The 288358-nt window shown below is 47.1% G+C and overlaps 4 protein-coding genes and 1 long non-coding RNA gene across 6 annotated transcripts; 2 read left to right on the forward strand and 3 right to left on the reverse strand.

Moving 5' to 3' along the window:
* Positions 1–5703: 5703 nt before the first annotated feature.
* Positions 5704–189707, reverse strand: LOC119442370 (furin-like protease 1, isoforms 1/1-X/2). The gene is given in 17 exon segments (XM_037707224.2): positions 5704–7569; positions 18361–18498; positions 24152–24511; positions 24676–24815; positions 28120–28224; positions 28226–28270; positions 28373–28490; positions 30607–30710; positions 32448–32548; positions 33884–33973; positions 33975–34270; positions 35008–35096; positions 37083–37159; positions 37617–37745; positions 75682–75780; positions 82327–82425; positions 189177–189707. Coding segments are annotated over 17 exon segments (2715 nt in total). The 5' UTR covers positions 189336–189707; the 3' UTR covers positions 5704–7003.
* On the reverse strand, positions 147777–150887 carry LOC125943263 (uncharacterized). Its single transcript, XR_007465705.1, has 2 exons — positions 148108–150887; positions 147777–148073 (listed from the first exon to the last, which is right to left on the reverse strand). It is a non-coding gene; the product is annotated as an uncharacterized LOC125943263 (long non-coding RNA).
* Positions 189708–190300: 593 nt separating the features above from the next.
* LOC119442371 (39S ribosomal protein L10, mitochondrial) lies at positions 190301–196317 on the forward strand. Its single transcript, XM_037707225.2, has 5 exons — positions 190301–190374; positions 190533–190711; positions 190949–191083; positions 194147–194321; positions 196026–196317. The coding sequence occupies exons 1-5, from the start codon at positions 190338–190340 to the stop codon at positions 196265–196267; spliced, it is 768 nt and encodes a 255-aa protein (XP_037563153.1). The 5' UTR covers positions 190301–190337; the 3' UTR covers positions 196268–196317.
* A 7123-nt stretch (positions 196318–203440) lies between these two features.
* On the reverse strand, positions 203441–238134 carry LOC119442372 (CDK-activating kinase assembly factor MAT1-like). 2 transcript variants are annotated; one of them, XM_037707226.2, is made up of 7 exons: positions 238006–238134; positions 234074–234253; positions 232198–232271; positions 221522–221692; positions 214636–214706; positions 206036–206273; positions 203441–203754 (listed from the first exon to the last, which is right to left on the reverse strand). In XM_037707226.2, exons 2-7 carry the CDS (start codon positions 234237–234239, stop codon positions 203530–203532), a joined length of 945 nt encoding a protein of 314 aa, XP_037563154.1. In that variant the 5' UTR covers positions 234240–234253; positions 238006–238134; the 3' UTR covers positions 203441–203529. The 2 variants fall into 2 exon arrangements, with proteins under 2 accessions (XP_037563154.1, XP_037563155.1); XM_037707227.2 differs by having other exon boundaries at positions 234074–234279; positions 238006–238124.
* Positions 238135–238321: 187 nt separating this feature from the next.
* LOC119442373 (immediate early response 3-interacting protein 1-like) lies at positions 238322–239459 on the forward strand. Its single transcript, XM_037707228.2, has 3 exons — positions 238322–238522; positions 238616–238711; positions 239298–239459. Exons 1-3 carry the CDS (start codon positions 238432–238434, stop codon positions 239351–239353), a joined length of 243 nt encoding a protein of 80 aa, XP_037563156.1. The 5' UTR covers positions 238322–238431; the 3' UTR covers positions 239354–239459.
* Positions 239460–288358: the final 48899 nt, after the last annotated feature.

The raw sequence follows: 288358 nt of genomic DNA on the forward strand, positions 1-288358 counted from the left end.
CCAATCTTGGGTTGATATCTTTAAGTAATGGCTTGACTCGTAACTGCACATACACTCACAGTTTTCAAAGCTTAGCAGTAATTTTAATAAAAACGCTATGCTAGCTACTCGAAATCTGCTTGCACAAGTGGTTTATGTGCTTAGGTGGACACTATTTTCGACATGGTTGCAAAAACTTTTTAATCTTTATATCGCGATTATAGTATATGGTTATATTTATTATGGAAATAAGAATTTTATTTTGATTGTTCGATTCTCCTGGAGTGCTTCTGTTCTGAGCTAATCATCAAATTTGACTCTTTTAGCTAATTTCGCATTCAGGGACCTGGACCTTGACATGTTAAGTCTCCATTGTGATGTAGCCCACATTGTGATACATCCTTTGCAAGCTGGCTGAAGCTGGTTACAGCTGCTTGACGTTGTCAAGATACAGGGCCCTGAATTACCTGATTGAGTGTCAAATTTGGTATCTCGAAACAGAAGCACTCCAGGAGAATCGAACCAGTGAAGTCTTCAAATAAAATTGTCTTTACAGTTCAAATATAAACATACCGTAATTGTGACAGCAAAAATGTGAATTAAAATTTTTTGTTAATTATGCATTTGATGACTAACTGTTTGTGGAAATTGTCCTCCAAGGTGCATGAACTGCTTGTGCAAAGACTTTGCGTCGCTAGCATAATGTTTTTATTAAAATTACTGCAGATTTCTAGTTACCTGATGACATAGATGTGATCTATTATAGAATGCCTCTTCCTGAAGCCCACTTGTTCTCTGGGTTGACTTAAGCGTTGCCCTGATTCTATTGGAAATTACCTTGGTGAATATCTTGTGCAATATGAAAGCAAGCTAATGGGCCTACAATTCTTCAGTTCCTTAATGTCTCCTTTCTTATAAATTGGTATAATGTTGTGATTCTTCCTACTCTCTAGTACACTTGAAGTCTTGAGGCATTGAGAATAGAGGGTCGCTAGCTGTTTCAGATAATATTCCCTTCATCTTTAATCAAATCGGCTGTTCTTTCTGCTTTCTGCACAGCTTGCAAAGCCCTTCTAACCTCATTGCTAGTTACACAAGGAACTTCTCTATCCTGTCCGTCACTACTTCCAACCAAGATTGCGTGGCTGCTGTGAATACTGTACAGTTCGGTATAGAATTCCTCTGCTGCCTTTACTATTTCATCAAAATTGCTGATGGCATTGCCCTGCTTATCTTTGACTGCATACATCTTGTTCTTTCCTATGCCAAGTTTCCTTCTCACTCATTTCATGCTGCCCCCATTTTTTACTGCTCCCTCAATCTTTCCAATGTTATAATTTTTAATATCACTTGCTTTCTTGTATATCTGCTTTGCCATTCCTTTATTCCCAGATAACCATTTATGTTTCATAGATGTCCATAGGACAATACATTGCACACATCTTATAGATATCTAGATTTATCCAAACAACATTACCAATACATACCATGAATAATCTAAGTCCTATCCAGATCACGTTGCTGTAACGTTGCAAGGATATCGCAGCTGCACATATGTGACCTCTAATAAATGCTCTGTTTTAGGCATGTTGAGGTCTATAGAACATCTAGTGGATATTTTCCAGTTCACACTAGCGAGCTATATGTACTTGCAGATGCCACAGCAGATGTACTGTTTAAGGATAAATTAAATATAATGTTCGCAGCAGCCGCCGTGTGGCAGAATGCCCATACAGCAAGATCAGATACATTGAGAACACGTTAGTACACAAGCCCGCGAGTAGGAAGTGCAGCGTATACTTATTCTCCTTGACCTCCCGCCTGGTACACTGAGCATATTAAACTAACAAAACTATTAAAGGTGAATTATATAGGAAAGTAGGCATAATAGATATCTATATGCATATAAGATGCAGCCATGATAATTTCAAAGCATAATTTGAACAAATGAGAAAACGTGATTATGTTGTAGGGAAACTGAAAAAAAAGAAACGGTCTATGGGGGGGGTCAACTGTTCATGTGTGATCTGAAAAAAGTATTTTGTCATGTTGCAACATACATCAGATGTCATGTGATCAGCAGCACAACGCCATAGCCATAGGCTACTATGTTTCGGAACAAAAATTTTTTGAATATATTTGACAAGCCTTCACTTTCTAACCTGAGCCTATGGTTCCACTTTTCACTTCTTCAAAATTTAAGTACTGCATTCAATGTGAATGGCAATTCATGCACAATAACGCTTGGGGAATTTAGCATTCTCAAACATCTCATTGTATAAAAGTTTTACTGCAGATCTTTAATTACGCCCCAGAACCGATACAGCATCTTAAATAAATCAAGAAAACTTAAAATGCAGTCAACTGATGTGACGTAGCGCGTACATCTCTATGACGACAGTATGTAATGTCCATGAAGAGTAATTTTAACGTAGACTGAACGTCAATAAGACATCGGCTAGTTAATATTTACAAAGTACATGTTAGTAGGACGTCCTTTAGATGTCGTGACAAAACATGGATGAATAGATCATACCTGGATGTCGATAGGATAACGGTGGTTCGCTGGGTTAGGTCCTTTGTTGCATGGAAGAGCATACCTATTTTTTTACTTGGACCGGGGTAATCTACAACTATTCCAATGTGTTTTCATTCCCAATCTGTCATTGGCCCTCCACAACAGCTCAGATGTAAAAGTAGCAGGCCTCCCAACAAATCCGCTCACGTGTGTTGCACTCTTTACACTCCACATGACTGCAGTCTGGATAAAATAGTTATTTTCCTTGTGCATGTTGCGAAATATCTGTGCATTAATTGCATGTGTTTTGAATGTAGCCTTAAAGCTTGTAGCATACAGAAACCGACATATCGATTGTGAATGTTGTGCGAGAGCTTCGTGGTTAACGAGGCAGGCTCCCAACTCACATTGTCACCAAAGCAGGAGCTCGAAACCTTGTGGCAGCAGTGGGAAAGGTTGTGTTTTTCTTCACCATATGGTGAAGGTAAAACTGAGGATGAGGAGGTAGCCTGACAATGACCGTGTGACAATGACAGAGCTACGAAAAGGACAGCTGAACAAAACGGCCCTCACATGGGCTCGTGCCCATCTCAGCGGCACCGAGGAAGGAAAATAAAACACTCGCGAGAGTGCTCTTCAAGGAGTCCGATTTGAGGCCATGGACATAGCAAACCCAGTTTTGAGCTCCTACCACAGTGAAACTGATCTCTGTCAAAACACCAACCACCATGCATAGGGTGGAATGAAGCAAACAGGCAATGCGAAACGGGCTCATGTATCTTGCTTAGGATGTCACTTCTCTCAAGGCCCGAGCAGCTGGCATCATCTGCAGTGGTGGACGAATCAAACGGTCACAGCACCATCTGGCAGCTGCAGGGTGCAAGTTTTGGAGTTTCCTTTGGTTCAGGTATTGGTACAAGTTTTGTAGTAGTTGGGCAGTAACAGTCCTGCAGCTGTTAGATAGATCACATGTTGGGCCGACTTGTTTGGCTTTAATCATGTTGTGCAATGCTCGCTCCTACTTCTTTCCTATCTCCATGGCGAGGAGCATAACCCATCTCTGCTTATGCTTGATTAAAAATGAATTAAATTCTGGTGTTTTATGTGCCAAAACCGGGATATGATTATGAGGCACGACGTAGTGGGCGGCTCTAGACTAATTTTGACCACCTGGGGTTCTTTAACATGCACCCAATGTACAGTACACAGGCATTTTTGAATTTCGCCCTCATCGAAATACTGCCGCCGTGGCCAGGATTCAATCCCGCGTTCTGCCTATGCTTGAATGAATTCATGTTTGGCGAAGGAAATGCGAGTTGTGTAGTTCCATTTAAATTAAGGTGCTTTGTTTTTAAGTGTTAGCTTCTTGCGTTGATCCAATCCTTCAATGCGCCAACACATGGTTGGTCATGGTTCTAACTGAGTGTGAGGGGGTGTAGCAGCTGTACATGTATCAGTAAACACTGGGGAGGAGGAAATTGCACACCTGCAGCTGTGCTTGCTATTGGCGGAAGTGTTGCCACACAAGCCAGAGACATGCGCTTGGCGGGTGCCAGCTCGGTTCCAGTGGACTTCAAAGAAGCAAATGCTGTCTTTGACAATTGTTATCGATGGCTTCTACAGAAATTTCTGGCTTTTATTTGTTCAACAGATAAAAATGAGATGCTATTTTAGTTTATAACAGTAGTGAAATTGTGTTTCCTTCTTGCCATTATTCGAGAAGATGGGGAGATATTTGGCTATATTTAACGTCTGAAAACAAACAACAGAAATGCTTGTTATTTAGCCATGGAAACATCGCACTTTGTAGTTACAAATTAGAATTATTTTAGTAGAAGTGTTTTTCAACTACTATACTTTTTTGTTCATAAGAAAAATTGTTGCTCCCACACACTGTCACTGGGAAGGCTCGGCATGAAAAGCTGTAAATTCAGAGTACCTACTACTCGGGGAACATCATTTGACCATATCAGTGGCCATTTGAAACATGCAGCAGCAGATATGAATTCGTTGTTGGAAAATTAGCGCGAGATTTAGGTCAATATTTTATACTGAGTTGCTACTCTTCGAAATCACCTTGAAGTTAAGCTGTATATGGGATAACTTGTTCAAAACAAAGCTCAAAATTATTCCATCAGTTGGCTGACGAGAACGTTTTGAAGTACATCCATGATAGCTACCGAACCTCCAGTTGACTTCTGTAGCAGTCATCACATACAACATCTCTCTCATGTTGCTATAGTTGAGCAAAGCTCTTCAATGCAACAACCACTAATGTCATTCTAGGACAGCCTTGACCTAGTTATTTCTAATTTACCATCATTCATGAGCTTGATGTTATGTTGTGTTATTATTGTGAGCTTGTAATAGTTTTTGTAGCATAATGTTCAACCCCTCCAAAGTGTTTTGTGTACTTTTCTTTGTTTGTGTACTCTGTTTTCTGAGCTATGCTATTTAACAAATATATGTACATTTCTTAAACATGGCATTCTAAAGAGAAAAACAACTTCATTCTGTAACTATGCCATTTGATGACTGTTTCAAATCAAGTTTAACCCAGTTTGTGAAGAACTCAATTATGGTGGTAAAATTGGGTTTTGCCTGAAAGCAAAGGGCCCCAATTCTAACAACTCAGTTGAAGTAATGGTACACCACATGCATCCAGACTTATTTCAACTTATGAACTGCACAGTAATAAGGCATCATACGCCAGTTGTGGTTTATGCAAGGATGGCTTGTGGAAAAGCATTTTATGCTAAGTTAAAATCTTATACTCTTCTTCAAGGTTGCACATTGACACATTTCTTTCATTTAACTTCTGCCAAAGAGAAGATAACAGCTTAATTATTTCACTGTCTTCTTTTCTTTGACAAAATAAGGTATAACTGTTGCAAGCTACTCTTGTTCAACTGCTTGCCATGGTGATGTTTTCAAACAGTGCACAATAACATGAGTACATAGTACAGGCTGAGTAAGCATTAGGAGGAGGCTGGCATTTTGTGTAATGACAAAACACACAGCACTTATATATAGCAGCACATTTTTTTTTTTTTTTTTTTGCTCCACAAATGGCTAAGTCTAAAAATTGCTAGAAAAATGAAACAATGGCACCTGTCGCCTGTCATGACAAGGGCCAGTGACAGTGGCTTAGCCTTTGCGGACGTTTCATTTTTCAGGCATTGCAAAGACAAGACAGACACAGATCATTTGATCAGAAATGTTTTTCTTACAGAAAACAGCTCTGTTGTATAACTTGCAAAGCGCACAGTGGATCAGTATTTGCAATGTGTATTTTCAACAATGTGTGCAACATGTTTCAAATGATTGATCGATATTTTAGGGAGACTGTTACTAAAAGTTCTAGTGAATCCTGCAGCTAAACAGACTAGAAAGCAAGTGTAAACAAAGGTGTAGGTATAACAGAAAACAGAAGTATATAGAAAGACTGCATAAAATGCATGCTAAACAAGTTTTTAGAGTAAACCTAAAAGAAGATAAAACATTGGTTCACTTTAGTGTTGTTCATGTAAAGAGAAAAAGGTTGGTCCTTGAAGTACAATTGTAAATGCTTCAAACAATTTTTCAACCTATGTAAACCAACCAGTGGAACAAAACACCGTGTTCACTGCTCACCAGAGCCAAACAAGCGCACATGCATTTGTTCCTAAAATGCACTTATCGACTCCTGACCGAACTGCACAGGCACGTAACAACGTGCTTCGACATATAAGTTAAGGGCAGCAGGCTAATTTAGTTTGCATGACGAAATTGATGTTTCACAATGCAAAACATCTGCCAAGAGCTGTAACGTCTTGGAAGCCATTCCATGAGATGAGTGATCACGTGGCATCACCCAGACTAACGGAGCAACATGCAGCATGAGCTGTTCCGTGCCTGCTTCCCATTCCCCACACTTGGCTTAATAGCTATACTGCACTATCCACAGTAATGCATCAAACAACAGCAGATGCAGCATGAGCAGGAGATCACAGTGCCATGCTTGTAGGCCACATTTACACACTTGGTGTCGCAGAGTCTTTCTCACAACAGACGAATGTCTGCCTAAAGTTTTTCACTGCTTGTTCATCCATCATGTGCCAGCATGGCAGTTCTTGAAAGTCTCTTGTAGCCAAAGGCTGGCACAGCTCTCAGTCAGTGACAAGTCCACATCGCACGAAAGCACTTCGGTCAACGGTAAAGGATGATTGTGGAGCATCATGCCATCAGCCACTTTGAAGCAAGTCCCGGAAGGGTCGGCTACCCCGCAGACCTGGCACACAATGCTAGGCAGTATGATATAAAGGAGTCTTAATTCAATGGCCTTTCAAGCAGCAGACTACCATTGTAGAATACCACTACCAGGTGGTACCTCAACTGGTAAATGGCTTTTGGCTGCTCATACACAATACAAGTAGTAGATGAAAACTCCCAGCTTTTCAAACTGCGTTCTTCGTAGCATGCTGAACAAGACTTAGCAGCCAGCTTCTTGTGTCAAAGGAATATGTCTTAAATGTCGTCGTCTCTGTAAGGCTTGACATTGGGCTTCTTCGGTGTGCTGCTGTCTTTGGAGTGGTACGGTGTCATTGGTGCCTGTATTACGCCATCCTCGGGAAAGGTGCTCGTGTGCACTGGCAAACCAGAGTAACGTGCACTGCGGCCGCCAGGGGCGTCTCGGCTGCTTGTTCGGCCACCGCAGCAAGCGGCCAAGCAGTTGGTCTGCATCACCAGCACAAGGCCCACCACGGACACGATGACCACGCAGAGTGTCATGAGGGCCACGGTCATTGCCTTGTACCAGACAGCCGCAGTGTTGAGCCTGGCCAGAAGGACCTTGGACTGGCAGTAACCACCATCCACCAAGTCAGCATCGCCGAAGCAGCGCATACATTGGTCATCACTAGGGCCTCGGCAAACACGGCACGAATAGTGGCAGCGCTCGCACGTGAGTGCAGCGGTTCTCTCAGGGGAACCAGCTAGTGGCAGTGAAGATGAAGATGACTGCGGTGAATAGGTGCCGTCCGGGCACTTGTCGACGCAGCCGGACCACGTGGCAAACTGGGGATACGGGCACTCTGCAAGGCACAGGTGTGCCACAAGAACTCAATGTTAGAAATAGCCGCTCCTTTAAATCCAAAGAGCTGATAGAAGTAAAGGCAACATGCATTGGAAAGAAAGGTCTGTCTCGGCATGTAAAAAGTAATCTTGAAGACCCAACTTTCTGATTGTGCCAAGCTGCTGATCACAAGCATTCAAGAAATGCTGTGCACTTTTTGGGCACCTTTAATCATGCCCGACAAAGGAAAATCTACCCTGTTATACACGCTTTAGTGTGACACATTGAGAGATTGTGCAAATAAAGCCTGCATGGCAAAATTTTTTTCATGCACTGCTGCTTTTCAAATGATCATTTAAAAAATCTAGCCTAAAATGCAATTACATTTGCACACATTGACTGCATTATTGCGTCCTTGAAGCTTAGTACTTGTACAAACTATGTGAAAGAGTACGAGGAGTGCAAATGGTTTAAAAAAACAGTCTGTGTGAAGCTTTTATAATGCATAGTTACATTGTAGCAATAGGTTCAAATTTGCAAGAACTTGAGTTTTACTGCCAATCTATAGTATGTCCTGGTTTCCACTACTTCAAATTGAAACTAAAGCAAACCCTTATTTAGGCTGTGTTCTTGAACAGAGATAAAATGCAGTTCATGGAACCATTACAGTAAGACTGACACGGTTAAAAAATCAAAGAAAAAAGGAGATCCGGAAATCTACGATGCTTATTCAAGAAAAAAGTTCGAGGTGCATTGGTTTCTAAAAGCACTACACACTCGGGAATAATTATTGTGTATTAGAAGGACCACTTAGTACTGCATACCCAACATGTAAGCATACCACAAAGTATACCCAAAGGAAGTCGCTTTTTGCACACTGCAGCCAACTTTTTGTTAGGTACCCAAAGCATATCACACAGAGCACGCTCCTACCGGGTTAATGTAGAGATGTAAATGGTTGCAACAGACAGAACGGTCACTGCGCTGCATGCAAAACATTCATAGCTAGCAACAGGAAAGAGTGCTGTGCAAGCAACACATGTCACAATACTCACAATATTGAGGTATCTGTGCAACAAACATACAAGAATAAGTTGGCAAGAAAGCAATGCAAAGGGTATATTATCATTAGCAGAGCAAAAAAGTGATGCTAACTACCAAAAGAATAATACAAAAAATAAAAGAAGAAAAACAACAAAAATGAAACTAACATTTCAAGTTAGCCACATTTAACACCAGTGTTGTCGCTTACACCAATGTCCGTGGCATCATAGTAGCAATAATTTAAGGTATCTGAACATGTGCAGTCATATGGCAAATTTCCTTGTCTCTCATAAACGACAGTGGATCACAACCCCCAAAGCACCCATAATCGTGGTATCTATCATTGACACGCCACATTTTAATCAGAAAACCAGGAACACTGCACCTGAGTTATGATCATCATTGCAATTGCTAAAAAGCAGCAAGTGAACATGACCAACAATATTTTTTTCCCCATATAGGTGTACCCTCAGCACATAACTGCTTGTCACAGCAGTTGAAATGCAGCAAAAGACTAATTAGCCCAAAGTGGGTTGGTCATTTGAAGGCAGTGGCCCACCTATTGATTACATGGTGTCTGCACTGCAAAAGCTTAGCACACACCAAAGGCAGCCAAACTAGCCTTGCATACAACAAAGTGTTTGTGTGTCAAAAGTACAATGCCAAGATAGCAAAAAGGAATCTCGAATTCACCATCTATATTCCACACAACATAGTAAAGAAAGATTGTCCAAGATTGCAATGCATTCCAGTGCTCGTGCAACAAAGTTAGGCAAGAAGCGTGTTGTCATCACGGGCAGCCAGCGGAACCCGGGTGTTAGTGGGATGTTATTAAACCAAGGAAAATGACCAAGCATTCAGACCTGATGAAAAAAAAAACAAAGAACAAAAAAGAAAAAGAAACATCCATAACAGGGTGGCACTGGAACTTCATGAAGTGGACCACCTACCTGGGTATATGTGGGTTACATTGAGATGTCCGAGCGCAGTAGTGGTCGCTTGAGCGTTCTCAGACAGAAGGACATTAGTGTGGTGCCAGTGTGCTTAGCCAAAAGAGAACAGACGACCAGACGTTTTCTAGCAGTAGTCCAATCAGAAGTTTTAGTAAATACCATAACGTGAGAAACAGCTGGATACCCAAAAGCAAAAGGGGACGAGCATGAGAGGATATGCTAACTGCAGGCTGCGCTCAGAAATAATGAACACGTCGTGCACTTCAAGGATGATGAATGCTAGAATGCATAGCTAAGACCGTGTCTGCACGAATATAAGGAGAGCTGTCTTTTTTGTTGCTGCATTACTGTCCTTGGAAAGCACCTGAGGATAAATCCGGAACCATGCTCTAAACATAATGAGAGATCTCCTACTCCCCCAATTTCTCCCTTCATTTTGTGATAAGCCGAGCCAGCCGGTGACTAGGTCTTGCAGTAAAGCCAGCCTCTTGAAGGTAACAGGTGCCGGCCTGCTTACAGCAGGAGCTCACTTCAGCATAACAAAGGAGAATAAGGGAGAATAAGGGTGATGGGAGAACGAAGTTCAACTACACATAGTGGGGGATCCAACTTCAGTTCTATTTACCTGACCCCCAACAGCAATGAGTATCTGCAAGACCTCATCAGCTCAAGTGCAGCTGTACCACAGCATGCACATACTCCACCTGAAGGCACAAAGTCATGAGTGATACTTTACCAAGGTGAGTGCAGTAAAGGAACAATTGACACAAGGCCCCAGGGGAGCATGAATCATGGTGGAGATCGCCTATCACGCTTCAATAACTGGCCCATGCTATGCTAAGTGGTCCATGCTATGCTAAGTGGCCCATGCTACACTAAGTGGCCCATGCTACACTAAGTGGCCCATGCTAAGTCCCCAGTTACAATTGCATTGCACATTATTAGCCCACATTTAAATGTAATGTGTATATTAAAAATTGTAGCAGTTGTAAAAAGTTACCCCTAGCATTATATTCATGGTCTCGTAATAGCCGTGCAAAATACGATAGCTGCGTAGCTAAGGCATTAGGCTCAATTACAGCTTGGCAGTTAAGTGTTATTTGCCATTCGCTTCTATCTTTTTAACTGAACATATCTCGCCGACTGAAAAGAGAAGTGTGGAAAATGCAGTTAACACTAACCAACCTGGAACTGGATTCAAGAAGCTGTTTGCACACAAAAATAGCTACCGATTGACCACCAAATGCAAAGATTTACAAATTTGATCCCTGATGACTGATGCAAACTCTGGCTACAGTGTACAGTCGAACCCACTAATAACGATACTGGTTCGAACAATGTGTCGGATATAACAATGAGCAGTCGATACGCTGTCAACTTTTGCATGTGTCCTACGGTAAAATAAACCGCTTGCTACAATGCTCCCATGTTGCGTTATCAGTTACAGTAATTAAATCTAGCTATGAGGTGCATGTGCTCCGAAAGGAAAAGAACGCAACATCTTAAAATAAAAATAAAAAAAGTGAGCCCCTTTGTTACACTAGCCTTTGTGCCACAGCCAGTAGCCAGATTTAATTGTTATAGCCAATAATGCAACATGGGAACATTTTAGTAAGTTATTTATTTTACCATAGAACACAGACAAATGTTCTGGGTGGGCCAGCTGCTCATTGTTACATTCGAGTATTAAAAGCAGCAATGCGACAAGTGGGTTCAACTGTGCTTCTCTTTCTGTCTAAATGAAATGATTGAATCTTTGTCCTGTCTGCTTTTTTCATGCAACCTGGTTATAACAATTATCGGCTTTTTCTTGGCGCTTCAATATGGTTATAAATGGGTTTTGATTGCTTTCGTTGCTAGCGGTTTCCATGCTATGTACGATCTCCTAGTTGCTTATTTTTTCTCTGCTTTGAGCTTGAGAAGGTAGATAGCACTTTTATTTTTGTTTGTTAATCAGAATTGCCGACGTCTGTACTCCTTTAGATAGCATAGACAGGTGTAAATAGACAGTTCAAAGAATAGTTTAGGTGGTTAAATATGATTGAGAGAACAGATCACGTGAGCAAAAGTGAAGCTTCAACATTCCGAAATGAGCTGAGTGCAGTGTTAGCTTATTCCACGAGCAGGTAGTAATGTGCTATTCAGGAAACTTTTCAAATCCAGTAAAAGAGTGAGAGAAACTGAATCATCCATCACTTGTACCCGCTTGTGTATCAATGCACGAGCACTCCCTCTGAGAAATTTAGGACAGTGAAGATGAGGAATGACAACGTGCTTGGCTGACCAAAGTGATCTGCATATGCAGATGAAAGAAATAGCAGAGAAAAAAAACGAGAAATAGTATGACACAAATCACAGTAGACGATGGTTGGCAAGATTCGTAAAATTAGTTTATTAAGCCCCCATACACCCCATTTTTCTTAAGGGGCTATAATTCTACAGCCAATATGTTCCAAGTCAAAAATATGGGGTCAACTAGCACTGCAAATTAAAATGTTCCATTACAGCAGTCTTGGTGAAACTTAACTTGAGACATCTCAGATTGCAACTTGGGTGTTGCACAGAATCACCAGTAGCATCGCAGTTCTTTTTGTGCTGCCTGTGTCAGATGAATACGCCCAATGATACACCTACGTCACATACACACACACACACATCACTATTCCATTGATTACACGCCACCGAACATCTGACTCATTTGCTTGCAGCATCGAAGTATGCCTACACACAAGTTTGCTGACCAAACCACCTGCTGTTTTTATTTTATTTTTATTTTTTATTTTTAATCACACCTTCTTACATATTGAGACCACTAGACATTACAGCTTCGAGAGGTTCTATTTTGTACGTACAGACATCTTTTCTTGTGTTGTGTGTGTGAAATGTGCAGGTATCTATAAAGGAACAAATGTACAACATTAATATCTGAATCTGACCAAGGTTTCTCCCGCTTCATTTTTTTTTGTTAATTATTTTTTTCTTAAATGCAGTTTCTCTATGCCACCAGTGCATCTCACCGGGAAAAGCCCGGCAAACCAGCACATTTGGTCACTGAAAGTGCGAGCGATTTGGTGCTTACCAGCAAAACACCAGATCTCTGTGCAGTCATTACTAGAACGTTATTAGCAAAAATACTCTAAAGTGCAAGACATACACAATAAAGTGGCGCAAAATCAAACAAACAACAGTCAAAGGGGCTCCCTATAAAACTTTCAGAATTGGTTCCACCCAGCATTCAGCAGCCCCAAAAAAAGCAAGCTATACAAGAACACGACAGGCATACATACATACATATTCAACAGTCTAGGTTTTCTTTGATGCCTGCTAGTGTCACAACTTGCACAGAAATATGTACGCCGTCCCTTAAATGACTAAAAAATGCAAAACAACACATGGGCTCTTTACATCAATCCCCGCTTGTACCAAGTTCTTTCTTGTGAGGTCTTACACCGAGGATTACTGGCAACAAGCGACAGTGCTGCCTCACAGTTGGTTAAATACGGATGCATCAGCTAGGCAAAATGCTCCTCTAGCTTGTCAGAGCACTTATGTTATTGTGGTGTTCAATTCACTGGCACATTTTTCAGTCTAACTGGCAGTGCTAATTAGTGCTGCAGGAAATACCCTGTACTGTTTACACAAGGCAGTGTAGCAAGCTAACTAATGCTACAACAGTTTGAAGCTACTGTTGTAAGCTTGATTAAAGAATTTTAGATGGCAGATATATATATATATATATATATATATATATATATATATATATATATATATATAGTAGCACAGAAGTATACAAGAATACTGAATAAGCAGTTACATGCAACAGTGGTTGCATGGACATCTTGTGACACTGTGTGGAGCTGAAGTGCACAGAACTGTTATTAAAATTATCTACTGTATCCCACTTTTCTGCCAACATTAATGTGTGAGCAGCCTCACAATAAATATATGCAGATATCTTTGTATTTTTCTTTAAAGAGTTCTGCCTAGGAAAACCATTGGAAGCTCTATGGTTGACGAACGTAATGGGATATCAACAGCAGTGCTACTGTTTCCAAATACGCCTTTCAGTATTCCGGTATATGTGGATGCTAGCATACTTCCACTATGACAAAAAAAAAAAAAAAAAAAAAAAAAAACTTCACAGATGTATGCCAGTCTGACAACCGATACATCAAACACAGCCGAAGCTGTATAAGAGAGTTCTCGCACCCTTCAGAAGTACTAGGGGCCTGTTTGCTGATTCACGGCCTCGCTCCAATGCAGCAACACTAAGAACAGCCAGCAACGAATGCAGCAGCAGCTGCTGTGTTCAAGCACGGTCATGGCTAGCTGTTCTTAGTGACAATTCCTACACAGGCGATGCGTCCGATTTTAGTACTACCACAGCTGTACAAACTTCTGGCTGACCTCCAAAGTGGAGCCAGTATAACGCAACATTATAAACAAAAATTATAGATTACTGGTTAACAAAACTGTGCATATAAGTAGTAGTTGTCTATTTTAATGAGATATACACAAGGTAACTTTTGTTTTATAATCGCTGATCATTACATTTCAAACCTAATTCGGGGCATCAACGCACGTTGCACTGCATTTACAGTATATATTGATGACACCGTCACCTGCCGCTGCAGGAAAACCATTACAAAACTCCCCTTAACAGCTTCACTGTTGGTAGGTTCTTGACAGGCTCTCTTATTCATACTGATTAGGCAACTTACTGAAACAAGCTACTCAAAATATCAATATCTAAAAAAAAGTCTGCTTCTAGTTAAAAGAGCATTATGCATAGTGAAAGGTCTTAACGCTTCACTGTTGAAATGTGCAGCAATAAAATTCAGTGCTTGATCCAATGCTAGTAGTGGCATGATGCATGCCTGAGGATCTATAATTTTTAATCAATTCAAACCCTTCATTCACACAACATGCACACAAAACTGTGCATTGTAGTTGGAAACCTAGCATTTCCTAGCCAAATCTGTATAGAAACTAGATAACCAAAGTTTACATGTCTAAATGCATCAATGTGTTAAGATGCATGTAAGCACCACTGTCGCTTGGTTGCTTCTACATTTGTGTGGTAGGTGCAGAGAGCTATTTCAACAACATGCTCCTAGAGTAATCTTTATTTAAATGGCTAGAGCAAACAACTGACATAAAAGTAGCAATTAACATTATAGTTTGGCTTCCCCAGTTAAATGAGAGACTGATACACCTGGCCCACAAAAGCTCCATTTCTGACCAAGTACCAACACATCTCTCCCACCTGGTCCTCTCAAAGCATGTGTCATAGTGTCCTTTCTGATGAGAATATGAGGTTGTCTTATGTACAGTAGTCAGACACGCAAGACATAGTACACATAAACATAGTATATACAAGTAAGCGTTGCCTAGCCCAAGCTACAAGGACACAATAAGGTGTCCATTATACAACAGCTTCGGTAAACCGGCAGGATGCATGCATAGCTTTTAAGCAGAACACGAAAGTAAGCTTGGCTATCCAAAGCTCTAAAGAAATGCATGTGCACTAAGAGACAAGATTCCTGCTGCATCATCAATTACTAGTGATTTAGCGCCCTATGACAACATGTGCGTTGAGCTTCTACCGGGTGCCACAATTTCCCAATATACAAACAAAATACGCAAACTTACGATATCTATACTGCTTAAAAGTGGTGATGCAGATTATGAATGAAAGTGTCCAGAAACGTTTTCAACAAATGCACACATTTTGTCATTACACTTATGATTATATGTAAAATCCATTCTTTTCTCTGGAGCTCAATATTTCATTTATGCTCCCTCTCAGGAAATGCACAGCGACTGTATTTCTTTGCCGGATTTTTGTGAAAGCATGGTTGCCTGTGACCTTGCTGTGACAAATGAAGTGTGCAAGTAGAATGCCATTTGTGGTCACAAAAGGTAGATACCTAATGGCACACTAGGAGGGTAGAAAAGTATGCAAAGAACTCCAAAACATATGAGTTTCTTGCTAGATTTTTATGCTAGCCAATGACATGAAAACGACATATGCACATCTTAGCTGCACCATATGCATGGTTGTCTGTAGTAAGGATCGTACTTCCAATGGTTATGACAACAGCAGCAATTGTTCCTAAAAAAGCATAACTTATTCCTCATTAAAAAGTAAGAGTAAGCATTTTTGGTGCTCCCCAGGTATGTGCATCACATGAGAAGCGAACCCAGAGTTTAAAAGAAGGCCAACGTAGTATGAACCTAAGATGTACGAAGATACACAAGTCGATACACACATGCGGAATGCTTATAATTTAACGGCATTCCAAGCATGTGCTCTTGCAGCTGTCATTTAATGATTGGAGAAAACAGCAGGAATATACAATGACCTGTGCGAGCCAACGTGTAACAGAAACAATGATGACAACATCATCAGAATGTCCAAGGTTGAACAACTTGTGCGAATGTGCTCGTAGCAATGAGCTTATCATACACACTGAACACCTGAGCTTTGCACAAGGACTGCCTTGTGCAAGCGTGTTACTGGCAGTTACTCACTGTAATGCTGATGCTGCATTACGCACACGCTGATGTTGTAATGCTGTGCTATTTGTGTTCCCCGCCACATAAGATACTTGCATTAATAAGATGCAAAGTTGATGGGCACAGTGGGAGAAATCTGTTTACCCGAAAACCGAACAATAAGCTAACAAAATGGCCTTGCCTGCAAATGCCTGTTGGCATAGCATAAGATTGCAAATGCCTAGCTGCTTGCAAGATGTAAGCAAAAGCTAACGTGACTTGCAAGATCACACTTCTTTTACACAAAGGATATCTAAGTGTATGGCACAACAAGCAATACGAAAAAATGAGGTGCGCAACAAAGTTTGAAAGCCATAGGTTCCTGTATGCATGCTCGATGCAAGAATGCCTGCCTCAACTCATGACATGTGGCCATTAAGTTTCCCTCCACCTTGTCTTGTATTTTGCAAGTTTTATCGACATAACCATTGCCTAGCACAGTTGCCTAGAATAATCTTCCCTTGGCACATAACACACACCAACACGCAAGCGCGCTGCAGTACCACAGTTGTGGGTAATACGCGCTGCTACCTTGGCACACAGAAGCTGTACAAGGCTGACTTTGACATAATAAGAACAACCCTCGCTATTCTGCGCCTACATGCTACGGTGCCACAAGGTATGAAGCTAATGCCGCAGGACAAGGACTGAACAGCACACAGCCCTTTGTCCCACGGAAGGAAGAACGAGCTCGTTGTAACACTGGTTGCAAGTGTGCCCATCAGTAAACATATTACAATAAAGGCAGAAGTCACATTGAAGCGAAGCACAGCAACAAGACCTGTGACCTTCCTTGCTAAGCATTTCCGACTGCTACTTTACCAAAAATATCTGCTTGATCCCAACATTGCAGATAGAGGAAATGGTGTACTACCATAGTATTTATGAAGCAAATATAAGCAAGACTTCAATGAGAACCTGACAACTCAAGTCATTCAACTTGACAAGTCAATTCACTCCAAGTTTTCATTCATCCCACTGCTGCTGGTGTTTCAACGTTTGAACAAGCTGACTACACATTTTTAGTTTAGTAGGGCTTGTCTGACAACGCCCACCATTTTAAAATGCCATTTAAAAGAACTAATGCAGTAATGGATGCTCAAGACAATACTACCTCTATTCGTGAAATTAACAGTGCCAAATGCCGAAGTAGTGTCAAAGAATAAATTCTAAGATGCTTAGCGAAGAATGTCATCAGAGCTAGCCCCTGCCTCCACAAACATGCCCACAATGACTGCACAAACTTGACAACAAATCACAAGCACACACACAGTTGAGTGGCCACTATCATGACAAACAGATTTTTTTACAACAGCAACCACTTGCACCTGACAGCAGGTGCAAGCTAGCCCGACCCAAATGTAAAGACTCTGCAAAAACGGATTACTACTGCTATTTGTTTCTGGCACATAGGTGCTGTTGGCCTTCATAGAATTGCTTTATAGGCAGACCGTGCTTATTATATTACATTTATTCCAATTTAAGCTTGCACACCTTGTGCAGCTGTTCCTGCATTATGTGCTCACAGCAGTTGAGTGAGCGAAATTAATGGTGGCATTATGGGCTGCTTGCAACACTGTTCAGCGTACTGGAGCCTGTATGTGTCTCCAATTACAAGCCCACATGCCATCGTTCCTCAGCCATTCCAGTTGAGAAGCTTTTCATGCTCCCCCTTTAACAGGACCCTCCTAACCGGAATTGATCCCAGATGGCTTTGGGTGCTTTGAACCGAGTAGGGCTTCAGCTACAGGTGCTGTTTCGGTTGCATGCATGGAAGACCCAAAATATTGAGCGCCTCGTTTGTCGCAAGTGGGAGTTTCTCAACTGGGCAAGACCAAAGAGCCACGATGTTTGTGGCCTCATAGGATTAGTTAGGTGGTATTTACAGACTGAGAATTCTGACTGTAGGATGGGCACATCAGCCCAGGAACTGTGAGGACGGGGCATGACACGCACACACACAAGATGTTTTTCCTCTGCCAACAGGGCATGACTCGAGGTCACAATGCAGCACGCTCGAAGTATTGGGACGCGCGTGCAACACATAAAACACACGCGCACGCACAGGTGTTGAAGCCCACCGCCGACAGTTCGTCTGCCGAATGGTTGTTAGTGGTTGGAAGGGGGGGCAGCAATTCAGGGAGGAGTAAGACGAGCGAGCATCATCAGCAGGGGCAGCAGCAGCAGCAGCGTGCGTGACAGAGCCCGCCACCGTTATAAGGCCACGAGCAGGACCAAGAGGGACGGCCACAAACCTAGGCAGGGCCCGCCAGCGCCGCAGCCGTGCGCTGCTGCGCCACTTCCTTCGACGGGCTTGCTGCTAGACACGCCGGTGCCACGGGCCGGGTTCTCCCGAGTCCCGTGCACCGACAGTCCCGGCGGCAGACTCTCCGCTGAAAGACAATGGGCCCCTGAGCATGCGCCCTTCTGCGGCCAAGCATGGCCAAGCAGGACTGAGCGCATGAACCCGAAACAGCGGCCATAATCTCTACCGATCATTTTCAGCGGTACCTATCTATAACATAAGTGATGCAACATGGTGCCATGTGGCGCTGAGGTAATGGAGACGCTCATGGAGGTGACATGTCTGTCTCACATGCTTCCAATACAATTGACAAATACACAAATTGAAAACAATGCTCGCAAGGAGCGATGTATGCTCACTCTAGAGTCTATACTTTCAAGTGGTGTCTAAATAAGAAAAGCATTCTTCGCAAATACCAATGAAAGCTTTGCTTAAGCCGATTTCCACAGTGCTTCAGTTCAACACACATTTCTTTTTTTGGCCACATTTGTCTACCTGGCACAGGCAATCGGCACACACAGCAAGCTACGTACCCCAAAGTGATCGATTGAGAATACAGCCCTTGGCCATCTTGGTGAAATGTGGCCTCTCTGACCATTAACAGTAAGCTTCTTTCTCAAGTAAGATTCTCAATAAAGCTTGGAAACGTTGGTGGTTGACTGTGCAATGGCTGCTCACAAAACATTATGTTGTATGGTCACCATACTTAATTCTTTTCTCAAAATTCAAAGCAATCAGCATTTTACAAGCCGGGAAAAATCATTCAGACAACCAGAGGGCCCTGAGCTTAGCCATGAGCAGGTGGTTCTCGAGATGGATGCCTCACTTTGTGATTCAAAACGTTTACAAGTGCTATACCCATCTTTTGCTTCAAGTCGCTAGCTGCCCAATAAAACTGACAGGAAATGCCAGCTGTGTCTGGACACCAGTAAGCATATGGGCAGTTTGCATAACTGCGGATACCTGGATGTGTAGTTTAGTGCTGATACCTGCATATTGTACAAACCTAACATATAACACTTGAGCAATCTATGTTTATGGCAGATCGTACAGCAAAAGAAAAATAATTATTAAAAAAAACTCACTTTAGTTGGACTTCGTTTTTGCTCACGCTGCTGCCTTCTGACAATACCTGTTGTACTGATTATACTCATTGTTAATACCATCCAAAGCACTATAATGGAGCGAATTAAAAATGCACAAAATTGAAAATTCATAACGTGAAAGCACATATTACGTGGCAAAATTTAAAAAAAATGTTCTCATGAATGTGTATGCTCTATTGGCAGCATGGGTGACGCCCTCAATTACCAACATTGTTCAAGTGTCCTTGTAATATTGAGCCAAGGTTGTTGAACAAAGTAATCCAGCTTTTAGAGACAACATTAAAGTTTCTGATAGTAGACTACACAAGTGAGGCTTGCTTTCGTCAAGGCATAATCCCCAGCATTAGACTATAGCAGGTTACAATGTCACCAGCAATGTGCAATATTTAAACACTGCAATATAATATTTTCTTGCCCTTACCTGACAGTTAAGTCACTAGACACAAGACCAATATATCTATACATATCACCATACTTGCAACCATTGCATTGCAGTTAAAGAGCCACAGGATTTGACGATTCAACTTGAGATTTCTCGCTCTATAAGAGCACCATCTTTTCCTTAAATTTTACGTTTTTCTCAATTGCATATCAGTAAAAACATAGTCGGTGCCAAACATGTGGTTCTATGAAAAAAGCTGAATTTCCACTCAGTCTGTGCACACAGGATGTAAACGTATCGAGCAGAGCATTGGTTACATTTCACTAGTGCCAACCTCAACTCTGAATATTGGGCTGCATCCCTGGACTGTAAAAATTCACCTTTCTTATGGATACTTTGGCTTGTAAACTTTAACACTGATAACAGGTCTATGTGTTTTTTCAAAAATGATGTTTTGTTCTCATGATTAGATCACAAGAACCCAGCTAGTCAATACATTAGCAATAATGTTGAGAAATGTGTTAACAGTTCTAAAACAACTACTATAAAGTGAACACATCATAATCTACAAGAAACTTGGAGAGTGAATTGGTCTGCAGTTGAACGATGAAAAACATCATGTGGATTTTGCACTATCAACAAAGTGCACACCATAAACTCAACTGTGCTAAGTTAACTGAGTCAAGTGAAGCTAAACCCTTGTTCACAGCAAAAATACATGGAGTGATAAAATGATGATAAAGAATAAGTACTATCAATGCAACAAAAGGAATTAGGGCAACATAAGATAATCCTGCAAGATATTAGCCGTTTCACACTAGCTCTTCGGCAGACTCTCTAAGGAAAATCTTCCCATAAGAACAAATGTCCCATTCAATAATTCAAACTTGGATAATTCAAAATTCTGTCAAAATCAAATCAGAAAATTTTGGTTGGCCCATTATGTTTTCAGTGCATTTTGAAGTCGCCATATTCAAACAAGTCAAACGACATTTTAGTTTTGGTATTCAGGGTAACATTAATGCTAATGGGTGCTACTATGAAATGCCATTAGTATTAACTTCTTCACAGTAAAAAAGACCTGGCAACAATGTATCTTTTGTGATGTATATCTGCTAAATAGGTGCATATATATGCTTGTGCAATAAGCCATAAATCTGTTCTGGATCTTGCATTATTAGACATTAAATAACTCAAACTTCTAATAAATCAAAGAAATAGCTTTAGTGTCCAAGAATTTGAATTAATGCAATTTGACTATCAACTAGCAGTATCAGTGGTCCTGGAGCGTCAACAAGCCGTAAAAAATGTTTCTCAGCTCAACAACAATAACGCTGTGCTATGCAACACACAAGTTCAAGCAGTATACTTCTCGATGTACAGTAGGTGCAGCAGTGTTAGTAATGAAGCCACAACATTGGGGAAAGGAAAAGCATCACAAAAAGCATGAGTACGTAGAAAGCATTTCTTGCATGCACCTTGAGCAACGCCGCAGTGACCCAGACACGCGACAACGTGCACACCAGTCAAATGCTTACGTTCGATGAGTTCGCTTTTTGCCTACGCAGACAAATAAATGACCACAGCACAGAGGGGATATCAGAACATAGCTAAAGTCCTGTGAAAACCAATAAACCTACGGGCACGTAAGAACAAAGTAAAATCAAACAAGGAATCAGTGCAATCGGTATACATGCATGGTATATGACGGCATGCATTTGTACAGATTCAAGGAAAAGAACAAGCAAGTCAGGATGTAAAAGAAAAAAGAAAATGCTGAACTAACTAAACAAAGCAATAACAGGCTTGACAAACACAGACTCCATAAAAACCACAACATTCCACAAATGCACAAGAAACCCAAAGAAAATGGCACACACCAAAGAAAACCTAGAGATTCTAACATGCTGGTCTAATAAAAACAAGGTACACACAAGGTGCTGGAACATGACATCTCTGAACAACAATGATGATGCTACCACTAAATTCGTGCTATAACAGTTAGCTTGTGTGGCTGGTCCTGGTCACATTAGGAGCAAAAATTTTCAGCAATCACAGTGTCATGCAGGGTCTTTACCTATACAAAATATAGCTGCAGTGCTGAACAATAACAAAAAAAAAAAAAATTGTGACAACTTTAACACAAAAGCAAATAAGCTCTAACTTGTGAAATGTTGTCCTGGCAAAAAACCACAGCCAACACCAAAATATATGCTGTAGATGTTTGTACATATACTAATACTGCAGAGAAATCATTTGTGTGCACTGTTTTTAAGTCAACAAGGGTACTTGTTTTGGACCACAGATGACCTAATTAAAATGAAAACGTGAGCACCTAGCCAAGGCTGTTTTTAGTAAAATATCTCGAGCATGTCAGGGTTGCATACACGTGAGTGGTATCATATTCCGGTGTCAATTCCTACAAGGAAGCTCCCATAGCAGTACTCAATTATTTGTTAGAGAAAAGCATTGAGGCTGGCTCTACAATGCCTAGAAGTTAAATTATGGCCACCAGTGCCATCTCTCAGAAATGCCAATAAGACGACCCAAAATCTGGTAGAATCCTCAAAATATGTTCTCAATCTGCTAGACAGCTGCTAAGATTTTCTTCAATGAAGTATAAATCAAATATAGTAATTGGGTGCCTTTGAGTACCACACTTATTATTATAGGAATGTAGCAAATACTATATTAGAAAGGGACACCTATACGGCACATAGTTTTCTTACAGCAGCACTTGTATACGTAGATGAAAAATTGTTTATAAATATGTATAAAAAAACTTTCTTGCAAGACAAAATGGGCTGGAACAGCTGTATGAACAGAAATTTCATTCTAGCATCTGTATTGCCAAAGATAAACAGTGCAAGCTAGTGTTGCCAATTCATCTAGGACTCCACTCAAACACTCAGTATCTGCTATATGCGTTAAATACTTTCTTGATTCCACAGTCAACTAAGAAAAACTTCATTTGAAATCTGGCTCCTGCTAGAATCTCACATTGCAAAGGGTAAAATTTATCTAACAGAAAATCAGCTAAAATGACAATTCTGGTCATCGGTGACGGCTATGCGCTGACGTTCTCCACAACAAAGTATCGGCTGTGCATTATGTGACAACCGAGAGAGAGCAATACACATTGAGCTCACCAGCAATCTTCCTGCAACTGAATGCGGTGCCACGATATGAAGTCATCGGAGTTGCACACAGGAAAGCTGTAGCCATAGCAGAGACTCAAGTTTTTATTTGTAAGCAGCAGTCATTTGCTATATGCATTCCAGTAAGATGACTGGATGGATAAGCAGCTGCCACATGAAGGAAACATGGTGACGAGATTAATGCTGAAGCCTTTCTTTCTTCTAAACTGATAACTTGATGCAATTGCTAGGCATTTTCTGTTATAACCGCAATGCTATGGCTATTCACACAACTCTCAAAAAACTTTTGATCTCCAGTGTACGTGAGCATACTCAATGCACTTGTGAATTTATGTTAAAACTGGTCCAATTACTTGTGCTTCTCTGTCAAGTCGGCACATGTGGCAAGGGCGTTACTTGAGTGAATTGACATCAGAATGCGAGCCCAAGTGCACATGCTGTTAATTCTTCCAGCAGGCATAGCCAGAAGCTGATAATGAAGAGGTGTCAACAGAGGTCTGCACTATGCTAAATACTAGCCAGTTGCAGCACTTGGGTTTTCAACATGTGTGAAAGCTGCATTTTTTTAAAAGCCTTGCTGACAACTACTTTGTCTTTGAATTAGCATCTCAGGTATGCAAATACCAAAAGGGGGAAAGAAAGAAAATAAATGATTGAGGCTGTAGTAAGTAGTACTATCCTGAATCAGGCAGCTGTTTTAGAAGGACTTCAAGGTACCTTACCACTGTTGTGGGTATTTATGTTTAACTTGACATATTGTAACAAATGGATATCGCACGTCGTAATCTTGGCTTACGTCCATTGTCCTCCTTTCTTGCTACCTGTTTTAACACATGACCGCATGTCCCAGCACATCACATTACCTTCAGACACAACCAAATGACAGCAGACAAAAGCAACATAAAGGCAGCAGCTGCATAAAACAAAAACAAAAAAACAAGTAAAACAAAGGAACACAGAGGCAGCACTCTATCCTTGCCTCGCTGTTCAAGATGCCTCAGGCAATCTGAATGTAGTAGGTGGGCTGGGGCCGGAATGGTGCGAAGGCGTTCTGAAGGACATGCACTATCTGCCGGACAAACGTGATGGGCTCACCTGGTCGGCGCGAGTCGGAATGAATGAAGTTGTCGAGTGACTCATGGTCGCTGGGTGGCCGTCCTAGCGAGGGCGGAGGCTTCATGGGCCGGTACACGGGGAATGCCTTGGCTGTCGGCGCAATCGGCACCAGCGGTGGTGACGGCCGAAGGGTCGTCGGTGCCTTGGTCGTGGTCTTTCGAGTCGTCTGAGGAGCAGCGGGTGTGGGCGGTGCCTCCTTTTCATTCTCCTCCTTTTCTCCCCCACTGGGGCCACTGCCGTACTGCGGTGGAGGGCGCGCACCAGCCCCTGCTGACCACACGTCGGGGTCCTCGGTCGTGCCATACAAGATCAAGGACCACTCCTTTAAGGTAGCTTTTCCTACAGGCAGGGGAAAAAATTTAGAAAGAAGTCATGCAGTCCCACAAACTGTGGGAATCAGCTGTGTCAACCACTCCACAACTGTGGCTGGCTGCAGTGCTGATGCATCTTTTTCACCATTTACTTCAATCAAACTAGAGATGGCCATCTTTCTGACTGCTTACCAAAGTAGCGTCCATCGTTGTGCACTTCGAGCTTCCAGCGCCCATTGGGGCTTTCGCCCCATGTGTGGACACTCATAAAAGGCCAGGCTTGGAAGCCTGACCGAGAATTGTCAAGAGGCCTCTGGGCTAAGAGGGTCGACCTGCAATGGTAGAAGAGACAGTCTAGGAACATGCATCTGAGCATGAAGACAAGAATGAACCACCTCACTGATGAGTATCACATAATTCTGTGTGTCATGCATGTACATTTTGCAAGGAGGACAAGCCCGGTGGGAGCTGCAAGAACTTTAGTTTGAGGAAAGAACATGGTCGATGCAGCTTGGTGCCATGTTGCATTACCACTGAACAAGCTATATATAAATAAAACTATGAGAAAAAGATGCATACAAACAGGTCAGGCAAAGATCTGATTTGCACAAATGGAATAGAGCATTCTCAATGTTCGTTAACATTATTTTATAAACAGACGAATTGTAAGAACTGTGAACTTGAGAATGAGGTCTACTGCATTTTTGAAAGTTGCCTTCGCCCACAGAAGATTGTGTTACCTTGGACACAACATGAAAGAAAGACAGCACTGCTGCAGTGGAATCAATGCAGCAGTATTACTTTAATTACCCTGCCACCAAGAGAAAAGTACATCAAGCGAAGAACACTCATTGGAAGGGAGCTGTCTACATGTGTGCACACAACCTGTACAGCATGTGCTGCAGGTCGATGTTGGATGCCTAGACCATGAGGTAATGTTTTTAAATGTATTCAACACACCAAAAATCTTCCATGGGCAGGTAATTACCATGGTCAACTACCACACTGGCAAGTATCGTTATCCTGCTGCAGCAGTTAGCTGTTGTAAGTACTGTTCCTTAGGATGCTATACATGCTACTATTCCAATTTCATGCGCTGCTCTAGAACAAATCTCTCTCTATGTGTGCTGCATCTTGCGATGCCATAATCAACCACAACATATCAGAAACATTCTTGTGCCATCCCAGACAACACTCGACGTCCTCAGGACATCCTCAAGTGGTACAAACTTCTTCGTCTTCGCAGTTTTTACAACGTCCTCTGTACGTCCTCAGGACGACCATTCACTGGTTCATCCTGAAAACATCTTCTGCAGGACTTTTCAAGGATGTGTGATTGTCCAAAGAACGTCCACTACAAGACCTTTTAAGAACATTTAGTTTTATGTTAGAAGAGACCCTGAAATTGACATTTTTATTATTATTTCAATTGATGAATGGAAAATTAGGGGCTATACTTCATGTGAGGTTGTTATTACGCCATCGAGCTCGATTTTGATATATTTCTTTTTTATGTGGAGTTACACTCTGATTAACTGGTGTTAATGCCTTACCATTGCGTTCGATTGAACCATTTTTTTGCAACTTGTATTGTTTTGAGTACCTGCGAGCGATAAGAGTTGTGGTTGGCAATTTATGAATGAACCAGCAAGGTATCCCACGATGTCAGTGACCAAGCCACCCCATTTACGTTCCTTGCTGGCACATTGGCACTTTTGATTTGAAAAGTCAAGCCAAGCCAAGTGCAGCATTGAAGAAAAACATGGCAGAGGACAGCGGGTAAGTGTCGTGTTTTTCGGGGTGGCAGAAAGTGGAATGTAGATTTGTGCGCGGAAGAAATAGACTGCATTAGCAGATGTTTTCACTTAGCGAACACCGTGGACAGGACCTTCATTAATTACATAGTGAATCAGACGGCGTCGCGTGACTTTGCCGCGGAGCTCTTTGTGTCGGATGGAACAGGTGCTGGAAATCGCGGCGTCGCTTTGCCTGTAGAACAAAATCAATAAAATCACCAAAGCTATCGCCATAGGTTTGTGACATTTTGTCCCTGGTTGCGATAGTGGACAGTTTCAAAGTGATGATTTCAGTGTTTCTGGCGATCGCTTCTCCATGGTTCAACGGCGTTGTAACGTCACTCTCAACGTATCCGCTACCGCAACTGCCTTTCCAAGCTGCTTTTACCAACAAGAGCATTGTTGCAAACACCCAAGCAGTCTGAGATTTTAGCACTGGCCGGTGGCAAATATCGCGCTATCTCGGCCTTAAAGCTAGATGTAGTTGTACGTCATTTTTTTCTCCAAATCTTGTCACGGCTAAGAAAGTGAAAAGCATTATTTGCTATGGAAAAAACAATTTTCCAAGTGGATTGATTATGCCATAAAGAGCAACATTCAATCAGCAGAGGTTGCTTTGGTGCTTCATACAATAATTTTGTGCTGCAGTGCTTCCAAGTATGTGGCTTAAACTGTTTCGTTTGTTATTTCTCTGTGTCTGAACGTAAGTTGTTTTTTGACAATGTGCTGTTTATTATTTATTTTAGTGTCTCTTATGGGCTCTCGCTGTTCTATGTTTACAGACGAAGACATTTCAAGCGGTGAAGTCTCCTGGCTTTATCACGCTACTTTCAACCTTTCTTGTCAGTGTGACATGCGCCGTTAAGTGAAATCGATAAAATAGGTTTGTGTGCACCGCTATGGGTCTACGTTTTCATTTCGTGCGGCCATATACTGAGCCCTGTGCAACGGGGCTCAAAAGTATGCTCTGTCAAGCAGTAAGTGCCTGTTGCAGTTTTTAAGCCTGAATTTCTCACTTAGTGGACGGAAAACAGTGAACTTCAGTGAACAAAATAAAAGATTTTTACTGGGTGCAGCAAATGCCTAGATCTTCAAAATGTCCAGAATGCGTACTGAACAGATCCTTGAATGCTTCCTGAAGTCGTCCCGAGGATGTGCCGAGGACGTGCCGAGGCCAGACATGTGGACTTGATAGGGATGTTTTGAGGCTCTTGTGGGGACGTCCTGAGGACGTCCAAACGTACTCAATTGTATGTACTGAGGACGTCCTGAGGATGTAATTGTGTTGTCTGGGATACGAAACCTCCCCATGGAAAATATCTTCATCTTCCATGACGATAATGTCAGTGCTAATACACTTACACAAGTGGACAAGTGGAATGTGGTAGCTCATTGCAATAAGAGCTCTGCATAGTTTAGCTGAACACAATAACAAGGTGTTACTACCAGCGCTGCTGTTCAACTTTACACCTTCCAGCATTACAGAATATGGATGTATACTTTTGCTGAGAGCACGAACACTGGTGATAATCCCACTACCATCACAGCTAATGGGTAAGCCCATCAACACGACGCAGTGATTGAACCAGAACCTTACTGACATGGCGCTAGATGTACATGTCCTGCAGCATTCCATTTAGCACCACTATAATCACAGCAAGTTAATTTAGAACTTAGCAAAGGCCACACAATGTTCTAGGCTAAAAAACTTACGAATATACTTTACAGGTCTCTGTCAAACATGGTTTGTGGGTAACCTTGTGAAAGGACAAAGTAAGGCTGCTTGTCAAGAAAAACTTCTTGGAGTGAGTGTGCTGTGCCTGAGGCAGAAGTGCACTACCTTGTTCCTGCAGGTGAGGTGAGGTAAATGTGCATGTCACCCCTCCGTGTTGCAGACAACGTGACCTTCGCTTGAACATGCTCCAGAAAGCGGACGTTTTCAGCAGTTCACATTCAGTTTTAGCTCTACGTGACTCTTGGGAGATATCAACCTGCAATGTGGCAATAAATAAAAGGAAAAATAATAAACATTAGTGATGCATACACGTCATTCAGCGCTAACATAAATCAACACTGGGATTGAAGTTACTCACTTGTCCATGGGCTGGGCTCTGACCAAGCACGTCTTCTGCTGTGGCACGGTGGTCCACCTTTTGGCTAAAGCCACCATGGCATCCGCATCCATCAGGCCATATCCAAACGAATGGCTCACTGGAAAATGCCAAGCAGAAGGAATGAGCTGCTTTCTGCAGCGCTACTTACTCTTTCAGACCCCCTACCAAAGTTCTAATGTTACAATCAATCAACCAACCAACCATCCGATGATATCTGCAACAAAAGTGCAATGGGCAAGAAGCTGCTCCTCTGCAATAATGGGCATGGTGCACAGGAGGTGAAAACACAGAGTAAGACATGAGAAAGAAACAAGCAACAGTGTTGTGTACATTTCCTTCACTGGCGCATGAAAAGCATATTGTGACCGTTATCACAATGAATTAGGAGGTCGACTTTTGCAACTTGGGATGGCCACATTTATTTGCAATGACAAGGAGTTTGTATTGGCTCGTGCATAGCACCAATTCCTTATGATTTATTTTTAGCGAGCCTCGACCGCATAATCCATGAACGCTTAGAAGCGTTAAATGTTGCAAAGCTCTTCCGCTATGTCAATGATTTTCTTATCCTGTTTGATACCGGTGCCTTGTCTTTCCATGCCTCAATGACATTTTTTGCAACTGTCTCTTGCTGCTTGCTTTAACTCTCGAAGTTCCTGAGGGTCGGTCTATTAGATTCATGGATTTAATTTTAGCGTAGTGGCCTAGCCACGTTTGTTGGGCATATAAACTGCGTATAAACTCGAAAGGCTGTAAAACAGGTCATTGTGAAGACTTGGTACACACATGCCCTGCGAAACTCTTGCCTATCACAAGATCTTGTTCAGCTTTAAGAAGCAAACTGAACGTCTTGGAAAGGCTTGGTTCCTTTTTATGTTTTGACGGCAGTCACCGAGTGCCTGCTGAAAGAAACAAAAATGAGCCCCGGCCCGCTCACTCGAGCTCAGTCAAAGGTGCGACAAGGGGCGAGACAAAAGGAATTTTGTCGTCATTCTGTACATTCACGGTGTGGCCCAAAACCTCAAAGTTTTTTTCTGCACCTGAAAGGCTGGCTAGCTTGTGCAGGGCCATAAACCCAAGTGTTCAAGAAAACCAAGCTTGCAAGATGAAACACCGCAATCATTTCATCCCTTGCACTGAAGGGGTGGTGGTATTCCCTATCCCTGTATTGCGGCACGTGGTATATAGGCCAAACAGGCCGTTGTCTGAATGAGCGGCTAAGGGAGCACGCCTACAGCACACCCTCGGTGACATCTAGCCACCTTGCTATTCACTGCTGAGACTGTGGCTGCAAGCCCGACTTTCAGCATTGCGACGTTGTAAAATGTCGCCAGGACCAGAAGACATGACAAATTCTTGAGGCTTAGGAAATGGCTAGGCTAGGCAACATAGAAATTGATTTCCTCGTTTCTTGACTTTGCATGTTTATGCACACAATCTGTACAGCTTGTACAGTGATGGTGTCTGATAGACTATTTGGTTTATCATTTTTTTCGCTGTTATTTCCTTTTGTACAGAACTCCACACAGAACCAAAAACAAAGCACGAAACAGGCGAGACCCGTGTTACTCTATGTGGCGGCATCTTTGCTGTACTACCCAGCGAACTTCGTTGACTGCCATCAGGTTACGCCACTGTGCATTCAAAACTCCAGCCCATCAGCCCCATAAATGAAAGGCACACAGCACTCCCAAACAGCCTCCTCTGTAGAAATTTTGAAATGCGAGGAACTATTTTTCCCTGTTGGTTCACAAATGCAATTCACAGTTTTCATCACAGTTTAATATGGCCATGCCCATTAGTGAATGTAAATGATGATGTATTTTACTGCAACTTGTTTCGGCTATACTAAAGATATTGCATCCTTACTGTACATCAGCTTTGTGTAATGCAAACGAATTAAAGTGACCCTCTTGCCTGAGAAGTCTAAAGGTCTACTGCAGAGCACACTGTCAGAGATCCATTACTGTACTGAAGTATTGCAGTAACTAATGTTTCTGTGCTTTACTATGGCTAGTATATCGGAGGCAACATGGTACGAACTGAGTGCATTTGAAAAAGCAACCAACTGAGCCATAAGAAACAAGGTAGAACATTGGAAAGACTAAAGAAATAAGTGAGTAAAAGAAACGAAATGTCACACAAACAGTACATAGGCTCCATATTAAAAAACAATAAATAAAAAGAAATAAAAACAGGAAGTCAGCACTTACCGTTGCGTCCAACTCCGTTTTTCTGCCAATCACTTGTGTGCAGGTTGGCGGGCTTAGCAGTCCTAACAACTATGTGTTGCATGTCTCTCCATGTGAGTCGGCGACTAACAAAAGAAAAGCACCAGCAAAACAGTTTCAACAATATGCTCTCATGAAACAATGTCGCACTGTACATTAACATGGCTGTGTATCATGCGTATCTAAATTCTAGGATACAGAGCCCTGTTCAATATTACCAATACAGAAACCTGTAATTCGGACATGCTTGATTATTTGGTCAGCTGCTGCTGCACCACCACAGGCCCGGCCCCATGGACGTAATGTGTAAGCAAGAGGGAAATTTCGGACACTGCACAGCGTGTCGTGCGATAATTTGACTACGACTGCACGGCCTTGTGCTAGTTCGGTCACCGAATCGATAAGAAATAGGGATATTTTCATTTTGATACGTCGCCGGCGCCTCCTCGAAACCAAAACTAGCGCCGACTGCACTCAAAATCTTGTCGCCGACTGCACTCAAACCGCAGGACAAGCTCAAGGCTGCATTTCCGATTTGCACGAGTTCCGTTCTTATCATCCACCATTCATGACTGGCTGATCCCGTTGATAACGTGGACGAATCGGCGCACTGACCACTGACGAGGGGCGAAAAGCATCACAAGGAATAGCATAGAAGGCATTTACTAGCAGATTGCGACCACGGACTGTATAGGCCAAATGCAAGTGTATGTGCGCGTAGCAACACGCTGACAAACTTGGGCCGTATTCTCGGACGTTCACTTTCGAAGATACTTTCACCTTCGCGATATTTCGCGTGACTAGCACCAGGCGGGTCAACGGGCGACAGCATTTCCGCACTGTGATAAGATAATGTGTTTCGCATTGTGCGAATGTCATCGCTCGCAGGCGCGTCTTACGATAGTCATGCGAAAGAAAGCATGCTTGGCATTACGCCAAGAATGTCGTCGCTCATAGACGGCGATGCACGCAAAATTGAAGGTATCCTAGAAAAGTGACAATCCGAGAATATGGCACATCTTTTTTGGCCACTTATGGAATAAAGTCTTATTTTCCGACGAATCCGATATTTCGGACTTCCGATTTTTCGGACCTTTTGGCGGTCCTCGTTGAGTCCGAACTATCGGTCGGCGACAGTGTTACACATTATACGAATCTGTAATGGTTCAAATCAGAGCCAAGTTGTAATGGCTATTCATTTGTGTTGTATGTGTGTACGCATGCGTGCATGTGCAACTGAAACCACAGTGTAAAAAAAGTAAATGGATACGCTTTGCGTCCCAAGGCCACAGCTTGGCTTTCAGGTGCACCATGGTATATAGAGACCTGCAGATTAATTTTCAATGCGAGCCAAAATCTCGGCACTTGAATTACTTTGCATTAAGCCCCAACAGGAATGGGGCTACGACAACTGAGAATCAAGCTCGTCACCTTATGTTTTAGCAGTGGCATAACAGTCCCCAGGCCACCATGCTGGGTCATTTTGTAAAAGTTGGCAGATTCTTCGTGCTTTGGCCTATGAACAGCGACTACAAATATGGTATTCTAAGAAACAACGTACAGCCAACGCATTAGCAATCACAGCATGTTCATCGACATCTTTGCGAGTTGGAGGGAAGAGCTCATGACAGATACCGCTGTAAAAATTTTAAGATATAACACCTGACGATCCTGAAATAATCATATCTGTCGAGCAATGCTTTTTTAAGTATGTAATGCCCATAGCGTAAACAAAACAAGGCACATTAAGTGGGTGCAGTCTTGCACGCACACACTTGCAAGAAAAGAGACAGGAGAGTGGGAAGTACACGGTGGTTACTTACTTGGCTTCAAGTGCGAGTGCGCAAATGCCCGCCGCTAAAGGAGCTGACGCAGACGTTCCCGTGTGAGTGGAGGTGCAACCGTGATGCAAATCTGTCGTTATCTAGATAGAGGGTTTAGAAGCAAAGCAGGAACATTGAGGTTTGCACTTTTAAACAGCACTATGTTTATGTTTGCTACATGCTAAATTAAAACCTCTTCATTACATAATGTGAACACCCCAATGTTTTATAAATTATAAGGGCTTACATGGCCCATTCTTTCAGCAAGAATATTATAATAAGGAAAAATATATTGTATCTCAAAGCAGAAGCATTCTACAAAATGTAGTCTGTTGAATAAGGAGTGCCATTTGGACAAACATCCTTACGAAACACCACATAAGTAAGTGGGCAAACAATCCTGGTCCTTACAACACAGACCAATGTATGGCAGGCCATTGTTAATTCTGCTTACACTGCAATTTTTATTCACAGGAAAAAATTCTGATATTAACAGTGGGCAAAATAACTAAAGTAATTTATTGGGTAAACACACGAAGTACACTTCTGAAGCTTGAGGCACAAGCTATAATTCGACATTAAGGCGATTATAAAGAATCACTGTCCAAACGGCTCACCTTCAATTCATCTTGTGGTTTTGATCGAATGTTCTGAATGCTACTGGCCAAATGTATGTTCAAAAAGAAAATTAATAAAATGCTGCCTGAACGAAGAAAGCACAGTAAGCCAAAGAGGAGAGAAAACTGCTTCAATCAACTTGTTCCAGTGACATCCAAGTTCGTGTTATTGCAACCCTACTCTCTGCAAATAAATTAACTACTACTACTACTAGTACTACTACTACTACCTACTACTACTACTACTACTAATAATAATAAATAATAATAACAATAATAATAAGTCGCAATTTCGCCCGAAAGGTGAAGAATTGATTGCATAGCAAATTAGTGAAAACCTATACAAAGTAAGAGTAGTAGTTTTATCGGCCGTATAACCTTGTAAACATAGGCATACTAACTAAATTGACAAGCATGGTGTCACGCTGTCAAAACGCTGGAGTGAGTCAGCGCAGCAGCAGCAGCAGCCAGCCGATCGAGCTTCGTGCCGGCGCTCGCATCAACGCGATCTTAGCCACGAAAACACAGGGAGGGCGGACTCTGCCCCCGCCGCAGATGGCTTTCAAGATACAGCCGCGCGGGCGGGCGCTTGCGGCGCAGGACGCACGTCACGTGCAATTTTCTCGCATTGTGCCCGCGTGACAGCCAGCTCTCTGCCGTTGTATTAGTGCACTGCCTTCGGGATTGGTCCACATTTTTCATCAGAGGAAGTGGCGCATGCATTAAGATCCGCTATATCGCTCCACAAATGTCCACAAAGAGCAGAAACGGGAAGGAGAGATAACACAGAGAACGAAACACCGCCGCCGGCGCACTCACAATCTGCCTCTCGCCCGTAGATCCCGAGCTGTAAGTGGTGGCGAGGGTGGAGGAGCAGGCCTCGCTGTACCAGGGCACCAGGCCATTTTCAGGTGGCGCTACTGATGGACAGCGTCCAGATGGCGTTGGTGTAGCCGTCGCAGTTGCAGTTGTCGCGCTCGCGGCCCCCGTTACCCGAGGCCCACACGAAGATGGAGCCGAGGCCGCCGCGGCCGCGCTCGATGCCCTCGCGAAAAGCCCGCGTGGCCAGCTCGCCCGGACCGTCCACCGTCTTGCCGTCGTCGTCGGGTCCCCACGAAGCGCTGTACACGTCGATGTGCTGGTTGTTGAGCGCCAGCGATCGCGCCTCCACTACGTCAGTCACGTCTCCGTCCAGCATGCGCACGCCTTTGCAAGGAGAAAGGAAAAAGGAAGCATGCATGGCACGATGTATACGATGGCGTAAGAGGGTGACACGTCCAAAGAGTACAACATCACCCAAAGACATTACGAATTTGGTATCTAATAAGGCGACACTAATAAAGGAGCTAAAGAATACCAAGTCATCCCACACTGGTAAGCTGTCACTTCTGAAATAGATAGTTAACTTTTACCGGCAGCAGCGCTAATTACGTACGTCCAGTAAACGATGCAGAAGTGAAAGACTGGTGGCAATGCCACCACCAGACTACCGAGGCAGGTACCTATGATGTCATAGATATGGCAGCAGCTGTCACGGAAGTCACTGAAGATCAGCTGCCTTCGCAAATTATACCGCCCTCTCCCCCCGTATTTTTTGTTTTATTTTTCTTTTACATAACATAGAAATATGACAAAGGAAATCAACCTTCGGTTATGGCTTCCTCCGCTAAATGTCACATTTTGAGCCAAACAAACGCTGACGTAAAACCCACTAATCAAGCCTAGTCTCTCTGAAAGCGGCACTGAAGGATAGCTTACAAGCCTTGAAGAGTTTAATGAAACTTATGCTTAGCCTACCGCACTTTGTTGCGGTGGCATTCCTGGTCTCATCATGCGAGGGCAAACGCTCCTCGCCTCATACCACATACGCTCCATTCATTTAGGCCAGAATGCGCACAACACACGACATGTGTAGTATGCATCTATGTGATAAGTATACGTACCTCCGATGCCCGCACCGAAAGCCACGCCAACCGCGCATATTGAATTGTTCTTCACGGCCGCCACTTCACCCGCGCAGCGCGTGCCGTGCCTGCAAGGAAGGGAAAAGAGACGACTCAGCTAACACTGAATTCGCTCCTACGGTAGACAGTTGTTTGCAGAACATATTGCTTCTCTGTCTTTCCAGAGATGAAAAGTTAAATCAAACAACCCTCAGATTCCCCTAACTCCCTCAAAAAAAAAAAAAAAGAAAAAAGAAGCTCACATGCACGATACCTTTGGGCTCGTTGCCACAATGCACAAGTGAACTGATGTTACAGGCGACGGCCGTTTATATTTAGGCCTGCGCCCAGGCTCTGCGTTGCTCACATGACTATACCATTAATGGATGCTGTGATCAGCATTTGGTAAATGCAGCATGCACTACAGGCAGCGTCAGAAGGCGTTGGCTCTTATCGCATACTGGTACAGCGCCAAGTCTTCGTATAATAGACTTCGATGCTTGACCTCATCGACAATACGACTCGACATCGAAGCCTATATACCGCTCCCATGATAACACACACACACATGCGCACGCGCAGTTGACTTTTGACATTCGAAGGTACTCACTGAGGTGGGCTTCTCCTTACACGGACTCTTTCTGCGGGGAAGCCATTTTGACGAATGCGGTCTGAGTAACGCACGCATGCTCTGCAAACTTTTGAGGCGCGTCGCGTGTAATGTGCTTATTCTGACATCTTTTAACACTTTTGCGAGGCAGAGTTTGTCTAACAGTAGAGCAGGCATGTCAACGTGTAACTCACAGAACGTTTCTTCCCCGTGGTGTGCGCCCAATAGTATATTTGCTGCGCCAGTAACACTTCGAGAAACGAGAGCGTCAAAACCATTTCACGAAACCGCGAATTTATATGAAAACAAGCCTAAGTCCACAGCTTCCACGGTGCACGCCCAATTTTCCCCAGTGTGCTCCACTACGGCAATTGCGCTTAAATTGGCCTAAGAAATACGACGTCATTCTGCGTGAACGTCACTTGGATCTCGCCCTAACGTCTCATTTATCCCAAAATAGGTGGTAAGAAAACGAGCAATAGCACCCGTATACAATTAACCACCGTCTGTCCCACTTGCGGATGTTCTCCCCGCAATGAAAATGAAGAGCCCATGGAAACTGAAGGCTATATCTACCCACGCCTTGTTCAACTATACCGCAATAATTAGATATCGCGCTTTGCCGCCCGTACCGGTATCGGCATTCTAGATCGCAAATGACTTAAACATGGCCCTCGCACCGCACCCTTCTCACCTACCATCCGGGAGGCAAATATGGCCACCCCGATGTGCATCTATTATCGTTGCGCTAATTTTTTCTCCTCCCTCCTCATCAACCTCGAGGTCATCCCCTTTGGTAACAAACAAGTCTGTACTACTAATGCGACTAGCACGGAACCAATGAGACTTAAGACATCTGATCACAACATGGGCGTACGCGTGCGACAGCACTGTCATGAAACATCCGAGTTCCATAAGGGTATTGCTAGCAGCGCGCTTTTAAGGAACCCCAAATTCCGGGACCTCATCTCCAAACATAGACGACCCTAAGCTGAGATAGCGGCGTCGAGCGAAGAATGATGGAAGCAGCAAAAACGCGACAGACAAGAGCGAAGACAGATAGAGACAACAAGTTGGAAAAAAAAGAAAAAGAAAAAAAAAGAACAATGCAGGAAGGCTATCGGATGCACCACGAACGTCATGACGTGACCACCGACGAAGGCGAAAGCGAAAACAATTTACGTGGCCTGTCGTGGCACGCGGTGAAAGAAGGAGGGGGGGGGGGGGGGGGGGGCGAAAGCACGCCACACGAATGGGCCGCGGGACGGCGGTTCGTTGATCGGCCGCACGCAAACCCCCAAACGAGAGGCGGGGTCGGAGGGCCACACAGGAAATACATTCGCGACGTTAACTACAAAGACACAGACACGAGAAGAGAGGGAGGGGGGAGCAGGAGATGATTGACTTCGTGAGCCGACCGCGGGCGGCGAGCTCCCGCAGTGCCCACGTGCAAGAATGCACTCACCGGTTCGAGTCGACCAGGTCGTATCTCGGCTGAGGATCAGGATCGTGGTTGTTCATGTCCCAGCTGGCCTGGGGATCCTGGAAACGAACCACCACGCGATTCAAGTACGAGAAACGAACACATCGACAGCTCACGTGAGCGCGAGCAAGCCCTGTGTGTAGTCGCACAGAGATTGATTGGCAGAGAGAACAGAAAAAAGAATGACAGGGGCCGGCGTAAACAGGCGCAGACTATGGCTTTGACGATGTTACGACTGCCTTGTCCTTCGCAAGAAGCACAGTGGAAAAAGCCAGACGACAGCGCGAGCTGACTACATTCACAGCCCAAAAGAACGGATTCTTTAAGGTTTCCTTTAAACAGCTTCTTAGAGTAAACCGCAATTGCTAAAATGAACTATAGTAAACGATTTTTCTTTATTATTAGAAACAGCAGTACCTGTAAACAACATCTGCACTCTTTCGAAGCCGCGGCTAATGTGAAAAAGCATCATCGCCGAATGGCCTCGACCAACGCCACCAACTTTGGTATACTCACGTAGTTCTCGACCAAGTCCGGGTGGTCCTTTTCGAGGCCATCGTCCAATATGGTAACTACCACGCCGCGCCCCGTGATGTTTTTCTTCCACACATTCTGCACGTTCATGTCCAACGACTTGCCGCGGTTCTGCGCAGACAAAAAAAAAAAAAAAAAAAAAAAAAAAAAAAGCGCGGGTTAAGCTAATAACCAAGAGGAACACACATTATTCGCACAGTATGCAAAGCACAAGTGCTAGTGAGACTAGCAAAGTCGCCTGTGATGCGGCTGCTTGAGAGTAGCTCGTTCGCGTGCGAAAACAAATGAGCGAAGTGGTACAGCAGGCTAAGCATTCCCGGATATACTGAGATTACAAGGCATATTGGCACGGGTGTTTTCTTGCTCAGCACGTTATAATTTGAGAGTACACCCTTGCAATTTTTTAACAATATCACGCGAGCGTCGACCGGACGGCGTGTCTGGACACCTCGCTGACGTGAGTCACAGTAGCGGAGATCTTGACAACGTGGTGATTCTTACGCGCACCAAAACGTTGAGTTCACGAACGCCTTTGCAATTCGCTCTCGTCGGAAGGCAGCAGCAGGAATCTAGACCAAAGCTTTGCGCTCAGCAGCAGAACACGTTATAGCCGCTGAGCCACATTAGCCGGGTACAGACGGTGAAGAGTGGTGGTAGCACGAATCCACTGAGGTGCTGAAGCGGGAATGAAAGATACTATTCGTTTGACCTGGATGATACACTGGTGTCTGAATATAGTCGATGGAGATAATGAGGCGAGAGAAAAGAACGGACTACGTTCCAAGCAGCCAACACTAATTTGACTGTAATGTACACCCGTGAGAAAAAGTATACGGACCAGGGGTTGCGCGATAAAGCCAATTTTTTTCTCTGCCTGTGAACGCAACTTGAAATTGAAGACTGCAGGCCAAACTTGGCACTGCGAACTTTTCAGTGTATCCTTCAACTCCAGCTTATGCTTGCTAATTACGAAGAAATGCAGTTTTTTCGGCGACCCTGTGGTCCGTATACTTTTGCTCACGGGTGTACATGCGTGTGTTTTGCCCGAAACGACGTAGTGTGTGCGAGTGAGGTGCGATAACTATAAGGGGTGATCGACGTTTCAACAGAGCTTTTAACTCATATCGGTATGTCTAAATTCATTATATTTGGGACGGTGGGAGTTGAATAATAGGCGCAAGCCATGGTGGCCAAGATTGCGTTTTTTTTTCTCCCCCCATCCCCCCCCCCACACACGCACGCACACACACACACGAACACACACACACACACACACACACACACACACACACACACACGCACACACGCACACACACACACGCACACACACACGCACGCACACACACACACACGCGCACACACACACACACACACACACACACACACACACACACACACACACACACACACACACACACACACGCCATGTGCCATATAACTACTCCACTCAGTAATGAAATATATTTAATGGGGACCCATATGAATTGAAATGATATTACATGAGTGCGATAGGCCGGGCTTAAGCCTAAGCTATGGGCAAGGCAACACTATTTTAGCTAATTTAAGATATCTTGGCTCCCAATCCGAGCGCACCGCACGTTAACGTGTATCGCGAGAGGAAAGAAGCTCGTAATCATACATTTAAATCGAAAGCGCCACAATATTTCTACAAACAGAACACACCGCTGTTCCACTAGGACGTTCTTTATATTAATTATAACGTCATAACGGGTGCTTCCAACAAATTTATAAGGAAGCGGATGTGGCTGTGAAGAACTCCAGCAGTTAAAATTTTACTTAACAGCGCGCTACCCAGCGCCGCTGTAACCGGACTAGCAATCTAGATAACCCGAAATACATTCCGAACTACGTATAACATTGATGAATTTGAGCGGGAAGGATTATTACGAATACGCCAAACTTCATTTCTCAACGAGGCTACCACAAAAAGCGGCTTTCTTCTCACGCCGCCAGTAGCTGCAGCTTCCGTGAAAACAGGGAAAAGACGTGCACTGCTTCGGAGCACAGTGGCGAAGCCCAACCCGCAAGTTCTCACGATCGAATGGGCTTAGACTAGTTATCGCGGTAGCAACAGCATATAAAGCGGACTACAAAGGAACATGGCAGCCGCGATTACCACTTTTATTTCTGCTTCCTCTGCTTCGTTAAAAACCTAAATCGCAAAGAGAGAAACGCATGCCTTTCCCCAAGGAACGCTTCGAACACAACGAAGAGCGCAAGATCGATATCGCGAAAGCACACGCACAAAGGACCAGCGGACAAATAAGCGGAACGTCTTGGTTCATCAGACGAGACACCCACCAGTTCTCGGAAGGGTGAACCAGGAGACGGAGAGAGAAAACACGGACGCCAGCTGCAGATCGTGGCCAGGGAAAGCGCAGTGGCATGCGCGAGGGCGGGCGACGCCAAGCGAATCGAGGGGAAAACGCAGTAAAGGGACTCGCGAATATCGCGCCAATCTTTTCCTATCTCTCTCCGTTTCTCAGATGCGCGCACGTATGCGTATACAAAGAAGAAGTTGGCACGGCGCTTTGGCGATGCCCGCGCATGTGTACATACTAACACATCGGGCCGTCCGGCAGCGGCTGCAGGCATCGTGAAATCGACTTCGACGTCGGGCACGCGGCGAGAGAGACCATTCCTTTTTTTTTTTTTTTTTTTCATGTTGTACCAGATAAACAGATCACGCGTTTCGCGCCATGGCCCCGCACACATCCGGCACACGTGGGCACCGGACGGTGGAGTAAGAAGAAGAAAGGAAGTTAAGCAAAGCCAGAACACGAAGTGCGCGTGACCCAGGAAAGAAGCGTAGCACAGAGGTAAGCGTATGCGTGATATAACGCAGAAGGACGGGAAGTCGCGGAGGAAGAAATTGTAGGAGAGCCGGCTCGCTATGGCTCCCGTGCGCTCGTTGAATGGCAAAAAGATAAAATGAAGCGAAATTCCGATCGGCATCGACCGAGAAGATACATTGGCATGCAGCAACCCCAAACCATCCAACGCCAACCGCGCCACCCCCTTTCCGCCACTCCTCCCTTGCCACTGCCACAGCCTCCTGCTCGTTACTTCGGCCAATTCCTGTTTGCCTTGCTTATTCTGCGCCTGATAACGACACGCACGAACAAGACAGCGCCATCTTCCCCCTCCCATATCCTAAACTCACTATTAGCCAGCGCACAACCCGAGCAGTGCATGCTGAATTCGTTTCGCTTATGTCGTTTTCTCTCTCCCCCCCCCTCCCCTTTCTTCCAAACGGCATTGCGGTTCTTGTTTACATCGCAATCGTTCGCAGAGATCCCCCCCCCCCCCCCCCCCCCTCTCGATTTCCTCGCGGAACGCTTGGGTTCTATTTCCTTTTTGCGGTGTGCAACTTGGTTTTCTATTTTTGATCTCGCTTTTGGGCTGCGAGACGGACGAGGAGGGTCGAGAGAAGAGAAACGCAGGCGCTTCGCGTAATCGAACGACCGCGGCGGCGAGCGCGGTATTTCCAAGTGCAAGCGCGAACGCCCGTGTATACGATGGAAGAGAATTGCCGGATGGACGGCTAGCACAGAATAGGAAACACAGGAATTCGATGGAGAAAAAAATATACATATATAACGAAAAAAACAGCACAAGTACAAGGAATTCGGCGAGTAAGAAATGATCGAGTTTCATTTGCGCCGCGCTCCGCACCGACTTCAAAGAACATGACCAGCTTCCGCAGCTGCGCTCGGACAGCGTCGTGCAAAAGTTGTAGCTTGTCAAATATGATTCGCATCGGTGCGCCAAATCTGCACGGAACGTTGGATGGGGGAGGAAGAGAGAAATAGAAAATTTCGACGCTACAGATGGACAGAACAGAAATATGAAACTGAAGATGGGCGTATATATGGTACACATTCTGCAAGTCCGCACGACACACAACACCGTAAAGGAGGCTCCTCAGAAACACGGCGGTTTCGCTATATACGTATACTGAATTATAGAGCGCCGCATAAACAACTTTTTCTTTATTTTGTTAATGTTTCGTTTATGAGCCATTCAGTGCATGAATGCAGTGAAACTGCATGAGAGCGACGTATTTGAGTTGGCTGTGATTGGTGATGGTTCCAAAGCATTGCCGATAATGGGCTCTGTTTACACACCCGGGACACGTAAATAAATTTAAAAAAATATTGCCTAGCACCCTAATGGAGTAAGTGAGAACTGCTTAGGGTGAGTAACGCCGATAAATGTGCGTGTTAAAGCACGGAAAATATCACCACAGCCTCCACTCTGTCAATTATGAGAATAATTCACAGCAACTATTGTTTCGTAAGACGACGGAGGCCTTGCAGTTCAACAAGTAATCATGCAGGGCGTCCAGGCTCGCGACGGGTGTGCCACGCGACCAGTAAAGCGGCTCAAACTGTTATGCGGTTAAAGACACTATACGTCCGGTTTGGCCCTTGGCACGAAGCCCTGCCAGCCACCTTTGCCTTCACTCAAAACGCAAGGTGAAAGATCTGACAGCCATGATCATCATTCAGCTCTTTTCGACCTCCTCCATATATATTGCTTTCATGAATTACGAGAAAGCGTTGGATTCAGTATATATAGAGATATAGGTCAGCGTGGCAAGGAAGGTTAACATGTGTCACACGCGTAGGAACGATGCAAATTAGGGTTGTCCGTCGTCCAGGAGGAACTCCTATTTGCTAAACGTGATCACGACGCCAACGTAAAGGTAGTATTATGCCGCGACGTCGGCGTTAGTGTTGTTTGTTCCCGACTACTGGTGTTCGAAATGTTTCGTGTCCTTCACAATGAATGATCCTCAATCATCTGAAACAAAGCCTCGACCATCATCAACTGCAGCTCAAGGACGCGGATCGCGTGGGAAATAGCGCAGTGCAGTCGGCGAGAGCGTCGAAGAAAGGAAAACGCGGTGAAAAATCGGTCGTACACATTTAAAACTTCGTACAGACGTGAAACCAACCACGCCCACCGTATATACGACGCCGATGTATCACACAGTGCGCGGGATACAGCAAAAACAATACGCTCCATTAGCAAAAATGCGCAGTCGGCAGCGAGAGCAATGCAATGGGCTAATTACTCTCACGGCACGAACCCGGCCCGGGGTGTCAGTGGGTCAGATTGATCATGAAGGTGCAGATGAACTAAGTTCCTTTCGTCTTCTTTTTTTTTATCCAATGTAAACGAAAAGGGCACACGTACACTACGAAACAACTTTTGGCGCTCGACAATCGCGGCGGCATGGTGCAGGCACTGCCAGCAAGACCGCCGACAAGCATTGCGCAGCATCACCCAAGTTTGTACTATACGTACAAGCGCACGCGTATATAGAAATAGTGCACGTGTGCGTTGCTAGAAGGTGTGCGCTGCCTGAGCTGTGTTGTGTTGTTAGAACAAAAGAAGTGTGAGGAAGCACTAATTTATGGCAGACAGGGATATGAATTCGCTTCGAACTCTCGCTAAACTTGCTCGAGAAAGAGAGAGAGAGAGAAAAAAAAAGTTCATTAGCGGGCAGAAGATTAACTTCCCCAAACCTCACTACGTCATCTCGGTGGGCTAGCCGGTACAATCTGTTAGTATAGCATGACTGCCTGCGCATATAAGCACGCATTTTGCTGTCCTTTATAGTAAACGGTTACCTAATCTTACGTTGCCGTTATGACGCCCCAAGTTGTTAATGTGGGAATGTCAAGGTGATGTCGCCGCGCTTCTTCTGCCCCACCATGCCTACACTGTCGGCAAAAGCCGTCTGTCTGTTTTTTCACAAATGTAACCGACAAATATATCTAAGTGAATATTTTCGTTTAACTCCATGCTGCGCAACACTGATCGATTCCCGTTCTTGGAGATAAAAGTCTGAGGCACTGAACAGCAATATTTATGTCTCGGAACGGGTTAACAATAGTGCTGTTTTGATTTCGGAAGGAAAACGGAAAGAAAAAACTAACGACCAAGTATTGGAAGCAAAATATGACGTTACTATGCTCTGCAGTATACGGTGCAGCTGATCGCGACCGTTGCAATGAGAAGTATAATCAGGGCATGTTCCTACATCCGTGAGTATACATTACGCGAGCACATTAACGTATACCGTCATCTGCGTTTTGGACTCCAAAACATGGCAAGATATTTCAGTACCGCCGGGTAGGGCTGTACCAGAATGTATTGCGAAAACAAAGCTTTCGAGAGAGTAACGAGGTTACACAGCGTCGTTTGACGCTGGAGGTCGCTCTCGCGGTTTATTATATACGCTTCCACAATGGCCAGGAATGGAGAAACTCGACCCGTTCGTATTTCCGAGAGTCGCGCGTGTCGGTCGCCGCCAAGGCAGGAATGGCTCGCGCGCTCCTATCGATTGCTGCCTGTCACGCTAAGGGTTGCACACAAAGAACGGTATCTCGTAACAGAAATGAAAGGTCGGCAGCGGCACAATCAGAGCAGGACGTCAACGCACGGAGGGTAGCATCGGAACTAAAGCAGGCAGCACACATCACCCATCAGAGAGTTTCGTTCAGTTTAATGTACACTACGCTTTATAAACAGCGTCGTAAAACAGCACGGGCAGAGGAGAAAACGCGCAAGCAGTATGCGAGCCGGAAATAAGTTTCGCGTCTTTTAAACTCCATAACTACGCCGCAAGAACACCCTGTTTTCCGCCACTGTCACCAGCGCGCGCTCTCCCTATAGTCACATTGTCGACTACCTGGAAGTCATACACACGGGCGCAATGAAGAAGTCAACGGGCATTTCTTTTCACATATACGTTTGCTGCGAACTCGACGCATTCTTAAGGTATCTGTGTGGGCCTACAAACGCAGCACGCGTACTCTTAGCTGCTCAGGGTCACAAAAACACAGGGCGAAGTCTATACAACTACACCCTCGACGCGGAGAAGACACCAGGATACGTCTCTGCTCTCACCGCCGAGCAACAGAGAAAGCTTGTCGTGAGGCCCAATTATCGAGCTCGCGCCTTCGCTTCACCGCAGCGGCATTAATATCTCACCGCCGCCTGCAGCTGTCCACGGTCCCTGGTGCTGCCAGAGAATAGAGCAGAGAAGAACGGCTCTCCACGTGTCTCAAGCCGAGGCAAAAAAAAGCGAAGTTCGGAGAGTGCCACCGAGCATGCAGTAACATCCTCGCCGGGGCAAACCGGGCGTGGACTGCCGGCGGCGCCAGCTGGCACAGACCGCAGCTCGGCACCGATATCGGCGAGAGAGAGAGTAAAGGGGGGACGATGCCGCCCCACCGAGCCATAGGCGCCGCGGCCAGGCGAGGAGAAAGAGATCGGCAGTTAGGTTCGAGCCCAAGATCCCGACCAGCCTCGTGAGTATACGCGTGCGTGGACAAGCCCGGAGCGTCTGAGGCGGACGGATCGCGGTTGTGGGGAAAAAAGGGCAGCGAGAGGACGAGGATCAAGCGCGCTATATGCGCACAAATGGAACGGGCGATCGACGCATTTCACTTTTCCCCAAACGTTGCGAGCGGTACAGAAGCCGAAGGGGTCTAAATGTTAAGGAATTAAAGCAGTTATTCGTACCGGTTTGCGTTATATGCGAGCTAGCTCAAATTTATCATATTTCTCTAGTGATCCAAGTACAGATCTACAGGTAAAGAAATTCGGCGTCCAAAAAGAAATTAGAAAGAAATTATTTCGCCCAGTATTGAGAGGTTCTGTACAGCGAAATGTCGATAGGGTATACACACGCACTGCTTCCAACACGCAAAGTGGGTAAATGTAAGGGGGAGAAAATATACAAACCACCATTCCCGCTTCGCTAAAAAAGAAAAGTGATTTTAGTGGAGGCTTCAGCGAAATATGTTGAATGTGCTGGAATACGAGGGATACTTGCCGCGAAGCGATAATCCGCACCTGTATTCACACAGCTTTTTGTTTGTAAGTGCTGTTTGCCAGTGACAGACCGCCTTCGCTGACAATGTGTCCGACATCACGATTGGCCGGCAGCTGCCCTTACGAATAGATTGAACGTAATAACTTTTTGTGAATGCGGGCCAAGATGTACACTAATAATGTTGTGCGACACGGGCTAATGCACCACAGCCTGGGGAAAAGCCTTTCGCTGGCGCTTCCATAAACATTCCCGAAGTAAATGCGCACAGCCCTATAGCTAGAAAAGAAAACGAACCACTTCGGTTCATATAGTTCTTTTCGGCGCTGACTCTATCAGCTCTTTATCACAACAAATCGTAGCAAGGAAAAACACTTAGTTATTAAGGAGTTATGAAGCGCTCGTTGTGTGTTCTCTCCCTTCGGCTTTGTTGTCTGGCTTTATAACGGTAAATTTTCTACATGAACCAAAAACCAACTTGCTCAGTTCAATCTCCTCATAAAAGAGACATTGTTTTCCAATATACCTGTTTAATAAAATAGAAACAAACAAACAACCAACCGTATATTTCGCAAATATTTTTTCCTTTAATTATTTTTTCTTTTTTTACCATCCGACCCGCCAAGTGGCCGATTCCGGCGACAGCGGGTGCGCGGCTTCGTGCAAGTTAATGACGAAAGGCACAGAATCGAAAACTAAGAAATTACGAACTACAGTGCCAAATAAGCTGGCATCGTTATTCGCTGTGGCTCCGCACCTACAGATCACAGTAGAATACAGACAATGATTATGCTTGCAGGTTGACACGAGAATACACAAGAATGAAAAAAAAAAAAAAAAAGGCGGCATGACAAAGACACGTTCTCGTGTGCCCACGTTAATGGGGTTACCGTAATGATCACGTCGCGCCTGCACTATAGCCGGACGGCTTTCGAGCGCATACAAGGAGGCATGCAAGTACAAAGTGAGTGCCCGGCCACTCCGCTGATGCCGACGTCGGAGACCCCTGGATTCGCCTCTCCCCTTCCCCGCTCACCTGCCCACGAGAGCGGAGGGAAGAAGAGAGTTCGCGCTAGTGGGCCAGCCAGCCGGCCCGCGGGTTTGGGCCGACGCGGCGGGCGCGTGCCAAGAGCTCGGGGCGCCCCATGGCAGCTGAGTGATGGCAGACAAGCACGCTATCCGCTCCTTCGCCGCGCTAACGCGCACCCGTCACCGAATATCCCTCCTTCGTCGCCAAACAAAGACGGCCCCTATCGAGCTCTTCATTCGAGGGTCCACGCACACCCCTAGGAAACATGGGGGCCCGAAAAAGGCTTTCCCCCATCCCGTCCAGTCCATTCCCGCTCATACGTGCGTGAAAGCGTGCGCGCTTATACACGCCCTTCGAGAGCGGCGAAGGTGTCCGCAGCCAGGAACGAAAAAAAAAAAAGAAAAGAAAAAAAGAACACCATAGGGTATAAAAATTCACCGGAGAAAGATTGCTATATATGGTAATCGCGTAATCGAGTAACAGCCGAGTAACTTAAGCAGCGAGGTCATATTGTCACGTGGTGTAGTGACAGTAGCAAAATTGTGAATGACGAAACTAACTCTTTATTGGGCGAACCTGTGCCCAGAAAAACAGGCTATACATTCAAAGGTACAACGATAGCGGCGAGCGAAGTCGACGATCGACGAAAATCTGATCAGCGGTTCAGGCGCTTCACTTTTATACTTGAGTCATCGACGGTTCCAGAGTAATCGCTGGTGCCTCGCGTGTCTTTCAGGAAGTACTGCACAATTCGCGTCGCCTATACAGTCAGATTACGCAAAGTCCGGTGACAAGAGACAGCGGACAGAACCATCGATAACACTCGAGAAACTTCCGATACATGCAGGCGCGTCCTGCGCTGAGCGATAACATTTGTTAACCGGTGAAAAAGCGGTCACCCGAGAAAGATAAACAAGTACACGTGCCTATATTTAGAGGACAGCACGGAATGTGGGACACAAATCGACAGGCTTCCCACAAGCGATGAGCTCATAACGCCTGTCTCTTCTTCAGCGTTCTGCATCGCACAGTCATGTTCACTTTCCGAACTTGCCATTCTCGCGTATAAATAAACACGAAATTCGAGAACATAGAACAACGTAACCTAACAGAACATCTCAGCAAAGAACAGCAGGAAACGTGGCAGGACGGAAGAAAAAAAGAGCTGGAAAGAACGAAAGTGGAATACAGAAAATTTCATTCAGCCAAAAGCAGTATTATGTGTTCGAAGCCCTAATCCGGTTACAGAGTTTGTTAACCGATATCTGATACATAACCGAACGGGAGCGAAGAAATCTAAAAAATCGCAGAAAGGCATTACACGACAAAATACACGCTATATACACAAATACACTGCCGTTTTCGGTTTTCAGCCTGGATCAGCCGAGTCCAACGGTAAGAGGTAAACGACTTTTATTTTCTGCGAGAACAAGAATCTCGATTGCGTCATAACGTTCGCGATAGCTACTTCCGCTTTGTAACATTTTTCAAGCATTTACTTTCAAAAGCGCTTTAGATATTTTTATTGAACATGTGACAGCCAGCGCACCGCTGGACTGTCCATAACTAATTAGGAAGATTCAGTTTGATCATCTATTCTTGGCACCACGTTATATTACACACTAAAAACAGTTTGCACCCTTTGGGTCGTATCTTGTTCTCAAACAATGATCGTCATCTGTCTTCTCCGCATTTCCTCTCTTTAAAGCTGTAAGCCCGGTATTTCCTAAAGCCCCTTTGGGTATTTCCTAGTCACGAAAGGCTTCCGCGTTATCAGCGTGACACAGCATTCTCGGCAGGAAAGTGGCGAGCGCGGAGTTTTCAAGAAAGAAAACGAAAGCAAGGCAGATGACGGTTATTGTTTGGGGACAAGATGCAACCCAAAGGGTGTACATTTTTTTAGAGTTCATATGTCACATCCATGAGGACTACATTATGTAACCAGCCTGAAGACGGCCATTTAGGACTCGGAAGGATCTACGCTTTTACGGTCAGAGTAACCTCGAAGGCGGCAAGGAAGAGTTTGTCTTAATCCTATAATTGCTTCCTGCGTGTGAAATAAATCTTTAAAAATCATTCGACCGGCTGTCCTTTCCTTGCATGCACAAAGCTTAGGCGATTTACGACGGAAGCAAAACAACAAACGTATATAAAGAATGAATGAAGCAATGAGTGGTGCTTGTGAACTCGCGTGGTGATAGCTGAGTGTTTATGAACAGCGAAGCTGTTTAGGCCAGCCGTAATTTGTGGTTCGTACCAAGAAACTATCATAATCAACAATGAAGAAATAAATAAAAGAAAGTAAACTTTCTTGCCGATTCGGGATTCGAAACCGCGTACTCGAAACCGCACGCGCTCGTGCCAATGCTCTGCGAGGTGAAGAAGAGGTTTTGCACGCTATGCTCGGGAGAGAGATAAAGAAAATGAGAGCGCGCGAGAGAGACACGCATTCACGGAGCGGGTCTGCTGAAACGCGTTGTCGGCATTACAACGCGGTGTCGGTGTTGCAAGCTGCGATATGCAACGCGCAGTGACGGCCTTAAATCCGAGAGAGAGAGGGATAGAGAGACGCGCATTCACGGAGCGGGTCTGCTGGAACGCGTTGTCGGCACTGCAACGCGGTGGAACGCGGTGCCGGCATTTCGGCCAGCTTCGCTGTGTCTTGAGCTTTGCGCGGCCTAGTGCAAGCTTTCGCCTTTTTCTTATTAACAGTTTTTACACGCGCACTGAGTTGCCATTGCTTTGCGCTCATCGCCTTCACATTACGAAAGCGCTGGTGATGACATGGAGGAACTGGTGATGACTACCACATGAGAATCCTAGGCATAGGTCCTCGACATTCATGATTATCGAAGAGCCCGGAACTAGGTGAAAAGGTAAAAGCCGAAATGACGATTGCAAAAAAAAAAGTGTCAAGAAATATGTAAATCTAGGTTTTTGGCAAGTTTGTCACATCGGGGTTCAGTATGCGTCACGCGTACGTGCAGTGCTTCGACAGTCATGAGTTCCTCTTCGTTGGTACGCGACGTATTTCCTATCACAATGTCAAGGATGTCATTTCCCAGAATCTAGAGTTTCCAAGTTCGCTCCCGGCTGACAGGTCTCAAATTTACTTGGTTAAATCGACGCGCGCGCGCACCCCCCCCCCCCCACACACACACACACACACAAACACACGCACGCACGCACGCACTACCAATACGCATGATGCACCTGTACAATCAAGAATCAAGGCAGATGAGCGAAGCGGGCTTCTCCGCAAAAGTACCTCCACTGCGGAAAAGCCAACTATGGCGCAATATTTTTGTGGGGCTACGTTCATATGTAAGTACGCACGCACGCATGCACGCACGCACGGATGCACGCACGCACGGATGCACGCACGCACGGATAGCCTTTTAAGACCAGTTGCAAGAACAGTATACAGTAGTGGTATTCCCTGTAGACCTCTATCGGGGATGTCACTTTCAGCGGACGCTGATTGGCTATCTAAGCCAGCGGGCAGAACGCCCGTCGCTCCTCCAGGTCGCGTCGCGCCAGATGCCACGCTATGCAAAAGTGAAAGTATTCCAGAAAAGTGATCAACCGCGAATACGGCCCCAGGCTGTCGCCTGAAAAGAAGCGATGGAGAGAGTCTTTTTTTCAGCTAAGCTATTAGTAAGAAGTAGTCTACATTCAAGGAATCAAGATAGCGAGGCCAGCAGAGGAAACGGAGAGGGCGACAATATACGCGCCTGCTTGACAAATGCGCTCAGTGAGAACTGGCATAGCTGTTCCCACGACGCAGCCTCCAGAGTGCCACGCGAGCGTTGAAGAAAAGAGGAACGACCCGTCGTCAGGAGAGCATGCTTGGCGCTCGGGACGAGATAATGAAGCAGCGCTATTGAATAAGCAGGCGACGACGCAGCTGACTCAGTGCGACAGTACAAAGAAGAAAGTTTTAGAAAGAAAAAACGAAATGCGACCGAGACCATTCGCAAAACTAGCCGTACGTATATAGAAGGGCGTGCCTGAAGACAATATGGCGCTATTCGAAGAACGGCGCCGTCTGCTGCTTTGATAGAGCGGGGAGGCGTTAAGTTTCTACCGCTATATGTTTCCTTTCTTTTTTTTTCTCAACTTTTCGTTCTCTCTTTCAAATGCGGACACCCCTGCGCCATAATAGCGGCTGCCCCACAGTAAATGGAAGAAGCAGTCTCCATGTAGAAATAGAGACGGCCCGTACAAAATGAAAGAAGGCGAAGTAAAATTGCCGCAGAAGCAATGGAAAGAGAATGCATATGAAAGGCGCGACCGCCTTTCTACTATATATAACAAACATCGCGAGGAAGAGACTAAAAGGAGAAAGGAGGGCATGCTTCATCTGACTTTCTGGGCGGAGAAGGGGTCGTTTTGTCGCCCCGCGTGGTCTGATAAGGACACAACCACATGCTGCCATTTAGATGAATACCCTGCGCACGTTATTATGCTATGGCGGCGTGTAGCCACATGCGCAGGAAAAAAAAAGTTCTCCGTACAGAACACGCGGGAACAGCTCCGCAGTGGTGAAGTGACTCATGCACGAGACGCAACACGCAATGAGCATATTAACAAGGATAATAAGAGAGTGTACGCCCTTCAAGCGCGAAAGGCGCCGCACGAGGCTAATGCAGCGAGCGGGGGAAGTGGAGCGGGCGCTTGATAAAACAGACGGCTGCAGAAGGATACGCGTGGCTCTTTTTTTTTTTCGGTCAATTTCTGCCTCTAAAACAAGGTGTAGCCGACGCCCCCCCCACCCCCTTCCCCCCGTGCAAAGAACATACACGTGATTTTTGGTTAAGTAGATTGCCGAAGGGTTCATGCGGCAGTGCTAAAGGCAACACCTCGATGGACGTTGTCGATCTGCACACTTACGCCCCGGCTCCGCCTGTGTTTTCAACAAGGCCCTGAAGCAAGAAGCACTCATCCTCAAATCATATCAGGAGAACAGAAGGCTGTTCCGATATATCACCGCGCAACTGACCAGACGACAAGGCACACGTATCAGGCAAGAACGAACGAATACTGCATTAACGCCAGCCAAAGCATTTTGTATGGGGGACCGCTAACGGATTACCCATGCCAATCGCAAGCACTGTAACGGGCGCCGTAACACCACATACGTGTTTTAATGCGAAGCAGTCTTGGCGAGTTCAACCCAGTTTTCTGTAACGACTATCTCTGGCCGACTACCTAGCCGTTTTTCATGGGCTGACCCCGAAGATAGTGCAGACTAAAATGTAGGCCAATCCCGGAGGTGCTGCATCCTAAAAATGTGGACCGTTCCCGTGGGTATAGAATGTGCCGCTGGGTATGTGGCGCTGTTCAATGAACCTCTTTCACGGCAACTTGGGTCGCTGCAGTATCACAACAACAACGAACAGAATGCTCTGCCCTCCGCATCAATTCGCAGCACATTGCAAGAGCGTTAACCGTTCGCTGTAGAACGGTTATATGATTCATAACAATCATACATTCTCTACGAAACAAAGCACGTTTCGCCTGCTTAAATTGAAAAAAAAAAAAAAAAATGCGGACTCCCCGACCGCCATTACTCCCCTTCAAAACCAAGTTCACACTACCCCATCTGCCGAGTGGCCTAACTTGGGTCACATCCATATCGAGGATCAACTGTACCTGGTCACTTACACATCGAAACGGCAATGATGCGAGCGGGCAGCGAGCCTCTGAACAGTGGGGCTTGATCCCTTATACTAACGTATACCAATTATTTTTTATCTCTCGCTCGGCAAGCTACACAGCGATTTTATTTACGCGAGAAGTGGTTCTAAGCGCTCGCGTGTCAAGGGCACGAATGAGTCAATGCAGCGCAGTTACCTCCGCGGTTAGTAGCCTTCACGGAGCAGACAACAATGCGTCAGGCTGACAAGACGTCATCCCCTCGCGTAGCGCCGATGTGCGCTGACGCGTATCACGCCGTCTTCCGGCGACGAGTGCGAGGAGCAGAAAACATTTTGACAGCGCCGGCAATAACCAACGAGGGGGCCCCTCATCCTTTCCCATCGGACGAGCATTTGCCGTGCACAGAACAGCCATCGACTGGCGCGGCCGCGAAATCACGCGATCCGGAAACCATGCAACATACGCTTGCCATGCAAGGAACCAAATTAAGGTATAACCGTCTCCTACGCATGCGCAGGAGGTCGGGTCAAGTGCGTCATCCGGGGCGCTTCCGTCACGATGACGGAGGCTCTTTCTTGCCACACGAGCAACAGCCGACGTGGCTGCAGGAGCGCCTACTTTTTCCCCATAAAAGGACAAAGCGGTTACGCTTTGAATGACGGCTTCACGACGCGCAAAGACCCAACGTATTAAAGAGATGTCACTATTTCTCTATACTGCTTACGGATTCATTTTCACCGCTCATCGTTGCAACGGTGGATGTCAAAAAACATTACGACTACGCATATTCGCAATACATTCGTCTTGAAACGGCGATACAGAAACGGCGATCACTGTAATTTATGTGTACGTTGGCAGCATCATGCGCTATACATACAGATAAAAAAAAAAAAAAAAAAACAGGCACTTGCATTGAAAAAAGAGTCATGATTGCAGTCAGTATGCCCTGCGATGAATTCGCGAAATGTAACAATTTAGAAGAATTAACGACGAAAGTAATAAAAAAAAACGCCATTATGAAAATGTCACACGCATGCGTTTCCAACCATGTGTCTTTTCTGGGTCGGCGGCACCTGCGTCCCACGCAGAACGTCACGAGCGCTGCAGTTACTCGGAACTCTATCTCTTAATTACGTCACTCGCAACTGCGTTCCTCGTAAATAAAAAAAAAGAAAAAAAAAAGAAACAAGGACTCATTAACTTCAAGTCTGCGCTGAACGTCGGAGCGAGACGCGAATCGCCTAATGAGGTCGTCAAAGAAGCAAGTCGAGCGCGAGTTCCAATCAAATTCCTTCCAGCTTCTGCGCAAATGACCACTTCGAGCGGGCTATTATTATTCCTATAGTATAATACTACAGGAGCGGGCCCCGAAGAACAAAACCGACTACGTCGGATCGATGCCCCCAGAACACAGTGCGCGATTTGCCGTTACAGCGCTCGTCGTCAACTCATTCGACAAAACGAACGACGTGTCGTTCGCGTGCGCGCGCCAGGGAACAGCGCCGATATGTCAGGCACCCCCGAAGGCGCGCTAATCTCGCGCGTCTTCTTCGACCACGGCCCGAACCACGCGCCGCCATCCCGCGTGTATTTATACATACATGGTCTGCCGGCACAAATACGGCGTGCGTATCGCGGAAGCGACGGAACCCCGGTGCGCAAGAAGACCAAATTAAAAAAATAATAATAATAAAGAAGGGCGGGCCAGCGACGACCACCACCAACCAAGGCGGTGGGCGTTGAACGGAAGGTTTGGAAGAGGGAGGGCAGGAGGCACCCGAGCCGGGCAGCTGTCCGTAATAGGGTTAGTATCGATTCCGCATTTCACCGCGGCGTGCACTCACACGCGCGTAAGTTTGACCTCATTTATGGCCCGCGCCGACCGTACAAACAGAGGCGGGAAACGTCTGTCCTACGACTATGGCGACGGTGTCCGGACCCTCCCTATCTCTTATGTACAGCACGCGCAAGCGGAGCAATATATATAAAAACACAATCGGGGGGGGGGGGGGGGGGACAGCGTGGACGAAGGAGAAAGAAGCAAGGAAGCGTACGCGAAAGCAAGCGCATATTTCAGCGCCGGTACACACACACACACACACACACACACACACACACACACACACACACACACACACACACACACACACACACACACACACACACACACACACACACACACACACACACACACACACACACACACACACACACACACACACACACACACACACACACACACACACACACACACACACACACACACACGCACACGCACGCACACACGCACACAGCCTCCACCCCACTGCGGTGACTCGCATTTGCGCGCGCGAGGAGAGGCGGCTCTTGCGGGATTCTCGTCACGCGTCATGTGTGCTCGTTCGGCCGAGCGAGTGGACGGAGCGCTGGACAACGCTCCCGAGCTACGACTCAAGTTTTTGTGCCGAATGGCTGGATGCCTGCCTGCCATCCAGCGAAAGCGCAAGCAGCGATCGTGATGACAGGCTTGTTTGGGGAATAAGGATTTAAAAAAAAAAAAAATGAAGCACACGCAAGATAAGTTTCCCAAGAAAGGAAAGAGCTCGAGCTCACTCCCCAGAAGTTTGTTGACAAAGGAGGGTTCACGCAGACAATCTGGAGACAACCCCGTGCCTTCACTCGTTTTTTAGAAGAAAAAAAAAAAGAAACATTATATAGTAATGAAATCATTAGAAAAACTGAGCACGGGCACTCAGAGTGCTATCGCTGAATGGGCACCACTTTCAATGCATTTCGAAAGGTTTGGTTTGATATTTTTTTGTTAAAGCCCTACAGCTTTTAAGCATTATAGGCGTGCGCGGAGACAGTCTTTCGCTGTCAGGATACGCCAACACTGCGGGTGTAAAGTGATCACTCCAACAATCAACAACCTTAAGCAGAACCCCTCTACCTGTACACGGCTGGTGAACGTGCTGGACAATACATCAATTTCGGAAGCGATCGGTGTCGCCAGGCGAAGCAGTTCATTTAGAAAGCTGCTGCGTTACTTACCTACCTATAGCCAGTCGCTTCAATGAAAGACAATGGCAGGCAGCGGAAAGTCAGTTCTATATACACACGACTCGCGCGACGAGATAGGAACTCTTTTACCAAGACAGAGAGAGGGAACGCGGGGTCGTGCGGAGTTCGTTGACTGCGCCGCACGCATCGCCTTCCCTCGAAGAGAAGAAAAAAAAAAATTCATTTGCTCCACCCAGACAAGTAAATAAACAAGCTAGCGGTACAGACAGCGCCCGAGACAACCCCCCCTGTAGCCGTCTTACTACTCGCACGCGGCTACAACGCAAGGACGAGCCCGTTAGCCCCTTCGTCAACCCTGCATCTCGGCCCCGTGTTTGCTTCCTTCCGGAGCCCGACCAAGTGACGCGCTGGCGGAGCCTGTTCGCTCTTGCAACGACAACACAAGCTGGGGAACTCGCGCTCGTGGGATTCCCCGTTTGCAGCAAGAAGCTCGGCACGAAATGAAGACGCCGGTGCCACCCCTTTCCTCCTCTCCTGTCCAAGATGAAGGCTTTCTTTCTGACTCGCGCAGTTTCTCGACGTACGTCCCCTTTTCGGTATTCTTTCCCTCCCGCGGCTTTTCTAAGCGAACAGCAACGGCGGTTTCTCCCGTTCCTGGCGCTATATTTACTCGTCTGTGGGATAGAACACTTTCCAAAATTTCCTTTGTCAGTTTCACCACGAGTCCCACAGGGCACCCCTTCGGTGGCGTCACCTTGAAATGCGCTCAGTCAGTCCCCTGGTCGTGACGGACGCTTAGCGAGCTTATTAATAAACCATTCGCAATGACGCGCACTGTCGACGTCTGCAAAATCACGTGTAAGCTACACTTCAAGATAGAGGACAATGCGATATCCACGCTAAGCGGTGTTTAGCACTTGTCAAGGTGCGTCGTCACGTTGTATGTTGTCGCATGCGACCTCTGGCATCGCCACATGCTGCTCGTTGGCGCACTGAGAGGAACAGTTTGTTCAAATAGTTGCCGTTTACTACGTCAAGATGACCGTGAAAGCTGGCTACTACGGGGTGCAACGCATCGGCCGTGCAGAAAAATCCACAGACACCATTCGCATCTCTGTCGGCCTATAGGAATTAATGAAACAGCAAAGTGACCATAGCGAGCATGTTCGATAGCTGCCGAAACGAACCAGTTTCATTTTTACTGAAAAAAAAGGAAAAAGATAGCCCCAGCCTTTTTTTTTTTTTTTCGGTCAACTTACCGTGTTGAAGACTTTTTGCTTGGCTTTGGCTGAATGTGCAAGTGGGTAGTCATATGATTTGAAGGAGCTTCCGTGTACGACACCAAAGTCCTCGTGTCGAACAGACATCTTGACGGACAATGCGCTTCCAAATGTTCCTGGACTGAATGCTGAATCCTTGAAGCCTTGATTTGGCGTGGCAGTACAGGCCACGCTCAGCATTACGCAAGAAAACAACAATTCTGCTCATTTCCGCACGCGCAGTGTAGCCAAATTCATTTCCAGAGTAGCTAGGCCGTTTGCGTTTACTAGTTCTAAAGGACATTCCAACGTGACGTGCGCTGTAGTTCAGCCGCTTCAAAGTTAGTTTAATCTGACATGTAAAGAGTCTGTTCTTCAGTCTTCAGGGCGTCAACACATTCGGCTGTGCGGCACAGCTACATATCACACAGCTATGACAGTCACCCGAAGACTGCCCGTTTGCGATCAAAGTTGCGAAGACACGCCCATGGCATCCCAGCTACACGTTAGGATTATAATACACAACGTGTCTCTCCAGCATCGCGAAGTCGCAAAGGCGGCACAGAGCGATGGTTTCTAACTTGGGTGCCGCTGCTCTTCAGCGTCTGGTTTGGCCGTGGCCGTGAGAGAGAGAGAGAGAGAGAGAGAAGGCTTCAAGGCGGCGACAAACGCTCGTGGGGCCCCGGGCGCTACAGGGTTCTCCCCGTCGCGGCATCAAAACGTCCGGAGCGTGTTCGAGCAGCAGCAGAGCTGGCTGCGAAGCCCAGCCGCTACGCCATCCGAAACGATGCGGCCCCTTCTGCCCCCCTTCCTTGCAGTCATCTCTCCAGTTCATCCTCTCCACTGCCGCCCTCACTCTGCGTCACTGTTATGTATACCAGACGTATCCCACCCTTCTCGTGTTCCCCCTCCCTCCCTCCGTTGTTTTAACGCCGCACGAGGAAGGAATACGTGAGGCCCTGGGCTCCTTCCGCACCGGGACCAAGGAGGGGCCTCATCCGTTTTCACTGCACCGCAAGCCACCCGGCGCCTGCGTCTTCCAAGATATTCTTCAACGGGCAGTTACTTCCCGAATTTCAAAGCCTGTTGTTCGTGACATGGGCGTTACCATATACCAAAAATCCCCTCTTCGAGCAGTTTCGGACACATCACGAGAAATCTTCGCAGTCCCTCGTTCGGTGAATCTACCTTCGTCAGGGATCGATCGATACACTGACTGATACTCTTGGTCATTAAAGCCAAGATGACCGCGAAGTTGTGAAACTTCAGTTTCGCTTTTTATAACGTCCAGTAAACATACATAAAAAGGCAACCCCTGTGGTGCTTCGGTGAGGTGCCCAGGTGAAGTCCATTGTTGAACTCCTCAATAAGTACAGCGGCAAGCCGTGTCACATATCATGGCTTTCCGGTGCGCAGGGGTCCCTATTGAAAGCCTTCCAGTCGTTGGAAACGTTACGACTGAGCTCTGGATTCCGGCAATGCAGAGTTTTTGTAGCGCGGACAATGAAACCGCGACACAACGAGCTTGCGCACTGTTGAGCGTTAAAGTCTGCTCCGGTTCGAAGGCTTTCGCTTCATTATTTGCTCCGAACGATCGATCAAACCTTGCGATACATTATGAACGAATGATCAACGCGTTCGACCTTAGAATATCAAATGTGTGACGAACATACGCATACAGCTTTTAACCATGGTGCAATGACAGATAATGTACGTCACAGCGAATGGTAAGAAATCTCTCGCTGCCCATCACCCCTCGGGTCCTCCCCCCCACTATTCTCAATTTTCTCCTTCCACGCCATTTCTAACAACGAAGACTTCCGCTCCCTTGTCGCATTACGTTTCAATCTCTCGCTTCTTGAAAATTTTACTCGCAGGCGCCTTTGTGAGAGCCGTGTTCGCCGCGGGCGCTGAGAAAAAAAAAAAAAAGCCTTAGCGGTGCCTTGTGCAGGGCTCAAGCTACACCGGAAAGACCGCGCCACTAGTGAGACCTCTTTATCTTCTTTACTTCGAGCTCCTTCCATTTGCTGCTCCATTGTGCCTCGGGCACCATTCCGCCGTCACCGGTCGCGGATATGGCACTTTTCTTTTTCGGCTCCGAGCGTATATGTATCTGCATGCTTCTCAGAATTTGAAGGATTATAATGTAGCTTTCTTTTTTCACTTTGGGAAAATGTTGTATTGTCTATACCTAAATAATCTAGATAGGGTGTGTTAAATGTAGCAAGTCGTTCCCATTTCGAATAACCTTAAGCTATAGACACCACTATACACGTCACAAGTACACAGAGCTTCCAAGTCCGCGGCGCTTGCGAGGTGTTAGTAAAGTTGCAAATATTATAGCAGCAGCTAGCACAATATGAAGACGCGCGCGGAGAGACAAACCAAACCTGGCCTTCGCCTGCAGCGCATGGTTCAGATATCGCCAGTGGTTGTCACCAGACGTTGTTGAAAATATCGAAAAATCACACTGCTAGAGCTATGTTGCCAAAGCAACGGTGCGCACACCAATGTCTCACAGTCTGCACAAGTTTCCTGACCTTCAATCAGTTCTTATAACAGTGGTGGTATATATAGAGAAAACATCTCGACGCACGAGCGTCCTCAGGGAAACGCGCGTGACATATAATGTCTTCGGTTAGCCCACTCGCGCCAGCCAGCTCGCATAGTGAAAATGTATAAGCGACTGCAGGGACTTAACGCCTGATCTGAACACGCATTATGGCTGCAGCAACCAGCGAGGCTGCATGTCACGTAACGTCGCATCGTATACTAATTGGACAAAGCACAACGACCTTGACCGCGACAAAATTTAGGTCGGGCCTGCATGTAACGATTACTTCGACGCGTTAGCTCAGCTGCGCATGCTCACTACTATGAGAAAGAGATTCGGTAAGATATGCCCGTAGGGCTGTAACTCGCCTTGCCGTCTTAAGGCTAATATTAGAAGCCGACCGGATATAGGGGAACGCGGTGACCTTACGTTGGCAGCGTTCTTGCGCGTGTATATGACATGTGACATGCCCCGATTTAGCGAAATGCTCGAGGGCAGGGAATAAATAATGAGGGACATGTGTACCCACGACGACCGGTGTCCTCCTACGCCCCTACCCCGTTAGCGAGAGTAAAATTTGTATTTTATAGGCGCTGGGTGGTAACGCGCTGCGTATACCCGTAAGGTCCGTTCCGGAAAACGGCTTACGTATAAGCAGGTGATGTAAGAGGCACGCGGACAAAAAAAAAAAAAAAAGTGACTACAATGGGGGAAAATCAAGGACTCCGCGGGATGCTCTGGCTCCGCTTACCGCGAGAGGCGAAGACAGGTCCGGTCACCCGAGAGGTGAGCGACGACGCTCTTACAAAACGACCCCGCGGCATTACGCCGAGGCACCGCGTGATCGAGCAGTCACGTTGCAAGCTACATAGCCAACGCGACGGCGTGTAAAGGAAAGGGCACGGACCACGGCGGAGCGTTGGAATAAAAATAAATGGAACGATACACAAAATATCAAAGTTATCGATCGAGGCTGCGACAGACACAACCTCGTGCGGGTTTTCAACAGATGCGAGTACACCCTTTAGAACCTGCGGCTTGTCCCTATAGAGCGCCGGATCCACGTCGCTGTCTACATCTGTCAATCACGGCGTTGTCGTCCGTGTAACAGAATTACGAGACTGGCAGGGATATACCTGCAGTTTCGTATAGAGGCTGCAATTCCGCGATTTGTGAGAGACGGCGAGAACGCAACAGGACTTCGGGAGCGCGTTGGTTTCATCATCGCCCTCCTCAAAGCGCACGCGGTCTTTTTCAGCCAAGGCGACGGGCTTCAACGACCCGTAAAGGAAGTGCTTCGCAGCTGCAGGGAACAGCAGGATTAAGTGGGACGCCTTTACGCAAGCTACAGCTCCTATAACACTGCAGCAGTGCTGACAGTGCCAGCGTGAATAACGCGTTACGTGGCGCGTTTGTTTCGTAACGAGCGCAAAGCGAGCGCGAGTGAGCAAAGCGGAGACGCGGGAGTTTATCCCGCCTACCTTGGCAAGCATTTTCGAGCCAAGGCTGCTGCAGCGCGCAACAGCCTCCTTTTTCTCTCTTCTTTCTTGGCGGGCGGCAAAAAAATTAGGACCGCAAGTGTGAATCGCGGTCACGAAGGCAAAATTAAATCCCGCAAATATTTGCATACTCAAAGCATGTTTAAACTGCCATTGCGAGACAAAGACACTGACCGATGAAAAGAACCAGAAAGAATCCGAACTGAGAAGAATAATGCACAGTAATCGTCGGATGTTACCGTGCAGACCCCTATACGCTGGTGACCATAGTTTCTACCGCCCTTGGGCTAAGTTCAGGCACGTTAGTGGCAATGCTATTGCCCTAGAAGGAGGTGGAAAAAAGAGGAAAGGATCTCTCCGCAGCCTCCAGGGCTCACAATTGCAAGCTATATGCAGATCAAGACACTGCAATAGACACTGAGTGGCCTGAGAACTTCTGGCAAAGACTTCATGGCCCGAGGGAGTCTCAACCCACCGTTAGCATCAACTGTGTTTTAAATTAAACACCAATGAAAATTCGCCTTAACGAATTCTGCCTTTTTTCATCCCTATATGAGAAAGTAATGAAAACGAGGCGATTTGCACCAAGGCAAACGAAATGCGGTAGGGTTAGGACAGTGCGGTTAGGTTAGGAAATAAAGCGCAGTTTTTGTCTGAATTTACAAGGTCACTCGGCGCAGAACCGAAACTTTAGTTGGTCCGCGCATGGGATCCCTGCCAGATTCTGAGTACGGCCTCACAGTGTCCTGACCTGTCGGAGCACCCTGCTATCATAGGGAAGCCCTGCAACATGGTTCGGGGCCGAACCTCGACACTCAGGGTGACTTCAAAATGTTCAACGAAGACCGCAACACACACACACACACACACACACACACACACACACACACACACACACACACACACACACACACACACACACACACACACACACAATCGAATCTCGTTGATAAGATACTGCATAATACGTTTTTCGGGATAATACGTGTTTTTGTTCTTTTCCTGGACAATGTCTTATAGGAGCAATGTATTTCGGATAATACGATTTTCGGATGATACGTTTTGTATTCGGGTTTCTGTGAAGATCGTATCGACGAGATTCCACTGTATATAGCGCTATAATTGAATGATCAGCTGGAGCACAAAGTGACAGTTTCACACTGTGGCCTCTGCCTCTAAATATTGCTCCAAAGCAACTTATGTTTGAACACGGCAGCTCTCGACAACGATGAGCCGCTGTAACTGACAGCGCTGTCTTTTCTTGACGTGAGTCTGACGACGATAAAATGTCGCTTCCAACTATTAAGAAGAATAGCAAGCACCAATGCATTTCTTATTATTTTTTTTAACGATGAGAGATACGACCGCTACACAACGCGTGTGACGCTGAGCATCTTGAGAGTATCAAGTCCCACGAGAATAATATACTACAGGTGGAAGCGACAGAAGTGGAGCGGCGAGAAATATAAAATCGCGAAAAGATAGAAGGCGCGACGAAGCAAGCTGGGTGAAGTTTTCCCACGTAGTCTGATAGCCGGGCCCGCAAGGACAATAACGTTCCGCACGTGACCACATCAAAAGCTCGGCGGACGACAAATGATCTGCTTGAAGATACAAAGACCAAGCGCAGTTTAGTTTTGTCTTTTTTTTTCGTTCACTCCCTCCATTTTCTTTTTTTCGCCCTTGGGCAACAAAAAGACGGCGCACTCCACAGGAGCGTGACGAAAAAAAGAAATGCCGAAAGAAAACACAACTCCGAAGACAAGAACGGAGACTGCGGACATTGTGAGATGATGGGCCGCTCACGGAGCTCGGGAAATTTAATTAGAAACGGCTCTGAAGGAGGCAGTGGTGGGACGCTTCTTTTTTTACTTGTTTTTCAACTGAACGGCACAAACGAGTGGCGTGCAAAAATAATCAAAATGGAACGGGGGGGAAAGAGGCGGTCTGAAGTGGGGTGAGAGAAAGAGATAGGAACGATGCCATCGCGCAATAAAGAATGGACACCGGATGCCTCAAGCTTGCTTCTCTTAGCGCGTACCTCTCGAGAGCCCCTTTTTTTGGTGTGCTCAGTATACGCATGGTCGCACAGAGGGACGAAGAACTAGCGAGTACAACGATATTCATCTGCACTCCATTACTTTCAGGTTTACCGCAACACGTCGGAACATAACCGACGCGAAATGACAAAAAAAAAAAAAAATCACCAGCCCTTCCTCTGTAGAGAAAATGGGGGTAAGCGAAGCTTGTGTGTGTATCTAACCTTCCTGGTGATTTTCTTTCTTCCTCTCTTTCTTTTTGTCCCTGGTATGTGCCATTGAGCTTGGACCCTTTCTGCACGACCACCAGGATCGGCCCACTATTCAGCGTGACACCACCACCACCGCCGACACTTATGAGCCTATATAAAGCTTCGCTTAAAAATTAGGCCAGGAATAATGGCCGGGTTAATTTTCAGTGTGCGGCTGAGAAGTAATTTATGAAGAACGCCGTACACGGTCCAGTAAAAAAATAATAGAGAACATCTCTGCATTCGGCAGGTTTTCTAGCCAATTAATTCAGCGAATAAATAAGGCCTCCATAACTGATTGGGTTGACTATAGCGGCTGGGGTAAGAATGTTACACCAAGATCCTGCAGATATGTGTCTAACGTTCGTGGTGCTTATGCGTCTCGTGGGTCAATCGTCCCAAAACATGCTTCGCGCCCAGGGTATACATTACCGAACATGGCCTTCCCCATGCAGTATGTTTTACCCACTGTTTATCCCCGCCTGTTTACGCTCCAAAAAGCCGCGGGGAAGAGGTGAGGAGGGGGCGTGCTGCAATTTGTAAATTTATAGCGATGAATCACCTTTCGGTTAGTAAAAATAAATCAGGGTGGGTTGCGTTTCGAGAGGGGACTACCATGGATACTTCACAAAGCCCTCGACTGTCAAAAGCAGTTTTTTTTTCCTTTTTCTTTCTTTCTTTTCTTTTGCTGTGTTGTTTTGCGCTACAGCTAGCCCCTTTGAGTGAGTAGTGTGCGTTGCCTTTTGTTCGAGGTCACTCCGTGACCAGGCACCCTTAACCTTGCCTAAACAGCTTTTTGCCTTCAGTCTCGCGCAAGACCGTGGCAAATAAATTCAATTCGACATTCTAAAAAAAAAAAAAAAGAAAACGACAGGCGATGTGCTTTGACTCACTGAGAGCGTCTTCGCATCGGTACATAATTTAAGTCACGATGTTTTTTTTTCTTTCGTTTTTTTTCGTTTTTTTTGCCAAGACCAGTGCCAATATCGAACGTGCCAAAACCAGTTCTGATTATGAGACACGCCGTAGTGGAGGGCTCCGGATTAATTTTGACCACCTGGGGTTCTTTAACGTGCACTACAACGCAAGCACACAGGCGTTCTTGCATTTCGCCTCCATCGAAATGCGGCCGCCGAGACCGGGATTTGACCCCGCGATCTCGTGCTCAGCAGCACAATAAGCATAACCAAACAATCAATACTGCGGGTGGAAAATGCACAGCTGAGAACAACATTAATCTGGCCGACATCGTCAGCCAACGTTAATTATCTTGATCAAAAAGCTCGATTAAGTTGAAAATGCGCCTTCACAGCGGTCACTTTCGTTTCTACCATCGTTCTAAAATAGCGCGAAGTTTTCGGATTTCCGGAATTATATCCGCAGATTTTACGTGCGACTTGTATACCCCACCGTGTGACTCGCTGTCCGAAATTGTATTTGGACTGCTTAACGACAGTACCCCCCCCAAAAAAAAAAAAAAAAAAAAAGATTAAAATTGCATAAATTCCGACGGCGAACGCGCAGTGACGCATGTCAGTTGAATGTGAACAAGCAGAAGCAACGTATAAAAAGAATGTAGCCTAAGTGGAGACCGGCAGCATCAAACCAACTCCCATCGATCACCCCCCCCCCCCCCCCTACCCACCCATTGTGTTTTTTCTTGTTTTTTTTTTTCCCCCCTTTGGAATGACTCCTAGTTCACAATTTTCAGCCTACGAGAGGCTGCGTTAAAAGGGGGCGAGCGCATCCACACACAAATGCGAAGCCTGTACAGGCGAGCCCATTAAAGTTTTCTCGCTCTATCAAACGTCTGTCACGACAGGTGCCCCCTCCCCTCTTCCCCCTCCTCCCTTCGCGACTCCGCCCGACTTAAGCCACACGAGTGCAAAGCTGCCCAGAAACCAATCTCGAAAACCAATCTTGCACACGGCCGAAGGGCGACCTGCATTTCCAATCAACGCGTGGATTGCGTTCTAATTCGAGTCGACTTGAGAAATCGAAAAGAAATCGATAAAGCTTTGAAAGAAAAGTGCGCGGGGAAGAGAATGCAATACATTGCCCGGTCGCGACGGTTAACTCGAAGTGACACACGCACACGAACGGCGGGTGCGTCGGAAACTCGAAATCGCGGACGACTCGGCCCACCTTTGAGGACAGCTATAGGTGGGGAGGGAAATTAACGCTCCATAATGAAGCACGCGCAAGATTCGCACCGGGCAGTGTGTGACAAACTTAGAGCCCTTGACAAATACAACTCCTCTTTTCGAAAGGCTGACACCACACCGGGGCTGTCCGCTTTTCAGACTGCATGCAGTTGCGTACTGTACACTTCGATGAGGGTGGAAAAGGGCATTCACCCGAGTATACGCTCGAACGCTCAAATTCAGTAAGAAGTAAACATGCATGTCGAGCGAGTTAAAGTATCCCGTTCACTGTGGCGCTATCCATTCAATCAAATTGTCTCGTACAGCTTGCGTAACCTACCAGCGTTTCATACGTTCACAGTGCGGAGGCAGCCACCAAGCGCTATGGATGCTGCACGATGTCGCTTAGATCTAAAGTGAAATAAATATTGAATTGTCTCACAGACAAACCATTACAAGCTGGCACGCCTTCGAGAAACTTTCGGACTGAAAAAAAAAAAAAAAAAACAGGAATAGGCTGCCAAGTCACGTGGGTATACGTGAGTAGCGATGCATGTGAGTAGTGATGCTGTACTATACTGCATTAGTATACTACTATACTGCATTGAATGATGTGCCTGCTTTACGTGCACGACATCTATAAGGCGAAATTACTGCCCACTGTCGAACCCCCCGGCACGTTTCTAAAGTCTCGACAGACAAATAGCAATGGCGAGGGCGCGGCAGGCGTATGTGGACAGGACTGAGGCAGTGATTTGCACTGCAATATAGATTTAATTCTGCTTACAACGATCACTGAACGCACTCCCGTCGCAGGTCAAGAGCGCGACGATTCGCTCGAACACCACTTACGGTGCTGCGGGTGTCTTGTTCGTGTCACCGCTCCGCGAAGGCATCACATCACCCCTTTCAGCTCGAGAAAAAAACAGGCGAGGCACCCACTCAGACTTGAGTGCTGACAGGTGAAAGTTTTTTTTTTTCTTTTTTTTGCTCCGAAAGTTCTAAATCTCGCTGCCTCACGAACTGTACTCTCTCATACCTTCTTTCCCGTTTTCTCGGAGCTCGCTTCATGCAAGGAGCACGTCACTCCCACAAGACGACACGACGGGGCCGGAAGAGATGCGCCAAGCTGCGCGGACACTCGGGAGACGACGACGACATTCGTGCGTGACCCGCGGCATTTAAAACAGCGCACACGCCTGACAGGTGGAAGCAGGCGCGCTGCGCCGTCCGCGTGGAGGCTCTGTCGCACAGGGAACGCCAGCGTGGCATATCCCAGGATTCGTCATCTCTCTGTGCCTTGACGCACGTATACTCGAGAGAGTGAAAGCGAGCGACGAGCTCCGAGGAAAGAATCATCACCAGCTGCGACGGCGGGGTTGCCTGAACGGGGTGTCCCCTCGCGCACAAAGCGCAGGGAGCGAGCTAGTGAAAGCGCAGCGACGGCTTTCTACGGGCACGAGAGCCGGATATATATCGCGCCGAGCTCGTCATGCAAGTGTAAGACAGGTGCCACTCGAGAGATCTCGCCGTTTCCCCATGCAAAGCGAGGAGGGAAACAAATGGGGAGGGGGAAACGGCTGGACCCCTGCCCCCCCCCCCCCCCTTTTTTTTTTTTCTTTCTTACGACTGGGGCATTGATTTTGAAATATGTTTATCGATGACGGTGGGGGACTGCTTGATTATTTCTAGCCTCTCCGTCTAATCTGTGCGGCCGCGGGACAGTTCGGGCGTTCACCGAAAGGCGAGGCAGTTGCGATGTCCGCGGCCTTTCTCTCTTTTCCTTCCTTGCTCTTGCTTTCTTTTTCCTGAAAATTATTCGGCGCACCCATGCTGTGAACTTGAACAACGTAATGAGCAGCATTCGTCACCTGTCACGTTTGCATAACTCGAAAAGTAAGGCCGCCCAACAAAGAAACATTCCAGCCCGTGATGCACGACTTCACCACGCTGTATATGCGCCTCATTAATTGATTATACAGCTATCTCTATACGACTTATGACGAGACCTTTCTTCGGATCTCCCGAAACTTTGAGAAGCGCGGCAGAGACACGGCACTTCTTTTCTCCGGCTTATACGAGTTTTAGCCTATTTTTCGTTAACATGAGACACCAAAAGTTTTCCCACACAGATTTATTACTCGCCGAGGCCCGTTGACACCAAGAAGTTTCATGAAACAAATTTCTGAAGCCAAGCCTATAACGAATCGGAGAAAAAATAATAATAGCGCGAGGTCATTTTCAGTCAGCCAATGCTCGCTATACAACTATATCACACTTTCTTTTTTTTTTCTCCCTCGTCGAATACTGCCTCAGAGAGGGCGCCAAGGCCGGATTATGTGGCACAGTAACCGATTTATCCCGGCTTCCACCACGCAAAACGAGGGAAGTAAAAAAAAAAAGACAAAAAAAAGCGCCACGCCGCACAAATGCAGTCCAGACCAGCGCGAGAGAGACTGCGACCACAGCCTTTCGAAAACGCGCGCACGCACGGAGAGCACGCACATAACGCGCTCGCAGGCTCGGCGAGCAACCGCGCGCACTATCTTGGCCCCGGCCATTGCCGCTCCAGCGATCCTGGCCGCAGCGAGTTCTTCAATGATGCATTGCCGGCTGGCAGACAAGAAACGCGGAACGAAAAAGAACCAAGAAAGCAAAGGCATAAAGGAAAAAAAAAAAAAGAATCAGAAAGAGAGAGGCGATAGATCGAACCACAGTGAGGGCAGCTAATGAGCAAACGAACGAAGGAGAGGCGCCGAAAGGTAAAGGAAGGAACAGACTGCGAAAGAGAATTGGGAAGAGAGAGAGAGAGAAAAAAGAAAGGCGATTCAAGACGAAAATGAGAAAATGTGATGATAGTGCTCGCCGACGTCGATTTTCGAGTCCCGGTCGACCGTGTACTATAGTACAGAAGTAATAAAGGAGCGAGGGAGATAGAAAACAGAAAAATAAAGACATCTAAACAACGGTTCCTCGGCTTCTTGTGTGGTCCGAAAAAAAAAAAAAAAAATGAAGGAGGAAAGGAAGTGGCTACTTTCGCTTCTGTTCTCTTCAATCCTTATCATTCTCGCCTTCCGTTCTACTGTTCCACGGAGTTCGCGGGGCGGGCTATATACGGTGCGGGGGGTTTCGAGATAGCTTGCTCCCAGTCTTTTGTGCGCAGTCGCCGCAGGGCACTTAATAATAGGGTCACTGTGTTTCTACAACGCGTAGCCGTTGCTTTTCTTATCGTGTCAGTTTTATTACTCAATTCACAAGAACTTTTGTCCATCCTCTTTTGTTAAAACCAGTCTAAAAAAAAGCAAGCGGATCCATGGAAGCAATTGACGCTCTGCAAAGACCAACACTGGAGCGAGGTCTAGTGAAGGCACTCTAACGAAGTAACCTAACCTGCTATTAAATTGTAGGCATTGTACGTTTCAACGAGTTCACGTTTCGCGGTTCGCTACTCGAGGAGACCGTAAAGTAAACGACCGCCGCGAAAATACAGCCGGTACCGCGGTTGAGTCATATGGCATCTTCATTAAAGAAATATTTACTCGAGCAACTGTCTCGCTTGTACAATCAAAGAAAACACAGCAGGGGACAACGGGGATTACAATTTCGAGAGATCGGTGCCAGTAGCAGCGAAACCGGTACACATCTCGCCTGGTGAAGACAAAGCAGGGGGCAACTATACAATCTGAAGGAGAGAGTGGTACCAGCTGCACAAGAGACTTGTACCAGCTTTTCGGTAAACAGGCATGTATGGCTGGCACAGTGACCGAAGTTACAATGGAAAGCGAAGCTTCCCCCTCCCCCCCCCCCTTTTTTTTTTTTATGTGTACACGCATATAAAACTCGCTCGCATTAGGTGTTACTGTATGCGCAAATGTTACTATACGCGCACACACTGGCCACTGCACAGAGATTCATCCTCCACTTTGCCCGCATCATTTCAGTTTTCTTTTCTCTCAGTCTGTCCTTTTGTCTTTCCCCTATCTCCTCATCCACATCGGGCCTTCTCGGAACGGCAAGGACACCTCATACATTCTCATTGTCGAGAGAAGAATGGAAAGAATCTTGCAACGGAAAAAAGGGCCCACCGCCTCTCCAAGGACTCGGACACACACGCACACACATATACATTAAAAAATAAAAGTAAAGGAAGAAAGAGAGGTAAGAAAAAACGCAATTTCACTTCATCGACAGATACGAGCTGCTGCAGTCGTGATGCGTTAATTTCCGGAGCTGCATTTCGGGCGCCGAATAATTACTGGCTTTCCGGTGCAGGCACCTGTTCGATCTGCAACCAGCTCGCAAAAAAAAAAAAAAAAAAAAAAAAAAGTTGATCGCGTGTTCCGTTCCTCCAGGGCCCTTGTGGCCTTTCTCCTGAAGTGAGGACACGCGTATACAGTGGAAGCTTGTTTACAAGTGTCACAAATAATGCGCACAATCACTAGCGAACACAAGAAAGAAATAAAGAAAGAAAGAAAGAAAGAAAGAAAGAAAGAAAGAAAGAAAGAAAGGTAATGTTTTGCCCGAAGGTAAGAACGAAGCTATAAACATGTAGCTATGTGTGCTACAGGATATTAGTCTGAGCAAGTTGGCCGGGAAATTTTGGCAATTTAAAATTTTGAAAACGGCCAAACTTGAAACAAAGGCCTTGACAGAGTGCGACACGCCGGAGAGGCTATATGGCGCACAGGCGTCTGTCCTAGCTGTCATATAGCGTTTGGACCTCCCTCGTGAAATTTAAGCCGTCTCTAAATAATCAAGGCGTAGCGACAATCAACAAGTGTAACAGCGCATATTTGCGACTTTGTACCCTACCTAGTACCAAGCTTAGTACTAAAAAAAAAAAAAAAAGATCCCCTGCAAAGGTAACGGTAGAGCGAATGATAATTGAAATGCGTTTCGTGTTTGCGAGAACAAACGATGACATTTTGTTTATTATTTTTGTTCTTACTGGCCTGCTTTGCTTGTGTAAGTGCACGACCAACGGATACTTAACTATTTCGTCAAATATGCGCAATACCCATATGCGCGCTCGGTATCGAATACGCACACGGCCCAACAGCGAAGCAAAGGGACGTGTTCGCTTAGCCGCGCTGCGAGAAAAACAAGAAATTCGATAACGCTGATGCAAGAAAAAGAAAGAAAGAAAAAGTTACCCAACGATTCAATTTCCTATCCTGTACACAGGCCCGTTCAATGCTACGTTATTTTATCTGCATGAACGCGCCGATCTCTAGTTTTCTTGCCCGTACACCTTTCAGCACTAAAGCACTTGCAATATACATATATACAGCATGGTTACTTTTAATTTTCGTCGCGTGTCGAATTATTCAGCGTATACATAAGTACACGTATACGGCCAAACAAGGTAGTCGATATAATTAAATTAGAAGGAAACAAAAACTCACGAAAACAGACTGAGCTATATATACTAACTCTCAAAATTTCGCATTCTTTTTCGTTTTTTTTTTTTCTTCCTGCGCTTTATTACCGCTGCTGCCGCTTCCGCACAACCTGCCTAAAACCGCGCGCATGTATTACTTTAGCGTGGAAGCCAAAATAAACGTCGGTGCCTCCATGTATCCTAAGTTGGTTGGCTTGTTTATTTTTCACCTCTTTTACAGCTCTGAACGAGAAAAATAAGGCAGAGACAGGTCGGCTCATTTGCAGTATTTATGCTACCTTTGGCCAGCGTAGAAGCTCCACGGAAAGCCGCGAAAATATATTAAAGGAAAAAAAAAAAAACGATACAGAAGAACGTAGCTTCCGTGTTTTCGTTTCTCCAGCAAGCATGTTTTCACGCGTCGTCAGCCACTGCATACACTGTGGGCCCGCCGGCGTGCACCGTGCACGCTCCGAGTTTCGGGTGTTCGCGGCTCTAAGGGATGCAAAGACGACGTCCTGAATAGACGCCGACAGCTTTCCAACAATTTTGAGGGTTCAACGTCCCACATCTGCACTTAGGACCGCGAGGGACACCGTACGGAATGTTCTGCACGCGTCTAGCAGAGTGTGAGTGTGCCTGCGACCCCCAATAAGTTCCGGTCACGTGTCCTGTCGCCTACTATGATGTAAAAAAAAAAAAAGGGGGGGGGGGGGGATGTGTTCAAGTTGCCGTAACGTACGAGACGCCGCTTTCTGCGTTTTCAAATGAAAGAAATGCGTATGATGGCTCAAACGGTGCTATTTATAATGTTTCGTGTAATGTACGGCGATATCGATTTGTAAGTTTGTAAATTAGCTACACAGAAACACTGTTGAAATCTGCGACATTCTGTTTTGCCGCAATGCTACGCGGCTCACAACGTGTTTCTAGTCCGCCATATCTCTGCAAGGAAAACCGAAATATTGCCAGGGCCAGTTTGTGAACAGTAAAATAGCTTATACAGTGGAGGGCTCTGGTTAAGTTTGGATACATCTGATTTTTCACTTAGACGACGGAGAATAAGCAGATGATAAAAAAATGAAAAAACAAAATAGACTGATTATGATTGAGTCGGACACTGAATTAGCACTGTCAGACAATCCACACTGTCCTCCACCATCTGATGAGTCCAGCTCGAAATAACGCTTTCAGACAACGGTCGGTTGTGGTTAAGCGCCAAATACAGTCACTGAATGTCTTTCTTAAAGATAGGACGAATCGCATTAAATCTCATTATCAATCTCTCCAACACGGTCTCATCGAATTTCTTTACACAAAGCGGAGCACCACTTGTTGAAAAACATATCGTAGACGTATGAGCGATTTAACGGCAGGGGTGAAGAAAGACTTGACCTGACAGACGCTCACCTACAGCTGATGTTTATTGGAAAGTTATTCACGAAAACAGCGATTCACGCAGACGCTGTCAAACACATCACAAGGTGCAGTCATACAGGTCCAACTGGCCCAGCAGACTACTATCATATTATAAAGCTACCACAAACATTCAAAGAATATATTAATGGCGAAAACCTATACGCATCAAACCATCGTTTATTTAAATCTAATTTCGTTCGTTATGAACCAAAAGACATTCTGATGAGTAGGATAGGCTGTGCATTCACCACTGATTTGGCGCATTCCCAGTGGAGAGTTTCTTTTCTTTTTTTTTTTTTTTTTGTAAACTTTGTGCAAGGAGTCTTCGCTTGGTTTTCTAACGGATTGCTGCAGCAGCGGTGGAACAGGTGCCCAAACTTGCAAGTAATATGCGGAAGTCTAGGAGAGCAGCTCTTTTAGCAAGTCAACGCTGCATAAAGTAGCGAAGCTAATTATCAAAAAATATAGATAAAAGAACGCCGGAAGCCCCTTCTGGCTGACATATCCTTGAAACAACACGTGTCATCTCGCGATAGTGCGGGGTGCGCAAACAAAGGACGTAATTGCCGGCGACCTTATGCAGTGCCTTGACTGAGCATGACTGACAAGGAAGTGCCTTCGACGAGGCAGCTCACGAGAAAGACCGAAGTGAAGGTATAAGCGAAACTGGCTATGAACGTTTAGTGGCAAGCGTGGCATTGAGCTAACAACGTCGTCTGCCGTGTTGTCAAGAGGGGGGGAGCACTATATATAATGGCTAGTTCAGCGTATACTAGAAACAAGTGAATGACAGGTTGCCGAGCAAAAATATAAAGCAAAAGAGAAAACAAGCGCGACCATCTTTAATTGAGATTCGTTGTCTCGGCCTACAAGAAAAAAAAAAAAAAAAAAAAAAAAAAAAAAAAAAACGCTGTCACGCGTAAGCGGTAGGCACAATGGCTGACAAAATAATTCGAGAGCTCCTCAGCGAACAAATGTTACTTTTTACGCCGACACAGCGCGTTCTTTAAATCTGCTTCAGGTAGGTTGTGACTATACTCTTACGGAATTTAAGATAGGGAGGAGAACGTTATGATGCTCCTAAATATGATGCAATTGCAAGACAAAATTAGTAGCATCGCACCAGCGGCAACGAGCATGCCGATAAGTGCACACACATCCCCTTGTCTGCCTTAACTAGACACAACGCAAGCACATACAGAGAAGGAACAACATGCATTAACATCAGCATCGGAGGTGTTGGACGACCAGCGCGTTTGTTACATCATCCTTCGGTTATAGCTATATGGACGAAAGGGAAGGAAATGAGGGTCTGGACGGTAAGGAGTCGGTTGATTAGATTTCATGAGCAATAGTGCTCATCTGCCCATACTTATGACGTCTCTCGCGCAAGTTTTCCTAGGTGCCCGGACCTGCAAGACAAGTGCAGTCTCATGCATCTGTGAGCGCCTGCGACGTGTCTTTAATCATGGTTGCGTCGTCACGCTGCATTATGTGCTTATATAGGCATGCCCAAATATTGCCCAACAACATGTCATCCTGCAGCACCAGTGGAGCTCTGCAGATTACCGCGCCGCGATGCTGAAGCCTTGTACCCGAGACTCAAGTCACAAAGCAACCAACGACACCGTGAGAGATGCGGCAGAGCGTTGCGATATCAACAATGACCGCTGTATATACACTACCTAGTCGACTCGCGTAGATAAAGGGAGGCTCGGCCACGCAAGGCGTACTCGCCTAGCTAACACAATACAGGAGCATTCCACGCAGTTTATATTGGGTGCTATTAGCCTCCGGTGATAGCAGTCTGTCACTACTGCTGACTCCTCCGGCAGACAAAAGCATCCGGGAGTACAGGAACGGAGGTTATTATGCAGCGTGGTGCCTTTCATTCACTCGCGCTTTCTGGCGGGTCACAAAGATATTGCACAGATTGAAAAAAAAAAAAAAAAAGAAACTACACAATGTACCTCAGAGATCACGTAATAAACTTTTTTCGTTGTTCGGAAATGCTTCGTTAGTGCTTTCGTAGTACCGAGTCCGTACCGACAAGAACTGCAACAGACAGTATATGGGCTGTCTCTGCATCTAGAGTGGCTCCGTGTTGCGCCAAACCGTGAATCGTAGAAATTCGTAATAGAACGGATTAAGGCAGACCTGTCGCTTCTATATGCCCGTCGGCACAGAGTAGCTGCAACCTCTCAGGGAAATCACCAGTTGAGCATTATACGCGAGACCGGTTCTGAAGACCATTTGGCACCGCAGACAGCACTATCCGAGGAGACTCAAACGCTTTCATCACGGTGCGGTTATGAGGGGGGCATTACGCATTCAGGTTTGCTTTCCCCAAGGCCAGAGAACTGAGGGGTCACGCGCTCACGACGGCTGCGTAGCAAGATGTATGCCTGCTGTTTCATTCGGAATTGTAAAACATCGTCGCTGGCTCCGGGCATAGGCATATACAAAATGCACGCCACGCGGGGTATTCAACAAATCGAGGAAAACGTGTGTACGTACTTAAGTGCGATCACCGACCTGCGTGTTATCAATTGCAGCCACGCGATTTCTATCTCTTAATTAATGACGCTAGTGCGGCAGGTCTTTCAAACTCGGATGTGGCAAGAGAACATGTGCGCGCCTGAAACTAAACGATTAACTCCGAAAGTCACATCAGGTAGATACGAACGAATCAAAAGCCGACTTTCGCTATTATTCACGGCAGCGCAAACACCGTCGCTAGTTATCGCGCCGATCGCGTTTTTCACTCTTCAATTTCTTTTAAATTTAAGCCGAGGCCTACCAGCCCTAAAGGATTATGCCGCAGCTCATGCTCACCCGCATCTGCGCATGCAGCTCGGCCCTTGCCACGCCTTTCTTCTTTTTGAGCTGCTTCAAGGACAGTGACTGCGAGCAGCTCGATAACGGTGACAGGAAAGGCCGTTGCTAAGATCTCCACGAGAGGGTGAACCTCGAGCCCTCCTCGATTAGCGTGTCGCGCGCCCCGTAAGCACGGGGCGCGAAGGTCAATTGGGTGAGAAGCGCAGCAGCCGGACATACACAAACATTGACACAAGAAAAAAAAAAAAAAAAATAGACAGCCCGATAGGCGGCGAAATAAGTTCGCTCAGTCGGCGAGCGGCTGCGTATAATGAAACAAGGTCACGCAAAATGCTAACTTCCCTAGAAAAAGCGCAGAACAATCTTATCACACGACGAGCACACAGACGGAGAAACACGCAGTAACGTATGAGGGGGAAAAAAAAGGAAAAAGAAAAAAAATGCGGTAAAGGAGGGTGTCGTAAAACCGCAGTGGACGACACCTGGACTCGCGCGCCGCGCAAGATTCCAGGAACGTGGCGTGACCGAAAGTGTCATCTGTGTTTCCCCGAAAGAGCGGTGCAGTGCACTTATACTGCACCTGCCTTGCCGTTGACATCGATTTCGCGAGCACCTGACCGCAACGAACTGCTGAGGATCAATGATTATGTGACCAGGGAGTTTAAAGCGGGCGCGGTCCTACGGAAACAGCCCACAGGTTCTTCACGTACGACTATACGCCAAAAGAGGAAACTAATTTGCGCTCCGAAACTGATATACGCACTTCGTCAAGTAAGGCGTCTTTCTTTCCAAGTATATAATCGCGAGGCAGATTTGAACTTGACTCGCCGTAACTGGTACTCCAGATTTACACGTTCTTGTGGGTGCATGGGTGTTCGCGACGTTCGATCCTGGAGCCAAGAAGCGAAAGGAAAGAATGACCGAAATCCGGCGCTGAAAGGTCTATAGCAATCGACATTGTGGTACGAGTACCGCCGACAGATCTCATTGACACTATATAGTGGCCGTTGGACGCACGTCCGCAGTACTCGCGAGAAAAGAAAGAAAGAAAAAAAAAAAAGAACGCTAGAAATAAGACCGTGTGAACTAAACGTTGCACTTACCAGGTACCACATTTCCGACCATCGTGGATCGTTGAGGACGGTTTCGCGGAATTCTCGCTTGCTGCGCCGCTTCAGGGTCTGTTGCGAAAAAGACCGAACCTGCAGGTAAAATGTAAATGTTTTTGGTAAGTCTGCCGTCCCAAGGCGACCTGAGATAACAGAGGTGCATGTTGTATACATTTAATCCGTAACCAGCTCTTAGAAGTGACCCATTTACAGCGACATATAGTAGATGCTATACGTAAACCATGCGATGTGTAACAACCATATATACAACTACGTTCTCTGGTTGCCGTTAAGTGGCGCACGGGATAACTTTCCCGGACCGGATTTCAATGTTATGAGCCACCCTATCAAAGAAGAACTAGCAGAGAATTATTTCATACCTATACAAAGAGCAACTTCCAAGCATAACTAACAAACACATTGTTGCCAGCAGTGATGATTGAGCTGCGCTAAAGCACCTCCGTAATTTCTAGACAAAGCGACTTCAACCAGGTTTGAAACAAGCCCTTTCAGGACTCATTACTCTGACATAATTAGAAGACAACAGTAAATAAAGCATTACGTATAACCAGATGTCGTGCGACCCTTTGGTAAAACAAAGAAGTCCGTCGAGTTGGCTAGAGCCCACTCCACGACATCTAGTAAACGTAACCATCAAGACCACAGTTCTCACTGGTACTTTAAAACCAAGCACTCAACGGCGTCCATACACTGTGGCACTTAAACGCACGATCACCTTGACAGCGCCAATTTGCGCCAGCACTCCAGTGTCCGTTAATTGCTTTCTTCAATTGAGAAAGGAGTGAGTCCGGCGGTTCATCACGTTCGGCCTAGCAGGCCTTCTGGGTCACGAGAACAAACTATACCAGCTAACCAAGTCGAGCCTACAAATTGCCGCTAATGCGCATTTCTGGCGCGTCAAAACTGCAACATACGCAGCGCACGATTCCCATCTGGAGGTCGCAACAAGCAAACGATGTTCGCGCGCCATCCACCGGGGCCACATACGCAACGTGCGAGCCTTTATTACGCGCCTAGCCTCTGCTGTGTTTCTCCAAGTTATGCACCCGCAAGGCGTATACGACGACCGCCCCAAGGCAAGCCAGCTGCGCGGGCATAACAACCACCGCCGGTTGAAGCAAGGCGCACTGCAATGTCGGCGGGACGTCGCGTATACACGCAATCCAAGCAAACGCGAAAAAGCAAGTGCTGCAGGAAGACAATGCAGTCGTCGGAGATGAAGCGAGCACGCATTCCGCCGAGGTCGCGAGAAGAGGCGAAACAAAGGTCTCTGCCGCTGGCCTTGGGAGAGTGCATACATGCACGGTACTATTACCAACGTATACGCACACATACCACGCATGTGTACATATTTATACACTCGGGCACGCTGCCAGCGAGACAATGGGTGTTGCGTGCCATTAACGAACGAGCGTGTCGCGGCAGCGTCTCGCCTACGCTACTTGCGCCAGCTCCCTGTAACTTGTCCTCAGCAAATCGAGAAACAGGAAGCAAAGCGCGGGACACAATGTCTCGTTGTCGTCGACGTCTCATCAGCGGCGTCGTGCGGTACGAGGCACCAGCGAAAAAAAAAAAAAAAGTGTTGTCGAAGTAGGAACAACGAGAGGGAAAAAAAAAAAAGATATGAATGAACGGAAACTGGTACAGCGTGTTCGGCTGTCGCCTAGAGAAGAAGCATAAAAAAAAAAAAAAAAAACGCCGAAGAAAAAAATTGAAAAAAAAATTGAAATACAGTTGTCCTTTAGGGTGCGAAAATGAAAAGAATTAAAGAAAAATTGCAGAGGAACGCGCGATGAACCTTCCTTCCTACCTACTCCGCGACGGCCCTGCAGGCATGCACCTCAGTGGCGACATACAGCGCTCGGAGCCTTTGTGCAAAATATTTCTGACCCTTGCCGTCGAAGTGGCCAGGCCCAAAAGTGCAATATAACGTTAGCTCCAAGAGCTGCTTCGGCGGCGAGCTTTAAATGTAATGAAAATAGCGGAACTGCAGCGCAAACATTCTTACTTAAGTTTACTTAATCTCCCCTCCGGTGAACTCAAATAACGCGAAAACAAGCGGCAATAGCGGAAACACGCGCGCAGCGCGTGCCCAAATATACGACGCACAGGCACGAGATTACGTGTAGCTGCCGCACACGGATTCGTGTAAACAGCTCGCGCATAAAAGCGTTATTGAACGCAAAATAAATTCGAGAGGGCGGCACGGCGACGCCAGATCGAGGAAAGAATATTTATTCCTTCATCAATGGCGTGTTTTCTTTTCATTCCATATTCCATTAAGTATTGCCGCGGCCCCATGTCGGCAGCCGCAACGACAAATTTAGAAGTGAACGTAACACTCTGAAAATGCTATACATAAGTCACAGCTTCGCAGATGAAAGGAACAACTGTTTAAAAAGCTCCTATCATCTATTCATGAGCTATTCTACCGCAGACAGTGGCCAATTTCGTTACACAGAACCGATCACAACGATTGGGAATCAAGCGTACAGTCATAGAAGCTCAGGCACAACCCTCTAAGAGACGCAAAGGGATTTAATTTCCTCGCAACTCGCGCATGCACTCGCTATCAATCTCAAACTTGCGCTTAACTTGAGTGCAAGAGCTCGCCCTTCAATACCTGTCTCGCAGTTCACTACCTGCTGTACCATGCATATAATACCCCTGAATCCCATAAATACCTGCAGCACAGTTCGCCCCTCCATTGCCTGCAATACACTAGAGCTCAATAGAGTTCTAGTGTATCGTAAACTTCTATTTTAAGTGACATTTTCAAAGGATGAAGTACACAAACTGTACGTTGGTTTAATGCGACGAACTTATCTCGCAGCCCAGTATGTCCTAGACGAAAGTCTCGCCATGTGTGTATTACGTGATGCTGAATGTGTAGAAAACAGGAACAGCCGGCATAAATCAAAATGCCAGCCACCTCTGTCTAAGAAAAAAAAATTACTAAAGACAAAATATTTTTTCTCTATGAAACAAAAAAGCTATGCAGTGAAACAAGGAATTGCTCCTTGCACGTGATACTTGCTAGAGTGCCGGCAGCTGCCTAACAAAAGATCACCCAGACTGTCTTGAAAGCACTAACACAACTCGGTAACGAAAAATAACAATGCGGTGGAATGAATTTCGCCTTCAATCAGCCGAAGAATCCTACAACCGAGAAAAAGAAAGAAAGGCAGCGTCCAGTACGTTTTAACAGCTTTCTTGATACCCCATGCGCACACCTCCCAATAGTAAGCGAACACTTAGTAGCACTCGAAAGTCAGGTAAACATTCGCTACCCTAAACCATAAAGCTGAAAGAAAAAAAGTATTCAGAAAACTCTACGAACGGAGTAGTAGTCACACGACAACGTCGAATGCTGCGCCGTACGTGTTACGACGCAACAGCTACACGTAGGGGGAAAAAACAAAAACGTGCGGGTATAAAAACCAAAACGAAAGGCAAACTTGTTGCACAGGGTATAGAACGAAGGAAGGTTCCAACACAACGACTCAAGGAGTGCGAAGCGCAAGTCCGGAGAAGACAACAGGGTAGCGACATAAAGATAAACAGAGAGTAACCGATTCAGCAAGACGTTATCCGGGAGAGAGGTCTCGACCAACCGTCATCGCACGCAGGTCGAGCGAACCTGTGAACAGGCCCCTTCAGAAACCATTGTTGTGCTGTCAAAAAATGCTACAGGGAAAGCCTTGGTCGAGTGGCGAAGAGACGGACGGCGTCGAAGAAAAGGCTTCGGAAAAAGGGACGCCGATAGGACGACGGCGTTCTCGCCAACACGCAATGAGAGAGAAGACAAAAGAAAATGCTCGACAGGGTGTCAGCACTCGGCTGCCGCCCGCGCGTTCTATACACGCACCCCCGCACGGTGTGCAATGACGCGGACGAAAAGATAAAAATAAATAAAAGTTGGGAGCCTCTGCGTTCCACTCGATCGACGCGCCTTTACACACTTCTAAACTTTCGGTTTCCGCGATAACCATGATTTATTCGAGCCAGAATCGCTTTCCGCCTCGGCAGCGCGGCTCACGCGCTCGCAACGGGCGAACGATGACGGCCCCTACTGACACGCTTCCGCTCGGGGCACCGGTGTCATGCAGAAAAGCGGCGGCGCAGCAAATCGCTCGAAAAAAAAAAAAAAAATGTGCCAGAGTAAAAAAAGAAAGGAAAACCGAAAAGCGCGTGAGTAAGAAAGCGCAGTTGCGCGCATGACGTTGATGCCTTGTTTACGGTGCAGTTAACGCGTGTTGGCATTTCACCGCGGCTGTTTTTTGTCGAGGTCTGGTCCAGCAGACTAGTTGACGCAGCAGTGTTCGCGAAGCATTAACGCGGCTAGGCGCGATAGCAACTTCAACCAAAAGCAAAAGAACGCCGTAAACGATACTGCCTTTCAGCTCTGACTTATTGGGCCAACGGTGGCTTTATTTAATCGCGAACTATGACACTACGACGAAATAACTAGTTTAATTCAGAGGTCGGGGAATTTTGTCAGTTATAATTTTCAACACACAAGCTAAGCTCGAGCTACAGACAACTAGCGAAGTAATGTCAATGTATCCAGCAAGCACAAGGGGCGGGAAGATTTCGCGAATCGATGGCCACATATCTCCCGCGAAAAGGGTCGATTACTCAACCCTTCATTAAAGGGCTTCGTAACCTGGGGTCAAATTGCAAATAATTGCAGTCCGGCCCCGGTATTACCTCAGCTACGCTTCGCTGCGACTTCAGGGTTTACACTCATCCAACTTTAAGCCTCAGTTATCAAAGAGAGGTAAACACAGTTAAAAATGAGTAAAAGAGGGACTTAGCGACAATACATTCACGCAAAGTCTATAGATTAGTTCTCTGGCACGCGCACGGTAGTAAGTGAAGGCAAATGCCGTATGCGCTGTGGAAAACGGCGAGCAGAACTGGGAGGGGGGGGGGGGGGGGGAAGAAGAAAGTAAAAATCAAAGAAAGAAACCGACTAGGCGCGCACACACACTCAGTACGAAACTTAATTTCACGGTCTGCTGAACTGCGCGTTGCAGCGGACGCCAGGGCTATCTTCATAAGAGCGCGAGACGCCGCGCGGATTACGAAACCGCGAAGTCGCGTGCTTCTCCTATGCCGCCTTGAAAGACGGGCGATGAAGCCATGCCGAAGGTGTGTGTGCGGCGCAAAGCAAAGAAAAGCGCCGCCGCCGTATATATACCGCCGCAGCAAGAGAGAGAGAGAGAGAGAGAGAGAAAGAAAATCTAAATTGCAGGCGAGCGAGCGACAACGACGGCGCGCGACCGAACGCATCCGGCTGCCACGGAAAATGGAAGGAAACCGAGTAACGCGGCATAATAATGGGATCTTCGAGCTCACGGAGACTGCGTCGCACACACTTGCCTGGCAGACGGGACAGGCCTCGGAAAGAACGGCGCTATGCGGGAGGGGAGTACGTGGCGCGATCGCGCAAAGCGATGTACACATGCCGTATTGTACATGCAACTATATCCAAATTACGAGGACCCAAACGCTGCGACTATACTGGTCGTTACCAGTAGGTGCGTCTATAGCACGCATGCGTCTAACGCGTTAGAATAGCGGTATATATTTAAGCATTTAGCCTTTCCGTATACTGAGCTGTTCGGTAATGCATGCTTTTTTTCGAGATACACGTCCCTTACACCCATAACTAACACGTGAGGAAATTACTTGCACATTCCGTACTCGCAACGTGCCCTTGAAGTGACTATGCACGCAAACGCGACTCTCTATAACGTCGCACGGGGCACTTTTTCCACGAATGATACTCTGCATTAGCTTATGCTCAAGGTTGTAGCGGCGCCGCGCGAGCGAACTGCGCAACGATGACTGCGCTACAGAGATCGCGCCTGCGATCCTCAATGTGTTCATCCAAAAGGGGCGGAACGAAGAGATCCGAGCCTACACCTCGTGGCGATCATATTAGTTAAATATTTAATCAAGCATTCATCGTCTGCACCCTAAATATCCGTTGGCTTGGCAAAGACGACGCGCACCGGAACGCCGGCTTATTCAAAACAGGTGATCAGAGATAAGAGGCAATTGCGCAGGCGTTGAAAACAATTTGCACGTGACATCGTTCGCGGTGTCTTTATGTCTCGCACCTGTACTCAGAGTTATTCACGCGGGAATTTCATTTCTACAACAATGAACGCCGGGGTGCCAATTCTCAGACACTGTAAAATTTCGCCACATTGTCGAATCGGCCACCTTGTCAGCTCTATAATAAATGCCTCGCACAGCTAGCTACGACCGCTCTGATTGGCTCAAAACGGCAACATGACGGAAATGGCGAAACTAATTGAGGGTGCTATTTCTAGAATAGCACCCTCGGTTACTTTCCTGTCAGTAACGCTGTGCTAAAGAAACCAAAAAAATCCTGACTTGTAACAAGAGCAACGATGGTTACTGATGATGGTTACACAATGATGGCTGACAGGAACAGGAGGTCCCGATACAGTCTTCGACTATGGGACCTCCTTATGTATAATATACAGATGTAACAGTTCTGCATTTGTACCAATAAATTCTGATTCTGATGGCTGCACGAGACGGCGACCATCGCCGCAAAACGATGCACGCCCATGCACTTACATTGGGTTCTTGTTCTAGACTCCTGTGGTGCTCCTCACTTCTCTGCAAGGACCTCTTGGCGATGCGTTTATGCCGTAGGTGATAGTGGTCCCCAAACACCTGCAAAACACAAAAACAGGGCACGACGTGAGATTCGAGGAAGTACAGTTTACGCGCCTACATCTTTTAGGGTAAAACGGACTTTCATCACAAATCGATCTGCGAGCACGAACTTAACGACGTTTCACCAGCATCGCGCAGGAGAAACCGGCGACGTGGCTGTAGTGATGCCAACTTAGATTAGACCACATATGTAGTGCGACTACCCGTTGGCTGGTTCGTCTACAATTTGAGCGATAGGGATACAGAACAACAATTTAGTACATCGTTCGGCAGTACCGGAGTCCTTGAATAGTTATTAAAGGACTCTATAGCAGTATACGAACGAAATATAGGCACAATCTTTTTTTTTTTTTTTTCTCGACAGTACATAGAACCACGGGCGATATTAACAAGGCTCTTCGTAAGTGCTGCTTGCCACTGTCGGGCAGACTTCGCTAATATGTCGAGATACGCAGGCATCTGCTCTTACAAACAGTTCTAGCATAAGAACATTTCTGTGATTACGAGTCCACTATTTTCAAGCTAAGGCTCGCCTCATATTCCCGAAACATTCCTAAAATCGCAAAACGATTGCAAAATTCGCAACATTTACAAACATTTCGTCAGAGTTTGAAGGTATATGCACGTTTACGCCTAATAATAAGTTCCTTCCGCCGCGTCATATATATATACAGGCCTCAAACAGCGCGCGGCCGCTTTTCACTTAGCCCGGTGCTCGGATGTTGGGGCTGAGGGCGCGTGTGCGCAAGGACGTGCATCGTAAATCAGTGGCCGCTAGCAGCACGTTTCCGACCATTCGTCTCCAGATGCCTCCGGGGATGGAAGGAAAGGCTCCAAAACGCCAGCCCCGCGTGCAAAAAGTACACGGCATACACTCTGGATGAAAAGGACCATGAAAGGCGCCGGAGATCGAGCGTGAGCGCCGAGACGCGCTGAGCTTCTCAAAAGAAGGAATGGAAGAAAAAAGAAAAGAAGCAAGAATATCCCAGTGAAACATCAGAGTCTTCTTTTAGATATCATCTCTCCGGGTAAAGCAGCTTCGAAGCGCTTTATAAAGCCAACATAACTGGCTCTAAGTGGAAACTCTTGGAACCACTTTGCATTTGAATGAAGGTGGCAGAAATGCGACGAATTCAGACAAGGAGAAACGTGAAAGGACGTATAGAATAGGCAGCCTTAAAAAAAAAAAGTTCGAAGCCGGAAAAATTATCACGAAGGTCCGGAAAGAAGAGATGAACGTTTGGAAGGCTTCAGTCAACTGCAGGTGCTGCGATGTGCACTTTGAAAGGCTCCGCGCGCTGAGTACCCACTATTTGTATGCGGCTTCTCGTGCTTGCGTGTATCGCGCGCCAGTGTCAATAGCGTGTGCACGTGGATATGTACGTGCGTGATTGAGAAGAGTTTTTTTTTTTGTTAGTTTGCGCCACTGCAATACAAAAATGAGCTAAACATGGTCGTCTCCCGCATCGTGCCCCAATGATGAGCGGTGACATGGGAAATGAATGAAACGGACATTTTCTAACGATCCGTGCGACATGCACCGCACGAAAAGCACCTATCAGTCAAGTCATCGTAATGAGATGCGCAAGAACATGCGACAACGCATATGAACATGTTACTAAAGGCTGATTCACAATACGCCGACATGACAACGATTTTGGTCTGCCGACTGATGACGACAGCAGTTTACAGGACGGAAAACGCTGTGGCCAACAGTCGGCAGGCCAATATCGGTGCCATGTCGGCGTGGTGTGAATCAGCCTTAAGCAGTAGAAACAAGCACGCGAGTTCCATTAAGTTTATCCTTTCAGCTGCGCCCTTTCTATTACGATATACGCAGCCTAGGCACACGTCTTGTCAGGACTTGTGCGCGCAACCATCGCTAACAGAAAGTCTGGGCTACGCAGCTGAGCGGAAGACACCAGAACGTGCAACTTTTGTGATTTGTTTTCCTTCAGGACAGTGTCGGGTGCACAATCTTTCACCCACAGAAAGTAAAGGAAATCTCGACTATACAGCCTTCACGCGACGACGTATACCTGTGCACGGATTCCACGTGCAGAGAAACGAGCGGGTGATGGCTAGACATTTCTCGAGTCTCGACTTATAATATAGTTTTACGTATACACACAGTATATAGCGATTCGACGCCATTGCCGGCTGATCCTGTCGCCGCGAACACTGCGCGGGAGAGGCAGAGGACAGAACAGATGAAGCGCTGCCGGACGCCCTAGATAGGCTGTGTCTTATCTACTCGCAAAAGAAATACTCTGCGACTGCCGTCCGGACCACAGTCCGGAACGGCGAAGAGAAAATCCACTTTAACGGCGGCAATCCCGATCGGGGACCGGCCATATTTCTTCGGGCGTTCGAGAGAGAGTCACGGGAGTCAGCAATTCACGGGTAAAATCTGCCGCCGGGGAGGAATCCGAGGACTCGACAGCGAAGCGTGGGGCCGGATATAAAACAAAAGACTCGGGCCCGTTGGAAGGAGGGTGAGGAAGAGGCGGTATAAGGGTGCGATGGTGTATAGGAGCGCGAGAACAGTATCGAGAAAGAAGCAAAACGGGGACAGGAATCAATCCTATCAGCCAGGACAGGCGAGCTATAGCGCGCGCACGGTCTTATCGGAGCTATACGCACAGTGAAAGGGGAAGAAGGAAAGAGCGAAAGCGAAAGTCGATCGCTTGGGCAGCAGCCGCGCCCATAGGTCGTCCGGACGGTGTCCATCCATTGCGGAGAGTTCCTTCAATTTCCGGATATCTGGACAAACGCCGTCGCCAACACCGCTTGTGCCAGTGCCACCGCCGCTCGGGCGGCCGGCCCCGATATTTCGCCACCACGTCGTGGACGTCGCCAGAGGCTCGTTCCGATCACCATTCTCCCCCGTATGCCCCCCTGCTCTCCTCTCCAACTTCACAATTTTTTTTTTCTTTTGCTTGCGTGAATGTATACGTATCTCGTGCAAGCACGCGCCTGCGCTCGATGTCTTGTGGAGGAGCAGTGTACGCGAGCAAGGCAAAAAAGCAAGGAGAACTACAGCGCATTTTCACGCTGCGAGTGTTTAGGATAAAGCTTTCGGTCGGCGACAGCATATATTATGTGACCGCAGTGCTGGCCGATAGCAAAGTAGGACGCGTGCACTGATACGATGCGAGAAAATGGGCGCGCACTGCTCCGAGAAAAATGGCCGGAAGGCTGCGCCGGGAGTGAGTGAAGTATAGATGAAGAGATATGCATTTATATTCCGGCGACACACGGTGTACCTCCTTGTCCGCATTGAGCATCAACGAGCTTAGTGAAAGTCTCAAGAGTAAAGTTCGATACTAATTAATGTTTGCCAAAGGTATCGAAGCCACTGAGCATGTGACGGCACCTGTGCCAAGCTCAACTTTTGTTGCACCGGAAGCCCGAGATTGAAAGGCACATTTTGCCCCACTTACTAAACTTCGGTGTGTCAAGTGTGCTATTAGGGCGCTTCAACCACCAGCAGCCAGGAACAGATCTCACACGCAGGGTGATTTCAAAGCATTTTAGAAAGAGCGTACCTCACGGCCCCCAAGCAGCAAGCTGGACAATGAGGGGCAGCGTATACAGGGAAGGCCGTGTAGTCGTTCAGTCATAGACGATAGTTAACCAAGCACTTAAATTACTGTTCACCTTACTTTTTTACATCGTTTTTCAAAGGCATTAGGATGTCTATTGATTACAAAGCGAAAACGCGTCACGAAGCTCAGCAGCGGAACTGTCCGGCCACGCAGGGAGAATTTTGCACGCTTCAGCACATGATAAATAACTGTACAGTGCCGAAGAACGAGGACATCACGTCTTACAAACTCGCCAAGCTTCCGTGCCTTCAATGCACCACACTTTTTTTTTTTTTTTGGATGTTGTTGCTCGCGAGTGATTTAAGCACTCTTTTCGAAAACAGCGTCCAGCACCTCTCGTGGACTGCTTCGAATATTTAGACCTTTCAAGCACCAATCCAGCCCGGTCATCACGCGGACTTATCTGTTCTCGCATCCATCGACAAGCAGCGCCGACCACCGAATGAAATCGTCTTCCACTTTCAACGGTGGCAGCGAAGGAAGTTGGGCTGAAACTACGCGCGTTACTTGCGACATCAACTTTCCTCATCTTTCAAACTGTCTCCTTTTGTTCCTTACCACAGCAATGTGACACGCATAACTTCTCTTTGTGACTTAATTAGGATGCCTCACAGCTGCGCGCCTCCGGCTCGAGAGGATGCTCCTCCGACAAATTGGTTCTCGCTCTCACAGAGGGGCTAAAGACGCGCACGCCGCAAAGACCGCGAAAGGCTGAAGTTGCTACTTTTATATCACCGTATAGCGCTATACATATTCAGCTCTCGCGCGTAGCCGACTGGCACATTATCGTAGCAGCGAATACCGAGCGCGTAGTTAATAAACAAATGATAAAAAAGAAAGAAAGTAGCAACTGCGCGCAAAAAAGTCTGTTCTCGACGTCCATGATATCCTTACACTAAAATAATACTAATAAAGAAACAACTAAGTCGGGCGAAAAGTGAACACGGCTTTTCTCTCAACTCCATGACACGACAACCTGTCGGCCCAGAAACAGCGCGTTTCAGAGGTTTCGCGACACTCACACGCTTGCTCAGTCTCAGCGTATGGGGTCACGCTATACACACGTTACAAGAAAAGCAAGCACGAATTGCGCGCTCAAATAGAATTCCTAGCTGGCCCGGGCAAGCAAGCGTGTATATACGTATACTGACGTTGTTTACTTCCGTTTCCCCGCCAGTCCTTTCTTTCGGAGAACTGAAACACGCCAAAGGCGACAGGCGAACAAGTTAAGCGCGGAGAACGACGAGAGAAGCGCGAACAACTGCACGGTCCACGTCAAACTGCGCGGAAGCCGTCGGTGGACGCAAACAGCGTGTCACAAAGCGCACTTAGATATGTGGATACTTTAAACACGCACCGCGCAAAGTTTAACGTGTCGTATACATTTGAAGTTGTCTACATACATGTTCCATTATATTTGACGGCAGCGTGAGCTTCGGTAGAGAAACAAACGAACGCGGATGAAAGAAACGAAGCGCTCGATACGCGCGAGGTAAACAGAAAGAAAGCAATACGCAAGAACACGGCAACGGACAGTATACACGCCCCGGCGGATAGATTACTCTGGACAGGGCTACTACAAGCGGATCGAACGCTGTATGTAACACAACATAGCGCGGCTCCTCTGAGCCACATGAGCTTCTAACAAGACACAAATATTTTTTTTCTTCTTTCTTGGCTTCTGATTTCAAATGGAATGAGTTAGAAGATGGCCAAGGGGGCGTTTCCCGCCAGGAAGCTGAGATGAAGCCCGGCGGACAAAGCGTTCGGACGATCACAAGATTCAGTGTGTTTCTGAATGCCCTCGAAGACCCAGCTGCAAGACCAGATCTTAAAGAAGAGAAAAAATGGAGGACGGTTTTACACAAACAGATATATGCATACACCTTGTGTGTCTATATTACTAGCACACTTGCAGATTACGCGGTCAATGTAAATTGAAGAGAAAATGCGGTATGTCCTGGTCGATGATGCGTCACCACACAGGCGACAAAAGGTGGAGCAGAAGGTATGGCACCGAATAGTGAACAGCAAATGATTACTGAATGCGACAGACAGATCTGAGTATATGGAATTACTTTCGCGGAAGCCGACACACTGCGCACGAACTATATAAGCAACATCGCATCTTAATGGCAAATCATAACGATCATGTATAGGTCTCGTAGGGACGCCGGATAATCATAACGTACTCCCCGTCGGCTTTTCAAGGCGAATCTGAGCGGCCGCGAGGAGGGGGAGGAAGAAAATTTATTTAAGGCCAGCACTAAGGCCCAGTAAAGAAGAGCGCTTGCTCCGGGCTTCTTTCACGCTCGGAAAAAACACTTTTATGTAGCACGTATTGAGAAAACAGAAATATGCGTCGAGAGTACTTCATGTTGCTCTACAATTTTCTCATTGACAATTTTCATCTAATTATAATATTTGAGAAGTTGATTAATTATTTAAGACAAAATATCGAATTAGGCGGAATGTAAAAATAATTTGTGTATCTGCAAGCGACGGCAAACATTACCTTGGTTCTCTCCAACTACGTAGCATTTGCATATTTTTTATGTTTGGCACAATTAAGTTAAATGAAACACCCTGAAGAATGCTTAAAGAGTGGGAATGCAGAGAGCCGCTCCATAGACAGACCAGATTAGAAGTGCTAGTATAAACATTCTTCTATAGAATTTAGTACATAAGATATCAATAAACCCTCTATAGAACGTTTATATAGGGCGAATGGAGAGCCAGTCTATAGACATGTCGCATTAGAAGTGCTAAAAACGTTCTATAAGCGTTCTTCTATAGAATTTAGTACTATGATGTCGACATACCCCCTATAGAACGTTTATAGGGGGCGAATGGAGAGTGTCTATAGACCGGTCACGTAAGAAGTCCTAAGGACGTTCTATAAAAATTACTTTATAGAATTCAGTGCTTATGGCGTCAATATTGCACTTCTATTGTGTGTGAAATTACATGTTTCTATAGACAGGTTGCTTTAGACTTCGTATAGAGATTCTGTGCAGACGACTCTATAGAGCGCGAGTTCCTATATATAGAGTCCCTTTTGACTTCATAGGAACTCAATAGGAGTTATAAAGGAACTCTAAATCTATTTTCGTAAGGGCTAAGGCCCGCTAATGATCCGCCGAGTGTGAGTGGAGCCAAGCACTCCAGGAAGGAGGGTAAGGGAAATAAGGAGAGGTAATGGCAGTGTTACATGAGTACAAGATGTGCTCTGTATCTGCCCTTATCTCTGGACAGTTGGGGCAGTGAGCTGTGCTACGCCATCCGAAGTTGCAGAGCATGAGTGGGGGTGAGAAGAGTGTTAGTCTGAACTTTGCGAAGGAGATGGGCTTGTTCCGTGTTTAGTGAAGGGTGAGGGTGGGGTAATTAAATAGTGCGGTTTTCCCTGATGTTCTTGTAGAGTTCAGCTATTTGCTTTTTGTACGTGGCGGCGTCGACGACTTCTTCCAAAATCAGTTCCTGGCTAAACAGAGCTGCGAGACTAGATGGAAAGTGCTGCGCTAGCTCGGAGAACTTAGTAAAACTTTAAAAATCTGGCAAATGGAAGGAGATAGGAACATTACGACTCGCACAAATTCCTTCTTACACGTTCCGCACCACCAAGCGCCCTCAACTTGCCTGTCCTCACGGACGAAAAGATCAACCAGGTACTAAGTTCACATGCTATACAGTATTATTGGTATGTTGGCAAATACGTGAATCAATTTTGTACCATATGTTGTGAGAATTCTTTTTCTCACATTACTGTTCCTTTTTTTTTCAGGTCCCGCCTATTGGCTGATCGTGGCAATATCGCAGGCGTAGCTATAGCTTCCTCGGCGAGCTAATGACGAAGAGCGAAAAAAAAAGGAATGAAAAATGAAACGATTCGTTTCAGAACACATCCCCACAGATCTCCGGCGCAAAAGAAAATGGAAGTAATTACCTAAAGTGAACGCGGAAAAAGAGAGTTTACACCAAAAACGAAAAAGTTTCCCAGCGGGATATAGCTCTCGTCTATAAGGAAATGTCAATCATAAATCTACAAAGAGAAAGAAAAAAAATCAATCGCCGAGCTGGCCCATTTCCGCCTGCGCACACCGATCCCTCTTGCGAGCACTGCTGCGCGCCGCACATCACTCACTCACTCATATGCCTCGGGAGACGGGATCGCAAGTTTCCTTCTCAGTCAAACGAATGATGGAAACGCGCCTCGACCATTGGGCCACTCTCTTCCCATTGGGCGGCGACGATGTCCTTTTCCTGCTCGCAGAGTTTTGGACAGCGTACACGCCAGCGTTTTTTTTTTTTTTTCAACTTTCAGGATAAAGAAAAAAAAAAAAGAATGAAGGGTTGCAGTTGCGAGCACACACGGAAGTGTGTGGTGTTTACGCGTACGCAGGTTCGACTGACACGCGGCGCGAAAGGAAGGAAAAGGGCGGGTTCGCGCGTAATCCCGCAGCCCGGCCCACAACCAAGCGGGGCCGAAGGCAGAGACGCAGAAGCGAAGTCCGTAAATCATGACAAATGAGCAGCGCTAGCCCTTTGGCATCGTTTTTTTTTTAAGGGCACACGTAAACGTTCGCTAGCAGAGATAGGCACGAAGGACGAAAGAACGGACACATCCGCGCGCGCTTTTCCGATTGCGTACACCACGAGCGTGCGGCGCGTGCAAACGGGTACGCGATCTCTTCATCGCCGAAGTTTTCGCAAGGACAAAAACGCAAAGAAAAAAAAGGAAAAGAAGAAAGAGGCAGAAATTAAGAAAATACATATATCGAGAGCGTGCCACACCTAGACGACCGAAAACGGAAAGCGACGCCGAGGCAAAGGTCACGGCTTCGGCCATCATTCATATTGAAGGAATCTCGCAACGCGTGCTCGGGTATTCACAAGTCGGCGCCGTCATCGTCATCGTTACGCACACCGTAGGCGCCGGTGCATAGTATAGAGCCGAGGACGTTGGTATAGCTTTTACTTCCTTGTGGCGTCCCGCCATCTCGTATGGAGTCGTCGTCGTCAATCCTGTCTGAGAATGCAGATTCACCCGAGCTGCCGGTAAAGTGATTCACTCTGCAGGATGTAGTGGGACACGAGAACTGGGTAATCCAACCTTAATATACCAAGCCTGCGCGGTTGAAAGTGTTAGAGAACGTTCCCCTGCGAATGCGTACGCAACTATACCTGCACTCTTGCGACGTGCTTCGTGCGACTAAGCGCAAGATAATCACTACGGATGGAAAACGATTCTGGCAGCATGCATGCCTTGCCCGTGAACATTCCCGCTGAAAAGCGGGTGCTCGGACGGCTGCATGAATAAACGATGCTGCTATACACAGCGGCGTCGCGTTGCGACAGAGCAAGACGTTGAGCAACCACTGTCCGGAAAGTTGTGATCAAACGTGTAACAACGGATCCATGGAGTGCCGTAATTCTTACACAAAAGTTCCCTTCAACGCTTAACTTTGCTAGGACGAAACAAAGGCAAGATTTGGGGGGAAAAGACCCGCAAGTGTTTTGCGACGACTCTGCCTTTCCGCCTAATGCATTTACTTCGATTACTCGGTCGTCCTCACTATGCTCTCTGCTGCGCCGCCAATTGCGCGACGCTTAAAGCCTCTTACGAGGAGGAAATCAAGGACATCAAGAGAGAGAGAGGGGAGAGAAACAACAATAAACAGACAAACCGCAGTCGCTGTGTAAACCCACTCCCCCATAAGCGGAAACCACGCCATTTCGCCAATGCAATCAAGCAGGCTCTCCTAGCTGCCGGGCGCAAGGAGAAGTCAGTGGACGGCAGCTTTTATCTGCCCTCGAGATGGACGATCAACGCGTTTTATCCCCCTCTCTTTTCCTTGCCCCCTTGTTAAAGGGAAAGCGCAAGTCAGGGCTAAAGCATTTTCTGTCGACCGACGTACCCCTGCGCTTGTTCGTTCGTGTTTTCAAGAACGCCACATCTACAAAGCGGCCCTTGCCACCAAGCAATGCCGCTGCGCACTGCTAACACGCAGTCCAGCCCGTGCAAGCAGAAAACTTCTGTCAGCGGACTCAGCTCTTCTAAGACGATGACCAATGCCTGTCCCGAACGAGCCAGCACAGTCGAATAGACGAAGTCAACGTACATCTTTATGGATTAAAGATGCGAATCACAATTCGCTACCACGGCAGTACTTATTGCAATGCCCGCACAGACTACCAGGCTAACATCGCCCGCAGCGACAACACCACCGTCACCACGAAGACTCGATCATCACGTATCAGTCGCGAGCAAAGCCTAGAGATCGTGGCATCCCCGAAGAACTTCAATTCCTTATAGCGCGGTCACGCAACATAAATTGTCTCACTGCATCGCATTAGTCGAACAGGCGCACACAGACTGCACCACCCGATTTCGAAGATTTTTTTTTTTTTTTTTTCGCAGCAGCTGTAGTCTCCAGACTTTTGCTCGCGACTGTATAAGTACAAGCGCAGCTTCCGCGGTGTGTGCGCGGTGAAGGCGCATCGCGGAGTCCGATTACACGACCAGCAACGTATGCCCTACCAAATGCCCCGGTTTCATGACATCTTTCACTGAACAGAAGGCAACGTTAATAAATGAGGCAGAGCCGGTAATAAGAGATAAGAAATCCGGGCGCGGCTCATCAGACGAAGCTGTTGTCACTCTATGAAACGGTTTCAAAAAAAAAAAAGAAAAAGAAAAAGAGAGAGGCGCCGTTCCCCGAGCGAGAAAGCTCGAGAAAATTAGGCACGCAAGGCGATATGACGTCGAGACCACGCACGCAGCGCGCTGGCGCTGAAAGCCGCGCAAAAAATAAGGCACGTGCCGTTTCAGAGGCGAATCATTACCGCGGTAAGGCCGGAACTTTTACGACGCCCTGGCTTATACAAGCGAGACACAATTTTAGGTTACCTGAAGCGCGCCTTAACTACTTTTTAATGGCGCGCTCCTCAGGGGAAGCCAGGTATATCCGGGCAGAAGGCTGGCGTATATTACAGGCACACGCGAGAGTTCGGGAGATAAGGCAGTCGAAATTCGTAAAAGAAGAACAGCGCAGCAATTTTCAAGAAACCCGAGCTTCGCCTCGTGGTTTAGCCACCATCACGAAACAGCACGGAAGCTCGTAGGCAGCCGACGAGTTGATAAGCGGGAAAGTTTTTCCACATCGACATTATAAGGCAAAAGAGTGCGCGATCAGCTTATATACTAAACGCGTATAACAGAAAGCCCTTCCTTGAAGATAAACTTCATACGTTCAGGCGGAGACTAATTACTAGCAAGCAAACATAAGCAGCATTCGCCTTGGATAACATAGCTCAAATGCTATTATATATTTAAGCAAAAGCATCGCTTCGTGCGTTGTATTGAGCAACGCGTATAGTTAGGAAGGCGTTTCGGTAGCAGGATAAAAATGTGAACACACACACACACACACACACACACACGCACACCCTTTTACAACGTGACACCTGAAGTGTGAGTGGTGTTCCTCCGTAATATAGAAAAAATTCGGCAGGGGCACTTACGACTGCTTACGTGGTGTGGGAATGGGAAAGTATTATACCGTTTGTAGACCTCGGAGCGTCATGAACGCGCTCATTTTATACTCATGACGTGGCGCCACTTCCTCCCCATTGGCTGCACCGTCACGTGCCCAATGACGCGCGCCTTATAGTTCACACCTTTAGTCAGCCAGAACCGCGTAGCCGGCGTGTTCGTCTCGCACCCAAGAGCACCGGGCTCGATTCCCACCCAAACCGAAAGTACCAAAATTTCATTTCAAAGTCATTAATGTACTTTGTTTACAGGAACCTCCCTGATAAATTTGACATCAATCCGAGCATATTTGACGTGCTTTTACTCTTTGCGCCGTCGGCCATTGTTGATACCATCTTTCGGTCACGCCGACGGAATTTCGCGAAATGGGGCGTATGATTATTTCGCATTAAAAAGAATAAACGAATAGAAAAGAGGAAGGGCAATAATTCCATCGCGCAAACAAGCCGCCGCCAGACGCGTCGCATTCTACAGAAACTCCTCTTACTTCCCCGGAATTAATGCGCTTATAAAGAGAACCATTTGAGCGCCGCACGCGACAACGCGCACAGCGTGCCAAGTGTAAACAACGCACTAGGTCGTTTTCTTCCGCGGAATGGAAGAATATGGGGAGGCTAGGAAATACCGAGTAAAAGTAAACAAGAAAAATAAACTCAAGCGCCATCCATCTCCGCGAAGAGGGAGCACGCTTGTGCGTATAGTATTAAGGGGAAGAACGGTTGCATCTGAGCCTCATCAGCAGACGTGTAAGAGACGTAAAAAACAGCCACCCTTGGCGAAATAGCTTTACACATACGCAAGGCGCGGTCTGCTTTCGAAGGTCATTGTTTGTGCAGACAAAATCAACGAAGCCTGCTAATCTTTTCCCACACATACATTTGCCTACCTTTTATCTTATTTTTCTCTCTTTCTCCCTTCACCCGGGACTTTCTTTACGGCAGCAATTTAATTTCACTACGATACAATTTTAGGGTGCTGAATTTTTGTTTTTCCTTCTTTTTTTTTTTTTTTTTTTTTTTTTTTTTGCAGCGCTTCTGAGCTTGCTGTTTCCATTTCCATCTGCCGCAAAGCTTATCTAGCAATTTATTATTTTTTGAAGACGACCAGCCCATTTGCTCTTGTCCCCTTAGTTCGCTTGTTTTCCTTCAGTTAGTACGTGGCCGTTTCTTATCGCGGCTACGGTCTGGCACATTTTTCAGGCCCCCCTTAAACAGGACACACACACACACACACGAGAGAGGGAGAGAGAGAGAGAGAGAGAGAACGCGCAACCTCCCCCCGTCGTGTCCCGAGGCGTAAAGCGAAATCTCGGGTAATCTCTTCATTTTCTCCCACTCCCCTCTTCTCCCTCGCCGCCCGCCTGTTTTCGGGCAATTCATTCTCGCAGAGGCGCCTCGCTACAGCAGCGGATAAATCATTCCGCGTAATTTCGTTTCGCTGCCGCGCAGTTCACAAAATCTGCTTCCCTCACTGAAGAAGTGCTTAACGCGACGCACTGACACACCAACAACTTTATTTAATAGTCACGTAATTAAGGGGGGGGGGGGGGGGGGGAGCGCTTTCCGCACTCTTTGTCACGGCACTGCGAGAAAGGCGAAATAAACGTCAACCGAACACCTCGTCCGGGTTTCATCGCTATATACTCGTTGCTGATAGACATAAGAGGTCAGCGTTATCGCATATTCAACAGAAGATACGAATTGGGTCAGCCAGGGGTGCTGGGTAACGCTATCTACAGGTTAGGTTACACACGCATGTGCGCAATGCTCGAGATATCGGATATAGGTGAGAGCCGACGACGAAGCTCAGTTGGTGTTAGAGCACAGCGTACGAGCGACCTTCGTGGTTTTGCGTGTACCAGTACGTGACAGCGCGTTGCCTTATGCGCTTTTGTTGCTTTCTCCTTCATCGAGCGAACGAGCAAAAGTAATTACCGGGGACTGATACTTAGGGAATGGGAGTCACAATCACGACAGAAATGTTCGGCGGAAGAAACGCGTATGCACTTTCAGACGCCGTTCTATATAAAATAGGACATGTGACCAAAAATAATTGGCTGCTACGGGAGAGCAGTTACCGAAAAGCAAATGCGAGATATGCGACCAGGAGAGACCTGCGAAATGCACTGCACGAATTAGCCCCGCAGCATGCAGTACGTCGCAATTCGGCAAAGATCAGAAAGCACATAAGACGAGGTATCATACGATGCGAGATAACCAGCCGGAAACATTTTACCACAGTCTAACTGGAAGCCGCATACGAATCCACTTCAGACGTGATAATAAGACTGCCCTTAAGCTAACTCTTAAGAGACAACCGACCGTTTCCCCATGCGTTTAAGGAACTTAAAGACGTACAAATACGAGGTCGCGGGCTCAATTCCCAGCAGCACGGGCCGGTACCGATGGAGGGTGGAATGTAAGAATGCTTGGGTAACGTTACATTGGGTTTACGCTGAAACCCAGGCGATCTAAATCAATCTAGTCCCTTTGGGACGTTACAAACCCCACAATTTAGGCACACAAAACACACGCACGCATGTATAGTCTCGGTCCTCTTAGGCAAGTACGGCTTTCAGGAATAGTGCATGGAAACGTTCGACGAACGGCAAGCTAAACCAAAGGCGACGTTTTCTCATCACCGAATTTCGTTAAAGAAAGAACTCGACAGGGTGCACGAAAATCAGACGGGGCAAGGCGAGTGTGAAAAGGAAAAGCTCGCGCAGAATCGCCCAAGTGGGCCCACCCGGCCGACAGCCCTCTCGTACATAAAAGGGCGGCTTTTTAAATCGCGCGCCCTCTCGTCTCGCCCTTTTGTTATAAGCGCAGCGGGGAACAATGGCGTGCTGGGAAAATTTCCGAGCGAATGCTCGCGCTACGTACGGCGCATGCATCTGCAAGTGCGCGGAAGCGAGAGAGAGAGGTTCTTCAAACCGAAACGCAGAGGAGGGACACCACTGGGCTGCGACGAAACGAGATATAACAATCAAACGAGAGAAACAGAAGGGAAAACAAAGCTTTCGAAAAGTTTCAGGGGAGTATAAAGTACGGGTGAAAATTGCGAAAGTCGGCCGACCGTAAAAGATGCATGCCGGCGCGCGAGTGCGCAAAGTCACGTGAACGCGACACCACCGAAAAGAAGCTTTGCAATGGAGGCGATTACAATTAAAGGAAAAATAAAACGAGCAGCCTTTGAATTTGTACACACAATGCGAGGCGAATTAGGTTTTTTTTATCTTTTTTTTTCTCCGGCACAATGAAGCGTAGCACTCTTCGAACGGCACTCGAAAGTGATGAAAGGAGTAAGCGAGGTCAAAGTGGTCCGCGAAATGAAAAAGGAATTGAAGAAAGAAAAGAAATAAATATAGGGGGGAGGGGTACCTAGGAGTGGCGGGGTAGAGAAGGAACGCTGCAAAACGTTATAAATAACCCACGGTGATAATTAGACGACAGACGAGGCGAAAAACTTGCAAATATGAATTCGACGATGAGGAAACGAAGGTGCATTTGGAGGGTAGAGATTTCGCAGTTTCTTGTATACAATGTATACACCATGTAAAATGAAGAGGCAATCGCACGTCCTGTGCTATAGTGTTTCCACAACCGCTTGCGATGCGTAAAATTTATCGAAAGATCAATCGAACGTTCCGAATGAGAAAACTAATAACCTGTCTTAGGCTTCATTTATAGTTGCATTCACTAAGAAAAAAAAAAAAGAAAAGTTCTCAATGTTGTCAAGCGAACGACATATAATCGCTCGATAAAATTAACGATTTTGAACGAGCCAAGATGATGAAGGCGTTCCCGCTGCCATCAAAGGTGGCCGTGTCTCACGCCAGAAAATTTAATCTTAACATCACCCAAATGAAGCTCCCCCCCGTCCTTTCCCTACACTCTTCAATTCAAAGGAGCCTAGGACCAACGTGAAATCATAAGAAAGCCAAGTGCATCTAAAAAAAATTAAAATAAGGAAAATGAGAAAATACGCGCTTGCCTTCGTATGTGTGACTGAGTTTTCGAGCACGACAGGGAATCGATAGCCGTAAAGCGACGTCAAAGCGCTTTGAACGCGTGTAGTACACTGGACTGAAGCAAACATGGCGGGGGGAAAAGAAAGAAGAGAAGAAAAAAAAAACTGCGCAAATAAAGCAAACAGCGAAAACAAGCCAAACAGCAAGGTTGTAACATCGGATGATCCCGTCCCGTTTTGAACAGTCGAGTGCACAGAGCCGGACGCTATAGCATAATCGCTGGAGAGCGGCTTCTTCAGGCGTGACGAGACCTGTGCTCGATGGTAGTTGAATCTCTATACGTGAATTGTATTAAACAAGACCTTAAAGATCCGGCTCAAAAATTCAACCAATAAAATAATACGATTTCAGAACACTGTAGCGATGAGAACTTGCGCTAAACTATATATAGGACACGCTTCAAGCCTGGATATTCGAACGAGACAGAGAAATTCGGACATAAGGAATGCCGCTTTACTGACTGTGGTAAATGCGCATTTCACAAATATTGCCTTCGATAGCGTAACGCCTTGTCACCTATTGTCCATCGCAAAATTTGTGCATCCGTCCAATAAAGAAATTAGATAAGAAATATAAGAGTTGACACATACAAACTGAGCGAGCAAGCGCACTGCCTGAAACGAATAGCATAGGGCTTCTGCACGTTAGGCATGCAGAAGGTATGGAATAGCCAATGCGGTTACATCGACCACAAATGATTGAATTATTCCCGGTAATCGAGCTACACACAATTAGTTGGCTACATATATCACCCGAAGAACGCGTACTGCGAGTCATTGAAACAGAATATTAGATTTCCGCATAATGCAGAGGCAGAATGGTACAAAATCCGCACGCTGCTGCTCTCCGCGCACAGTAACGTCGTTGCCTTCAGATAGAAGGATAATGTGGCGAAGCATACACACTATATAGGCGCAATGTTTACGAAACTCTGCGTACTGCTGAAATCGTCGAAGATATATAGCTTCGTGTCAGCACCATGACGCAAGACAATGATTCAACATTAACACGGTGAAAATCCATGAGACCTTATTTTATTACCTCAAGCTTACCACCGGCGTACTCCCCGTTATTTGTACTGAGCTATAAAAAAAAAAAAATGAAAGGACTGATCCATTATTCGCAGTCAAATTCGCAGCAAATCAAAACGAGGCGCACACGCCTACACGCATCGATCACACGAAAATAAATACCAAGCTAAAAAGAACAAAAAGAAAATATTTTGACGCTGACAATTTTAATAAGCCCACCCACTGCAGGTCTCCGCCTGACGTTGCCGCCAGCTCTCAGCGCTGCTATTAATCGCGAATTTTATGCAAGTTTACGCACGTATCGTACTATACTGATACAAAGCTATAACGCCATCCATCCACTGCACAGCCTACACCTCGTGCGCTATCTGATAGGCTTTCCCGTTTTCGGCAGCGCGCACTTCCAGAAGAAGCAACTTCCCTTGGCACTCCCGTTCCCATCTCTGTTGTCTTACTTCGACAGCGCTGACGAAACACAGGGCGCATTTGAGCACGAACCCTGGGGACAAGAGGGAACGGATGGTGGAAGGAGGACGAAGAAGAAGGAAGATGGAGAGCAAGCATCCGAAGCGGAAATTGAAAACTCGCATTAGGTTCCCTCCGTAAGAGGGGACGGCGTCGCGCACGCATTCTCAAGCCCCGACCTCCCCCGCATAGCTGAATGCCGCCGCTGCTGCCGGCAGCAGCAGCAAGCGACTCTACAGCAGCGTGGTCCCCATTGTGCTGCTTGCGACGCCGGCAGACGCGCCGTATAGCGCATCGGCTCACGAAATAACGCGAGCGCGGTTTTTTCGCGAACGTTAAGAGCCGGCCATAAAGGAAAGGCAGCGAGGTCTCTCTCTCTTCCATATTCCGCGTTATACAGCGGCGATGCTGCGCGCTCGGCCTCATCAGAGCCGTGCAGCGTGGTGGAAGTTGGACACGGGCTGCTAATAACCGTGAGCCCATAATTTCGGAGGCTGGCTGAAGCAGACTTACCTATTAAGCGCATACAAACGTTTTACTGGTTTAGAAAAACATTTCCCAATTGCACTACACGTTAGATTTACCATCGTCAAAACTAAGAGCAAGTGTTACGGGTATACAAAAGTAAGAAGCCTACAGGGAGCCAAGAAGCACAAGATGTGTTGACAGTATGTAGCTTCGCAATCAACGTTTAAAGACGTGGTTAATACCAAGGGCATCACAAGGGACTCGAACAATTCTGGTCTTACGCGCGAACAAATTTCGCGAGCTCGTCCCACCAGTTAGGTAACGGTGCATGCAGATTTACCTTCAACAGTGCTGTACGGTATTGCGCTCTTTGACTAGGCGGAGCACAGCGGTCGGAGCGCGACTCAAAGGAAAATACAATGCGGCAGCTGGAAGCGAGGGGCCAAACCGAGGAATATTGGGGATGGAATGCATACACGGTAACGTAACGCTGGCTTTTAAGAAAGGAAGGATGGCTCGGGATTAAACGAGAAACCGGAGAATATGAAACGTGACACACCCTAGATGGCAGCGTGCATCTAGTAGAACGGGCAAGATGCTCTTTAATCGATAACAGCATAGGGCACGGAGAAGCCATTATGGAAAGAAAGAAAGAAAGAAAGAAAGAAAGAAAGAAAGAAAGAAAGAAAGAAAGAAAGAAAGAAAGAAAGAAAGAAAGAAAGAAAGAAAGAAAGAAAGACGGCCTTAAATATTACAAGTTCAAAAAAAATGTATTCCTTAACAAGGCGAGACAAGCTATAGCCGCTTGCCTTGCACATTGTAACATAAGCATGCTGTAATGTACGTGTATGCTAAAAACAAAGATGAATAATAAAGACGCAGTATGTGCCCCAACGTCGGTCGCGGACAACTTTTTTTCGACCATCATTTTCGTAGTCAGAGCGAAACAAGTTAAATAATGAACAGTAGACAGACCGTATCAGAGTATAAATAAGAAAACCCGTTGTTATCTTGAAAAAAAGAAGACAATGGTGCCAAAAGAAAGTTGCTAACTCTACAGACTTGCAACAACAAAGAAATACCGACATTACGAACGGGTTTCATGTGCATAGTAGCTTTTATGATTGAACGGGGCGAGATGTTTGAAAGGCAACGCGAACTTACCGGACACGCGTCAGACAGGTTTTGTTGCGCTATAGTTATACTGCGTACGCGTGGCAGGCGCAGTGTTGCGTTGCCGGCTTGGATTAAGCAAACTTGGCAGGTGATAGGCACACGTACGTCGCAAGCGCCTCACAGAGCCAACACGAAGGCGAGAGTAAGCTGCAGGCTTCAGTAAGGAGAAACCGTAATTCGATAGTCGTTGTTCCTCGCTGATGGATGCACGTTCGACCCGCCCCATGCAGCGCAAGTTACGTGTATAGACGTCTCCGAGGAAATATGATCGTGTGGTATTTCTTTTTTCCCAGCACGTGCTATCAACATGCAGCAAAAAGTGGGAATATGAGATGCAGCCTCCGGTACCACTTAGAAACTATTACTTGACCTCAATCAAGCGGATCACCTTACAAAAGACCTTGAGAGACATGAAAGTCTACACTTGCGACTCAAATGTACCAACGTCGAACGAGCTTGCCTTCCTCGACGGCCATATTTTCCTTTCGCTGGCTGAGGCTATCCGTTCACTTTACAGAGGTGAGCTGGAGGAGGCAAAAGAAACAATTAAACCCCCGCATTCAGAAATGCATCTCAACTTCAAGCTTGCTGACTTTATCTGAATGACGCCTGGCGTAAACGTGCCCAAGACGCTCACTGCGACGCCTTCGGTGCGTTCGCAACAGGCGTCATTTAGATCGTCAAACATGGGCTTCAAGTTAAGATACATTTCACAAGCCGTGCGTCGGGGTCGAAACTCCCGCCCTGCGTGGCTAGTGCTGAACAGCGATTCGGCCCACGGCAGAGAAACGCAACGTCCTCAGGTGACGTCTGCGCGGGCGTTCTCGACGGTCCTTGCGCCTCAGTGCTCGCACGAAGACGCCTGCTGCTGCTGCTGCTCCTCGGTGTCTTTACGCAGAGCCGACAAAAAATTTACGATCGCTGTCAGCCGCGCGGCTCGCGCGCGGAGTTACGCCCGCACGATTTCCATCGATGTTGCGCCATGCAGCTGTCGCGTGGCGTACGACATGCGTAGCGTATACCTGAGCCTATAATATCGCTGCCAGCAGTGGCTGGAGATCCCTCAGAAATACACACACTCGGCTTGGGTGATTATAACAATGGACCCCGCTATAGCGATTCTACTACGTCTGCAGTGCACGTTGGATAATATTTGTGTACGATACCTATTTCTTGTAGATGGGCTAAATCTACGCTTTATCCGTGCACGATATAAAAGCAAGGTTCTATGACCTACCGTACTCGAAGTCGACATTATTACATATGGCTCGTGATAGTTTCGATGGGTACGTAGCATCAATAAACACACAATACATGGCGGCTAAATGAGTCAATACGGTTCGTAACGTTGTATATTATTAGCTCACACGTTCTACGAAGACTAAAGAATGTGCGCAGTTATGCATCCTTATTGTTGAACCACATTTTGTTTGTATTTTGCACCGTTTCTGCGCCTGTATACAGGACTGTTTTTAATCTGTCCTGTTCGTGTCCTTGCCGAAATGAATTAATTGATAGCTTGTTCAGAGAGTAGCCTGTCAAACGAACTTTTATAAGCGGTAGACACTTGATACGGGAGACTGCAAGCAGTTGTAGCCATGAACGCTGAAGTTTAGATAATGTCGAGCAAAATATAGGCTACAGTGAACGCAGAAAGTAGAGGTCTCACTAGACAGGACGGAATGCGTACCCGTCGTGCCAGTTAAAAAATAAATTCAGTCATGCACGGCGGCAATAGCGGAACACGGAACACTCGCGTCATAACTTCAGGCGTAATATTAAAAGAGAAAAACCATAACTTGGCTTTGCTAAAGGAGCCCCATGCAGAATAAGCAAGCAAACAACTTTTATTTTTTTTATTACTATTCCGACGCGCTAAGCAGACTCGTCGGTGCGGAAAGCATACCGAAGCACAGATACTTCCTTTTCCGTCGTTTTACGCATCTATATATAGTCACTCCTGTTTGCAGCAAATTAGCGGAACGACCCCCCCCCCCCTCCCCCAATACGGCAGGAATGCTAATTACCTTAAGCACGTGTCAACAGACATGTGCCGCTTAAACGCGAATCATTTTGGAGCACGCAACGACCAACGCGAGAACTGGCACGCGGGCTTCGAGAAGCGCTGGCAGCTTATTATGCCGCTTTTGCAGCTCGAAGTGTGCAGAAACAGCAGGGGTGCCAGCAGACGACGTGCGCAATTTATATACGAAGCCGTCGGCTGGGAGTGAGTTTACATAAACAGCTGCCGCCTGACACCTGTCGACTTGTATTCATCGGTCGAACAAACGCCTATTGGAGACACACGAGCACCGTCGGACGCACACAAATAAAAGACGCAAAGCGCAGGCAATCATCGGCGGGTGTTTACTGCTTTACACGAGGGGACGTCATCGCGTGCAAATGACGTAGATTCCGCTGATGTAAACACACTGTTTTTCAACACTAGAGTGCAGTCCGTATAAACAAGCTGCACGTTTGTAAACAAACAGGCGCAGTACACAAACATTTTAACACTCACAATTCCTAAGCGCAGCACCGCTACTAATGTATAGCCAGAGCAGATGCTCTATCTTTCAGTGCACTGTTTCTAAGGACTTACGTCGTCGACTAAACACCGAGTTGAGAGAAAGAAAAAAAAAAAAAAAAAAAAACGGGGAAGCCCATATGAATGCGATGCCGCCGACGGGAAGTCTGAACAGTCTAAACGAAAGTTATGTTGTTTCATACGGTACCGACGTCGTCAGGAAGCGGATAACGCATGCGCGACGAGAAACAAGACACGACATTGCTTAAAAGAATAACGAAATCAAATTTAAAGAAAAACGTCCACCCTGCCGAGAGGCCAGGCCGATGTTAAAACGAAGGGAGGCGCCGGACCGGTCTCAAGTGCGTTAATTGCACGAAGAGACACATTTTTTATCGTTCCTTTCAGATGGAACGGAGATGCGGTGAGAAACAGTGCACAAGGCAAGGACGAAGTCTGTGAAGTGCGGCGTCTATAGAAAGGCGGCGTTGACAGCAACGATCGGGACGGGAGCTAGACGCGTGCGCGAGGACGGCGTCGCGTCGCGCATCCATAGCGATCAACAACCTTGCATCGAGTGGCCTATAATCTGCGAGAAGCGTGCGCGCCGTCCCCAATAGCCGGGCCGCGCCGAACTCACGATTACCCCCCGCGGGGCCCGCAGGCGAGAATGCCGACCGGGGGAGGACGTACTGCAGGGAGCGAAAGGAAGAACACGGCGAGCGCCGTCGCCGCAAAAAACCGGATCTGCTCGGTTCTTACGGCGGGCACATGCGCGCGGGGACCACTCGACACGGGAAGGATCGGGAACAATCGCAAGGCCACGCTTACTACACACTACTATCCGCGAAGCACTCCGAGAGCCAAGTCCTTTTTTCTGGGCGTTAGACGCGGCGCGACACACCGAGTGAACAAGCGGGGAAACAACACTTCGATCGCATTGCGAAACGGTATAGCTATATAAGTTTAAGACCTTAAGTTAGAACCTAAGAACTTGAGTATTTAACACCTGAAGTTGGGCGGCCACTATTGCTATAGGAAGGAGCGAATAACGTATACACTTATGGATGCAGTTGCGCACTGGTCATGAATACATAATTAACGCCACCGACGGATATCCCCAGCAGACTCATTGGTAAACTTGGTCGAGTTGCTTACTGGAATTGCGTACTTAGCACAATAACGGAATGAAAGGGCCAATTCAAAGTACACGTGCTATGTATATGGTGCGGACACTGTATACACAGAATATGTGCGCTTGGTGTACTTTTGTCCAATTCGTTTAGCGCTGTTCACATGCCTCCCGGAGGACTGCTTATCTCAATGTGCGGAAATTGGGAGCGAAGCTTAATACCCAGAAGAAGGAAAGTGAAGATAAGCGCGCGTGCGAACGAGAATCGCCTCGGAGCCCGTGCTTTATCGAAGATGAGCATTTTTTTTCCAACCCCCGGCTCTACCGAAGTGTTTAGAAATTATACGCTTCCCAAGCGATGAAGGTCAACATATTACGGTATAATTAAGATAAGTAAGACACTACGAACCAACGACCATGCTCCGCCCAGACCATGTCCGCGGCGAAAGAAAACGCATCAATGTTCTCGGTCATTCTGGGCTATTAAACAATGCGAAATCGCTGGGAAACGGCGCCACCGAATGCAGATTGTCTTTGGTTTAGTTTCCTTTTGAATTATAAGCCCTTCGAGTGGGAGAACGGCCCTTCGAGTGGGAGAACGGCCCTTCGAGTGGGAGAAGGAATCTACAAGTTGTGCCGGCAATTTACGAGAGCACTGTGAACTGGACCGTGAAAAGTCGTCATTGTCTCTTCGCTATTTCCTAACCGTGAATCCACACCCACTCGCCGGCCAGTTCGCCATTTTGTTGAAGACCGTCAAGTACCAACAGGGCCCAGAGCTGGGTCAGTTGGTGCATGATTGAAAGGTGAAAACTAGCGTATACACAAAGCAACGTACACAAGCAAGGAACCTGGTCCCGTCGTTTTTATGTTTGTGTATACCCCCCGTTGCGCTCTTCGCTGGTTTTCACCTTTCAGTTGTCAAATAGGTCGCAGCGTAAATGTCAGAATGATTCGCACGCGCATACATTTAGAGAGCGGTTATTTTCGCGTCCGAGGTTACTACTTAACCTACGGTAAATTCCACGGCGCGTGCATCGCACGGATCGGTGAGTGGCATGAAATTCCTTCAGTAATATACGGGGGAACAAGCGTTCGCGCAGGATGCACGGGACGGGGGCTGACAGCGTGGAAGAGCAGCGCAATACCCTATACCCAAACCGCGTTGCGCTGTATACACACGAGCTTATATGCGTAATGCCGGAGAGCACTCGGAGAATGCGAGACGGTTCCTTCAATCCAAGGAATGTCGCAGGAGAGTAGCTCGCGGGGAGAACCGTATAAGTGAGGCAGGAATCGACGAACAGCCGGCGGAATTCGCATAAGGGCGAGTGAAATACAAGCAATGAAATGGGCGACACGTCGTCCGAAACGCAGACGTATATTACCAGAGCGCTGAACTATGCAGCTCTTGTGAAAAAGCACACTGCTGCGGCATAGAGCCTTAATTGCTTTTGCCATACCATAACAGAGAATCTGGCGGTTGGGAGCCTTCGCTATAGAGAAGAGTAACACTGTGACTGTGGGCCATACACAGTACATAAACTGCGGGTATACAAGCAGCCAACCCAATTGGAATTTGTGCGATTGTTCTCTAACGGTGCAACTCCGGAATGCGACGGCGACATCTGCAGGCGCCCGTGGGGTTCGATATAGCTTTCTGCAACGCTCTATAGGGTTCAAAAGAGCAGGCTGGTGGACTAGTTGGTACCGCGTAACTTGAGGTAAAGCGCGAAAGAGCACCCGCCGTGGTTGCTCAGTGGCTATGCATGGTGTTGGGCTGCTGAGCACGAGGTCGCGGGATCGAATCCCAGCCACGGCGGCCGCATTTCGATGGGGGGCGAAATGCGAAAACACCCGTGTACTTAGATTTAGGTGCACGTTAAAGAACCCCAGGTGGTCCAAATTTCCGGAGTCCCCCACGACGGCGTGCCTCATAATCAGATCGTGGTTTTGGCACGTAAAACCCCATAAAGTAAAGCGCGAAAGAGCACACAGGACGGCAGAAGGAGACGAATGCACAGCGCTACTAACAAATGATTGGTTATCGCACACGGTTATAACACATATACCAGAGGTTATGCTACACAGTAGCATAATCTACGTGACGAATGATTATGCCGAAAAGTAATCTGTGTTGCGACGGTGGCTTTGTACCTGTTTTCTTCCTGTTGTACTATTATGTATTATGTATTAACCATGCGTAATAAACAATCAGTTGTTAACAGCGCTGTGTCTTGGTCTCCTTCTGTCGTCCTGTGTGCTCTCTTGCGCTTTACCTCAAGCTCTATTGGGACCTGCTGAGAAGTGAAGCCACATGAAAAACGATATTTCCCTGGCCAGTACGCTCAGCGTACTGCCTGAAAAATGACGGAAGCTAAAAGCTGCGTTACATTCTGGTCCAGCCGAGATATCGTAACGGCGAAGAAGAAAAAAAAAAGAAAAAAAAAAACCGTGCGAGGACATAAAACTGCGAAGAACCAGGCATGCACGTGATCCTCGAGAAAGCGACGAACTTTCAACAGCTCTCACGCAACGGCACTTATTGTATCCCACCGTGCAAGGAAAGAACAAGACTGTCGTGACTGTGGAAAATTTTGTTTTACGAAACGAACTGTGCTATAAGCTACAGATTGCAGCGCCATCGGGTAGCGAACAGTTGCAATACAAAATAGGCGTACGTGGTTGGGTGGGTGGGGAGGTTGAGGCCATCTGTTGGTTTTGCGCATGGACATGCGTAGGCACATGGAGTCGTTGCAGAGAGGCTGGACGAAACGCAAGCGTCTCGACGCCACAGCAAGATGGCTCGAGACAGCGCCTAATTAAAAGAGCAATTGAAGATGACGCGCTTCGCGAGCGAGCGGAAGTAGCACTCTCGCCACAGCTGCAACTGCAGACTGTGTGGTACGTTATATTGCTACGAAGACCTGCGTGGATACTCGCTTGTGCGTTGTTTCAAACGAAGCAAATGCAATTGCACGGTTGTACAAGAAAGAAAGAAAGAAAGAAAGAAAGAAAGAAAGAAAGAAAGAAAGAAAGAGAGAAAGAAAGAAAGAAAGAAAGAAAGAAAGAAAGAAAGAAAGAAAGAAAGAAAGAAAGGGCTAGGTGAGCGCTGACTATTTCTGTTTGCCTGGCGTTTAGCGCGCTGTCGTTGACGAAAACGTGTACCGCAAGCTGGGCCGCAGGTGTTCTATAAATCGAGCAAATATGCGCTCATCTCGATGCAAACATGACCAGTAGACGCCTTCCGTAATAAACTAACGCCCACAGTCAACACCGATCCGTACACGTAGTACGCCATCAATTACGTTACAACCCCACCCACAGTCCTCCCGCTTCCCGTCAAGACGACAAGAAGGAATTATTTAAGGGCGCAAGGAACGAGTTAACCAAATATGAACGCGAAGAAGAGACCAGCAAGGGCTGCAAGCACGTTGCGTTCCACCGTACGCCTCACGGGGACCCAGATGTGAGGAAGTGCGGGAAAGTGAACCTGCAAACAGCCAGCAAAACGGGGGAAATAAAATGCGAACAAACGGCACCACGCAGTTTATTCCCTTTCGGCGAAATGCAAACGATCCGTCTGTCCGGTCGTTGTAAATTCGAAGCTGCAGGGGATGGGGATGAGGGATGTAGACAGGGAAAACGGGGGGGGGGAGAGGAGTGCAGCAGGCGGTATTTTGAACGCACGCACGCCGTAATTCGAGCAAACAACTATATACACACGGGAGACTCCGCACACCCTATAACAGCGAGGGTGCATGCAATCGTCTGACAGCGCCGCAATAATTTAATCAGCGGCAGCGGGCAATCCCCGAGCTCTTTCGTGCACAGCTATTAACCCCCCTGGTTGCTCTCATGCATACGCACAAGGGGTATGCAGCGAAAGGCAAACCGAGAACCGACAGATTAAGAGAGGGGGGGGGGAGCTGCATGACAGGCCCCAAGACGAGTGGGCCTAGCCAGCTCAGCACAGCTCAGAGGTTGGAGAGGGCGCGCCAAACGGGACCGTTCTCTACGGAGAGAGGTTGGGTCCGGAAAAGCAAACACGAATGGAAGGGGAACTGCACGTCTCGCGTGTGTTCCTCGTGCGATACTGATAATCCCCACCAAGCTAGCTTGCTCGCCGCACTCCTGCTTAATCATGCCCATGGCTTAAACTCCCTGCGCTCGGGCGAAGCAGACTACAGGGAACGAGACCGGGGCTGAGCAAGCTACTCGTAGCAGTGGGTGAGAGGACGCAGCACAGCGTGCAGGACCGAGCCGGCCTGGGAAGCCGCTGGAGCAGGGACGAGTATCAGGGGAGGGAGGGAGACGGGGAACGAAAGAAGGGCAAGGGGAATAGCTTTAGGCGTGGGTCTAGGGCACGCTAACCTGACAGCGAGCAGGTCGCAACTCGAGCCGGAGAGCTACGCGTTGTGTATTATTAACGGGGCCCTCGGCGCGGCGGAGAGGTTTTTCCCCGGGAGGCAGCCAGGGAAGGGGTTCGGTCAAAGTACCAATCATGACACACTCCCAGCCGGCGAGTGAGAAGAGACCCAGGCGCTCTGTGTGTATACGTGTGTACGCAGTCCGACCGCTCTCTCTCTCTCTCTCTCTGCAATGCAAGCCTCTCTCGGCCTGGAGGGCGCACTTTAGGCGAATGACTTCTACGCGCTGTTCTTTTTTTTTTTTTTTTTTTTTTTGAGAAGGAAAACCTGGTGCACAAATGCATATGCGTGACTTCAAATTATGCTGAATCACTGGTCATGTAGGCAAGGATCGGTTTTATGAGAAGCGTGAAAGCTAGTCCTTTTTGTGATAACCGCAGTATTAATTGCACGCTTCGCTCGAACAGCGTTGTATGCGGAACATCAGCATCCGTTAGCGACAGGCGAAACAATAACTGTACCACTGCAGGACCAGCAGTAGACCATAGCGCTGTGCTTGCATGAACAGACAAGCATCTGTGCAGCAATGCACGCACGGGGCGGAGCAAGAGCACTCCGTTATGGGTACAGCGCCTAGAAAAACTATTTCGCTATCGTTAGGCGAACATGCAAAATGCCGTCGCATTACGCAGTCTGGCCAGACACGCCAAGTAAGTCTCCACGCCTCTCATATGAAATACGTCTCTCTCTCTCTCTCACACACACACACACACACACACACACACACACACACACACACACACACACACACACACACACACACACACACACACACACACACACACACACACACACACACACACACACACACACACACACACCACTGCACCTATTGGGGCCGCGGAAAATAATGAAAAGTGTGGATCGCCCTAGATACATACCGCACGTATATACCCTGCATTCGCTAACAAATGAGAGAACGTAAGGCGCGATAGAAAAAAAAAATGGCTTAAGGAAACAAAATCACCGTTACGGCTCGCCGTGGGAACGAAAAATCGTCGGCAGTCATCGGAATGACGTCCCGCACTACGTCACGGAGCGACTCCTCCCCTTTTCGCATCAATTCATGGCATCGACGCGAGCGCGGAATGCAAAATGGAAGATCAGCGGAGGGGTGGACGGAATTGGCGGAGGGGGGGGGGGGGGGGCGACAACGTGGAGCGGACACACCCAACACAAGGGAGCTTCGCTTGGTGCCACGGAAGCCACTAATGCCAGCCGTGTACACGAACGGAACACGGTAATAGAGGGACGAAAAATAAGAGAAGCCCAACAGGCCGCGCAGTCGTATATTCCCAGCTGTCTAAGTAGCGGCGGCTTGGTACCCAGATCACGGACTGCCAATGCTCGCTCGGCGACAGGTTCGCCTCCCCTATCGCGCTTTTTCGCTTATTCGCCGGCGCCTTTGTTTCTTCGTCTCATTTTGCGGCGCCTGAAGGAAGGGCGGGGGGTGACCTTTGTAGCAATCACATGGCAGCAGAGGGCGGGTTAGGGGGGGGGGGGGGGGGGTGTTCTGGCTAAGTGGGACAGGAAGAGCAGTTGATCAATGCCACGCCAGCGAGGCTGCCGAAAAGGAGGTAGTACGAACTGGAAGGGTGAAAAGCTGTCTCGGCAGTATACCAGGGAGAGAAAGAAGACGCGTAGATATACCGTGGGTGCGAGGAAGTAAAAACGAAACAAACCAGCGCGTCCGCTTCATTTGCACGCACGCGCGCTCGCTAAACGACTGCTGAGTGCGCGAATCGCTCGTTAGGCAGAGCGGGCGCGAACCGACCGACCGACGACCAGAGTTCTGCCGACGACAATGCGCTCTGCACTCCTCACGCGCCGGGGAAATTCACTCCCCTAGTGCCGGTAACCCGCGCCGCGCACATCACCGCGGGCCCCACCACCAACGAATACATTGCCAGAGAGAGAAGAATAATAATAATAAGAAAAGTCGCACCATTTCGACACCGCCGTTCTCTCTAACGGGGGCCGCGACGACGGCTGAGTGCAAAACCGTGCCTCTGGGAGCCCCAAAGTTCTCCAACCCGGAGAAAACGCTTGCGTCTACTCTCATTACACTCAGTGGCACGCGATGATATGTCTGAACTTCCGTGGCATCGCTGGCTTTGAGCCGTACGTGAAAACGACGGGAGGCATTCTAACGGCCGCAGCCAAGTTGGCTGTAGTCGATGCTAGCGTGCTGCAGCCGATAAAGTGCCAGGAGCTGCAAATGTCGATCCTTCCGAAGCCAAGCGGGGCCTTGCCGCGACGTATTCTAACTGCAGAGTCGAATTACCGCAAGATATAAGAAAAGTAGACGAAATTGTTGGACGCTTGCCGCAAATGTGTCATAGCTTGAGGTTGATAACTTTCGTCAGCGGGCTCGGAAAATATCGGATGGTCTTGCCGTATTGCTATCACCCGTCAAGTCATTTGACGATGACGGCTGTGAACGCAATTTCGCATGTTCAAAGCCACCTCGCCTCTACCTTAGGTCTCAACAACTGTTCTTGTAATTCGGGAACACCAGCTTTCACTGCTGGCTCAATGCAACTAATTTTGTTCGCCTTGCATTTTCCGCAGCTACATGGTATACAAGAAACCCCGAGACCACACAAATGAAGACTTACGAAGCCATTACGCCAGAAAACCAGAGCGAGGCGTGTTACCAACGCTCAGCGCAACAAGTAGTACAGCCAAGCGATAAGAGTACAAATGTGAATACAGCGGTGATGAGTATTAGAAGCGTATATATATATATATATATATATATATATAATTGCTGCACGTGCACACTGACGTAAGAAAGTTTTCGTGCCAATATATTCAATCGTAGGGAGTTCAAAGCGATTGACTAGAAGCACTCAAGCAGCAGACACGCCATCAGAAAGAACTTGAATTGTTCTCATATTGCATATCGAGCCGATTCATCGGTACAGTTACACTATATAGTCACACTGAAACGCCGACAAAAGTATATATATATAGCAGGCCGAGCATTGGCACCTTCCAATAACAAGTGACAGTCAGCGTAGCAGGGTACACATGCGCTGCGCTTTCGAGAACTATTAATGCAACTATAAACGACGCCGGAAATTAGGTTCTCCGTACAAATTAGAGCCCGCTCGCCACAGAGCATTGTACGATCACCGCCCATACACACATCGCCTCCGCGGGCGACGGCACAAAAAAAAAAAAAAAAAAAAAAAAAAAAAAAAAAGACTATTAAGAGAGGCAACTCAAGGCTGCTCATAAATTTGCTCCGCACACTGCACGTGCATATTATATCGTCGGAACGGGGGGCGTCGTTGATGCGCAGTTGTCGGCAAGGCTAATTTCCGCGGCTTCGTTGATCGCAAGCCGGCAGCGGCGGTGACGTCACCGGTCTGTTCTTTCCAAGAGTGATTACGAGCCCGTCGACGGCACTTTTCTTTGTCGCAGCGGGAGGAAGTAGGCGGATTAACGGGCTATATAACCACCGTCTCTCCGCTCCCCCCTCCGTCCCTGCCTGTCGCCGACACCACTAAATATACACAAGCGCTCGAGGGGAGCAAAGCCCGCCGCCGAGCTAGCGCAGCAAAGCTCTATAACCTCTCCCCCTTGCAAGGCCTCGCCACAAAGAGCAAGCCACAAACGCGGGATCAAAGAGCACCGCGCGTTCACGCACCGATTCTCATCTCAGTTCCCACACAGCGACGGCGAACCGCGCGCACGAGCCGAGTGACGTTGTGGCGGAAACACGGCTGATGTATACGAATGAGAAATGCCAGAAAGAGATAGAGTTAGAACGGAATATATACATAGAGAGATAGAGGGCAAACGGAAGCAAAAAAAAAAAAAAAAAAACAGCAGCGGAGAACGGTACGAAATCCCCAAAGCCGCGCGGCGATACGACAAGAGCGAAACCCCTGAAAGGGAGACGGAAAGAGAAAATAAGTTTCTTTTCCCCTCTTTCTCTTTTATCTTCCGTTTTCGTATCTTTTGAAACAAAAGAATTGAAACAGTGAGCGCTCCAGAGTCCGCGTAAGCCTGCGGAGGAACCGCGGTGGTGGAGATGAGAACGCGCGGAAATCAGACACCGGAACCGCGGCGCACTAACTGTATACGCGCATAGAAAGACGGCGGGGAAAAAAAAAAAAAGAAGTGGACACCTCATTAACGCAACCGCGCACGAGCGCGCATGCGCGCTCCTTGTGACTGCTCGTAAGTGGGTGACGATGAGTCCTTTCGCCCTTCCGCGCTTCACTTTTTTTTTTTTTTTCTTTCCTACCGACTTTGCTTTCCTATTTGTTCAGAGTGAGAGAGAGAGTCGCAGCAGGTCGCCATGAGAAGGTCGACGTAAATGCACAGAAGTAAGTTACGGGGGCGGCCTGAGGGTTCAAAGAGGGACGCAGGAAGGGCGAGGAGGCGCAAAGCCACATTTCTGCTCGACAAAACTCACAGGAGACAGAGACGAAAATGACGGTGCCCGAACGCGGAAGAATGTCAAAAGACGAGAAAGGGAGTGGGGCAGTGGATAAGGGCGTGCGGAGGTAGGGGGATGCGCGTACACCGTTTTCATCACTCGCATACCATGCACACATACACACACAAGCAGCACAAGCCTCGGAAAGCGGCGCACACCAGAAGATGAGCAGCAGCAGCAGCAGCCAGGGCGCACGCGGCGCGAGTGCACGGCTTACAGCGCGCACCGCCACCGGAAGTAGACGACGCGAGCGGCAAACATCCACGTCCGGCGGCGCACACCGGGGGACGATCTCAGCCACCGGAAGCTTGGCCCACTCCGAACGCGGAAGCACGGGAACGATGTGCACCGGAAGTGCGTAGCAGCTAGCAGACGCGGCGGAGACGCCGTGGAACGACACCAAAGGATATACTAGACACAAGGCCGCTTGCCACAGCAAAAGAGATAGGATGCTGCCCGACAAGTCGTTCTCGGCGCGTCAGGAACTATCAGATTAGGCAGGCTCCCAGGACACATACGGATTGCCAACTTGCTCCGAGGACTTAACAAGGTTTGGGACTAGACAACGAGGGCACTGTTCCTTCCCGAGCTAGTAGCAATGTAAACTCTGCAGTGTGCCGATTCTTGAAGGCAGGCAAAAACACATAGGTACAACGGATAACTACACATCTGAAGGATGCAATAAAGGAAGGGAAAGAAAAAGAAGCCCATGTAGCGGCTACCCCAAACAGAGTCAGCGACGAGAATGTTGCCGACCTCTGAAGTCCCCGCAGGCCAGTCGGGGGAAAAAAAAAAAAAGAAAAGAAAGCAACGCGTATAAGGGCAACATTTTCATGGACGAGCTAGAGGCGCCTTACTCCTGCCGATCTCTTCAGAAGTTACCAGAGCGTGATACACAAAAGTAGTTTCTAATCCCAGAAAACTAAAGCAACTAGGGACTTCTATTACAGCCAAAGCCACAGGCGAACGACCTAGTGGGCGGTCGGAAGAATCTGCGGAGCATTAGCCCGTTTGGCCGAGGAAGCTTAACTCGAAGCTCCCTCCATAGAGGAAAGAAAAAAGAAAAAAAAAGTTTCCAGAACTGTCCTCACGAGCTACGCGGATTGCGTCAAGGACACGCAAGAGGGAACACGAAACACCCCGGCAGGGCCCGGTGGCGAACAGCCACCAGCAACGAATAAAGTAAAAAAACTTTTGGGCGAGCAGAAAGAACAGGCCGCTGCCTCCAGTTACCACCGGGGTCGAACATGGATGCTGGCGGGTGCCCTTGACTTTCACGGCCCGCCGGTCAGAGGAGTTCGCGACGGAGCTAAGAAGCCGCGCACTGTAGTACGTCGGGAGATTCAGATCCCCCCCTCCCCATCGCGGCGCGCCACAACGCCGCGGTTTCTCTCGTGCTGTGAAACCACGCACGACGGCGAGATAACGGAGCCCACGTGCCCCGTACAGCGAGCCGCGTGCCAACGAAGCTGGGGCCGCCCTCATTACGGGCAACCGCTAATTGACACCGCGAATTTGAGCTCGAGGCCAGCGTTCGTAAGGACGACCAAGGAAAGACTCGTCTGAGTGGTTCCAATGACAGCGTCACCGAGAGGCCGACGCAACGGACGGTTTCGCTTGCATACGACTACGTAAGCTACGACAGCGCTTGAGAGCGAAGACTGCAAAATAACACAGAGCGAAGAGGCACCTGGCGTACACCATTGCGTTTCTTTGTGCTTGTGAGAGAGAGAGAGAAAGAAAGAAAGAAACACACACACACACACACACACACACACACACACACACACACACACACACACACACACACACACACACACACACACACACACACACACACACACACACACACACACACACACACACACACACACACACACACACACACAGAGAGAGAGAGAGAGAGAGAGAGAAAGAGAGAGACGAACTAAGGGAATGAAGCCGGCTTCTCCCCTCTAACTATCCTAGTGTGGGGAAGCCAACTTTGACGAACTCTTCACCAATATATGCTCGCTCATGCGTCTTACGTGACCGGGACTTGGATATGCTCTAAGTATATGATACAGCGCTGAACAACAGACGAATGGTGAGAACAACACCTTCGTTGTTCATACACGTTGCATATAGTACACGTAATAACGCCCCTATCAACTAGCTTGCCAAAGCCTCGGTGCGCTTTAACGATTTCGAATCATGCTCCTCCGTATTATTGGTGCTTGCGGTTAAGTTCCGACACTGATGCCGTAAACAGGGGGCGTCTTCCTGACCTCGGTAGTACGAATTTCTGCATAAAATACGGCCCTTTCGTAACGCACAAAAGTTCACTTTCTCGAATGGCCACGGTGACACAGCAGGCAAGCTTTCTCGTGAGAACGTCAAGATGTCCCCCGGGAACGCAGGGAGGCAAAAAAAAAAAAAAAATTCTGCACGCAGCCACGCCCAAGAAACCGACAACGTCAAAAGGGTTCCAAAACGAGATTCATTCCCGATAGCTCTCCCACTCTTCTTTCGGACGTAATCAATCACGGCACTTGTCTCGGCGGTTTCTTTTTTTTTTTTTTTTTTGTCAGCAGAGTCAGACACAAACAAACAATAGTTCACAGACTCTCGGATGAGCGACCCGCGTTTACTATTTACTACAGCATCGGCGCGCCGCTTGCTCAACACTCGCGGTTGGGAGCTGTAGTAGCCTCCGCGCGTTCTCAAAGGAGGACCAGAATATAACAAGCGCAGGTCCTCCAGCCGATAGGCGACGCAGAGGCAGAGTCTCCGAACAATTAGGCCGTGTCGGCGGCTGAAATAGGCCCACTGTGACACACACACGCACGAGCACCAGGAGAAGCCCACTCTCGCTGTAATCCCGAGGCCTCGTCGGGGCGGCACACACGCCCAAACTATGAGAGTGGCTGGGAGTCCCCCGGTCCCATCGTCGTGACGGGTTAATGGACGAGCATAAGGCGCAGCTCATCGATCTTCTTTTTCACGCGATTGCGCCATTGTTCTTTTTGATGTCTTATCTACTATATCGTTGAGCTGTAAATGAAATAAAGAATGATTCGATAAGAATTAAGAGTAAGAGAAGTTCCGGGACCATGGATGGACAGCGAGCAAACTAAAGGGGCGAGAAGTGCGTTGCGAACGCTATTTTTCCATAGAATTTCGGAGCGGTATTAGAATTATATGTGAGAGACAATTTTTTTGAGTTTGGTTACTAACTCTAACGCGCGTCTAGTGTTTGTGCTGCGTTAGGATTGGACTGTTGAATGGCGAGAGATATCAATGAATTTAGGAGACGCATCCTTTGCGAGCCCACAGAAAACATGCGTTTTAAACACGCGTTCCCTCGACTCCCATCTGGTGCGCGGTAGAAGCTACGCAATATTTAAATTTTACGCTAGAAAGTTCGAAGCTAGAATTACTAAATCAAGATCTAGATACAATTAAGAACTCAAGACAGCTATACTGTTACAACGCAAGGGCAAATGCGAGTTCACAAGCACGCAACTACCTCTATGGAACGCAGCGGGTCCTATATCAGCCGTATAAATGAACTGATATTAGATAATTATGTGTAAAGATACGCTGCGCGAGTGCTTTTAGGAAACATATATATATATATATATATATATATATATATATATATATATATATATATATATATATAAAGCCGTGGATAACTACAACGACAACACACGCAAGACATCAGATTATTTCTCGGAACCTGGCGATTATCTACAAGACGTCATCCGGGCATTGTCTCCATTTCCTGCTGCATGACAAACACTATACAACGGCAGACAAAGGAATGTACCGCTACAGAACGAAAAAGACATCGCCCAGGAAACGAGGCGCAAAGAAGGCAGCGGCAAATGGCAGCGGGTTTGCCATATACATGTATAGAGACTCGTATACACGGCGATAGGACAAGTATAATAAGCGCAGCAATATATGGTGTTTCACTTCCGGCGCTGCTCCGTTGGCTGCGTTCAAGCGGCACTAAAGAAAATTACTCCATCTCCCGCTAAAGGGAACCATGTGTGGATGCGAAGCAGCGGGGAGATGGTTAGCTTGAGCGGGAGATGGTTTCGCGGCAGCGGCCCGAGCGCTCATCGCGGCGCTGCACAGGAGAGAGAATGAGGCGCGCGCGCTCCGTCATTTTCATACCGCGGAACTACCATGGCGCCCCCAGCGTAGTATGCAGCTGTCCCACCACCTGTCGTGCGCGCCGCTCCGTATCCTAGAGGAGAGAAAGGGGGGAGCGTAGGAGAGGATAGAGAGGGGAAGGGGACGCGCATGCGCTGTGTGGGTGTGGGACGCCGCGGGAGGGACGGACAAAGCCCCCGCCATAAGCTGCTTCGCATCAAAAAGAAACGTTAAGTCAGCTTAAACTGATGAAGTATTTAAAAACTCCATTTTTGTTCATTTGCCGTAAGAGTGTCGCTACTAGAAGTAAAAATGAATGTCAATGTTCCCATTGTTAAATTTTGCGGTACATCGGTGTGACGTCACGTATTTCGAAGTATTTCTTTCCTATTTGGGGCATCGTGCCTCAGTAAATGCAAGCTCAGTCAATGGCTCTCTCAGAATACAATATAGTCTATCTTGACTGATATAAAAGAGGTAGATTACTAGGCCAGAACTTATCAGCGCTAACTCTCTAAGTATGCTATATAGTATATCATACTCAGATTGTGACGTCTCGACAGCTGCGCGCGCGTGCGTGCGTGTATCAACGGAGACCTTGCCCACCCATTTATCTTAGTGTCGTTTCTATACCACGTATCTCTTGCGATTTCGTGCGCACTGACACGCGATCGCGTGCGGTCACAACAAATCTCGAGTTTTCTGTTAGATACCTCCAAAGTGAGTAAAAAGTCTGTCTATAATGCTACAAAGGAATGCGTGACCGATGATGGAATCGAGCCTCTGTCTTCCAGCACAGCAACCCACTGCTTCGTCAATTAGGCCACGATAACCCGCACGCTTCTTTCGAGCCAAAGTCGCCCTTTGAAACGTCTGGCGTGCGCGTCAGGTGCCAGTTTCTCGCATCGTTTCCTCGCGAAAGCTAGCGCTTCGAGGCACTCTGTTATACTGCACTGCCTTGGGGAGGTTTAAAGCAAATAAACCTGCGGACATATTAAACTGAACACACTTAGTAGTAAGTATACGCTGCACGAACATCCTTACCACGCGCAGCTTGGCATCGTTCCAGTATACACGCTTTGGACCACACTGAACTGCATCCCTTTACATTCGCACACAGAACAGAATGGCCAGCCGTCGTGTTCGGAGAACGAGAAATCCGTCAGCCATGGACGCACGTCCGTCATCTCGCAACATCACGCGAGCAGTAGAGAGATATAGGGAGAGACAGAGAGGACAGCACCGAAGTTTCTCTCGTGACCTCCCGGCGATCATGACGCACTTCATATGCATGCACTGGCCCGCGCCAACTATTTCGTAGAAACGTTTCGCAACGAAAAAAAAAAGTAATAAATAATAGTAGAGCGATGTCGACCGTGCTCGAGCCCGCGCTAGCGCTATACGCTTTGGTTTTTCCCAGACGTGGCGGATATACGTATACCTATTGCGCCCGTTGGAGAGAACTGCATGCATGCACGCCCTCGCCATTCAGCAAGAGAAGAAGAATCGTCGTCGCCCATCGGGTGTCAAGTTGCGCACGCGATATGGCGATAATGGCACACGACGTATACTTGGCTGGATAAGAAGCATCCGCGAGAACGGAAGAAGATATAAAACAGAAATGTAAGAAGCAGAAGTGGCGAGCGGAATGCGAAAGATTGCCGGAATGCATCGTCGGATGAGTGACGTAAGTGGCGACCAGCAGACGCTTGCCTCTCGCGTGCGTCATGGAATACCGCAGCCGCCCGGGGCGCTAAACCATACACGGTAATGGACGGCCGTCATGAAAGACATCCAGTGGCGACAGAGACGCTCTTCGGAAGAACGCGACACATAGCATCGGCGCTGACACGGTGTTCTTTCTAAGCGGCGCGAAATAGTTTGATTTCTCTGATGAGAGACAGAAAGAAAGGAAAAAATTGCTGCTGCTGCTGCTGCTGCTGCTGCTGCTGCTGCTGCTGCTGCTAGCTAGCTACTACTACTACTACTACTACTACTACTACTACTACTACTACTACTAATAATAATAATAATAATAATAATAATAATAATAATAATAATAATAATAATAATAATAAACGAGGTAACTTTGACAACGCGAAAGCTTAACACTTGATGACTAACACAGCTAAAAAGCTATCGTTATTTTGTCGCTTTCATGGCATACTGACATTCGCAATCTGAATCTAAAAAGCTATAGGGGAAAAGAAAGAAGAATCACAGGGCGATGCGCCACTGTATACGGACGGGTCCACGAGAACGCGAACGAAAGCACTCGCTTCCCAAAAAAGAGTTGCGTACATATAGAGAAAGAGGCCGGCCCACGTCCGCAGAACACAAGAGCGAAGCATTCACGAAAAGCGTGAATGGAAAGTCAGCGCTATTGGACTCCGGGTCCGAGGAGCAAACACGAATGCGACGAACTATGCGCAGGCAAGCCGGTCCATGCAGCCAACGGCGGATGAAAGAAAGCGAAACGTCCATCGCGAAGCCATCTGTCACGCGCACGCGCGCAGCTTTACACAGCGTGTACATGCACTCAGAAGGCAGACACTGCAACCGCATTGAAAAGGGAAAAAAAGAAACCGCATCAAGCCACGAAGAAGGCTGCGGATGCTCGAGAGCCAGAGATGGCGTTTTTACCATGCAACTCGACCCAGAGGAACCGAAGAAGAGAAGCACCCGTCGCGCGCGTCTATCACTCGTGCGACTTTCGGAGGATATCTGGTGCGCTGTCAACACCAGTTTTCCACGAAGCGAGTTGCGGACACTTAGGGCCCAACTTTCCACTGATAACGTTCATTCTCCATTCAAAGAATGTGCGCCCTCGCTTTGAAGATGTCCGGAGCCCACCCCAACCGCCCTCCCACCGCGCGAGAAAGAGTATCCGTAGAGTTTGCCCACTTAAAGACCGCGCTGGCGTACTGTGTTAAGCGAGTGGCCAGCGCTTCGCTTTAGAAGTTATTGCCCACTTTTTAGCCGAGCGCTCCTCTATATACAAAGGCATTGGGAAAGTTAAAGTTGTCCATGAAAAATATCATAGGGAAACTAGAGCACATCACAAGAACATTTAGCATTCTGGCATCCAGGCTAACGTGGTTAACAGCACGGAACATTATTCTTTCCTGCTTGAGACACGTCTTTCTTCGAGGGCATTCCTGTCAGACAAAGCACACGCATTTTAGTAGCGCGGATAGATGAAATGTGAACGATGCAAATCTATATGCGAACAGCGCGACCAGGAACAAAGATTTCGACTGCAACGCAAGGATTATTGATTCGAGAAATGGCGAGTGAAGCGTTGGTCTTCAAATGGAAAGCGACACTATACAGTTGCCATCAATGAAGCATGCTGTTGGGCAGCGCTGTTCCGAGTTTAACCGGTGACCCCTGCTGTTCACCGGGTACAAACACTTGCCTCGATGCCTCTCAGCCGGTATGCCACATTATTTGGCTGACCACCGGCCAGCTAATTGTTAAAACATCCGAAGCATGAAAAGCACGATCAAAAAGTTTTGACGCCGCAAAGCATACCGCAGGAGACGAATACCACATTACGCTCGCGCACACAAATTCAATTTAGGTTTCAAAAGCAGGAGTTGATGGACAAAGTTATTTCCGCGAATCGGTGAATTCTAACCAACAATAACTGAGGATTTCACTAAGTAGCAGATTGGCTTGTAGTTCCCCCCGCGGAAGGAGGCACACAGATCTCCGCCAGCGCTACAAATCAACGAAAATAAAGGTTGCTACATCCGTAGCGTGCGCGCCCGAGCACGGCACGGCCTCTTTCTTTCTTTTTTTTTTTTTTTCGTTGCTTTCCTACACAGGCAGACCTCTGCGCCGTAGGTTATAAGACATGTTCCAATCACGTAGATTCGGCTCACCACTTGTAGGACAAGAAAAGATGTCCGGCTCGTTGGCTTCCCGAAGGTCATACCTTGCTCACAAATACTTCATGATCTATTTTCGTCGCCTCGCAATGCCGGCGAACATGAGCGCTTCCTTGAGCTTCTGAAGGAGGGCGCTACCAGTTAGATCAAAGCTCCCGTTCCCACTTAAGAGCCAAGAACGGCATTCACGCGGTATCGCATGTCATAGTTCATTGTGACAGCAACGATCTGCTTTTCAACACAATCAAAATAGTGGCTCTGATTGGTTATCCTGTACGGAAAGAGACAAAGTTCTATATACGAGCGGACATAGTGTCACAGCGAATGCGTGCTTTTGCCGGCGCACGCGTCTACAGGGCGCGACGGTTGGCCACAGACTTTTAGCAATTCTGATAGAGCCGTAGCATAGCTAGTCATATCCCGTATATGCCGATATACAATTCGCCCAATGCGAGTGTGTAGTCCGCAAGGGCTAAAGTTTCCGCTAGCTAGCTAGCTAGCTATAGCTAGTAAACTTTATTGACGTCCTGAAGTTTCCGCTAAAATATTTTAATGTAGCGCGAAAATCATTGCGGACCTGATTTTGCATCTGATGTATGCACGGCGAAAGGTGAACATATTTCGGCCTTGTTTTTCTGAAGCGTACCCAACGCAGAAGAGCGCATCTTTGCCAAACCAGACCAGGACTGTCGAGTGATGAGAAGATATATCTTGAACATAACGCCAAGTCTGCACCTATACCTATGGTTAGCCAGCGCCACGCGAATTTTCAAATTTCAAATCAGTATTTCGTGAACAGTAGACAGGAAAACACGGCACGCAGCCTTACGCTGAGCCACAGTGGCTAACGACTCCGAAAAGGCGACCCCTTAACGACGCGTGACATCGTCGCACGAATCTCGCAACACGGCAGCGCCTTGCATGAAAAAAAAAAAAAAAAATCGCAACAAAAACGTCCTCGCAAAATCTGCAGCTGCATACGCATCTGCTCTGGCATTCAGAATGCCAGGCAAATTTGATAATATGCTCGCATACACTCCGGAGTGTCTTCTACCTTGAAATTTTGATCCGCGCTTGTAATTTCTTGACGCTGTCCTGTATCTCTCTTCGTTTCAATATACGTCTAAGCAAGGAGTGATGCTATAGGAATGGGAACGCACTACAGCGGGCCACGGTGGCGCTATAGATCGCGTGCCAATGCCGCAGTGACCGGACGACGTCCCACGGCTCTTTCGAGACGAGCGAATTCAGAAAAAACGCGCAGTTTCCCACGGCCGGGATTCGTTGCTAGTTCAACACGGCAGCCATAACGAAATCAAGCTCTACTATACGTTGCTGCCTTGTATCTTCTGCAGAGTTTCGTTTACATAAGGATTCGAGTAGCCAGAATCGACCTCACTTTCTTTTTCGCTGTGTGATGTCGTTTAAGGCACATATACAGTTAATCATGGGAGGCGCCTCTCTCTTACGGATGCGTATACTGTTACTGCAACTTGGAGCCGAACGCGCAAACGAAGAAGGGCGAACATGGGTGGCCCGGGCTCATCACGTTGCCACCTCAGGCGACCGCATCGCGCCCGGACGAGGCAGGAAAGTGACATTCCCGGTGAAACGGTCGTATAAGCGCAAAGCGCATCGCGTCGGCGACGGCAATGACCCGCCGTGCGTGCCGCGCCATAACCGCGGCGAAGACTGCGAGCAGCGGCGGCAAGCAATGCGCATCCGCGTTCCCACGCGCGAAACAAAGCTGCCGGACGGATGCTGCGCAGGGCGGCCTTTTTTTTTTTTTTTCCACAGCGCGTGTCACGCGGGTGACACGTCACGTATACGGAGTGTATACGTGCTACACACGGACGCCCGGCATATGACGTTCACGTCCCCTGACGGAAGGCACACTCACTAGCACAGCAGCGCGAGATCGTAATAACCGTCGATGCGGCGAAGTCATGCGAAATTCGTGACGCGCGGGAGAGTTGCGTTAAGAACCCAAGTTGCGTTCAAAACCGGACACCGCGGTATCCTTGCAAGGATGTAAATAGTGCGAGGCGGACGGAAATGATTGCATTGCAAGAAATAGCGAGGGTAAGCAATTCGAGCTAAACCAATCGGCAGACGAGTTTTCGCACGAAACCTAAAGAGGGTTAAAGCCGATCCTTACAAGGCTTCTTTCAGGCGAGTCATGGAAAGTCTACTGGTATTGTTCTACGAAGGGCACAACCTAAACGTGTAGAATTAAACGCCAACTGCAAGGAAATTTCACTTTGGCGAAATTTATGATACGTAAGCAGCATATATATATAACTATAACAATCTTGGAAAGCCGCGCGCAGGGCTGGTAATTGCACAGTTTGTTTGCAGCCTTTAAACAGCCCCTATGCAGATAACGCGCGCACTTGGTGGTCGTGGCTATGATGCGAGTCCCAGCACACTGCTTCCGAGATGTTTCAGCTAGCGCGGCGCTCAGGCAGCCACGGACACCGTCTTATCTCGGCGACCGGCAATGGCGGCGAGCTTTTTTTTTTTTTTTTTGTAGTTTTGGTATCAAAAACGGCTATTCTTGCCAGCTTTTCGTGACGCTTCTGCTCGTATTTCAAATGTCAAATGTTGCACGGAGGCTCCTCTATACTTAACTCTATTAAACTATACGCGGTTCAAGATTTCGCAGCAGTTGGCATTTACGGCCTTAAACTTTTTGCCGATGACTGCCTACAGAGTCCAAAAACAGACAGTTGGATGCATATAGCAGCCTACAGGATGTACCAAAGAAGTAATATTTTCCGACGGCTTTTGTCCGCATAGCTAGTTTTAAAATGTTTTATAGAGAAAAGGGCAAGTATATACGAACAAGGGGCAGAGTACCAGAGGTGCACAGACATGCCGTGAAAATGTTTTTTTAAAGGATGCCTACTTTGCTGAGAATGACTTTCACCACATCTTGACGACAAAGGCTTCGGTATCGAAACTCTAACCTAATTGTGGGAGAGGGAGATGAAAAGAAGAAAACGGATTAGAGTTCAAACAGCCCGAGTTGTCTCAGATAGTTGGGCAATCTGCTGAATACCTGCGCGACAATACGACTGATACGCAGTTTATAGTGCAGCATAGCAAGTGCTTTGCATACGAACCCAACTACAGTGCCCCGACGCAAAATAAGCGTCAGCGATGAACGAGATAACGATTCCAGAAAGCTTCGCACACATCTGAGCATTTTTTCGTGAGCCCACCCTATAAGAATTTTTAGGTCATACCATGCTAGACTCTGGCGTCCCAAACGACGCGTGGTTCGCATTATCCGAAGAGTACAGCTTTGGCTCATCCTATTCCGAGAACTAAGTGCTGCAAAAAACATGCCAACGACGAGAAGGAGTACTTTTTTCAGATTAAAACAAAGCAGCTAGAAAGCAGACACTGAATCACTTTCAGTCTGGAAGCTGAAACCGCGCGCGCCGCTGAGTGGATCGGACTGCACGTATGTAGGCTTATGCGCGAACGAATGCCTGCACCGAGGACCCCATTCATTCAGCAGCGCGGCAAAGACCTCTTGAGGAGAAAACGAAAATTGCAGATCGTAGAGCAAGAAAGCATGCACACACACGCGCACATGCACAGAGAGAGAGGGGGACTAAGCTTCACGAACGAAACAAAGAGCGCACAGTCAGCTTGTTCTCGAATCGATGTAGGCTCGCCGAACAGTGAAGTGGAGTGAGACGAGAAGAAGGGGGGCGGGGTTGGATTGAAGGCTCTTTTCCCCTCAAAGAAAATGCGCGCTAAGGTGGGAGCACAGCCCGCGAGGATGGAGTTCCGCAAGCCCTTACGCACTCAATACGCAAGCCGACGGGTATACACGCACGGTCGTTTTGCATGTCGAAGGAATCTCGAAACAGCGCCAGGCGAGGCCCCACAGATGATGGCGACGGATCCGAGACGAGCGAAACGGACGAAAGCTGCGAAAGCAGCAGGGAGATAAGACGAATACAAGGCTATAAAACAAAGGTGCAGGGGAAAACAATGACAGAACGTTAGATTCCCGCGCCTCCCAATGCATCCGGAGGTTAGATTCGCTACTCTTACACCGCCTTATAAATCCCCACCGGTACTAGAAGGCAGTTTCTCGAGAGAGAGCGAGAGAAAAGAAAATAATCAGAATGAACGGGAACAGGAAAATAGAAAACTACCGGGCGCCATTCAGCATCGAATTCCGATCTGCTCTGCCTCTTCGAGAAACGCGCACAGTTTGCCCCCGAGAGGCAGGCAGCATCGCAATGCGTGAGACGATAAGCAAGGAGTGGAACTGGCTTGCTTACATGCGCGGAGACGGAGCCAAGGAAAGTAAACGAGCTCGGAGTCACAGAGACAAACGTCGTCGCTGCCGCGTAGTTTCAAGAGGCCTTACGTGTATACCCTATCCTGACGCCAGAATAACTGCATCCCAGAGCGAGCGCGCACTCCGGTGTGAACGTTGCGCTAGCTGAGTGGCTGCGCAAATATATTTGTTGCGACGGATCACTAGGGCTATGCGTGTATGCTAACTATATATAGATGCATGACGAGATGTAATACGCGTCTGCACAAAATGGACAGAGAAAATCCTCAGTGAACGCACGACTCATCCCGCTGATACGGAGCTGGAATAAAGTATAGCTTTGCATGACCATTGTGAGCCAGCGGCCCATGAGGAGTGTTCGCGTTTTAGCCACGACACGGTCGCGCGGGCCGACTATACGCCCATCAGTGTTGAGATTTGGACTTGTTAGTACATCATGAGGGCCTTTCTGTGTAACACGGCTAGTACATGTAGCGCAACCAGTACAACTGTGTGTGCGTGTGTTGTTCTTCCGATGTGTCCATGTCAGTTGCGCTACATCCTACAACTACATCCATCTGATGAAATAAGCGTAACCTGTGACTACGGTGACTGTGATTATAAAACATCAAACGAAGTATTCGTGTTAACAGTGGTATAGAACATGGTTCATGGCAGAATTGTTAATGACGCTGCAGCTCAAGCAACGTTTCTTAGTTCTACCGCCGTTAACTATACTTCAAGCCTCCGCCTTCCTCTCTTTTATAGGTATTTGTGTGTGAGAGAGCGAGATTAGCTGACTACCACCGGTGATAGCTATAAATTCCCACGATGAAGGTTGCATAGACGTCAGCGAAGATGCAGATGCATGCACGAAGCCCAGTCATGGGAACGAAGCGATGCGAGAGCGTCTGCTGGGGCACCGCGCAATCCGGCTGTCACCGCGATCAACTTAAGTATATAGGGTGTCCCAGATAAAGTTAGCCAAGCTTTTCAACGATTTACAAAACCCGGTGCAAGGTACAATTGCAGGACCTACAGCGTTTGGTCGTCAGGAGCCTGACGACCGAACACCGTATAAGTCTTAAAATCGTATCTTGCAGCGTGATTTTTTACTCTTTTTGTTCGTTAACAGGTTGGCTAACGTTAGCTGGGACACACAATATAGTATACTTATAGCTGCAAAGCCAAAGCATCCCCAAAAACCGGCGCTTGACAAAAGTATAGACATAGCCCAATGTTCACATATCAATCGCGCGCGGAGAGGCTCATTCACACTACAGGCCGACACGACACCGATTTTGGTCTATACGACTGCTGGCGACAGCGTTCTGAGTCCTTTAAACCATTGGCCACAGCGTTTTCCGTTCTGTAAACTGCTGTCGCCAACAGTCGGCAGACCAAAATCGGTGTCGTGTCGGCCTAGTGTGAATGAGCCTCCGAGCCGACGCGAAAGCCTGCCGCACGCACAACATGAAAATGAAGCCTTCCGACGACGCCAAACGTCAACGGACTTGATTTCTGCACGGCAGCGGAGGCATCCCCTATGTCCTTCCGACGGCATCGAGAAGAGATCCCAAGCGGATGCACGCATTGGGAAGTGGGGTGAGGGATGCCGAGATGCTTCCGAGGTGTAAAAAAAAAAGAAAAAAAAAAAAAACCGGGCTAGACGCACTATCTATGCAAAGCAGGAGGGCGGACACACACGCGCAAACATTGTATATACGACGACGGCAAAACGTGGGAGCTCGATTGAGCAGGTCGTAAAGGCGGACAAAGCGGCTTTATATTAACATATTTGCTACCACCCCTGAGCTTGTGCACCAGTGTTGGGGCGCGGTGACGGTGTGGAGGAAGTGAACGTTCATTCGCATCTCAAGAATTGCGGATGTGCCGGCGAAGACGTATATACGCAAAAAGATGCGGCGCTGTGTGCCGGAGTCATATAGTGCCCCAGCCAAACCCAGCACAGGCAGGAAACAGTGCATTCACACCTGACGGCTGCGGGGTGGTTCAAAAGATTGTGTTTGTTTTCCTCACGCTCCTCACTGCTGAGCGGAGTGTATACGGGCGGGTACACCCAGCATATAGGCGGCATGCATACGAACTGCACGCCAACAGCAGGCCAGCTGTCGCAGTGAGCCTCACGCGCCTTATACTGCCCACGCGAGGGCTTGCTCCTAATGCGACTCCGCCTGCATTCTTGATGCACGGTACAGCTTGCAAAGTGCGGTGCACTGTGTCGGTGGGTCTGTGGCGAGATTGGTTGCAGTCGGTGAAACGGAGAGAGCTACTGCACGCGTCCCAATAGTAGTACGACTGGCTCTCCACGCTGCGTATATATGCGTCGACAGAAGCCGTGTATAGACCCAACATCTACGAGCACATTAGGTTCGTCCCCCGCAAGGCGGAAACAGTTTAGAAACCCTCGTGCTTCACGATTCACAACACGATTCAAACACGATTCCACAAACCACACTAAAGCCCAACAAGATTTTATGAAATCACATCAAAACTTTAACAAATCAGAGAAGGTCGCCGATATGATTGCGTTTCTTCACAAGCAACCAAACGAGCCAGAAACGCAGGCGGCGACCTCCTTGCCTGGCATTCGCCAACGACGCGGAACTGCACGCCTTGTTTCCAAACCCAATCAGCAAGCAAACACTGGCTTCACAAAGCTACCGATACGCTGTAGACAGACAGCGAAGTTGAAAAAGAAAATTAAATTCCGGCCACGAGCAACGAAAATATAAAGCGCGCTAGACAAGCAAGCCATTGAAAAATGGTTCTGTGCAACAGCTGCATGCAGCACCACCTGTCGTTGACAAGAAAAAAGATTGAAAATTCAGAAAAGCACGCAAGAGAGAAATTAAAGCGAGCAACGTCTCACGCAATCAAATCAACCCAAAACACGCGGCCTTGCCAGCCAGTGAATCGCAACCACAATGTCTAATCCACCGACTAAAAAGTGCAAAACGAACACGCATTTCAAAATGCAGGGGAGAACGTGAAGTTGCGAAACGCTGCGGCATCCAGAGAACGCTCCCACAGTATGGGGTCGTCGCTACAAGTAAACAAACAGTTGCAACAGAAAATGGCAAAAAGAAGAAACGTAAAAGCGACTATACGACGGCGAAATTGAAGTCCGTGGGAAACAAGGTCCGTCCGAGGCAAAGACGCGCCCGTTTTGCAGACAGCTGTGCACACTGCGATAGTAGAGCGCGAGATACGCGCTATGCCCCCTGCACGCCTCTTGAATTAAATATCCAGGAGGGTTTCAGGGGTCCTGCAGGCGCTGACGGCTGCAGACAGGGAAGCTCAATCACAATCAGTTATTTCCGCCACGGAGCATGTTTTCATTAGAAAATAGGGCCAACATTTATCAAGGCGTACAGCCTCTCTCTCCCTCTCTCTCTCGAGAAGAGATTCATCTTCGAGCGCGGTGAGAGGAAAGTATACGTCAGAGACGAAAGACGATTGATAGCGCGCGGAGAACGAAAGACAAGAGCGGCACACCTCCCAGTCAAAGCACTCGAGCCTCGTGCACGAAGGAATGCGCACCAACTAAGGTCGATGTCGAAAAGTAAAAATAATTTACGAAGTAAAGCCTTCAACTAAAATGAGAATAGACAGCAGTAAGCTCAGAGCGAATCAACTTCAGACTTGAGTCCGTGTACAAGAAAAAAGAAAAAAAAAAAGGCCAACGAGAGCAAGTTTGGCTTCCGCAACCATGAAGTCAGTTCGCATGCGTACGTTAAGAAGAAAAATTCGGCGAAGTGTACTGAATTCTAGAAGCGAAATACCTAAATAACGAAACGTATGGTACTCAACAACTGCGTGAACAAGTGGCGCGCCCTTACATACATGAACGCACAGAAACCCACAAACGGCACACAACGAGCAGTTTTTGTGAACCCGTGCACCCTTTGCCGAATTACAGGACGCGCGCACACCGCGCGTTACTGGGGGGTAGGGGGCTGTTCTATAGACCACACTGTCGCAGTAATTTTTTTTTTTCACTGAACAAGGTCTCTGTAGATGATGAGAGAGAAGAAGCTCGTCCTCATTCTCAAGAACCACGAAAGGTCAAGATAGAAGAGTGGTACTGGGGAAGATGGAAATCAGAGCGCATAATGACACAAGAGAGGGAAATATTACAAGAGGCCCTCGCATTGCACTGCAGCAACTACAGCTGTCGTAACAAGTAGTAGGCCTGAGCACCTTTCACAAAGGTCGCACGAGTGAAAAGGTGTGTGTAGGGCGGGGGGGGGGGGGGGGGGGGGGGGTACAGGCGCAGACCAAAAACATCCCGAGGGCACCGGTCAGCGCGCAGGTTCGATTAAGCCAGTCCACTGCCGCATGGCCTGACACTCGCTCGACAGCACTAGACGGCCCTCCACTGAGCACTACACCGTCCGCCACAAAGAAGGAACGCGCGAGCGAGCGCCGCCAGTGTGTCGTGCGCGCGTGTGTACACAGCACACAGGGCAACTGAGCGCCGCTTGGACGGGCGCAATATTGACCCGTGGACGAGGGCTTCGGAAGCCCAGGAGCCCGCCGGGTGCTCGGGCTCTGTCATCATCGCGGCCTGCACGACCACGCTTCTTGCTGTCGCGGACGCCCAAAGGCCCCGCGGGCGCCGACGGGACAGGACAGGGTAAACACGACACGTGTGCGCGGAGGCGCCGCAACACAATGTACGAAAATGACGCACAATAAAGCCACTGGCGCAGGAGGCGCGGGGCTTCGTTACGGGAATGTAGCGAGCACAACGGTGCCGCAGGGTCCGGTAGGACTAACATGGCTATCGTCCAACTATACTCAAGTTAATGGCAAACCCAGTCGCCCAATGAAAGCAATTCTTTGGCAATAGAACATAGCTCCACTAATTCACGGAGTCCTTCGTTTGCAGGCCTGGATCCCAATCTGTGGACGTCCAGCAACAAAGAGAAAACACGCAAGCACCGAACGTTACTTTTGCTATAAAACATTCTCTAAACAATAGTTTAAAAACTGACAAATGGTTAAATGCGAGAAGAATATTGTGTGTGATGGTGTAAGAAATGCGAAGCGGCGAACAGTTTACGCTTTTATCCAGGCATAATAGGCTATGCAGATATGGCTTAAGAGACAGGAAGAGAGAAAACGGGGATAGCCGATATTATTGACATTAAGAGAAAAAAAAATGCAGCTGGGCAGGCCATGTAATGCGTAGGATGGATAACCGGTGGACCATTAGAGTTACAGAATGGATACCAAGAGAAGGGAAGCGCAGTCGAGGACGGCAGAAAACTAGGCGGAGTGATGAAGTTATAAGAAGTTTGCAGGTGTAAGTTGGAATCAGCTAGCGCAATTGGAGATCGCAGGGAGAGGCCTTCGTCCTGCAGTGGACACAAATATAGGCTGATGATGATGGTGATGATGATATGGCTATGCGGAATATAAAGCTGTGTGCTGCACTTGGGGAAAAAGATAATTTTTTATTCGACACAGTACGAAGAACCGAAACAAACACCGCTATTTCGTACCAAGCGTTCGTTCCGTGGAACTTATCTGTTTCAAAAGTGAAACACCGACATATTTAGAGGTGATGAAATCCATGCGGTGAAGCGCGCATGGATCGTTTTACGAGCAGGCAATGAAGGTAACAGAGCGAATCGCGATGCAGCAGGCTTCGCGCACATTGTGGCGCGGTAAACAACGGAAAGGAGTTCAAGAAGCATCGTATATATATCGGACATTTTGTCCAACACAACGGCATCAAGTTCCAGAATACGCCTCTAGAGAGAGAAAAAGAGAAACAAACAAGAAGCAGTCTGTGAAAACAAAAGCCTAACAGAAAACGGCCGGCTTTTGCTTGCCTCGACGACGTGCGATGTAAATGCGCAAGCACCTGTGCAATACAGCACAGGAGGTCGAAGGCGGCGTTCAACAGAGCATGCACTTGCCTTAGCCTGAGAGAGAACCAAGAAAAACACGCGAGAAGGAGCAAGAAACAAACATGCCCGACTTGGGGCCCACAGATTACAGATTATGCAGTATACAGGTTCGAACATGGGCACGAACACCGCTGCACCATACGGACAATTCTATAGCTCTCGCGCGATATGCGTAAGCCAATGCTAACCTTTTTCTCTTTGTCGCACACATGCAACATGTTCACATGATTAAGCTAGTTATTGACTGCGCATTAGCAGTACCTTGGTGGCTAAACCTACATACGACCGCCCTCAAGCGCTTCCGTCTAAATTTCTAAAGCTACAAGCGCGATAAACTGGCGCTGTATACGCTCAGAGCAAGTGGTGTTCAGCTCCGTCTTTGTCCCTGCGTGTTAGGCGCTCTTAGTTTTGGCAACGCAATACCAATAAGCCTACGCATCCACTCTCGTGAACTTCGCGCCCTTGATGCTTTCACAAATCGGACGTGTATAATGGCCAATTCCATCTACCTCCCCACCCCACATGCGCTCATTTAAAAGCGAAAGAAGACGAAACAGCAGCAGCAACGACGACAAAGTACGTCGACAGAGAGCAAACGGCGCTAGTTATACAGCGGGCGTGCATACACTGTGCCCATGACAGTGAGACACAAGCGTAACGTTGGCTGGGACAACAGCCTGCTTCCACGCGTATACGCCAAGTTACGGAGGCGCAATTTGTCGCCTAGCGCAGAATGCGGGGCCGCAACGCACGCGATCCTATACGAGCACGACGCGCTCGTGCGTCGCCTGCCGCGCAGTCATCTAGCAACGTTGACACGCGTCGCTTCCATGTATAATACGTCGCGCACAACTTGGGGCAGCAACTTGCGCAGCGGGAGCAGTACAGCGGCTGTAGGAGTGTAGAAGTATGAACGCGAACAATTCGCACCGCGCGGGCACGTGCTCCCTTCGTTGGTTGTGGAACGACAGAGCGAGGGACGCGAACGAGTCATCGGATCAAGGTGTAGCTGCTTATGTGCGCGCTATTCGCTGCAGAGACCATATCCACACGAAGCAGCAGCCATGATCTGATAGCATAAGCAGGTTATACGAGTGCTAAACACTGGGAAGTATGGAACATCACGAAGAGCTATAGCTCCACTGTGTATAAGGTCAGCAAGTTTAAAACTGTGGCAACTGCTTCAGCAGCGGCACGATATTTAAATTGTGTAAAATGTGAGTACGCCGATATATGATAACATTTATTTGATTGATTGAAGCTTTCATGGAGTCTAACGTCCCAAGGCGACGCTGGACAAAGCGACAGTTGGTCCATGATTACTGTAGCGTACAGCCTAAATTTACAAACATGATATGAAGGAGACAACACGACACGGGGTTGTGTCGCCTCCTTCGTGTCCTCTTCGCGGCTACAGTAAAATCAGGAAATATTTTGATCGACTGCGAATCTTTTAATGTGCTCCCAAATCTAACTACACATTTTTTTTCCTCTAATTTCGTGTCCATCGAGATATTGACGATGCAGCGGCCGGGAATCGGACCCGGCCGCGACCTCGTCGATCCTCAGCAGCATAACGCCAGATGCAGCGCGCTGTGGGCAGAGCATTTGCTTCGCCGAGTGTCAGCCAATGTCAGCGCGAGTATACATATATATACAGAGTCACCGTCGCAGTATACGGCGCGAAGATCGAAGACAGACTACTCCGGAGTATCATATATAGGAACGAAAGGAAAATCGACATTTGTAAAAAAGTTTCTTCTAAGCCGAAAGAAAAGATAAAGCTCCACCAATTCGTGCTTACATTTTCTCCCGAGTCCTGTTGGAAACCATTACAACTATACTGCATGAATCTCGAACCGGTACAATGCGGAGCTTGCACAGCAGCGAGTTTCGACAGTGGCTGTTTGAAGAGTAACGGCTCCGGAACACACAAAAGCTGCGCTATTTCACACGGTCCGTCCTTTAATGCGTTCCTTCCTCGCAGAAATCTTCGCGAGCTCTTTGCCTACACCTGCAACGTTTCTCAAGAAGGGTATCTAGGACGACTATCGCGCGCCCACAGTGTTGTGCAGGTTGAACAGATCGATAAATGGCCATAACCATTGTTACCACACCCAGTGCAAACAAAGGGAATCTACTCGCTCGGCACTGGAAAAGGGTGAGTCAAGAAAAAGATTGGGTAAAGCAGAGAAGCTGTCACGGTGACTGCATCGTCGTACGAACAACACGAAGTCGTATATTATGTCAAGCTAGGCTATGTCCACGCCGGTGTTACCTGCGTTATGCGAGCGAAGCTTGTGTGCGCGAGCAAACATCTTCCAGCCGGTAAGTTACATGCGCCGGCAAAGCGAGTACAAAGAGGCGTGAGTGCTATATAACAAAGGGAGCATAACGTACATACCCGCTCTAAGAGTGCCGACAGAAAAGTCAAATGGATAAGGCTTCGGGCCTCTATACGGTTCTACACAGGGCGCACTTGAAACGCTTAGGTGGCAAGATTATAAAGCCGGTGTCATCGAAAAGTTTAGTTCTAAAAGACCTCGCCCAGCGAATTGCGATCTATACGTGAGCACTTTGGAGAGAGAACACACCCTTGTTCAACGGCCTGCAGGGTTAGGTGTTATCGGTGTCGCAATACAAACGATACCCGCCCGTCCAGAATATGTTATTAGCAAAGAGCCAAGAATAACTTAAATTGCTTATTGGTGGGAAAAGAAGTATAGCGGCACAGCGCTTTTCAGACTGACAGTACCTCACATTCTCGAAAACACGGCTTGGAGTAAATCTTCACTGTAGTCGGCCAGCAGGGCATGCAGCGCTATAAGCCTATATTGACGATTCTTATCAGCAACAAAAAACCACGCCGCGCTAACCACATCGTCGACTTTTCATGCTGCTTTTGCTGGCTGTCAGCGTGGCCTCGACGGCTGGCCGCAAGATTACGCCACACCAATAGGGCCCCAGCTGTCAAAAAGGTTAACGAGAATCTTACGTGCCACGGCATGCACTGCTGGAGTTTGTAACGCCGCAAGACAGCGAAATTGCGCTGCCAGCCCCATGCACACTCAAGAACTTTCGCGACAATAAACAAAGAAAACAAAGATGGCCCTCCCCCACCGCCAGAGCGAGCACTCCTCCAAACCAATCGGTGCCTCCTTGTCTCTTTGCAATCGTGTGTTCCCTTTTGTCCGCAGAATTTTATTTTTTCCCGCTCAAAGAGCAGTCAACTCGACCGATCCCGTTCCCCGAGGTTGTTTGCCTGCCGTTTGGCTTTATTCTCTTCTTTCTGTTCACGCTTTCCGTGGCCGTCACACACCTTCTTCGCTCGGTCGGAACCTGTCACAACGCGGTTTGCCAAAGCCCTCCGACGACGCCCAGACCTACACAGGCTGCGAACATGCGAAGCGCGCCGCAAACAGAAAGTGACAGCGCTTGACGTGGATGCGCACAACGGAAGATTGAGCTCGGGCCTTGCCGCCGACGGCGTCCGCGTTAACCACGGTATGCGAGGCCAGCGAGACTCTGGCACTGTCTTCCTTTTTCCCTTTGTATGTGGACCCTGTTTACGTGCTGTTGGAAAGCCACCAGCTTGTCAAAATATGAGCCTGCAAGAATAAAAACCTGCAAGAATAAAAAAACAAGTAGGAAACAAGTGTTCTTAAACGCGGAGAAAGCTTCAAGGGCCACAATCGACGGACTCGATCCCATGAAAGCATCTTTTCTGGCTTCGAAAATCTGAAGCCTTCCTTCTCGCGCACTCAGTCATTCATTGTCCACTGGAGCGCAGCGTCGGCCACGTGACCAGACCCCGGGTATCCCATAGAGGCAGGAAGATTACGGTTATGGCAACCTCAGCAACGCCTTTGTTCCAAGGCAGGCAGTGCGAGATTGCCTTAGCGTCACCAAGGCGGCGGACACACCGAGATTTACAACTGCAATAATGAGAAGACACGATAAATATGAGGCAGCGAGCGAACCGGGGTGGATCCAGGATATCCTCAAAGAGAAATAGGGAAGAGCAGGATTCGACAGTGGTAGCAAAGCGGTCTCCAGGTGGACAGAAAGGTGCGACCCTCTGTCATTAGCCACACCCAAACGAGTGTTACAGCCAAGGGCACTTTCAAGTGTTTCGCGGACTACACGAAGACGTTATACTTATGGTATAGTGGGGCATTCACGGTCACCGGACGCGTCCAACAACCTCGTTTGAGCGGCGGAGTGCCTCTTAGGCTTCTGAAATGAGTACGCAACAGCTTTCCAGAGCCTTACACACATCTAGAAAATCGCGTACAATCATTTTCTTCTTTTTTTTTCTATCCCAAACGTACCGATATATGAACATACACGCACACGGACACACTTACACGCCTTCAGCCGGCGAGTGTGCAAACGGAAAAGCCTTCGCAACGCTATTCGCTTCCCAGAACGCACCACGCGCACACCGGAGTGCAAAGAGAGGGGGCGGATGCGCCGCAGCGCCGGCCGGCGCGAACAGGTATAATTCGCGGGTCCACGACGAAGCCGCACTGACAGGCCGCGGTCACGCTCCGCTGCTCGGTTCGAAAAAGGGCCGGGGCCCCCAAGAAGTGCCGCTCGCGCTCCAACGATGCGGCCGGCGGACGTCGAATAGGGCGAGCCCCTTCCTCCATCGCCGGGGCGCGCACATTCGAAACGCCCTATTCAGTTTCTAGGGGCTGCACATGCACGCGCTGAGGGAGCCCTCGTTATCGACCTCTCTCTCGTCAGGACCCATCACAAACGCGTAATCCGAACACAGGGGGAGAGCGTAAGAGACAGCCTTAATTATGGCGCGCCGCGGCGCGCCCCGTCGCGAAGTGCTCGCATCGGATTAGCGGTCCAGCGAGGCCGCGGGTTTGGAACAAAGCGCGGATTCACCGAGATGGCCGGGCGGAAAAAGTGGTCCGCGGAAGAGGAAAGAAGGAGAAAATTGATGCGGTACGGATGAGATGGGACTTCTGCAGGTTCTGTGCGAGCGGTGAATACAGATGAACTGAAAGAACAGAAATTGAGGTGCATGTGCTGTACCTTTTTTGTTTTTATATAATGTACGCTTGTATTTCTTTTGTTGTATACCTTGTACAGGGCTGCACCATTCTTTTTTTCTTTCTTTTTCGAACGAAGTGTTGCCCGGGCCTGCCCACATCTCCACGATGTGAATAAACTGAAATGAATTACTTGAGGCAAGAATAAGAGCACAGCCGTGTAAATAACGAGTGCTTGGCGTCGCGGTGAGGAAAATATGCGATGACATCGACAAGACCCAAGCATTTACAAGGAGTAACGCGTTAAGAGAGATTAACAGTACACGGAAGAACTTCGACCATGATGCAACAACCATTAATGACTGTATATCCTGACGCCCCGGAATGCGTACAGGCTAAACAGACACGATCCTGCGACACTATACACGAAAAGACGAGTCGAGACGGTGGAGCTGTTTCCCACTCCTAGCAGGCGGCCGGCAGCCATTGTCTGCTGGTGACACAAAAGAAGCTTGCGCACGAAATCGATAAAGAAACAGGAATTCGGGCCACGGTGTGGTCTGCGTTACGATATTGAAGGATGCTCTATGTATTGAACACAAAAGGCGAGAAGGAAGGAAAGACCGAGTGGAAGATTAGGATGTGGCGGATCGCATTACCGATCAACGCTTTCTCAATAGATGTTGAAGTAAGTTCTTTCAATTCTGGCCTAAGGCCCCCCAAATGCGTTATGAACTCCTATATAGCAACAATAACTTGCAGACAATTCGTTCTTTGCGCCACCAAACAGGAAGAGAGTGTCATCAGCTATACAAGAGCTTCTGGGACAATAAAAGGAGATGTTATAAAAGGACAGCGAGTCGCTAACAAAGCCGAGTGAGTTGAACGTTTCCGACACCTGACCTGACAGTCGCGTTAATTACGTAACGAAATTGGAGTAAACAACGTTGCAGATCGCCTGAATTGCGGAGATAACCTTTTTCTTTCCTCGAACAAAAAAAAAAAAAAAAATGAACAAACAAACCCATTCGTCTGAGCTACGCAGCTGGCCGGGTGGGGTGTTTTGTAATCACAACACACTATTGATTTTTAGTAATGGGGTGTTTTGCAATCGCAATACACCCTTGAATTTTAGTAATCCACTTAATAAAAAATACCCTCCTAACAGAGACGCATCACGAGCACGTAATAAGCCCTTGCCCGACGAGAAAGGAACTCCGGCTTCGACCCCCCATCGCCCCTTACACCAACCTCTCAATACTTCAACGACGCACGCCGAGATCCCGCGCAACAATAGTATACATATTAAGTGCCGCGTATATCGCCCAACATACACACCCAAGGCGCGTGAAGAGAAACAAAATCCAAGCGAAGAGAACGTGCGGAAGAGTCAAAGCAGACGCGGTCGTTATTAGAGCATGCCGCCGCCACGACACGCCAAATGGAAGTGACCCCGCGCAGGCCGCCAAAGAGGGTCGGTGCATTAACGAACCGGGCACGGGCGCGCGCGCGCGCGGGGCACGCTGAGTCGAGTGGTTCATTAGAAAAGCATCGGCCCAGCCTGTATATAGCTGACCACGTGGTCTCCACCCTTCGAGCCTCTCTCACAGGCCAAAGGACGGCACCCCGCAGACTTCTTTTCTCTCCCACTATCAGATTCACACACACACACGCGTGCTGCGGTCAGGGTCAGGTCACAACGCCTCTGACTCATCGAGTGCGACGATGCACCAAAGCAGAGACGAGATTCGTGGGGGCGCTGGCGCTCAAAGAGCACGACTCTCAACTTACAGCACGCGGCTTCGTCGGCAGCAGGGCGTTGACCGGCTTCCGATGGAGAACCCCATATTGCACGCCGGATGGCACAGAGCGGTATATTATGTAATCAGAAACGCTGGCCCATCGAGCGTATACGCTATATAGTGAACCGGCGGGCGTGAAAGAAAAATGGAGCCCAGCTGCGCGCATTTCGAAAATTGGCAAGGCGCTTGCGCCCGTGGACCTATATAGGTCTGCAGCCTGCATTTCACAATTTCATAACCTTTCATATTATAAAAGCACGCTCAGAGGGGCGGCGCTCGGTTTGAACGGCCCTGGTTATAGTGCGTCGAAATCAAACCGGTGGCCAGCTCGCAATATATATATATATATATATATATATATATATATATATATATAGTGGACACCAGAGCCAAAGGAAACACCTAGCAATACAGAACCTGTCATGGAAGCGCGAGGTGAAGGTATCACGTGCCGATTCGAGTAAAGTTCGAGGCCGAAGAAACGAAGCTTTAGAGCAGGACAAGGACACTCGACACACCCGAACGCCGACTATATCAACCGTAATGTTCATTCGTTATGAAACGCTACACATGTGCGGGAATCACCAAGTGCAAGAGGGTGGGAGACATTTACAACTGACTCAAGATAATGACAGCTCTTGTTTGACCAAATATACTGAGAGCTAACCGACGCACCATATAGATAGCGAATGCTTCAAAAATCTCGCGCGTTCTTTGTTCCCGATATCTTTTCAAAATGATGCATATCAGTGAAACGAAGAACGCGTGAGATTTAACAAGTATTCGCTGTCTACCGATATGGTGCAGCCCTTTGTCATCTGAGGCGTGCGTATATTTGTTCAAAAAATAGTTGTCGTATTTTGAGTGTGACTTGTAAAATGTGTCCCACCATCTAACATTTGGTGAACCTCGCCTATATGTATAGCGCCTTTCACTATACGAATAAGCACTCGTATAGTCAGCGCTCATTTGTGTCGCCTCCTCCTGTCCAGTTCTAAAGTGATGCTGCTGCGCCCAAGTATAAGCACGAACCAAACTTCAGGGAGCCAAGGGTTTCCGATTCATGCACAGAACGCAGACACGATCGGCACGGCCGTACGCGGAGAAGACAACAATTCGCTGAAGAGGCGAGCGCAATTAACTGTCTGCAACTTAAGTCAGGTTCCACACTGATATATTCCGTGTAGTATAGACGCAACCAATTAATCTTCCGAGACGTGACGCCGCCACTGAAACGAGAATCGTCACGTCTCGCGATAAGAGCATCCCACCGCTTCTTTACTTCCGTGACCTGAACTTTAGTCATTCTTCTTCTTCGTCTTCGCAGAAAGAGCACAGAGACTCGATCATTACGCGCAAGTGAGTACGACGCAGGAAATACAATTCTGGGGCTCTATCCGTAAAGAAATCACGACGCCAAATACGTAAGCAATTATGCAAGTAGAAAAGACGTAACTGGAGCCAGCTCGCATAATTTCCCGTTTGCGAAATGCCCTACTTCCGCGAAGCAGCTCATAGGCCGCTACGCTCTGCCTTGGAATAATTCGCGCGCGCGTCGTATGAAAGCCATGCGCGCGCGCATCCGAAAGACAAATGCGAGCTCGGGGGACAATACGTCGAACGCGGAAATCTCCAGTTTTGGCACAATGGGAAGCATGCCATTAGGATGCTGCGAGCATATGCGCGCGGGATGAGGCGCACGGCGCGAATGAGTAGACGTGCTTGGCCTCGCTTCCGCGCCGGCACTTCTCGAAAGCGCGATGCCGTACTTCTAAAGCACCCGCATTTCCTGCACTGGAGCCAGCAAGTCGCTTTGAACACTTTCTTTAAGCGCACGCAGCTGGGAAGCAGTATGACGCGCAAGGATGCCGGAGCCTGACTCAACGATTAGCGATTTCTTCCCAATAAAGAGAAACGACTCGTATAGGACACGTCGCTAAGCAGCTACGTATATACATATACAGACTATTGAATTCGTAAGCATTTCTATGCCTACCCAACGAGGAAACCTGTCCGTCCGTCACGTAAGACGAATGCAATGACTCATACCCCCCTTAAGCAATGGCTTGCGTAAGCTCCGTAAGCAAGCAAAAAATACAATGGCTCATACCCACACAAGGCAGAGGCGCTTAGCAAAGTGAAGCGAACAGTGCATACGTTCATTGAAATCACCCATACAACACACAGGACAGCATACGTTTCAATAAAGAACAAGCTCAAAACAAACATCCGAACCATCAATAAAGCATTCCATACCCCCTTCAGCAATTGTAGTGGTGGTTTTGCAATAACTTCGCTGGGCATCCAGGTTGATAAGGACCGATAAAGTTGATAAGGGTCGGATCATGTTCGATAAGGTTGATAACGACCAATGGGGGTTGATAAGGGTTTATACTGGTCGGACCAAGTTTCATAACATTGACAATGACACCGGGCCGCGTGGTCATACTTAAAACGCCGAGACGTTTACGTGAACGCTCCGCGGCACTAAGACGCTTGTGCAACGCTAAAAGCACCCGCGCGATTATTATGTATGCTACCTTCATAATGGCCGCGTAGCAAAAAGCTGATGGCGGCTGAGCACAAACTATACATTATTCATATGGGCTAAAGTATAGCGTATACAAGAGAGATGCCTGGCGGACGCTTTCTGTCTTGCAATCCTATCTCGTTCTCGATGCGCCGCTCCAAGAAATGAGCACACTGTTACGCCATAGACAAGCTTAATGCAGCCTTCCGACACCCCCCTCAGCTCGCAGAACACTGTCGTCTCCGAGGCTCTGTCTCAGCTCGAGAAACGACGACGTTTTTGCTCCCATGGGAGCCTCGCATTGCGGAGGCCAGCGTTTGTAGGGAAGGAGGTCTCACAGTTACAAAAGATGTCAGCTCGACTCTGGTGACCCAACTGTGAAGTGGCTATAGAATGAATACACGTGCGCCATTGACGGTGACGACACGTGTGCACAAATATGAAGTGCGGCGCATGCGACGGTGCTGCCGCCTTGCATGAAAGGAAACGCTGAGAGAGAGAGAGAGAGAGAGAAACAGGGGGGGGGGCAGTGGCCACGGGGCGCGTCGTCCCATCTATTTATGCATATCAAAAGAAGGTCATCGCGCCACGGCAGCAACGAAGCACCGAAGACGACACCGGCGACTACTCCGGAGCACCCAAGCGATATAGAGGGGACGTCGTCGTTTCGCTGCCGCGGCGCCCGGTCACGGTCCAGATGCGGACGCGGTGACAGCGAGCTCGCCGCCGTACACGCATCGGGCGCGGAGCGTCATCCCTTCACTGCACCCATTCATGGTGCGTAGCAAATATCGCAAGGAAACACCGATGACGCAGTTAGCAACCCGATTTGTTCCGTTAGAGCGCGATACATGGTACGATCCCACGCGTACGCGTGCCATGTCGAACCAACGACAGCACCCAACAGCTTTCCAGCAGGTTTCGACAGGCTGCAACAGTATACAGGCAACTATAGATAGGTTTCCAACGCGCTGCACATTGTCGCATCGTACGCCGCGTCGTACCATGCTTTCATAAGTCGAAGGAGTGACGAAATTTCAACAGTCCTGTGTGCCGCGTGGAACGTTGCACTTATTTTGAACGAAAGAGCTCCGGCCGCGCCGGACATCCGTCCATCAAGCTATACATATAGTATATCTCATTCTGCGGAACTCTTCAATTCGACAGGAATGGAGTTGATTGATTTTAACCCCGAAATAGCTTTCGTTTGACCTATGTATGTTCGGGAAGCAATGTATAGGGGAGAGTTTCCAATTCACGTGCACCGAAGTCTTATCCCACGGGCGTTATTGCATTTAAGCTTGATTGCAATTGAGAGTATCCGTCTGAGTCCATATGCACACACAGCAGCGCTATATATCGCGCAGAACCCCTCGCTTCCGAGCGCGCGGCGTTAGCCCACTACGCCACGAAGCGGACATATCGCGCAGGAAATGGTCCCCAGTATAGCAACGCGGTCGTAACTGCAGTGCGGCGTCACAACCACGAGTTAACCCAGTGCCTGACGTAACGCAGATATTACATATTTACATTCGATAAACAAACGCGCAAATTCGACCTCTCCAGCGCCTTCAATCTCGAATATTTCTGACGTTATAGTAGCCGAGACGAAAGCTATATACCGCGCAGTTCTAGCAAAACTGCGTCCTAATCGCAACTGCGAGAGCCCCCTCGCCCCCTCCTCATTTCGACTACCATATTTAAGGTACTACAAAGAAAATTAACGCGCGCATTACAAAGGCGCTGAACTCTTACGTTCGTTAACTGCAGGAAATGGGAGGAGCGCGCACGGGACAGCAAACAGTCAACGGTTCGCAAAGCGCATTTCAACGGCTTTGCTGAACGCGGCCGAAAAAGTTCATCGTCGCGAGACGCGACCAGCCTATATAGAGAAGAGTGGTCGCGAAAAGAGCTACGGCAACAAAGGTCTGCGCAATTCCTGCGGCCGTGCGCGCTGTGCGCGGCTTTGCACCGCGCGGCGGTTGTGCTACTTCAAGCGGCGGCAACGGCACAAAAAGGCCGGGCGGCTGCCAACCCGTTGATTCAATTCTCGCGGGGACAAGACGCGCCGAGCGAGCGTTGTCGAATAGTGTGGCCTCCATCCAGCGGTGGAGAACTGCGACCGTGAGCGCTTCCACCTCGGAAGCACCATGGAAGTGAACTAGAACTTAAAAAAAAAAAAAAAAAAAACTTATAATAAATACTGAGACAGGGGGCATAAAGGAGTCGCGCGACGCTAACTTGCCCATGCACAAAAGGCTCGAGAGCCGTAAAACTTGGCAGGAGTAAAAGGCGGGTTTAAAAAAATTCTTAGGGGAGTGATTATTTAATGCTCGCATATTTAAGAACCGAAGCGCGCGCGCGCACAAGAGGGAGACGTCAGTTACACGCCTTGAAAAGAGCGTGACGTCAGCTTGCGGATGGAATTCACGGCTGGCTGCAAAAGTGAGACAGACGCTCTGACTAGCGCGCTGCGAGGTAAGCTTGATACAACGCTTGCGACCGGGCGCAATGTATAAAGAGCAGCGATGTTGGTTGAAGCGAGAGCACTATAGACTCACGCCGCGCCCGTATACCTTCAGCACGAGTGCGGCTACGCATCGGCATACAAAGGAAGAGAACGAGCGTCTTTCGTGGCAAGGAGTCACCAGGCTCGGTTAAAATTGGGTACAGCGGAATCTCGTTGATACGATTCTGCATAAAACGTTTTTCGAGATAATACGTTTTCTTTTGTTCTTTTCCCAGCCAACGTCTTACAGGAGCAATGTATTTCGGATAATACGATTTTCGGATGATACGTTTTGTTTTCCGGTTCCCGTGAAGATCGTATCAACGAGATTCCACTGTAGTTAACAGCGCGCCTATTAACACCTGACAATGCAAAGTAGCAAATAGGGCGCTGAAAGCCCTATAGCGCTCAGTTACCGCGCTATATAGGGGGTAAAAGCAGACAAGCTAAGCGCCTCAGAAACACATGGCCTCCCACATACAGCCAGAACAAACTGTGCACATACGTAACACGTGATACCGCGAAAGATTTCACAGCGTGATCTGTTAATTTTCCAGGTCGTGCACGTACTTGTGCGTAGGTATAAGGCTCAAGGAGTTTCAAGGGGCCATTTTAGAAGAAAACCAACGCATAATGACGTAAATTTTGCTGGAGTTTTAGAGATTACAGATACTCAAGAGAGTCATAAATGTTTGATGGACAAATTCTAAAAGTCAGTAGGAGTTATTAAGGATCGAGAGAAGCGCGAAAGTGGGGTTTCGAGTAAAGGGACCGAGTTGCGGTAGATTCTTCTAATAGTGACGAAATGCAGGGAGCCCTATACGTAACGGGTATTAAGAAGCTCTTTAAAAAACTGTATTGGGTAAGGTTGCGTGAATCTAATAGTTTCTATAGGCTTCCTGATAGCCATTACATGGGTATCCCCGCATTCATCACTACTAAAGAATCTACCACAATACATTAACAAGCCGGTATCTTGGCTTATGCAAGGGTTGTGGCGTCGCTGAGACGGTAATTTACATAAGCCTCTCGGTGAGCCATGGAAATCGACTGCAGCCAACAACAATTCGCATGCACAAACAACCGGATAAGGTTTCCCGGAGATCCGCTCGAACAAAAACACACAATCAAACGCTATATTTCACAGTTTGTCTAGACGGCGTCTTTCTACAAACAATAGGTGGGCATCTGGAAATCTGGACGTGGGAACGACGGCAGTTGCGCGGAGCCGCCCGAAGGGCCGGCGCTTGAATTTCAAAAGGAACCTAAAAAAAAAAAAAAAACCTGAACCCCGATGGTATCGTATTTGCGTCGCCAAAACGCGGCTTCAAACTTTAGAAGAAGAAGAAAAAAAAAAAGTAAAATCCCGCCCGAACAAAGAGATCGCGGGTAGTCAAACATAGCCCGCGCAAGCGTACACAAGACGGCGTTTTCACGCCAACATCACTGCGCAGACCAGACGGGCCCCCGCCAGAGAAGCGTCGCTACTGGACACCGCCGCCTATTGCACAAAGGAACGACGACGCGCTATAGCTGTCAGCGCTCGCTCGGCACACGGCAACAGACGCCGCTGCCGGACACCTGAACTGTCGAGCCTTGAGACTGGCAGGCGCCTCCTGAAGAAAACAGACGCACCGACATGCGACCCCCGACACAACGGCCGCGCAAGGCCTATTGGTATACATGAGAGTCACCGCGGGCATCCTGCCCCGCGTACGTATATACTGCGCCTAGCAACCAGGATTTTGGTTTTTGTTTTCGATTGCGCAGCCGTTTTCTCTCCGCCCCACATGTATAACGAACGTTTTTGAACATCCTTATTGGATCATCAGCCTATGAGAAGCGATGCCAGAGTTTTGTTCAGTATTCTATGGAGCTCTGCGAACCTTCAAGCTGAAGTGCACGTCACCCAGACTTGAGGGAGACTCAGGCCGTAAACTTGTGCACGGTGCAAAGTCAGTATGATGCATTTTATAGCATATTAATAAGTTAGCCGACTCAGCAGGCGCACTTAAACGAGGCGAATGCTGGCGTTCGTCCTTTGTTTCTCTCACCGTAAGATGTTCCTTGCCACTATATAGCTACTCTTTTACCCAACACGGAAGTTCACACGGGAGCGCCAGTAACAGCGACGGCCCAGAAAGGAGAAAAAAGATGGGCGACACGAGTAATCCTTTAGCCTCGCCTGTACACGCCCCCACCGCTAACACAGAGTCCACAAGGACCGGGCCGCGTCCGGTTAGACGCGGCCGGGCCGCACGCTACATTCAAGACGAGTCCGCGCGGGGCGTTTGCCGGAAGAGCGGAGGCTATAGAACGATGCGAGACTTGCAAGGTCACGCGGCGGCTCGCTAAATAGGCCGCCTCCTTCTGCCTGCGTGCACCACCCAGCACGGACATAACGCCGCACAAAGTGAGGTGCCCCTACAGCGCCGAACGAAGCCGCGCCGCCAAGGAACGCAAGAAGGACGACTCGTTCACCGTGGGAACTCAACGGAGACCTTACGAGGCGCCGGCGTACACGCGTATATTATATTATACATTGGCAGTAGACGGACACACTCGGTTCTCACAGATAGCAATGCTATGCGGCTGCCGCAAGTACACGGGCGGGCGCGCTGTGGAAACAACAGGTTTCGGTCTCGCTTCCACCAAAGCCGCTGCACGCAAATGTATGCAAAGACCCTCTACGGCACGGACGCCGGGTTACGAAACATCGTGCGATAGGGGGGGGGGGACAAATTCGGGATGCATCGACGGCTAGCGCTGCCGCTAGAAGCGATGCACGACGGCTATAATACAGCGAGGCTTTCGCGCTGACAGTTGTCCGCCAGTGAGGCGTGAACGGCATTCAATTACGCAACCTGCGAGTCCGAGCCTCAGTAGCTTCGCTTAGGTGAACTCGACGAGAGCGGGTCGAGTCGGAAGTCGAGCTGACCCGGTCCGACCATACTGCATTTACATACATCTTGCCAAGTGGCTCGGGGGAGTCAATCCACCCCTTGCAGCCGGTTTAACCGAACTTGCCTTGACGCACGCTCAACTCGACCCGCTAGCGTTTACACAAAGCCGACAAGCCGACTCGACCCAACTTGGTCGGGTTCACATAAAATTAACTTATGTTCCGGCTAAGTGAACCCCCCGGGGAGTTATAAATTGAAACGGCCAAGCTTTGCTGGCAACGTTAGAGCTCCCCGTTCGTTGTTGAGAAAGACGTCTTCCGCCCGAGCTACACACACCGGCGCGGGAGAGAGCGGAAAGCAACCACACCCGTTACGTTATCTCGACATCCGTAACTGTTATCTCGACATCCGAGATACGTACAGCTGTCGTCATCCCCCAGCTCAGACTTACGTCATTATGATCATGCACACTATATAACCTTTCATCCCCACATGATAAAGAGACGCGCCGCTGCGCCATTCGAGGTTGATATCTACAAGGTATCTGAGCAAATGAACACGCTTGGCACGATTACGTAAGAAATAGAAAAGAAATCAAGCAAGAAAGAAATGAAAAATGGCAAATAGCGGTAGGCGTACACTTAAGGGACAGCCAAATAACGCACCCTGATCACCAAAAGTTCCCGGATCACAGAATTTGCGAAACACCGCAAGTTATTTGCAGCCAGGCCTATATATATATATATATATATATATATATATATATATATATATATATATATATATATATATATAACACACGGGAAGCACAACATCGCGGTTATCTTCGGTTTATTTACCCATCAGTTTCGGCCGGTGGACCCACCTTTTTATATATAATACGCTTTATAATTAAAAGGTGCTGTTCATACTTTTTCTTGTGAAGGCCACACATGCGCTCAAATATCAGACAGACAAAAAAAAGAAAAAAAAAACAATAGAAAAAAAAAGCTTTTTCGGGATTTCCGTGCTCCGAAAGCTCTTGCGGTCAGATGAGCTGCAATATAGGAAGGACGCAAATTAATGAGGTGATAAAATGTCATTTGAGGAAACATTCGAGATAAGCATTGTTTCAGCATGACGCAACATGGCAGAAAAAAGTACTTATGGCTGCTATATACGTATGTCGACACGTCAGTTTTGCACGCGTGCCATTTTTTTACGCAAATATGGCGCCACACGTACGAAATGGATATTCGTGAGCGCGTAACTTTGAATACGCAAGGAACGCAGATTGCGAATAATGTTTTGTGTGTGTGTGCGTGTGTGTGCGTGTGTGTGCCTGTGCGTGTGTGTGCCTGTGCGTGCGTGTGCGTGTGCGTGTGCGTGCGTGTGTGTGCGTGTGTGTGCGTGTGCGTGTGTGTGCGTGTGCGTGCGTGTGCGTGTGTGTGCGTGTGCGTGTGTGTGTGTGCCTCCACCCGCGTGACGCAAGAAAGCCAGCTGATAATTCACGAGGAAGTACTCCACGCATTTCACGGGACGACTGTGAAGTGTACGCGGCAAGCACCGGCTTACCACAGGCAACGCAACGCGCATCCTCGCACGCGAAATCACGCTATACCGCAACGCATCGTTTCTCAAAACGCCAGTTCTTCCCAACTCTTTTTCTTTTTTCCTTGTCATGCAAACCGGGTTTTCCTGATACCGCTCTGTCGAGCGCTCGAGCCAACGTCAATTGTGGCCTGCCTGCGCAGCTGCCGCAGCTTCGTTGCAACCAACGTTTTTAGATCTAAAAACGTTGGTTGCAAGTGCACCGCACAGCTGAAAGTGAAGCTTGCGCAGTGTATACAGATGCGAATGAGCGAAAGAAATTATATTTTGAGTACACAGAGCTCATTCTTTTTACTTTGAGCATTTCAAGAATTGGCCAATATTTCCAATATATCGGCCAATATGTATATCAAACATCACGAGGAGATGGTTTACCTTGTACAAGTACATGGAGGTCTTGCCTTCTGGCCATCTAACCGGCATACTAAACAAAAAATTGTGCAGAAACCATCGACGATAATTGTCAATGTAAGCGGATTGAACGAAACGAACGAAACGAAACGAACGTTTTCCTTCCTTGCCGAGTCCGACCAACCACGATAACGGCCAAAAGGGAGAAATAAAGCTATTCGCTTTTACCGAAAGATGGTTTTCCACGTTCGCAACATGCCTGGAGTCAGTAATAAGGACCGGCTTGCAAAGCGATTATGCCCGTGTGCTGCCTTCGTGTCGCGCAAGGCCGCTCACACGTTTGGACCCAGCGCTGCATTATACGTAGCGTGACGCGCCGAGGCTTCCTCTTCCACGAAGACACGTGGAAGCGCAGTTGTCACAGCTGCGCCGTGAAAGCCTGCACTGCTCAACGACGCTGAGCTGAGCGAGCGAGCTGCACGAAGAGGATACCGCGCTGTCTGAAGCCGCGCAGTGCGTATATAGACTGTACGGCGCTCGCCGAAATGCCATATACTCTGCTTTTCATGATACATTTCCCGGAGACATCAATACTACATAGAAAATAATCCAATGTGCGTTCTGCATGTAGTGTATGGAGAATGAACAAGGAGGTGCGGCCAGAAGCGTTCTAACGCACGGTTTTTCGTACTTTCGAACCTAACAAAGCACAACGCATCATTTTGATAGGGCGAGTGTGATACCTTTGAATTCTTATTTACGTGCGCGAGTAACTTAATGCAAAGCCCAGAGTAGCGATTTTGATATATGCTGGAGAGAGTTTTCAGTTGGGGGTAATTCAGAAAACCAATACCTATTTAATCACTACGCTAACTTCCCTTAAAAAAGTGTCACTGTTTTTAAAATATTTACGAATGTACTCTGCATGGCCACAAATAAAGATGAACAAAATCTTTTAATTTTCCCTGATGTGGAACGGTGTTTGGGCTTTGGTGTTATGAACTCGTCAAGAGAACTTCTCCTGACGTCACATACCCTCCCAACCTGAACACATTCCGCCCCATCTTGTAACCCGCGTGGGACAGCTGCGAAATATTTTTTTCTCTCTCTCTTTTAGCCACCAGCCACCTCGCACCAGCACATCCTTGATAACGGAAAGTCTGGGCGTTCTGACTGCGACGTTATCTAGTAAGACCGATGCTCCCTTTCGAAATCATGCCTTGCAGAAAATGATTGCACAGGCGCCATCCGGGACAACAGTTGAAAGTGAAACGTACGGGCTATCGGTTTTCTTTCGTGACGTGCTCAAAGCACATACATCATCCGTTACACAATAAATGTCGCTCACACACGACACAACGAGCTGCTTGTGACGTCAAATGTGGCGTGACGGCCGAGGTGCATACATCTTGATTCTCGCAGCTTGTACGAAAGTATGGCGAAATAATTCTGAAAGTCGAGCAGTTCACGCCTGAAAGAATACGCCTTAGTGGGGAACAATATACAGTTAATACCTGAATATATTTACGGTGCAGCAGGACAACGTGTAATAAGTTTGATCGCTACGTGGGCATGACCTCAAAAAGCTACCACGGTTGCGAGAGAGACCGTAGTGATAGCCTCTGAAATTAACTAGACCGCTTGGGGTTTCTTAACGGGGCGTTAAGAGAAATACTGAATCAGTTTATACCAATAGAGTATTCTATCAAAGCTCTACAGTTAATTTCGCAACAATTGGCTAATTATTAGAAGAGAAAATTAAGGTCAAAGTATCATTTTGTGAATTTCAAGGTACCTTTTCGCCTTTAGGCAAGTGTGGCTCAATAAAGTTCATGAATCTTGCTAAGCTCAGTCTATAAATCTTTTAAAAATCATTAGGCTCGGTCAGGCGCCATCAAAATCTATGACGTCACGGGGAGCTGGCGCGGAAACTTCAAGGTGGAGTGGATGCGCGGCCGCTGCAGCTAAAGATGTTGACCGCTGCAGCTAAAGATATTGACCCCGCCACATCGCACAGAGCATAAGTGTGCCACAGCCTCCGAGCAACCGTTAAATAAAGAGAAAAAAACATTCTTCCTCTCGAAATGCATGCAAAGCAATGCAGCCGCTGTCCCGCCGCCAAAGCGGCAAAGGCGGGCGAAACCAGACGCGAACGTCGCGAGCTGCACATCGTTGGCAACGTTTAGTGGCCAAGCAGCTTGGAAAATCCTATCGCATCTTCAGTGCGTTTAGCTAACCACCGTGTAGCGACGTGTCACTCGGCTAATCTCTCTTCCTCCAACAGGCAGGCCGCCATGACAGTGTCAGGACAAACTGCGTTGTGACGCCGCTGCAGCGGATTCTCTTAAGCTGCGACTTTCCCCGCGCGAGGAACTGACAGCCGTGGAAAAGAAGCTCTACGGAATTATTGATGGTGAGTCCGTGGCCCGCGCGGATTTCGTGCGAGAAAGGCCTACGCAGCTCAAAGGACGAGGAAAACTGCTTGCTCGCCGAACGTCCAGACAGGCGTCAAGGAAAGTGCGAGCTCATTGTTAAAGAGACAGCCTTCAGCGGCAGGATACTAGACGACAGCTCAAGGCAAACGCAGACACTTAAGTATGCACTCTGCCACCAAGACCACCCTTTGCGGCGGCAACCAACCAGGAACGTAAACAGGCCGCGTATCTGAACCACTGCTCGCCGTTAATCTTTCCGGGTGCGACATTAGGTTTAGTGGAGCGATAACGGATGAATTAGTGGCAAAATATGGGCGAGCTCTTCTCCTCCCCCCCAAGACGTGCAACTCACTCTCCTTCACAGGCTGGTGCGACCCGCATTTGCTACAGTGCACCGAGTTGGCAAGACGCGGAGCACAGTGAGCGCTCGTGGTTACAAAATTAAACGCATGTTACTTATAAAGTCAACTAATTACATTCTATAATTACCTGCGCAACTTCAATGCAGAAAAGTAAAATCCGTGGGTGCTGTGGATTTGAGCAGTCATTTGCAGTGATGTATATACAGCTAATGTCCATCAGTGGTGTCGAGCAGACAGGTCGCATGGTACCGGTACATGATAGAGGTAAGCAGCAGCGTGATGCAGTGCATCATTACAAAAGGTACCAGGAGACTATATACTTAGAAGAGCATTCAGAAGCGCATTTTTAACAGCAATAAACATTTACGGAACTCCACCAACGAAGTCCGGAACTCGAATTACCTATACACGGCCATGCTGCATGGAAAAACCAGTTTTCCTTCGCGCCTCGTCGTTACATAATGCCGCGCAACGGCCGCTTCCAGAGACACTGCATATCACACCATCCGCTGCTGCTGCTGCTGCTTATACACGTGGCGTCTTGCTCCTCCTTGACATCATCCTCATCCTTCGAAAGAAAGGAAGAACATCTCAAGTGGCGTCTTGCGCCAAAGAACACAGTTCTCGAGAACGACATAAAAGCCGATGATAGAACCGGAACCGACAACGGGCAAAAGAAAAGCGCCGCCGCAATTGAACCGAACCGCGCGCACAGTATCGCCCGTATCGCCACTCGAAGAAAGCATCGAAGATCCGCGAAAGCAATATGGAACAAACCCACATTGCCCTCGACTCCATTTCCGGTGCTGTAACGCCGAACGAAGTATATAAGGAGGACAAGAGAGGCAGCCGCAAAGAAAACTCAGACGTGTGTATATATATATATATATATATATATATATATATATAGGCGAGCCAGCATGATCCTTAAGTTGAGGAACTTCCGAAGCGAGGGTCAACCAACCAAGCTGTATATCGAGTGGAGTGTGGAGAACCAAGGCCGGGCGCTCCTTGCGTGTGGGTCCACCACGCAAACCACGAGAACGCGGCGCACTCTCTGCCCGCTGTGTTGAAAGGACATCGCTGCGCGCAAACAGCTGGCGGGCTGCAGGAACCGCACCGCCAATCTCTCCCGCTCGCTGCTGGTGCAAGATGGGAAGAGACGGAATGGAAACAGCGGCGGCAGTGCGAGGTGCAGACGGTATATACCTTCCGCGCGATCGAATCCGCGGCCTCGGAAATGTGCAATATCGGCGTGCAAGCATCGTGGCGACACCGCCGGACGTTCACGGCGCGCGGTCGGCGAAGCACGACAAAAGGAAAGCCGACGCGAGCCGCTGTCGCGTGCACACACGTACGCCTACTATATCTATCGACGACCGACCGGACGCAGCAATATCGACACGCGCGCGCGCGCGTAGTCGGTGAACGCCGTTCGGATCAATGGATTGAGAGTGTAGTATACAATGGTCAGCGATCGTGCCTTCCGTCTTATCTGTACGTATGTGGACCCATCGCGTGTTTCCCTGTGATCAGCTCGCATACTGACATGTGCAAACGCACAGGAGGAGCGCTTCGATGAGGGCATCGGTGTTATTAGTTCATTAAGTTGCGATTACTATAATAATATGCGCTCTACAATAAGACAGTGACGTGGTGCATGCATATTCCAGAAGTTGCGCGAAATGCCGGTATTTGCTTTGAACATTACCTTTTTTTTTTTGCTTAAAGACGAGAGGAACGGACACTGGCCGTGCGCGTATGTGTGTGCGTGCGCCACATGAGAAATACAGCACGTTTGAAGATTTGATTAAATGGTTCGGACCTTTCTCACAGTACAAGAAATCGGCTGGGACGTTTAAATCGTTTTAAATAACTATGCAGTTCAAGCCAAACATCATGTGAGATCACGGGAAAGCATGCGGCACAGTACAATATCTAGAGGCGTGCGGTGACGTTTCTTTTTTTTTCTTCTTTTTTCTTTATAGATGAATAAAACGTATGGCTCTGAGTGTCAAATCTAACGTAAAGTTAGCAAAACATCTCAATGCCGAACTCGCCACGTTAGCGTGTTGAACACACATGAACCTGCAGGACTCCTGCTACTCGAAAACAGGTTCGGTAAAACTGTGCTGGACGATAAAGAATGAAGCTTGTTTTCGTGTGTATAGTTACGCGAATAAAACGGTATGTACTAATCGAAGAGCTATTTTCGATACCGCTGCTACACAAAGGGCTCCCGGACTAAACTGCACACGCTGTGTGGCGCTCGTACGGAATGCTGCATGGACGCTTCACAGGCGAAGCAAAGAGTAACAGTAACGTTTTTTCGAAAGAGGAAACGGGCAACAGCGTTAAACAGAGCATAAGTAAACGCGACAGTCACTGGACATTACCATGAACCTTTCCGGACGTACGAACCTAAACTGACAAAACGAGGAACGCGCGGTTCATTTGTTTCACGGCCAGAGTTTATATATACGCACAAACACCGACGGCTGCCACTGTCGCGTTTTATCACGGACAATTAATGCCCGCTGGAAGGCAAACGCCGTCGGAAAACATCGGAACGGCCACGCGTGCAGCAAGCGCCTGGACAAACGAATAGCGCGGTTACCATGTGCACACGAACTACGCGGCAGGCCGAACCGACGCATTCGGGCACGCGACGTCGAACGGCAAAGCGAATGAAGCGAGCGCGCGTGGAGCCAGGCGGCTGCGCAAATGTTCGAAAGGGGAGCAGCGCTATTTGCTCGAGGAAAGGAGTCACCATAAGCAAAAAAAGCAGGGGCTTCGCCCGGAGGCAAGTAACGAACTTCGATCAGCAATCCAGAACAAGGAAATCGCACGACGATGAGAGCAGCACGTGGACCTCAAGGTCCAGCATGCGCGACTGGATCTCCGATGCGCGGCCTGTTAAGTGTCACCCGCTTTCGCAAATTCCCGGGTCGTGGAAACGACTGTCTGATGATTCCGCATTTTCTGTGCGAACACAAAAGTTACAAAGCGCAAAGCCGGGTGGCCGGGAAGTATAGAAACGCTGTATTATACAGTAAAAGACCCGCTAATCAGAGCCCCTAAGAGAGAGAGGTTTATTTGAAGAAAGGCAGAGAGGTCGGCTTGAGCGTTAGTTTGCTCTGGCATGCTACTCTACACTGGGGAAGGGGGGAGGGGATAAAAAGAGCGATGAATGATGATGATAAGAGCCCCTAATGTTGCTATGCTGATTAAGTTGAATTCTATACGATGACGATCAATTCGACGGCTCGGACAAGCCTTTTATAACTAACGTTGACCTCTTTCTCTTTCGTATAAAATCCCAATGATATGTTTCGCAAAATATTCAGATGAATATGTTCTCAATGCAGCAACTCCGCTTGGCACTCGTATACGTTTCCTGTCAGTCTCACAGCCTCGCTTGTGACTGCCCACTTCAATCTTGCGTCACGCGGAAGCCCACCCACTTACTTCCCTATACCGCACACATATGCTCACCACGTGCACGGGGCTTATCCGCGCTCGGTATGCATGCGTATATACGCAGCGGTTTGCAGCCGATCAAAAAGCGCACTGCGTGTGCAGAAGAAACAGAGGCAAGCATGCATCTCCTTTGCTGCGCAGGCCTCTCTATATTTGCACTGAGAGCGGCGAGGCTATTCGTGTTTCGCTGGCGCGACGTAGTGCGCGCGATAGACTGCGTGCATTGCAAGGTCGATGGCACGACGAAAGCGAAGAGTTCCTTTCTTATTCGCCGTGGCGACATTCGGCATATACCGTAACAACGGTCCAATGCAATTCTAGACTGATCAACTTCGAGGAAACTTCCACTCTCTCATGGCGTAGCGTGTAGCGAGACGCCTGACTGGAGCAACGGGCATCATGTCAGGGGAATTAGGAGACGCGGAAATTACATTGATAAAAAGCGTGCGATTCCTTCGATTACATCCGATAAATCAACGCGCACTGAACGAATCGCCACCCCTCTCCATCTTTCTCTCTCACACACGCACGCACAGACAGTTTCGCCGCTTTTTAACAATAAATTGATCATAGACTCTGATTTGTATCTAACACCCTATATACCTCTCCACCCACTACAGAAACCAACAACCACATGCCATGACTCCAAACTTCACACATGAAGACGCTATTGCGTGCTCATTCTTTCCCGAGAACTATTAATAAATCGAACTCTTTGCCGCATGCACCTTAGCTTATACTTTTTAATACACCAGTTGACTTCACTTTATTCAGAATTTTCTCTAATCATACCCCAGATGATATATATATATATATATATCAGGACAAACAATAATATGATAAGCAGCAGCTTGATAGGTGCTTGCCCCAACATAGCGCCCCGAGATTGAAAACATAATAATTCAGAGGTTTTACGTGCCAAAACCACGACATGATTATGAGGCACACCCTGCAGTTGGGGAGACTCCGGTTTAATTCTGACCACCTGGGATTCTTTAACGTGCTCCCAATGCAAGGTAAACGGGCGTTTTTGCATTTCACCCCGCATGGAATGCGGCCGCCGCGGCCGGGATTTGAACCCGCGCCCTCGGGCCTCCCGAGATTGACATTTGCGTCCGGGTGGCCGTCTCTCGTGCCCAAGACTCGCCAAGAGAGAAGGTTACAGATAACCGTTCCCGCGCGAATCTCGAGCCATTGAAGGGGCGCAGACACACGCATCTAACACCCGTCACAGTCGCGAATGCTGAAGCTACGCCCACACGATCCGACTAACGGGAATGTGTTCCCAGGAAAGCGCGACATCTGCATTCCTTGTAACACGAATTCACCAGCATCCCAGACGGAGAGAGAGAGAGACACTCGAGTGGCTCGGAGACACTTCGCAAACGCGCTCGCGAGCACGCGAGCGCTGCCGTTACGCAACGCGTATGCAAAAAAACGCAATGATTATACAGAAAAGAAAAGGAACAAACAAGAGAGCAAGAAAAGCTGTGCATGGAAGAACAAGGCGTCGCGTACACTACGTCGCCGACACGCGAAGGCACGTACGCAGCTGTCCCGCGACCAGACGAGAGGATCGCGGCTGAAGAGCACAGGAAAGCAGAACAGAAGATATAAAAAAAAAAACAAGGAGCATGCGAAGCTCACAGTGCTTGCTTATTCACAAAGAGCGTGTCGAGGAGAAATAAAGATAAAGAGAAAAGCTTGCAGAAGAAAAAAGCAGGCAGGGCGGCCTAACGGGGTGGCTGCGTTTAACGCAGCTGGGGTCTTTGGGAAGCACCTCACAGAAACCGGTCCTTCGAGCATGCAGAGATCCACAGAGCTGACGGCGAGGAACAAAATAATGGCAATATATATAGTTCTTTTTTCTTCTATTTCAGGCGCAGGCGCAAGACCGCATGGAGCCAGTTATATGAGGAGGAGGAGAGAGCTTAAGAAGTCGAAGAAGAGATGCATACTGCAGAAAGGAAGGTGGTCGAGCCCCCATTATGGGGTTCCGTGCGATAACGGCGGCAGCAAAGGCCGGATGGCTGGCCCGAAGGCGTCCCGAAGAAGAGCCGCCAATACGGCACACGCTCTCCCCCCGTGTGCGTAATGGTCTCCACCTGGGGCGTGAGGTGGGTGCACATAAAACGGAGTTCCCTGTATATAACCGCACGCGCGCATCGCAAACCGGATCGTCCGATCGAAGTTCTACGCCTAGCAGTGCACACGCAAAGTGGGGCGTCCACTTTATATTATAGTGTGTCTACTTTAGGCAAGGAAAACATAAGTCCGCCGGCCACCGCGAATGCAAAGCAGGAAGCGTATATATATATAGCGGTCTGCAATATGTGGTACAAAGAGAGGTGCTGGTTGCGTCATAAGTTGCAGGGCGTTTTACACTTGCATAGCTATACTAGCTGCTGGCATTTGCACTGCGCGGGTAGCATTTTTTTTTTTTTTTTACCGCAAACAGGACAAACCCAGTAAATTCAGTACCGACCGAAAAACACGGCATGTTTCATAACCCAAGGAGCGTGCCGTGTCACCCCAAGGGCACCTCGACAAAAACTAAATGACCCCTTCCGGTGCTCCCTGCCAGATCCCTTTGACTCCCGTCGCGTAACACGCAGGCAGTCACTGTTCACTTCGTAGAGGAAGCGCGAAACCAGAGTGCCCACGCAGCCAGCGCGCACGCAAAGTGCAGGGTTCACTTTAGAGAGGGACGGAGTGAAACGCAGGTTAATGTGCCAACCGTTCCGCAAAGCAGGAAGCGTATACGAATTCGCACTACGTGCCGCACAGAGAGCGTGAGTGAAGGAACGGACATACATAACACGCAACGACAACGCGGAGCTAGCTGCCCGTGGCACGCTAGCACTATAGGCCATCGCAAACTTGCCGAGGCGAAGCCTGCGCGCCCGTTTAAAAAAGCGCGCTCGGGCTTGAAAAACAAGACGATCGAAACGCGCGAAGAAGACTTGCCGGAAGGGCACAACGACGTTCTTCATCGCGCCCGACTTTCCTGACGCGGGGTCAGCGTGAGAGGGGTCACGCACGTTCGACGGCGACTGGCCGCGCTTCGGTCAGCGGAAAGATGAGTGATCAACCAAGTAGAAGCACGGATTGCGTAACACGAGCCTCTGCATGCGCGGCCGGCCGAGCTGTGGGTCGTCGCGTCTGCGAATTTTGAATGCAACCTGTTATCCCTTGTTCTGTATAGACGACTTTGGTTTGGGTGCGCGGAGGCAAGTGCGATTTCCGACCGCGGAGGACGCATTCCGGCTGGGAGCGCAATGCAAAAAAAAAAGCTCGAGCACTGACTGCAACGTCGGTGTACGTTAGTTACGATCAGGCGGTGCAGACCAATGCGTTAATCTGCACCACCTGATGATCTTCGAAAGTTCTCCGATGGCCCTATTGTTAATTTAGGAAAATAATTCGATCACTCGATAAATGCCCTGAACACGCTGAGTCGGCAGCATATGCACAGGTATATGTAACAGCGATCCAACATGGCGGCTCTTCTTCGGTTCGAGTGGAAGGGCTGGTGTACAGTATATATAGCTATTTGTCCAGGCAACCGTCCTCGTGGCTTGTTGCCTTAAGCTTAACCATATTAGCGGTAGATCGACAGCACAGTGGCAAGACGTCTGCAGATGTCCGGCATATTTCGCCGTGAAAATTGACGCTAAAGAAGAGTGTACTTTCACAGTGCGAGAACGACTTTGTTATATGTAGACTCCGTATGTCCACTCCATCGTGTTTTCCTGGCGCCAAATGCTGTCTTCGTCCGAGCATGCTGTACTGGGTCCAACAGAATAGGGCCTCTATCCAGCACAGGTCTCTAAGCAATCAAAAGGCGAGTGTCAGACGTTCTTTCGTGCTTCGCATTCAGACGCAGACCGTATAGCGACGAGGCCATGGGTCAAACACCCGCTGAATGAGCCAATCAAGTCGATACAGAAAGGCGTGGCAGCCATCGTGAATGCAGCGATTTCTCATGCGCGCTGTCATTGTACAGAACGGCTCGCCGGGAGTGCGTACCGTGCGCCAAACGGCGCAGATTGAGTAACTCACCAGTTCGTATTTCGCTCCAATTGAACGTTTTAGACCGCGTATATTATGCGCTCAATCGTAAGTGTCAATAAAGGCTTATTTAGCGCACGCGCACATACTACGAAGACCAAATAAGTTAGGCGATATCTGCTATACACTTTGTCATAGACGAATAACGTGTTGACGCAGCAAAGAAAAAAAAAAGTTATTTTATGGTTTTCTTTTGTTACTACTTTGTTGATCTCTCCATTCCTAATACAAACTAGAATACGAGTATGCCGGTACCTTTCTCGATGTCCCGGTATCGAGATAGGACAGCCGCACAGGAAGCCCCGATATACCGTATACCGACTATACTACTGAGCGTAAAATGTCCCCGAAACTACGCGAACTTACAACGCAGAAGCACGGGACCATTGCACAGCACTGTCTCTAATTTATTCACGCACGTTGTACGCGCTCGAATAAAATTACACTGACCCAACGCACCCATCGCAGCAGTTTCTTCATCATGCACGCATAATTGTCAAACGTATAATCATTTCCATTCTCACTTGACCTTTCCTATAGTCCGGTCGCGGGGATATGACAGCAACCTTATTCCCTATATCATTATTCTAAGCACATAGAAAAAAAAAAAAGGGGGGGGGGGGGGGACCGCTTGCGCATGCATGACTGTCAATCTACTCGAGCTGGCGTAAGAAAAAGAAAAAAAAAAAAGAAAGGGAACGTACAAAACCCGCCCGTCAGGCCATAATTTAAAAAACACACACACGCACAAAACTCAAATATCAGCGATGCGACCAGTGAACAAAAATATGAGCAGAAGAAGTCTGGAAGAATCCCAGAGTCTGGCTTCCAAAGCAAGCGCTATCGGATACCACACCAAGCGGCCGCGCGTCATCTCGGAGTCTCGCTTTTATACTGCGGGTGATATAGCTTCTGCAGATGGAAGGTGCTGACGCGGATATACTCTCTCGTGGGCTTTCCAGAAAGGGGACGTTCGAAGGGACCGCTGCCAACCAAACTAAGCCTTACGCAACCGCGGCGACGCGATCAGCGCAAACGACTCCTGAATAAAGAGAGCGATGAGCACACCAGCCATCTTCCCGTGCGGGGCAAACGGAGGTCGTCGCCGACAATGAGCTATTAGGAGCGAAGAATGGAAGCGGGAAGCGCGTTTGGGGCCAGGCTATGGACGTCGTTAGAATGAAACGAACGAATCCGTTGTGCAACTTGCGAGGACGCTGTGGCGCAGCCGGCGCGAAAATAAATGATAAACAACGTCTCGCGCGATGAGTGAGATCAGGCTGATGATAACCTTCGAGCAAGGACGCGCTGAAGTGTGTGTGCGTGTGTGCGTCTCTGACGGTGACGACGACGCATGGTAACGTGATACGCGTGTAAAAACGTCGAACGGCATCTGCGTTTAATTACACTTGGTAGTAGTATAATAACTGGTCGTTTATTGAAACGAAATAAAGAAAATGGAAGGGAGGGAAAGTAGCGCTGACCGTGCCGTAACCCTATAGCGTAGACTTCTGACACCCGAAAGATGGGTCAGCAGTAGGAGGATGGGGAGCAAAACAAGGAAGGAAAGATAGCAGACAGGACATACTATATATATTATATAGAGTAAGGTTAGGCAATTATTCACACGAGGAGCGAATTATGGTTGTCGCGCTGCAGACAAAGTGATAGGGATCAGTGTTCGATGTTCTATCAATGCTTGGCTACATACAGTGCGAGCACATAAGGACCTCACGAAATAACCATTTTGACAGACCGAGGATCAGCAGTGTCACTAGCAAGCTGGTTCCCTAAGGCAAAGTTAATAAGAGAGTTTTAGATAACGCTTGCGTCCCCCTAATCTAAAACTCTATTCTATATGTCCGTGGGCGACAGTTTGAGCGCACGTATATAGATATACGGTGGGAACAAAAGCACACGAACGATGAAAAACGCACACACTCGAGCAACAAGACGGTCGTGTGGCCTTATTCACAATTTTTTTTTTTTTTAGTTTGTACGAATTTCGCGCCACTGACAGGACCATCCTCGCTAAATATACTTGCTGTCACAATTGAAAGCACCTGTTTCTACGGACTTTCAAGAAGCACGTCGACTGTTTGCGAGTAACCTGTTCTCTTCGTGTTACTTGCAGAGCATTGCACTGGTATACGACTCAGCTACAAAGACGTGACAGTGCTCTTGACAGTTAATGAAGAACACCGTCAGACAAAACGATACAGGAACAACTAAAATTACCGCGCGTATGGCATAGTCGTGGCTACAACAGATTGCAAGGTAAACACGCCTGATTCGAAAACAGCTGCCGAGGAAGTTGAACGCGCTCTCCAAAGGCGCAATAGCGGAGAAACGCGACACTTCAATGCGTGATTAAAAAACTCCGACACTGGGAGCTCTACCCTATCGTCACGTTTGGGCTGAACGTCATTTTGTTGAATACGCGAGGTGCTGGCTTCTCTTAAGATACAGCGAACAAAACCTCCTTCAGTGGAGTGAAGCCAAACTTACAAAAGTGCGTAAAAAGCCGCAGAGCGAACGCGACTTGCATTGTGCAACAATGCTCGTTTGTATCGAGGTAATGCCTGAGAAAAGAATATAAGGAGAGAGAGAGAGAGAAAAAAAAGATGCAGATGAGAAAAAGACCAAAATATTGTGCACTAGGAGTTTATACGGTACCTGTGGCGGACATTTAACGATTGCGACCCTAAGCACTTGAGCTAAACGACAATGGCCAAAAAACGTCGGCCGTGTTAGCTAGGTAAGTACGCTCAACAACTTAAATCTGGCCGGATTCTGCCTAACGAACACCACAGTCACACCATCGGGAGTAATTAGGGGCGGCAGTACATGATACCTGCACAAGACGATGAGTAAGAAAAAAAATATCTATGCTGGATTCCCACTTAACTAAATTATAATGTCCCATTTGGCTACGATGGAGCCAAACTTTGCCGACGACGTGGTGAACCAAGGGCAACGAAACGTGCACCCATTTTTGTAATACATTTATAGAACGCACTTGAGTACACTGAGGAAATCACGCGAAAGCAGCTACACACACGGGTTTTACTATAGGCAATAGAAAGAGGCAGTTCACTCGACGAACGCACTGGCGTCGCCGTTCGAAAAAGGTAATTACTTGACGCGCAACACAAGTAGCTCAGACCGCGGCCACAAAGTGGCCGCGTCGAGCTGAAAGCCTGCTGCGCAAGACCACAGCATTGGGCGCACGCGCAACACCCATTATGGTAAGACGGGGTCATTTAAGACGGCAATAAAACGCACCGGACCGCGTTGTGGGAAGGAGGCTTTCGCTCGTGTTATACGACGAAAGGTTTGACAAACGACGCAGGATTTCTTTTAGCGAGCCATTTTCCTGAATTTTAGTGCCCCTCGGTTCGACACAACTGCATGGCTATTTAAATATGTACATATTCTTTGTTGTTGTTGTACTGTGTGCCGTTACTAACAGTCTTGAGCTCCGTAAGCTGCTTCTGAACTAAGCCACACATACATAACAGCAGGCAGTTTATCTTAGATGTAAGTGGCCCTGAACAGAAAAAAGGCAGAGTTTAAATTGCGCGAAACTATAAAGAGCAACGTACGCGTACACGTGTTTATGATATGGCTTGGGTTCAAGTCCTGAAAGCGGTACCGTAGTCACCAGAAACGTGGAAGGAAGGAAGGAAAGGAAGAAAAGAAAGAAAGAAGGAAAAGAAAAGAAAGAAAGAAAGAAAGAAAGAAAGAAAGAAAGAAAGAAAGAAAGAAAGAAAGAAAGAAAGAAAGAAAGAAAGAAAGAAAGAAAGAAAGAAGCCTTTTCTGACCCCAAGTGCAGCAGGTTGGCAACAGATTTCTTTTAGACGAGATGTTAACGGCCACGTAAAACGAAAAACAGGAGAATGCCCGCAAGCTTACGTGCGGCTTGAAGCTTACACCCATGCCCGTCGTAAGTGACGTGCCCCAGCGGCGGAGCAATAGGCCTCGTTAATCGTTCGGCGCGCCCACCACACCATCGCGCCTCGAAGTTTAGGTCCTTGGGCGTGCGAACTATAGGTCGCGTTATTGCGCACCGACAACCGGACGCGCACAGCACTGCTACCGACTCGAAGGAAACTATACATGATTTTCGCAAGGCTGGCGACGAAGTGTGGAAGCTCGCTATTTGGAACTCTTGCGACGTTAAAGGAGCCGACGTACAATTATACTGGACATGGAATAGGTTCTATTTTCAGAACACCGCCAAGCGAAAGTAAAGCTCTTAGCTGGCAGCTCGTAAGCGCAATGAAACATGTCCGCAGTAATCAAAATGAAACAGCACTACAAGCTGGCTGCCAAAAGACGTACGAAGCATTAAACGCGAGCAGAGCGAAGAAACTAAACTTCACCACAACACAGGCACGCGGCACACTGTGCCCTTCAACAATAAGCTGGACGTCTTAAAAATACAAATACATCATCTCGGAATAAAATTAATAGTTCCTCAAAAAATATCGCAAGATTTTCGTTCCCATGATAGTTATTATTATTATTTTTTTAATCCAGCGGCCGTGTTATAACTCTGGCCGCAATTTCGCACGCAGCAGTCGTCAGTGCGTGACAAGAAGTAATATAACATCGCTTCTTTACGAAAAAGAAAACAACCAAAACACAGCAATTGGAGACCTCATTTTCCTTCATCTTTTCGGCTGTATCAAGTATCTGTACGTATAGTACCGCGTCAAACTATGCTCAAGTGAAAAGAGTGATGACACGCTCCTAAAGAGAAACGCCGAATCAGTTTAGATTGATATATTATTCTTGAAGAACTCTCGTTGATTTTACGATAATGGGCTGATTATTAGAGGAGAAAATGAAGGTGAAAGTTAATTTTTTTTTCTTTTTCGCACCGGAAAACGCCGGTACGTCAGCATGACGTCACGGATTTTAGGTATATTTTCGCCTTTCGGCCGTAGTGGTTCAGTAAAATTAAAGGTTTTGAAATTTCCCAAGTTCTTTCGGTTTGGTTTTACCGATAAAAATTTAGCTAAGCGCGAGCAGACGGCGTCAATATCTGTGATGTCACGGCGGGCTGGTGCCGAAATTTGAAGCTGGCGTCATCCCCCGTACGTCACTCCTTGTTTTTTTTTTTTTTTTTTCTCGAAGAGGTCATGTACTAACACAGTTCAAACCATTTTTTTTTTCTTTTCAGTGTCCCTTTAAGAGAGAAAGTGCAACCTGACACAGCTATAATCCAAGTTTGTCTCTTCTCCGTCACCTCTGCAAGCTATAGCAAATGTGCTCCAAAGCCCATAATATACGGACCGCACGAGAGTTACGATACACGTGCCGGGGGAAATGTCGTAAGATGCCATCCATCACGCGGCGCAGAAGCGAACGGAGACCGACCGCACTATTACAATAGGCCGCTCAGCACAAAGACAGCTGCGCCACAGACAATAGCAGTACCGCGGAATGTTTCACATTTCTAGACACAATGGACGCACATTGCAACAAGCAGCGTTTAATCGCTCGACAAAACAAATGCGACAACTGTGAGTGTAGCCGACGCATACATAGACCACAAATTTTACCGAGACGAAACGACGACAAAGCAGTATCGCTGGGTTCTGCGACTAGTGATACAATTGCGAATGAAGGAAAAAGCAGAAGTTGATGCATGAACAAAGACGCTACATAATCTTCTTAATCCTGTCGGAACGGCCTGGAGATACCTTTGTCAGCACTGCTTCCGGATTTATTTAACCCATCATCGGGCATAAAGTCAGCGAGCAAGAACGCTATTACGCGACTCCAATTACTACAGCGGTTGGGGGAGCTCGGTGCAGATGCCGCATTATTCAGTGCCGGTGAGTGAATACAATGACCACTCAGTGAAATTAGTGAGAACAATGAAGTGCACCGCACTTCGAATACTTAACATGCTAGTATATGCGCTTCTAAATGGAAAAAGAAAGGGGCCGACAATTATATACTGACCATGGAATAGGTGCTGTTTCAAAACACCGCCAAGCGAAAGCGAAGCTCGTTGCTGGCAGCTCGTAAGCGCAATTAAACACACACACACACACACACACACACACACACACACACACACACACACACACACACACACACGAGAGAGAGAGAGAGAGAGAGAGAAAAGGGTGTGGGTTAGAGAGAGAAAAAGCAGATTTCTCTGTCGCGTCGCATTGAGCAAAGTCCGCGCCACGACCAAGAGCCGACGCACTGGACGTGAGGCTCGCATCGCTGATTGCGAGCTGGCCACCGGAAACCGATGAAAAGGCGGAGGCACACGAAGGCAGCATTTACGGAAACGCGTATACAACGGCGTATAGTGTATTCACAGCGCTGAATCCGCGTCCGACAAACTATACCAACTGTGTGAATGGCGCCGCTCGCGAACGCGCAGCCTATAGCTCGCCATATGAACCGACGAAGGTCACGGCAACGGTTTTTACCGGCGGACGCATATTTCATCAGCGGCTGCGCGCGTGCGTGTATCTGCTGCCCCGTCCGTGTAGCGGCACATTCGGCCAGCTGCGAAGAGCTGACGCGGTGTGAAACCAGAACAAACGCGATGGAGTTTGCTGGGGCATATGTAGTCCGGCGCACGAGTTTAGCCCCGCCTCGATGGACATGTTTAAGTAACAGCTTGTCAAAAGAAAAACGCTGCTCTTTTCTCCCGAAATAACTAATTGTCGATCCCTAATTCCGACGACGGGGTGTGATATCCGGTCTTGTTAACCCAAGAAGGTAATACTAAGTAGTCTGAGAAATAAGTGTGTCTGTGCACTCTGTACGGCCGGCCACTCTCGTGAAAGTAAATGGCATCCATCATCCTACACGCAACGAGCACTTACGATACGCGTTTACGATGCGCAAGCCCCGTATGCTTCTGCATCGTAAACGCAAACCGTGGTTAGATGTCGAATTATTCTACCCGAAATCGGGCAAAAGCTCCCGCAGCCACCTTCGCAGATTTTTTTAATCTCGCCTTTTTGTTCCACCAGAACTATATAGAATCGCCCACATTCGCTGTCACGGCCATGCATAGGAAACATCATTTCTGCATAGTTTGACATGTAGAAGCGATCGACTACGTAGCTACATACCCTGTTTCGCGAGAGGCATTCATTGCACACGATGCTCGAATCCAGCACGCGCCTTCCGCCCTCACTCGGCCACTTTTTCGCGAAGCCCGTATGCACATAGCGACGAGGACGATCAACAAACGACGCTCGCCTGCTGCGAAAAAAACGCTGGACCCCCATTATACGGCCATCCGAGCCATCACACTTCAGTGAAGAAAAAAATAAATCCAACGACAGGCGTCCGTGTACAGCTCTGTCGCAATGAGAACCTGCCCAACGGCAGTCGGCTATACTGAACAGATAGGCCAGTCTTCGTGTCACCGCCGTTGTATGTGCCGCAGCACAAGGTCGGACGTTCGCGATCGTCTCCGGAATGACAATCACCGCGGGGTGTCCCCACACGGATGCAACCGGCTACGGGACTGCCGCCGAGGCCGTTGAGGCCGCAGGCGAGGCAGGGGAGAGCAAGCGATCCACTCGATCGTGCGCCAAGCGTTCTAGCTGGCTGACGCGAGGAGCCGGCCGTAACGTATATGCGAGGCCGCCGGCTTTACCGATGTCAACTCACGTGACCGCAATCGCAGTTGCTCCTTTAACCTCCTGAGATCTCTTGTACATTATATAATTTACATTGCACATTACATATTCAAGTATTTTCTAAGTTTAATAACCCGGCAACTATACTGCATGAAATAGTAATCTCTAGTCGGATGCACGTGGAAGTGTATGGAAATTATTTAGTCATATTCATGCCAACGGCATTCGAAAAATATTGGCACTGATTTTATCTAGACCACTGTGCCGTCACAGGCGACAAAAAGCGCCCGTGAAGTCCGTTCCGATTACTGCGGCATGACATGAAAATCCGGGAGACGGGGGGTTACCGTATCAAGCATGAGGAGACGGTTACTTCGTCCAAGTTCATGGAGGTGAATTAGCAACTAACCGGAGCAGTTAAATGTTTGTCACATTCGTAACGTACAAGCCTAATAAGAACAGACTTGAAAAGCGTTGCGTCATGGAACACGCACACACAGTCTAATTGTAAAACGTTGGAGTCTGCACACAACGCAGATTCCAGAATGTATGTACAACACAGCAAACTATGAGCATCAGGAATATAAGTGAGTCAGTGGCCATTCACTATGCACGCCCGGCCCCCTTGCAGCTGCGTCGTCTTTTTTCCGGGAGTAAATGCGGGTCCCACAGCAGACGCACACTTTGCAGCAGGTGAGGCCACAAGCAGCCTCGAGCGCGAAGCTCAGGGCTGGAAAACACATGACGCGGTATAGCGGCTTTGCACGCAATAGGCATGATATTGCGTCTATGGTTTTTGTACGTGTGTGCGCGCCAGGTGTGGAATACGATGCTTACGTGTACGCCCTGCCAACTTACACGTATATATATATATATATATATATATATATATATATATATATATATATATATATATATATATATATACATTTCAGTGTGCCGAACAAATGTATCATTGCCTCAACGTGCCAATTCATGCTTTTTTTTTTTTTTTTTTTTTTGTAGGCAGGCCTGCAAGTTTTCAACGAACAAACGGCTCCTCCATAAATTGCACGGCGACATGACGTGTTTTATGGGTCCGTGTACGTAACGAACATATCTTAATATTATTTCTCGATTGATTCTTGAAAAAGCTGCAATTAAATTATTTGGCTACGCTATAGCGCTAAAGTAAGCCGTACACAAAGGCCTTCCGCGAGTTGGTACGGAGCCCAACACGAGCAAAGATAAAGAGTAGATATATATTTATCGGCAAAAGCTGATGGCTCCGCGCGGTTTGACGATTGCGAGGCACTCTCTTAGCGCCCCAAAAGGATATAAGAACACGCAGATTGCCCGACATATGTGAAAGCCATATCGAAGTGCGAGAAAAATTCAGGCGTAGAACAGAGAATCCCCGCCGTGGTGGATGAAATTGATTGGTTTGTGTACATCGCTCGACCCGGAGCACAAATAATACATAAAACCCGGGAACGAAAGAGCCAATTTGGAACGGTGCCCTCTCTCAGCAGCAGAATGGGTGGTGGTCTCTATATTTCGAATCGCTTCGTGACCACTTTACGCGATGCGTAGTCACACGTGTCCAAAAAAGCACGAGGTATTGCCACACGCTCCACACGCCAGCGAGAAGCATCCTCGTACACAGGATAAGGAAGGGTGGAGCTTGGCGCAGAGGAAAGGAGGTGCGGCGCCCAGCCTAGCAAAGCAGGCTGCAGCCAAGGTCAACGGACAGCTGCCTGCAAGCACACTTGCACACATCACACGCGCACATGACGCCAAAAGGACCAAAATGGACCCAGAAACGGCGAAGCCGCAACAAGACAGGACAGAACGGCAGGCATGGGAAAGTCAGGGCCAGCTGCCAGGTTTATCTGGCAATACCACGAGATTCAACGAGAGGTCTATTCCTGCCTGCTGCGCATATACTCATTCGAGGTCTATGTAGAAGGGCAATGACAATACAAAGTCGTGATCTATACGGTCATGCGAAGTTACTGGTCACTGTAGCCAATTCACCACCAAGACTACGTAGATCAGTGCCAGTTCTGGTGCTGCGCACGAGGTCGTGGTTCAGATGCCCGGTAGTATCCGCCGAACTTACATATAATCGAACGGGCCGCGCCTCTAAGAAACACGCGCGGGCAAAATTGTGTCCCAGTCCGATATAGCCCTACGATGCGAAACCTCTTGAAGAAATCAGTCAAGTATGGAGCATACCTAGTTCAATACCTGAATGTGGGGGGGGAAGAAGCCATGCCACGTTTCTCGTAGCCTTAATAAAAAACATAACAATAACAGTTGACCACAGTGTACCCCATGCCTAAAAAGAGTTTCTCCCAAGCTGAAGATAACTCCATGCATCCGCGTGTTAATCTGACAAACTTATCTCAAGCGACTACATTCACTCTCCACTTACAGCGGCACGTGAACTCGACAAAATATGCAAACAAGAAAGGCATACTCAAGATAGCGCGACTTGACCTACGCTTTCTTCGTTTCACAGGGGCACGTACGCATGCATACATGCATGTAGGTTATCGCAAGCTGTTCCGATCAGTGTCCAGCGCCGTTAAGGAGATCAGCGGCTTAGAGTTACGAACAAACGATCTGGTTATGATTACGTTAAAAAATGTTGGGTAGAACACTTAAGCAACGTCCGAGACGAAATAAAGGGCGGCGAAAAAAAAAAAAAAGGAGGGGGGAGGGGGGGGTAGCACACTTTCGCACGTGACGTATACACCGGTGAGTGAAGGAGCAGCAAAGAAAAAAGGAAATGGCTATACGTAATTTGCGTCGAGATACCCATCTCGCCAACGCGCAACTCCCTCGCGGCCGCGTGAAAGCCACGTTGCGCGCACGCAAAGCAACAGCGGTTGCATATCGACAAGAGCCAGACATCGCGTTTTGTATCTGGGCCAAGTTCTCCACCACGCCGACAAACGCTCGCGTCACCTCTCTACACGCGCTCGTCGCCGGAAACGCCACGACGCGCAGTTCAAGGAACGCGCTTTACGTCACCGCGGGCCGCCGGTGTTTTCATGCAAAGAAGATGCGCGAAAGGCACGCGTGCAGCAGCAGGACACGTATACATCGGCATCCGAGCACGCACGCACGCAAGCAAGCACGCTCACCGCTTCGTCACTCGAGCGAATGTATAAACCACGCCTTGGGGGAGTGTACGATCACGCGAGAGTTCTATAGCGACAAAGAACGTTCTACTTGCAAAAAAGGCTGCACTAATACATGTTCCTCTGGCGTCTTGCTGTTGAGCACGAGGTTGCCGGTTCGATTTCCAGCCGCGGCGGCCTCATTTCGAGAGGGGCTAAATGCAAAAAAGCGTTCGTGTATACTCAGCTTTATAAGTGCCCGCTAAGCTTTAAGAACTCCTGGTGATCAAAGTTAACTCAGCGCCTTTCACTATACAGCTTCCCTCATAGTCTCAGTGCGATGTTGGGCCGTTAAATTCCACGAATCGGTGGGACCACTCACTCACGTGTAGTATAAGCCGCAAGCGGAGGACCCTTCCCAATACCGCGAGCTCGATGGGCTCGCGAAGTGCATTGCGTGGAAACAGTATACCCGTTGCTTATCTGATATACGCTTGAAATAGGGACGACATAACGGCGAAGCTGCACCTGCCTGTTGGCGCATTTCTTCTTTCCTTGAATTACCCGTTCCAGAGGATAGTAGGTTAGAATATCTCGAATTTTCTCCTCGCACTTGATATCTGAAGCGACGTTTTTCCAACAATGCGCGTTTTAGGGACACCACAGCGGTGGTCATCTTCTTCGCGACTGTGTAAGCTGCGCGCTATATAGTTGAGAGATGCATAGCGGTGGCTGCACACAGAAGCATGTATAGACTGCGATCTTTGCATTCCTACAAGACAGATGTGTTGGCAGTAACGATTATTATTATTATTATTATTATTATTATTATTATTATTATTATTATTATTATTATTATTATTATTTTAATTAATTTCTTTAGGGAAAGAGTCCTGTATTGTAAACAACGGTCACGTATCGGAGAATCCTCCTAATCGCGCTTGACGGATAACAGAACGAAATCCGGTGACTCGGCTACACTTTTGTCGGCGAAGTCGCGGACAATTAGCACAGTGACATGAACCGAGGTTTCCAGGTTTTAAACCTCAGGACAGACCGCAAGGAGGTCGAATGTAGTCAAAAACAGCCAACACAGAGTCGAGAAAATAAGTCACATCGTGAATGAGTGATGAGCCTCCGCGGTCACTTAATGAATTACATATACGAGCGTATGTATGAGAGACGCGCCCCTCATATTGACAAAAGGAGGGAAATATGCAATGTAGTCGTGGACATGGTTATTTCTGTGGTTCAAAACATGATTGTTGATACCAACATCCATATTATTGGCAGTTTTAGAGTACTAATGGGAACGCCTCATTATTAATGTTAAAAGTAGCGAAAGAGTAGCGGGAGCCACGACAATTGTAGTTACAGGCACAGCGCACTGGCCAGATGGCGTTGCGGCTGTTTCAGCTTCCTACAAGTGTTGGCGACGGCAGCCGCTTGAACTATACTGACTGTGTGCGACTGAAATGAGGCCCCTGTGAACAGCAACACACACGCGCCAGTATCATGGCTTGCTTGGGCACTCGATAAAAGTTAGTCTTGCCCCGATCTATCACAGCGTTCAAACGCATAATTCATGCGCCTTCGCCACGACGTCCTATATGCAGGCGCGGTCAACGCCACGATGTCCGACGGAAGAGCGCGGTTGCACTCTTTCTGCAGAACGTGGAAACCCCTGCCTCGAGATAAAAGATGGCTAGAGGGCACCTTGGGTGCGTAACGTCTACGAGATATGCTTCCTCCGCTCGCTATAGCTATATGCATGTGGCCTGGCACCGCTGTCAGTACGGAAAGCTTGAGCGAAGGCATGAGCCTATGGGCAACAAGCGCTCAAACTTCGCGCGCCAAAAGCAGCGCCGCAACACACAACCTAAGATCGGATGTCCTCAGACAAGAGTAGAGCTGCATTTAAATAAACATATTTCACCACCACCACAACCTATCGGGCGGAGCAAACAGTTCTCTGCAGCGCACATGCTGCGATTTCGCGTCAGCAAACTAACCGCTCATCTTAAGGCACAAGTGTCCAGCTTCTGGCCTGATGGGCACCGACAAGCTGGGACGTAAAAGCGAATGCGCTCCTCACAACGCCATATCCAGAGCACGGATAGACACATCGGGCTTGATACAGGCGCGCGTCTGTTATCATTCGATATGCCGCGCCATTTTCGCGGACTCTCTACCGGACGGTGTCATCAGTAGTTTTTGGTTGCACACAGCTGCCGTACAACGCTTCCTGCAGCCCGGCGCTTGTTCCCCACAGGATGGACCAAAACGTGTCTATAGCGCGCCAAAGATGGCCGGTATGTATACGTAACGGGCATCACACCACCCGGTTGCTTGCCGGCCAGCAAGCAACGAAATATGCGACGACGACGAGAGTGTATCGCGCTCAGCTCCGCACAGCATTTGACGGTGCTGCCGCGAAGAGATAAAAAGCGTGGCGCGCTCGAGTTACGCGCTTGGCGCCCACAGCGCGCGCGCGCGCGCTTGCAGACACCGGACTCACATGACACCCGCATATAAGCCCCTATCCACGTCGCGTGACTGCAACATGATCAGTCACATGTCGTGCCGCCACCCCTCTTGAGTGCGACACTCGAAATCACGGGCGGCGCACTATATAAACTGCGACAAGGAAAACGGCGAGCGTGCAATGGGTGTGAAGTGGCGGGCTATACACTGTTTACTGCTCTCTGTTTGCGCGTCCTTGTGCAGCGAACAAAAATACATCGCTTATACACTGAAAGAGGTATCCACGGTTGTATACAGAGCTAAGTGTCATCACAACAGAAAAATCACAACTCTGTTCACCAAACAATCCATTCCATACGTCACCAATGGTTGAAAAAACTAAATAAAGACAAGAAAATCATAAACCTGGTGGCTTTAAGTTGGATAGGAAAGGCTGCACAATGGGTTATGAGGGACGCAAAAATGGAGGGCTCCGGATTAATTTTCACCCCCTGGGGTTTAAGCTTCTTAAAGCACACAAAACCCGGTACACGAGCGTATTTCCATTTTGCCTCCATTGAAATGGGAACGCCGCGGTCGGAAGTCAAACCCGCATCCTCGTGCTCAGCAGCACAAAGCCGCACTGAGACACCGCGCAGGGCATATTTAAGTTCTCTCTCTCTTTTTTTTTTTTTTTTTTTTTTTTTTTACGCCAGGCAAACGTGTCCCCCCCCCCCCCCCCCCCCCCCCCCCCCTTTACACGACCATTCTCTTTCTTTCAGATCAGCCGTGGTACCCTATATATATACGTTGGTCATTACCGGTGATGTAACAGCCCGTGACGATGGCACTCCGAATGTACGCAGCCAGTTTCCAGATATACAGCGGCAAAATATCGGCTGCCACTATGTAACTCGTAGCTCAAGTACGAATTCGCAACTCAGCTGCAAATCAGAGCGCGCGAAGCAGGAACGTATTTTTTTGAACGTGTGCTCTTACGGCAAAGCAGAACTTCGAACGGTCGCGGGTCATTAGCACCGGAGCGAAGTCCTCCGACACGCTGTATGCGTTGCCAGAGCTTGTTCGAGCTGAGGCTGTAGGTATTTATATATGCACGCTCTCGGGCACGCGCAACACCCGTTGAACCATCGCAGGACAGCACGGGCCGTCTTCTTCATCGGTTGATCGCCGCAACCCCCCTTCCACCGTAGGGACCCCCGTTACGGGTGGGCCGAAAATAGACATCTCCACGCGCGGAACGCCGCCGTATCGTGCCGTACACTCGCTGCATGAGACGCCAAGAGAATCTACTGTTACATATCTATACGCATTGCCGGGTAGGGGGTCTCTTCGTTCTGAAACGTCGTGTCTCGCATATATGAAACCCGTATATACCCGAGTGCAGGAGGCTCGAAAATTTATCTCGGCGGAAACGACCTCGCAGAGATAGCACCGTTTGTATCTTGGCAGCGAGTACTGCGTTACAAGGAACTGTAGCACAGCTGAAACGCCGGAACGGTTTATTTTTTTTTTTTTTTTTTTTTTTTTTTTTTGCAGTGGCTGGTTTCTGCGTGGTGTTCAGTTACCGCACACACCACAGGCGAGAAGTCTGGCGCGAGCACAGTCGTCGCTTGGACCACGCTTCGCAGAACACTTTCCGAAGCACGAAGCACGAACAGAAATTGCTATGCTCCGTGCGAAAGGTGCGCGACTTGGAACTATACGGCAGGTATACGCGTGTAAGAATGTGGAGACACGAGACATCGGACGCTCAGTGCATCGCAAGTGGTCCAACCCCATGCTGCGCAAATGCAAGCAGGGCGAGATCATCGACATGGTAAAGGGCATCGCAAACGGCGTTCATATAATAGGAAAGTACGCACGTAAAAGCAAAGTCGAGGAAAAGACTTCGTTTGACCCCCGCAAAGGGTCCATGTAAGAAGGTCCTCGCACGGCGTAGCAAACGGGTTGCCGAGTATTTGGCATTAAGAGGAAGCTAAGGCCATTCCACATACATCTCTACGAAGTAATAAAACGAATGGCGCTAAGGAGGTATTTCCACATCTCGCCAACCTCTGGGTGAAAACCCTCGCCTAGGAGGATGCAGGACCTGATCAGTCACCTATCCGTCGATACAGTCCTTGGTGTCATACAGATTAGATTTAAATATATGCAGGAATCTAGACCGCTACGCAAACCACGACAAGAAGTGTGCATGCCATCGCGTATCCACATGCACTCACGAGCAAGAGTGTGCCTGTCAGATCTGCTTAACAGGGAAGCAGCGCGTGTTTGAAAATGCCTTGTGCTTCGTCGGCAGCATCATTTAACACGACGGTCATCGGCCATGTCGTGCTGAATAGCTGAGTACGCAAGGGCTCGTCTGATTACCGAAGCTGAGCAGCCTTGACCTTGGTCAATACTCCGGAGTGAGATATCTGCACGGGAACGCCCGACTGCTGATAGTTTTCCTTGTAGCGCGGAATAGCTCAGGTGCTGTAGCCACGGTTTAAAGCTGTCAAACAGTTGTAAGCCGATGGTTTTAGAAGCCGCTGTCAGACCCATCACCATCCGCATGAGTGCGAGGCAGGCGACGTGTACCTCTTATTGGCCGTGACGGTGCTGCAAAGGCCGGGCCGAGTAATCGAACACCTATCCTCCAGCTCAAAAAGCACAACGTCACAGCTGCTAAGTCAACGCAGGCGGGTTCTCTCTCATCGTGATATTCTCAGAACGCTAAATGAGCACGAAGAAATACGTAACACCGAGATCTCAGTCATAACTATCACTAAAAGTAAAATAAAAATGTTGAACTGAAACGAGCGCGACGAAAATGTCGACAGCCAATCCGCGGACAGACGTCGCTCGAAAGGAGCACAGAAATGCGGAACAATGTCGAGTGCAGCCCAGCTGATAACCTTCGAGGCAAGGGCATCGCTACCTGACGGCACTCAGGTGTGAAGAGCCGGCAACGGCGCCTATATCGCAACAGCTAGGAAGTAGACAAAATGAATGAAAAAGAAAAAGGAAAAGGCAGGAGATACGAGAAGCGACGAAGACGTTAGGAAGAGGCACAGCCAGTAGAAGTAATAGTCCGAGGAATGAGCTCAACTGCCGAGTAAACTGCCGAGGGCTCAGCAGGAACGTGTACGGGCGCCACTTTGTACGGATGAGCGCGATTAACAGTGCGGTCCGACCGCCAGGTGCAGACAACGGGCAGTCTTGACATGACGCTATCAGGAACAGAGAGAGAGAAGAGAGAGGGCAAACCGGAAGAATCGGCCGCACAGCTCACGCTCCGATGAACGCCACCTGACTGCCCGCGATCCTTGACACAGTTCCTAGTCCCTGAGCCATCTCCCACGTTCGCGGTCTACTCTCCGAAGAGTAGATGCCGTATAGTGCAGACGATGACCGAGCGCCACTAACGAAACAATGCGAAACAAATGAGATTCCGGGGCGCGCGGATCAGTGAGGAGTGGGGCGCAACGGGCTCTTGGATACAGAGAGCAGCGGCGGCGGTTGGCCTCCGTCGCCGCGGGTATAAATATCACCCACGGGGTCGCTAATATACAAGCGAAGGCCGAGGAGGAAGAGGAGGAGTCCGCTTGTGTGGCAGCGGAAGGAAGGAGAGGAAGCCCGAGTCGCGTGTCACACCGAGGCGGCCGAAGCGAAAAGACAAAAGCTGAAAGCAACACGTAGCAAGTGCACGCAACCCACGCTTCCCCAAGTTCGTGAAGGTGTGCGGCAGGCGGTGACGGAGCACCGTCCAGGAAAGCCAGGAGAGAGCAGGAAAGGAGAGGCACGGGGAAAGTGATAAGAGAGCTGGAACGATCGTGGCAACGCGGCTGGCAGCAAGACAGTGTGACGACCATAAATGAGCCGCGATGATATTACCAGCGCCGTCGACGCCATTTTGTTGTTTTGCTTCGCCTCCTCCACGATGTCGTATATACATGCGCCGCGACACGCTGCGGGAGGGAGCAGGCGTGCGAGAGCGCAGGGAAGCCCACTATGCGCTTTGCTCAAGCGAAGACGCAGTACTTTCTCAAGCGACAACCTCGAAAGAGTTTAATTTAAAGCGCGAAGATCAACATGAAAAGAACAAAGGAAAAATGAAAAGGGTATATTTGAGTAAAACGAAGAAATATAGCACGTTGTAGCTAAAAACAATAAGAAAAGAAGGGAAAGCCTCAACGAGTGAATAATCGAAACGTATAGACAACTATAATATATATGGATCTGCAACGAAGCTCCTCGGAACACTTGAACCACAATGTGCCTACGTGCACTGAATCATTCGAAGAGGGCATGTTTTACGGAGCCTCTGTATATACATCAAGGGGTTTCACTGTGCAAGCTGTTTCGACCGGAGGTGCCTCGTAGACGTACAGCGCACAAAATTCGCGTCGGTAAAGTAATCGTACGAAAGAAATCGCGCCCATTAGTGCGCTTGAAACATATTTCCATATTGCTCCAGCGAATAAGTGCGCCTGCGACCGCGTTTTGAAAGCCATGAAATCAATCTTGAAGCAGTGGGCCGCGTTCAGACATCGAACGTGCAACGCTGCCGGTATTGGGTGCGAAATTCAGTGACATTTACTGATCTGATGAGTGCGGACACAGTGCTCTTAGCTGCTTGAATTTCTTGCGCACGAAATCTTGGTGCGGTGGAAAGAGACATCGAAAGAATATGGCAGCAGGAAAATGCATTGCACATAGATGCTTGCAATATGATAAGATTCTAAAATCGCGAACACAACGACGAACATAGGGAAATTCAAGGTGCCGGTGTATTCTTCATAAATACATTTAGAGATCGAGGCACGCAAATGCTGCCAAATAAATAAGTAAATAATAATAATAATAATAATAATAATAATAATAATAATAATAATAATAATAATACAGTAGAACCTGGATATATCGAATCTGAAGGATATCACAAAGAAGTTCGATATATAGGTAATTCGATATATAAAATAAACATTCTTTAACAAAATTTTTCAAGGAGATTTAACTGCTGTTCGTTATACACAATTCGTTATATGTGGTTTCCCTATATACATGTTCGACTGTAATAAATGTAATTGCGATGGGTGTACGCGCAATAGACACTTGCAATGATCGGGATAACTGTTCTTAACCTAACTACTTCCAATTACGCACTTGGACGATCTACATACCGTAATGAATGCCTTGACACCATTTTTTTTATCTTTTTCTGACACTCACTCACTAGAAGAACCAGGGTGCCCAAGTCATCATCGCAGAATTCGCTCGCGTAACGGTTACCCATCTACCGCCAGCACGTTTACGAATCGGCAACGGGGTCGCGTCAGGTAGCAGATTAATTATTTCCGGTTCTACCGTAACTGGCTCACTAGGCAAGCACCGCGCGCTCCTAATTGCACGCGTGGCACAACCCGTCCGGCGCCGCACCGCGAGAGCGTGACGCCGGCGGAGCCAAGGCGCCCACAGCGTTATAGCCGTGCCATGCGCTCCCGGGTTTCGCGCCCACCGGCGCTCACGAAGCGACGGGGACGCCACGGTTTCAAAAGCAGCAAAACCGCGAGGAGTTTTTCGCTGAGACGGTATGGCGGCACGGATCTGCGTTCACGACCGGCCGACGGCAGTTGTGTGTACGGAGGTCGCTGCGGAACGCAGGAAATCCTCGTTTTTCTTTAATTTTTGTTTCACACACACACACTCTCTCTCTCTCTCTCTGGGTCGAGGTAGATTCGCCTTCCGGGTTTGTTTTTGTTGTTGCCGTACGTTGCGTTACGTGGCGGACTGTCACCGAGCTTAATCGCCGTCGGCGAGCTTTACGAGCGCGCACTCCACGGCGGAAACAGGTTTGACGCTGCGCACCAGTCCTGCGTGGAGGTCGCGAGGTCGTGCCAGCTTCTGGCAATGATGCACCCCGTCTCTCTCGCCTTTAGCAGAGAGTCGGTTCGGCGGGGACCATTAAACGGCGAGGCGATTCGGCGCTATATGCCCCGGTGAAATGGCCGTGCGCCGATCTTCCCTCTGACACCGACAGGGGAGCGAAGCGAATTGAAGCGCGGAGGTTTGCATCGGGCGCGTCTCATTTCTCAGGTCCACAGCCGTGAATGAGATAAAGGTCGTTCCTTGGGTCACGAAACGAAAAAAAGAAAGAAAGAAAGAAAGAAAGAAAGAAAGAAAGAAAGAAAGAAAGAAAGATCCAACCAACATCTAACCACCCCGGCTTCCCCAAGAAAGTGAATCAAATCTGCGAAATGTGATTCGCAGAGTCGAAAGATGACCTACCCGGTGGCACGTATATACATTAAGGCGTCTATATCGCCCTAGCTTAACCTCCTTGCATTTCCTCCGCACGCACACACACACACACACACACACACACACACACACACACACACACACACACACACACACACACACACACACACACACACACACACATATATATATATATATATATATATATATATATATATATATATATATATATATATATTGTGAGCGCTCTTTGTGCATACCGTCGTCGTCATTTGTACATACGACTCATCATCATCTTTTGTCTCGTGCGGTGCTTCGTCTCTGTCTCGGGCGGCTGCTCGGAAATAAAGGCATCGCATCGGTTGACGTCTCACAATATATATCATTTAATGAATTCTGAACCATGTCATATACCTAATAGGGGAAGTATATGCGCAGTTACAGCTATATATGTAGTAGAATGAGTAACACAAAACATACCACTCTCATGACAAGACAGACTGTATATAGGTGTCCGGATTTCCACGTGATTTCCAACATTTTACAACTATATTCCACCGTAAAATATTGGAACAGAGATACAGGCGGGGACGGTAATAAGTTGGCTTAGAAAGCAGTGTCAAATCTACAGTCGGTTGCGGCTTGAAAAAAAAAAAAAAAAAGGGTAATTCAAGGGAAGACAGCGCGCGTTACTTTCACATTCACCTCGCTCCGCCTCTGCTTTACTGCACGCAAATTCGAGGCATGCGCTCGCGTGCGGGCAATCACTCAATTAAGAGTTACAGTCCAGGCATTCATTAAACGCGACCAAAGTTAAATGAACTTCTCGAAACAGTGACATTTCGTAATTTCGTAAACATTGACATTCGTGTATTTCGTAACAAAACGGCGACTGTCACGCGTTTCAACAACGGTACCGAGCAAACCACAGAAAGTGCAGGACACAAAGAAGAGAGAACGTGCGCTGCACAATTACTTTTCGTACAAAGAGGACAACGCATCTTCTTACACGAAAAAAAAAATATAAAAAGAAAAGAAAAGAACCGGTTTCACGTACCAAAGCCACGATCTGATTATGAGGTCCGCCGTTGGGGGAGGGGGGGTTCCTCCGGATTAATTTTGACCACTTCGGGTTCTTTAACAGTGCGCGATCGTTTTGTTCATCTCGCCCGCATCCGAGATCGAACCCGCTACCTCGAACTTAGCCGCGAAACACGATACATCCACTATAAGCTACCGCGGCGAGTCCTCTCACAGAATGTCCTGTCCAGGCAACATTAGGCGCGGTTAGCGCATTATACTTCAGCTGACCGGACTCCACATAAGAAGGCTGGGCTACATGCAGTGCAGTAGCGGCGCACGCGAAGGCTTCGCAAGGCCGCGGTCTCCGACAGGCGCGATCAGCAACAGTAACCACCGAGTAACACACGCACAGCAAAATTAAGGACCGGCAAGAATAGAGTACATGGACCCAGAGCCCACCGCGCTATTAAAGGAGCATTAAAGGCACCGCAGCGCCCTCCCGCGGGCAATGAGTTTCTTAGAGCAGAGAAGGCCGCAGCAAGTTAAATGACCCGGGAAAAAAAAAAAAGACAGAAAAAGAAAACGGCGCGTAGTGCAGCGCCGCCGAAACGACTGGGCGAGTATCAAGGGCACGCGGCGAATCCATCGGAGGAAGGTTAACGGCCGTCACATTTCTACCCCCCCCCCCCCCCCCCCTCGAACAGCTGCGTATGCCCGCGCAGGAAGCCGTAGCGAAAGGCGAAGCATCTGCATGCGACGTCGTAAACGTCTTCGCAGCGCGTGTGCGCCGATCGCCAGCAAAGATGGCGCGGCTCAGCCCTGCAGATAACGGCGTTACGCTCTCGAAAAGATGGAATCAATTCGTTCCTGAGCAGCTGTGGAGGTATAGTCGATTGCTGTCATGAAGTCTTTCAAAAGCCCACACGCAAGTGGCGAGCGTCTGTTCATTTTTTTTTTTTTTAATAACCGTTTTCTGCCGTTGCTTAATTTCTTATAAGTGGCAACCACGCCAAATGTATTTCTGACGCATTTTGGACGTGTAGTTGCTTCTACGCCGCGCCGTGACCGCGCATGCGTATACTGCAGTTCAATATGTATTTCATGTGGGTACAGAATAAAGCGGATACACGAAATCACACACGTTCCATGCCACGATGACAGCATACATAGTTATTGCTTTGCATGAGGTGGATACGTCTGGCGACATAGCACCGTAAATTAAGGCATCGAAAGTAAACACTTCATGTGGTTACCGCCATAGAGTTTTCTACAAAAATTAACAGAGGGAACTCACTGCCGTCGTTCAGGTATATACTGTAGGAATCGTGGGTGTCACATGGATTTGTCCAATGTTCGTGCTTGTGGCTTTACACGTTCTCGTGGCGTTCTCTTTTATGACGCTTTACACTTCAAAATTTCCAAGAAATCGTAGTTACTTCCTAAACGCACAAAGGCAATTAGCGGGAATCGTTGCACTCATATCAGGATATTCAAACGAATATGATCCATCCGCAAAGTCGCAGAGCCGTTTGAAGCCATTTGGACGGAGTTTCCGACCCATCATTATTTGTCTGAACCGTCATACAACCTGCAGCTCCCGCATTCACTAGCGCCGGTTAGCTGCAGTAATTATTGTAGGAGAGTATGGCTGTCGCATTCAGATGGCGTGTTACATAACGCCGAAATGGCCGATGCATGATGTGCACGCCACTTCTACGCCAAACTATAATGAAAATCTCTAAAACTATAATAATCTCTATAATAATATAAACTATAATGATCTGAGATCCCAACTCTAATGCCACTCCAAAGCGATACGATATACAGTCAAACCCGGATATAACGAACCCACATATAACGAATCATTGTCTATAACGAATAGCAGCAAAATCCCTTTGAAAATTTTTGTATAACAATTTTATGTTTATATCGAATTACCTATACATCGAACTTCCTTGTGATCCCCTTCAGATTCGATATATCCGGGTTCGACTGTATCATTAAAAATGTACACCTCTCAGCTTACCAACAACCAAAGCACTGCCTCTCTGCTGCAGGAATTGTGTCCACAGGACAGATTGAACAAAAACAAACAAGCAAGCGGGGCAGAGTACGCCGGGTGCGAGCGAGCGCTGCAGGCTGTAGCCAGGGCACACACACACACAGCGGCGCTTTACAATGTGCCCGGCGCGGGTTCGTGTGAAGTGGCCGTAAAGGCCAGGCGCGAAAAACGTGGACACTCGAGAAAAGCTTTTTCGGCACTTGACAGCGCAGCGCGAGCGGGGCTGATAGCGCGCATGTGCTCACCGGAAATGGACGTTTGAAGGCGCCTCGTTTTTACAGCCCGAGGTGTGCTGCAAAAGACGGCGGAGCACCGAAAACCAAAGGGTTCCCTGTCCACTGTGCCCTATAAATACGGAGGGGCCTGCGTCGCAGGAGTCCCAGAAGGGTGGCTATACTCTGGGCACTCAAATTCTGCGATGTTGGCGTTTTGAGCCAATCAGAGAGGGCGCATAGCCCCCTCCTGTGAGTGAATAAAAGATGTCAGCATGGAAAATTTCATAACGTGGCGGAATAAAAAAAAGTTACACACCGGGGTTTTACGTGAAATACCACCTGATTATGAGCACGCCGTAGTAGGGGGGGGGGGGGGGGGGGGCAATGGAATAATTTTGACCATCTGGGGTTCTTCAACGTGCACCCAATGCACGGTACACTACACCGAGCATTCTTGCCTTCCGCTCCCATCGGAAGGCGGCCGCCACGGCGGGGTTCGAACACGCGACCTTGTGCGCAGCAGCGCAACGCCACAGCCAGCTACAGCGGGGGGCATCACGGAATTTGAGTGTTCATGTTCAGATAGCCCTACGGTTAAAGGTCACTTCGGTCGAATGAGTGAAACCAATTTGTATAATCAAAGCGCAACCATTGTGACGGTGCCAGAGCGCATCACAGCTCCTTCGCGCCACATGCTGCTTTCACACGTCGGTTAAGAACAATGGCCTTTGGTCAATCAAAACGACGTTTAAATATGCCCGTGCGACAAAGACACGTGAACAATGCGACGGCAAGGAGCGCAATGCGAAGAAGTGCTGCGACATAGGCGTCTAAACGTCTGTGGAGAAAAATAAAAGGATAAAGGAGCGCACTTATATGTCGAAGGTCGGAAAAAGACCCCCCCCCCCCCCCCCCCCCTTTCGAAGCCCAGAGGCTTGAGGAGAGGGAGGCAAGGCTCGATAAACACACGCTGGAGTGCGTAGATTCTCGAGATGCGGGCGCGGAAGATGCACACAGGCGCACTTTCCTGATACGTGACCGTAGAGTTAACGTCAGCAGCGAGCGCCCACCGTGGCAACAGAAGCATCGGTTCTAGAAGGCTCGATATACCCCGAGAGGATCACGCGTGCTGTTGGGAAGCACGCAGGGCAATTGCACGGACGAAATACGAACAGCGGAGTTCTGAGCGCGTCGAGGAACTTTCGCTGAACGGTGGTTTTTCTATACGTGCTCTTATGGCGTTTCGCCTTACAGGACAGCAAGCCCACAGACCGCATACGGTATAGATATTAATTCATAGGCGAGTTTACGTTAAGTTTATGTTTAGTTAAACCACGGCGCAAGAATGCTATAAGCTATCAAAAAGTCACGGACGGACCCCGCGACCTCTGTGCGATTGAGTGATATTACTCGTACACTGCAACTGTGGAGCAATCAATGAAAAGAACGGAATGGAAAAGAACAAAGCTTCACAACCCCTCCCCTCCCTGCTATTTTTAATCCACGAAAGCACGACGGTCTCAGATGGAAACAGGCGCTTTTTGCGACGGCACCAAATGTCGGATGTAACCTACAGCTGTCAGTGACGATTCTGGCTTACGTCGCAAACAAGTTCACACTTCATCTCTAGCAGACATTCTGACAGCTTATCAAAATGGAACGTCGAGATATGAGAATACCTGGACTATTTTCTGGATGCGAGATCACCTGAAAGAGAGCGGTAGTCTGAAGGAGAACTCAGCTGCGACAAGCATCAACTATCTTCAAGTGGGCGAAGGGTCGTGATGAGAGAAACAGCTGCCATCGCTTCATTGGTAGGTCAGCCTCACAAATGGGTCTGTGTTGGCTCCGACCCCACGTGCTTTATTTCTTTCTTTTTTTCTTTTTTTTTTTTCTTTTTTGCACGCAGACATGTCGCCCGCCATTTCCCAACAGCGTATAATGCTGCTGCTGCCGCCGCCGCCGCTGCTCAGATTTAGAAACGAGACAGGGAAAAAAAAAAAATAAGATATTAAACTAAAGCGCTAACCACTAGCCTTATTTGTGATACTGTTTTAGTCTTTTATACCTTCTCCGAAGTGACGTACACCTGTTATGGCCAAACAGACGATTTTACTTTTTTTCGAACGGGGAGAACAGTTGAGTCAGCTGGCATGAGTTCGTTTTAGTGCAGTCTGACAAAAACGTCCGACAATATATCTGTCGTTGAAGAAAGAAAGACAGCAGGACGCTTCTGTAATAGTTTCAGCTGGTCTCAAGCGATTTAGTATATGTCCGCGCATTTGGAAAATCGACGCGAGAATACTTCTCGGCAAGTCATTTTGTTACCTCAACACAACGAGTCATTGTTTTTCACTTGGTATCATGGGGGTCGCCCGCTCATTCATATAGGTTTCAAAAAAGAAAAGTGGGGCACTAGTTTGCACAGCTGTCGCGAATCTACAAGCTTACATACTAGCGTTTTAGACTACACCATGGAGGGAAAAAATAAATATCAACGGTTGTTTTCGACGCAAGCACGATAAAAGCGCTTGTTATCGAGGCGGTCTCACAGGCCCCGACAAACACGCTTCCATCAACGCGCGGTCGCATTGCCAAGACAACAGGGCCAGCAGCCAGGATCTTATCAAAGCACGAAGACGCTCGCGATCAGCAGAGATATTATTGCCACCTGTCGGTCACGTGTATTTGAATCGGCATACCTTTCAAGCGACCGAACGGCTAACCTTCCCAAATGTTATCGGAAGCGATCGCTGAGAGGCTATTGTATAGTTAATCGCCAGCAGATTCAACGCTGAACTTCCGCTCGACAACGCATCGACCGCCGAGTCGAACTCAGCCAAGCGTTAAAGACGGCGTTTTTATCTGGAGTCTCAAATTACCAGCCCCACACAGCATGCGATAAGGTTGCGACGACGGAGGGGTCAGTCGGCTGCCGCCATCCGACAGTGCGAAATCGGCTGCTCGGCAAACTGACAAAAAGGTTCCTCCCTCCTCGATTACAGCGTGATTTCTTCCTGCTGTCGCTCGAATTATCTTTACAAGACCCTCACAGTCTGTAGTAAGTGATGTCGCGTAAATGTACGGCCACTGCCAGCGTCGCACTGTTATCGCTACATGCACGTACGCAGAGCAAAACCTTGTCGCGTACATGTCAATGGGACGGCCGACAAGATCTCACGCGAACGGCATTTCCGCAAGGACTGGGGTTGCCATAAAGACGGAGGAAAAGCGCTGGGCCTTAGCAGGCCTTCAGTTTCAAATACGAAAAGCGGTGAACCAACGACGGATGGTCAGTCACGTTTGTGCACGGCATACAGTATGCCAACCACAAAAACGTTATTGAACCACTCATTCGAAGATCGCAAATTGTACATGCACACGGTTAGCAAGGATGAACAGAATTTACAGTGTCATATCCCTTAAGCGTCTTACGCTCACAAAACATGCTTACGAAGTGTCTTAACAATACGTATGATTGGGCGAGTTGGTTCTCGATACTGAATAAATTAAACCGAATCATCAAATGTCCTTGGCCATGGGTACTTTTGTAGGGCCATGAAAGGGCTTTGTGGAAGTAGACGAGAGAGAAGCGAATGGCCTGGCACCGGCGGCATCGCAAATTGAGTGTAAAGAGTTACGACCTGGTTGTGCGCTAATAGAGAAATGTCATGCGACAGAAGCTAAACGTCACTCGACCCCCAAGACACACCGACGAGTTCAGAACTGACTGCTCGAACCACGCTCGTTGCACTGCGCTCACTTACAATGTACGCTAAGGGTGTTAAATCAGGCTTATTTATTCAATTATTTATTATAATCACTACCTCGTATCCTTTACTGTAAAGAAATTAAGAAATGTACAGGAAATCGCAAAGTAACTTCAAATCGCCTTCAATTTTTCCGGCGCCCAAACCACTGCATAAAGTGATGGCGAGCTTTCAAGACATGCATCAGCTAGCTTTGATTCCTTGGGTTATTTGATTTTCACTTATGACAGCGTACGGGCATCGTAAAATTTCCCCATTTTTGAGTATTTTTATGCGGTTGATGCTGGCAAAACACCTCTAAGTGGAGTTCCCTTTTTTTTTTTAACAAATGAAATGTGTATTTTACGGCACAACCAAGAGTAACGCCAGTCAGAAGAAGAAGATTTGACGTGTAGAGGTGGACTCAGTCTCGACAGCCATCTTGCTTATGTATCGTTGTTTCTCTTGTAAATAGTGCACATATATCTTTATTCTTCTAATATATATTCTAATATATCTTTATGACTTCTCCATCGTAACAATATAAAAGAATAAACAGAATTAGGCGGGGCGCCACAACAGTCTTATGTAGCTCCACATTTTTATTATCATTACTGGACAACTAATCTGGGCTAGGCATTAAACAAATTTATGACGTCATAGGGTAGCCCTGGTGCGGAAATTTCCCAAGTCGGCTCTTTCGTTTTTACGCAGATTCTGACATACCAACCTTCGCCTACAATAAAAAGAAAGCCAACTCTTTCTTTGCATTGCTTTATATAAGCACGAGAGCACCATAATCGATGTGTACCGTTATGTTATGAAACGCAAATACTCGGTCCAACCGGCCAATTATTGTTATGAAACTCTATACAACCGTCGGTGTGATTAAGGCGTTACTGTTAAGTTTACACCGAGTTAACAATCTTGCGCCGCTTTTCTGCACACGTAACTGTAGACAACTGATTCAACAAATACGATACACAACATTCTGTACTTGTGCAAAACAATATATGCATTATGCACACAATATGCGTTACCCGCACTGCCCCACGATGTTGCGACTCTGCTGTGATCACATGTGATGTATTGCGATGAAGCATGTCGTGTGTTCACGCGGGATTCGGTGACCGTGTTACGAAAAATTGCGCAGTGTACAACCACTCGTAGAGTTTCCTACAATATTGTATAAAACTCTATGCAACCACTCAGCACATGCTACGAGCTTTTAAGGAAGTCTATCCTTGTTTATGCGACGATCTTGCCGACATTATTACTCTTTAACTATATCTCATACCGTTGTTAACATGGCGTTTTAGAAGCACAGTGTCCCCAAGTGGCTTTGCGTACCCCAAAACTCAAATCCATTGCACGCCTGGCCGTTAGCGATCTCCAACTTCATGCCCCCCCATTACTAAAATCCCCTAGTAACTGCCGGTGGCTAATATTGACTAAGAACTACGCCAATGGATTGTTTAAATATAGTATTTTCTCCGTGCTCTGTGTTCGGAGCTGTTTCGACAATATTATTAGGAAGTCGTATGATACTGATACATATGTGCCAGTGAGTTACAACATTAGCAACTGCTTCGGACTTGCTAGGATTGCAGAGTATGAACACTTTGTTCGCAATTCTGCGGAAGCGCAGTCTACCAGTATATACCCGCTACTTATTACTATTTAATCTCCCATTAATAGTATTTTCGCTTAGAATGCCCTTCTACAGGGTCAAGCGCTCGCAAGCTGCCATTCAGCACCAGCGCGGGCTACCGCAAGCACCGTAAAACATGGGAAAACCTGCAGGAACAGACATTGCGAACGCTGCAAGGGGTGGCACGGCTGCATGCTGTGATGCCCTGCGACCGTAAGAACGTGCTGCGTATCGCTGCCGATTAGGCGTGGCCGTGCGCAAACACTCGCAAGGAGACAGGCTCCCACGTCCATTATCGCCGAGGTGCAGCCTGCGCTACCGAATGGAGAAGCGTAAACACTTCCAGACACTCATGAGCACCTGCTCCGTGACTCCCCTTCCCACTTGTTCCAGCAGATATCTACGACCTGATGCACTCCTATAATAATTTAACAGTGATTGCGGGACACGCTACAAGAAGTTTTGTCGTGTTCTATAAGCATAATTTAAGCGCAGGAGGTGAAAACTTCTTATTTCGCGGAGAAATCGACCCAATTAAAATTTCCGGCGCGTTAGTGACTCGTTCTCGCGGTGGCCAAGAGGTATCTGTATAAGGTGCTTTACAGTAGAGTTCATGTACAAGAGACCTCTTGGTACGAGTTGTTCGTACCAATCGAAGAATCATGATCGCTCAAGAAAAAAAAAAATGAAAAAAAAAGTGCGCTTAGAAATAACTGACCCAAAAGTTAGGTAGAACAGTGTACTACGCGTACAATGATGTCGAGATAATGAAATGATAAGAGTTATCGAATCGCACACTAGGTTTGCAGGGAAGGTAAATTTTGCTTTGGCGTGGGAGTTCTGTTAGTCTGAAAGACGTGAGAACGCGCGTGGCATGAAGAATCTGAAGCCGAAGACGGTGGGTCGGTATCCCTATTGCGTTACCGAACTTACCAAATTTCGTTCCTCATGTGTCAAAAGCAGTCACAAACTTTCCGCGAACAGCAGGTCTACTTCAAGTATTAAAACGTTAAATTTTTCTTACAATTAATGATAACGGCTAACGCACGACTTATATGTGATAAGCCGGCAAAATGTATATCGCTGCGGTATACTTGATTAGCGCTGTACTGGCCATCATAAGGCGGTGCTGTTCGCATGTAAATGTCTGAATCATGTAACATGTATAATAAAGTTAATTGTCTGTCTGTCTGTGTAACATGTACTCATCACTTGGCAGCTGAACTTGAACTGTCTCTCGATTTCACTCCATCCCGTCGACGCTCTAGAATATGCGCAGACAGCGTAAACCACACCATTTTGAACCCTCCAAATGTTCTCTCGACTACACGTTCCTAACATGCAACAAACGCCTTTAATGTCACTTTGTAAAGAAAACTTTCGGCGAGCTCCTCGTAGCTGTTAGGTCACTTCACTAGTAAAATAATCACTGCACACTAAAAATGAAAAACAGTAGAAACACGACAGGATACAATAAAAATAAACCTGCTCATTGTAATATAAGATTTACACATCCCAGTGAAAAAAAAAAAAAAAAAAAGTGTCGCGACTGCAGGATTGTAAGTTTCGCACATATCTCTCTCTTTTTTACAGCCATGCATGAATGAATATCGCAACTCGTACCGACATTTGCGCTCTCTGTTAAACAAGAACAAAATGTTGACACACGACACAAAGGGCGATTCCAGCTCAAGCTACAAAGAGCGGAGCGCACAAAGCGAAAGCAGACGGCTTTGTTCCCGATGATCGATAACAGCACAGCTGCGCTTGGCGTGCCGCCGGCGAAGTTAAGTCCGGGAGAGTCCCGTAAGAAAGTTTTCTTCGGAAGTTAAGTAAGTCGGGTTCTCAGCCGAGACGGAAACTAATGCAACACGGATCGGCTTCGCGTGAAAGGAAACCTGTTCGCAAGATAGCTTAGCTCGCTTTTAGGGCTCGTGAGACGTGCGTAAGTATGCTCCGTGCCGATCCGTTCGTGTTCGCCGCAGAGCTCTTCGTGACACGCCGTAAAACGCGCGTATATTAAAAGAAAACTAAATACACAAATGCGTGACAAAGACAACAAACTCGTGAGAAACAGCGGTTAAATAAACAGCAAAAAAGAAGACGTCACGCAGCGGGGCGTAAAGTACGGGGAACCGGTTCTGGAATTAGAAAAAGAAAAGAAAATATCACCAAAGAGAAGGTGAGCCGTAAGACACGACGGCGATCGGCACAGGCATGAAGCATGCGCTTCCTAGAGCCGAGAAATCATGTTCCGCTGACTGTATTAAAAAGGTTCCGAGTTATCGGCGTGTTTTGTCGCGGTACAACTTGTGGCAAGCACCGCGGCAAACGTCACGGGCTGTCTACAAAAGGAGCTAAGACACGCATTAGGAGGCCATGCTTCGCTCTTACCTGTCCCAAGTACTCGAAGCCGTGCTTGTTCGCGAGCTCCCTAGCCAGGTCAGCACCTCCTTCGACGTGAACCACAAATTGATCGGTGTAAATTTCCGCGCTGTAAATCGGACCCACGGAGATCAACGCGGCAACGGCGACAAGTAGTATCCGAGTCATGTTGACGTCGCAGTGCACGGGACGCTACACACGAAGCACATGTAAAAGCGGCCTGTCACTCGCGCGGACACACGCAAAGCTATGCTTGCTTTGCCGGAGCACCAAGCTAGCCTCCTTCCTCAGGGGCGACTTCCTTTGATTTTGCTGCTGTGCGGACGACTCTCCGGGAAAATTTGGTGCAAATGCCCGAGTTTCACGTGGAATTTGGCATGCCGGTCCTGTGGGCAAGTGGGCTTGTTCCTGGGCTTGGCCGTTGTCGGGGCATAGGGCGTTGCGTGTGTCGGACCTGCCGTTGACTGCGACGGCCGATGAGTGAGTCGCCCACTGCCCGCTCCCGGCCGCCGACAGCCAGCGAGGAATGGGGCGCCTGGGATCCCCCGTTGTTGATATCGACGGTGGCGCCGCCGCTGGGGCCACGCGCGGCGCTGACGCAATTTATTACGTCACTCACTACTATGGCTGAATCAGTCTCTTGCTCATTTGCGGTATTTATTGCAGGCGTATTTCAGGGTAGAATGGTTCGGTTGTCTTTTTCACAGATGCGGTGGTGGTTTAAAACGCTCAAGCCAGAAAAGCTATGGTAGCGTGGTTGAAATACAACATAATTTTGGCAAAACCAGTCAAATCAGCAGAACTTTCCATCTAGCGGGGTTAAAGCGATTAAAGGCTATGTAGTAAGCACGGTAGTAAGTTATGGCTAGTCGCCTTCTTATTATTACAACAATAATGCGCGCAAAAGTAAAACATAGTAATGACAAAGTAGGTATAGTACGCAGAATTGAACATCAAATGTACTCATTTAAATGTATCGCGCACAAATAATGAAAGCTACAAATGACGCGTGCAATATTAATGAAGTAGCGCGATTTCTACAGTGCGTCATATGAGCGTGATTATATGTTAGGTCACCAGCAAAAACTAAAATGTGCGGTTTCGGTTTCGCTTCAGTGCTTCTCACCAAACAGGTGTGTCCATCACATCGGCATAAACATCAAGAATAAGATGGCCGCGCTCAGAGCAGTTGTGAAGCTCAATCCAAGTAAGAAATTTTCACTCAAATCGCAAGCACACTCTTGTCGCGTGCGAAATTACGGTCAGATAATTCGCACACTCTCATCTAGTATTTATATAGAGTGTGAACACTGCCGTCGTTTGCGACGACGGGTTTCTTGTATGCAGACTACGATTTCCTTGCAGGGATCGCGTGCCCGCTGGTAAGTCAAGTAAGGTACCGGCGCATTCGTGGACGAAATCCGAGGGAACCCCACTTTGAAAAGAAGGCGATTTTGGAAGCATGCAAGCCTATTATACCGCGGCGCACCGAGCCGGATTGGGAGATGTGTGACCTGGCAAAGCGCATTGACGTGGAAAGAGAGGTTAGTTCCTAAGGTCTCCTGTTTAGCAAAGACGTAGCGCATAAGTTGTCTGATTTCAATTTTCGTGAAATGCAGCGCTTGCACCGACACTGCTTAGTCCCATCTGGTAAATTCTTCCTCATGACGCTAACATTTATTGTGTTGCGTACTTTTCGCTAGAGAAAACGTGTGCTGCCTCAAAGTACAGTCAGAGCCTACAATGTTGATGCTTGTCTGTTATTTCTCCTTTATTTTCAGCCCCACCCGTACAATAGAATAAGAGCAAACATTCTTCGAAATGAGCTGCACGAAGCTAAGCTCATTTGCTTCATGCATGAAAACGCGTCCTCTAGGGAGGACAGGATAAAAGTACACAACATGCTATTCAAGAAGGTGAGCGTGATTCTTTTTGTCGTGAACGTTTCAAGCTTTGCCACGAGAACTTCGGAGTAATGCAACCAAATGAAGCCAGCAGCAAATAGGAAAGCGGTTTCCCCAGCGCAATCCTTTGATAATGTGTCACTTAACTCGCATAACACTGCGGCATAAATATTTCTGAATGCTATAAATTAAAGCATCATTATAATTTAAATCTTCAACGATAGCCGTCACTTGAATTATCGCATTTAGCCTGTCTGGCAGCGTTGGAAAAAGTAAATGATTGGCAGTTTCGCAACACCAACTGCAGTAGCGAAGTTTAGTGTGGCGCTTAAACTTCTGGCACCCTTAAAAGCTTCAACATGCCTTGTAGGGCCTGTAATGACATCGCAAAGGTGCTACTACGCGGCCTGTAAAGATCCGCGCCAGTAATATTACACCACTTTCAGGTTTGAGCTTCGATATTTTTTTGCACATTTAATATGTTATAGTCAGAGCTGGCATTTTCAAAATTCTGAAAAATAATTTTGTCAATAACGTAAGACCTGGCATGAGCAACTTTAGTCATTGAATAGTGTAGAAAAATGACCCGCATATATGGTATGGATAAGCATATAGCATACATATACCTAAATACAGGGTGTTTCAGCGAACACTTTCAATATTTATTTAAGGTTGCCTGTGGCAGATAGCCTGATTCTAGTTAATGAGCTGATCTACTCGAAGAGGCGGACATTACATGCACAAAAAGATGAAATGCATAATCATATAATTAAGAATTCACTAATTAAGTTTTTAACTAATGACCTGATGGCCCATATTGCAATTTACAAGTTGTAGCCGTGGAGTTTGCAAGGCGGATCCACTTGGAATGAATTCGCGGGATGACACCAGTTTCGAAATATTAATTGCCGAACTTTGCGGAGAAATGCATTGACATTCCAGTTAATTTTGTGCTTCAATGCATAAAGCGACGTTTTGTAGAAAACCTAACTGGAACGCCAATGCATTTCACCGCAAAGTTCAAGAATGAATATCTCGAAACTGGTGTCATCCCGTGAATTCGTTCCAAGTGGATCCGCCTTGTGAACTCCACGGCTACAATTTGTAAATTGCAATATGGGCCATCAGGTAATTAGTTAAATACTTAATTAGTGAATTTCTGTTCATTATTCGATTATGCATTGCAATTTCTTGTGCAAGTAATGTCCGCCTCTTCGAGTAGACCAGCTCACGAACTACAATTGTGCTATCTGCCACAGGCAACCTTTAAGAATTTTTGAAAGTGTTCGCTGAAACACCCTGTATATGCAGAGCTCCAGGGCAACGAGGAGAATTTGCCTGTAGTGTTCATATAATTGCTATCGCAATAAAATGTGAAGCACTTATAGTAGTAGTTTAATAGTTATACATCTAATGACATAATTCTGTGGATCGCTGAAAAATTGATAGCCAGTCGTACTAACAAGCAAAATGATAAAATAAATTTGTTTTTGCTTATAGTGCTCAGGAGATGTGCACAAGATTGCTTAGCTGTATTGTTTTTAATGCGTTTCTCTCAATGTGGCAATGTCAATTTTCCTCCTTTTTCGTCTTACGCTTAAAGCGAATTATGCTATAAAAAAATTGTTTTACACAAATTTGTGGTAAAAAATATATATACATTATTAAAGGGGATATGCAGCACCTTTTCTTTAAAAAATGAGAACACACTGGAATGAGGGTGGTGTCTTTCAGTGAATCGGTTATCATCAAAATTTTGGAAAATGACCTAATTATAACAAATATAAAGAGCGGAATGTTTACTTTCCCCATTCTCCCTCAACACAATGTTTTCTCTCCGCTGGGGTGGTGCAGATTAGCAATGCTCTGCCTATTGTGCATTCCTTCCTTTTTTTTTTTTTCACAGTGCACTCATGGTAACCGCTCAAAGTTGGCAATCGACAAAAGTATTCGAGAGTGCAAATAAAGAAGTGAACAGGATGGAGACAACACATTAACAATTGCTGTTTTCTTGTTTGCTAGAAGATTGCAGCGGTGTGCATGCATGTGCGATGTTTCAGAGGAGAGTAAGTCATGATTGTGAACAATCGCATAAAGGCTGGCATCTACGGGCTGCGGTGTAGGACTGTGATATCATAAGCAGGCCATAATAGAGGAAGCCTTCAGAGCTACAGGAGAGAACAAGTATCTTTTATGCGAGTTCATGGGCTCCCTGCTAAATGCAGGAGAATAATATTTGGCTCGCGTATTCAGGAAACATTATCTGCCGATTGCAAATGTTTTCTTACCATGTTCAAAACGTGTTTCAGTGCCCCTTTAACATCGGGAAAATGTGATAATCTTTGGAATGCAACTCTTTGTAGAAAGGCCGTTGATTGTTGATGTGATGTAGCACACTTATAATGCATTGTTTGTAGCGGTCATCTGCCTTTGTGTTGTTAGCTCTCACAAAGACCATGTGCGAAAATTGACTGCCAAATAATGCAGTCATCGCAACCCATTAGATACAGTGATCAAATTTTTTCCCAAGGAAAATTGGGTATACAAGAAGAAAATAATGAAATACTTTAAAATGAAGTGTCACCACCAAGGGCTTGTGTCAGGTGGCTAATGGCCGCATGAGCCTGCCCTGCAGTTTGAGGCATGATTTTAAGCAGCTCCAAGTGCTGTGTACTTGAACTGTCTGTATGTTGCAGGGTGTCATCTACCATGCAGCAAAGTACTTTCTTCAACTTTTTTTGTTTAGTTGAGCACAAAGTTTATGTAGTCCCTAAAAGCTAAATAATCAGGGTTTTACATTTCTACAATTTCTTTTCAAAGCAAGCATAAGGAACTTTGAGGACTGAGATGTCCTAAAAGGTCCACTTTTTGATGCTGCCCCTTGTCAAAATATGGAGAGAAAGAGATGCCCTTATGTGAATGTACTGGTTTTTCCTGGAAGGCAGTGTCAAGTTCGACTTGAACGTAATCATGACTGCTTATAACAATCACTTTTTTGTGTCGAGTGAATTAGTACATATGAACTGCACTGTGAGCCAGCAAGCATGGTATGAAGGTCTTGTTTTATCATTTCAGAACTTTTTCCTCAAAGCATACAACAATGAAACAGTACGCCTCGCCATCACAGGCACCAAGTTTGAATCTGCGATGCCTTTTACACTGTCTCGAAATGCCCTCGTCCTTAGCCCAGAAGCAGATGTACGAGCATTCTTCAAGTTGACAAAGAAGATGCCGCAGTTTGTACTCCTCGGTAGGTAGTTCTCCATGTGCTAGTTTATTGCGTGCTATTGGCATTCAGCGTAGTGTGGCTCACTGGGTGACCACAAATTTTTATTTCCAGTTTGGTCAACATTAAAGCAGGATGAATTGTGTGTCCCCTGTGAGGGACCCTGATCATGAGAAGGAAAGTTACAGAAAAATCAAAATGGGTTGGAGGGTATACGGCAGGTATTACCAAGTCATGATTGGTAGCTTACTGCTATCCTTGAAAGAAAAAGTGTGTAATCTGGCGCCAATACTAACATATGAGGCAGAAACTTAAAGAAGCTTGAGAAGTGAAGGACCATGCAATGAGTGATGGAAAAAATGTTAGGCATAACCTTAAGATACAGGAAGACAACGGTGTGCATTAGAGAGCAAATGGCGGTAGTCAATATTCTCGTTGCCGTTAAGAAGAAGAAATGAAGTTGGGCAGGACATGCAATGCACAGGGCAGATAACCCGTGGTCTATTAGAGTTAAAGATTGGGTGCCAAGAGAAGGGAATTGCACTAGAGGACGGCAGAAAATTAGGTGGTGTGATGAAATTAGGAAATTTGCAGCATGAGATGGGGTCAGCTGGCGCAAAATGTGGATCACTAAGAGAGGCCTTCGTCCTGCATTGGACATAGATTGTGATGATGATTATTCGTGTGCGATTTTTCATGCTAGATTGCTGTATTTCCTTACAAATGCCTTTCTTCAGCTGCTTATAGATGCAGTGATTGTTTTGCGTTATTTTGCTAATGCTTTTCTCGGGGAAGCAAGTGGTTTCCCCAAGTTCATCATTTGAACTACCTATGTAGTATTCAATATCCGTTAAAAGCGATGCAGGCTACTGACAACTTCGACAGTTGCGTGAATTAGCACTTGTGAACTACCTTCAGTGGCTGCGAGTAAAACAAAAGACAAATTTGTGCCAAGTGCTTTCTGCTTATCTGTGAACATGCAACTGTCATTTACACTTCTTAAAGGGACACTAAAGAGAAACACTTAAGTTAGGCTTATAAAATGTTCTTCTAAAACTACATGTATTTTTGTTAATTTTTCAATAAGAGGTTGATTACAATTAGTATAAATGAAAGTAAATGTTTAAGTTTTTGATTATCGTGCCTGAACTCCAGTGCCAGTACGTCATTGTGACATCACAGATTTCAAAGTGATATCTCAAACAATTTTAAAGTTCTTGGGCAGTTGTGGTTCAGTAATCGTTTTGCTTAATTCAGTTCTTGCCTCGTTTAGAATACAATGTCCTAAGGTAAGAAATAAACTAGGCCCAATGCAGACACCATCAAATCCCACATCATGGTGAGCTGGTGTAGTAATTTCAAAGTGACGTCACCTCCCTTCCTTCGTTTTACTGTCCTTTCTGGTTGCCAAGCTAGGAGGATTTTGGTAATGTACCTTATTTTTCTCTGTAGTGTCCCTTTACACGAGATTATAGTAGCACATGACAAGCTGCTGTTTACTTTATTATTCCTTTTCAGTGTCATCTTAAAGTGCATGTTAATACGTGAAAACTGTGAATTAAAAATTGTAGGAAATTCAATCCTTCCTTAAACATGATTTCTGCTGCAAATGCACTTATGTAGCGTCCGTGATGTCGTCATCTGATTAGCACAAACAAATACTGCTCTGTAAGATGTGAGCAGCATTTCTAAATGTTGCTTTGCAAATTGGTTTTGAAACACACGCAGCTGGCATAGTGCATGGACGTTTCCTCAGTAGAGAAGAACTGCAGTGGTTGAGCACAGTGCCGAACATCGAGTACCTCCAAGGACAGACATGTGCAATCCTCGCATCAGCGGCATCGAGGACTCTCCAGATCACTTCTCACCACCAGACTAAGTTATCCCAACTTCTGGCAAGCCATGCCAATCCTGCAAATCCTGGCAACGAAAGTGCAGCCAATGATGACGCCCCAGTCCAGTCTTCGTAAAGCACTTGTAATGGATGTATAGTTGGTAGTAAAGTTTTAGGAAATTGCCAGGTGTTCATTGTGTCTAAATGTGCTGCGCTGTGTCTAACTGCATTACAGAATTGTTAACATAAAAATAAAATAAAAATATATTCTGAAATATACAAAATGTTCCCACTTCAATTGCCTATCGCACATGAATATTTCAGTGTTCTAATCATAAGGGATGTGAGCTAGAAAATGTTTTCTGCCTAGTGGGAACTGTCTCTTTCTGGTAGGTGCCACAAATATTGTGCAAAAAAATTGCTCTCTGGTGGGCTCACGGTAGAAGATACCACATGTTATAGCATACTGTTGCATGAGTACACCACACGTAACCACATGTGGTTGCACGAGTACGCATTGTAAATAAGACCATTAATATCGTCAACACCCCTACAACATCTGTCGGCACAAGAAACCAATTGGCTGTCCACAATCAGAAAGCGAAACACTGCACTAAACAGATGCTGACCATCTGGACTGCTTTTGCGGGTCTATATTGTCTGTATTAAACTCGCATGATCTGGCATCATCCTCGCACTCACTGGTACCGTAGCATGTAGAAAATCATCTTAGGAAGCAGCAGAAGCATGAGACCTACATTGTTCTCGTGAAAGCTCAGCTACCAGAGTGCTTGCCATCTTCGCAATCACCAGGTGCTCACCTCTGCATGCTCGTTCAAAATTGCCTCTACAAAGAAAAGCGATAAATTACTTAGAGAACAAAAGTCCAGGGAGTCTACTATCGGGGAAACCCTGCAATTTTCAGGAAACGCAAGTTCTGGAAAAATTGGGAGAAAACTAAATTTGCACCTTGGTTACTTTAAATCAGGGATATTGGTACCTATAGTGGTTATGGCAAACATAGAGGTATGGCTGAAGGATGTGATGGTTTCAACCGAAGCTACGCAATCTGCGAATTATGGTGTCCTTTGCTGGTTTTCTTGGTGTGAGCCTGGCCAGGTGGTGTGAACATGTATGAACCACAATTCAGTTAAATCTGATGGTTTATTTCAACTGACTGACATATTAATGGTAGTAGTAGAAAATTATGGGCTGGTGTAGGTAGGGAAGCTATTAACCAACATTTTTTTCATTGCGCGTACACCACCAGTGTCGGACTGCTAAGAAATTCTGATAAAAGCAGTCGGGGATAACCTGGAAAAAATGGGATTTGAAAATGGCAACATGGTAGGCACCCAGGAGTGTACTTCTTAGACTGTGTTCTAGATGGTGCAGGAAGTCCATAAGGCGTCCAGGAGCCCTGAAATCTGGCGCATCACTCAAGGGTCACCCGTGACCCATGTTCAATGGTTGTGCTAAAGAAAGACTTGTCAGGTACAGTGTCTAATAAAAATAAAAGACAGCCATTCATTTTAATGAGGAAAATGTGCTTGCACAAACATAAGGAAGTCTACTGAAAGTCTACTATTTATTTTTTTCATTGCATTTTCCAGCTTAATTGCGTATTCAGATTTGCACAATGTGTTGTTTATTTTCAGGCATTACATTATTGAAGAATTCTGGGTGCAAATTGGGTACCATTTTCTGATGCAATACTAAAAGTTTTTATTCTCCTTACGAATTGTAAGGTGTAATTGTAAAAAGTGTAATGACACTTTTGGGGCATAACATACTTACTTTTCACAAAATGATACAGTAGGCAGCTGCAAAAAAGTGCATTTCAACTTGTATTGATTACTGATGAAAATGAATATAATAATCACCTAACAGTTGGTTAAGAAATGTGTGCAGGAGCAGGTGCTAATTTTCTACTTTAGGCTCATTTTTCTAGTAAGCACCCCTTGCCGTCGTACTGTATATGCAGTTTTAATTATCTGGAAAGCTGATTAATGTACAAGAAATAATTGCAGGTTATAGTAAATACACATGCACACAGGACAGCAGTGCTTGTCCTTTGCGTTCTTCCTTAGTTGTCCTCGTACACTTGTGCATTGCTTGCGATGGATAACTTCAACATTGCCTGTTTCACCATCCTTCTACAAGACAGTTTTATGGCTTCTGCTTATGTCATGTTCGCATCGATGCTGAAATAACAAGGTACAGAAGTGAACAAGTGTCGAGTGTCATGTTCCACCTGCATACGTCTAGATATTATAGCTGCGAATTTGCGAACGTATCGATGGTGTGTTTGTGTACATGGTGGTCTGTCAAACATGGGCATGCTTTGACTATTCATGTCTTATAAAGGTCTGCTCATCAGCTGTTTTTATCTTCATTGCCCAGAAAGCAGCAAAGTTCCCATTAACTGAAAGCTTTGTTTGAATTAATTGGCTTAAGTATGCACTGAGAACATATTGGACAAAACTTTGCAAGATTGATGCCACTGAATCGCAATCTTCAATTCTCATGAGTTGGCTGTACTTCAGCAAAACTTTTCAAAGCAATGTTTACCAGTGTTCTTGGTCATTCACTTTTGGGGATACGACCACTTTTATGAGATACCGCTTGACTAGCAGGAGCTCAGTGGTGCCTATGGGCAAGGGATTCTTGGCGGATGGCAAAGCTAGCATGCTTGGTAATGTGCCAAGAATGCTGTTGCCCATAGGTGACAACATGTTGGATGTTAATCATGCGAAATCTCACAGAAGTGATCGAATCCCCAAGATATGCAGTCCCGAATTAGGCAACGGAATGTATCGGTGTTCCAGTTAAATTTGTCCTACACAGCTTAACTTCTTCTTTACCATGGAGAAAATAGGTGTTTTTTGTATGTTACAGCAGATGGTTTTTTTATGAAGGAACTACTGCACTCAACATTTAGTGCAATGCATAAACAGAAAGCAAAATGAATGCACTTTTCACGCTTAGAAGTTTTAATAACGAGATGTATGTCATAAATAAGACATAAAGTGTTAAAATCAAGATTGTGCAATAAAACTGAACAAAGTTTGTAAAGACACGTTTCCGCCAAGAAAAAAAGTTACGAAAATTATGAGATGTACAAAATGTATTGCTGTCTATTAGACACTATCTCCGCAAAAATCCACATTTTTCCATTGAACAGGTATATCGATACAAAAATTTAACTACAAGCACTACAGTTGGGCGTGCCGGGCTGTGGCCGCCGATGTTCCGGGCTGGTTTGCGTCGTCGTCGCTTTCAGACTCAAAGTCCGACGAAAAGTCGGCGTTCTCTGACTCGCTGAGCGGCTATTCGATGTATCGATGAGATCAGCCGCAGAGGCAGCGGAATTGCGATCTCCCGAAGCGCATGCGCTGTTTCCGGAGCCGGACATTTTTCGTTTTGCTTTGACGATCGCTAAATTTCGGAGCGCGTTTAAAAATCACCGCTTGGCGGGAAAAAAGCGAAGTGCTTAGAAAACAAAAATATAGTTTCTCCTCTTTCACGTCCGATAGCGCAATATGTCCACGCCCAATGGGTGTGGTACGGAAAGAGTTGAGGCATTTTGTAAAACAACATAAGCGCAACAACACCACATTTTGCCACAATTTTGATGACGATTATGCCGAAACTGATGCTAACTTCAAATTTTGTTTTAAGTGGACTGTCCAATTCATAAGCTGCCATGTGCCCAGACGTGATTTGTCAGAAATTATTAATAGTTGTTAATTAACAACGAATTTCAATTTCTCACACCAGTAATGCTTGCCTCTTCAAATGAGTGGGATCGTGCTATCTACTGCAGGGGATAATGCAAAGCATTTCTTGGCGAACATTTGCCACTTTGACAGTATCTATCTATCCCGCCGCCTACGTCTTGGTGCTCTCATGGTCGTATCGTTAACTTGGTATTTACCAAAATTGGCACACTATGACAAGAGTGTATGACGAACATAAATGATAGGTCACGACATGAATACAGTGTAGACCGCTTATAACGAAAGTCGCCGGAGTCGTGAATATCCGCACTATATAACCAAAGCAACAATTTTCAAGGCCCGCACATATGCAAAACATGTGCACCGAGCCACCACGCGTATGCGACAGTCGAGGAATGCGGCTAGAACGTTTGCATTCAATTTACAGTCGAATCTCGTTAATTCGAAATAATTCACGCGGCAGCGCCTCCGACCGGCATTGTTCCGGCGCCGCCATAGAGTAAAAGCTTAGGAGAGACCCCTCAATGTGGTGCGGGAACAAAACAAAAAAAAAAAACAGAAAGAAAAAAAAAACGCGGCGGAAATTTCACCCTCTCTCGAATGGCAAGGTCGCCGATTCTGCGTTGTGCCGGAAGATGCGTGTACGTGCCGACGTCTCAGCCACGCTACCGTAGCCACACGTAGAAAATGGCAGTGAACCCTTCTTTCTCCTTTATGCTTCCTCTACTTTCTAGTCACGTGTTGACCTTGCACGCTGCGGCTACGGCGCAGAGGGAAGCAGCGGCGCTATCCCAGGCCGGCCAACGTAACTGCCCACGCCGGCAAACGCCCGCTTCCTGATAACGGCAGAAAACGAAACTTCGGGGAGCTGGCGCCGGGCCGGCTGGAGCGGCAGTGCCTGTGCGGCGGCGGGCGCGCATGGTGACAGTCGAAAGTGAGAGAGTTACGAGGGAGGGCGAGAGGAGCCACCGAAGCGGCAGAGTTGCCGAGGCAAAATCCGCTTCCCTGCCGCCCTCCTCCCTCACATTCCACGGTCTCCGCGTGCGCCCTTTGCGTGTGCCGTGCCGGCGCCGCCCGCTCCCTGAAGTTTCGTTTACTGCCGTTATCGTGAAGCGAGCGTTGGAAGGCGTTGGCAATTTCGTGGCCCTCGCTCGCTATGCGCGCCGTGATATTTCACGACTCGCACTCAAGATTCTGGTTTCAGCCTCACTGGCTGTTCGTTCGCACCACGTGCCCTTCTCCTCCACTTCGTCTCTCTTTCTTCCTCGAGCACCCCTTGGGGCGCCCATTTGAGGGGAGCGTTCGCAGTCTCCGCTGAGTTCCCTACTCCCAGGCAGCCGCACTGTAACCGGTATTCGGTTTCCCGCAACTGCACTATAAGCGATATGTGTATACATCAAGTGCTATTGGAAAATTAACGGGAGTCTGAAAAGACCGCATATCCGGTCCTGCACTATAAGCGGTTATGTTATAAGTGGTCTATACTGTATCATGGCATGTGTGTTACGAAACAGCTGCCTACATCTTGGTGCTCTCATGGTCGTTTCGTTAACTTGGTAGGTACCAAAATTGGCATAGTATGACAACAGTGTATGACGCACATAAATGACAGGTCATGATATGAATGTCATGACATGCGTGTCATATGTAGGTCATAAAACAGCTGCCTAAAATGACAATGATCCAGCGAACATTAACACTCAAAAACCACTGAAATGGGTTCGGACGTGGGTACTTAGTGAAGGCAACACTAAACGATGATGCTAAATGTCATAGACATGAGCATGACTCAGCAAAAACGACAATGACTCAGCAAAAAATATTAACACTCAAAAACCACTGAAATTAGTTCTGACGTTGGTACTAAGTGAAGGAAACACAGGATGATGGTAGAAGGCATAGTCATGAGCATGACTCAGCAAAAATGACAATATTTCAGCAACAAAAAAAATTAAGGCTGAAGAACCACTGAAATGGGTTCTGACATGGGTACTAAGTGAAGGAAACACTAAAGGATGGTGGTAGAAGCCAGCATGACTCAGCGAAAAAAGATTAACACTCAAAAAGCACTGCAATGGGTTCGGACGTGGGTTTACTAAGTGAAGGAAACACTAAAGGATGATGGTAGAAGTCATAGTCATGAGCATGACTCAGCAAAAGTAACAAGAATTCAGCAAAAAAATTAAGGCTCAAGAACCACTGAAATGGGTTCTGACATGGGTACTAAGTGAAGGAAACACTAAAGGATGGTGGTAGAAGCCAGCATGACTCAGCGAAGCATGACTCACAAAAATGACTAATTCAGCAAAAAAATTAAGGGCTCAAGAACCACTGAAATGGGTTCTGACATGGGTACTAAGTGAAGGAACACTAAAGGATGGTGTAGAAGCCAGCATACTCAGCGAAAAAAAGATTAACACTCAAAAAGCACTGCAGATGGGTTCGGACGTGGGTTTTACTAAGTGAAGGAAACACTAAAGGATGATGGTAGAAGTCATAGTCATGAGCATGACTCAGCAAAAGTGACAAGAATTCAGCAAAAAAAAAAAGTAAGGCGCAAGAACCACTGAAATGGGATTGAATGTTGGTAGAGCCATAGTCGTGATCATGACTCAGCAAGAATAACAATGACTCAGCAAAAAATTAAGGCTCAAGAACCACTGAAATTGGTTCTGACGTGGGTACTAAGTGAAGGAAACGCTAAAGGATGGTGGTAGAAGCCATTATCATGAGCATGACTCAGCAAAAAGAGATTAACACTCAAAAAGCACTGAAATGGGTTCGGACGTGGGTACTAAGTGAAGGAAACCCTAAAGGATGGTGGTAGAAGTCAGTCATGAGCATGACTCAGCAAAAATGACAATTGCTCAGCAAGAAGATTAACACTCAAAATCCACTGAAATGGGTTCGGACGTGGGTACTAAGTGAAGGAAACACTAAAGGATTACGGTAGAAGCCATAGTGATGACCATCACTGAGCAAAAATGACAATGACTCATCGAAAAAAGATTACCACTCAATAACCACTGGAATGGGTTCGGATGTGGTACAAAGTGAAGGAAAAGACTAAAGGCCCATGGCTGAAGTCATATTCCTAAGCATGGCTAAGGCTTTCACCTTAAGGTCTCGTAGGCATTGCTAAAGGGACTCCTGAGGATTCATGAGGTGAATGTGATGACATGCGTGTCATGTAGGTCATGAAAACGCTGCCTACGTCTTGGTGCTCTCATGGTCATTTCGTTAACTTGATGGGCTCCCCCGCACACTGGTTTACATAATTTCGATTCCCACAGGGCGTGGGATCTGCCGGCTTTTGTAAAGTATGTTTAGAAAAAGAATAAAATCAACAACCATGCATGAGTACAACATTCCTTCCTACTTGCTCAATGCATTGACACCTCTCTAGCTGCACGTGTACTTTAATAATTTGCAGTTGAATATTTTATTTCCCTTTCAATAACAACTGCGGTCGTTTTTATTCATTAGCACGAAGCGTCGAAGTAGTATGAAGAACATGTGAAACTAGCGAGATGAAATTTACCTATGCAAACATGCATAGTGCAAGCGAAGCTTTTATGACAGGGAATAATTTATTGCTCATTATCTTACAAAATGTGCATATACACTAGATGAAGACAGCGGGATGCACACCGAGCAGTCACGAAACTTCGTCAGCCACCTTGAAATGGAGACCACAGAATGCATCTTGCAGCGCCCTCTGGCATGCTAGCCCCGCAAGAAAACCTCCAGCCTCCTCGGCTTCCGCCGTGGCCCGCACATGCTTTGTGTAGCCTAAAGGTGAAAGCGACTCCAAGCTTGGGGCTGGTGGCCCGCAAAGGTCCAGTGTGGTAGCAGTGTACTTGTACAGTGGGCCTTCAACAACCTACAAAGATAACATGGTCCAACTTAGTCACCATCTTATGGCTATGGAAGCATTTTTCGTAGAAACCTTGGGTCTCATACAGTTTCCTAGAAAACTTGCTAGAGGGAACCCTGGCGCTGGTGTGGGAAGCATGGGAATGGTAGTTAGTACATGCACAATCCTAAACTTCGTCCTTCTGACTTACGCGGTTTTGTGACATTGCAAGCTCATGATGCTGAACAACATATTGTGTTACAATTGCCACAATTTGCAATGATTATGTATGTGTGCAGTAACTAATTGCCTTGCTGTGTTTAAAATACTGTGAGTGCTTGGAAATTTAGAAAGATAAAGGATAGTAAATGATGTCGCAAGAACGCTTGAAGCCACAAGTACAAAGATTAGACAAATCCATGTATTAATAACAACCACCATTTCCAGGGCAGCGTAACAATCAGAGCGCCTGAGTTCCCTCTAGCAATTTTGGTAGAAAACTATATAGGGTCCCACCAAGAACGTTTCCAAGTGTTGTACCGTAAGCAACCAAATAGTATTGCTCTCCAGCTCTGCCGGTGGCACTGCCATCGATGCAACATTCTAGATAGGATCAAGTGACAAATGTGCTTCCAGATTTACCACTGCGGTAACAAGTGGGGAACTAACCTTTGATGTGCTGTCACTATGTTTTATTTTCTTAACTCTGAAAGGATCTTTTCCGTACATCTACAGTTAAACAACCCTGGCCTTTTTTGTGCATGTATGTTCACATACATGCCCACAAGTATTTCACATGACAGTAGTCTCTAACAAAAGCGAAAGGTGCCACGAGGCGGCGATTGTAATGAGCATCACAGCATGACGAGACAGCATTCATAATGCGCAGGTGTATTAAAGGGATCCTGAACCACCCCTCGGGCTTGGTGAAATAATATAGTCCGCGGATAGCATACGCTGTTGTGAACATCGTAGCCAAGTGTTGCAGTCATTCGCAGTGCGTGGAGCTCGCAAGCGGAGTGTGAAATCGCCCTTCTCTCAAACGCCCTCTTTTCAACAGAAGCCTGCTCCTCACTCTTTTTTTTGGACACTGTTTTTTCGTAATAAGGCGGATTCCCATATGCAGGTGCTATAGGCCAGTAGCTGACGTCAATCAAGAAGGGTGTTTTGATCAGTGCGCTTCTTCCTACTATTACTGTGTATAATTATTGACGAAGTTTAATAAACAGGCTGAAGTAAGCAAAAATGTGCTTTCGAATTTTGATAATAATTACAGTGGAACCTCGTTGATACAATTCTGCATAATACGTTTTTTTTTTGTTACCCCGATAATAGGATTTGGTTGCATAATACGTTGGATGACACTGATTTCTTGATGATACGGTTAATTTTCCGGCTCCCGTGAAGATCATATCAACAGGGTTCCACTGCATGCACTTCCAGAAGAAGCCGACTATTGTCTGCTTACACTTAGCGGCAGCCGCCTGCGTAGGAGTTAAACTTTGGCCACCCTCCTTATCAGTGTTGTAGCAGTGGGGTCTCGCTAATTTCGACTAGTTCTCAACGTTCAACTAGCCTAGAACTATGCAAAACTTAAGGTCAGACCACACGCACGCTTGCAAGAGTGCGCTCACTCCTGGTTAGAATCCTTAGCAGACTTACTGATAGCGCTTCAAGAATGCGAAAGTTGGATGTGGCTCCTATATGCCAGTCAAGCTGGCGAAGGACGTAGCATGGTCAGACTGGTGCATATGAGTACAAGCACGCATCGAGCCCTGTCGTGTACAAAGCAAACGCTGTGCATATCTACAGTTGCATGTAGCTGCGGTCTGCTACATAGCATAGATACCGTGGCCGCCACGGGGTGTTACAACGCGTACCCTGGCTAAGCGCACTGCGACTCGTGAGGACAACTGCATTTGGCTTACATTTGGTACGTCGTAGGCGCCAAAACCGGAAGTAGTGGCGTCTACGTTAACATCCTAAATCAAATTTGAACTGCACGCCACAGTGACGTTCAGTAGGCGGAGTGTTGTCGGCACGCCTGGCTCCACCGTAGCCTTAGAAGTGCAAGGCATTGAAAAAGGAGCGGAAGCACCGCAAAGAACGTATTTGATAGCCAATAATTCTGCTTCTGTTGAATGCACTGAAGTAGTTTTTGCGGCAAAGTAATTCTGAAATTGCCTATTTTAATGTCAAATGCCTTTTTCCACTTCGATAAGAAGTGGTTGCAATCCACAAAGGCACAAACATTAGCGTTATAGTAAAGAATCATAGGGGCGTAAAAAATGAACAGTAAAAGAGAGACCTTTGGTATGGGAAGGAAAGCCTCCTTATGCCGGAACTTTATGCCAGTGGAGAACTCAGCGGTGACTGGCTTTGGAGGTAGTGGCTTTGGACCTGCCACCTGTCGCAGCTTGTCTCCGTGACTAGCTAGGATCTTGTTGGCTGGCAAATCCGAGAACATGAGGTCATCGATAAGCGACTCCTTCTGCTTTAGCTTCTCACGCTGTGCTGCTTTCTCCACTTCTGCCAGCTGGTCACGTCTGTGGACATCCAAGTAAACAGTTGCACACTCGTGCAAAATCACGCGCGAATTCACGAATTCGCAAAGCAATACATATGCTCAAAGAAGTTACTAAACCACAGTATTTGTGGAAAAAAAAATAATCACTGTACTGCCTCACTACATGGGCATGCAGCTTGGATTAAATATTTGTTCATCACTCTGCACTTCTGTGTCAGGCTGTGCATAGTGAGCACGTTGAGCTCCGAATGAAAGCTGAGAGTCAGGATATCTTGCCTTTTGTGCCTTCTGCATTCCAAAACTTCTCGCAGTACAGTGTAGACCGCTTATAACGTAAGTCGCCGGAGTCGCGAATATCCGTACTATAAGCGGTACTGCACTATAACCCAAGCAACAACTTTCAAGGCCCGCACATATGCAAAACATGTGCACCGAGCCGCCACGCGTACGCGACAGTCGAGCAATGTGGCTAGAACGTTTGCATTCAATTTGCAGTCAAATCTCGTTAATTCGAACCAAATCACAAGACGGTGCCTCCGACTGGCATTGCTCTGGCACCGCCATTACTCCGGCACCGCCAGTAAAAGCTTAGGAGAGACCCCTCAATGTCGCGCGTGAACAAAAAAAAAAGAAAAAAAAAAGAGAAAAAAAAATGCGGCGGAAATTTCACCCTCTCCTCTCTCAAATGGCAAGGTCGCCGTTTCTGCAATGCGCTGGAACATGCATGTACGTGCCAACGTCTCAGCCGCGCTACTGTAGCCACGTGTAGAAAATGGCAGTGAACCTTTCTTTCTCCTTTATGCTTCCTTTACTTTCTAGTCACGTGTTGACCTTGCACGCTGCAGCTACGGCGCAGACGGAAGCAGAGGCGCTGTCACAGGCCGGCCAACGAAACTGCCCCACGCCGGCAAATGCCCGCTTCCCGATAACGGCAGAATACGAAACTTAGCTGGCGCCGGGCCGGCTGGAGCGGCGCCGCACGGTCAATGCCTGATTGCACGGTCACAGTCGAAAGTGAGGGAACTACGAGGGAGGGCGAGGGGAGCCACCGAAGCGGCGGAGTTGTCGAGGCGAAATCCGCTTCCCTGCCGCCCTCCTCCCTCACATTCCACGGTTTCCGCGTGCGCCCTTCGCCGTGCCGTGCCGGCGCCGCCCGCTCCCTGAAGTTTCGTTTACTGCTGTTATCGTGAAACGAGCGAGTTTCGTGGCCCTCGCTCGATGCACGCCGTGATAATTCACGACTCGTACTCAAGATTCTGGTTTCAGCCTCTCTGGCTGTTCGTTCGCACCACGTGCCCTTCTCCTCCACTTCGTCTCTCTTCCTCGAGCACTCCTTGGGGCGCCCGTTTGAGGGGAGCGTTCGCCGTCTCCGCTGACTTCCGTACTCCCAGGCAGCCGCACTGTAACCGGTATTTCGTTTCCCGCAACTGCACTATAAGCGATACGTGTACACATGGAGTGCTATGGGAAAATTAACGCGAGTGTGAAAAGACCGCACTATATCCGGTCCTGCACTAAAAGCGGTTACGTTATAAGTGGTCTATACTGTATATGCGTTTCTCCTAAAAAGTGGTAGATGAGCTCAGCCCTAGTTGTGACACTTGTAAGCATAACAGGTTGATTTGTAGCCTAGTGGGCCGAGTGACGACATGAGGTTCCAAGTGGCCATCTTTCATATTTTACAATAACCTTAGAATGTTACAGACACCATACTCACGGGCAACTTTGGGTGGCCACGCAGCAAAGGCAAAGCTATGGGCCAGAGCTTTAGCATGTGTATTTAAATGCCAAGTAATCGAGACCAGTTTTATATTATCTTCAGTATTCCTAGATACAGCGTAGACCGCTTATAACGTAAGTCGCCGGAGTCGCGAATATCTGCACTATAAGCGGTACCGCACTATAACCAAAACAACGATTTTCAAGCCCTGCATGTATGCAAAACATGTAGACCAAGCATGTAGACACATTTTGTAATATCGCGCGCACATCGCGATATAGTCGGTGCTCTTCAAGCTCGACAGCTTTGCACCGAGTCAAAACGAAACAACTGTTTGCCGCAACCGCTGCGGAAAAAACCGTGACCGCTATCGACGCGATTATGAACGGCGACTTTGCGGTGCTGAAGGCATGCGCCTGACGCACGCACCGAGTCGTCGCGATTATGAATGGCGACATTGCGGTGCTGAAGGCACGCGCCTGACGCAAGCACCAAGTCGTCCAGTCGCTGCAACAACTGACCGTCGAAACCGCGGTCGCTATCCATGCGATCATCGATGGCAACTACGCAGTTTTTTAGGCATGCGGCCGACGCGCGTACCGAGTAAAAACGAAACTACTGTTCGCCGCAACCACTGCAGAGAAAACCGCAGCCGCTATCAACGCGATCGTGGATGACTACGCAGTTACGAAAGCCCGCGGCCAACGCGGTGTTACGCGCGGCGGTAAACGCAAGAATACAGGCTTTAAAGACACAAATAGGCTCGAAGCGTTCCCGCATTGCTGTCATTCACGTACGATTTCAACTGATGGCTGGGGCGATGCGGACTCCGTCGCTTCGTTTCGATTGGACGCTAGCGCCGTTCTTGCTCTTTTGCGTCGCACATATGTGGCGCTCCTCAGAAAGCTCCGAAAGTAGTCCGAATTAACCGATGTGCGGCCAAATAAGTGCGAATTAACGAGAGTTTTATTGCATTGAATAATGCATTCGCCGGCCGGGAGCATGCACCTCATTGAGAAGCGTGCTCGCTGCCGCCCTTGTCAGCGAGATTTTTCCGCGGAAGCCGTATTATAACCGGTATTTCGTCTCACGCGGCTGCATTGTAAGCGGTATGCGTATACATGGAGTGCTATGGGAAAATTAACGGGAGTCTGAAAAGACCGTACTATATCCGGTCCTGCACTATAAGCGGTTACGTTATAAGTGGTCTATACTGTACCATGCCACTGTGGCTGGAAAGCAAAGCCTTTAGCAAACATTTTCATAACTGTTTTGCCTCTTTCACATTGTAACAAGCAAAATGAAACAATATACAACAAGATGCAATATACTGCATAATACACCCTTGATATCACTTGTTCTTGACAAAAACATTAATACATGTGCACACATATTTGAACATGCCTGTCTCTTTTTCTTCTTACATGATGCTTCCATGGCAATGCTCAATCACCAAAGCGGTTTACTGGTCCGAAAGTATTGGAGGCTACCTTGCTGTGGTGACCTGTAGTCCGCCACCACGTCAGCTGGCAGTGAATTTTCGTCACGGCCGTACGATACAGCAAGGCTTAACTAGCGGTGCTTTGTCAGTATCCAGCAGCCAAAGGTGCTGTTTGGTGCCGAGTCGACCAAAGTCTTAGTAGCAGCCATACGCCGTGAAATCGCCACACCAAGAAAAGTGGGGGATAGGTGGCAAATTAAACAGCGGTAAAATTGTTCATGGCCTCCATGTCTGCGCCAATGTGTGCGTTATCTTTAAAAAATAGAGTGAGCAGCCTACGTAACTTCGGTCACCGTTTTACATTGGTCATACAGGAGAGGAGCGCGAGGTTTGGCTCAGCGTCAGCACGATTGCTCGCTGCCACCTGAAAAGCGAGGCTGTACCACTGCCTAAGCAACTCACACGTGTCGTTGTGGAAAGTATTGAATATAGACAACATCCCATGGAAGAAACAGCAGTACGATCCAAGCTTAATTGGAGAGGCTCGACTCATTCCACCGCGGAGCTAAAGCAGCCGCTGGGCCACACCATGCCACTTTTGATGCTGCAGTAAAACGGTGCTTGAGGACTCACTTCCATTTTTGAAAGCGCAAGCAACCCTTTCAGTGTAGACCGGGCACAGATTTCTCATACAGTGTGTCCGTAAAGTCATGGTGCACTTTTGACCAGTCATAGGATAGCAACAAAACAAGATAGAAATGTGAAATCTTCACCAAATAAGAGGAAAACTCTCAAAGTTTCCGTAGTATGATGTGCAAGGGTGTGCGCACACAGGTGATGATGCAGCACCACGAACTGCGCAGCAGCGGATCAGCCCATGCCCACGCCAGTCAAGATGTGGACGATATAGAGCAAAATTTCTGTGTGTTCTGTGGCTCGCTAAATTCGAATCCGTGACCAAAGTGCAACATGAGTATTGCGTATAAAATGAAGCGCCACCACATAGGAATAACATTAATCGGTGGGATAAGCAGTTGAAGGATACCCTCAGTTTGTTGGACAAACCCCTTTCTGGCAGGCCATCGGTAAGTGACGAGTCTGTAGAGGCTATACGGGAGAGCTACCTAAGGAGCCCTAAAAAATCTGTATGTGCGTGTGCTCAACAATTACAGTGGAATCTCAATGATACGAATCTCACGGGGTCACGAAAAAAATTCGTATTAGCCGAATTTCGTATCATCGAAACACAATTAAAACTAGCTAAATTAAAGAGTGGAGAGGTGAACTAACTTTTTACAGTATAGACGCATTTACAGTATAGACCACTTATAACGTAACCGTTTATAGTGCAGAACTGGCTACAACGCGGCCTTTTCCGACTCCCGTTTACCCTCCCATAGAACTCCATGTATACGCATACCGCTTACAGTGCAGCCGCGTGAGATGAAATTGCTGCTTCCGCGGGAAAATCTCGCCGACAAGGGCGGTAGAGAGCATGAGGTGCGCCCACCGATGGGAGAGGAGATCAACGAGGGCGATGCGGAGGAAGAGCATGAGACGTGAAACACGAGTCCAAGGGCAATAAAGTCGTCACCGCGCGCCGTATGTGCGAGTGAAAGTGCGCAGGGGACGCGCGCCTTCACGGACAGCGAACGCATAGCGGAGAGCAAACGCGACTTCCGTTGCGCGAAAGGCCGTGGAGGTATGGGAGGGAGGGAGGGCGACGCAGTGCTGCGGCGCCAAATGCGTATCCTGCAACCTTGACGCTGCGCCGTACTCCCTTCCCTATTGGGCAGCAGAAATAAGTGTCATTTTTTTCTTCAATAAAATCACTACTACTATCTTGCAACCGAGCGCAAGGGTAACTGGCGACGCAATCTCCCCACGCGAAAGGAGCAAAGCGGGAAGGTAGCGCGGGAGAGAGAGAGAGGGAGGGGGGGCGGTGGCGGTGCCTGTGCCAGCTGTCGGTGTTGTCGCGCGCACCGTATCTTGAAAGCGATCTCCACACGGCTCTGACCTTTGTATGCGCTGTGCTTACGCCGCTCTGTTTCCGTTGAAGCGATAGACCGCACGAACCTTCGCTTGTTGCGGCGGCCGCACAGGGGGAGGCGCGGCCGCCGGTCGAAAATCAATTCGTAACAACCGTTCTCTAGCACGTTGCAAAGTAATGGGGCTCGGCCGGGACCTCAGAAAAATTCGTATCATCCGGAAATTCGCATTAGCCGTGATCGTATCATCGAGATTCCACTGTACACCTAAGAAAGACTACAGTTCATAAGGTGTTAAAGAAACATCTATGTTTTTCGGGTTACAAATTGCAGCTGTTGCATGTTATCAAATCGGCGGATAGACCCTAACGATCCGTGTTTGCTAGATGTTTTATGAGATCAACAATGATGAACGATTTCTGCAGAAGATTGTGTTTAGCGATGAGGCGACATTCCATGTCTGTGGACATGCTCATCGCCATAATGTCCGAATATGGGCTACTGAAAATCCTCGTGCCCACGTTGAGTACGAACGTAACACCCCTAAAGTGAACGTGTAGTGTGGCCTGATGCATGATAAAGTGATAGGCCCATTTTTCTTTGCAGAGCAGACTGCAATATCAAACTACCTTGACATATTGGAATTGCATGCAGTGCCACAATTTCCAGATGGTGTCATCTTTCAACATAACGGCGCTCCTCCACACTACGCCAGCATTGTTCGCGAGTTTCTGGATAGAACATTCCCCCAGCAGTGGATTGGCAGGGGTGCTGTCAAGCCATGGCCACCACGATCCCCGGATTTGACGCCATTAGACTTTTACTTGTGGGGTTATGTGAAGCAACACGTGTGCAATGAACGTATCAATGACATTAATCATTTAAAACAAAGAATCACAGACGTTATTTACTCTGTCACACCAGACGTCCTTAACCGTGGAAGAAGTTGAATATCGTTTAGATGTGTGTAGGGCAACAAATGGAGGCCAGATCGAACTGCACTAAACAGGTATGAAACTTGGAGAGTTTTCCTTTTATTTGGTGAAGATTTCACATTTCTATCTTGTTTCGTTGATTTCCTGTGACCGGTCAAAAGTGCACCATGACTTTACAGACACACTGTATATTGCTGAAACGTAGCAGGATGTAGCAGGGTTTGCCTCTCGGCACAATTGGCACAGCGGTAGCATCACTGGGCACATGCTCGAGGTGCAGTATGCGGCAGAAGTTATTTTAAGAGCTGCATTGGCAAGTGAGCTAGACAAGTGATGCAATAAAATGTTGGCCATTACTCATGCCTGCAGTATGTGCTCTGTGACTACCTTCACCAAAGCATGCACAGAGATTTCAGAGACCTTTAGTGACATGCAAGCATCCACTGAAATTCTGTGGCACAGCAATGATTTTTTTTTCTTGCTATATTACTGAATCTACACTACCAGTTATGCTCATTATGCATGCTGAATCTGTGCTGGCACTGTCAGTTGCCAGCTTGCCCTGAGCACATGCCTTTGCAGAGATACACAAGCACTTTAAGCTGATTTACCTTTAGATGCAACACACAAGCAGCAACAAGCTTAGCACAGAAAATATACCTACAAGCAACACCATTGTTTTTAGATCACAGTGACCAACTTGCACACAGCGGGCAACACCACTGGACACAGACGACAGTGATTATGTGCTCAACAAAGTACACTTGACATGCTGGGGTGGCTTAGCGGCTATGGTGTTGCGGTGCTAAGCACGAGGTCGCGGTATCAAATCCTGGCCGCGGTGGCTGCATTTTGATAGGGGCAAAATGCAAAAACACCAGTGTCCCGTGCATTGGGCGCACGTTAAAAAAACCCCAGGTGGTCAAAATTAATCCAGAGTTCCCCTACTACGGCGTGCCTCATAATCAGATTGTGGTTTTGGCACGTAAAACCCCAAGAAAAAAAAAAACTACTACACTTGCTCAATAAAATATCCAAACTTGTCAATTAATATGCAACACCACTAAGCAACAATAGCACAATGTGTCAAGTATCAGATGGGATGGCAGCAAGCACATGCACATATGGACTGCAGTGCATGAGGAAATTATATGTATTGGTTAATGATGTGTGAATATTTGAGATTTTGAATACAAATGAAATACGTCACTGAGGATCTGGTGTCGAAAGAAAGATGTAATGAAGTGATGGCTGAATTAGTGGCTGCTTTAAACATACATTACACTATTAGACTAACTCAGCCAGAGACACTAGTACATTTTCGTATTTCATTCACTTCGAGTTGCCAACTCTAAAAAAAAATGCCGGTTTTACATGCCAAAACCACATTCTGATAAATGTGCACCTAAGTCTAAGTACACAAGCGTTTTTGCATTTTTCCCTCATCAAGTGCAGCCACCGTACCAAGAATCTGGCCCACGACCATGTGCTTAGCAGCGCACACCATAGCCATTAAGCCACCACAAAAAAACAAAGGGACGATATAAACAACGCAGCTACTGCGGCGGGTAACAATTTTTTCTCTTCAATTGAAACAAGCTAAATAAAAACTGAATAAAATATATACAAAAAATCTGCTTCATCACTAAAATTCTGGCTTTATTCATTCATAAATACACTAAAATTGTAAGGAACAGTAGGTATGTACAACAGATGAACAGAAATACTATAAGTGAAACTTTTCGTTGCCAGATTGTCCAGTGTAGAAAATGGTAATGACACAGTGGTAAATGCTAAACATCACACACTTCTTGCTCTTGTGGGGCTTCTCAACACACAAGAAATCTGTGCAGTAACCGGGAGAATAAACTTGAAAATAATGCTAATTTTTCAGCATCCCATCACTGCAATGCAGCAACAACACAACAGGTGGGAAGAACCATGCTGTGGGAAAGAAGCTGGTAATTAAAAAAAAAAAGGAAAATCTAAACACGACACAATTAGCCACCACAAGCGTCATACATGTTTCTATTCTCTTGAAATCACTTGCGTCAGCTCTAAGTGCGTCCCTAAACAAAACAAGTAAGATTAACACCGTCATGACAACAACCTTAAACAAACCTAATGAATCAAGCATTTTATGATTGAAATCATAAAACTTGGCAGGCATACCTCTAGCATTTGTTCATGACAGACAAATTAAATTTTGAAGCGTTGAAGGTAACGACAAGAGGTGGACAACTATGTTTCCTGTAATTTAGATACCAATATCGCAACATGCAAGTTGTACGCCGTACCTCAGCTCAGACTCCTGTCGTTCTTGCTCCAAAAGTTCTTCCAAGTACTCCTCATCTTTTGAGGCTTTAAGCTGTGAGAAGAAAAAAATAAATGGGCAGAAATTATATGCACTGTAAGCACCTGCATTTTATGTTCACCTGTCAGTTTTATGAAAGGGAAGATTGTCATTCACACGATGGTAGCACAAAGCTACAAAGGAAACCTGTACAAATTTCTCAAAAAGAAAGCCTGAAGAAAAAATTGGCAGTTTTGCTGGAAGGTGAAGCATTGAGAGCGATAGCAAGGCTCAGCGTAGCATTTTAGCTCTTCACACGGTGTTTTAACAGTATGCGGAAGTGATGCGTGCAGCGTGGAAGACCACTTCTGCTGCATAGCGTGAACAGCACCCCAGAAGAGTGTCACATGTAAGAGGCCGCCTGTGGCGCGAAAAAGAAGAGGAGCACGCGATGCCCGGTGTTCCGAACGGCGCGAGCGCGCGAGGCGCACGAACCGAGGCATAGTCGAGGGATGAACGGCGCTGTCCGTGGAGTTTCAACGTGGCACCGGGTCAGGAAGGTCGCATCTCCAGCTATGCTCTGGCGACGGGAGACTTGGGGGTCTGGCCGAGTCCGCGACGCTGGCCGTCCAAGGTGTGGCCGTCGACCTCGGCAAGTTCGGGCGAGGTTCCTGGACGGGCTGCAGCTTCTCACGGCAGGACCAGGCACCCCAGAGAGGATCCCCCTTCTGCGGCAGACCGGCACGTTTGATTCTCCTCGAGACGCCACGTCGGCACTCTTGAAGAAGTTGCGACGCGTCCCGACGCTAGGCCTAGGCAGGTGGGCCTAAGCTACGGCGAACGTCATCGCTAACGGGCACATCACCGACGAGATACCGACGAGCTCACCACCGTCAAAAGAAACAACGCGAGGTGCCGACACCTACGGCACCCTCAATGCTGCGGACGAGCCCGACGCAGGTTCGACAAGGACTTCGCGGCGACGATCTGTAAGCCCATATTTCCGATTGCGACGCAGCTAGGCCGGATGCAGGGTGGCTAGACTCTAACGAACCTGCGCTAGGTCTGACCTAGAGACTTCTAAGGCGGAGCTAGGCTCCGGAACTGAGATAGTCCTTTTTTCAGTAGCTGCTATTTAATCTGAGTTTGTTATTTAAGTTCAAGTGAAGATTTTTGTTAAATCATAGTTTTAGTTTTGCGTGCCGTTAGTTTGAGTTTCAGTTTCAGTGTTGTGTATTGCGTGCGTTCATCGTTCCTGTACGTATTAAATCCTCGTTTGCCATGCCGCCGGTCGTGTCTCTCCTCCATCGTGAGTAGCGCATGCTCACAACTCTCCGCACTCCCAAGTAAAGGTGACAAAGAGGTCACGCGTGTCTCAACGCTGGTGCAATGAGAAACGCCGGCAGTGGCATTACCGGCGCTGCACATACATGGTGCTCAAGATGAGACACCCTGCTGCTGTGCAGAACCACTACCATGACGTCATCGTGTGTTCACACATGGCAGGAAGGGTATTGGTGACAGTTAACCAGACCACACTAACTAGCAGCCAAGATAGGGCAGTTGGCCCATCGGATGTTCTTGACATGCGTGACAGGGCAGGGAAGTAAGGCTTCATATGAATGTCATGCATGATTTTGAACACAGGCTTATGCCATGAATGCCATGGAGAGTCTACTGGAATGACATTATGGTTGATGTCATTTAGGCGTTGCATAATCCCATAAGGGCCACAGTAGCAGCATAGGAGTTTTTCAGAGCACCGCTATAAATTACTTCTCTGTGACAGAAGTCAACAGCAGGCGTGATAGCTTTGTCGATACTGCATATGCAGCCACACAAGCTGTCAAGCTATTTTAGAAAAGCATGGTCAGTGAAGGAATCGGCATCTGGGAGTGCAGAGCTGTGCAAGGTTCAGGCAATAGCATAGTGTCCAACATACTGGTAGCTTTGTGTCCATGAAGTAAGCAGTGAAGCAATTACAGTTAAACCTCGATATAATGAACTTTAATATAACGAAGCATTTAACTTTTCTTAACCTCTTGTCCGTAGAACAACATGGACCGTATTTACTCGCATAATGAATGCACTAGCGTAATGAACGCACCCCTCGCTTTTCCAATCAAGAAGTGTGTTTTTCTTTTCCTCACATAATGAACGAACCCTGCTGTGAAGTAGGAGAGACACAGTAGGATTCGGTGTCCGATATGGCGTCCGGCAGGTACGATTGTATCGGATGCTGTATCGACACGGAATCATACCGTGTCTCTCCTATATTTATTGCAATTGCAATCATATCACTCTAGGCGCATTTTTGCCATCAGCGCCGATGATTGCGGCTCAATCTCCCGCGTTCGAGGGAGGAGACGCAATTCCATTGCGCACATGGCCCCAGGGGGGAGGGAAGGGGGGGAGCGGTGTGGCGCAGCAACTGCGCACTGTGCGGCCAGGCGTGCCCTATCTTGAAAGCGATCTGCATCAGGGGCTTAGTCTAGGTGCGACAGCAGCTTATACCTTTGTGCCTGTTCCGTTCTCGCCACTCAGTTTGCGTTGAAGCAATACATGGCACAAAGGTCACTTCGCTCGCTGTTGCTGCCGCGCTTGCTCATGACAGCATTTTGACAGCGAGTGTCCACGGTCATTGAGTGTGATGTGTTCATGTTCGCCTGTGCACGCGAAACCACTTACATTGTTAGTGAATGTTTGCAAGTTTAAACGGCCAATAAAACTACTATTCTCATTTCATATAGCTGTCTACGCATTTGCTATCGCAATCTATGGCTCACCTTTCGGGCGAAACTGCAACTTGTTTAGAAGTAGCCGCGGAAAAAAAAATCTCTTAAAATTTTACACCGCGCAACGTACGCACCCCGCAACTTTGAGCATATGTTCTGCAAAAAAAAGTGCGTTCATTATGCAAGTAAATACAGTTAAACCTGGATATAACGAAATTGACGAATTCCCGAAAAACTTTGTTATAAAGAGGATTTCGTTATATGCAGGTTCAGCACAAAAATTCGAAAAAGAAACGCTTACCGTATTTACTCAATTCTAACGCGCCCTCAATTGTAACGCGCATCCGTTTTCCGTTTTCACCGAAGCACTTATCCTTGGAATGTCACACCAGGTACCGGATGCGAGGACGCGTGTCGTTTCGCACAAGGGCAAGGCATCGGAAACGAAGAGCGAGCGTCACGATGGCGTCGTAGCTTCGTATAGTGTTACAGTAGAACCCCGCTGTTACGTTTCCGGGGGCTGCGTTTTCCCGGCTGTTATGTCGTTTTCGGCCAGTCCCGGCACAGCTCCCATAGAACCCGATGCATTGGTAACCCCGCTATTGCGTCGCAACTGTGGGACCGTTCCCGCATCATACGTTGCGAACTGCCACCCCGCGCCGGCCCGAGCGGCCATTTTGACTTTTCATGTCGCATGGCTTGGTGGCTTGACGATGGCACTGGCCGCCCAAAGTGTCAGAGGCGACAACTATGACGTATTTTCTGTTTCCGCCAGCAAAAGTATGGCCCTTGAGATCCGTATTTGCTACATAAAGATGGTGTCGACGCGTTGTGGCCCTAAAATTGGTTTTGGCTCATAGACATTCCGCATAAAGTCCAAGGACGATAAAGCAGTCGCCGCGCGCCGTATGCTGTATGTGCGAGTAAAAACGTGTGAGGGGAGCCTGCGACCGCGTCTAAATCTCGCGCGCGCAAGAAAAGCAGGGAGGAAGCGCGCCTTCTTCCGTTGCGCTCGAGGCACCGGCGAGAGAGTGAGGGGGGAGGGATAGCGGGGCGGCGTTGTACTGTACTCTGGCATCAACTGCGTACTGCGCAGCGGCGCGCGGTCGCGCGGGCCGTATCTTGAAAGCGATCTGCGTTGGGGCAGAGTCTAGCAGTGTAGGTGCGTCAGCGGCTTGTAGCTTTGTGCGTGCTGTGTGTTCTCGGCGCTCAGTTTGCGCTGAAGCGATAGACAACAGCTCGAAGGTCACCTTGCTCACTTCTCCAGCGGCGCTTCCACATGCCGCCAGCGTGTGACAGCGCGTGTCCGCGCTCATCGAGTGTGATGTGTCACAGCGTGTACCAGCGCGTCGGCAACATCAACTGGAAAAGGAGAGAGGCTTGGCGGGCTAGGCCAGCTGCAGGATCAGGTTTAAATGAAGGGAGGGGGAAAGGTCACGTCCGCGGTGGCAAGATCGGCAAGGGTCGAGGGATGCAGGCCCGCCTCGCACACGCACGCGCGCACACGGGCACTCGCTTCGCATTCCGTCGCGGCGGAGAAGGTGCTTCCGGTTGCTGCTCGCGCGAAAATGACAAAATTTGGGGCGAAATCTCTAGGTTGTTGGAGGGGAAAATTCGTTATATCGAGGGGGTCTCCCGCTGCCACTTGGTTACGTAGAGGTCTCAAATACATGTGCTTCTATGGAGTAACGGCGGGGAATAGAAAAACTTCGTTATATCCAGGAATTCGTTACATGGAGGTTCATTATAAGCAGGTTTAACTGTACAGCATTTAAAACCTCAATATAATGAAGTGTGTTCTTATGCGATTTTCATATAATGAAATTTCACTGCTGCAGCAAAGGAATGCCGAGCCAATAAATGGAAACTTCCGCGGATGCAGATGGTGAAATGATTGAATTACAAGTGGCGGCTTGCAAACGCACCTCACATCGTGTGCCCTGCAACAAGAGCAACCACCGAAAAAATCCAAGTGAAATAAGACCCTGTCGTGCCTCACGCAATGTGTGCATTAGGTGCAAGTGAAAGCGTGCGAGGGTGAGACAACAAAGATGGTGGCTTCACAAGTGCCACCTTCTCGTGAGAGCAAAGGGAAAGACGGGGAGGGGAGCGAGCTCGCGGTAACGTGATCAAGTGCGCGTGAGGGGGCGGAGTGGGGGTAAGTTGGCGTGTGTATCTGCCGTGGCTACGCATGGCTATAAGCAGCATCGACAGCTTACACACATGTAAGCTTCACATCGGCAGCATAAATTGATGAATTTATGCTGCTGATGTGAAAATATTGTTGACATGGTACAAAACCATATCAATCGTCGCCGACTTCCAAATTCATCAAAATGAATTGTTTTCTCATTCAAATTTCCTTTCTTCAATTGCCCGATATTTCAGAAAATTCTGTGGCCCCTTTTCGTGTAAGAAAAATGTATCAGTAACTGTACTTATTTGCATAAGAGGGTCGAATTTCAATACAACAAAATTTCAATATAACGAAGCAAATTGCCGATTTTACCGAGTTCATTATATGGAGGTTTAAATGTATAAGCATGAAGTAAGCAAGCCTGTGGTTTCCTGAAGCAATAGTATTAGTGAAAGTTATGTATGGAAGCACGTCATCCTAGTTCTTGTGGTTGTCGGCAACGTACATGAACAACATATCAGCAACTGTCTTGTTAAGTAACTCGGTTGGGCTATGTGTTTGCGGGTTGTACGCTGTAGCTTTTCGGTGTGCGGTGCCACTGAATTGTATGAGTTCATGTACAAGCTGTGTTGTAAAGGTGGTGCTGCTATCTGTGACTACAGCTGGCGCACAGTGACAGAGGAGAATGTTATAAATCAAGCGTGTGGGGATCGAGGTGCCTTCCAGCACTTCATCCCCTAGCTTGCACATAGTATTCGATCTCCAGGTCATTAAAAAGCATGTTTGCCGGGAACAGAAAGCAATTTTGAATTATCCTATTTTCAAATTAAATGATGGCTGAATTAACAAGATTTTGTCATACTTCCGACGAGTCTTTGCCAATGTGCATGTAAAGCCCAAGTGGCCAGAAGGAGTTCATTGTGAAAGGCACGTAAAATATAATCGCAAAGCTTGCAAGTAATGGCAAGGAGGTAATTCAATCAATCCATCAATCAATCAATCAATCCATCAGTTGTCACCATATGAGCTACCCATGAAAACATCACTGTTGGCTCTCGGCCAGCACTGTTGCTAGTTTCCACAGATTCCACTGCCATGCACCACTGAAGCACCGTAAATAAGAATGGAGCGTGCAAACGAGACACTGACAGCAAGAAAAGCACCAACAAAGAGGAAGCTCTATGTCGGGTACAAAGTGCAATGTTTCTTTTTGTTTGTTTATTTTCCACATTCCTTGCCGTGGACACCGCAACTGTTTCGCTAGAGAGCAGACACCTAAGCTATTTCAAAGCGCAAGCATGTGTAAACAACACCATCCAGGAAAGTGCGACCGTGTGGCATCCCCACAAGAATGGAGGTTACATTTCTCCCCGCATGTCGCTGGTACAGCCACAGGAAGGACCACATAAGAAAGAGGATGTGCAGAAAGAAGGGCGAAAGAAAGAAGAGACGCCCCTTCGTTGCTAGGCAACACTAGTCTGGGTGGAGCATGTGCTAGCACAACCTGATGTGTCGTCACCTACGCAATAAAAAATGTCCCATCCCGTGTTATTCTCCTCAGGCGCCATCTCAGGTTTTCCGAACCCGTGTAACGTATTGTTTGCTTTCTGCACCTTGTCGTCTGCTAGCCGACAGTCCCGGCTGCCGTGACAGAAATCTAAGAATCCCCAAATTTTGGAAAGTTAATTCATAGTACCAAGGTGTTGTTAACATGATACGGAAACGGAATGACAATCGTTATTCTGAAGAGTTCGGTATTCTGAAGTTCGTAGTACTGAAATATTTTTACATTAAGATTATGAGCAGTAAGCAGGGGATTTCTGAAAAATTCGTTAATCTGAAAATTTTGTTAATATGGTGTTCACAGTAATGAGGTTTCACTGTACACAGCATTCACTATGAAGAAAACTAATAAGATCTCTCCAGCACCACACCACACAAGCAAAATCTACAAGCCATTAATACTGCCCAAAAAAGCATGCTGAATGTTTCAGAAAATATAAACAGTGACTGCATACCTTTCCTTTTTGTATTTGGGACTTATTTTCCCTCTTGTACTGCTCAACTTTCCGTCGTGTTGCCTCAACGTCAATTTCATTGGCCAGGTTGTAAATTATGGTTTCCACTTCCTCGAGGTAGTCATTATAAGCCCGCAGCGTCTCAAAGTCCTCCTCACGCTTGTTGTAGTCCTGAAAACCAAATTACAGTCCCACATATTAATGCCATCATAAGTGGTCATGATAACAATTCTAGCCTCTTTTGATGAGACAAAACGCAACAATGTAAGTAAATGATGAACTCAATGACTGAATTTAGCTAAACACTGGACACAACTGGTTTCAGTGGAAAAACTAAAAATATACATACATAATAGCTATGTCTTTTTTAGCACACTTTGTTTAGTGTACAGTATGCCAGTACAGTATCAATGATTCAACCACAATAAGCTTGGCTTCAAGATAAAAGTAAGTTGCAAACGAGGTTTACTCACTCAATTTTTTTCATCAGATTACATAAAGAGCTAGCTTGTGGAAGCACTGATGCTCGTATAAATGAATGAAGCAAAATTAAATTCTGGAGCCTAACGTGCCAAAACCACGATATGATTTTGAGGTGCATCATAGTGGAGGGCTCCAGATTAATGTTCACACCTGGGGTTCTTTAATGTGCACCCAATGCATAGTACATAGGCGTTCTTGCATTTCGCCCCCATCAAAATGCGGTCGCTGTGGCTGGGATTTGATGGCATGACCTCATGCTTAGTAGCGCAATGCCCTGGCTACTAGGCCACCATGGCAGGTATGAATGAAGCAATCTGATTTACCACGAAAGGTAGAATGTATTTCAATGTTAATTATTTAGCATGCTTTCATTGACCTAACTTTCAAAATACAGATGACAAAAACGTAGCACATTCTACAATGTACAGGGAAGGCATTAGGAAACACCCGAATGCAACCATTGTACGATGCATACAAAGGCTAATATTTAGCTTATGTATACAAAACACATTAAATAGACCAGGGAAAACACAAGGAACGCAGGAGATGGAAATTCAAGACGATGAGCAATACGAGAACAAGGTGAGAGCAGGAGCCAACGTTTTGAGAAGTGGACTTGTCTTCTTCAAGGCGCCTTGAAGAAGACAAGTCCACTTGTCGAAACATTGGCTCCAGCTCTCACTTTGTTCTCGTGTTACTCATCGTATTAAATAGACCAGACATTTATGTTTAATTTTTTTGCCTTGCAAGTATAGTGCCAGCAGTATTCCACTAGCTTTGTTGCTGCACCAGGTACCGTCCACTGGAACAAATGAGCGAGGACCATGGGGCCTGTGCATAGCGGTCTTGCTTTTTGTATTTTTTTTTTTTCAGGTCATCCATTTACGGTATTTATCCATTCACGGTGAGAGCAAGGAATGTGATGTAGCTGCACGTCTACACTGTAGTGTACCATAGTAGTTAGGAAGATACATTGCCAGATTTCCAGGTCCTGAGCTCACAAAATGTAGCCAAGAAATGATCTAAAATTGTCAAAAACTAGCAAACTTGGATCACAGGAGACGAAAATATCCCCAAAAGTTGCGAAGCTGTGACTAAGTAGTCACAAAAGGAACACATGCTCCACACTACTCAACATGATGGCACTACTCGTATGATGAAAGAAAAACGAACAGCAGCACAGTTATATACAGTAAAAGCTCGATGATACGATCACGGCTAATACGAATTTCCGGATGATACGAATTTTTCTGTGGTCCCGGCCGAGCCCCAATACATTGCAACGTGCTAGAGAACGGTTGTTACGAATCGATTTCCGGCCTGCGTCGGTTGATACGAATAAACGCCGCCCCCACCGACGGCCGCGAAAGAGAACAGCGCGCAGTCACGCGCTTTCTCCCGTTCTCTTTTGGTGCGGAGGCGCGGACGCGGCGCCGGACAGCGCGGACTCCGCGACTGGGCGCGAAGAGTTTGAGCGCTTTTGTACTTTTCCTCCTTTTCGGCGGCCGCCCATCGGACAGAGTGGCTGCTGTACTTCGGGCCGCGTTCTTTGTGTTTGCGCCATTTTACCTAGTCGCAGCGAGCTATGTCTACCGAGATAGGATTGTCTACCGAGATAGAAGGACATTACAGACTTTTTCTTCAAGAAATAAATGCTTTTTACGTACATGTGCCTGAGTGAGTTCACCTCTGACTCTTTAATTTAGCTATAGTCGAATCTCGTTAATTCGAACACGCTTATTTCGAACATACCGCGCACCGACAATGCTCTTAGCAGCGCGCCAAATCATGCGGCGGCGCCTCCGACCAGCATTACTCCGACACCGCCGTAGAGCAAAAGCTCAGGAGAGACCCCTCAATGCCGCGCGCGAAGGAACGGGGGAAAAAAAAAAAAAAAAAAAGAACCCGCGGCAGAAATTTCCCCCTCTCTCAAATTGCAAGGTCGCCGTTTCTGCATCGCGCCAGAACAAGCGTGTATGTGCCGACTAGAGTGTTCTAGACAACCGTATTCTAGCACACACTAGTGCCGACGTCTCAGCCACGCGGATAAAATGGCAGTGAACCCTTCTCCTCTATTTTCTAGTCACATGTTGACCATGCACGCTGCGGCAGCAGCGCAGAGGGAAGCAGCGGCGGAGGCACAGTCGGGCCAACGAAACTGCCACGCCCGCAAACACTCGCTTCCCGATAACGGCAGAAAACGAAACTTCAGGGGGCGGCTAAAATAAGCTGGCGCCAGCACGGCGGCGGGCGCGCACGGAGATGTGCGCACGGAGTCGAAGGTGAGAAAGCTACGAGGGAGTTGAGAGGGAGGGAGGGAGGGCGAGGGGAGCCACAGAAGCGGCGGAGTTGACGCGGCCGAATCCGCTTCCCTGCCGCCCTCCTCCCTCACCTTCGACGGTCTCCGCGCGCACCCGTGTGCCGGCGCCGCCCGCTATCTGAAGCTTCGTTTTCAGCCGCTATCGGGAAGCGACCGTTAGCCGGCCTGGGCAGTTTCGTGGCCCGCGCTTGCTATGCGCTTGCTCGACGCGATATTTCACGACTCGCACCGTTCGTGCATCGTGCTATGGTGCTCGAATACTTCAAAAATACGTCCTTTTAATTCGAACAAATTTTCGGGCCCCTTCGAGTTCGAATTATCGAGATTCGACTGTAGTTTTAATTGTTTCGATGATACGAATTTCGGCTAATACGAATATTTTTTGTGACCCCGTGAGATTCGTATCATCGAGCTTTCACTGTAATGCAAAGTACGACTGTGTATGCAAAATACAGTTATAGTATTATTGCAATTTTATGACTCTGGTGCCATATATGGTGAGTAGATAAAATATGGCTAAACAGTAGAAAAGCCAAAACAAATTAAAGCCTAAAATAACGGCAGTACCCATCTCGTGATTACTGTAGACAGTAATGCGAATAGCATTCAAGTGATATATCGACCTACCATATTGCTAAAGTCACGTTCATTTAATACCTGTTGTGGTCAATGAAATACTTTCCTTGCTTCGGCTATATACGATACACATTGTCTCCGGTATCAGTCAACATTGTTGTGGCACTCACTTGCCAAATTTGACAATGAGCAGGATGGCGTGATGACGGCTTTAAGACGACGAAGTGCCAATGATGGAAAGATGAAGACGGAATTACATTGATGGCGTGCGACAAGATGACAATCTAGTAATGATGAAAAATGTTATAACGAGGACAGCGTGACGATGCCAGCATGAAAGCAATGGAATGACGACCAGTATGACGACAATGACGTGATGATAGTATGATGACAATCAGATGATAAAGCTGGAATGACGATTGCACAGCCACAACATAATGATGACAACAGTACGATAATGCGTGCATGAGAGCGACTGTTTGACAATGATACAATGACAATGGCATGGCAATGGCGACATAATCACGATTAAATGACAACATGATTAAGATAGAATGACCAAGACGGAATGATGTCAAGGGAACGGCATGACGACAATGGTTTGATCTTTCTGAATTGATGAGAATGGCCAAACTGTGATGATGACTGCATGATGAGAGTCGGATGACGAAGTTAGAATGAAAGTGATAAAACAACGACGACTGTATGATGGCGATGAGTTCACAATGATGGCGTCTGACGATGGCATGACGAGAGTCGCATGACGAAGCTGGAGCAACGACAATGCAACAACCACAACCACATCACGATGACATTATGACAACTAATGTATGACGACGGCTATATATTGACCCTTTTCGCGGCGATCCCGTGGGAGTTGCCATGTTTGATCACGTTGTGACACGTCCATTGCTTGCCTCAACTGCTTCCGTTGCCTCCTTGTTTACAATGGAAGTGTATGACGCCGGCGCGGCTTAGAAAACCTCTGTTTTCGGAGATACCCTAGACGGTGACTAGGTGGACGACACGAAGCTTTGATCACAGCTTCAGAGAACATGCAAAAGCGCTTTCGGAGCTGATTAAGCTATGTCCAAAGGGTGCAAGCAGTGTATATGGTGCTTGTTCTAAAAGCGGGGCTAAATATGTATTCCAAGCTATCCAAACATTCCACTCGTGAATTCAGTCAGGATTAGTATGTTTTGCTCTTTGTTCTTTACTCGGCAAATATTTTGAAGCAGTGGCTTGTCAGTTTCTGACTCAGTGAATTTCCTCGGTGCAGCCACTATCTGATTATTTTCTGCCTAATCGCTCGCGGGTGTGCTCAGTTCCGATATATTCGTTCTTGCTATGCACAAGGCTTGAAACGTTCTTCTTTCTGGGGTTTTACGTGCCAAAACCAGTTATGATTATGAGGCTTGAAACGTAGCTGTTTTGTACGTTGTAATACCTTGTAGCAAATATATATTGCAGCTAGTAACTCGCTTACTCTTGTGGACCGTCACGAAAAATTCAGCTTCGACCATTTGTGCACTATCGGTGTAGTACGTCATTTATTGTGCGTATAGAGTGCGCATATATTCAAGTGTGCGCCTATTTTCCTGCCCTTTGGGACAGATGTGTATAGATAACGTGCGCAAAACTTACTATGACAGGAAGCGGCGCTACTCCCTTTGTCATTGTTTACCGAGTGGTACTCACTCTTGCTGACGTTCTGGAGATGATGCCCTTTCTTTGATGGTCAGCGATACAAAGCTGGCGGATGAGCAAATTTCTGTATCCTCAAGGAAAGCCGTACATCTCGGAGTGCCGGTAACACGTTTGGACAGTTGCAGCAGCGGTCTGCGAACTTGGCCACACAGATTCCTTAACATGCCAGTCACTATTTTTGCAGCTAATTACTGCACACGTGTTCAATCCACATGATTCAATCTAGCATGATTGGAGCATAATGTGTTAGCGAAAACTCAGTTGCTTTTCCAACAGCTGATCGCACAGAAGCAAGGTAGAAGCGGTAATGGTTTCGTATTCGTGTGCGGTCGCTGAGGAGACGTATGGCGCGCCGCTGTGAGCGCCATCTCGTTTGTCTAAAACAAACTGCTCCGCGAAAAGGGTCAATAGTCGAGGACGGCAGAAAATTAGGTGGGGTGATGAAGTTAGGAAATTTGCAGGCGCAAATCAGCGCAAGACAGGGGTAATTGGAGATCGCAGGGAGAGGCCGTCGTCCTGCAGTGGACGTAAATATAGGCTGATGATGATGATATGGCGTAATGAGAGTCTGATGACAAAGCTGGAATTACGAAAATGCAATGACTACGGTGGCATCACGACCATGAGCACATACCCAGTGGCGCAAGTTATTAGACAACTTGGCCACTGTGTTGGCATAAAAGGAGACGAAAGATCAGGTCTGCATTGACCTAAGTTAACGACGACACAAGAATGAAATGACGAAGCTGGAATGACGGTAACGGTATGACCACGACGGCACCCCTACCACGAGCATGACAGTAGCATGCCGACAATGGCGTGACGACAGCATGACGAGAGTTTGATGACGAAGCTAGAATGTGTATGACGGAAAGAGCACAATGGTACATGACGACAGCACGACGATGCAATGACAGCGATGGCGTGACGAGAGTCGGATGGCAAAGCAGGAGTGACAATAACAGAACTAACACAACGGCATCACCATCACGTTATGGCAACGATGGCGTGATGAGTCAGATGACATAGCTGGAATGTCCATAATGTAACGACCCTAATGTAACGAATTGTAGGCTAGCTAGATAGACAGATAGATAGATAGACAGACAGATAGGCTCAAAATGCCTGAAGTAGACAAAAAGTGCTATTACATTAATATGCTTCTCTTCCATTTTCTCAAGCAGCGTATATGACAATACTGCTCCACTGATTTCTCCCATGTTGGAGCCGAGGGCCCGCACAATGTTTATGCCGGAATCACCACCAAATTTATTTTCTCTTCCTTCTTTTAGGGGCGAAGCTCCTTATAGCGGCACCCGTTCCGTCCCCGTCGTCGTAGTAGTAGTGTGTAACCAGTAGTGTGTAACCAGTCTGAGAAAAATGAGAAAAAAAATTCCGAAGTTGTGTCCGTAGCACGGAATCGAACCAGGGACCCCTCGCTTCCGAGCGCGCGGCGTTAGCCCACTACGCCACGAAGCGGACATGGACACACGCACCACGATGGCAATAAATACCCAACATTAATGAAAGGCCACGTTTCAAACGTGTTTGTGCTAGCGCATTACGGCCCGTGTAAGAAGCTGGTGTAAGACGCTGTGGCCTCTCTGCCTTACCTTCAACGCGTTTCGAACGTGCTGCCCAAAGCGGTGGCAAGTCAAGTTCAAGTCGAGGAGCGTTTATGAATACAGGGGGTATACTCTCTCAGCAGTCATGTGATGGCGTCGGCAAACACGGTGCACGTTCCGGCATGTGTAAATGGCTGCGTAAGACGCTCTGGCCGCTCCCCCTTACTAGAGAGTACTGCACGCTTCTAACGCGTTTGTGCTAGCGTCCCCTTAAGCGGCAGATCCGATGATTCCCTCCGGAGCTTCGCCCACTCATCATCATTCACCCCGTGGATATGCTGTGATTTTTTTCTGCGATGCAGCACATTTTGGGTGCCGGTTTTGAGTGCTCTGCATTTCACGGGAATCCCAGAGTTTGGATTGCTGCTGGCTATTTGTGCACTATTTGGGATTGAGTGCAATGCAGACAACTACAGTGGAATCTCGATGATACGAATCTCACAGGGTCACGAAAAATATTCGTATTAGCCAAAATTCGTATCATCGAAACACAATTAAAACTAGCTAAAAAAAGAGTCAGAGTTGAACTCACTCAGGCCCACATACGTAAAAAGCATTTACAGTATAGACCACTTATAACGTAACTGTTTATAGTGCAGAACTGGCTACAACGCGGCCTTTTCCGACTCCCGTTTACCCTCCCATAGAACTCCATGTATACGCAAACCGCTTACAGGGCAGCCGCGGGAAAATCTCGACGACAAGGGCGGTAGCGAGCACGCTTCTCAATGAGGTGCGCCCACCGATGGGAGAGGAGATCAACGAGGGTGATGCGGAGGAGGAGCATGAGACGTGGAGCATGAGTCCAAGGGTGATAAAATCGTCGCCGCGCGCCGTATGTGCGAGTGAAAGCGAGCGGGGGACACGCACCTTCGCGGAGAGCGAACGCACAGCGAAGAGCAAATGCGACTACCATCACGCGAAAGGCCGTGGGAGTATGGGAGGGAGGGGAAGGGGGGGGGCGACGCTGTGCTGCGGCACCAAATGCGTATCTTGCAACCGGGGGCAAGGGTAACTGGCGACGCAATCTCCCACGCGAAAGGAGCAAAGTGGGAAGGCAGCGGGGGAGGGAGGGCGGCTTTTACTCTGCCAACAAATGCGTTCTTGTGCTTTGCGCCTGTGCCGGCTGTCGGTGTTGCCGCGCACACCGTATCTTGAAAGCGATCTCCACACAGCACGGCTCTGACCGTTGTATGCGCTGCGCTTACGCCACTCAGTTTCCATTCAAGCGATAGACCGCACGAATCTGCGCTCGCTGCGGCGGCCGCGCTTCCCCATGCCTGCGTGGGGAAAAGCATAAAAGCGCCACCGCTTCAAACTCCGCGCCCAGACGCGGCCTCCGCGCTGTCCGGCGCATGGAGATTGTTGTGGAAAGGGGTGAAAAGTTGGGTTAAGTGCAACGCGATAACTGTCTCTCAATAGAGAACCCCTCAACCGCGTTGCACAGGGGGGATGGGGGTTGAGAGTTAGAAGAGAGGAGAGAGAGATCGCAAGCGCAGCAGCAGCAGGACCCGGAGCGCCGGAGGCGTGCAAAGGGGGCGGGTCAAGATTTACACTCGATCAGTCAGGCCGGTGTCGTCAGCGAAGCTCAGTAGCGCACGGAAGAGCTTCGTGTGACTTGACGTGCAGCCCGAGGGGTGCAAGATTTCTTCTGTTGTCGAACAGGGCAAGCCGTGCGCACGGTAGATGCGGGCGAGGGTGGCGTGTGCCGTCGAGAAGGCAGGGCACTCACAGAGTAGGTGCTGCAGCATTTCAGAAGAGCGGCAGTCTTGGCAAAGGGGCGAGGGGGCCCCGCGGAGGTGATGCTTGCGCTCAGCGGGCTAGACAGAAGCGGTCCGGAGTGCGAGGAGGAACGCGTGCTGGCACCGCGTCCACACCTCCGCGCCAAAGGAGAAAGGGAGAAAGCGCGTGACTGCGAGCTGTTTTCTTTCGCGGCTGTCGGTGGGGCGGCGTTTATTCGTATCAACCAACGCGGGCCGGAAATCGACTCGTAACAACCGTTCTCTAGTACGTTGCAAAGTAATGGGGCTCGGCCGGGACCACAGAAAAATTCGTATCATCCGGAAATTCGTATTAGCCGTGATCGTATCATCGAGATTCCACTGTACCTGTGACATCGTGTCTGCTGGCGGTTACAGTGGACATCCTGAGAAGGGCATGCAGACTGTCGTTTGATTTTTGAGCTGTTTAAGCTGTAATAGTTTGCAGGTAGCATAGCCAAAAGGTACTCCATGTCCCGTGGCTGTCAGTTTGCAATGCCCAAACCTAGTGGAGGACCCTTCAAGAAGCCCGCCCTACTGGTTTTTGTTTTCTTGTTAAATTTTATAACAGCACAATGACAAATTCTTTGCAATCTTGGCAAAATTCACTGACGAGTATCATATTCAAATCTAGACTGGCCTCTATTCTGGAGTAAGAAACTGATGGGGAGGGAATTAAAAAGCAGTGATAGAGGGATGAATTTTGTCAAAGGTGAGTCACTCAAAAAAAAAAAATCTATAAATGAAAACAAATTAAAGACTGTGAGGCTTAACGTTCTGAAGTTGCAGAGTGGGCTATCAAGAATGCCATAGTGGAAAGCTCCATTTATAATTTTGACCACCTGGGGTTTTTAACGTGCACCCGAAGTGTGCGTACATCAGTGTATTTGCATTCTGCCCCCGCGGAATGAGGAATTCATAGCGTGAACTGAAACCACAACCTCTTGCTTAGCTAAAAACAATTAAAATGTCAGCAATACCAAAATGAACACTTTTTTCTCTCCCATGTGATGCTAGTCACAAATCCTCTGCATGACTGCATGATACATTAAATGCTCACTGTTGCTTTAAATGCACATCGCCAGGTTCTGAATTGACAATAGTCAAATTCTTGTCACTTTTTAACAGGAAAGTGTTTTATGCCGGGTTTCGCGACTGATTTCATGCGATGGATGTGAATGTGACATCGGCTCCAGCGCCATCATCTAGGAGCGGCGAGGTGAAGTACTGCATTGTGACACTAACGAGCGCCGACAGGGAGCGCTTCGGTAGCCACAGAGCAGCAGAGGCTCCAATGCTGTGTTGTCATAGAATAAAGAACCAAGTGTATACGTTTGGCTTCGTGACTTTGTAAACTCATCATTTTCAACTAAGTACTGTGTGACAATAAAAGAAACATTATTAAAAGTGTCCGACGGCAGGATTCAAACCCAGGATCTCTAGTACAAAAGCCCGACATTGAAACCATTACGCCACGAATGCATGCAAAGACACACACCTTAGAACGCCCTTATCAATTTCCCGTGGGCAAGTCAGTACGTTGAGACACCTGGCACATTTCAACGCGCTCCCCAACAGGACGCTGCAAGCGAAGCAAACATGCAACACGGTCGTCGTCCCACAAATCGTGCGCCTTTCGCTGCAGTGGACTGTGAGTTCATGAAGCCAGCGCCTCCTCTATTTTTTTTTCTTTCTTTTTTTTAAATAGAAGAGGCGCTGATGAAGCAAACATGCAACAGCTTCTGTGAAGACACATTTCACTTTCGTGTTCTACCAATTCCTATGAAAGAGGGGTCAGCCATAACTTTTTTTTCTTTTTCTACTTATAACCCATTGTACTTGGTTCTAACCAGCAATATTGAATTTTAGCATTTCCAAAAAAGGTCATGCGACCAGTTTAACAGGAATGCTGTCCCATGTGGTTGATGCTACCAGTAGCAGTGCGCTCTAGCCACTTAGCTAAGTGGCACACTGTCTCTGTGTCATTTAAAAATGCTTGTTGACTGGTACACCAAGTGGCTCCAAGCAACTTATTGGATCTTGGAACAGCAGCCCTAGATCTTTTCCGTCAGATCACATATCTAGGCCAGTTATTGAGTTTAATATTTGATGCATTTAAAGAGAAAATGCCAGCTTTGACTTGAGTAAATACAGTTCTTTATCATCTGGGAAAATAACATCTAGAGTAGAAACAAAGCAGCGTACCTTGAGTATCTTACGTCGTATGTCCACCTCCTTCTCTACTTTTGAATCTTCAAAAATTTGCAGCCGAAAATTGCCTGCAAATTGTTCAAGTAGTAATTTATTAATGTATTTTGGTTGCAGACAAAATAAGTATGAGCTTTAAATGGTTGTCCTGGTATGCTGTGTCAGTGGGTACACAACCACACACACACACACACATACACACAAATAAAACAGCCAACAAAAAAGCTATCCTGTACATCCTTGGAGTGAACTAATGCAGTTCACTTCCATTAAATAATGTGCAGCTTCTGGCGAGCTGTTTATGCATTATGCATTGGTTTAACCGTAACACTTCCATTAATTTACACCTGGCAAAATATGAAGAGTGGCTGAAATCACCCAAGTTAGAATAAAATTACAAAATCATGAAGGAAGGGAATTATTTATAACTTACGAACACAATGCAACTGAAAGTAAAGCCTGAATTACAAGACGTCCTATTAAGAGATGTCCACTGTAACAGTGAATAAAAAAAGAAAAGAAAGACACGAGTTGTAAACTGTAGCTGTTGTTTTCCGAACAAACGCCAAGCCAATACACAGTATGCAACATGTTTACTGGCAGTGAATTCATAACTGACTTCATTTAACACCAGTAAATTAGCACTCCAGAAATGCCATAGAGAACCTGCATATTTTCTTCTGGATGCATTTTGCAATTTCACAACTTGACTATTCTGATGTCTTAAATCAGCATGACACACTTAGCCAGAAAAGGCTGCATTTTGACACTTGTGTGCAATTATCTAACAACAATACATCAGTATGTCACCATCTATCGTTTGGAAAATGAAGCTCTACACATGAATTTTCCGATTAAATTGAACTTTGAGGAACCGTCATTTAGGTGCACAATTTGCACTGTTCCTGTCTGCCATACCAATTACTTACATACTGTCAGAAGATGAAACAATTCACTTTCAATTCCAAATACATACTGTGAGAGAAGGTGAAGATATATTGACATTTGTTAACAAACTCCTGCAGTCACTTTTTCTTACACAGACAAGCTTCACCTTAGGGCAGTAGAGAGCATGAGGTATTTCTGGATAAGACCAGAAGAACAATGACTATTCTTGAATTCAAATCAAGCACAGTAGACTTATTTAATTTGACTCTAGTTATTTTGATTTTTCAGTCAATTAGATCCCAAACGAAGGTTCAAGCCAGTGCCCATACATCTTTATGGGCGAAACATTTTGTTACTGCAATCCTGAAATGGGTCCTAGTTGGGTAATTTGAATTTGACTAGTCAGCACACATGTGCATGATCTCAATGATGACCTTAACCATGACCATTATTACTGCAGCCTCCGTCTAGGCAGTGCTAAGGGACAGTGAATGCAATGAAGGCAATTTATCTCCCGCTGAAATCGAATTTTCAGCTTGCCGTCAAAATATTTTCATGTGAAAATGGCACCTCACAATGTGTAACTATTATTTACAAGTTTCCAACACATACCTCGTTCAAAAAAAATTGGCCCAAAAATTGCCAGCGTGTTAGTTACATACGAAACCGAAAATGTGTTCAAGGCATTGTCAGCAGCTTACCATCAGCGACAATGCCATTTGCATTACAAGATAGCGACGGAACGAGCTTTTGATTAAGATGGTGATGACAATGCACCACTTAAAGCTCATACAAAAGGTAAGTAGACTACATCTACATTATGCTTATCAAATCTTGGTATTTGCACATTATTTCACAATTATGTAACCCCAGGAATGTACAGCTCAGTGCCAAAATTATTAAAATAAAATTGGTATAGGGATTTTTTTTTTATAGTTATGCAGCACAACAGCAAAAATGGTAAATGTGAAAGTTAAACACTGACCTCTTCTCAAAGGCACATTACACTGCGGGCAGGCCCCTGAACCCTTAACAAAGAGAAGTTCAACGCAGTTGTCACAAAGGGCATGGCCGCAGACATTCACCATAAGCCGCAATGAGGGGTTGCGATACTTTGTCGTCCGGCATCGTGGGCAAGCCAGTTCATCCATGGCTGCAAGTGAAACTGTTCCAAACAAGGTCAATGAAGCACTGGAAGTTGAAGAAGTTAGGACACAGTGAATCAGTTGAAATGCTATAGATTTGGTGTCTCACTTTTCCGAAAATTTGCAGAGCATGGATGAAATAATTAAAGAGTATCACTCCTTCTCCACATAATACATCTCAAAAAGGAATTCTGCCCAGGTATTTTACTGCAGCTCTGAGCTTGCACAATTATCAGCAGTTTAGTTAGTGGCCCAAAAAAACATACTAGATTGCTTTTTTTTTTCTTTTTCTTTAAATAGTGCAATCATGAACACAGGAACTATAAGTAATTGCGGAAAACATATAATGAGTGCCACATTAATGAGGCTGAGATGCAACTAAAAGTGGTAAGTAATAGTGTCACTTTTAGGTCGTTATGCAATTCAGCATGCACTGTGGCACCGTGTGCAATATCAGGGTGTATCCGTGCATTTCAAATGCTGTAGCCACATGAAGACGGGCCCATCTTATCAGACTGTACACAAGAGGGCAGATTACTGTAGCACATTTTCAAACATGAGCAGTTACCTCAAGATAACCTAAAACATGTGATGACACCTTTATAAATAGGAGACAGCATGACAGCTACCAATGAAAGTGCTTACTGCTATCACCACCAGTAAGTCTTGAGGGCACAAGTTTGCTCAAAAAAACGTTTGCTGTTTGTCATCGGGTCATTTTCCTTTCTGCCTCTTCCCTGTCACTACACCGTGACAATATGATACAAAAGCACGAACGTTAATGGCAGGATAATGGAACATAATGCTGAAGCAAAGCTGCAATACAGTAACCACAATCACATTCAGCATGCATTGTAGCGCAATGTGCAATAGCCCGCAGTTGAACCTTCAGCAGACCAAATGGTGCTTGCTTACTAGCAAGCACAGCCTTTATAAAACAAAACGACTTGCCAATAGTTGCTTCCATTTTTTTATGCTTGTACAGAGGCATGGCTCTGAGCTTAACTCTTTCTTTACTGCTATAAATGTGCTCATTTTAAGTGCTTTTATGTTTTAACATTTTATTTCAGGATGTAGTAGTCGCAACATACACTGAGATACATAAAATTATAGCTTGATCACTGTTTTGAATGGATGTATAGCAGTAATAATTGCTATACTAATAATAAATAAGCACCTCAATAAACACAAATGAAAGTAATAGTCAAACTCTGATATATCAAACACACATATAATGAATTGCTGTGTATAACGAACAGCAGTAAAATCCCCCTGAAAATCTTTTCATAAAATTTTTATTTTATATATTGAATTACTTATATATAGGGCTTTTTCATCCTCTTTAGATTCGATATATCCGGGTTCCAATGTAATTTGCTATTTTAGTATAAGTACTGAGAGCAAAACAAATTTAAATATACAAAATATGCCCTTGGTAACTAATTCCCAACTTTTGTAAATCAGCTCACGCAAAAAAAAAAGAAGAAATGATGATCAGTTGACGTCAATACTAGCCATAGTGACACCCATGCTATGCGGGAAAGCAGTAGCTTTGCAAATGTGGAAATTTGCAAGTTCCTATTGTACAGGAAGCATTTGTTTTTACTCATTGTAGCAGGCACCTGGTTTATTTTTGACTACGCTCTTTAGGCTCGCGACACAATGGTTGTAAAGTATGGGAGCATGCAGAAGCCTCCCCATACTTGATTATTAAGTTCAATCAGTTTTTCTGAGCAAGCAAGGTGGTCTAGTACACATTCAACTGGCGATGGAGCCTCCACATGCTTTGTTCGGTTCCTGTACAGTGTTGTACAGTAATGTGAAGTGTTGCACAATATTGTACAGTAATGAATACGAGCACTTGTACAGGCAGTGTTCAAAATGTAAGAGATTAGAGAGTTAGTTAAGCTTTGGTCGAAGGTCGGTCTATAATTGATTGCAAGCTCTTGCGTGAGTGAAAACCCCACACGACGGGAAGGATTGATCGTAATAACATGTACATATGCTATCAAAGTGCTGATGAATAAAAGAAACCCATGAGGGGGGGAGGGGGGGAAGGCGTAAAAAAAATTTGCCGCGTATCTGCGTGCTTCGCTGCAAATGTCGTCGAAAGAGGATAGTCTTCTGCCGGCCGTACTACATGAGTGCTGGTCTGATCCGCGGCCACCCGTGATGCTGTTCTCGTACCATTTCCGTCCTGGCATGAAGGTTTCTTTGAACAGATTTCATTTTACCGCATTATTTCATCAAGCGGCCATTTATGTTTTGCCCTGCCTCAGACAGTGCTTCCTTTATGTTGAATCGGCCGCATCTGGCTGGCATTGATAAAATTGAGGAGGCGCTGCGTGAGACATGGACGCCATCTGGCAATACATCGGGAAACATGAGCTTGTGCAGAGGGTTTCCTTCCTCCATGGCAGAGGGCGCTCGTCGGCGCGCAGTCGGGGAACGTCGTTCGTCGGCACGCATAGCATGGCATTTTCAGCGCAGCTTAAGAAGCTAGGGTCTTTAGAGTTACGTATCTATGTATTTTCTATTAAAGGAACACACCTCCTAATACTTACCTAGTGATGTTGCGCCTCAGATATGCGTAATATTTACTTTGTGATCGATAACGTTCACAAGTATGAACAGCCATACCAGTTTAAGTAGTGTGGGCGGTAAGCAAGTGGTCCAACTTTGGCCAGGTGGCTGAATCGGGTGACAGACAGACAAACAGACAGACAGACAGACAGACAGACCAAATTTTCAGCGTTTAAGTTCCCCAAGAAAGACTATCGTCTTTAAAAAAGTTGCCATGATATTACTCAAACACAATTATCAAAATAACACACACTCACTAGCGTCTACCAATGTTTGAGACATCGTTAAGCAGCCTATACGTCTGATCAAAAAAATGACAACCCGAGAGAAGCTTCTGTGTCTTTGCGGCTGCTGTCACATACAAATGATCTTGCCGAATCGACCGAAGCGCAAATTTTGAATCTCTTTATTGATTCCCAGAGAGTAATATCGATGATACCTCCAGTTGAAGTTTTATTTTTTCAGACTTTCCAATCTGTCAAAAATTGTCAAATCTGAGAAAAAGTTATTAGTCGTAATTTCAGACGGTGCTTGATATTGCTAGTAGAATAATTGCAACATAAATGTTCAACAACGCGTAGAAAAACTGTCGATCAAACTGATCGATTTATATAGGCGCCAACGGGAGCGTTAATGCACGGATGTTGTTCTCAAGCAGAAACTTGGTTTAGGATGTGTGACATTTTCAGCATCTCGGGATAGGGAACCATACATAATGCAACTTGTGCGTAATGGTAGGGATGGTAAGTTTCGGCTAACTCGAATGTGCCTTCCGTTGGACACAATTGTGACCCCATTCCTTTTATCTGAATTGAAGGCTCACCGTGACCTTGTTGGCACATTTGGTATTTCATTTCAAGGCTACTTATGTACAATGTGCATACGTGCATACATTTAAGGGATCTGAACGAAACTTAACGATAAATCTCGTGGCGCTTCTAAGGCGATTCGCCGCAGAACTTGTTACTAATTACCACTGCACAATCCGCGATTATATAATTTCGTTCAAAGCACGCAGTTACATAATAAACGTTTAATGAAGGCTCGCAAAGTTTCCATTTACCGCTTGGCGCTCATGCATCAAGATCGTCGGCAGAAAACTCACTAGACGAAGTCACAGACATGTGAATTTAACAAGAGCCGCTGCCCAATACTACTGAACGGCCATAAGCTAACAAGATGTATTTACCCAGTTTAGGAGCAGTTTATACACCGAACGATGACATAGAACTTGCCATGGAAATTGCGGGAAACTCGGACTCGGACACCATTTACGTGATGTCGATGACGTTGGTTGAATATTCGGAGAAGGAGCAACGGGACTGGCCTTGAACAAGAACCAACTTGTTGTTGAATACTGTATTTCATTGTAAATTAAACTCTAAAACAAATATAAGCTTCTCACGCAACATTCAAAGCATTTTATGTTCGGTTTTGTACACGGCGTTGTTATATAAGTACCCCAGTGAATACTTTTCATTGCCGGTGCTGTGTGTCGCCACGTGCGTTTTCACGGGCAGTTATGCGTGTCGCTGTTCGTCCATGCATGATGGAGGTGTGAGCAAAATTCTGTCAAATTGAGATCTTGTTTTCTGCCTTCCAGTCAGGCTACCTCATGGCGATCACCCTGTACAACTTGTTTGAAGCAGCGCTGTTATGTATCAATGCCATTGCCGTGCTGCACGAGAAGCGATTTCTGGAAAAGAGTAAGATATTTTACTTTACAATCGGCCCTGTTGTTGGTCAGCTGTAGGGCATCAAAGCTGTGTTGTTTATGAGCTAATTTTCTTTTGTTCCAGTAAACTGGGGCCGAGAGCAAGCCGCACATGGGTTCGAGCCTGGTGCTAAGTCGCAGATAATTAATTTGATTCATTCTGTGCGGACGGTTATGAGGAGTAAGTAACTTCACTACTCTGGCCATCTCGTATCGTGCTCACGTATCGTGCGCGTAAAAGCCGTGTTTTGATCCCACTGTAAGGTAATTGACACTCTAAGATTGCAAAACATTATGCCACTTTGTTGTGATAATAAAAATACGCACATCTGTTAGCAGGAAGATGTTGAACCCCGCTCGGCAGAAGTTGACATACCGGTTTACGTATCGTCGTTTAAGGTACTGCCCAGGTTAGGCATTGATTATCCGGAGAGTGACAAGAAGCAACGTTTCTCTTCGCGGCGTCTTTTCTCTAGCTGTTTCTGTGTAACTTCACCGCCATATGTATGGGGGGGGGGGGGGGGGGTTAAATAAAGTTGCACTTGATATTACTCAAACACCATTATCACGATTCTTGCGGCTGTTTTGTGCGAGTGTTTCAGATTAGAACATAAACGCTTATTGTATTGTGGTGCCTGCAATTAAACCTATAGGCAAAGTTATTGCTAAGTATAGTTATGTATTTTTGTTTCATGTGTTTCTTGAGTGTACAGCCCGTTTACAAGCTCCAAACTGAAGCAGAATATGCAATACATTTTCTTTTTCAGTACCCCTGGTCTTCATCAACAGCTTGATCATAATTTTCAAGCTAATCTTTGGGTGACTAATGGCTTTGATTGGTGTTACACCTTCCTTTCGTGCAAATATAATTTGTTGTACTTGTGTGCTTGTCAGGTAAATAAAATTTCTGGCTATTTTCCTATACCTTATGGAAGCAATTTTATTGTATGCCTAGACATTATGTTTTTCTTTGCTCCCGTTTGATTAGATCTAGGTCTTTTGTGGAACATTATCGCAGCAACCGGTAGATTCAAGGTAATATTAAAAGGAACTGGAAACAAGTGCAAATTAGTGTGAGCTAAAGCTGACTAAAGGCTCAGTGCCAGTGTATTGGCAAGTGGTCTCAAATGCAGTGGTGACCATTCTTGGCAAGGGTTGTATGGGTTGCACTTTCTTAGCAGAAACAATTAGGGACTGCTTTGTTCCAAGCTTTCAGGGATGGGCAAGTGGACGTGAATGACTTAGGTCAACCAAAAGGATGTGAAATCTCGTGATGGCTGATTGGTTGTTCCTCAGTGTAAAGGTCAACCAAAAGGGTGTGAAATCTCGTGATGACTGATTGGTTGTTCCTCAGTGTAAAGGTGCAACCTATTGTTGCTGATTGGCCAAGCATTAGGCGGTAGCAGGAATATAAGTTGAAATGAAATAAATTAATAGAGTTAGCCAGTACACACATGCAGAAGTGTCGCACACTTTTTTCTCCTAAGCCATTGGCCAGAAAGGTAAAAGGTGTCGTTGTGCAGGTTCTTGTACCTTCAAGCCTCATTTGTCACCTGTGATTGTTGGTTTCCGGCGTGCTAATTTTGCCATTACTTTTATGAAATCAGCCGGAGATACTGTTGCCAGTGCAATCTTGGATGCCACAGACATACTGTACTCCGTTTCATACATAGCAGGCAACACTATGAGCGCTAGAGACTGTTTTTACTGCTTGCATTCACGAGTAAGAATTAGTGCATTACATATTTATTTTAATATACTGCAGACCTCGGTCCAAGCAGGAGTGGTACACAAGATATGCAGTACAGTTACAATGGTGTCGCATACAAACACAATCCAAGATTACAAAAAAAAAAGTTAAAGAACAATTCAATGCTGAGTACAGTGTAAACAACAGTGTCAACAGTACAGTAGTGGTTCACATGCGAAAACACACTACAAAGTGGAAGAAAAAAAAATAACAGTTTCTAATAAACCATGTAGTCCTACTCATTACCCTGTGCTGTTGATGATTTGTCAATGTACTAATACACTATTTAGAAGAAATCAATATCTTTGATTTCTTGAACAAAGGTTTCTATCGTTTTGCAATTCACGGCAGATGATGGTAGTGCATTCCAGTATGCTATAGATGACAGAAAAACTGTTTTTGTGAATGTTGTTGTGACTTTTAGGTAGCCGTATTATCTTGTTGTGGTTCTTGAGGAGTGCTTGAGTGGTTCAAGGAGATGCTTTGTTCGGGACATTTTATAATGCTCATGATATAGAAGGTACAAAAGCTTAAGTTTGGAAATTATTCTACCTTGATGAAGACAATGAAGTTCAGCTTTTTTACGCAGAGCGGTAACACTGGTACACCTGAAATAGTCTGAAAATACAAATCGAACTGCTAAATTTTGTACTCGTTCAATTTTGTTAAGAAATTTTTGGTGTAGACTCCAAATTATGTTGGCACATTCTAGTGCTGGTCTAATCAGCGTCTTATAGGCAGTTTACTTCAGGTGGAGTGTTACATAGTTTTCTTTTGAGAAAAGGTAGCTTTCCTTGTGCTTTCAAACAGATAGCTGCTATATGTGGTTCCCAACTAAGGTTAGATGTTAATGTAGCTTCCAAGTACTTTACGTTATCACTTTTAGTAATTTCCGAATTTCTTAATGTGTAAGGAAAGTTAAGAGGCTTTTTCTTATTTGTAAAACTTAAGGCTACGGTTTTCCTTGCGTTTAGTGTCATTTCCCGGGAGCACCATGCATGAATTTTTTGTAATGAGCGATTAAGGTTGATCTGGTCCTCAGTTTGAATTACCGTTGTGTACACGATGCAGTCATCTGGGAAAAGCCTTATTTGAATGGATGAGTCAACACTAAAAGGAATATCATTAATATAGATAGGAAATAAAATTGGCGCTAAGACGGATCCCTGTGGTACAACTGACAGGACGTCTAGGCTGCTTGAGATATTGTTCACAGAAACAAACTGTTTACGGTTCTGCAAATAGGATGTTACCCATTTAATAACGTTATCTTCAATACCAATTGCTTTATATGAATATGAATTAAAGATATACATACGTAATTTATGTAATTCAATACAACATTGTATCCTACATTTGTGTAACAAAATGTGACATATTTACAAGATGGAAGGCTTTGGAAATATAAACTTCTTTTATCACCAAATGAACAGAGAGACAACTGCACTGCAGACAATAAAGACATCAGAGACAACTGCACTGCAAAATGCACAGAGCCAACTTGTAGGATAAAACAACATTCGTAGCTTCCATAGTGTTTTGTGCTAAGTATGAAGACAAGCATAGGACTCTCATCACTCAGCTGCTTACCTACCTGTAATAGACCATGATGCAAGTACAGTGTACCTGATTATCCATGTTGTGAGCATTTTGCAAATCTTTGTACTGTTCTTGCGGATATCTTGAAAGAGTATGAGACACAAAGCTAGCGACCGTAAGAGGCAAATTGTCGCCAGAGATGCAGACTTGCATTACTGGTTTTACTTTCCTCATCGCTTTGCACCAAAAGGAGCATTTCATAACTCAACTTATTACTGTCGCAACCCTTTATGCCTATTTAGCAAACTCCTTTCATGTTCACAATAATTTCTTTATTCATGTGTTGAAAGGTGAGAGCCAGAATGCTATTAGTCTCCATCAATAAGGGGAAGAAAAATTATGAACATCCAACGAACATCTTGGAATCTGTGTGAAGCAAGGCTTTCCTGAAGCGGTTAATTAAATGCTATAAAACATGTGGTGCATACAATTGTTTTATTTTCATCCTATGCAACATGTAATCACACGCACTGTTTATGGACTACACCGTTAACAAGTTATGCCGAACGTGCGAATGCAGACTAAGAGATGTTAACATAGGGACGTCACAAGGACAAACACATTTTTTTATGTTTGTTAAAGAGAGAATGGTGAGCAGAGTTGCATGCAAAGAGGTATGACGCTAAAGAGAGTAGTAAGGCTGGCTATTATTCGCCACTTTCTTTCCTGCATCTGTGCCCTAATGGAACCTGGCACGGGCTGAGCGACGTGACACACTTGCCAATCATCTCAAAGAGCTATTTAGCATTTAAGTGAGAAGTTTCTGCGTGCTTGTGGCCTAATGGTTAAAGCATCAGGCTCTTGTGCTGGAAGACTGAGCTTCAATCCTACCGACAGGCACGTAAATATATTTTTTTTTGTGAGCTATTCGGCAACTACAGAATGTGGCAAATGCAGCCAGGGTCGTCAAAGTCTGGGAGGCTTCCCAAAGAAAACTTTACAAGCAAGAAAGAACAATTAGAAAAGTGCTTACTGCTGCTTTGTTTGCACTCAAATTTTATATAAAACAATCACAGCTTGTTAAATAATATGCTCAGCATCTTTGTTTGCCTGACTTGCCTAGAAAATATAAAAATCCCCCATCATACACGCACAAGCGAGCTGCTCCATTCATCTAGACTGCTCTCGTCGCCTGTTTGCGACTAAAGGAAAAATGGAATGGCAGACTTCAGCAATCCTTACAGCTCTGACTCGTACTGCGACCGATAAGGCTCCTCCACCTCCCTTCAGCGTCATCAAAAAAATGTCGGAACCATATGGAATGAAGTGCAGAATAACAGACATCACATTGAACCAGTCAGTTCAGTTGGCTATTTGAATATCCATGTCGATTATAGGTTGCATGCGCTAAGAGGTTGTATAGGATAATATGATAATGAAAAGAGTTACCAAATGAATCAGTTGCTAACTACTAACTTTTTTTTTTTTTTGCTTTTTGAGAGTGTAGTAGACAGTTTGTACATGCCTAAAGCGGACTTATAGGGTGAGGCTGAATCTGTGGTTGAGGGCATCTAACAGTGGCATAACGAATGGACACAGCAGACCGTGCTACCAAACTTTTGCCTGCTGTCGCAGTAAATGACGTAAATGGGTCGTGACGCCTGCCAGAGCCGGCATGTCACGTACGCTCACGCCCTTCGGCATTACGTCATGGTCAGGACGTACCACGCGACCGTCTTTCCCCACGCGTACATTCAGAAGCGGCTGTAATTACGCTTCTATTTCTGTCACAACTATTCCTTTCACAACAATTTTAAAGGAAAACTGCGCTATTGCAATCATGTAGTTAACGTAACTTCAATTTGATTTGTAGGAAGACCCCAATGATTATTGCAAGCTAATTGGAGATCCTGGAAGTCTCAATGCAGTAACACAGCATGGCATTGCAAAATCCTGATTTAATCAAAATTTTGTTATCACAATTCTATCCTTATCCCATGGTGTGAAACCTGTTATCGGGGATCGGCAAAGAAGCAAATGGGTGAAGCAAATTATAATAAGTAAATTACACTTGCATAGTGATGTCATTCAAGAATAGTTAAACGCCATGAAAAACACTAAATTACACTACAAGTTAGAAACAGAGACCTAATCAGAGGTAGAGAGGATACTTGCCTACTTCACGTCTTGCCCAAACAAATGCACACCCTCATTGTATTTGAAGCAAAACAGACGACAACGTCATAGATCAGAGAGCAAGCAGGGGCTGTGATGTTCTTTTTGGGATTAAGAGGAGGAAGTGCAGTTGGACAGATTATGTAATGGCATAGAGCAGGCAATTGGTGGTCTGTAACAAAACGGGTGCCAAAGGCAGGGAATTGCAGTCGAGGATGTCAAAGGTGGTTTGATGCGATTGGCAAGTTTGCGGGCATAGAATGTTGGCTGACGCAAGATGGGGGTCATTGGAGATCGCTGGGACAGGCTGGGAGCGTCTGCCTTGAAACGAACTCTCATGGGGGCTTGACGCAACGTTGGCGTGGTGTTCGAACCGATCAGCACTGCTTCAATGCCCTGTCAACTCTCCTCACTTGCCCAAACTCCCTCTCCACTCCGGCAGCGCTCTTCCCTCTTCATGACACTGCGTGCGTTCACCCTCATCTCCACAACGGCGAGGTGAGGGGAGGCATGGGGAGCTCCAGCTTCTGCCACATGGCATAACCCAACAACCCTTTCCTAGGCGGTGTTGCTTAAATTAAGCTTATTCAAGAAGCACCTCTACCAGTTGCCTAGCCAGTAATTTTCTTTCTGAAGGGAGGGGGCCTAGCACATGATTGGGGCAGGCGGGTGTTGTCGCATTTCATTTTATGCCAGCTACCCTGGTACACAAGAAATCCGACAGAACCCATCTCACTATGAATGTCGACGTTGATGCGATAAGCTTTGAAGCAACTGTGTCGACACAGCACGGTTCCAGTTTTTTTTTTTTTTCAAGGGGGTCTAACTTTGATGTAGTGATTGATGATGATGATGACTGCACAAATGCTTACGATCAATAATAATAATAAATCAAATGTTTGTTATAGTGTCCAGTAACAGCTACATAGCCTTTGTACTGGCGCACTTAAATAGTATTACAGAAGACACTGTGTACAGTAAATACAAATGTGGTAGAGAAAACAATTTGAGGGAAAAAAGATAAATAGGGAAACAAAAGGAGGAGACTGGCATAAAATGGAGTTAATTATACAACATGATTATCTACACATGTTAAAGCACGGAGAATCAACACTGAAATAAGTCAATACAGGCAGAATACTTATTACATGAATCTTTAATGTAGATCCATAGGACAGTGACTACTGCAACAAGGCCGTGCAGAAAACGTGAAATTCTACCTGGTATACTTTTGCGGCACGGGAAATTGTACATAATGTTGAAGCTTTGGGTAATGTATAGTGCCACGAATCACCTTGTAAAGGCACAAAAAGTCTGATTTAATAAGTCTTTATTTTATAGTATGAGTTGAAAGACATCTGAGAAGGCTGGACCATGGTCGCCAGAACGGCAAAATCGGTGATTGAAACGACAAATTTATTCTGGACGCGTTCAATAAAGTCAGAATTAGACTTGCAGTTTCCACCCCATATTACAGAGGCATACTCTAGTAGTGGAAGGCACACAGTAGAATAAAAATTCAGAAACGCAGCAGGGAAGTGGAAGTCATGATATTTGACAATACCAAGAGCACAAAGGGCACATTGTTTCACATGTCTAACATGTTGGAAGCACAGCGTTTTGTCAAAGTACATACCAAGATCTTTGAGTTCATTGACCCTGGGCACTGGAGCATCACAAAGAGTGCATGAAAATGACGCATGGTGTGTTTTCTGCGTATGACTTAATACCATAGTTTTGGAAGCATTTATGAGATGGCTTATTGGTCTCTGCACCAGTTTGAGAGTGAGAAAATGGCTTTCTGGAGGTCTATACAGTCAGAAACACTGTCGACAATCTTAAATAGCTTGAAGTCGTCAGCGTATAGAAGGAATGAAGAGTGTTGAATTGCTGATGAAATGTCATATTTACGAAAGTTAGAAGAGAGGGCCATGAACGGATCCTCGAGGCAGTCGGCTTGTGACCTCATAGCTAACAGAGCTCGGTTTATTAGTGCTAACGAAGCAAGAGCTATTGCTTAGGTAATTATACAACAGTGCTGTGATGGAAGGAGGCATGTCCATTTGCGTGAGCTTTGTAAGAAGCCCATGGCAAACTACATCAAATGCTTTACTTAGGTCAAAGTGAACAAACTCTAATTTGTTCCTACTATGTTGTCCTACCAGAACTGGTTTTGGCACGTGAAACCCCAGAAAGAACTACTAACTACACTGGTACGTACAACACAGTGTCAACACACCGTGTTGCCACTGCCGAAACGCGTCATGTGTGAGGCGTGTATGCAGCCGAGCTCCACTCTAACGCTTCTCTCTGGATACACCATCTATGTTTGCTATCTATGGGGTTATCTGTGTATCTATCTATGTATCTTTGTACCTAACCGTTTTCCCGCTTATACCTTGGTCACTAGGGCAGGTTGTAGTCGAATGGGTAGTACCCGCCGTGGTTGCTCAGTGGCTATGGTGTTGGGCTGCTGAGCACGAGGTCGCGGGATCGAATCCCGGCCACGGCGGCCGCATTTCGATGGGGGCGAAATGCGAAAACACCCGTGTACTTAGATTTAGGTGCACGTTAAAGAACCCCAGGTGGTCCAAATTTCCGGAGTCCCCCACTACGGCGTGCCTCATAATCAGGACTGGTTTTGGCACGTAAAACCCCATAATTTAATTTTTTAAATTTTGAATGGGTAGTGCATCGGCTTGCTGTGCTGAGGTAACATAGTTCGAAACCAACCATGCATGGCAACAACATGGGTAAAGGAGTATGTGGCAATTTGTACATATATGTGCTGCTCTTCAACGAAACTCTTTGACGCCAATTTGAAACACTGGGTATGTGCCATTGGGCCTGGGCTGAGGGAACAGGGTTCGAAACCAACCGTTGTTGCTTGCTGAAGGACACTTACAACCGACTGTACACGACGCCCGGATCTGTCTTCAACGCCTTCAGGGCCACCGCCACCACCGGAAAGGTGGTTACTATACCGTCAGTGGCACTACAGTTCACTCAGGCCTAGAGAGATCTATGAGCAAGGACGACACGGGCCTGCACTACAGTGACCTCAACACGTATCGCTGTGCCCTCGAATCAGACATTACATGCGCACGGCCAACATTGATGTCACCGACGACCATGACAAAGGCAGCATGGGAACGCTCAAGTACGTCGAGCGTGACGATAACGACTATACCGTGTGACCCTGGATTTAGTCAAACCGGTAGACTCTCGGTCTACCGAGTCTCCCTACCAGAAACTGGTACAACGGCCAAAACATCGCCGCTGTCTACGTCAGTCCCAGGGCCACCAAGGAGATGGGGCAGCAATTTATAGTCAGAATTCTTTTGATATTATAAGTTATCCATCCGTTTTCTGCCCACGCCTTCGTGAGATTTAGCCACTTTATGGTCTGTTATGTAGGGGTGTGCGCATAAAAAGACTTAGACGAATAGTAATTCACCCTGAAAGCAAGATCAGCGTTTTTATTCATTTACTCGACACGTTCTCCGCTACGGGAAACAAGTCGCAGTTTCGCCCGAAAGGGGAAGCATCAATTGCGATAGTAAATTTACTAGTAGAGAGCTATACGGAGTAAGGATAGTAGTTTTATCGGCTGCATAAACTTGGACACATTCGCTTACTAACTGATTAACAAGCATGGTGTCAGCGCGCACAAGCAAACAGGTATAGATCACACTCGATGACCGCAGACAACCACTGTCAAAACGCTGGCGTGAGCAAGCGCGACGGCAGCAGCGAGCGAAGGTTCGTGTGGTCTATCGCTTCAACGGAAACTAAGCGGCGAAAGTACAGCGCATACAACGAGCCATGTGGAGATCGCTTTCAAGATACGGTGCGTGCGACAACCCTCAGCCGCGCAAAGTACAAGTACGCAGTTGCTGGCAGAGTAGAAGCCGCGCCCCATTCCTCCCGCGCTGCCTTCGCGCTTTCCTCCTTTCGCGTGGGAGACTGAGTCGCCAGTTCTACTTGCGCCCGGTCGCAAGATACGCATTTGTTGCCGCAGCTAAAGGTCGCCTACCCCCCTCCCATCCCCCCACGGCCTTTCGCATGACGGAAGACTTGGCGTTTGCTCTCTGCCGTGCGTTCGCTCTCCGTGAAAGCGTGCGTCCCTCGCGCGCTTTCACTCGCACATGCGGCGCGCGGCGACGATTTTATCGCCGTTGGACGTCATATGGAACCTCACGTGGACGACGACGGCGATGGCAGAAATTCGCTTGGAGTGTCCATATAATTGCTATCGCAATAAAAGGAGAGGCCAGAAGGCGCGCAATGGCGGCGCGGTCACTTGTTCAAAATGGCAGCGCTCATGTAACGGCACTGTAAAAGGTCTATGCAAAAGTTCATCTGTGACTCACGTCGACTAAATTGTTGACGTTATTGTTCTTTTGTTTCCTTCTCTGTATCATTTTGGTGGACTTATTTCTTGTTCCTTTTAATTTAAGTACAGAAGTGATATCATCCCCGCCTGACTGTTCACCACCCTCTTTTTCTGTTCTTATGATTTGTATAACTTATTCAGCTTTAAAAGCCTATCCAGTTAATGCATCAATTCTTGCCTGTGCCACCCGATTCTGAGCCGGTCCCCATTAGCCCACTAATGCGCTATGCCTTCAGTTTATCACCTCATTGTGATTGAATTTCTTAGTGTGCTGTCTTAAGCTGCCTTAGAAAACCAAATGACCCGTACTATTACGTCGATGCCAACCTCATGCACGTTCACTACCGCGTAGCTTTGAACGCCTTCAAGCCATCGCTCGCGTCCCAACAGAGGAAACGCAAAAGAAGCAGAAGCATACTCATTTTCTTTTTCGATGCAATTTTCTTGTTGGCATTTATTTCACTGTATTATTTTCTATTCGTTTCATTATTCCAGAATATTTCCATTGTTGTCTTGTTAGATATAAAAAAAATTATTATAAGTTGTAATTCCATCCGAATCTCGGCGAAACCGCTATAGTGGATATGTATGCACTATTAGTACTTTAAATGGAAACCAAACCAAACTTCTAGTGCATCTGCCTGATACTGTTGATACTCTATAGCAGTCCTGGAAATTTATTTCTCATTTTAACTTGGAAAAACCTATACTCAATTCTTGACCAATATCTCATGGTGGATATGAGCCACATGTTGGCTGGACAACTACTATACTCTTGAGGACGACAGCAGCAGCCGCTGGCCGCCCACTACGACGCTGTCTTTCCGCACAACAAGGTGCAGACTCCTCTGCTCTGCTCTCAATAACGCGGTGCTCGATGGACAACTGTAACAGCATACGATATGCTTCCGATGTCAAGACTTACCTTCAAGGAGCGTACAACGTCACACCGACAGAGAAAGACGTGTGGATCAGGCTTGAAGCACCGGCTCCGCCAACAACCTTACCCGAGGACCCTGCACTCGAGGTCCGCCCTTTCATGCGTCAATGGGTCTCGTCACCTCCGCCGCATTCCGCAGCAGTGACGCCGATGACGGGGCTCGAGGTTGGTCGCCCTGTTGACGAGCACCGACCGATGACCTCGAGCGCCTTCCTTCTCAAGAGTTTCCAAGGGGACGTCATGGCCAACCTGGTATTGTTTGTCGCTATGGGAATACTGTGCGCTGCAATCGTACTCATGATTCGGTCGGTAGAGACTATTCAAGGGAATCTCGAAGACATTAACTCGGAAGCTGCTAGGGACGGTGCAGAAGTTGTGCTGCTTCCAGAAAAGATTATTCCTTCGTCATCGGATGACCTCAGTGGCCAAGGTAGCACTGGGGGTCGTCGACGGAACGTGCTTGAGGAAGGAGGCCGGCCAAGCACGCGGAAAAAGCGCGGTACGGCTACAGTGGGTGACGTTCAAGCCGTGGCATACCGTACTGTCCACAAATTCAATATGGCGAACGACGTTCGCGAATGGACGACGGACGTTACCGACAATTCCACGGATAACTCGACGACGCCATGGATGGAAGGCAGAACCGTGACACGGGCTCCTGTTCCGCATGTCCACCGAACAGGTCAGCGTGAACTGCGTTTTAGATCCTCGAGTTCCGCGCAAGGGTAGGCGAAGTCTCATCGACATACGCGGGTTTACGTAAGTTTGCTATAAGTGATGCCACTGTTGATTTATAAACTTTCCACTAAACCGATTACCAGTACGTTCTTTAAGCAACTTCAGCGCATCTCCTCTTTTTTTTTCTTTTCTTTTTTCATTGCAGATTCGACCACCGATTGTTTCAACAACCGGTTGATTACGGCAGTAACCTCTTCGTGATCACTTCCGTCCAAAGCGATAGTTATAGCATTTTACTACCCTTCTGTTGTTTTCACAAATTTACGGGCGACTGCCTCATATACGTTATTGCTACTGTTTTCTGCGTAAAATGTATTAAAGTATCTTGCTTCTACAGTATACCATATACAGGGTGTTTCATTTTAGCTGCACCAAATTTTTAAAAATTGCCTGTGGTAGATAGCACAATTATACAATTAATCCTTGATCTAAACTACTCGATGAGGCGGCCATTACTTCCACGAGAAATAAAAACGCCTAATTGAGTAATTAGCATAATTACGCTAATTAACTTTTTTAATTTATGATTTTACGGCACATCTTTCAATCTACGAATTATAGCCGCTGAGTTCGCAAGGCGTATACACTTGGAACGAATTCTCAGGACCTAACCAGTTTCGAGATAATAATTTTCAAAGTGTCCGACGAAATGCATGAGCGTTCCAGTTAACTTTGTGCTTCAATGCATAAAACAGCGTTTTCCTCAAAAAGTTAACTGGAACGCCTATACATTTCGTCGGACACGTTAAAAATTATTATCTCGAAACTGGTTAGGTCCTGAGAATTCGTTCCAAGTGTATACGCCTTGCGAACTCAGCGGCTATAATTCGTAGATTGAAAGATGTGCCGTAAAATCATAAATTAAAAAAGTTAATTAGCGTAATTATGCTAATTACTCAATTAGGCGTTTTTATTTCTCGTGGAAGTAATGGCCGCCTCATCGCGTAGTTTAGATCAAGTATTATAATTGTGCTATCTGCCACAGGCTATTTTTAAAGATTTGGTGCAGCTAAAATGAAACACCCTGTATACTGCCCGTTCTTCTCTTTTAATGCGTCAGAATTATATGGACCATTAATGCGCTTTCAGTGCTGTGGGTTATCATCGAAAACATCAGGGAGAAATGGGGAGGTGTAAGAGGCAAAGAGGAAGATAATAGATCGGAGGGTGAGGAGGAGGACGAGCGCAGGAGATTGCGTCAGCGGTACGTGACCGCACATGCGCATCCACGCTCGCTGGGTGGTTGCGCCGGTAGCGTTGCAGAATGCATCACCATAGCCTTGTATTCCATCACCGTCAGAAGAAGGCGGTCATGTACGGATAGAAGGCAGCTGCTGCTGCGACGCAGAGGCTCTAGCGTCGCCATGTTGAAGCAGCGTTGAAACGTCGAGCTGCCGAAGCACCCGAGAAAATCACCGCCGCTCTCTTGGAAGTCTCTCGGGGCATGGGAGCTGCGTCATTTGGAAAAGGAGGCTATACAATAACAATGCAAAGCGCTTCGTCGTACCGTGGCCGTACCGAAGTAGAGGCTGAGAGGGACCGTATAACGTCGTCGTTTCGTGGAAAATGACTTCCGCCACGTCTGCAGTATGTCTGATAGCTTAAAAATTGACAGTCACTTTAGCATACGCCAAGGAGCTTGAAGGCGAAAGCCTGCGCGCTTAAGAGACATTCATTAAATTATTTGACATTCGAATGCGTTGTTACTTCTTATTACTTGTTTTTTCCGACCAAAGGTGGCGGGTTCGAGTGCCTTAATTGACGCTACCTTAACTGTGCCTTAATTAACCTCGTCCTAATTAACACCAAAGGTCGTGGATTCGACTCGCACATAAGCTCGAAAGTTCGACTCCCACCGAAGGTCGTGGGTTCGAGTGCCTGAATTAACTCTATCTTAATTAACACGATGACGACGGTGACCCGCGCTTACTTACTGTAGTGACCCGGCATCGTACACGATTTCGCGTCGACGACACGGTTTTCGCTCAAGGACATTAAATGTCGACTGAACGATGATACAAATAAGGCTCTCGCCTTAAAGAAGCGAACAGATTTCTTTGGCTCTCTTGCCCGTTTTTATGGTTGGAGGGAACGAAGGCGCCGCCGCAAAAGCATTCGCATTGCAGGGCGCGTTTGTTGCCGAACGCCATATCTGTCATAGCTCGTTAAGACGTACGTGCTGTCCACCTATACTACGCTAGAGATGTACTGGTTAATGGCTCTGGTCTCTACGGAATTACGCAATTCATCAATAAATGCTTCACAGATATCCTCACTGCAAAAAATATATGTCGTCAAGTGCACCATCCCTTTATAAAACGAATAGTTTTCTTGAAGCGGCTCGGCTATTCGCTTACATTGATAATCATTGTCGATGGTTTCTGTACAAAGTGAGTATAAATAAAAAAAAGAGAAAGAATTTGCATTTATAAAAGAGCTCTAGGGAAATTTCCAATAGAGATCTCTGTTGGTCGTATACGAAATATATAGATCCAATAGGAAAATCTACAGGCCCCATAGCAGAATGTACAGGTCCCATAGCAAAATGTACAGGTCCCATGAAGATTTTTGCCAGTCCTGTATCAGGGCAATACAGCGTTCTTTAAGACAAATAAAATGCTTTATGGGTCCCAATTAAAGCAATTGAAGTATTGATATAAACTTGTATTGGAGAAATAAATTACTTTATAGGTTCCAATAGGTGCATTAGAAGTAGTGATCATGATATAAACTTGTATTGGTCGTATTGCTTGGCAAGAAGTCGACCAAGCAGGTGCGCCAAACATTAAGAATGAAGGCAGAAAAGGCGTCGCTCTAATAAAGGATTTACAATTGACATACGGCTTGCTTTCGTGTGGCTTGTCTGATGGCGAGGTCTATGTGTGAGGTTCTTTAGAAGCCACTTCTAAGGCTGCCATCCTTGTGCCGTCGTGCTGAGTGAACACTTCTGTTAGTTGGCAACGTGTGATATCTGGGGCCCCCGATGCTTCTGCAATTTCAGCAGTTCGTTGGGGTCTTGTGTGCGCAAACGAGCTTGAAATATGCAACGCAGTTTAAGCTGCTCATACGCTGCTGATGAAGGTAAATGCTCTTCGTCGCGAAATGGACTTGTGGTGTTGGTGATTTCATTGCGGTGTTCTAGCGGAAAGTAAGTTGGCTTAATTTGCTTGGGTCCATTGATTGCGTGCATGCAGCCTGACATTACAGGTGGTCGATCACTGGACGATGCCGCAGCGGATGTGGCTTCACCACGTGCGTCCAGTGATAGGTCTGTCTCTGGAAAATTCGAGTTGTCATGCGCGAACGAAGCGATTCTGTTAAGCACGGGCTGCGGAATGAGCTTGGTAGAAGAGTCGCGTGGCTTTAAACCAGGCGCTTCGCCCTGCGCTTGCACCTTCGGGGTTGTTGGGGGTGTGTGCGCTGCCGGTTATAGGCCTAGCCTCTAGCGAGGCAAGACCCAGCGCAGCGGCTGGCGAGGAGCAGAATTTCAGACGTAGATACGGTCCGAAAAAAAGGTTGGGACCCAATAATGGCCGTAACGGTTGAAAAGAGCTCACCTTTAGGAAGCGCTTGACATATTAGGTGAGACACTAGGGCGTGTGGTTCGCACGAAAAGAAAATTTCACCCGGACCCGATGCGGGGCACGTCTTGCTTCTATAACGCGACGCTATTGACCCTTTTCGCGGAGCAGTTTGTTTTAGAGAAGCGAGATGGCGCTCACGGCGGCGCGCCATACCTCTCCTCAGCGACCGCGCACGAATACGAAACCATTACCGCTTCTACCTTGCTTATGTGCGATCTGCTGTCGGAAATGCAACTGAGTTTTCGCTAACACACTGTGCTCCAATCATGCTAGATTGAATCATGTGGATTGAAGACATGTGTAATAGTTGGCTGCAAAAATTGTGACTTGCATGTTAAGGAATATAATGAATCTGTGTGGCCAAGTCCGCGGACCGCTGCTGCAACTGTCCGAACGTGTTACCGGCACTTCGTGATGTACGGCTTTCCTCGAGGATACAGAAATTTGCTCATCCACCAGCCTTGTATCGCTAACCTTCACAGAAAGGGCTTCATCCCCAGAACGTCGACAAGAGTGAGTACCACTCGTTAAACAAGTACAAAGCGAGTAGCGCCGCTTCCTGTCATAGTAAGTTTCGCGCACGTTATCTATACGCATCTGTCCCAAACGGCAGGAAAACTTACGCCCACTCTATCGACGTATCAAGAATAAGTGAATGGGCGCACACTTAAATATATGCGCACTGTATACGCACAATAAATGACGGACTACACCTATGGCCCACGAATGGTCGAAGCTGAATGTTTCGTGACGGTCCACAAGAGTAAGCGAGTTACTAGCTGTAATATATATTTGCTACAGGGTATTACAATGTACAAAACAGCTACGTTTAAAGCCACGTGTGCAGCAACAACAAATCTATCGGAACTGAGCACAACCGCGAGCTATTAATAATCAGATAGTGGCCGCACCGAGGAACTTCACTGAGTCAGAAACAGACAAACCACTGCTTCAAAATATTTGCCGAATAAACAACAAAGAGCAAAACACACTAATCCTGACTGAATTCATAATCGGAAAGCTTGGAATACATATTTAGTCCCGCTTTTAGAACGAGCATAATGTACGCTGCTTGCGCCGTTTGGACAGAGCCTAATCGGCCCCGAAAGCGCTTTCACATGTTCCCTGAAGCTGTGATCAAAGCTTCGTGCCGTCCACCTAGTCACCGTCTACGATATCTCCGAAAACAGAGGTTTTCTAAGCCGCGCCGGCGTCATACACTTCCGTTGTTAACAAGGAGGCAACGGCGGCAGTTGAGGCAAGCAATGGACGCGTCACCACGTGATCAAACATGGCAGCGCCCACGGGATCGCCGCGAAAAGGGTCAATAAACCAAAGAGCTGACAAGGATACGCGCTCGTTCCTTTAATTTGTGAAAGGTTCTCAAAACCTCCTTGAAGTTTCGCGACCCACGCGGATTCTGAGAGTGTTGGCGTCGGTTCAGGCCAGGAACAGGCAAGGCTGCAGTTGGACGACGACGATGTTATGTGCATTGCAAATACGCTACTTTTTAGAATATGGTGGTGGTAGCTGTGAGAGCGTGCCTCTATGGGTGTACACAAGTTCAGCGCGACAGGAATTGAAATGTTTTTATTACCATCCATTTTATTTTACAATAGTTTTGTATATATTTGTTTATTATTGCTTTGCATGAATGGTTGGCGAACTTTTTATATAATTCGCGAGCTTTCTACATAATCGATTGAACCAGGATGACGCCTCCCAATAAAAATTCATAGGTTGACGAAACCACTGACAGTTCGCAAAAGATTTGCTAGAAACGACACTCGGGGGAATACCAAGCGGAATACCCAAGCCGTGTCCGCTCGCGATCGAGTTGTTTAAACAGCTGATGCCCGTCGATGGCCATGAGCTGCTGCATCGTCCTCACTTTCGTGCGGGCTTCACGTTATAGCACCTGTGTCGCTGCTTACCTCCAGTTGCACCGCTCAGCGGGAAAAATGAATAGAATGTTCGTTTACTGCTCGTTTCTTCCTAAAACTAGCATTGTCCTCACTTTTTCTAAGCGCCAGAGATCTCAGTGGAAATTTCCAGTTCAATGTCACTGTAAGAGATCACAGAAATAAACGAAGTAAGCAGAAATGACAACCAATCTTCGCCGACGTAATCAGGCAGCTTGTACAACTCTGACTGCCGTTCCTGGGGACCAGCGTGTAGTGTACACGGATTCAGCGGTCATTACACAAGGAGAACAGGTATCGTTTGCGAAGCCTAGTCACCCGAAATTAAATATACAGGCACCTAAGCTACCGAAACGCCGGAGTACTTATTATTAGGACTACAAGTCATACATGGCACCATAGAGTGCATGTGTCAGCACGTTACGAAGCGTTACAGAATTTAATATCTACATGAACTCACCCGGTGTGTGGAATGAGATGATGAAAGTCACCAAGACATTGCAAACCTGCCAACAAATACATAGTCTAAACAAGTCGTCCCACTTCAGCATTACCGTGCACTGGATTCAGGGACACAGTGGAAATCAGTTTAACAATTTGGCTTACAGGATGGCTCACTCACCATCTGTAACCGACAAATCAGCAGCCTCACTTCCTTCTGACATCCGAGCTCTCCTCGAAGACTAGATGTCCGTTGTCCAACGCACAGACGTGCACTTACACCTCCATGCATCTGATTCTTTCCCCGCAACCTTTCCCGGGTGGAGGAAGTTTGTTCTCGGAGGTTTCGGGCTGGGGTAGCCCTAACACTTGCTGTCACCTGCGCCTGGGCATCTGCAAGGGACAACACGGGCACTTAGAACACGCTGTAGACCTACAGCGTGTTCTAAGTGCCCGGCACTTGTTCCTATACGGCGGACATTCGCCATCCTTTAGGGCTGCGCCCTGGTATTAAATATATTAGGCATAAGATGCTCAGTGAGGCCAAACAAAAGGAGAATCTGGTAGAGGGATTTAACTGTTGGATACTGGACAACAAGCGCGCCATTTCAATGCTGCAGTAGTCCACTGCAGTGCTGGACTAAGCAGGCCTACACACATTTTTTTTTACATCTTATGGAAATTTTGGGTACATATGCGTTGTGGCAAGTCCCTGAATAAATTAATTAATGAAGGAAACACGATACAACCTGCTTGTCCCCTTTTTTTTCGCCTGCACCTGTCCTTGGTGCCATCACGCTTATGTTGCAGCAAAGCCGACCTTTTAGGTTGACGCGGAAGCTTCCCTTTTCACTTCAAGCGGGAGCCAGCCAGGAAGAAGATGACAATTCTATTCGCTCGTGCCGCACGCTCACGCAGCGTGTCGTGCGTGTCAAGGAAGAACGCAGCAGCAGAACGAGACGGGCGATGTCACTATCGGCTTCCAAGAACGCAGCGGTTCCTGTACAGGAAGAAGACATCCAAGCGGCATGGAACTTGCCGATGGCAGAATTTGGCAGGGGTCCCGCCACCGCCGCACGTCAACAACCTATGGCGGCTACGGCACGACGGGCATCGGCGTCGACGGGGGTGCCAGCTGCGGTGCCAGGTTCCCCGCTGCAAGATCCGTACCCGATGCCAGACGCTGGCCCGCTGCACTTGTACACCGGTCTACTGGAGATGGCGCCCATGCAGGCGGTGGCGTATGCGCCTTCCCCAGAGCGCCCGCAGCGCAGCTTGGGCTGCTTGGCCTTGTGGGCACTCATCGCTGCTTTGGGGATGCTCATGGGCCTGGTCCTGTTCTTCTTCGTCTTGCGTCTCGCGCTGTCGGCGAGCAAGGAGCAAGAAGCCGCCAAGGCGGCCACCAACAGCGTCAAGAAGGTCGTGCACCACGTGAAGCGCAACGGTACCGACAGGCACTCGCGGCGTCGACGCGTGGAACTAAGGTCGACAGAGGCCGAGTCTCCATCGGCATCAGCAGCGTTCGCCACCTCGCAGACCCAAGACGGCGAAGACCTGGCGAGAGGGACCACGAGCAGCGATAGTGCAGCAGCTGTGACGTCGAAGGAAATCGCTCGGCTGCATCAGAGCGGCAATCGTACCTTGGTGCCTACGATACAATAACGTAAATTTTGGTATTGTTGTTTAATTGTACGTTGTATTTTTCTGATATTGTGTCATTGACTGTGGCCTTTTATTCGAACGTGACCATATAAAGAATAACTTTCTCGAATGTGCAATATTTCTTTCGCCCGATAGGGGTATAGCAGACGTCGTAGAACGGCGACGAATGACCTAATACTCGGGATATATTGACAAGCATTCAAATTTATAGGCGCTATATACCGCATGGCGGGGATATAGACTCAGGGCGGGGATAATTGATAGTATATATTTTCGGAAGGAACCAGAACACAGCGTGTAGCAATGTAAGCGGTATCTTAGCAAAGGTTGTATGCAGAAACGTGCGCCCTCATGCTCGCTGCAGAATTCGGACCTCATGTACGCCACAGATGGAAACTAAACCAAATATAACTGATGGTGCAATGTCTGAATGACCACATGTCAAAGTAATTTATAGGCCTTTAGCATAAATTTAGAAAGGAATTCACGTAGGTGAAAATAAAGGTACGTGGAATTGTACCACGTCAGTTACACGTTAGACTGCAGGCTATTGAATGAAAGGCGAACGCTCCATAATATGCCGCAAAGACAGCCCCATTCTAATTATATAAAACAAAATGACTCGCCATGCTGGCCCTGTGGAAGCGGATGTCCAGCGAGCTGTTGAAAACCACCACAACTGTGATCTCTACTGGGAAACACATGCGGGGAGCGCTACGTGCTTGGGATTGTTATCACGAGCGCCTTATCATCAATTATGTGGTTCGGCTGATTGTTTTGAGCTTGATATTTATTGAATCGAATGCTGTTCTATATGTTGTATGCGTGATTCCAAAGAATGTATGCACTGTTCGCTTCACTTTGCTGACTGCTTGAAGCCTCTGCCTTACGGCGTACGACCCACTGCTCCTGGCCCTGCACTACAGCCGGGATCGGCGCACATTTTTGCTGACGGATGCGGACACGAAAAATGCCGACCAACTGGAGGCTAACAGCATCACTGTAAAACCACACTGAAAGAAGGCCGCTGGAGCAATTCTGCCCTTTTCGGAAGGTATGCTCCTCAGAGGGATTGATGCTGCTTCGAATAGAGCCAAGTAGGACAAAGACGAAGGGAAGACGCGCCCTGAACTGACAATAAACAATTATCGAAACGAGCACACACGTGAAACGTAACGATAAAGAACAACTAAATGAAAATACCATACAGTTAAAGTTATGTGCATCTTGTCATTTACCCTATATAGATATTAAAACGAAGTTTTCTTAGCTTGTTCTCCTGGGTTTGGCGAGGCTGCCTGGCTGCTGTTGGGTCGGTCGCTATCTCGGCGTAAATATTATTGAATATGTATAAACAAAGGTTATATGTGCGCCAAATGAAAATACGACCGAACGGGCTTATATAACTCGTGTATGCTGACCAAGTATGCGCCCCCTCTGTTCTGCGTAACATAAATTAACTTCCTACATAAAACCCAAGCATGTAATGTCGGCTCACATGCATCTCTAATGCACACTGATAATGTTATTAAAATGGTGAATTATATTTAACGGACTCTTTTATTTACTTTGTTCTCTTTGATTTAGCCACTCAATAGGAGCGACCGGGTGTGTGCCCGTTCTTGGCGAATTCTCCAGACTGTGTGTATCCTACTATATTATTCCTACATGGAACCTGAACAAATAATTTCGGCTCACAGATATATCTAAAGCACACCGACGCGCTATTAGAATGGTGAATTATATCCGGCGCATACTTTGTTTCACTTTTTTTCTTTGATTTAGCCATTTGGTATGTGCCACAGGGGGGAGTGCGTGTTCTTGGACAATCGGCCAGGATGGGCGTGCCCCACTTGACACAAGAGGTACAGAATCCCTAAATTTGCTTGACACGTGTCGTTACTTTCTGTGCGCACACCTGTCATCCCCACTCTTACATCGCTTTATTAGTCGTGACATCGCTGCGTAGACGAGCCACACTGAGCATGCTCCTGATGTGGAGTTTTGTATTTCTGCATATCTTGGAAGAGATGTAGTGCACAAACCTAAAATTGCATGAGAATAAAGTCATTAGCTTTGTGGTGTCATGCGGACCCGCCCGACCGCTTGTTTCTAGTTTCGCACTATCATCTGCACGCGTCAGCTCCCGGATAGTTCGAGAAGGGGAGAAGAGTCTAGTCTGTCACGTGATTGCCGCAGCGGCGCGCCGCCGGTTGGTGTGGCCGCCCTGCCGCTGCAGCGTTTTGCCGCCGGCGGAGCGCCGCGCGCGTTTTGCCGCTAGTGTGTACGTGCCATAACACTTTCACCGCAATTATTTTGACGGCTATGCGGTGAACGGGCGAGCGCGGTTGAGCTTGTTGGCGCTGTAGCAGACACCCTGAAAAGGAAGCTGTCGAATAGGGGTGTGCAGTGATTGGCCGTAAGAATATATAGCCTCAACTATCTATGCATGATGTGCGATTTTGCTATCAGTTCACTGCACTTCTTTCATTTCTTGTCGTTCATTCCGAGCTTTGTTTCCTCCTCGCTCTCATACGACACCGTAAGTTAAATTCGCTGCCACTTCGGTCGCCCCTTATCTAAGCGTAAGAACTTTTCCGCTAAGAAATTGCGTACGAACAGCGCAGCTTAGTGAATATTGCCCCAAGAATCCCCCGATCACTATATTTTGCAATGTCGCCAGTATACAGTAATACGAAAAAGACTTCTAGAAATTCCGTTTTCTGAACTAGGAATAATCGTAATAACGAAATAATACTAACTTTCGGTGCCTCCGTTCTGGGCTTCAGCCACAGGGACGTGTTTGATGCCCTTTGTGATTTCATACAATCAACTAAACGAATAAGTTTTTGAATGTCTTTTTATTTCTTCCTTTTTCCTTTTTTCTTTTAGTATTTTTTAAAGTTGAATATGTAAATCTTCAAAACATTAAGCAAACGTTCACGCACACAATTCTTAGCCAATCCCCCAGTGTGGGTACGAGCCATAGTATGAGGCCATCATCATCATCACTTAAAACAGGACCGTAAGTGGTCGTTCAAGCGGGAACCAGCACGAAGAAGATGACAATTCTACTCGCTCGTGCCGCACGCTCACGCCGCGTGTCTTGCGCGTGAAGGAAAAACGAAGCAGCAGAACGAGACGGGCGAGGTCACTATCGGCTTCAAAGACCGCTGCGGCTCCTGTACAGGAAGAAGACATCCAAGTGGCATGGAACTTGCCCAAGTCAGAATTTGGCCGGGGTCCCGCCACCGGCGTGCCTCAGCAACCTATGGCGGCACGCCGGGCGTCGGCGTCTACCAGGGTGCCAGCTGCGGTGCCGGGACCCCCGACGCAAGATCCGTACCCGATGCCAGACGCTGGCTTGCTGCACTTGTACACCGGTCCCCTGGAGATGGCGCCCATGCAGGCGGTGGCGTATGCGCCTTCCCCAGAGCCCCCGCAGCGCAGGTTGGGCTACATGGCCTTGTGGGCACTCATCGCTGCTTTGGGGATGCTCATGGGCCTGGTCCTGTTCTTCTTCGTCTTAGGTCTCGTGCAGTCGGCGAGCAAGAAGCCACCGGCCAAGGCGGCCACCAACAGCGTCAAGAAGGTTGTGCACCACGTGAAGCGCAACGGTACCGACAGCCAGCCGCGGCATCGACGCGAGGATCTGAAGTCGACAGATGCCGAGACTACAGCGGCATCAACCGCACTTGCAATGATAGTGCTGCAGCTGTGACGTCGAAGGAAACCGCTCGGCTGCATCAGAGCGGCAATCGGATCTTCGTGGACACGACACAATAGCGTAGACTTTGGAATTGTTGTTTATTTGTATATTGTATTTTGCTGATATCTTATCACTGACTGTGACGTTTTAATCTAATGAGATCAGATAAAGAATAACTTTATCGAATGTGTGATATTTATTTCTCCCAATAGCGGTATAGCAGACGTCGTACAACATCGACAAATGACTTAATATACGGGCAATATTGACAAGCATTAAAATTTTTAGACGCCAGATACCTAAAGCATGGCGGAGATAATTGCTAGTACGTTTTTTTTTTTCGAAGAGAACCAGAAGAAAATTCGTAGCAGTGTAAGCGGTATTTTAGCAGAGGTTGTATGCAGAATCGCGGGAGCAGTGGCACGAGCGCGTGCCGAGCACGAGTACGAGCGCTAACCGAGAGGCGCCAACGAGCCAGCTGCGAAAGAAGACGACGACGCTCGATTTAATGCTGATGATGATAGTTTAGTGAGACGGGCACTTGTTACGGCTGGCTTAAACAGCTCCGCTGTTAAAAAAAAAAAAAAAAAAAAACAATAGGAGTCATCAAGAAAAGACAGGCTACACCCTGCTCGCCAATTTTTTTTTTTTTTTTTTTTTTTTTTTTAAATGTCTACGCCTGTTCTTGGAACCTTCGAGTTTGTGTAGCAGCCCGGTAGACCTGATTTTAGGTTGACGGCGAAGCTTCGCTGTTCAAATAAAGTAGGATCGCAACAGCTCGTTCAAGCTGGAACCAGGCACGAAGAAGATGACAATTCTACTCGCTCGTGACGCACGCTCACGCCGCGTGTCGTGCGCGCGAAGGAAAAACGAAGCAGCAGAACGAGACGGGCGACATCACTATCGGCTTCAAAGAACGCTGCGGCCCCTGTACAGGACGACGACACCCAAGCGACATGCAACTTGCCGATGGCAGAATTTGGCCGGGGTCCCGCCACCGCCGCGCCTCAGCAACCTACGGCGGCTGCGGCACGACGGGCGTCGAACGGGGTGCCAGCTGCGGTGCTGGGTCGCCCGCTGCAGGATCCGCACCTGATGCCAGACGCCGGCCCGCTGCACTTGTACACCGGTCTCCTGGAGATGGCGCCCATGCAGGTGGTGACGTATGCGCCTTCCCCAGAGTCCCCGCAGCGCAGCTTGGGCTACTTGGCCTTGTGGGCACTCATCGCCGCCATGGGGATGCTCATGGGCCTGGTCCTGTTCTTCCTCGTCTTGCGTCTTGCGCTGTAGACCAGCAAGGAGCAAGAGACCAACCACCCAGACGGCCACCAACAGCGTCGAGAAGTTCCTGCGCCGCGTGAAGCGCAACGGTACCGACGAAGACCCGGCGAGGGTGACCACGAGCAGCGATAGTACCGCCGTTGTGACGTCGAAGGAAACCGCTCGGCTACATATGAGCGGCAGACCGATCTTCATGGTTACGAGTCAATAGCGTATATTTTGGGATAGTTGTTTTTTTGTACATTGTATGTTTCTTATATTGTGTCAGTGACTGCGCACTTTTACTCTAACGCGATCTTATAAAGAATGACTTTATCGAATGTGCAATACTTATTTCGCCCAATAGCGGTATAACAGACGTCATGTAACCGCGACGAATGACTTAATATTCGGGCTATATTGACAATCATTCAAATTTATAGACGCTAGATAACTAAAGCATGGCGGAGGTAATTGCTAGCACTTTTTTCGCATATAAACAGAATACAGTGCGTAGCAGTGGAACCGGTATTTTAGCAACGGTTGTTTACAGAAACGTCTGCCCGCTGTAGAATTAGGACCCACTGTGCGCCACACATGGAGACGATAAAATTGAAACCAAATAAACAGAACAGTGATCTTGTAGTGCCTGAAGGATCACAGGTTAAATGATTTGATATGTATTTAGCATAAATTTAGTAAAATTCACGTAGATGGAAGTAGATAAAGTGTGAGACTGCAGCTAGAAGGCGAACGCTCAGTAATATGCAACAAAGAAAGCCCCATTTTAAATTAAAAAAACACCCTTAAAGAAGGCCACTGGAACAAATCTAGCCCTTCTGAAGGTTTGCTTCTCAGAAGAATTGATTCTGCTTTGAACAGAGCCACGATGGACAGGGACGAAGGGAAGGCGCACAATGAACTAACAATCACCAATTAATATATTTCTAAACGAGAGCACATATGAAACGTAACGATAAATAACAAGAAAATACCATTCAGTTAATGTTATGTACTTCCTGCCATTTCCACTATATAGATATTAAAACGAAGGCTTCTTTGCCTGTTTTTTTGGGTTTGAAATGGCTGCCTGCATGGCTTCTGTTCGGTCGGTCGCTATTTCGGCGTAAATATTCCTTAATTTATATAAACAAAGGTTATATGAGCGCCACATGAAAGTACCACCGCATCGGGCTTATATAACCCTTGTATACTTACCATGTAGGCGTACCTTTGTTCTGCTAACAAAAAAAAAAAAAAAGAAAAAAAAACTGCTTTCTATATAAAACTTGAACATGTAATGTCGGCTCACAGGCATCTGTAACGCACACCAATATATTTGAATGGTGAATTATATTTAACGGACTCTTTTATTTACTTTATCCTCTTTGATTTAGCAACTCAATACGAGCCACTGGGAATGCCGTGCGGTTCTTGGCGAATCTTCCAGATTGTGTGTGTCCGACTATATTATTCCTACATGGAACCTGAACATATAATTTCGGCTCACAGATATCTCGAAAGCACACCTACATGCTATTAGAATGGTGAATTATATTCGGCGCATACTTTGTTTCACTTTATTTTCTTTGATTTAGCCATTCGGTATGTACCACAGGGGGTAGTGCGTGTTCTTGGACAATCGGCCAGGATGGGCGTGCCCCACTTGACACAAGAGGTACAGAATGCCTAAATTTGCTTGACACGTGTCGTTACTTTGTGTGCGTACGTGGTGAATACAATGGTGAATTATATTTGGCGTGTTCTTTGATTTACTTTATTTTCTTTGATTTATCCATTCGTCATACGCTACGTACTGGGGGTGTGCGTGTTCTTGGACAATCCTCCAGAATAGGTGTTTCCCAGTTGACACACAAAGTACAGGATTCCTAAATGCAGCATTACACGTGCGTACGTCACCAGTCATCGCCACTCATACCTCGACAAGTATCATATATACATAGCTTTCGTTCTCGTGACATCTATGCATAGACGTCTCAGACTGAGCATCCGCCTGATGTGGAGTTTGTATTTCGGCATATCTTGGAAGCGATGTAGTGCATAAACCTAAAAATTGCATGACAATAAAGTCATTACCTTAGTGGTGTATAAACATAAACATTCCATGTGATTACACGTTGTAGGAATAAAGCAAACAATTCAGATTGTACGCATAGTTGTTAGTTAAAAATCGTTTAAATCAACCGCTTAACTACAGATTTGCTTCACATATAGATTCCTACATCTGCGTTGGATCTGCATACTTTCATTTGATGGAAAGTATACCAGTGACTCCATGATAACTCATGACGTTCCCTAGCGGCATACTTCTCTTTATACACTGGCGGCAGCACTTTTGTCCACGTGTTCCCTCTTTTTGAGCTCTCGTCAATTGTGCGTATTAGAATGGACAAACTGAGTCCACGCCAAATCGGCCAACTTTCCATTCTACTGCTTAGCTGACTTCTCAGTCTAAGTTCATGTAGAAGGATATCTTTCTGCGACAGAAATCTAGCAGCAGTGTCTGCAGTGCGAACTGGCTAATGTGTGGTCTCCGGTCTTAATCACCCAATAATTTTGCTAAGACAGCATAATGAGTTTACTTACTATGAAATTCTTTGAGGCCATTTAAATAATTTGTTTAGGTGGCTCGTGCGAGAGCAACGCCTCAGAAGTACTTAGCAGCAAGTAGAGGTAAATGGCCGGAGGGACACGACGTAATATATCGGTCTCGTTTTTTTCTAGGCGTCTTTTTAACTGTCTGTTTACATATGTGTTCTTGTTGTGTAATAAAATAATAATTGGAAGTCAATGCAGTTGAAAATAAAAGGGGAGCATGCGTCGTTTATCATAGGGGCAAATAACGTGGAAATGTGTTTTGCGTCCAACCTAATGCATTGAAATTACTGTTTGGCATTCTGGATATATAGTACGCAAAAAAAAAAAAAAAAAAAAAAGATGTAGACAGGGCAATCGCACCCCTTTCGCATATGTAAAAAGTTCAGTGTGCTGGAATCACGCATTTTTGTTTGCTTTCCTCTACCGCCGCCGCCGCTCTTTGGTGATAAGTTTGATAAGGTGCCCGGATAAAGTTTCTTCGTCGGAAGCTGGTATTCCTTTACCTGGCGTATTTGTTCAGGGCTCGCCATTAGGGTTGCCCTAATTCATTCTACTCCATGCCACAGAGTCTGTCCAGTTTAGAGGCGAAGTAAATTTTTTATGGGACACGTGAAAGAGAGTCAATGTTTCACCTTTTCCTCATGACGCTCGGCCGTCTCATCACAGTGGGTGTACGCCAAGGTATACGTTCCCCGGCCAATGCCCGACAGAGGGTGTATGCCAGTTTTGATGAACCGTAGAAGAGGAAGAGGGAGACAAGCGCCGTCGCCATGGACAGGCAGGACCGAGCAAGCGAGGGATTCTGGTTCAAGAAGAACAAGCGGTCATCGTCGTCGCCGTCCCGGCCACCGGCCAACCTCCAAGTGACGTTAGACTGCAGCGCTGGCGCCTCGGAGAGCGGAAACGTGCACCTGGCCCCTCTAGGCGCGAACCTCGTGACCTTCTCGCTTGCGAACGCTGCGCTGCCGGAAGGCGTACCCACGCCCAAGCCCTTGGAGGAACCTAAGCCCCCATCGACAGCGAGAATCGCCCTGGGGACGCTGCTCGTGATCGCCGTGGTGTCGGCCGTGACGCTCACCCTTGGATGGCTCGACGGGCCTTTCTTGCCCGGAGACGCACACGGACGCCAGGGTTTCTTGAAGAACGGTTCTGTGGACGCCCGCCGCCACCGAGACATCGCGGCCCGTACAGCCACGGTAGGCAACTACTTCGTCAGCAACGGCGTTGAGCCGGGGTCCGCGGGGAAGGCGGGAAGGACGCCGAGACCTCCTCTGGTGCCGGACATGCGCACCGTAGGCGACGAGCTAGACGACGCATTCTCCTCTTCTGCTGACGTTGATAGGGAAGTCACGGTTGATCTCGACGAAGCCTTCGCTGACAGCAGCACAGCTGTAGTCATTACTGATGGTTGAAGCCAGTGCATTAGCGGCAGACTGAGAGCATTGAAAAGGCATTTGTCGATAGAATAATAAAAGTCGGAATTGGTAGCATGGTTGTGGGCATCATTAATGTGCAGAAGACTAAGGAACGGTTCAGCATCCTGGCAGGATAAAGATATATATCCTGTGGCATTCAAAGTCTAGAATCTGCTCAAGGGGCACGTTTATTTAGGCTAATTACTCACAGGGGACCAGGGTCACGAGAATGAAATCTGCCGATGAGTTGAATTCTGGGGTATTACGTGCCATAACCACGAGATATAGCGAAGAATAAAAGTGGATTGGAGCGCATGCCATTGCCTAGTAATGGCCGGCAGTTTAGCGGTATCCCTGAAAGCAAAAATTGTGAAATCGTAGCATTCCACTTGTACTGACATATGTTGCAGAAACTTGGAGGTCAAAAAGTTGTCGCAGTTTCACCCGAAAGGCAAAGCATCAATTGCGATAGCAACTTAGTAGAGAGCTATACGGAGTAAGGATAGTAGTTTTATCCGCTGTTCAAACTTGGACATGCAGCAGCACCGGCAACACACAGCACTGTTGTCGACGCCGTCGGCGTTTTGCCCGCGTTCGCACAAAATGCGTGCGGCGTTGGTGACTGTTGCCGGAGCCTCTGATATAAATAGGCACTTGGTGCCGCAGCTAAACCTCGCCTCCCTTCCCTGCCCCCCCCCCCCCCTCCCACGGCCTTTCGTGCGTCAGAAGAAGGCGCGTTTGCTCTACATATATGGTGATTGTAAAGGAGGAAAGAGACGCCTACTTCTGCAGCCCTTAAGGGAGCACGGCACAGAACGCGCGTTTGTTCTCCGCCGTGCGTTCACTCCCCGTGAAAGCGCGCGTCCCTCGCGCCCTTTCACTCGCACATACAGCGTTCGGCGGCGCGCGGCGACGATTTCATCTTCATTGACGTCATACGGAACCTCACGGCGACGGCGACGGCGACGCCGACGGCAGAAATCTGCTTTGGAGTGTCCATATAATTGCTATCGCAATAATAAAGAATCATCGGAAATCAGAGCGCACAGCGAGCTATTGAAATAATTACGGCCGTAACGTTAAGACGCAAGAAGTCAGAAGTCAATCAGAGAGCGTACGGGAGTATACTCCCGTACGCTGTCTGATTAGCTATATATAGCCGATCAGGCTATAGTTGAGGTTTAGAGGATGACATGGAGTTGGGCAGGTCATGCAAAGCGTAGTGCAGGTAACCGGTGGTATGCTGAGGTTACACAATGCAGGCCGGAGAAATGGCACAGCACTAGTTGACGCCGGATAATTAGGTGGTGTGATGAAATCGGGACACTTGCAGGCATAGGATGGAGTCAGCTAACGCTAGAGAGGGGTAATTGGAGATCGCTGGGAGAGGCTTTCGTCCTGCAGTGGACATACAACAGGTTGATGATGATGAGGAGGATAATGTACGTTTTACTTCAAAGAAAATTTATGTATGTATATATATATATATATATATATATATACATATATTTGCTTTATCCAATCGAATCTTAGATGAAGTGCAATAGTGGGTATGAGCCGTAATTAACGATAATCAACAAAGTTTGATTTCTCTTTTACCTAAATTTGCGTTATGTTGCGTGGGCTGTTCTAATCTGCGAGGAAGTAAATGTTGTGGATTGTGTTAAATAACTTCTGCGATGAGTGATTTCGACCCTGTTGCGCAGTATGCAATTGCAATATTCGCTTACCCTTTTGTCTATAGTGTTTTTTTATTATCGCTGCGCCGATGGTAAGGAGGGGTGCTTGGTATGGTTACCGCAAAATTACGTTGTCGCAATTTCACCCGAAAGGCGAAGCATCAATTGCGATAGCAAATTAGTAGAGAGCTATACGGAGTAAGGATAGCAGCTTTATCAGCTGTATAAACTTGGACATGCAGCAGCAACGGCAACACGCAGAACTGTTGTCGACGCCGTCGGCGTTTTGCCCGCGTTCGCATCAAACGCGCGCGGCGTGGGCGACTGTTGCCGGTGCCTCCGGGGGCGTCTCGGAGGTTTCGACGAGATCAGAACGGGACACTCGTCGAGCAGCGTCGGAAGTCTTTACCACCTTCTTGACTCACAACGTTTTATATAAATAGGCATTTGGTGCCGCCGCTAAACGTCGCCACCGTCCCCCCCCCCCCCTCCCCCCACTGCCTTTCGCGCGTCGGAAGAAGTCGCGTTTGCTATATATATATATATATATATATATATATATATATATATATATATATATATATATCGCGCGTTTGCTCTCCGCCGTGAGTTCGCTCCCCGTGAGAGCGCGCGTCCCTCGCGCCCTTTCACTCGCACATACAGCATACGGCGCGCGGCGACAACTTCACCGTCATTGACGTCATACGGAACCTCACGGCGACGGTGACGTTTGAAATCCGCTTTGGAGTGTCCATATAATTGCTATCGCAATACTAATGGCTTTTGAGCGCGCTCAGGACGTTTGATATTAAATTTACAATAGGCTTTTTCATTGCGGAAGGGAGAAAGTTAGTCGAACACAAACATGAAAGCCGAGCAGGGTTTTTTCATGTCTATAATTATCCTCAAGATTTGCATGATTTGTATTATCCTTGCCAATAATGGTTAAATTATGAGAATTAGGGAAACAGCAACAAAGCAGCTTTCTTTTGTATGCTCGTCTAAATGTTGTTTAAACCGCTTATTATTATTAAAGAAGCTATAGAGGTCTCTTGCTAACGTGTCGTGGATTATACACGCTAAAGCAGCGGTTCATACTGCAAATTTCGGCGGTTGGTTCCGTTTAAGTGTGCGCAAAAGATCTTGAAAAATGGAACGCAGTTTTAACTCCAAGAGTAAGCTGCACAACCGATGCTGATGAAGGTAAATGCTCTTCGTCGCGAAATCTCGAAATCTTGAAAACATTAAGCGAAAGTTCACGCACAAAATTCTTGGCCAATCCCCCAGTGTGGGTACGAGCCATTGTATGAGGCCATCATCATCATCAATTCAAACAGGACCGCAAGTGGTCGTTCAAGCTGTAACCAGGCAGGAAGAAGATGACAATTCTACTCGCTCGTGCCGCACGCTTACGCCGCGTGTCGTGCGTGCGAAGGAAAAAACGAAGCAGCAGAACGAGGCGGGCGATGTCGCAATCGGCTTCCAAGAACGCTGTCGCTCCTGCACAGGAAGAAGACATCCAAGCCGCATTGAACTTTGCCGGTGGCAGAATTTGGCCGGGGTCCTGCCACCGCCGCGCCTCAGCAACCTACGGCGGCTGCGGCACGACGGGCGTCGACCGGGGTGCCAGCTGCGGTTCCGGGTCCTCCGCTGCAAGATCCGTACCTGATGCCAGACGCCGGCCCGCTGCACTGGTGCACCGGTCTCCTGGAGATGGCGCCCATACAGGCGGTGGCGTATGCGCCGCAACCAGAGCCCCCGCAGCGCAGCTTGGGTTACTTGGCCTTGTGGGCACTCATCGCTGCTTTGGGGATGCTCATGGGCCTGGTCCTGTTCTTCCTTTTCTTGCTTCTCGCGCTGTCGACCAGCAAGGAGCAAGAGACCAACCACCCAGACGGCCACCAACAGCGTCGAGAAGGTAGTGCGCCACGTGAGGAACTCAAGCGACAGATGCCGAGTCTCTAGCGGCATCAACTGTGTTTGCCACCTCGCTGACCCAAGACGCCGAAGACCCGGCGAGGGAAGCCACGAGCAGCGGTAGTGCTGCCGCTGTGACGTCGAAGGAAACCGCTCGGCTGCAACCGAGCGGCAAATGGATTTTCATGGAAACTGACGCTATAGCGTATATTTTCGCAATATTGTTTGTTTTTGTATTGTATTTAGCTGATATTGTGTCAGTGACTGTGACGTTTTGCTCAAACGTGATCATATAAAAAATAAGTTTATCGAATGTGCATTATTTATTTCGCCCAATAGCGGTATAGCAGACGTCGTCTAACCGCTACGAATAACTTGTTCATGCTACATTGATAAGCAATCGAATTTAGACGCTAGATGCCTAAAGCATGACGGAGATAATTGCTACGGTGCGTAGCAGGGAAGGCGGTATTTTAGCAAAAGTTGTATGCATGAACGTGTGCCCTCTGGCCCGCAGCAGAATTCAGGCCTCCTGTACGCCGCACATGAAGATGATGAAATTGAAACCAAATAAAGAGAACAGTGATGGTAGCATGTCTGATGGATCACAGGTCAAAGTAATTCATAGGCTTCTAGCATTAATTTAGTAAGGAGTTCTCGTGGGTGGAAATAAAGTACGTGATCTTGAACGGCATCAGTTATACGTAAGACTGCATGCAGCTAATACATTTGAAAGCGAACGCTCAATAATATGCAACAAGGACAGCCCCATTCTAAATAATAATAATAAAAAAAAAACTGCAATGGAAGAAGGTCACTGGAACTATTCTACCCGCTTCTGAAGGTTTGCCCCCTCAGGAGGATTGATTCTGCTTTGAACAGAGTCAAGCGAGACACACACCCAAAGTTAGGCGAGACAAGGGCGAAGGGAAGACGCATAGTGAACTGACAATCAACAAATAATTTTTTTAGAAACGAGCACACACATGAAACGTAACCGTAAAGAACAACTAAAAGAAAAATACCATTCAGTTAATGTTATGTACTTTTTGCCATATACGCTATATATATATATATTAAAACGAAGGTTTCTTTGCCTGTTTTTCCGGGTTTGGCGTGGCTGCCTGGCTGCTGTTGGGTCGGTCGCTATCTCGGCGTAAATATTCGTGGATATATACACAAATGCTTTACGTGCGCCACATGAATGTACCCCCGAACGGGCTTATATAAGTAAGCCGTACCTCTGTTCTGCAAGGAAAAAGAAAAAAAAAAACTTCCTACATAAAACTTGGACATGTAATGTCGGCTTACAGGCATCTCTGACGCACACCCATATGTTATTAGAATGGTGAATTGTACTTGACGGATTCGTTTATTTACTTTATTCTCTTATTTATCTACTCAATTTGAACGCCTGGGTGTGTGCCCTTTTTTAGCGAATCCTCCAGATTGGGTGTGTCCCACTATATGATTCATAGATAAAACCTAACATATAATGTCGGCTCACAGTTATCTCTATAGCGTGGCGCCATCTCTCGAGGTGACCCAAAGCTCGCGGCGCGCTTGCGTTTAAAGGAGCACAGGCAACCCTGTCTCAGTGCCAAAATTTGACAATCAAGTGTATAGTGCCCTGTATCTGGCTTTTGAACGTCACTATTGGAAATTACAAATAAAACTTAAGCCTACTAGAAGTTACAGCTTGAGTGATATTGTGAACAAACACATAACAAGCAATATTTTATTGCGATAGCAATTGTATGGACACTCCAGGTGAATTTCTGATGTCGGCGTCGCCTTCCCCGTCGCCGTGAGGTTCCGTATAAAGACCTCCCGCGATAAAATCGTCGCCGCGCGCCGTATGCTCTATGCGCGACAGAAAGCGCGCGAGGGTGAGCCTGCGAACGCGGCTCAGTCTCCCGCATGCTCAAGCGAACGAAGCGGAATGGAAGCGCGCCGTCTCCCAGGCGCACCATCGCCGCTGCTCGCGAGTCGTCGCGGCAAGCAGATGGACTTGGTTGACAGCGGCGGCCTTTGCGGTTCGGCCAAATTTACTGTTGCTGAAGACGAAGAAACGACTTCTACCGAAGCTCGCCATAGTCGGATCCGACCGAGCACCGTGTCGGCGAAGCGAATTAAGGGTGACGTTGGGCTCACGTCCTCGCGCCGATGAGGTGATCGGGAGTTTCTAAATTACACGCCAGCACTCATTTAATTAGGCAGGTAATAGTCTATAGCGCCTGGTGTTGAGATTCACGAACAAGACAAATGTTTTCTACTCTAACTAGTTATTAATATGGACGCGAAGATCGCATGACGAGAAAGCAGTCGAGAATGTGCAATCGCTTAGTTACTTACCGACCAGTAAGTCAATCAATATGTACGCTCTGGACAGACGTTAAACGTCACTACCGCAGCGTGTGGCAACTTTCGCAGCATGTATGGCAAGCGTTTATGTAGAGATATAGATAGATTTTATTGATAGGCAACCTAGCTGAGCTAGTGTGCTCTAGTCTGCTACTCTGTACTGGGGTAGAGGGAAGGGGGAGTGAAAGTACTGGGATGGATGGTGATGATAAGAGGAGTGGTGAGTGCTTATGCGCATTAGACGGTGGCTCTACTAGAGCCGTTCATCAATCTTCGTGTCCTGCAGAAACTTAAACAGTGCTTATAGTTGCCCGCATTGAAGCTGCAGTAGGAGGCCATGGGCCGAGGACGGCGTCCTCCGACAGTGGTTGCCTGCTAACGCTGGCTAGGGAACCTTCCAACGTCCTTCGCTCCATCAAAGCGTTTATGTATGAATATATTTTAGACTTTTGAGGGTGCACTGTACATTTTTCGTGAACAAAGTTGTAAACAACCACAACATTTTAGTCTACTGACCATATTTTTGCCGTCTTTGTTCTCAGTGATTATATAGAGGAAACGTTTAAAAAGGAAAAAAAGTAAGCTACTCGAGAGGGAATGCAAATAATATTTATTTAGCATTCAATTAGAGCTTATGGTGAACTTTTTTAATATAATTCGTCAGTGTTCTACATAATAGACTGAACCAGGAACACGCCTCCCAAAACTAGCGTTGTCCTCACTTTTTCCAAGTGACCATAGTTTCATTTGCACCAGAGATCTCAGTGGGCAATTTCCAATTCAATATCACTGTAAGAGACCGCAGAAATAAAAGAAGTAAGCAGAAATGAAAACCAATCTTCGCTGACGCAATCAGACAGCTTGTACAACTCTGACTGCCGTTCCTCAGCACCACTGTTTAATGAACACGGATTAAGTGGCCATTCCACAAAGAGAACGGGTCTGATTCATGAACCCAAGTCACCCTAAATTAAGTATGCACGCACCTAAGCCACCGAAACAGCGGATTACTTAATATTATGACTACAAGCCATTCATGGAGCCATCCATCGAGTGCGTCAGCGCGTTACGAAGCGTTAGAGAACTTAACATCTACACGGACTCGCTCGATGTGTTGAAAGAGCTGAAGAGGGTCACTGGTCACCAAGACGTTCCAAATCTGCCATCAAATACATCAGCTAAACAAGTCGTCCCACTTCAGCATTACCCTGCACTGGATTCAGGGACACAATGGAAATCAGTATAACAACTTGGCTGACCGGATGGCTCGGTCACCATCTGTAACCGACAAATCACCAGTCTCACTTCCTTCTGACCGCCGGGCTATCCTTGGAGATTCGAAGTCCGTTCTCCGACGGGACACACGTGCACTTACACCCCCGTGTGTCTGCTTCCTTCGTCGCAACCTTTCTTGGGCGGAGGAAGTTTGTTTTTGGAGGCTTCGGGCTGGGTTGGTCGTGACACCTTCTGTCACCTGCGCCTGGACGTCTGAAATAGAAAGCCCTACAGCATGTTATAAATGCCCGGTACCTGTGTCTATGGCGTACATGAGCCATACTTTAGGACTGTGCCCTGATATTAAATATATTAGGCACAAGATGCTCAGGAAGGCCGAACTAAAGCCGAATGTGGTAGATGAATTTAACCGTTGGATAACAGACGAGTGCGCTATTTCAATGCTGCCGTACTGCACTGCAGTGCTGCATTAAACAGACGTGCATGCATTTTATTTTACTCCTTCTGGTAATTTTTGGCGCATATGCCTTGTGGCAAGTCCAGGAATAACAATTGCAGGACGCTTAAGCTTCGCTTTAAGAGTGGAACGCGATAGCGTTATCGGGCTCCGTTCGCATCACATTTTTCTTTATGAGTAGGCGTCACTGCAACACAGAACGTGGGAAAGCCAGCTTACAAAGCTCAAGCTTACGCTGATCCCCTTAAAGTCGGCTTCACATTTAAACACAAATGCATTGCTGGGAAGACATTTTTACAGGAGCAATTTAAGCCGTCTTATATTACAATGTGAAGGCTCTAGGACCGTTTTTGTTTATTTTTTTATTTGTTTGCTGTTGCCCCGACGTGCACGCGTGTCCAAAATTTAGAAAGGGTCGGTTTTCAACATTCCCTCAATGTTGCCTAGAACCAATGTACAGCGAAACACCATCAGAATTGGAGGACGCTTAAGCTTCGCCTTTAAGTGTGGAACGCGATAGCATTCAAAGATCCCTGGCTGCTTATAGGCTTTTTTCTTGTACATTCAAATTGCAATCCGACGCTATATCACGCCTGTTGGTTGTGGCTAAGTCGTACTTTACGATTTTTCTGACGGATTTTACTTTGACAAATTCAGCTTTTGTTCACTAACGCCTTGCGCCACGCGGATGGCCTGTGTGGTCGCGGTGGTTCGGGATGATTTGGTTCGGCATGATCATTTCAGCCAGACGCCGATGCTTAACGCCGACACCGAAGCCGACATCGACGCGGACGCCGGATTTTCTGCGACGTGGGGCCCTTAACGCTGTCGCGTTAAAAAAATCATAGAAGTAATGAAAAAAAAAAAAAAAACAGGCTACAACATTCTCGCCTTATTACTTTTCTTTTTATGTCTACACCTGTCCTTAGGACCTTCATGTCTGTGTAGCAGCCCAGCAGACCTGATATTAGGCTAACGATGAAGCTTCTCTTTTCGGTACCTAAAAAACAAGGAGTATGTTATAGCAGAAAATATGAGACCTATTTACTTATCTTCTAATATGGTCGTGCTTATAGAGAGGGTATTAAATTACAAAATTACTATATAGATGACGGATAATTAAATATTAAATCCAAATCAAGTAGGCTTCAGAGTTGATTGCTCAATATGTTGTGCCCATGCTGATTTAGAGAGCCGAATACAACTTGCTCGCATAATTAGAACAATATTCAGCTTTAGTGACATTAGATATAGCTAAAGCATAGACAGCGCTGAACATTCAAGTTTATTGAATATCCTACAGAATAATATTTTCCCAAAATATATCATCGCGTGGTTGGCATAATTTTTTGAGATCAAGAAAATTTTATTGCCTTAAGGTTGGCTGCTCCTCGTCTAAATACAAACAGAATCGCGGGGTTCCCCGAGGAGCAGTCCTGTCTCCAATATTATTTAATATCTTAATGAGCTCCATTCCAACTTGTCAGGACGTTCAAGTTTACGTTCATGCAGATGATATTGCATTCTTAGCGGCCGAGAGTGACATTTACGCTCGATACCAAAAACTGCAAAGATACATGAGTATGCTTGAGGTTTGGCTTCCTACAATCTGTATGGCACTAAATGTAAGTAAAAGGGCAATATTGGTCTTCCCGCTTACCGATCCGATTTCAACTTCTATATCTTATACACAAGAACCCATTCTACAGGCTGAGTCTAAAATATTTTGGGATCATCTATGATAGAAAACTCCACTGGAGCCCACACATAGAAAATGTAGCATCTAAGGCACAACGTGCTTTAGGTCTACTGCGCAGACTAAGCAACCGACAATATGAGCTACGTAGGGATTCTCTGCTAATGATATACAAAATGTATATGCGCCCAATATTGGAATTCGGGTGTGTGATATTCTCAGACGGCCCTGCTTATAAAATTATACCTCTGGTTCTATTGGAGCGTGAAGCCCTGTGTCTAGGACTCCCCAGGTCTGTGGTAAATATTTAGAAGCTCGCCTACCAACGTTGCCCTGCATATTTCGCATCTTAACGATTCAGAGGTTTCTAAAATTTCATAGCTTTCCGCTTAGGCGATCTGAATACGCCTTTATCGATGATCCAGACTCCTCCTTTTTTGCTGGTTGGCCATGTTTTCACACTCTGCAGGTTGTTTTTGTGCAAAAGCAGTTAGTCTAAGTGTGAACATTCGAGCGGTAATACAATAACAATAATACAATAATATCAACTGAATCCAATCAGAATATTAAGCTTGAATTTGATGACATTTTCCCCCGAAACCCAAAGTTTCAATCGGTCAGGTTCTTGAATAACCGGTTGCAATATTACCTTGTACACGTACAAACAAATAACGTAATTGCTCGCCTACCAACGTTGCCCTGTAGATTTCGCATATTAAAAATTTAGACATTTCTAAAATTTTATAGCTTTTCGCTTAGACGATCTGAATATGCCTTTATCGATGATCCAGATTCCTTATTTCTTGCTCGTTGGCCACGTTTTACACTCCACAGATGGTTTTTGTATGAAAGCTGTTAGGAGAGTGTAAATGTGAACATTCGACAGGTAATTCCGTCAACTGAATCCAATCAGAATATTAGGCTTCAATTTCGTGACATTTTCCCCCCAAACAAAAAGTCCCAAACGGTCAGGTTTTTAAGTAACTGGTTACAAGATTACGTTGCCCACGTACAAACAAATAACGTAATTGCACCAGACGCTTCAGTGAACAACGATAAGGTGGACGTAGGCATTTTCTTGATTTCGTTTGGCTGGTCGTTCTCTTTGAGACTGCCAGCTTACACTGCAGTGTTTGAAGCCGAGCTTTTGGCAATGATTTGAGCGCTGCGGAAATTCAAATTTGAACTCAATCAGGGTGGTTAAAGTAACAGATTCCCTTTCTGTCTGTACTTCGCTTACAGCTTCATCCAATTCACCAGCTCCAAAGAGGTTTCTAACGTAAGTTCCTACAAAGTTGAATTCGGTAAAGCTATTATGTGTTCCAGGCTACTGTGGATTACATTTAAATGAAATGGCAGATTCAGTAGCGCGAGCATCTCCGAGTGAACCGATAATATTGGTTATTCAAGAAGCTATGCACATAACAGCGATTAGATATAGGAAATATTAAATTCACAAGAAGTCATTGAATGAATAACGACATAGACACAATTTCAGCGCCTAAAATTTCCGTGGAAATTCCCGTGGTGTCCATCAAGACCGCCGGAAGTAGTGCTGGCGTGTCCATCTTCGAAACATTAAGCAAAAGTTCACGCACACAATTATTGGCCAATCCCCCAGTGTGGGTATACGAGCCACAGTATGAGGCCATCATCATCATCACTTCAAACAAAACCGCAAGTGCTGGTTCAAGTGGCAACCAGCCACGAAGAAGATGACAATTCTACTCGCTCGTGCCGCACGCTCACGCCGCGTGTCGTGCGCGTGAAGGAAGAACGAAGCAGCAGAACGAGACGGGTGATGTCATTATCGGCTTCCAAGAACACAGCGGTTCCAGTACAGGAAGAAGACATCCAAGCCGCATGGGACTTGCCGATAGCAGAATTTGGCAGGGGTCTTGCCACCACCGCGCCTCAGTAACCTATGCCGGCTACGGCACGACGGGCGTCGACCGGGGTTCCAGCTGCGGTTCCGGGTCCGCCGCTGCAAGATCCGTACCTGATGCCAGACGCCGGCCCGCTGCACTTGTACACCGGTCTCCTGGAGATGGCGCCCATGCAGGCGGTGGCGTATGCGCCGTCCCCAGAGCCTCCGCAGCGCAGCTTGTGCTACTTGGCCTTGTGTTCTGGGGCTGCTCATGGGCCTGGCCTTGTTCTTCCCCGTCTTGCGTCTCGCACTGTCGACAAGAAAGGAGCAATAGACCACCAAGACGGCTACCATCAGCGCCGAGAAGGTCGTGCACCCCGTCAAACGCAGCGGTACCGAGCGGCATGCACCCGCGGCATCGACGCGAGGAACTCAAGTTGGCAGATGCCGTGTCTCCAACGGCATCAACGGAGTTTGCCACTTGGAGACCCAAGACGGCGAAGACCAGGAGAAGCGATAGTGCCGTCGCTGTGACGTCGAAGGAAACCGCTCGGCTGCATCGGAGCGGCGGTGGGATCTTCGAGGTTACGACGCAGTAGCGTAGAAATTAGGATTGCTGTTTATTTGTACATTGTATTTTGTTGATATTGTGTCACAGATTGTGACGTTTTGCTCAAACCTGATCATATAAAGAATAACTTAATCGAATGTGCTATATTTATTTCGTCCAATAGCGCTATAACAGATGTGTAATTGCGACGAAAAAATTCGAGCTATATTGACAAGCAGTCAAAGGTATAGATGCTATGGATACCTAAAGCATAGCGGGGATAATTGCTAGTACGTTTTTTTGGATAGCCAGAATACAGTGCGTAGCAGTGTAAATGGTACTTTAGCAAATTTTGTATCCAGAAACGTCTGCCCTCTGGCCAGCTGCAGAATTCAGGCCTCTTGTGCGCTACACATGGAGACTATACTCGTAAAATTGAAACAAAATAAATAGAACAGTGTTCGTACAATGCCTGAAGTATCAGAGGTAAAAGTAGTTGATAGGTGTTTAGCATAAATTTAGTAAGGAATTCACATAGGTGGACGTAAAAGTACGTGATCTTGAACCACATAACTTATACGTTATAGACTGCAGCCAACAAAGTAGAAGGCGAACGCTCAATAATATGCATCAAAGACAGCCCCATTCTAAATTTAAAAAAAAAAACACCCTGAAAGACGTCCACTGGAAAAATTTCACCATCTTCGGAAGATTTGCTCCTCAGAAGGATTGATACTGCTTTGAACCAAGCCAAGTAGGGCAATGACGAAGAGAAGACGCACAGTGAACTGACAATTAATTTATTTCGAAACGAGCACACATATGAAACGTATCGATAAAGAACAACTACAGTTAAATACCATTCAGTTAATGTTATGTACTGCCTGCCATTTACACTATATAGATATTAATGGGAAGCTTTCTTAGCCTACGTTTGCGGGTTTGGCGTGACTGCCTGCCTGCGGTTTGGCCGGTCGCTATCTCGGCGTAAATATTCGTGAATACGTAAACAAAGGTTATATGTGTGCCGAGTGAAAGTACGATCGAACGCGCTTATATAACTGTGTTTTGCTAACCAACCATACGCACCTCTGTTCTGCGTGACAAAAAATGTGGCATTTTCGTCCGAAAGGCCAAGCATCGATTGCGATAGCATATTAGTGTACCGCTATGCGAAGTAAGGACAGAAGTTTTATCGACTGTATAAACTTCTTAACATAGGCGTACTAACTAAATGAACTAGCATGGTGTCACGCGCGCACAAGCAAACATGAAGGCATCTCACTCGATGACCGCAGAAACTCGCTGTCAAAACACTGGAGTGAGGAAGCGCGGCTCGAATTGACTTCGTGCTGCGTCTCGTAGTAATGCGAACTAAGCCACGAAAACGCAGCACACGGAGGACTCTGTCCCCGACACGACATTGGGTGTGTCCCATGCACTATATGATTCCTACATAAACCTATTGTGTGTGCTTGTGTGTGCTCATAGGCTTTCGATGATGCGGTTATGACGCTGGTCTGTGAAGTCTTTGAATGTCGGCGCGGTGTTGTGTTAAACACTTGTTAAATACTTCAAATTCACGGTGTTGTGTTAAATACTTCCATGATGATGTCGGGCCGATGAGGTGGCTGCCAAGTCTTTATCATGTCGATTTGGACGACGCGAGCAAGAGGCTCCGGACGTAGACAAACATGGTTGTTTTTGTTACTGTCGCCTTCAACATATGGTAACTACACACCAAACATGGTCGCCTGAACACCGGCTTTCAGTTTAGTTTCAGTTTCAGTTTATTATTACTGCACAAAAATAAGGTTACAAATGTGGATTACACATGCATACATGCATACAGAGGGAGGTACACAGTCAATAGACTGTAGAGGGGACCTCCCGTTAGTAGTAACTAGAAAATTTAAATACATACAGCAACTATACATGATTATAAAAAGAAACAACGCGCTGTTGGTGTCACCAGGTAGCACGCACAAAGAAAAACACATTTTATTGGCCCAAAGCAATTGTTAAAACTGTAATTGGTGGAATATTACATTGAATACACAAATTTAGGGAGGTCAGATTTTAATCTGTAAAGGTCGGATGGTGCCTTAAGATGAGATGGTAATCAATTCAATAGTAATGTAGCTGAAAAATCTTCGTCTTTATCCCCTGTCAGACACCGTCCTTCCGTCCACCGTTACATATGTGGTGTAAATATTAGCACAATAGTTAAAAAACAGTAAGTGTAAAAGCAAAAATTAGACAGGCCAAATAACCAAATAGGCGATATCACCTAGACAGAAAGGCGTCAAAATACCAGGTTACAAAGAACGAATTGACCTTAATATTATTTAATAATGCCCATCATAACTGCTTTCAATTTTTCAGGGGCAGTGATATTTGCAGCTTCGGCTTGCAAGTTGTTCCACTCTTTTGCTGTCTGGACAAAAATAAATAAATAAATAAAATGCGCGGAAGTATGGACACGTGGAGGATGAACAGTTTTTTGGTGGCTTGATGGCTTAATGGCTTTTGATGATGACGGGGCGGTTAATCGACGAGTGATTAAATTTGTGGAAAACGGAAAGTGTCGAAAGTCTACAAATCGTGCAGGCATACTCAAGCTCCGGTCGTACGAGCGTTTGGCAAGTATTTTTACAGAGGGTGGGGCGCGACTATTGTGTAAGCATGTATGTTACGCCGTGGGCGTGGCGCAAGCTACGACGTAAATGAGCAAGGGTGTGGTTAACATCATTTATAATGTTGATTATTAAAGCGTCGTGGATATCGCTATGGTCTTGAAGAAACCTTCTTGTATGAATTAAATATATAGACTGCAACAGACAGAACTTCACCTGTGCTAATTAATGGCTGTAACTCTTCTTCTGTTCCCTTAACATCTGGAGTCCCCCAAGGCAGCGTAGGTTTCTTAATATTTAATAATGATCTACCCAAAAGTGTCTCATCTCGAATTCGATTATTCGCAGATGATTGTGTTATATATCGTAATATTAATACTGACGCTGACCGCCTTTCCCTAAACCGATTCTCCTAGTGGCTAATGTCTCTAAATACGTCTAAAACGGAGCTAATGTCATTTACCAACCATTCCACTCGACTTCCTACTGCCTACTTTCTCAATAATGCTAGCGTAGGTCTTACGCCAACTTACAAGTACCTTGGCCTTCATGCTAAGTCTGATTTAACTTGACATTAGCATATTAACATCATCTTAGCATTAGCTAACCAAACATTCACTCTTAAGCGTAACCTCATGCACGTACCTTCACACTTTAAAAAAGCTTGCTTATATCACGTTGATCCGCCCAAAAATTGAATATGCTTCCGCCATATGGGATGCCGATCAAGCATACATTATCAACAACATTGAATATCTGCAAAACCATGCTGCTCGCTTCATATTTTCAGATTATTCACGCTTCACCAGCGTCACATCGTTAAAACAAAATACCGAGTTGGAACCACTATCACGTCGACGCCAGTTTGCGAGCCTAACCTTATTTCATAAATTGTATCACCATTCCACGCCACCCTTCTTTTCGCCACCCCTTGCAGCCTTCCCGCGCCGTGACCACGCTAACAAAGCAAAACGCATAACGTGCCGCTCATCGCTTGACGCATTATCTCAATATGTTTTATTCCTCGCACAATAATAAAATAGAATATACCTACCATCAGGCATATCTACTGAAGTTAACTTGCGAGCTTTCCAAACATTGTTGCAAGAAAATGGTTAGTGGTATCAGATTAGTTATTACTTATTACTATATGTACATATTAACATATTGTACATAAAGCTTCTTGTGATTTCAAGAATTAGTGCGTATCATATCATATCTATCGTTCATATCTATTTATTTCATGTTCCTTGTGTGTGTTTCTTTCATGTAGTTTTGTATCTTGTGTATACTTCATGTTTGTGTTTTACTTCATGTTTCTACTGTAATCAGTGTATTAAAGTTGTATTTCGAGCGCTAGTGCTGTATTTTGCATTGCACAAGTTTGTGTCCTCCCCCCCCCCCCCCCCCTATGTAATACCCTCGCACGAGGGCCTTTAGGTGTATTGTAAATAAATAAATGTGTGACGATCATGTGAGATCATAGGATAAACAAACGCCAAGATATCTGTATGAGGCTAAGGAAGATAGCTGGAAAGCGTAAATGGTATGGCATGATGTTGAATACGAGGGCCGACGGTGAAAAGAAACGAGTGAAATTGCTTTTTAGAGCGCGCAGGTCTTAGGCGCGCGTTCCTGCGTTGAGCATCGGGGTCGGTGTCCCTCGTAACCGAACAAACGAGCACAGCGAAGGATGAAAGAGCGAACGCGGAGCCCGGATGAAAGACGGCGATAGCGAAGGGAGAGCGAGGTGGAAAGAGTAGCAGGAATGTATGGCGAAAGCGTGAGAAGAAAAGCGTAGTGGCGCGCAAGACGGAATCTGCGGCGACGATGGCTACGAGATGGTGCCAGAGTCGCGCGCGTCGTCTGTTCACCGATGACACCACCGATACCGTATATGAAAGAAAAAAAAAACGCTGCATGAACAGAGGTCTGTCTGTGGCGGCTGCTGTGAATCGCGCCCACGTGTCACCCATGCTGCTTCTCGCGATCTCCAGGTTAACGAAGCAGTCGTGCCACACTTAGCTCCGTTTGCAATGTGCCGCACGAGACGGCTTGTCCGCGCCAGCCAATATATCGCGAAGTGAAAACACGTGTACAACTGCGCTGAAGTTTCGCATTTGGGAGTATCGTAATCGTGGGTGAAATGTGTGTGTGTGTGTGTGTGTGTGTGTGTGTGTGTGTGTGTGTGTGTGTGTGTGTGTGTGTGTGCGTGTGCGTGTGCGTTGAGAGGCATCAGCCACGTGTCGCACCATTTTTCTGTGTGACGCCGATCACATTGAGGTCCATTAGAGTCATGGCTTTTATTGATAATGCAGTAAATAGCACAAGTAGTCGTCGGCGAATATACGAATGTTAGAACATATGTTATTGGGGCAGATCACTTACATAAATTAGGAAAAAGTAGGTGGCCCAGAACTGTGGCTAGGGGCACGCCTGAGACAACCGGCGTGTTACGAAATGCACGGTTGCCAAAAAATCAAACATATTCTGGAGTGTTACTTGCCGAAACCACGATAGCATTACGAGGCACGCCTTAGTAGGAGAGTACGTCTAAATTTTGACCACATGGGATTCCTTAAAGGGGCCCTAAACTACCCTTCGAGCTTGGTGAGATAAGATCCGCGGGTAGCATACGCTGCTGTGAACATCTCAGCCAAATGTTGCTGTCGTACGCGATGAGTGGAACTCGCAAGTGGAGCGCGAAGTCACCTTTCTCTCAAACGCTCTCTTTTCAAACAGAAGCCAGCTCATCACTCTCTTCTGGACGCTTTTTTTTTTCGTAATAAAGGAGATTCCCATACGCGGATGCTATTGGTAGCTGCGGTCGGCTACGCAGCGTAGACACCGGGGCCGCCGCGGGGTGCCGCCACGAGTCCACTGGCTAAGTGCACTGCGGCTAGCTGAGGACAACCGCGTTTGGCTTATGTTTAGCGCGTCATAGGCACCAAAATCGGAAGTCGTGGCGTCTACGATAACATTAAGAATGAAGTTTGAACGGCGCGCCACAGTGACATTTAGACGGTGGAGCGTTGTGGCCATGCCCCACTCCGCCGCAGCCTTCGCAGTGCAAGACATTGAAGAAGGAACGGCAGCGCAGAGGAGGCCGTGTTTGATTGCCAATGGCTTCGCTTCTGATGAACGCATTGAAGCACTTTTTGCGGCAAAGTATTTCTGAAAAGACCTATTTACACTTCTAATGCCTTTCTCCACTTCGATAAAACGTGGTTCAGGGCACCTTTAACGTGCACCCAATGCAAAGTCACGAGCATTACTGCATTTCGCCGCCGTTGAAATGCAGCCGCCGCGGCCGGGATTTGATCCCGCGCCCCGGGCTTAGCAGCGCAATGCCAAAACCACTACGCCATCCCTGCAGTTTGCATGATAGTTAGCCCACATTAACTTTTGCCTATTAGTATGGAGGTCACTAGCCCAATTTAGGAACTGTGGTTCGCATAAGATTTACTGTTCTCAAAAGCTGTTCTAAAATGCCACTCGGCGAGAAATAATCTCCCATTCCTCACATTTGCGCACGAGATCGTGGTTGCATTGGCGCCAAAGCGGTAGCAAGCGACCGTCTATATTTGATGACCCATAAATGTAATGCCGAGTACTCTGCGCGTATTTACAGCTTGGTGATTTGGCTGATAAAAAGGTAAGTACTATCGGAAAGCAGGTAAAAAGGCGACACATAAATTTAGTACATATAAGCGTTTTTTTGTCACCTCTGTATTCAGCGACAGCGTACCGGAACCATTATTTTTCTCCCTTTCATGGCCGGCACTCATGCATTAATATGTAAGACGGAAAGAAAGCTGCGCCGAAAATGACCCACCGTTGTCCTTTTTTTTCTTTTTTTGCCTTCAGCAAGTAAACGCTGGAAAAATGGAAACTTAGTTATAATAAGGATAGACTTTTCGCATAAAAGCTGTGAATTCCAAAATATATGGCGGCAAAATCCCACAATACACCGCGGGCTAAGGAACGACCGAGTCCTCGTTGGACAGCATACTTTTTTTTTTTTTTTAACCTGCAACTGGTTCTGACAGCGGCTGTAAGTTCAATATGGCTGCAAACAATTCCGAGCAAGGGAAGGACCGCACAATAATAGCAAACGAAGAAGAAGACGAATTATGGCCGTTAGTGGACAATCGACGCAACCGTTGCCGATTCTTCATGTCCCTGCGAAGTTTCAGTCTCGCTTTCCTGGCACCGCGCCGCCTCGACTGGCGACCTGAAGGCCGTCCGAGGCAACCGCAGGGCACCCGACCACCCATCTGCAGATCCGGCCGGCGAGTCAGGTACAACCTACCAAGCCGGGCCAGCGAAACACCCGTCGATACCGAAGTATACGCTGTCGACTCTCGATACAGAACGGGCGTCATCGCTCCCCTGGGGTCTCCCGTTTACCCAGAGAAGGATGCCAAGAGCTGCGAAGAGGCCAATCTGCTCGAAGACGAGCTCGACTGGAGGCTGGCTTCCTTCTTCGCAGTTATGACCATAGTCATGGTAGTCATCTGTGTGTACGCGGTGTTTATCCTGATCCAGGAAGACAGCGCTACCAAAAGGAGGACCAGAAGCACCAAGTCCTTTGACGGCAATGCCACGGCTCCGGAGGCTGAGCATCGACGTTCCCTTTCCAGGAATCCTCGCGCCGGCACTTCGTCAACTGACCGTGCGAAGTGGGCCCTTGGCGGAGGGAGAGCTGATACGAAGCGTCCTTTGTCCAAATTTGATGTGAATGCGTCGATACAAATGGAGGCCTCGTGGGAAGGCAGTGATGTCAACCATTTCACTGGGAACGAAGACTACCCCGCGGTGCGCTGACTCTGTGATAGCAGCGGAACTCAGTAGCGTAACGCATTCGTTCGATGACTGCCGACTTCTTAGGACATAACACGCAACATTAAAATCAGCAATCCTTGTGCGGAGCCTGAAAAATACTGCACATCGTTTATAATAAAACGTGTATTTGAACTAGTTGCATATGTATAGAGCTCCGTTTAACTGGTGAGGCCAATATTTAGAGGTTGCACTCCACTTGTAAGGAAACAGTCTTGCGCAAACATTGATGTTACGAAAGCTCACTCTCACCTGGTAAATGAGGAGGAGGACGGTCTTAGAGACGTAGAAAAACTAAGAAAAATTAACAAAGAAAATATAAAGTGGTCTTCGTGTGATTACGGGTGAAGTTGCGACTTTTACTGCTTAACATTTCCTGCTAACACCCGGTCGAGGAAATCTCTTGCACCGTAGGTGAAAGGGATCTCTCGGCGCTTGCGTCTTTGTTCTACCTCTTGCTGGGACAAATCAGGGTTCGCATTCCTCCAAGTACGCTTGACTTAATTGCTTTTCTTTCTTGCGTAGCTCCGGATTAGCCTCTCGCCGCTTCCGTTTCGCTGCCGATTACCGTGCTCGAAACGTTGAATTGGCCTGGCGACGGCGCAGCCGCTCGCGCCGAGCCAATCCATGGCGAGAAAGGGCGCACGCTCCCCCGGCGTGGCTAGGGGCGACGGCTCCCCTAGCGGTGGGTCTGGGAACCTGCCCCTTGCGTGACACCGGCGGACAGATGGACGGCGCAGCCTCGACCTACAACAGCTCCGCTGTTAAAATCCGGCAGATACACTTGAGACTGCTTACGTGTGGGAGTGCGAAAGCATTGCTCGGCTGGCGTTGATCTCGCTCGCTTCTCGCAACACCACAGCACCGTAGCGTCTAGCCTTGTGTGAGAAGCATCCGGGTCGCACAAGTGAAAGGGAAAGCTTACGTAGCATACACTATCACGCACCCGGATGCTTCTCAGCGAGCCTTCCCCCACTTCCCTTCCATACATGCCTCCAGCGTGCACGCCGCGGAGGCACGGATAATAGGAAAAAGAGAAGCAGAGGAGATGTAGGGAGGAGGAGGCGGTAAAGTCGAAGCGTCGCGCAGTGACACTCTAGACTTAGCGGCGTCAACGTGAGTTAGCGGTGCTACCGGTGTTAGCGGTTACCGCACGTAAAACTGGTGGTGCCGTGGTTTCAGGTGCGGTGCGCAGCCGGACGGCAATGCGATTGAAGAGCGCCGTAATCCCATGCTCAACCTTCTTTGTTTTGTTTATTCACTCATGCGATGTACGCTGCGCGCCGCATTGCGTTGCTATCGTCGCCGCGACCTTGGCGATATTTTTCCTTCTTAGGTCCCGGCAAAATAAACAGAGCTCGCTCAGACTCGCTTAGAAAATTTATTTTCCTTAGAGCCTCACTCGGCTTCAGACTCACCAAAATTCCGCTCAGCCGGACCTCGAGACTTGCACTTAAGCTTACCAAAATTCTACTCAGCCAGGCTCACTCGGACTCGCGTTCACCAAACTTTTGCTTGCGCGATCTCAAACACCCACAATTCCGCTCAGCTGGGCTCACCCAGACTCAGACTCAAGAGTTGGTCCGAGGGTCTGAATCTGAGTTAGTCGACTCATGAGTGAGTTTGCCGACCTATGGAAATATAAAGGTTGGCAATATGATCAGAACTCACTCAGACTCACTCACAAAATATGTATTTTTTTGCTTAGGGCTCACTCAGACTTGCCGACATTCTACTTATAACCGGGGTCACTCGGGCTCAGATTCCCTAAAGTTCTACTCAGCCAGGCTCATTCCGACTCAGACTTACCAAAACTCTACTCAGCCGAGCTCACTCGGACTCACCCTCATGGATCAGTCTGAGTCTGAGTGAGCCGAGTCATGAGTTAGTTCTCCGAGCAATCGTGGGGTCAGTCCTATCACTTATGGAAGCGAACGTCCAACTTACAGGCCAAGACAAGTGCTTGATTCGGCCGTTTATTCGTAATACAAAGATAAAGGGCGTGTTAAGCTAGCGCGCTTCCAACTCCAAAGGAGCATGCTCGAGTGCGCTCGACTGCGACACCTTCGGAGCATAACTTAACGGCGATTTACGCGGACTGCTTTCGGGCGCACGAACGCGCCCTCTGTCCGGCGCCGTCCGCTGCGCAGCCGGCAGCGGCGGCAGGAACGAGTGGGCACCCGCCGTGGTTGCTCAGTGGCTATGGTGTTGGGCTGCTGAGCACGAGGTCGCGGGATCGAATTCCCGCCACGGCGGCCGCATTTAGATGGGGCCGATATGCGAAAACACCCGTGTACTTAGATTTAGGTGCACGTTAAAGAACCCCAGGTGGTCCAAATTTCCGGAGTCCCCCACTACGGCGTTCCTCATGATCAGATCGTGGTTTTGGCACGTAAAACCCCATAATTTAATTTTTTTAAGGAACGAGTGGGAA

Source organism: Dermacentor silvarum, chromosome 2, assembly GCF_013339745.2.
Source record: "Dermacentor silvarum isolate Dsil-2018 chromosome 2, BIME_Dsil_1.4, whole genome shotgun sequence".
Classification (NCBI taxonomy): domain Eukaryota; kingdom Metazoa; phylum Arthropoda; class Arachnida; order Ixodida; family Ixodidae; genus Dermacentor; species Dermacentor silvarum.

What these genes read in the sequence shown, in the direction of transcription:
- LOC119442371 (XM_037707225.2), top strand. Translation starts at nt 190,338, where the DNA reads ATGGCCGCGCTCAGAGCAGTTGTGAAGCTCAATCCAA. An exon ending in AGTTGTGAAGCTCAATCCAA is followed by an intron (nt 190,375 to 190,532) that starts GTAAGAAATTTT and finishes ATTTCCTTGCAG; the next exon opens with GGATCGCGTGCCCGCTGGTA. An exon ending in GCCGCAGTTTGTACTCCTCG is followed by an intron (nt 194,322 to 196,025) that starts GTAGGTAGTTCT and finishes AAACACACGCAG; the next exon opens with CTGGCATAGTGCATGGACGT.
- LOC119442372 (XM_037707226.2), bottom strand. Translation starts at nt 234,239, where the DNA reads ATGGATGAACTGGCTTGCCCACGATGCCGGACGACAAAGTATCGCAAC. An exon ending in TAATGTGCCTTTGAGAAGAG is followed by an intron (nt 232,272 to 234,073) that starts GTCAGTGTTTAA and finishes AACAATTTGCAG; the next exon opens with GCAATTTTCGGCTGCAAATT. An exon ending in CCCAAATACAAAAAGGAAAG is followed by an intron (nt 214,707 to 221,521) that starts GTATGCAGTCAC and finishes TTCTTCTCACAG; the next exon opens with CTTAAAGCCTCAAAAGATGA.
- LOC119442373 (XM_037707228.2), top strand. Translation starts at nt 238,432, where the DNA reads ATGGCGATCACCCTGTACAACTTGTTTGAAGCAGCGCTGTTATGTATC. An exon ending in GAAGCGATTTCTGGAAAAGA is followed by an intron (nt 238,523 to 238,615) that starts GTAAGATATTTT and finishes CTTTTGTTCCAG; the next exon opens with TAAACTGGGGCCGAGAGCAA. An exon ending in TGTGCGGACGGTTATGAGGA is followed by an intron (nt 238,712 to 239,297) that starts GTAAGTAACTTC and finishes TTTCTTTTTCAG; the next exon opens with TACCCCTGGTCTTCATCAAC.